This window comes from Talpa europaea, assembly GCF_964194135.1.
Source record: "Talpa europaea genome assembly, chromosome: 1".
Classification (NCBI taxonomy): Eukaryota; Metazoa; Chordata; class Mammalia; order Eulipotyphla; family Talpidae; genus Talpa; species Talpa europaea.
The window spans coordinates 127016149-127280582 of record NC_140073.1 but is presented as its reverse complement, the minus strand read 5'-3'; the positions used below and the strand labels follow the sequence as shown (position 1 = coordinate 127280582).

The window sequence follows — 264434 nt, the reverse complement described above, 5'->3', positions numbered from 1 at the left end:
AAGCTAGCAGTGTGGCAATATTTTCCTTGTCAGGTAGGTAAATTGGTGATAGGAGATGATGTATAGAAGTATAAGCTTATAAGCCCAGGGTCTGACACTCTAGTTCTCAGTGAATATGTTATTATTCTGTATAATTTTGCCTGTAGGCTTGTAGGTCTCAGGTACACCTTCATATTTTGTTAAGATTTGGGGAAGATCCTCCAGAATATTTGATTGAGTGTAGTTTTACTTTAACTGAAGAAAAAAAAGAACCTAACATGTTCTGTGATTGAGTATCCCTCATTTGGGGGTTAGCACTTAGAAGCTTAATTTGTACTGAGGCTTGTATATCTAGAAATAATTCTGGCTCCTTCCCAGAGTGTAGGAGTATGGGGGTGTGAATTGTGAGAAATGAAGTCTTTCTTTTGAAATTCATATGCCGTTTTAGGATGAAAACACAAGGAGTCAAAAATACTAGCTCAAAATGCAGCTGTATAAAATTAAAGGGCTTAATATTTTTGGTTGCTATCAATGGTCTGAAATTTTTCTGGTATTTATATACTTCTTTAACAAAAAATAATTTTGGTCATTGAGCAAATTATATTACTGTCTTGAATTTCCGTTGTTTCACAAATTAATTTGAGTAAATAATAGCTATTTATTTTATACTTCATATTCCTAAGTGGCAAATATTACTTTGCTCTTATTCACTTATTCAAGGTATATACATTTTAATTTAAAATGTAGAAGATGACTTCCCCTACCACCAAAGAATACCATAATTCAACATACCTTATATTTAAAGGATACTTTATATCAAAAGTGTTTAGAAAAATTTGCCTTTACCATCACATTTTATAATGTTGAATTTTAAAATATCTTAAAAATGCTTTGGTAGCATAAAGATAACGTTATGCTAACATAAAGTTAGCATAAATGATATAAGATGCGTATGATATAAGAATGTGTATGACTACCACTACTGCTTAACTTTCTTTTAGAAATTCTAACCAATGCAATTATCCTAGAAAAACAAATCAGGGAGGTACAGAAATAATCTCCACTATTTGTAAATATCATTTACTATTTTTTTAAAAAAGCTGAGAAAATAAAAGTTGTTATAAAAGCTAAATAAAAGGGCTTAGTTTAATTCCAGTAAGAATTAAATACAAATTATGCAAAAATGTTTTCTGATGGGCACTATCTAATATTATGAGTGACTATTGAGTACTTACTGTGTTTTAAGTATTGTAATAACTCAAAATCCTTAAAAATGACCCTTAATGATATAACCTCTGTACAGAAATATTGAGTAACTTTCCAGAGGTCATAGAGCTGCTTTATGGCAGAGCTGGGATTTGTACCTAGATATGGAACTGTAATTCTAGATCCTATTCTCTTAGTCACCAAACTGCCTCCAAAGATACATTCAGTGTTGTGAAAGTGTCAGGAAAAGAAATAGCCATTTCCACAGTCTGCAGGTATGAGGAGTGTTTATGTACCTACTTTCTAAAAAACATTTTGGTAACACTCATCAAACTCTGAGTCTCCAGCAATATCATCTTTTAGAATATATACTAAGGAAATAGTCAGGCAAATGTACAGTAGTGAATGTATGAGGATGTTTTTACAACTTGGCTTATAGCAGTAATTTATTTTTTTAATTTTCAAATTTTATATATTTTTACATCATTTTTCATTTTTGCACAATATATGCATTTTCATCTTGGTTATATTATCCATACAATTCCCACCCCCCTTATTTTGACCCTAATCCCTCCTCCCCTTCCCCAGTGTGTCTCTGGTTTATAGTTGCTTGTTGATTTTGATTTTTACTTTATTATAATTAGCTTTTTCCTGGTCTCTTATTTAGGTTTTCTAACTTCCTTATAGCAGTAATTTCAATGACCATCTTGAGGGAATTAGTGAATGGATGGTATGTTGTAAAATGGTGTGTTCTCTGGCTATTAAAAAAAGATGACATAGTGCTATGTTTATTAAAATGAAGGCCCACATTACATTTTGTATGGGAAAAAAAGCAGTTACAAAACAGTTTTTACTTGTAGTATGACATCATCTCATCTATACTTGAAATAGCTGTGCATGTTTTTATAGACTGGACTGTGGTGGGCTGTCATCTCTGGGTAGTGGCATCATGGATGATATTTATCTTCTTTACATTGCCTCATCTTTTTTGAAATTTTATAGTTGGCATGTGTTATTTTTGAAATTGGAAAGACTCCCCTAAAGTATTTCTTTTCCTTATTCTCTCAACTCTTATTTTTTGGTGATAAAATTAGGTTGGCAAGTTTTACCTTCATTTCATGTTTTCTGAATGTGATGAAATCTTTTATATGGAGCTTTTTATGAAGCTTCATGTCACAACTTTGTGTTTGAAGTTTCAGGTTCCAGGGTGTCTTACTCTCTACCCCAAGACTGCTATGAGATCTAGAAGTGCTGTCATTAGGTGGGGCTCATGAGCCTTGGATGTGCTCTAAATTGCAGAGCCCACTGTAGCTGTCTTCAGTTTCCTTATTTAAACATGAATTTTCTGAAATATAATTTATGTAAAAATAAAACTCTGTTAAAGTAACTAAATACAAACTAACACTGAACATTAAAGCAGACGATATTGTAAAGCTGTATTTAACACCAACAAATGTCATTAATAATCAAGAATCTGGTCAAATAGGCAAAATTTTTCTTTTGTGATCACATGTACAAATCCTGGTTAAAATATTCCTTGCTTCACAATTCTAATCTCAGAAAAACTGCCTATGACAGCCTTCTTCTTTGATCTTATTTTATTTCCAGTTTTTTTTTTTTTTTCTTTTTTTTTTTTTTTTTAATTAATAAATTTTATTTTTATATTCCCCATACAATTGCAATCCCCCCATTCTGACCCCAATCCCTCCCCTCCCGCCCCCCACCCCCCAAAAAGTGTCTCTGGTTCATAGTTTTTGTTGATTTTGATTTTCACTTTCTTATAGTTATTCATTTTCCTGGTCCCTTATTTAAGTTTTCTAGATCCCTGCTATGAGTGAGACCATCCGGTATTTTTCTTTTTCTTTTTGGCTTATTTCACTGAGCATGATCCCTTCCAGCGTCATCCATGTTGCTGCAAATTGCATGTGTTTATCTTTTTTGAATGCTGAGTAATATTCCATGGTATATATGTACCACATCTTCTTGATCCAGTCATCTATTTTTGGGCATTTGGGCTGTTTCCAAAGCTTAGCTATTGTAAACAGTGCTGCTATAAACATAGGGGTGCAGGTGTTCTTTGGAATTGATGTTTCTGTGTTCTTTGGGTAAATACCTAGGAGTGGAATTGCTGGATCCTGTGGAAGCTCTATGTTTAGTAGGTCCAGAAATCTCCACACAGCTCTCCATAGTGGTTGGACCAGTTTGCACTCCCACCAACAGTGCAGGAGAGTTCCTTTTTCTCCACAACCTCGCCAACATTTGTTGTTGCTAGTTTTTTTAATATGTGCCATTCTCACTGGTGTAAGATGGTATCTCATGGTAGTTTTGATTTGCATTTCCCTGATTGCAAGTGATGTTGAACATTTTTTCATATGCCTGTTGGCCATTCGCATTTCCTCTTCAGAGAAGTTTCTTTTTAGTTCCTCTGTCCATTTTTTGACTGGATTATTTTCTTTGTTGTTGTTGAGTCTCATCAGCTCTTTGCAGATTTTTGTGATCAGTCCTTTATCATTAGTGTTGTGTGCAAAAATGTTCTCCCAGTTGGTGGGGTTTCTCTTTGTTTTTGTTATTGTCTCTTTTGCTGTGCAGAAGCTCTTTAATTTGATGTAGTCCCAACTGTTGATCTTTGCCTTCACTATCACTGCTTTGGGTGATGTGTCTGTAAAGATGTCTTTGATATGCAAATCACGTAGTGTTTTGCCTATATTTCCTTCTATGTATTTTATGGTTTCAGGTCTTATGTCTAGTTCTTTAATCCATTTTGAGTTGATTTTTGTATATGGTGTGAGGTAGTGGTCAAGCTTCATTCTTTTGCATGTAGCGACCCAGTTTTCCCAGCACCATTTATTGAACAAACTTTCTTTGCTCCAATGCATAGTCTTTGCTCCTTTGTCAAAGATTAGTTGACCATAAATCTGTGGGTTTATTTCTGGATTTTCTATTCGATTCCATTGGTCTGTATGTCTGTTCTTGTTCCAATACCATGCAGTTTTGATGATTATGGCTTTGTAGTAGAGTTTGAAGTCTGGGAGTGTGATGCCTCCATTCCCTTCTTTTTTTTTCAGGAGAGCTTTGGCTATTCGGGGTTTTTTGTGATTCCATATGAATTTCATCAATAATTGTTCTATTTCTTTGAAGAATAACATTGAAATTTTGATTGGAATAGCATTGAATCTGTATATTGCTTTTGGTAGGATGGCCATTTTAATAATGTTTATTCTCCCAATCCATGAGCAGGGGATGTCTTTCCATTTCTTTGTGTCTTCTTCTATTTCTTTTAACAGTGTTTTATAGTTTTCTTTGTATAGGTCCTTTACCTCTTTTGTTAGATTTATTCCCAAATATTTGATTTTTTTTGTTTCAATAATAAAAGGGATGGTTTTTTTGATTTCTTCTTCTTCAGATTTATTGTTTGTATATAGGAAGGCTACTGACTTTTGCGTGTTGATTTTGTATCCTGCCACTTTACTGAACTGATTGATGAGTTGAATTAGTTTTTCTGTGGAGTTTTTGGGGTTCTCTATGTATATTATCATATCATCTGCAAAGAGTGATATTTTGACTTCTTCTTTTCCTATTTGTATTCCTTGGATGTCTTTCTCTTGTCTTATTGCTCTGGCTAGGACTTCCAGTATTATATTGAAAAGCAGTGGTGAAAGTGGACATCCTTGTCTTGTTCCAGATCTTAATGGAATTGCTTTCAGCTTTTCACCATTGAGAATGATACTGGCTGTTGGCTTGTCATATATGGCCTTTATGATGTTGAGGTACGTTCCTTGTATCCCAAGAATTTCAAGGGCTTTTATCATGAATGGGTGTTGCACTTTGTCGAAAGCTTTCTCAGCATCTATTGATATTATCATATGGTTTTTATATTTCTTTTTGTTGATGTGTTGGATAACGTTGATTGATTTTCGGATGTTAAACCATCCTTGTGTCCCTGGAATGAATCCTACTTGGTCGTGGTGAATTACCTTAAGGATACACTGTTGGATTCTGATAGCTAAAATTTTATTGAGGATTTTTGCATCAGTGTTCATTAGGGAGATTGGCCTATAGTTTTCTTTTTTTGTGTTGTCCTTGTTCGGTTTTGGTATTAGTGTAATGTTGGCTTCATAGAACGTGTTAGGTATTATACCTTCCTTCTCAATTTTTTGGAAGAGTTTGTGAAGGATAGGTACCAATTCATCTCTGAATGTTTGGTAGAATTCATTTGTAAATCCATCAGGTCCTGGGCTTTTGTTTTTGGGGAGCTTTTTGATTACCATTTCAATTTCGCTAATTGTAATTGGTCTGTTTAGGTGTTCTATTTCTTCTTTATCTAGCTTTGGGTGATTGTAGAGTTGTAAGAATTTGTCCATCTCCTCTAGATTGTTAAACTTGTTTCCATATAACTGTTCATAGTAGTTATTAATAATTCTTTTGATTTCTGCTGTGTCCGTTGTGATTTCTCCTCTTTCATTTATTATCCTATTTATTTGTGCTTTCTCCCTTTTTGCCCTTGTGAGCCTGGCAAGGGGTTTATCTATTTTATTTATTTTTTCGAAGAACCAGCTCTTGGTTTCATTGATCTTTTGGATTGTTTTTTTAGTTTCGATTTCATTTATTTCTGCTTTGGTTTTTATTATTTCTTTTCTTCTACTGGTTTTGGGGCTTTTTTGTTGTTCTTTTTCTAGATCTTTGAGTTTCGAGATTAGGTTGTTTCTTTGAGTTCTTTCTTGTTTCTTGATGTGAGCATCTATTGCTATATATTTTCCTCTTATTACTGCTTTTGCTGCATCCCATACATTTAGGAAATTTGTGTCCTCCTTGTCATTCAATTCAAAGAATTTTTTAATTTCTTCTTTTATCTCCTCGTTAGTCCAGTGGACTTCCAGTAGTGTGGGTTTCAATCTCCACGAGGTAGGAGAATACCTTGCCTTCTTTTTATGGTTTATTTCTAGTTTGATGCCTTCATGGTCAGAAAAGATGGTTGGTATGATTTCAATCTTGGTGTATCTGTTGATGTTTGTCTTGTGCCCCAGTATATGATCGATCCTAGAGAATGATCCGTGTGCGCTTGAGAAAAATGTATACTCAGATTTTTTTGGGTTTAGTGTTCTATATATGTCTGTTAAGCCTAAGCACTCTAGATCCTTATTTAGAGCTTTAGTGTCTTTATTTATTTTTTGTCTTGTTGATCTATCCATTGTTGATAGTGGTGTGTTGAAGTCTCCCACTACGTATGTGTTTTCTCTGATGTCTGTTTTCAGAGATGCCAATAGTTGTCTGATATATTTTGGTGCTCCTTCGTTTGGTGAATATATGTTAATGAGTGTTATTTCTTCTTGAAGTATTATCCCCTTGATCATAATGTAATGACCACTGGGGTCTCTTTTTATCTTTTTAAGTTTGAAATCTGTTTTATCTGATATGAGTATAGCTGTTCCTGCCTTCTTTTTATTTCCAGTTTTATTGAAATACACGTGATGTACCATATTGTGTGATTAAGATAGACAATGTGTTGATTTAATACCTTTATCCATTGCAAAATTATTACCACCATAGTTTAGTTAACACCTCCATGATATAACATAATAACTGCTTCTTTTTTGTGATGAGAACATTTCAGATCTACTCTCTTAGCAAGTTTCAAGTATATGGCTGAGCATTATTAACTATAACCACTATGCTATATATTAGATTCTCGGACCTTGTTCATCTTATAATTTGAAATTTCTACCTTGATCAGCATTTCCCACTTCATACTCCTCCTCCAAACCAAGTCTTTTTCTTTCTTCTTTTGGTAAGCCCATGGTTTGTAGGTCATCTTAGATTCTTTCAACTTTTAGTTTTTTCTCTTCCTGCTAACTCATGATCTAGGATTTGTACTGTAATGGTGGAATGAATCCAGTATGATATCTAGGATTCTTTAAGTCTGTGGCAGAAACCCAACCTAACTTACCTAACCAGAAAGAGAAATATGTCAGAGGAGCCCAGTATGCCCCAGACACACTGCATTGGGACTGGAGCTGTGCACAACCGTTTTTCTGGTTCTCAGTTTGACTAACCCCATTGGGTTCATACTTCCAGATGGCAAGAAGGGGAACACCTTCCCCTCCAAGGAGGAGAGGAGAAAAGGGCTAATACTTAGGTTTCAAAATTTTATCTTTAACCCAATTATACATGTATCATGACAGAAAGGCTTACCACTGCCAAGCGGGGATTTCATTTACCCTGGGATCCTTCCTTTAAAATTAATTGGATTAATGAGGAAATGAATAATTGCACGCTGTTTCTGCCCTGCCCCATTACAGCCAGTTATGATTGATTTGCATTTTAATAGGATTTTAACTTGTTTGAAACTATCATTTAAGGACTTGGTATCTTGCTAAGTTAAATAGTGTAGCATTCTTAGCAAAAATAAATATTTAGTTTTATTTTTAAACTAAATGGATTTTTTCCTTTGAGTAGATTCTAATCTATTAATTAAAGTGCTTGTAGTACATTGAATTTGGAAAGAGCAATCTAATTTCTGTAAACTTAATGAGTTAAAATCATTTGATTCATTGAAACAAATGAAAATTGTCAGCATCCTTAGAAAGAAATGGACAGTTTTACTTTTAGTCATATAGCTCTATCCGATCTAATTAAAATAGTTCTATCATTATTTTGTAGGAGTTGCCTGTTCTATAGAAACAATTTAATACACTTCAAATCTTGTTTAAGCCATATGTTCTCATTTGTTGCACTTTCAAGAGCTGTGTGTCTCTGCTACTGCAGTAGACATCTGGCAGAACCAGTGGAAGGGAAAGCAGGAGAGAAGACCAAGTCGCTTTGTGAAAGAATTTACAGCATGTGGTTATAAAGCCTGCTGAAGATCCCTGAGGGTACCTGATGCTTAGTTTTATGTGTCCGGTGAATTTGGGTAGGAGGAAAGTGTGCGTCTTTAGGCAACTTTATCAGACTTGGCATCACCAGTTTCCTCTTTTCTTCCATATATGTTTAGGCTTAAAGGTCATCGCTGTCTTCCTTTTGACACATCACTGATGCTCCAGAAACCCACTGCACCATGGACAGGAGCAGAACTTCACTTCTCAGGTTACTGCAGGATTTCTTCATATAAAGGTTCACTCATTTGCTCAAAGAACCCTCTAAATATGTATTTATTATATTTTTCAAAAAAGAGAGGTGCAAAAATGATGTGCTTTTTATTGCCTTCCTACTCTGGAAGCTCCCATTGGCAAAGCATAAGTTTGGCCTCTATTCTGCCTGCACATCACAAAGTTGTCGGAGTCCATGGTGACTATCTTGAGAGGGGAAAATTGCTGCTTCTCAACAATATCATGGGCTTATAATAAGTCTATGACTCATAACAAATAAATGATTACTTTCTATGCCTGTAAAGCTTTCATAGGTGGACCAAAAATTATAATGAGAAGGCAAGCAGAAAATGGGTTGAGTCAGAAGGCTTAAGAATGATACTCTCGTGTTGGGGGGCTGCTGGGCACCTACCTGTACTTGAGGCACATTGTAAAAGCTCTAAGAAGATAGTTTCATTTTCCTCCTTCCACCTCTTCCTTTCACACCCCAGTGTTGTGAATAAACTGAGACACCATGTGATTTGGCCTTGGCAACCCAGTCAAATTCTGGAGTTTAAAGAGGCTACTAGAAGTGCTGACAGAGGGAGGAGGAAGAGACTTTAAAGACCTAAGCATGAGTCTCAGATTTGTTCTCCACTAGCCTGGTGCTGACATCTGGAAATCAAATCTAGAATGAACAGCTCCATTATAGGGAGCTGTGGAGATAATACAGGGGGTCAGAGGATGGGCAGGAGATTCCAGAAAAGCAGGTCTCTTAAAATGAATCCATTTACACTGAAAGGCCAAATTTCATTGTAAATAAGGGGCAAAGAGGTTGATCTTGACAAACAAAAACTCAAATCATGGTAATCAGTTTATTTTACATTACATACAACAAAATTTTGAGTGTAACCACAAATAAAGCCTAATTGCTAAGAGAGACAAAGAACAAATGAAGTGTTAAAATTTCCAGAGGGCGGAGGGGAATTAATTGTATGATAGCACAATATGATGTTTGAGGTTCTAACTACAGTCATGGAAGTCATGTTGCAAGCACCATGTCACATTTTCCTGTGACTCAGCGACTATAAAGTAACTACTAAAAAGACAAAAAAAAAAGTCCCTCTGATAACCTTCCTTTGGGTTCTCTTTAATCCTATGATATTAAAATTATTTTGTTCTTTTTCCTCCTTTAGTTATTTTAACTCTGCCAGATCCTTATGAGACAGTGATTCAAGTAGTTCTTCAAAATCACTTTCATTGACTTTTATGAATTCCTCACTCTTTTACTAGTTCATGAAATTTCTCTGTGCAATCAATTTATTGTTGGAACATCTGAAATTTGGTGACTGACAGAAATGTAACTGGCAGGGATCAGTTCTATAATTGTGTGGGAGAAGTGATTGAAAAGTGACTAATTTAAAAAGTCTGTGTTATTTTTTGCTTTTGTCTTCAGCTCCTTAATAGAGTGGAGCTGGGTATTGATTACCTAGATAAAAAGGATCTCTTCTTTGAAAAAAAATATTTGAAAACTATAGTGCTCTGAAAATGTAGGTAGTTCTTCTGGGAATGGCTTCAGACCTTTTTTATCTTACTATTTGAATGAAAATTCAACTTGTATCAGTAAGCAGTTTCATGCAACTGTACAGAACTGTTTCCTTATCCACACACTGAATATTTATGTTCATTTAATGTTTGCTTTTTCCAGATGATTCTCTATACTCCTAGAAATCTCGTGAATTGGATAATTTATTATTTTTTATTTTTTTTAAGATTTATTTATTTATGCATATAAGAGCTGGGGTACAGGCCAGAGGTGTGGGGGGTGAGAGGATTCACCAGAGACAGAACAGGACAGAACAGGCACACTGAATTACACTGCTGAGGGGAGCAGCGGGGAGACAGGAGAGGTCTGCTGCACCATGTGGGTTGCTCCCTGGCCAGCTGGGGATCGAACTCATTTTGCAGAGGCTGCGGATTGCTTTATAGTTCTGTGTTTAATAATCCTTGGGCCACCAGGAAGGCCCTAATTTTTATTTTAAATCCATTCTTTTGCTAGTCTTAAATTGTAAGTTCCTTGAAATAGAGTCTGTTTCATTTGTTGGAAGTGGACCTAGAACAGTACCTCTCATGTAGAAGGTGTTGGAGAATTACTGTTTAGCATCCTGTGTTTTTGACTACATATCACTCTCCTCCCTAACATAATCATTCCCTAGTGTTTGATTCCATCCCTTATCCATTTTTCTGCTTTAGTGTACTTTTAAAAATCCTCTGTAATAATGGTAAGCTTTAAAGAGTATTCTCAGACTTTGACATTTGACCTGAATGTGTGCCTCATCTATCCACAACCATTGTATTGTACCAGTGAAATTGCTTCAGTTGGAAATCTCTCTGTCTCTGGTAAAGTTGAAAAACAATAATTGATCATTTGATTCACTGGGACATTGTTCTAGGTGCTCTGAAGAAAAAAAAATCATCAAAATTAAGTTACAACTTAGAGGTGACACCTGTCTAACATTTCCAACTCTTCATGAAGCATGCATTAGTAGGGAGAGATTATAGATACTAGAGCATACAGATACATTAATATGTTATACTATATATTAGGATGTGAAAAGTGCTGTGGAGGAAAAATAAAACAGGGAAAGGAAATAAGTGGTGTTGGAAAGTTGATATTTTACTTAGGATTGTCCAGGAAGGTCTCATCAAGAGAGTGACAGTTGGTAAAAATGTGAAGAGATAATAGAGTGAGCCATGTGGGTATTGAGGAGAAGATCTTCTGGGGCAGAGCAAATAGCATGTTTAAAAGAACATGTGATTGAGGTCAGAGAGGACTAGGGACCAGATCATGTGGGCCTCATAGATCATTGTAAAGGGTTTGTGCTATTACTCTGAGTAAAATGGAGTCTTTTAATTGATTCTTTGGTCCAAAATTTAGGCCATATTTCCAGGATCTCTTCATATCTTTCAATGTTCAGCTCAATTTTTCTCATTAGACTTTTCCTAAATACCCCAACCATGGCTAGCCATTCCCTGAAGTGACTGACTTCTTATACCTTGGGGATAGAAAGCAACTGTTCACTGTTTCTTTCATGAAGGTTCAGTTTCATCTCTTTCTATATTACAGCATGGACCTTATCTTATATTTTTCAGCACAAAGTAGGTACTTTATTCAATAAATCCTTTTTTGGATGGCTTTTTGTGGCTAATTCTAAAAAATTCAACATGTATTCATATTGCTGGTTTTCTCCTTTCATATTCTTATCATTAATAGCAATTAACTACCTCCATTCATTCATTTGAAAAATATTTATTAACACTTACATTTTGTGGAGAGCATAACAGTAATTTTTCTCAAAGAGTCTATAGTCTGGCAGAAGTCAAATCTTCACAATTAGATTATGAGACACTTTGAAGCACAGGTGATAAGAACAATGTAAAAAGGCTGCTGAAATTCAGTAGTAGGAATGTTGTCTTCTGCATGAGTGTTTTCCATGAAGAGACCTTAGGTCTTGGTGGTGGGGTAGATGAAGATGGAGAGAATGCCATGGGTGCCATGAACATGCTAAACATTTTTCCCATTAACACAATAGTTTGCATGAAGAAATTCTGTATGGAACTATGGGTTTATTTAAGGAAATATTTAGAATTCCATTTAAAAACGCCTCTGTCCTCCTTTCTGGTACCCAGAGTCATAACTCAAATCCATGCCAACCTCATCTCTCACTGGACTGTGCAGCAGCCATCTTCCAGTCTAACCAGTTTAAACATCACTATCTGTGAGAGGCCTGTTCTGTTCACCCTACCTAGTCTTGACCCCAGATTTGCCGCCTTTGTTTGCTTCCATCATGGGCCTTTAATTGTGCTATTTACTTGATTCAGAGTTCATTTATTGAATAAGTAGTGCAGAGAGTAGATGGATTTTCTGGGGGGAAATACAAGGGTCAGAGCATCCTGTTAAGAAGTGATGGTCTACAGTGGTTGGACCAGTTTGCACTCCCACCAACAGTGCAGAAGAGTTCCTTTTTCTCCACACCCTCGCCAACATTTGTTGTTGCTAGTTTTTTTAATATGTGCCATTCTCACTGGTGTAAGATGGTATCTCATGGTAGTTTTGATTTGCATTTCCCTGATGACAAGTGATGTTGAACATTTTTTCATATGCCTGTTGGCCATTTGCATTTCCTCTTCAGAGAAGTTTCTTTTTAGCTCTTCTGCCCATTTTTTGACTGGATTATTTTCTTTGTTGTTGTTGAGTCTCATCAGCTCTTTGCAGATTTTTGTGATCAGTCCTTTATCATTAGTGTTGTGTGCAAAAATGTTCTCCCAGTTGGTGGGGTTTCTCTTTGTTTTTGTTATTGTCTCTTTTGCTGTGCAGAAGCTCTTTAACTTGATGTAGTCCCAGCTGTTTATCTTCGCCTTCACTATCACTGCTTTGGGTGATGTGTTTGTAAAGATGTCTTTGATGTGCAAATCACGTAGTGTTTCGCCTATATTTCCTTCTATATATTTTATGGTTTCAGGTCTTATGTCTAGTTCTTTAATCCATTTTGAGTTGATTTTTGTGTATGGTGTGAGGTAGTGGAAAGCTGTGTGGAGATTTCTGGACCTACTAAACATAGAGCTTCCATATGATCCAGCAATTCCACTCCTAGGTATTTACCCAAAGGACACAGAAACATCAATTCCAAAGAACACCTGCACCCCTATGTTTATAGCAGCACTGTTTACAATAGCTAAGCTTTGGAAACAACCCAAATGCCCAAAAATAGATGACTGGATCAAGAAGATGTGGTCCATATATACCATGGAATATTACTCAGCATTCAAAAAAGATAAACACATGCAATTTGCAGCAACATGGATGGTGCTGGAAGGGATCATGCTCAGCGAAATAAGCCAAAAAGAAAAAGAAAAATACCGGATGGTCTCACTCATAGCAGGAATCTAGAAAACTTAAATAAGGGACCAGGAAAATGAATAACTATAAGAAAGTGAAAATCAAAATCAGCAAAAAACTATGAACCAGAGACACTTTTAGGGGGGCGGGGGCGGGAGGGGAGGGATTGGGGTCAGAATGGGGGGGCTGCAATTGTATGGGGAATATAACAATAAAATTTATTATCTAATAATAAAATAAAAAAAAAAAAGAGAGGATTAACAGGGACAACCCACCATCCAGAAACAACATCTAATGCTCCACAAAGTGCCCTTCACTGGGCATTGTCTTTAACTACAGAAACTGCCATGGGCCCTTCCAGTGATAGCTAAAGTCTGACATGGGAATGAAATTTTGACAATCCTGGAGAGTCCTCTCAGTCGCAAGCTTTCTGTATGTCATGGAGGACTCAGATGCAATCACATGTGGCTCCACTTCTCCATCGTCAGATCCTGCTGTTCTCACTCCCTCACAGGTGTACAGGTGTATTTCCTGACAGCCCTTCCTAACAGGTTTTCTGCCTGTGCTCTCAGGCTCAGAGTGGGGCTCCACTTAGAGCAAGATATCACTGCTCTAGAATCTAGTTTCATCCATTCTCTAAATAGTTCTCCCTACACTCCCTACACATTCTCTCTTTGTTCAAAGCATCTAACAATATCTGATAAATATTAATAATTACGTATTTTGTATTCATTATTTGTCTGCCTCTGACCCTAAAGCATATGGTCCATGCCAACAGAGACTTTGCTTTGTACCATATTGTATCTTCAGCACCTAAAACAATGTTTGGCACTATTTAACAATGAAGAGTTTCTAAATTAATTGAATGAGTAAAGCATTTGCGAATTGTGGGGACAGATAAGTGGATAATGTCATGCTCATTGGTAGCAGACAGACTGTTTCAACTCAACCCAATTACCAGGGGTAATTTTGGGCAAGATTCTTAACCCACTTAGCCTTAGTTTGCCTCATGTATAAAATAAGGCAAATAGGACCTATCTCACAGGGTTTTTGAGATAATTAAGTGATATAATACTCACAAAGCCCTTAGAATAGGGCCGAAACTAAAGTTAGCTCTCAAGCCTATTAGATGATTGGTAGAATTCTGAATAGACTTCTCAAAAAGGGTAATTATAAAAATCACAATCCTAAATTATTTTTCTAGACCATTGGGTTAAAATACTGGGGAAAAATACAATTAGACAAAAAAAAAAAAAAAAGAAGTGATGGTCTAGATAGGATGTGATGTGAACTTGACTTAGTACTGTTGTGACAGTAGGAATGGAAAGAAAGAAGCATTAAGGTTTAAAAAATGGGTGCTGTGGATTATACAGTATATAGTATAATTACTAGTTTTTATAGTTATGGCCTCTGCTGTTGTATGGTAATTTTATTTGGATATAGTTGACTGTCTTTTCGAGACGATTTTGACAATCAGCAACCAAAAAGACTTTCCCACATAAAAGTACTCCAACAATCATGAAATAATACAAAATTCTTAAATATCTGAATTTCCTTTACCAACAGTTGACAAGTATCTGCTTTCGCTGCAGCTAATGTTTTGGGATAAGTATATAGGGAGAAAAAGTTTAATGTCTTTCAAAAAACACAACTCTAAAATGATTTTATTCCACTTCTCCCATACAAACCATCGATATTTGTTAATAAATAAGCAAGCCACCAACAGTGCTTAATATTAGAGCAAGGGTTTTTATTTTTTGAAAACTTGCATAAATATAGCAGAACACCATGTGTGTTTATTGAAAAATGGCTTAGAATTTTAAAATGTATTGAAAATATATCATGTTTTGGGTTTTAGTTTCCCAAATCTGGCATGGCATGTAAAAATTATTTTTGAAATGAAGATTTCCTCTTAATTTAATAGCATTAAAAAGTGTGAATCAATGTTTTAAAAATTTGATATCTATACCAATGAACATCATTCCCGTAAAGGACTCATCAGAATCTATCCTGCACTATTGAGATAAATGAGTAAAGAATGTTGCCTTTGCTTTTCCATTAAGTATTTAGGAACCTGTCATTTTGTGCTGCTTTGTTAGTGGTTCCTCCCCACCCCCCCACCCTTTTCCTCTTCTAGTAACAACTCACTTCTTTTTCAGGAAACTTTTCTCTCCTCTCTGCCTTCAGTTTTGGTGGAATTGCTCTTGCAGATGTCTTTTTCCCCCCTGCATAGCTCAGAGCATTCTGTCTCCCAGACTTTTCCTGCACAATGTGATGGAGAGAGGCAAGTGTCTAGGCGGAGTGATGCTGGTGGCTACTGTTACCCAAGAGCATATTTCACTCAGTCTCTTTCTTCCTCTTTTTATTTTATGAGCTATCCTGTATTTTTCCAATGAGATTCCTTTTTGTTTTATATCAGAGGGGAATTTCTGTACCTTGCAAGAAACTAATATGTCCTCAGGGACAACTATTGTAATAAGTAGTTGGAAACATCCTTTCATAGTAAAGGTATATATTTTGAATAACATTTTTGTAATTATATGTGCTATTTGTAGAAAACTTCAAAAACAAAAAGCATCAGAAGGAAAAAGTCATTCATAATGCCACTATTTGTAACTACTGAAAAAGTATCATTTTTCTGTATTTATTAACACAATTTAATTATATCATGTATGTAATGGCATTTGACTGTACTTCATATTATATCATGGTGAACAAGTTCCCATGTCAAAATGTTAAAATATGCTTTTAATAACTGCATCATATTCTCTAATGAGACATACCATAATGAACCTCTTCACTGTTAGGAATCTTTTTCATCAGTCTTTGCCAGTGTCTCTACTTCTTTCTTTAGTCTAGAACCCTAGAAACTGATCACAGAGTCAAAGGGTATGAGTATGACCAGGCACTGGCATGCTTGGTACACTCTCCTTTCAGCAGTATATGCATTCCTGCCTCATTGCACCATCATTTCTTGCTTTTTTTTTAAAAAAGATTTATTTATTTATGCATACAACTGAGGTACAGACCAGATGTATGGGAGAGGGTGAGGGGATTCACCAGAGACAGAGCGGGGAACAGAATGGGCAGACTGACTGAAATACACTGCTTAGGGGAGCAGCGGGTAAGACAGGAGAAGTCTGCTGCACCATGTGGGTCACCTCCCTGGCCAGGGATGGAGCTTGTGTTGCAGAAGCTGTGGATAGCTTCACAGTGCTGTGCTTAACTCCTTGCCACCAGGGAGGCCCTTCATTTCTAAGGACTATTATTTTTAAAAGTTGTTCCTTTAAAAAAAAAAAAAGATTTGTTTATTTATGCATACAAGTCCTGGGATGCAGGCCAGAGGTGTGTGTGTGGAGGGGGAAGGAGAGGATTCACTCTCTTTAGTGGATAAAACATTACATCTTATCTTACTTTAATTTTGGTGATTTAAATGTTTTCTCTTGTGAATTATTTATGCGTAGTGAAGTCTAATTAAATAATTGAATTTAAAACCTTATTGAGTTTAAAGAGCTAAAAGGAGTTGAATATTAATTATCTCTTATTTATCTAGTTGTGTAGTCAGTGATTTTAAGCTAAATCAACAGATAGCACTGTTGAGCTCAGTTCCTGTCAGTGTTGAACTTTGGAATTTAAGATTCTTTTTGTGTAAAATTTTCCAAATTGACAGATTGGCTATTTTTATGTTGTGGATCATAAAATATTATTTTGTAAAGTTGGGGAGGAAAGGTAAATTGCATTTTTTGGATGCTGTCTCACCTGGCAATAGGAAGTAAAGGCCAGCTTCTGTCACCCCAGGTGCTCTGTCCAGTGTCCTGGGGTCTGAGGCAATAGCTGACAAGTAGTATAGGAGGAATTTTTGCCTTCAGCATTTTGCTAACAGTCTCTTGCCGTGAATCCAAGCATAGGGTTTTCATTATGTATGATAAACCCTGAGTTATGTCTCTATGAATGCCTTCTCTTAGCTGCAGATACAGTGGGAATCCACTGGGGAGGGATCTGTAGTTGACAACTTGGTGATGACTTTCTTCATCTCAGATGCCAGTTGACCTTGCAGGATTGGTGGACTCTGCTTTCTTTTCCTAGGTGTCTCATGAGTGCAAGCTTATGATGTTTTCTTTAGTGTCTTTTGATTATAAATATAGTTTTCCCCCTTTTCTCATTTTTATAGTAAAACATACATCATTTGAAGCATAATACAGTTGAACAGGGGTGTCTGTGTGTGTGTGTGTGTGTGTGTTTAGGAAGTTTAGTTGTTGTTACAGGTTTTATTTACCAGTATCCAGTCTAGGAAATTAAAATGCTAAGGTGCATTTCTAGTTTGTAAAAAAAATCTGATAATTACTGTTTTCAGTACCTGTCCTCAGGTAAGGCTTAATAAATGGACATTCACCTTTGGATTCCTTGGTAAGAATATTTTAAATAACAGCAACTAATTAATGTATTCATCATCTGCTAGTGTCTGTATCTTCTAGATGAAAGCTGCTTTTGGAAATGAAGTTGTATACTAAGGCCTTTTGCAACTTGCTTAGTAATTAAATTTCTCTTGACCCTGCAAAGAAAAGTGATTTTGTTTTCAGTTGTTGTTAAGCTGATGTCTGTTGTCTGAGAGAGCAGCATAGTGCATACCTAATCATAATTAGAAGAGGGAGGGGTTTTTTTTTAAGGAGTGCTACATCATGTTAAATTGTGTCTATTGGGAATAGGACCTACAGCCACAGTGGAGGTTTGCTGTGGAGGGATTATTTAAAGAGATTTAAAGGAGCAGCTTTCTGTTTAATATGGTGGGTAATTATCGGTTCCCCATACAATCTACTTTATCTCCTAAGGCTTTTCAGAAGAGCATATGACATTCTGGAAAAGAAAATTGTTTTATTATAGAAGGCTTAGGTATAAAACCAAGAAGCAAATCAAGAATTCCTAGATATCAGTAAGGAAAAAAATGTAAAACATCCATTCTTGTTATTTGAATGGCATTAAATTTACCCCTATGAGAGCATTGCATCTTATAAAGTAGTTATATACTAAAATTTCAACTGTAATACAGAGTGATTTGGCCTTTTCATTTTATGAAAAACTTTGTGAATTCTTTTTTGCCTTGTGTTTGATCTTACTTAGTATGGAACCATGCACTCTAAAATATTCATTACTTTTTCTTTTTTTTTTAAAAAAAAACAAAACAAATGCATATTTTTTTTAAAGATTTATTTATTTATTTATACAAGCACTGGGTACAGTCAGAGGCACGGGAGGGTGAGAGAATTCACCAGAGCCAGAGAGGAGAGGAGAGCAGGCAGAGTGATGAAGTACACTGCTGAGGGGAGCAGTGGGCGGCAGGAGAGGTCTGCGCGCCATGTGGGATCCTCACCCTGCGGCCGGGGAGCAGCCAGGGATCGAACTGGTGCTGCAGAGGCTGCGGGCAGCTTCGCAACCCAGCGCTCAACCACTGCGCCACTGGGGAGGCCCTCATTACTTTTTCTATAAGGGAAAATTGAAGTTTTCGAAAGTTGGTCTGACAGTTCCCTCATTATAATCCAAGCATTCTGATTTTCTTTCTTTTCAGGTGATCTAAGTTATTTAAAGTAAAACATCTGAATGAAGCCTTTAAACCCTAAGCTAAGTCTCTCTCCTAAAAAACAAAACAAAATTGAATAAAACTCAGAATAACCCAACCCTGCCTTAATCAACTCCAGCCTCTCTCTACTACTTGCTCTTGTCTTTACTGTCCTCACTTTCAAAGAGTCTGCACTCTTTAATTTTTTACTCTCTTTCCTCAAATCTCATCAGGATTTTATCAGTTGCCATTCCATAGAAATTAGTTTCCCTAAGGACACCCATGTCCTCCTAGTTTTCACATTCTTATTCTTTTGCTGCAATGCTTGGTACTTTTCCTCAGTGTCCTTTTTGTGGACTTTTCAAGACCCTCGCTCCCTTCCCTCTACTTTCTGTGTCTCTCCTCTTGTTTCCTCCTCCTCCTTTTCTCTCTCTCTCTCTATCTCTCTCTCTCTCTCTCTCTCTCCCCCTCTCCAGTTTGATTTGGCCACTGGCCAGCTCTGTGACATTGGCTAGGTCTAACCCAAAGGCCTGCACTATCTTTGTGTCACAGGCAGTATTATGTCCCACCCTGCTCCTGGGGCTTCTGCTTGATTTCTTCTGCAGGATCCCCATCATTTTCCCAGTGTCTGCAGTGCTTCTGGCTTTTTAATTTGTTTCATTCTTCTTCCCACCCCCCCACCCTATTCATTTGCAGCTTCCCCATTTCCATGTTTCCAGTTAGAATGCTCTTCCTTCTTTTTCAGTCCTTGAATACTTACCTCAAATATATGTCCTCCTATTCAACGTGTTTTCTATTTTCTTAAGCTAACTTTTGGCTCATAGATGTCAGTTTCCTCATGTGAAAATAGAGATAATGTTGATTACTCTCTAATTTCATCTAAAAAATTTTGAGGTCTCATTTGGGATTATAGATGTGAACGTTCTTTAGAAAATGTAAAACTTTATAAATTTGTTGCTATCACTTCCTGATGCCTCACCACCATTTACTATCTCCATCACATACATGTCAGGACAAACTGTGCGTATACATTAAGTGTCATTGATACCAGATTGGTTTCTTTCATATATGAATATTTGTTGTTCTCCAAAAGTCAAAATTCCTAGAAAGGAAGAGCCACGCTACATGCTTTAGGGAAAGAATACTAGAATTTGAAAGAAAAACTTATTCTTTTTGGTGTTTAGCATAATTTGCAGCTGTGTATTAGAGATATAGTGGTAGATACTTCATGTATTTTTGCTAGGCTTAGAAAGCTAGCACTAAATTAGTATATTATTTATTCGTTTTTGACCTATCTTTTGTGTTGTTGTCCTTGCTAGAATGCAAATTTCACTTAACAGGGAGTTTGTTCTTTGCTCTTTTGTGTAGGGATTTTGTCTTTTGTTCTTCAGTATCACTAATGTCTTTCACATGGAAGACTCAATGAAATTTGTTGAATGAATGAATGAACTAGTGAATGGAACCCAATACTGGTAAGGGAGTCAGGCTTCAGCTTTTGTCTCTGACTTGTTCCAGAGAATAACTTTTCTCAGAGTTATGGAGTCAAGGCTTGGACTTGAATTTCTTAGTGCCAACACTTTTTTTTTTTTTTTTTTAAGTTTTGGGACTATACTTTGAGTAAATGAGGATGTGGAAAAATTAGGATCAGACTTCCAGTGAACCAAGAGAGAGGGGATTGTATCTAAGTTTCAAAAGAAAGTGCCTATTCCTTTTGTTGGCGACCAAGTGGCGGTCAGAGGACTAGTGTATCATGGGTCTAGATGATATAAATAGTATTGACCAGCCAGAAAATCAGGGATGGTAAGGAGCAGGCCCAGAAAGGGAGTCAAGCAGTAAGTCATGCTCCTAGGAGCTCAAGGAGTATCTAGGGGAAAAATGCTCACTGACCATTTTGCTGTTCCTTTAACAAATATTTATCAATACCGTTTGTGTATTAGACACTTTTCTAAACAATGGGAATAAAATAGCAGCCAAAAAAGATGAAAGTCTTTGCTTTCTTTTTTATTTTCAGCCTTATTGCAGTATAATTGACAAATAAAATTCTAAGTTATTAACACATCCTATATATATATATATATATATCTTAGAATAAAAATATATATTATACATATGCCATATATACACATATATTACATATGTGTGTATATATGTATTTTCCTATTGCAATTAAAATTTAAACACACACATATATGTTGGTAAAAACATTTAAGTTCTACTCTCAGCAAATTTTTTTTTTTATTTTTTTTTTTATTTCCTTCCTTTTTTTTTTTAATAATAAATTTTATTGTTATATTCCCCATACAATTGCAGCCCCCCCATTCTGACCCCAATCCCTCCCCTCCCGCCCCCGCCCCCCTAAAAGTGTCTCTGGTTCATAGTTTTTTGTTGATTTTGATTTTCACTTTCTTATAGTTATTCATTTTCCTGGTCCCTTATTTAAGTTTTCTAGATTCCTGCTATGAGTGAGACCATCCGGTATTTTTCTTTTTCTTTTTGGCTTATTTCGCTGAGCATGATCCCTTCCAGCGCCATCCATGTTGCTGCAAATTGCATGTGTTTATCTTTTTTGAATGCTGAGTAATATTCCATGGTATATATGGACCACATCTTCTTGACCCAGTCATCTATTTTTGGGCATTTGGGTTGTTTCCAAAGCTTAGCTATTGTAAACAGTGCTGCTATAAACATAGGGGTGCAGGTGTTCTTTGGAATTGATGTTTCTGTGTCCTTTGGGTAAATACCTAGGAGTGGAATTGCTGGATCATATGGAAGCTCTATGTTTAGTAGGTCCAGAAATCTCCACACAGCTTTCCACAGTGGTTGGACCAGTTTGCACTCCCACCAACAGTGCAGAAGAGTTCCTTTTTCTCCACACCCTCGCCAGCATTTGTTGTTGCTAGTTTTTTTAATATGTGCCATTCTCACTGGTGTAAGATGGTATCTCATGGTAGTTTTGATTTGCATTTCCCTGATGGCAAGTGATGTTGAACATTTTTTCATATGCCTGTTGGCCATTTGCATTTCCTCTTCAGAGAAGTTTCTTTTTAGCTCTTCTGCCCATTTTTTGACTGGATTATTTTCTTCGTTGTTGTTGAGTCTCATCAGCTCTTTGCAGATTTTTGTGATCAGTCCTTTATCATTAGTGTTGTGTGCAAAAATGTTCTCCCAGTCGGTGGGGTTTTTCTTTGTTTTTGTTATTGTCTCTTTTGCTGTGCAGAAGCTCTTTAATTTGATGTAGTCCCAGCTGTTTATCTTTGCCTTCACTATCACTGCTTTGGGTGATGTGTTTGTAAAGATGTCTTTGATGTGCAAATCACGTAGTGTTTCGCCTATATTTCCTTCTATATATTTTATGGTTTCAGGTCTTATGTCTAGTTCTTTAATCCATTTTGAGTTGATTTTTGTGTATGGTGTGAGGTAGTGGTCAAGCTTCATTCTTTTGCATGTAGCGACCCAGTTTTCCCAGCACCATTTATTGAACAAACTTTCTTTGCTCCAATGCATAGTCTTTGCTCCTTTGTCAAAGATTAGTTGACCATAAATCTGTGGGTTTATTTCTGGATTTTCTATTCGATTCCATTGGTCTGTATGTCTGTTCTTGTTCCAATACCATGCAGTTTTGATGATTATGGCTTTGTAGTATAGTTTGAAGTCTGGGAGTGTAATGCCTCTATTCCCTTCTTTTTTTTTTCAGGAGAGCTTTGGCTATTCGGGGTTTTTTGTGATTCCATATGAATTTCATCAATAATTGTTCTATTTCTTTGAAGAATGACATTGAAATTTTGATTGGAATAGCATTGAATCTGTATATTGCTTTTTGAAGGATGGCCATTTTAATAATGTTTATTCTTCCAATCCACGAGCAGGGGATGTCTCTCCATTTCTTTGTGTCTTCTTCTATTTCTTTTAACAGTGTTTTATAGTTTTCTTTGTATAGGTCCTTTACCTCTTTTGTTAGATTTATTCCCAAATATTTGATTTTTTTTGTTTCAATAACAAAAGGGATGGTTTTTTTGATTTCTTCTTCTTCAGATTTATTGTTTGTGTATAGGAAGGCTACTGACTTTTGCGTGTTGATTTTGTATCCTGCCACTTTACTGAACTGATTGATGAGTTGAATTAGCTTTTCTGTGGAGTTTTTGGGGTTCTCTATGTATAATATCATATCGTCTGCAAATAGTGATAGTTTGACTTCTTCTTTTCCTATTTGGATTCCTTGGATGTCTTTCTCTTGTCTTATTGCCCTGGCTAGGACTTCCAGTATTATATTGAAAAGCAGTGGTGAGAGTGGACATCCTTGTCTTGTTCCAGATCTTAATGGAATTGCTTTCAGCTTTTCACCATTGAGAATGATACTGGCTGTTGGCTTGTCATAGATGGCCTTTATGATGTTGAGGTATGTTCCTTGTATCCCAAGAATTTCAAGGGCTTTTATCATGAATGGGTGTTGCACTTTGTCAAAAGCTTTCTCAGCATCTATTGATATTATCATATGGTTTTTATATTTCTTTTTGTTGATGTGTTGGATAACGTTGATTGATTTTCGGATGTTAAACCATCCTTGTGCCCCTGGAATGAATCCTACTTGGTTGTGGTGAATTATCTTATGGATACATTGTTGGATTCTGATGGCTAAAATTTTATTGAGGATTTTTGCATCAGTGTTCATTAGGGAGATTGGCCTGTAGTTTTCCTTTTTTGTGTTGTCCTTGTTCGGTTTTGGTATTAGTGTAATGTTGGCTTCATAGAACGTGTTTGGTATTGTCCCTTCCTTCTCAATTTTTTGGAAGAGTTTGTGAAGGATAGGCACTAATTCGTCTCTGAATGTTTGGTAGAATTCATTTGTAAATCCATCAGGTCCTGGGCTTTTGTTTTTGGGGAGGTTTTTGATTACCATTTCAATTTCGCTAATTGTAATTGGTCTGTTTAGGTGTTCTATTTCTTCTTTATCTAGCTTTGGGTGATTGTAGAGTTGTAGGAATTTGTCCATCTCCTCTAGATTATTAAACTTGTTTCCATATAACTGTTCATAGTAGTTACTGATTATTCTTTTGATTTCTGCTGTGTCCGTTGTGATTTCTCCTCTTTCATTGATGATCCTGTTTATTTGTGCTTTCTCCCTTTTTTCCTTTGTGAGCCTGGCTAGGGGTTTGTCTATTTTATTGATTTTTTCAAAGAACCAGCTCTTGGTTTCATTGATCTTTTGGATTGTTTTTTTAGTTTCAATTTCATTTATTTCTGCTTTGGTTTTTATTATTTCTTTTCTTCTACTGGTTTTGGGGTTTTTTTGTTGTTCTTTTTCTAGATCTTTGAGCTTCGAGATTAGGTTGTTTCTTTGCGTTCTTTCTTGTTTCTTGATGTGAGCTTCTATTGCTATATATTTTCCTCTTATTACTGCTTTTGCTGCATCCCATACATTTAGGATATTGGTGTCCTCCTTGTCGTTCAATTCAAAAAATTTTTTAATTTCTTCTTTGATCTCCTCATTAGTCCAGTGGTCTTCCAGTAGTGTGGTTTTTAATCTCCATGAGGTAGGAAAGTTCCTTGCCTTCTTTTTTTTTTTTTTAAAGATTTATTTATTTATTTATACAAGCACTGGGTACAGTCAGAAGCGCGGGAGGGTGAGAGAATTCACCAGAGCCAGAGCAGGGAGCAGAGCAGGCAGAAGGACCGAAGTACACTGCTGAGGGGAGCAGCGGGCGGCAGGAGAGGTCTGCGCGCCATGTGGGACCCTCCCCCGGTGGCCGGGGAGCAGCCGGGGATCGAACCGGCGCTGCAGAGGCTGCAGGCAGCTTCGCAACCCAGGGCTCAACCACTGCGCCACCGGGGAGGCCCTCCTTGCCTTCTTTTTATGGTTTATTTCTAGTTTGATGCCTTCATGGTCAGAAAAGATGGTTGATATGATTTCAATCTTGGTGTATCTGTTGATGTTTGTCTTGTGCCCCAGTATGTGATCGATCCTGGAGAATGATCCGTGTGCGCTTGAGAAAAATGTGTACTCCGTTTTTTTGGGGTTTAGTGTTCTATAGATGTCTGTTAAGCCCAATTGCTCTAGGTCCTTATTTAGAGCTTTGGTTTCTTTACTTATTTTTTGTCTTGTTGATCTATCCATTGTTGATAGTGGTGTGTTGAAGTCTCCCACTACGTATGTGTTTTCTCTGATGTCTGTTTTCAGAGAGAACAACAGTTGTCTGATATATTTTGGTGCTCCTTCGTTTGGTGCGTATATGTTAATGAGTGTTATTTCTTCTTGAAGTATTGTCCCCTTGATCATAATGTAGTGACCATTGGGGTCTCTTTTTATCTTTTTGAGTTTGAAATCTGTTTTATCTGATATAAGTATAGCTGTTCCTGCTTTCTTTTTTGGTCCATTTGCTTGTAGGATTGTTTTCCATCCTTTAATTTTGAGCCTATTTTTATCTTTTGTAGCTAAATGTGTTTCCTGGAGACAGCAAAAGGTTGGGTTTTGTTTCTTAATCCAGGCTGCAACTCTGTGTCTTTTTATTGAAGAGTTTAGTCCATTTACATTTAGAGTTAATATTGATATGTTAACATCTGTATTTGCCATTGTGTTTGTCTTTCCTTTGATTTTATTTATTTATTCTTTTAATAACTTTTTTTTTTTTTGGCCTTCTTTCATTGTTATTCGTCCCTCTGAGGTTCTGGCTTTAGGACTCCTTGTAGTATTTTTTGGAGTGGGGGTTTAGTTGCAATGAAATTCCGGAGTTTCTGTTTGTCTGGGAAGGTCCATATTCTTTCTTCAAAGAGGAAGGAGAGCTTTGCGGGATAGAGTATTCTTGGTTGGCATCTGTTTTCTTGGAGTCTGTTGACTATGTCCCTCCACTCTCTCCTTGCCCGTAGTGTTTCTTCGGAGAAGTCTGATGTCAGCCTGATTGGCTTTCCTTTGAATGTTATCTGTTTCTTCCCTCTTGCCAGCTTCATTATTTTTTCCTTGTCCTGGATTCTTGGGAGCTTTACTATTATGTGTCTTGCTGTATTTTTTCTTTCGTCGTGGAAGTTTGGTGTTCTTCTTGCTTCTTGTATATCAATTTTCAGCTCCTTCTTCACATTTGGGAAGTTCTCTTCAATTATCTCTTTGAATATTTTCTCTGTTCCTACTTCTCTCTCCTCTCCTTCTGGTATTCCTATAACTCTTATATTTCCTTTCCTCATGGAGTCAGATAGTTCCCGAAGTCTTTCTTCATTCTTTTTTCCTTCGTACTTCTCTTTCCTTTTCTGTTTTGGTTCTTTTTATTTCTGTGTCTTCAAGAGCACTTATTCGTTCTTCCATTTCATCAATTCTGCTTTCATTGCTTTTCCCAGAATTCTTTAGTTCTTCCACTAATTCTTTGATCTCCTGCATTTCTTTTACTTCCCTCTTTAGGGACTCAATTTCATTCTTCTGACCATTGTTTTCCCTCTTTAGGGACTCAATTTCATTCTTCTGATCGTTGATTATTTTTCCCTTATCATTGTTTTCCTTTATGACTTCTGTCAGTTTTTTAATCACGGCAATTTTAAATTCTCTTTCTGGAAGGCTCAGAAGTTCTTCCAAGTTACTGTCGTTGCAATCTGAGGGCTGGTTTTCTTTTTGTGGTGTGCTTTTTCTCTGGAGAGTTGCTAGGTTGCGTGTGGTTCTTCTCCTCCCTACTGTCTGTTTTCTAATTTGCCGTATGCGTTGGGACACTGTGTAGTTGGGACTGGCCGGCATCTTGGGTGAGCTTCTCTGCTCCCCTCTGGTTCCTCCAGGAGTCATCTTTCAGTTTCAAGCAGTCTTTATTGGAGAAAGGTCCCTGTCCTAAAATGTCGATGTGGGGACACACTCCCCTGTGCGCCTGGTCTGCCCCGGCGGTGGGTTCCTGCTCCCCCTCTGGGCTTGGACTGCAGGCCAGAGGGGGTCTGGCGTGGGCGAACTTCCCCCGCTCACCTCTGGCTCCTGAGGAAGCCTTCTGCAGGTAGTCTTTACTGAAGAAATGTCCCTTTTCTAAAATGGTGATGTGGGACACACTCCCTGCGTGTCCGGTGTCAGGCACACTCTTCTGCGTGCCTGGTCTGCCCCGGCTGTGGGTGCTCGCTCTCCCTTTGGGCTCAGACTACTTGTTCGGAAGGGGCCGGGTGTGGGCTAACTCCCCAGCTGGCCACTAGCTCCTTCAGGAGCCTGTGCTGGCTTCAAGTCGCTAGGTGGCGCCAGAGATCTCTCCTAGAGCCCTTGGGGAGCTGATTTTCCACCCCCTGGGACAGGGAGCAGAGCGGGGATGGTAGGGTACACCTCAACGGCTTTGGGGTGCTGTGTCTGCCTTGTGCCCCACCATCGTGGGGAACCCACGCCCCTAATTTCGTGCCCCGGGTCTCAGTTCCAAAGCCCTCAGTTCCAGGACGCGGGCTGTAGCCCAGTTCAGTGGCGCGGGAATGGCACCTTTTGCACTGCTCCCGTGCCTGGGCGCCTGGTTCCTGCTTACTCAGCGAGGGACCTTCACCTCAGTGAGGACCTCCGCGCGTCTCCCCGCAAGCCTAGGTTGTCTCCCAAGCCTAGGTCGCAGGCGCGGGGACCTGGGCAGCCGCGATCCTGGTCTGCACTTGCTTTTCAAGCGCGCCGCTATCCGCGCAAGCTTACTGGCAGCCCGGGCTGTGTCCGCGTCTCCAGGGGTCTTTGTTCTTCTCTAATGGCGCCTGGAGCCGTTCGCTCACCGCTGCGGCGAATCCTGCAGGGTTCGCCTCAGCTCCCGTTCACGGGGTGTGGTGGCTGTAATAGTTCCTTTCCACTCACAGTCCCACTTGCTGCGTCCGTTTTTCTTGTTGGCTGTTTTGGTTTGTTGTTTCCCTCGTCTCTGCTGGTCGGAGAGTGCCGCCTCTGTGGGCGGGGGAGGGGAGCAGGGTTCTGCGCTTCCCTCCCTTCTCGTCCTCTTTTATGGCAACTTTCTTCTTTGGGCAGTTTGCTGGAGTCGTCTGTTTATCTTCCGTGTCCCAGTTCTCACTGGGACCTGCCGCTTTTCCTCCCCATTAACTTTTTTTAATGGGAGATCTTACTCGCAGCGTCTCCTCGCCGCCATGTTGCTCCGCCCCTCTCAGCAAATTTAAATTTTATAATAAAGTATTATCAAGGGAACAAGTTTTCTCTTGTTATACATTAAATTCTCAGACCTAATTCATTTTATAGCTGAAAGTTTGTAACCTTTTATTAATCTTTTCCCACAATCCCTGCCCCTGGCAACCACTCTTTAACTCTCTATTTGTAAAAGCTTCACTTTTAAAAAATTACACATATAAATGACTCATGCAGTGTTTGTCTGTCTGGCTTACTTCATTAGCATAATGCCATCAAAGTCTATCTATGTTCTCACAAATATCAAGATTTCTTTCTTTCTTATGACTGAATAATACTTCTGTGTGTGTTTGTGTCTTCTTTATCCATTTATCTGCTGATGGACACTTAGGTTGTTTCCATATCTTGATTATGGTAAATAACGCTGCAATGAACATGCAAAGCATAGCTCTTTAGTGCCTGTTTTTGTATCCATTGGCTATATACTCAGAAATGGGATTGTGGGTCATATGAAATTTCTGTTTTTAATATTTTGAGACATCTCCATAATGTTTTCCATAATACTTATAACCGATTTATATTCCTACCAACAGTGCTAAGGATTCCCTTTCCTCCAAGTCCTCACCAACACTTGTTTTTTTTTGTCTTCTTGGTGATAGTCATCCTAACAGGTGTAAGGCGATGTCTCATTTGTGGTTTGATTTTCATCTCCCTGATTATTGGTGAGAGGCTGAGCACCTTTGTCCATTGTATATCTTCTTTGGTCAAATGTCAGTTTAGTTCTTCTGCCCATTTTTAAATTGAATTAATTGCTTTTTTGATACTGAGTTTTATGAGTTTGTTTTATGTTATGGATACTAGCTCCCATATCAGATATATGACTTTCAAATAATTTGCCCCATACCATAGGTTGCCATTTCATTTTGTTGATAGTTTCCTTTGGTGTACAAAAATTTTTCAGTTTTATGTTGTCCCATTTATTTCGTTTTGCTTTTGTTGCTTTTGCAACGAAAGAGCCACCACGAAAACTAATGTCAAAGAGCTTATTGTCTATATAGTTTTCTGTGTATTTTGTATTTTCAGGTTTTATGTTCAAGTCTCTAATTCCATTTTGAGTTGGTTTTTGTGTATGGTGTGAGGGAATTGTCCAGTTTAACTCTTTTGCATGTGGCTGTCTGGTTTCACAACACCATTTATAGCAGCGATACTATCCTTTTCCAAGCTTACATTCTTGCTGGAAACAGTACTTGATAACTGAATAAACAAGTATGTGGAGCTATGTAGTACATCGATCACAATAATTACTGTAGAGAAAGATAAAGCAAGAAAGAAAGAATGGGGAATGCTGGCATGTTGCAGTTTTAAATATGAAAGCCAGTATATTGAGCAAGCTCCTGAAAAAGAGTTACATTCTTTTTTAAAAAAAAATTATTTAATTTTATATATTTTTTACATCATTTTTCATTTTTGCACAATGTATGCATTTTCATCTTGCTTATATTCTCCATACAATTGCACCCCCCTTATTTTGACCCCAATCCCTCCTCTCCCTACCCGCCCTCCTCCCCGTAGTATGTCTCTGTTTTATAGTTGCTTGTTGATTTTGATTTTTTCTTTATTATAGTTATTCTTTTTCCTGGTCCCTTATTTAGGTTTTCTAAACTCCTGCTATGAGTGAAACCATCTGGTATTTTTCTTTTTCTTTCTGGCTTATTTTGCTGAGCATAATCCCTTCCAGCTCCATCCATGCATGTTGCTGCAAATTGCATGAGTTTATCTTTTTGATTGCTGAGTAATATTCCATGGTGTATATGTACCACATCTTCTTGATCCAGTCATCTATTTTTGGGCATTTGGGTTGTTTCTATAGCTTACCTATTGTAAATAGTGCTGCTATCAACATAGGGGTGCAGATGCCCTTTGGAATTAATGTTTCTGTGTCCTTTGGGTAAATACCTAGGAGTGGAATTGCTGGATCATATGGAAGCTCCATGTTGAGCAGGTTGAGGAATCTCCACACAGCTTTCCATAGTGGTTGGACCAGTTTGCACTCCCACCAGCAGTGCAGGAGAGTTCCTTTTTCTCCACGTCCTCACCAATATTTGTTGCTAGTTTTTTTTAATATGTGCCATTCTCACTGGAGTAAGATGGTATCTCATTGTAGTTTTGATTTGTATTTCCCTGATTACAAGTGATGCTGAACATTTTTTCATATACCTGTTAGCCATTTGCATTTCCCCTTTGGAGAAGTTCCTTTTTAGCTCTTCTGCCCATTTTTTGACTGGATTACTTACTTTGTTTTTGTTGAGTTTCTTAAGCTCTTTATAGATTTTTGTGATCAGTCCTTTATCATTAGTGTTGTGTGCAAATTTTTTCTCCCAGTTGGTGGGGTGTCTCTTTGTTTTGGTTACTGTCTCTCTCTCTCTCTTTTTTTTTTAAGATTTATTTATTTATTTATACAAGCACTGGCTACAGTCAGAAGCATGGGAGGGTGAGAGAATTCACCAGAGCCAGAGCGAGCAGGGAGCAGAACAGGCAGGCTGACAAAGTACACTGCTGAGGGGAGCAGCGGGTATGGCAGGGGAGGTCTGTCGCGCCATGTGGGCCCCTTGCCAGCGGCTGGGGATCGAACTGGCGCTGCAGAGGCTGAGGGCAGCTTCCAGCCCAGCACTCAACTGCTGCGCCACAGGAGAGGCCTGGTTACTGTGTTTTTTGCTGAACAGAAGCTCTGAAAAAGAGTTACATTCTATGCAAAGGAATTTGAACAAGTGATGTGGTATATTTAAATGTGATTAATGTGCATAACATGTCAATATTTTTGGTCTTGCAATTTTAACATTTAATTGCAGCAGGAAATAAATATGTGTGGGGGGTAGAGGAGAAAATGTCATTTCTGAAGGTGTGATGTATTGGAAAGGCTGGACAAAAAGGGATGCTAGAGAAATACCTTTCTCCTTAATTGCTAGGCAGAAGCTGTGCCCAGTAAAGTTCATTGCCACAGGTGTGCGATGGGCTTTACCATCATGTGACCTTCTGCTATAAAAGTTGTTTCTGACATCACAGTTGACAATAGAACAATAGGGTTTATTTTGACAGCAGAAGATTATTGCATGATCTGGCTTTCATAAACACTATGTAAGTCTTTATGTCTGGGAAGTAAACCTAATTCCTTGCATTGCAGCACTAATGCTTTGTGCTTGTCTGTCTCTTGCAGCTTTGTAGGAAGCCAACCTCAGAGAGGCAGGCGGGATGGCTAGCTCAGCTAGGGAGCACCTGCTTTTTGTACGGCGTCGAAATCCCCAGATGCGGTACACACTGAGCCCAGAGAACCTCCAGAGCCTTGCTGCCCAGAGCTCCATGCCAGAAAACATGACCTTACAGCGGGCCAATAGTGACACGGATCTGGTGACTTCTGAGAGCCGCTCCAGTTTGACAGCCAGCATGTATGAGTACACGCTGGGGCAAGCCCAGAACCTCATTATCTTCTGGGACATTAAAGAGGAGGTGGACCCAAGTGACTGGATTGGACTCTATCACATAGGTGAGTCAAAGAAAATGGAATTGTCACTTAGAGCATATAGTTTGACTCTACAATTTATTATACTGTATTTTCTTCTGGAAACACACACACACACACACAGCAAGATTCTGGGAGTTTTTCTTTCTTCAGTGGGTTGGGGAAAGTCAACAATTCAAAACACTTTTGCTGATAAAGAGTTTATGGTTACATTTCTACTCTAATCAAATGTAGCATCTGCAAGTTATATGGTATTTTCTTTTTAAAACTGTATATTGTCTGTGATCAATAGTCTAATTTTGGAAAAAGGTGGCTTTTAGCATTTACTAATATTTTTGAAGTGATAGAAAGATGTCTGGATTTAGATAACTGACATGAAAAATGTTTTGTGTTTTCTAAATGTTGAATTTCATTAAAATAGCTTACAATGTAAGGTATCTCTTTAGTTCAGAATTCCCTGATGTTAGATCAATTAGGTGAATATAGAGTATTATATTCTCCTAACAAATGACTTAGAAAAATTACTATTATTATTAATGTAAGTGCCCCAACTCTATTTAGTTATTCTGTATTTGTTACTCATAGGTGATGAATATCACATGTAGGAAAATAAAATCTACTTTATTTGAAAGCAATAATCAAAATCTGTCAACCAGCCATAAAGAAAATCTTAATTAAATCAAACATTCCCAAAAGTGGAACTTTTTCATGTAATGAAGGGAATTTCTTTCAAAATTTAACACATGTATTTTATTGTAAAGACAGTGTAGCTTTCAGTTGGAGACAATACCAGAATCTTTTTTTTCCTTAAAAAAAAAAGAAAGAAATTAGGGAGGGAAAAAAGATCTTTCTGTTCATAGTACTGCTTCTCAATGAGCGGTGATTTTTTTTTTCCCCTACAGGACATTTTACAATATCTGAAGACATTTTTGGTTGGCATAATTGGGAGGCAGGTTTGGGAGACAAGAGATGCTGCTAACATCCTATAATACACAGGACAATCCCTTTACCACCACCCCCCAACCCCCGCCCCTCACAAAGAATTATCTGGGCCCAAGTGTGAACATAGCCGCTGTTGAAGAATCCTGGTTTGAGGCAAAGTAACATCTTATCTGAAATTTTGCTCTTTCTTCTTTTTTTCCTCCTGTGAAAACAAAAAAGGGAAAATGTCTTCAGAGTTGAACATTTTCCTCAGATGTATTTAAATATATATTCAAAGTGAGGAAGATATATGATTTAAAATTACATTTACATTTCTGATGTTCATTATTTCCATAAAAGATGTTCCAGTTTTCATGTGGTATTACAAGTAACTCTTTCAGTTTGTGGTAATTTCACCCTTTTGGGGTTCACTCAGCTTTTTTCACCCTTCTAGTATTTTTTCCTGCTTTCTCATTTTAGATTGTTGAGATTTCACATAAGACTACATGTGGCAGATTTTGTTTTCTTAAATGCTTTTTATATGGTATTTCTTTGGGAGAGAATCAGTTTACTTTCTCATGTAGGATGAGTTCTTTTGTGTGTGACTAACTTTGTAAGAAGCTATAATCACTTAAAACAATGATTCCTATTACTTCATATTTTCCCCTACACCCCCTTGTGTTTCCTTGCCCCACCTGTTGTTTCTCCCTGTTTAAATTTAATCAGGAAGAATCTAAGGAATCCAAATCTTATTTCCAAGTGCTCAAAGCCACAAAATCTTGGTGATGTTAAATTTTACTTTCTAGAGAAAGAAGTATAGGTCAGAATACTAAATCTGGAATTAACTGAAGAATATATTAGGAAAGTAGAATTAGGAAATACATCTCTTGAAAAGTACTAACTTTTCTTCAGTTTATTTCAAGATGTTTCTGTAGGTTTCTCACCATTATTGGATGTTTGCTGCCTGTTATGAAACGTATCTTTTATTTACCTTGGGCACTTTCAACATTTTCTCTTTATCTTGGTTTTTAGTAGCTTGTCTGTGATGTACCATGTATGATTTTCTTTCTTTCTTTTTTTTTTAAATACTGACTGAAATTAGTCTTCATGAATAATTGTTTTTTCATGAAAGTTGAAATTTTGGCCATTGTTTGTCCAAATATTTTTCTATCTATTTTCTTTTTTTTTCTTTTTTTTCTTTTTTTGAGAATCCAACTGCACATACCTTACACAGTTCCTGTTGTTCTTCAAGGTCCTAAGTTTAATTTTTTCAATGTCTTTGATACTCATATTTCATGCTTTTTGCTTACCTATTTCAAGTTTACAAACTTGTTCTTTTATCTTCCTGTGTCATTTGTCCCATTCAACACACTTTTAAAGTTTTTCCTTATAGTTAATTTGCATTTCTTTTTATAATTTTTATTTTTCTTATGTGGCCCTCTGTATATTAATTCATTCAAACCATATGAATTAAATTCTCTGCCTAGTAAATTCACCATCTCTGTCATCTAAGGGCCAGTTTTTATTGCCTGCTTTCCTCCTAACCATGGGCTGCCTTTTCATATTTGTTTGTTTTTTTATACATGGAGCAGCTTTTGATTTTACGCTGGATGTTGCAAATTCTATGTTATGGAAATGCTGAGTTTTGTGGAATAATTTTTTATTTTAATGCTATTTTTAATTCTAGTTAGGCAGATTTATTTCCTTGAAATTGCTAGCCATGAATTTACCCTTTATTAACATGGATGCATGGAAAGCCCGATGTGGTTACCCAGACTTCTAACTTGATGGGATTTAGCTCCCAACCATGATCTCCCCAGGGAACTTTGAGGGCTTGGTTTGGTCTTTGTTGAAGTAGGTCACAGGTAGGCCTTCCTGTAGACTTTGTACTTACTTCTAAGTACTGCGATGTCTTAGTTGGATGCCCGGAATGTTAATCAGGTCTCTTTGACTGGAGTATGAATGCTGCATTCTCTAACATGGCTTCTAGGAGCTCTGTTGCACTGTCAGTCCTGTAGCAACTGCTTTCTGGAAAGCCTTGGTAGTCTTGCTCAGCCTATGCAGCTCGACATTAGCCAGATGTTTTGGGGGTTTCCCATTTGAAATTTTGTTTTCAACCTTCTATAGCTCCTTACTTTCCAGTGCCCTGCCTGGAATATCTAGCTACTTCAGTTGACCCAAATTCTTATCTCTTCCTCCTCAGCTCATCGTGAGTGCCATGGACTCTCTCTAGCTCCCTGTGTTGCGCTCAGGAAATTGTCCCCTGACTGAGATCAGTGTGGTCATAGAGTCACCTTATAAATTTCTCTTCTCTCTGGGATTTTAATTTTATACCACCTATTGTACAATGTCTGATAAGTACTGCCTCCCACTTTTATAGTTGTTTACATTAGGAAGATAGTGTAGAGCTAATTACTGCAATAGGATCTGAAGCCAAAGTTTCTTCATGCTTTTGATTTAGGATAGGCAGTAAGAAGTTCCATTTCATTTTCCCTTATAGTCATTTCTGGAGAATTGTGAATAAAGCTGATTGTTTGGGTCCCATGTGTTTGTCAGTTCTTTGTAGTGTGTTTTCTGATAGGTTTAGGTCCTTATCAAGGAAGAATACTGAGGAGCTGGTACCTTTTGTCCTCTCAAGAGGTTAGAACAAGCAAAGAGACTAGCATTTACAAACAAAGATACTACATAGGAAGAATGAGGGACTGTGTATTCTCAAGCATGCTGTTGGTTTCAGTAGACCTCCCACAATGAATGGCTTTGAAAGATAGAAGAGGGCCTTCCTGGTGGCGCAAGGGGTTAGGCACAGCACTATGAAGCTATCTGCAGCCACTGCAGCGTGATATCCATCTCTGGCCAGCAGGGAGCTACCCACATGGCACAGCAGACCTCTTCTGTCTTGCCCTCAACTCCCCTCAACAATGTGTTTCACCCAGTTTGCCTGTTAAGTTCCTCACTCTGTCTCTGGTGACTCCTCTCACCCCCCACACCTCTGGCCTATACCTCAGTTCTTGTATGCATAAATAAGTAAATCTTTAAAACTATTAAAAAAAGATACAAGTACCAGCATCTAGGACATTACATGTGGCTGATTACTATAGTTTCAGTTCGGCATCTGAGTTTAAAAGGAAGTTTGGTTTGTCTGGGACTTCAAGATTGGTAAGCAGACGCCTGGCTTTAAGCAGAGTTAGCCATTTCTATCCTAGGCGAGGATGCATTGTTCTGACCTCTGGATTGATGGTAGACTCTGTGGAGACTTTACTATCCTATTTGGCGATGAGTGGGTGACAATACTGAGGTCTTTAACTGACAGCCCTTTTTTGTCTCCATTCTTCTGGGCTCAGAGTGGATAAGCACTCCCAGACTCAGGAGAAATCTAAACCTTTATGTCATTCAACTAGTATGTAGTCTAAGGGTAGACATGAGACCCAGTTCTAGCCAGTGAGATTATAAGGGAAGACTTTAGTGGAGCTTCCTTTGTCAATGAAAAGTCAGAGCCTCATGAAGGACATCTTTTAAACTTCTTCTCTTGCACTTGGGGGACTGGTTGTAAGGTTGTGATATCTTGAGTTGTATCCATGTAGCAACCATAAGAGGTCAATCAAGAATATTTAAAAACTAAGGATGACAGAGCAAAAGATCAAAAGACCTGGCTATATGTAAAAAAAGTCTTGACCTCTTTGTTTAAGTCATCCTCCATGTGGATTTCTTATATCAGCAGTTACTCCTAACTGAGCCTCGGGGGTGGTTATGAAGAAGAGAAAGGGAAGGCAGGACATCAACAGCTTTTGAAAGAGGGAAAACAAAGGGAAGAGTGAGTGAGCTACTTTAGTAATTACTAATTCAGGGAGAGTGTTTGGGACTGCTTTCATATAGGTAAAAACCACTATGTTTTTTTTTTTAAGAAATACCAAAAGTTTATATATGTAAAAAAATGGAAAATAGTTATTACAAACCCAAGTGGACATTTTCAGAAGTGTGATGGGTCCAGTGATGTGATGGGAAGAATTTTTCAAATAAGCAATCAATAACTTCGACATTTGTGAAACAGGTTAATTGGGCGCTATTATGTGAAGATAGGTGAGATGATATGTTTGGAGAGCTGAAAGAAAAGAGGAAATACAAGCTAGCATGGGGAAAAGAATTTTTGTTCCAAGGTGTCATACACTTCAGGTTGTTATGCCTAAGCAGGAATATGCATAATAAATTCTCAAGCTCTGAGAAATAGAAGCATTGAGAAACCAGATTTCATAACAATAGCACATGCTTCGGGAATAGCTTCAGGTTTCTATACCTCTTGGTAGGAAGCAGCCACTCCCCTTCGGTTGTGTCCTGAGAAGCTGGACTGTTTCCTAGCAACGTCTAGTTTTATTTGTGGAAAAGAGAGATGGTCTCTATAGAAATAAGTCCCAAAGGGGAAAGATTTAGCTGGAACATTGGGCTAGTGAGGTATGGCTTATTGGCACACTCTATATTTTGATTGTTTCTCTTGGCTTATATTTTCTTCCTCTAGAAGTATGGGTTTTGTTTTTGTTTGGCTAATTGTTAATAATGTTTTTCACTGTATAACCTGCTCCAGATGACTTTCCAGGACTGTTAGTCTGGAGGGAAAATATAACCTCCTGGAGCAGAAAAATAAACTTTTATTTTAGACATTTTAAGCAGTAGATAGGTCCTATTGGGAATAAAAAGAAAAAGTTTCTTTATACTTCAGGTGTATATATCATTTTCAAAACAGATACTATTTACATTTTCTCCCTTCACTAAGTGTCATATGTGTGCCGAGAATTTCAGAGATTTTCACAATGTATGTTATAACCCTGCATCTCCGAATCACAACAAATGCCTTGTAGTGCTTTTCAGAAGTTATCAGGGTTATAATTTATTGTTGGTATCCAAAGTTAAAAGTGACCCCTCACAAATTTTACATTAATGCTCCTTACCTTTTCCTAAGTGCACTAAAAAAGAGCCAAATGCTGGTCTTGTGCTAAAACATGTGGAATACCCAACCAAACAGCTTTGCATGACAAATCAAATGAAAACCTTTAAAAACTCACTATTTCAGACTTACTATCTTATTTCCTGGAAACTTCAGTCTCTTTTGCTTTTTTTTCTGTCTGTTCAAAAGAAAAACTTCAAGAGGCTAAATTTGCCTTTTCTTATTCCTTGGCAATTTTAGTTATCTAATGAAACTAGGGAAATGCACATTATGAAAATTTAGATGTTAAATTGAGCTGTGCAAAACACCAAGATGTCATCTTTGTCTAGATTAGAAACTTTTTCCAGAATGTAAATCAATGCACTGCTTCCTTTGCTGAGAAAATCTTGCTATTGAAAACATTTATCTAAACTTAATAGTGGACTTATTGATGTAGATATTTCATATTCTGGCTCAAGCTTATTTTGTCTTGACCAAGTAATAAGTCATTTACCAGCATTTGTTTGGACCACCCTTTGAGTTTACCTCCCATTGTCCATGTCCTGATTGTATCTTCAAAAAGATGAGTGTTTATCTTTTTTTTTAAAGATTTATTTATTTATTTATCTATCTATCTATCTATCTATCTATCTATCTATCTATCTATCTATCTATTTATTTATTTATTTATTTATTTATTTATTTATTTATTTATTTATTTATTTATTCAATCACTGGGTACAGTCAAAAGCACGGGAAGGTGAGAGAATTCACCAGAGTAAGAGCAGGGAGCAGAAAAGGCAGAAGGACTAAAGTACACTGCTGAGGGGAGCAGTGGGCGGCAGGAGAGGTCTGTGCACCATGTGGGACCCTCCTCCAGTGGCCGGGGAGCAGCCGGGGATCGAAATGGCACTGCAGAGGCCATGGGCAGCTTCGCAACCCAGCACTCAACCACTGCACCACCGGGGAGGCCCTATCTTTATGTACAGAACAACTTTTACCGCTTATCTTTAAAAATAAAATGACTTGTGTATTACATCATTTTTCATATTTCTTTCATATTTGGTTAGTAGAGCTAAGTTCATAGTAGCAAGCCGAAACTTTAGGGTCATGTGTTTTAGACTCAAAGAACCCAAAGTTTAAGCTGATATTTTAAGATGCAGAGAGCTTGTTGGGGTAGAACCAAGGCTGGAGCTTGAGTTCTATGTTCTGTTCTTCATTTTTTTTTAATTCTTTGCATTGAACAGTATATCACATGTTTTTCAAACTTTAGTTGTGTGCTCACTATTTTCTTGATTTTTTTGCAGTTTGAATTATTACCTGTACTATTTTTGTTTAAACCATCTGATTAAAACAAATCAAACTGGTATGATCTTGACCTTGTTCTAAGTAGTAATGTCTGGGAAAGGGTTGCGATGTTAATTATATTTCGCTCCAACATGCATTAATTTGTGTAAGAAATTAAGTTTTGTGTATAAACCACCCACGATCATCACATGCAACACACAGAATTCTGGAAATATCAGTTAAGAACAAAGTCTCTACGGTCAGACTAGTAAATTCAAATCCATTAATTTACTTGAGTTAACTTGGGCAAATTATTTAATCTTTTTAAACTATAGTTTCTTCATCTGTTTTTTGAACAAAAGGAACCAATAGAAGCATCAACATTGAGACTTAGGTGAGATAATGTATACAAAGCTCTTAGCAAGCTTCCCAGCCTCATTGTAAGGCCCTGCTGATTGTACACCATTATTATTTTGCTTACTATTAATGATAATAAAATAAAGTACCTGGTAGTCTGAAGCTGCAGTACCTATTAAAATAACATTCTGTACTGCTTCTGCTTACAGAAACCAAAATCCACTTCTTTGAAACAACTTTGCTATAAATGCTATAAACCACTTAAAATATGAATGCTAATGCTAGCTAAAAAGTATTTTGGGTATTACCTAGGTTCTCAACATTCTTCCAAAGGTAATGACAAAATATTAGTTTATTCTGAAATTAAATGGAACAAAGCATTTATGTATTAAGTGTTTCATTTCTAGAGTAGTTTCCAAATAGAGTTAAGCTTGTGCATTCTTAAGCACTTTTGGTATTTTTACATTATTTCTGCCAAAAAAAAAGTTGTCTTAGAGCTCTCTTCCTTTAAATTTTTAAAAATGCTTTTAGAAAATAAGAGCTTTGGACATACAGTTATTTGTTTGGAACAATTTAACTCTAAATTATTTTTTGTTATCTAGTTTTTTATAAGGATTGGTGAGATTATGCTGAATCCTCAGTGGGTTTACTTAGCAAACAAAAGATGATTTATTGCTGATTTTTTGTGTTCTACAATACTTGGCTGGGGTGTTGTACTGTTATTTAGGGACATAGACTCACTACTCTTGATTTTTGTCATACTAGATTAATAAAGACTCAACCATTTTGTCATTACACCATCTGGAACACATGACCTTCTTGGGCAGGTGTCAAGGGAAGAGAGGTCTTACATCATCTCTTAAATGCTTTGGTGATATGCTTCCTTTTGTTCAGAGTCCATCATTCAACTTTGGTCCTCTGATTCTGTCTAGCTGCAAGGTGAATCGAAATGGGGATAAGTCCTTACTATTTAGCTGGCAGTCATTGTCTTTGCCACAGTAGACATATCTAATCTTCTGGTCTCTTCCAAGTTTAAGGCAATGAATGCAAAGTCACTGCACTTTGGGATAAGCTTTGCAAGGTATTTAGGAGAACAGATAGATACCAAGGACATTACCTGACATTATGGGTGCCCAACAGAAATTAATAGCTTTTATTTTCTATCTAGTTATTGATACATGTTAATGCAGGGTTTTACCCACATGATGATTTGTGCCACTTTTCCTTGAAGAAAGAATATTTAGGTACTAAAACTAGAAAATTTTAAACAATTGTAAATACTTTGTGATAGAGTTAAGATAGCATTGGCATAAGGTTTTAAAAATTTATTTGGATTCATTTCCATATCTTATCTTGTTTTCTATATTTCATGGTATTTCTTAGTTATTTTTTTCTTGCTTTCATGCCTTCATTTAAGTGATGAGTTTCTTTACTCCCTACTGCCCATATTTTTCCTCAGTTAATTTGCCTGGAAGTTAAACATTGTAGTTCTAGTCTGTTAGTGGTTATCCTTAAATTTTGTCATATATAATTGAGTTAACAAAGGCTATAATACATCATTGTCTTTATTTTTTTTATTTTTTTATTTTTTGGAGGTTCATATTTTCTTTTTTTTTATTAAATAATAAATTTTATTTTTATATTCCCCCATACAACTGCACATGCCCCATTCTGACCCCAATCCCTCCCCTCCCGGCCCCCACCCCCCAAAAAGTGTCTCTGGTTCATAGTTTTTGTTGATTTTGATTTTCACTTTCTTATAGTTATTCTTTTTCCTGATCCCTTATTTAAGTTTTCTAGATTCCTGCTATGAGTGAGACCATCCGGTATTTTTCTTTTTCTTTTTGGCTTATTTCGCTGAGCATGATCCCTTCCAGCGCCATCCATGTTGCTGCAAATTGCATGTGTTTATCTTTTTTGAATGCTGAGTAATATTCCATGGTATATATGTACCACATCTTCTTGATCCAGTCATCTATTTTTGGGCATTTGGGCTGTTTCCAAAGCTTAGCTATTGTAAATAGTGCTGCTATAAACATAGGTTTGCAGGTGTTCTTTGGAATTGATGTTTCTGTGTCCTTTGGGTAAATACCTAGGAGTGGAATTGCTGGATCATATGGAAGCTCTATGTTTAGTAGGTCCAGAAATCTCCACACAGCTCTCCATAGTGGTTGGACCAGTTTGCATTCCCACCAACAGTGCAGGAGAGTTCCTTTTTCTCCACAACTTCGCCAACATTTGTTGTTGCTAGTTTTTTTAATATGTACCATTCTCACTGGTGTAAGATGGTATCTCATGGTAGTTTTGATTTGCATTTCCCTGATTACAAGTGATGTTGAACATTTTTTCATATGTCTGTTGGCCATTTGCATTTCCTCTTCAGAGAAGTTTCTTTTTAGCTCTTCTGCCCATTTTTTGACTGGGTTATTTTCTTTTTTGTTGTTGAGTCTCATCAGCTCTTTGCAGATTTTTGTGATCAGTCCTTTATCATTAGTGTTGGGTGCAAAAATGTTCTCCCAGTTGGTGGGGTTTCTCTTTGTTTTTGTTATTGTCTCTTTTGCTGTGCAAAAGCTCTTTAATTTGATGTAGTCCCAGCTGTTTATCTTTGCCTTCACTATCACTGCTTTGGGTGATGTGTCTGTAAAGATGTCTTTGATGTGCAAATCCCGTAGTGTTTTGCCTATATTTCCTTCTATGTATTTTATGGTTTCAGGTCTTATGTCTAGTTCTTTAATCCATTTTGAGTTGATTTTTGTGTATGGTGTGAGGTAGTGGTCAAGCTTCATTCTTTTGCATGTAGCGACCCAGTTTTCCCAGCACCATTTATTGAACAAACTTTCTTTGCTCCAATGTATAGTCTTTGCTCCTTTGTCAAAGATTAGTTGACCATAAATCTGTGGGTTTATTTCTGGATTTTCTATTCGATTCCATTGGTCTGTATGTCTGTTCTTGTTCCAATACCATGCAGTTTTGATGATTATGGCTTTGTAGTATAGTTTGAAGTCTGGGAGTCTGATGCCTCCATTTCCTTCTTTTTTTTTCAGTAGAGCTTTGGCTATTCGGGGTTTTTGGTGATTCCATATGAATTTCATCAATAATCATTCTATTTCTTTGAAGAATGACATTGAAATTTTGATTGGAATAGCATTGAATCGGTATATTGCTTTTGGTAGGATGGCCATTTTAATAATGTTTATTCTTCCAATCCATGAGCAGGGGATGTCTTTCCATTTCTTTGTGTCTTCTTCTATTTCTTTTAGCAGTGTTTTATGATTTTCTTTGTATAGGTCCTTTACCTCTTTTGTTAGATTTATTCCCAAATATTTGATTTTTTTTGTTTCGATAATAAAAGGGAGATGGTTTTTTTGATTTCTTCTTCTTCAGATTTATTGTTTGTGTATAGGAAGGCTACTGACTTTTGCGTGTTGATTTTGTATCCTGCCACTTTACTGAACTGATTGATAAGTTGGATTAGTTTTTCTGTGGAGTTTTTGGGGTTCTCTAAGTATATTATCATATCATCTGCAAATAGTGATAGTTTGACTTCTTCTTTTCCTATTTGGATTCCTTGTATGTCTTTCTCTTGTCTTATTGCTCTGGCTAGGACTTCCAGTATTATATTGAAAAGCAGTGGTGAGAGTGGACATCCTTGTCTTGTTCCAGATCTTAATGGAATTGCTTTCAGCTTTTCACCATTGAGGATGATACTGGCTGTTGGCTTGTCATAGATGGCCTTTATGTACATCATTGTCTTTAAATGGCTCTCAAACTATGTAAGACTCTTATGACATATTCACTGCAATTGCTTCCCTTCCCAAACTTCTTTTATAGTTCACAACATTTAATTCCATCTTGTTTTGAACAAGTCCATATTAGTCATTGCTGTGTTTTTTTTTCACAATGGTTGTTCTAGTTAGATATTCTGTATAACAAACCACCACAAACTCAAGTGGCTTAAGACAGCGGTTTATTGAATGAGTAAACAATGTAGGGATTTAAAAAAAGGTGTATCTGAATGAGCAGCACTAGAGTAGACAGGATTTGATTTGTTATAAAACACACAGCATACAACTGGAGTTGCTGTCTACAAAAAATACTTTTTTTGAATTCTAGCACTGAGTTATAATATGGAAGTAAATATGTTAATGAACACTAAGTTTAAAAAATGACCTTGAAATTTCCAACTGAATATTCTCTGTTTTTCAGTGAATTTATTATTATTCACAACTAATAAGATTCTAAATACTAGATATCTTTTAAAAATATTCAAATAGATTTTTTTAAAAGTGTAAGTCAAGGACATATTTTTGATATGAGAAAATATTCCACATGAAAAGGAAAGCCTTCAGAATTCATTGAACATCTGGAGGAAGTTAAATTCTTAGCTTTGGACTGTGTGACAGCCATTTTTTTTTTCTCTGTTCACTTTAACTGCCAAAATCTGTCGTTTCTGAGCTAATTCAAGGAGATAAACAAGGTGAACTGTTCTATGCACATGACCTAATGTAACTGCTGATTTGAACAAGGTTACAGGTCAGCATATGTCAGGTAACAGAATATTCAGGTCCATCTTGTGATTCATTTACCTAAACAGAATGCTATGAAACTAATAAAATGCCTTAAAATTTCATTTACCTAATCAGAATGCTATGAAACTAATAAAATGCCTTAAAATTTTTTATTACTACTTGTAAAAGTCTTTCTAACTATCTCAACACTGCTAAAATAAACAGCTATGTTATTATCTTTGCCATATGTGATGCTGTTAACGAAACCTCCAGAATTCCTCATTTTATATACATTTCATTCAAATGTGAAGAAACTATCACTTGTTTGAGGAAACTGAATGCTCGTAGTGAAATATATCTTTTTGGTCATTTGGAATCTTTGAAATATATTGATCGTTTGTTGGGGTTTATTTTAAAACTTAGAGTCTTAGACTTTAGATTCAGAGAGGAAATTATTGATAATTTACTCCACTGGCCTCATTTTACAAATGAGAAACAGAAGGCACAGATGGATTAAATAATAGGGCCATGGTTGCTCAGCAAAATAGTAGGGAAAAAATGCAGTGTCTAGTAGGAATTTCTTTCACAGTACAGTTCTTTTTTAAAGGGAATTAAGCACTAAAGTCGATTCCTACAGGTGATTTTTTGAGTATGGTTAAAATTACCCTTGAAAAACTCTGTGACAGGCAATATGACATGACAGTGATTTTGACACAGCCAGATTTTCTTCCAGTATCAGGACACACTGCTGACTTAGGGTGAGTGCCAGAGAAGAAGTTGGCTTGTGTTTAGGGACTGTTTTTAGACAAAGATCCCCTATCATTTAAAACTAAAATTCCACTTGGCCTGGTGGGGTATTTAGGAGAACTATGTATTTCATGCTGCCTGTAAGGGCAGGGCACACACTCAGTGTCTGGAATGGTTCCCACACTGTTTGAATTATTTTCTTTCTCAGTGAGCTTGTGTGATTGCACCAGAATATGTCAAATGGGCATTTGCTGTGCCTCGCTGACCATTACATCTCTGAAGATTTAATAAAGTTTGACAAGTCAGTTCCTTTAATGGGGGTTTATGGAGATTTTTTTTAATAAATTGTTTTTATGAGTTTTTATAGCACAGTCTAAAATGTCCTCCCAATATTTATGTCAGTTTGTCTGGCATCACCCCACTTATTGGGATTTTTAAACCACAGAACTGAGTGATTATACAAATTCTGGGCAAAGGAAAGACAGAGCTGTTCTAATATGATCGCACAGAGTACAAAATTCCTTTGCTATAAAATTTTGAACTTACTCATCTTTCTCTAAACTATAACTGGTACAATTTATTGTTTCCTAAACACAGATGTAACCAATATTCCAAAGTGTCCATGAGCTGAAATATTTCAACAAAATTTCTCTAAGATCTCTTTTGAAGAGACTATAGAGAAATAAATGTCATATTTATGGAGAATTGTTATAAGAAGTCTTAGCTAGAACTCCTAGTGTTTACCAAAACACATATGCAGGTCAACTAGAACTCTTAAGTCAGACACCAGACTTTTTGTCATTCTTCACTGTTCTAGTCTTTGATGCTATCTACTGCATTCTATCCTCCCTTTTTTGAGGCTATTTCTTCGTTGTATTACAGGGCAACCCCAATGTGAAATGGGTTGGCCTGACTGTGGGTCCTCACCCATGTGCTTAAATGGGACTTATGTAACTCAACTGCAGGCACACACAAAAGGGTTTATTTTCAAAAGTAGGGGGAATAAAGAAAGGAATATCTCATGGAGGAGAGAAAAAGAGAGAGAAATAAATTGGTGAATGCATCCTATCAGTTCTGCTAAGCTGGGACCCCAATTAGCATGCTGAAAGCTGCAAAAAACCAAGGCCCTCCAAGGCCCACATGTCTGGTTATATACTAAACTTGGCTGCTTAACCCCACCCTTAGTTCCCAGCAATCCTCCCTTCGGTGGTGATGACATTATGGGATTTGTAGTCCTTGGTGTCTTGGATCCCTTTGGTCTGGGGTGGTGGTGGGGTCCATAAAACTTATTGAGAGTTTGTGCAGGACACCCTTTACCCCCCAAAATTGGATGCAGCACTATCCTGGCTCCCCCATTTTTCTGGCCATTCTTTTCCTCTTTACTGAAACTCCTTTTTCTCCTTATCCTCCAAATATTCTTCAGACTTCACTCTGACTTGTCTTCCTTTTTAATGCCAAATAATTTCATTAACATCCAGTCTTTAACCAGTCTAAACAGAAAGGTTTGTTTATGAAGTCAGCAGTGATGACACCATTTATACCACAGGAAAGCAAACATGCTATTATTCAGTAATCTCCCCCTCTCTCCCCCACAAGCACTCATCCAGTGTCAGTTTACCTGTACATGGCCCCATCTACTAACTAAAGCTCCTGAGATTATTCTGAATATTCTGTCTCTTCCTCTGGTTTTGAAGTCAACTTGTTCAGAACAAATTGGCTGACATGTCAAACCAGTTCTGCTTGATTTCCCAGTTTTTGTTCCTGGTAACACTACTTTTTGGCCTCTCAAGTTTGATAACATTTTCCAAGATTTTGACTCCCACCCCATGGTCAACCTGCACATCTTATCAATTACTAAGGAATGTAAATTTTAAGTTAGCAGTATTTTCTGACACTGTCACTTCTTTTCATTCTGGTTTTTATTGTCAACTTCCTAAGTAATTTCCTCAATTTAACCTACTCTAGTTCAATTATTGCCAAACATTTATGAAAGTTTTTAGTTTGTTTTTTTTTTTTTGCTGGTCATTAAGCTAAATGCTTTGCATGTCTTATCTCACTTAATCCTTAAAAACTCTGTATGAAGCAGTGTATCAATTAAGAAATGTCACTGACTTGACAAAAAAAGCCAAATCTAGCCCTTCCCAGGACCACTAGCGCTGGCCAGGAGAATGGCATATGCCAATTATCCTCTAAACCAACAACAGTTCAACTGGAGGGGTGAGATTAGTTTGTGCAAACTATACTGCTAACAATGAAAGAGAAATGAAGCTGTGTAGTGCCTCAAATGTCTAATTTAGGCAGCTGTTAGCATCTTGATTGTGTTGCTAACGTGAGATGCTTGACCACTCAAGTGGGACTTGGGAAAGGGGTGGTCCAGATTCACTCTCATGACCCTTACCTAGCCACCCAGGTGAGCGAGGAGTTGCTGATTTCATGAAGGATTTCTTTGAGAGGCATTGTCAGTATGCTGGGGAGTACATTTTTTCCTTCATGATGGAGAGAAGCAGGGTGCTTTCTCTACTGCAAGTCAAGCGAGCAGATGTCAGGAGAACTATGAGCTTCCTAGTGCCCTCCACAGTGTGAAGGACACAGTAGACTGGTTTGAGCTAGGAAAGAAGCTGTGGTTGGAATTCAGAATGAAGGGTTTGCTAACAATGGCTTGAGTGCTTGAGTTGTTGGGACAAGAATGATGTTTCTAGTAGACAAGGGTGAGGTCGGCCCACAACAAAGCTGGTATAGAGTCATTGTCTCGCCTGTGCCACAGGATGACCTAGAAGAGCTGATGTTATCCAGTGATCATTCAGAGGAATAGGACAGAAGACCTTGGCAGAAAGAGGCTGAGTGTTCCTGGAGGCTCCATGTCTGGGGGGCAGAGAGCTGTAAGTGAGAGCATGAAGGAAATTGAGAAATCCTCAAAATGGGATATCTCTCCAGAACCCAGGAAGTATCCCCTTGTGAGAGAATGTCCAAGTTCCCCGATTGTTGGCCCCAGATTGTGGCAATGCCAGCTCAGTCAATCCTCTCTGCCCCCTGTCCTTCCGTCCTTCCCCCACTGCTATCTTCCAAGAGTCAGAAACTTGTGGGAATAGAGAATCCAGTCACACCTTCTGTTCTCAGAAGACTTTCTGCCCCAAGCAGCCTGACCTAAGACAGAGAGGATCTCATTTTAACTGAGGATTTAGAGCTTTTGACTATGACCAGGATTGGACATTTTATTTTTAACAAAAATGAGGATGTTTGTGACTTGATATCATCAGAAGACTTTCATTATGTCAGAATATCCAGAAAAGTCAAAAGCTCTGCTCATATTTCTTTCTTTTTTTTCTTTAAAGATTTATTTATTTATGCATACAAGAGCTGGGGCGCAGGCCAGAGATGCAGGGGGGGCGGTGAGAAGATTCACCAGAGACAGAGTGGGGAACAGAACAGGCAGACTGACTGAAATACACTGCTAAGGGGAGCAGTGGGCAAGACAGGAGAGGTCTGCTGCACCATGTGGGTTTCTCTCTGGCTGGCCGGAGATAGAACTTGTGCTGCAGAGGCTGCAGATTGCTTCACAGTGTGGTGTTTAACCCCTTGCGCCACCAGGGAGGCCAGCACTGTTCACATTTCACCCAATGGTGAGCAAAGAACTAAACCCACAGAGCAGACTGGAAGAAGATACAGGGTAAAGGAAAAGCATTGGTTTGAGTTGTGCCAAGGAGTCCTGCTCATTCAATGTAATCATTAGCTACCCAGTTGTAAAATTTATATTAGAAAAGATGAGGTTAGATATTGCCTTTGGAGTTTGATTTGGAAAAGGTGTGTTGAGATTTTTTTATTCGATTTGCAAATGGAGATGCTAGAAGACTGGAGGCTAAGTATGGTTTTAGTCTTAGATCCCGAGGTGTCACTGAGCAAAGTGGGAAGAAAATGATATTGTTGGGGGAAATGTTGCCTTTCTCTGGTCTGCTGCTCCTAAGTCAAGCTGACTGACAGTTGTGCTTAAGTCCCCTGAAGAGAACCACTTTTGAAAGAATAGCCATGTGGCTTCAGACTCTGAACTATTTGTAGAAAAGTGAAGCATTTCATTCAAATGGCAAAGAGCAAACCAGGGGACTTGTGTTTTCAGTGCTTTTGATGACACTGGTAGGATCCAGCTGGGTGTGGAGGTGAATTGCAGAGGTGTGGTCATTGCCCACAATAAGCAACCAACCGCTGTCAGAAGCTCAGGGTGATTGAAATCAGGCGACCTGTCCATAGAATGGCCTTGGTGTTTTGTGGAGACCAGAACTCACTGACAGGCAAAGAGAAGTGAGGGACAGTGCGGGTGGTCTGGGTACTGGTGGTTAGCCTCAAAGAATAGAGGGAAAGCTCCAAATAGAGAGTAAAAAGTAGACAGAAGTAAGCTTTTAAGATTTTGGTCTTCCCTCCAATTTATCCATGGCAATATGTTTACAGTGCTTTATATTTAAATAGTTCTTTCAGGAATATTTCATATAATTCTTATAACAACTGCCTACCTGATGAACTGTGCAACTTGACAGTGGAAACCAGATGAGGAAGCTAGCCAGGTTAAGTTGTTTCCCTGAGATTGTATAGATAATAACAGAATTTGATCAAAGTTGGTTTGTAATTTCCTAATTTGGATGCTCTTTCCAGTTTACCAGCCTTTAGTGCTGTGTTAACATGGGGCAAGAGGATTTCAGATGATTCACAGCCAGTATTTTCAAATTTAATAGTGATGTGTTTAAGTTTGTCTTCTGTTTGGGGCAAGATACTGGTTTTCCATTATGGACTAAGATATACTTGTTTAAATAAAAACACAAATAAACAGTACAACTGGGATATGGTAGTGATCGTGAGGCACCTGTGTGCATGTGCATGTAGGAACCATGAGTCTAATAGACTAACGAGTCTAAATAGACTAATGGGCCACAATGCAGTATGTCCTCTGAATGTCGTGCTTAAATTGCTACATGTGCAAGTCCTGACCTTTCATGCTAGATTATAAACTATCTGTGGACAGGAACTGTGTCTTACAGTACAGTTGTTATGTTATGGGTTGAATTGAATCCCCATAAACTCAAACATAAAGGGTCTAATCCCCTGTACTTCAGAATGTGATCTTATTTGGAGATAGGGTCACACAAGCAAGTTCAAATGAGCTCGTTAAGGTGGCCTTGAGTCCATGTGATACTGTCCTTGGGAAAACGGGAAGTATGGAGAAAGACATACATCCAGGGACAAGGACAAGTGAACATGAAGATGGGCATCTGTAAGTTAAGGAGCAAGGCCCTGTTTAAACCACTCAGATTATGGTCCTTTGTCATGACAGTCCTAGAAATGAACTCAACAGGTATGTACTTAAGTATTGGGAACATAACTAAATATGGATTCTAAATACTAAAAACTAAATACTAAACTGAATAACAATATTCTTTCAGCATTATTCTTCCTGTGTAACTCATAAGGAGTTTTAAATTAAAAATGCCTCCTTAGGAGCTTTAAGGCCTTGCCAGGCTGCCTCTTGCTGTACCTCGATAGTGCTCCCCTTTCGTACCCCAGTGCAGCCCTAGGACCACCCAGTACCACCATCTCCTATGCTTGGACACCCTCTGGTGTGTCCCCTTTTACATACAGTGCCCTAGATGTATGGACTTTGCCACCCGGAGTCTGCCTTTCTGCAAATCCTCTCCTTTGAGCCTGGATTACTGGATTTCTTTACTTTCTGGAACCCCAGAAGGGATCTGAACCCACAATTGGATTGCTTTTTCAAACTTCCACTGCTTTGTGGTTTTTTGACTTCTTCTGACCAGAAAAAAAAAAAGGTTACCTTTAGAAGTGGTAGCACCCACTAAAATTTCATGAAGAGGGCCCCCCTGGTGGCACAGCGGTTGAGCGCTGGGCTGCGAAGCTGCCCGCAGCCTCTGCAGCGCCAGTTCATTCCCCAGCCACCGGCGAGGGTCCCAAAAAAAAATTTTTTTTAGAAAGAGCTCTGTTTGAATTCACCACGGAGCCTGGCCCTTAATTAGAAGATGCTGCTGCCTCCCACTGAGCTGTTGCCTTGCATGACATTTGAAGCTCAGCATCTATATTTATCTGGGTGGGTTGTTGTTATCAGAGTTCTCAGCAACTGTATCCTTACCATTTGTGGGTGTGTGCCTTCCACTGTATGCTGAGTTTGCAGGCTGATCATGTCTTAATCGTGTTGGAATCTCCTGTGCCTAGAACCCAATTCAAATTCAATAACAATTCATTGAATCAATGAGCATTTTAAAAGTAGTGGGTGAACCTAAAATATTCTTCTAGTCTTTAGATTCAGAATATTGTTCATTTGGAGAATGCTTTTAATCCTGCATGAGATCCCCAAGATTTTGTGCATCCTATACTCCTAGGAGCTTTTTGGAATTGTTTTCAGTGACTTAGGTATCAACCTGGTTAGATACAGCAGAAGGGACTCAATAAATACCTCCTTTCCCCCCCATAATCTCCTAAAGATCTATTTCTGTAAGTTAGATTGGATATATATGATTGTTTTGAGAACTCATTCTAAATTTAAACAAGTCTGTTTTTAAGTTTTCTCTCTGTGACCAAACTTGTAAAACTCGTGACTGACTATATACAGTGACAAATTGGTCCTCCAGAATGAGGATCCTCATCACTTTTAGGATTATGTTCAAATGTTCTGTTACCATTTGCTAATGAAGTACTTCCCCTTAAATATGTTACCTGTATTTTTCATTTGGAAGAGCAAAACAATGGAATTATAATAATGTTTACAAATCTGTCCCAAAATGAGGGCACTTAGAAGAGCAACAGCAGTGTTTACATCTTTTCATGATCAAATGTTACACAGCGACACTGCCATCTTCTGTTGTAGGAAAAATCTGTGCTGGTTGTCAGCAGCTATTTTGAGGATGAGGCCTTTGCTGCTCTGGGAGAAATATTTAGCTCAATGTGATTTGTTGCCTGTATACCCACTTCAGCTTGATAAACCCCAAACGATACCTAACCAGGGAATTGATTTAAGCAAATCTTTCATGGTTCTTGTGCCAGGTTTGTGGGCAATGCTCAGTTTCCACCTTGATGGGATTTACTGAATAATGGGCTGTGAGTGGGTTCAAGATTAGAGCTCTGGCATTAGGGCATGTAGTTCTTCTAAATGGGCCTATTTTTGTTTTGTTTTTGTTTTTTTTTTTGTTTGTTTTTTTTTTTTTGGGTGTGTTGGCACTTTTCATTCCTGTCCTCAGACCTAGAGGGATTTCTTATTGAATCTTACCATTGCAACAGTATATAGAAGTAGCACAAGCTTAACAAATTTGGCCAGGAAAGGTCTGTGCGTGCCTAAGTCTGAAGGAAGCCCTTGGATCAGCACAATACTTACTGAAATGTTCTCTGATGTAACTCAACAATCAGGAGATCCTGGGAACTTTAGAACTCTGACCAGGGTTGAGCATGGTTGGTGGACAAGTGCAGGAGACTGAAGTAGCACCGGGCTGTGCTCTTACAAATGGAGAAAAGTATAGATCAATGTCTTGGTGCTGCCCAATTTTTGTTTTATGGAGAATTTCCTGTAAGACCACAAGAATCAGAGTAGGCATGACTCAGACAGCCACCCATAAAATTCTAAGTTTTAGATACTAAATGTTTCTTGGAGTCCACGTGGTTAATTTCTCTTACATTTTAGTCAACAAAATAAGTTCATAGACTTGCTTCAGTTTTTATGGCTTATTAGTGGGCATATCAGAGCTAGAATTCAGATCTTGCATTATCTGCTTGTCATATTCATTCTAACCAAGTACTGTTTTCAGTAGTGTATTGATAAAGTGTCACTCTCTTTATAAAACCAAAACCAAAACCAAAACCAAAAAAATCCTCTCTGATTTGGAGTGTTTGTAGATTCCCATGAGGTGAACACTTCTGCCATGGCCAGCTTCAAGCTACCACCAGTCTAACAGCCATCAAAATTCTAACAGCCATCAAAATTCTAGAAACTGTAACCAATCAGTTCCAGCACACCACTGATTGTATTCTCCTGCCTGTTCTTTTTGGCATTGTTGGTAGCCTGTTAGGGACCAGTGTCTTGTGAGGTAGGTAGGTCCTTTGTGGTACTGAGAGGAAAGATATTGTGACTAAGAAAAAGGCCAATTTCATTGATCAGTTCTGTTAAAATGAGTCCAGCATTCTCTGAATTCTAATCTCTCCTAAGACTCTTTTGTATTCTTAGGTTAACGTTAGATAATAAATACTGGATGCTTAAGGGGAATGTTCCCTTTGGTTCAAAAGAATTTTGAAACTGTCATACTATGGGACTTAGAATTTGCTGTTGATACAAGTTCTACTTCTTTTCTGAATTGTGAGAGAAAGTCCAGTAGAGGGTTGCAAAATATTTCCCATCCAACTCTTTTATTTATGTTTGTATTTGTGATGATTATCAGTGCTCAAAAACCTAATTAAGGTACTCCTTCCTCTAGCTATTTTGATTTTAGAGCCTGCAGGGGAAAGATACTGGCGACAATATCACCAAACTAGGAATGCTTACAGAATAACAGAGTATAGATTTGGAAGGACCCTAAAGATCATCATCACTCCTATAAATGAGGAAACTCAGAAACTGATGGGAACGTGCACATAACCACACAGCTATTGGCTCTCACTCAGCTATTGATTGTCACCGTTGAATCATTGCCCATGATACCTAATTCACCATTCAATGCTCTTTCCACTACCCCATTGTGACCATTGCTTTTATCCCACCTCCAATAGTCATGAAAAAATATAGAATATGTTACAAGACCCTCACTTCAGATTGAATAAATCTTTGTTTTTCTCCATGCCTTTTTTATTCATATCAAGAAATGGAAAGTGATTCATAGTACTGATTTGGGGGACTCTTTCAACCTCTTGCAAGTTGTTGTACATAAATTGTTGTACATAAGAAGGTGCTGGATGATGTGAAATTTAAGACTTTTCAAAGAATAATTAAATGGATTTTACATATTCAGAGTGAAATCTTCAGTGTTGAGATAGAAAATAACCCATCTGTTTTACGTTGAGAGGAGAACTTGGATCTAATATGGGTATTCAGTTAAATTCAGAAGCATTTAAACACCTAAAACTTGCCAGGCAGTGTGTTATGCACTTGGAATACATAGATGAATAAAATATCAACTTTGTTTTGTAGGAACATAAAGGCTCTCGGAAAAGAGACTTGTGAACAAATAACTGCAGTAGAATCTTCTAGGTGCAGCACATGCACAGGGCACTTGAGGCAGAAGGGTCAGTTCAATAGATTGCTTTCATGTGTAAGTTTGTACTTAATAGGAAGAGTATAGATCAAGGAGTCCAGCAATTTAGGTATTAGTCCCAGCACTGCCACTGCCTGACCTAATATAAATCATTTAGCACCTTTCATTCTGTGTTGGGGAAAAGAAGAATTATGGTGAACTCCTGTGAAGTTTAAGCAACTCCTGAGAGGATTAAACAAATACCTCAGAAGGTGTTTCGAAAGTACTATCTATCACATAAATGCAAGTATATTAATTTTTGGAATCATGTAACTTTTGTTTTGTAACAGAAAGATCATACTCTGGCTAAAATTTCCATTAATGCTTTCATTAGCAAATATTTATTGAGCACCTGCTTGGTGTTAGATATTTTTCTGTGTCCTGAGATACAAAATAGAATAGGTCCCTACTTGTGGAGTTATCTTCTGGAGGGGGAAGATAGAAAACAAGCAAACAAAAATATCAGTACTTCAAGTAAGTATAATGCAGATAATAAAAACAGGATAATCTCATAGGAATGATTGGGTAGACTATATTGGCTATCAGGAAAGAGCTTTAGTGACAAGGAACAAGACAAAGCATTATCAAAGATAGGAATTTTCTAAGCAAAGGGAACAGTTCCAGTATAAGTTCTAGAAAGGAAGGAGCTTGGCAGCTTTCCGAAATAGAAGCAGAATGATTAAAGAATAGTGGATAAAGGGGAAATAGAATATGCTTGCAGGTTAAAGAAATAGATAGTTTAGGTCACAAAGACCTTTGTAAAGCTGCTTGAGGAGGTTGGGTTTTATTCCAAGTGTAAGAGAGACAAGTGAAGTTTTTAAACAGCTGGGTAACAGGCTCAATTTTTTAAAGATCAGTTTGGCTGCTTGAAGGTTGAAGTTTCTTGGCAGTGAAGGTGAGAGTGTTGCTTGTATGGGACTTGAGCAAGAGGTTAATAGAAGTAGATTATATATATATATATTATATATATAATATATATATGGTTATATTGAAAATGATATCCACAGAATCTCATCATGCCCAGATATTGAGTGCTGTTGGCAGAAGCAGAATTTGTGATGATTGCTTAATATTTGACCAGACAGTTCAATTTACTGAGAGGAGGGGAAGGGGTGGGGATTAAGCGAGGGGGCAATCAAGAATTATTTGGCCATGTCAAATTTGATATACCTATAAGACATCCGGGTGGAAATGTTAAGAAGGGAGTTTAGTCCCTATGTCTGGAGTCTACGAATCAATGACAAAAAGGTGGGGCTGGAGAATGTTACTTTGAGAAAGTGTGTACATAAAGAAGAGAATGGGGTCTAGGACAGAGGCTGAGAGGTGAGGAGTAGTGACACACAGCTGAGAAAATGTGTTCAGGAAAGAAAGCAATGAGAATGAATTATCCTAGAAGCTATGAGAAGAAAGTAGGGTACAATCAAGTAGGAAAGTAAGAGAGTAATCAAGTAGGAGAGAGTGATCAGCAGTGCTCAGGCCAGATGAGAGGTCAAGTAATATAAAAGTGGAGAACTTACTACTAGGTTTGGCAGCATGGTAAGAGAGGTCATTGGTGTCTTGACAATACTGGTAGAGAGAGAAGTTGGAATTAGGTGAGTTGGGGGAAAGTATGAAGAAAGTGGCTATTTTGGCTACAGATTATTCCTTCAAGAAGTTTGCTGTGAAGGGGAATAAAGCAATGGCATGGTGCCTAGAGGGGCATTTAGGAATAAAGCAACGGTATTTTTATGTTTGTATTGATGGATTTGACCCAGTACCTATTGTCCAAATGATAATGATGATGTAGGAGAGGGATAGTTCAGATGGTAAGTCTTTGGATGATGGGAGCAGATGGGAGAGCACAAGAGAGGGGCTTGGACTTCAACAGGAGCAGAGAGGCACCTCCTCTAGAAGAGTAAAAGGGAATGTAGAGAAGGTGTTTCTAGAGGTAAGTGAGTGGTAGATCTGAAAATGAAAAGACAAATGTTTTTGCCTCTAATTTTTTGATGCATTTGAAGGCAGTAGGAAGGTGGAGGGGAGAGGTAAATATGTGAATAGTGACCTAGGGCAGTGTGTGTACATGTATTAGAGCTGTGTGGCAAGGTTGACTGGTGGTATTGAATCCCATGCAAGATTCATGGTCACAAATCATAAGTTAGACCAGTGAGCATCCTTCTATTTGGTTGGTTGTGTTTTTCCACCAGTGGACTTCAGATATATTCTAATGAGGAGGCTAGATTTAAATACTGTTGAGCTTTGCCATGGAAGTAAAAAGAGGAAAAGGAAGATAGAGTTAGAGAGTGATTATAAGGATGGGTCAAGAAATCTAGCAAGTGGGCCTCCCCGGTGGCGCAGCGGTTGAGCGCTGGGTTGCGAAACTGCGCGCGGCCTCTGCGGCGCCGGTTCGATCCGCGGCTGCTCCCCGGCCACCAGAGGAGGGTCCCACATGGCGTGCAGACCTCTCCTGCCGCCCGCTGCTCCCCTCAGCAGTGTACTTCGGTCCTTCTGCCTGCTCTGCTCCCCGCTCTGGCTCTGGTGAATTCTCTCACCCTCCCGCGCTTCTGACTGTACCCAGTGCATGTATAAACAAAACAAACAAACAAACCAGCAAACAAATAAATAAAGCATGCCTCTATAAAAAAAAAAAAAGAAATCTAGCAAGATAAGAAAGAAGGATATTGATGACTTGGAGATGATTGATAGAAACAATGAATTGGAGAACTTGAGATGGAAGGATTTCTGGAATTATCTCCCTGGAGTTTGTAAGCTAGAAGATTGGGAGGTGTTTGAATACAGAAGAATGCCAAAACACAGGAACCGATATCCAAAATGATGAAAATCTCGGGAGTGAAAATCCCTTTGGAGTTTAATATGAATGTTTAAGGGTTTCTCCACCATGAAACAACAATAACAACAACAAAACCCAGTGGCATCACATTCTTAAGCTATAACCTTTTGACTAGGTGAGGCAGAAGAACCTTGGAACCTTCCTGGCTGGTCAGGACAGTTTTTTGGGTGATGGGAAATGAGAAATTCGTCTTCTTCTACTGAAAATTCTAGGAAGACACTTTAAAGAATCTCTTTATTCCTAAATAATCCTAGTAGGCATGACATGAAGAGCATGACTAATGTTCTGGGAAAGTAAGCAGGATTTTGTGCATTTTAACTATTAATGTTCACAGAATGGGGGACTCATTCCCAGTCTCCAATTTCAGGACCATGGTCTGAATAGTTACTTATGGTAGTGTGTGTACATGTATTAGAGGTGTGTGGCAAGGTTGACTGGCGGTATTGAATCCCATGCAAGATTCATGGTCATGGTCACAAATCATAAGTCAGACCAGTGAGTTGGTTGTGTTTTTGATTAAAAAAAATGATTAAAAAAATCAAGTTTATTCAATACGGGATACCACAAATTGCTACAGCTACTCCAATTGTAAGAAAACTATTTGTTATATGGGTTCAAACAGAAATGTTTCCCCAGAACTTAACTGCTTGTTGTACAAAAACCTATATAACATGGCTAGCCAGCCACAGCCAATAAGTGGTTCCATTGTCTGTTACTAAAGCTGATTATCACCTAAAACATTGATCTTAGATGAATATGAGATCAAAATATAACAAAATATGAGACACGTATAATGTAATTTTACAATAAATTGGGCATGCTATAGAAAATGTTGGTAGTGTGGTTCTGAAGGAAGACAACATGCTTAATATACAACCTGAGTGAAAACTTGAAAAAAGTGTCTGGTTTACAATCTGGTTATATATACTAATTTGAGAAACACACACATTTCTACTTATTTTCCAAAAAAAGCACCGTCAAAAGATCTTACATTTTGTCATTCTTCTTTTTTGCATACTTCCATATACCCACTGTTCTTCCAGTCTTGGTTTTCTTTTCTTTGCAGAGAATGGATTTTCCAGAATGTTTTGGTTCATTTCCTTGAGAGCTTTTAAGCTTTAGTGTTTTTTCACTGACAAGAGATAGCTATAAAACCGTAGGGAAGTGACTCAGTCTCCTAAAATAAGTCACATTAAGTTGCTGAGGACTTTGTAATCAAGTCACATTTTGCAGAAATAAACTGCATAGTATAAATGTCTTTTTGGAAAGGACATTTTAAAAATTATGACATCTCGAAGATTTGAAAGTTCACACTTAAACTGAATCTCTTTCATATAATGAGATGAATTTATAATAGCAGAGTCTACCTTTCTCTGGAAGTCTTTCTAGCATTCTTACGTATACGTATGAACAGCAGAAACATTTAATGATGTGTTGCTTATTGAATTTGTATCTACCAAACACTTCCTTGCATATTATATTTACTCAAAGAATCATTTGGAACATCATAGTTGAACATCACTTTGGTAGCCTGTGGTTTTTACATACTTACTAGATCTCTCTTTGGCTGGGTCTCTCCTACCCAGCACAATTTAATTGACCATTAGCTAGAAGGAACCACAGAAGACTACTCCTGAGGCAAAGAGATCCATTTGTTAGTTAATTCTTACTCAGTTCACAAGTATTTGTTTCCTTCAGAACTATATATCTGGTGTCCCAAATTAAATTGTTGTCTATAGAAATTTTATTTTCACTCTTACACATTTTCTTTGGGTGATTGTGGTGAGGTGGTTCTGAGCCACTGTTAAAGGTACACTGCAGTAATTTGTATTGGGTACCATGAAAAACAGATCATTCAATATAGTGCATTGTTTATTATTAAAAATGTTAAATGAATGATAAAGAAAAATCAGAGAGCCTATTATCTGTTAGGAGAACTGAATAATCAAAGCAAAAGTAGGTGAAGTAACCCCTGGTATTGCACTATATACAGTGTTTATGATTGAAAGTGTCTTACTTGGATTCTGACGTTGGACATCACAGTTTCTTTGACAAAGTTTCTTTGACTAAGTTGTTCTTTGGCTAAAAAGGAAAAAATTAAATCAAAAGTATTAAATGGCCAAGTATATATACTTAATTATTAAACTTCTGACTAAAGCTTGCTTTCTTTTTCCTTAATAACTCAAGGTGATATTGACACATTCTTCTCCTGGGATACTTACTTGTTGCTGTTATGTTATCCATTTGATGGTTCTAGAAATGTTAACCATCCCCTAATTCAACATGCTAACTCACTGAGGAATTTTGTTTTCCACTGCAAATCACATAGATAATGAAAGTATTTTGGCATAGACAACTTTTCCCCTGAGATTACTAATGGAAGTTCTCTAAATGCTCACATTTCATTTGAAAACATCTGTGAATATTTCATGTCTGTGTGTATATAACATCTGTGAAAGTTATATTGTTACCTGACATGATATTTTGAAATATTTTGTAAGAGGAGGGATCATTTATAGAACTTATGGGACCCATCAAAAGCAGTACTACCAGGAAAAGTTTCTATCAGTATGTGTCTACATCAAGAAACAAAGAAGATAGCAAATAAGTAATCTAAACTTACACTTTAAGAAAATAGGAAAAGAAGAACAAATGAAGCAAAAGTTGGTAGAAGGAAGGAAATAATAAAAATTATAGTGTAAATAAACAAAATGAAAAAGACAGCCACACATCTGAAAAGGACTGATGTCCAAGATACATACAGAACTCATGCAACTCAACAATGGCAAAATCACTCAACCAAAAAAATGGGCAGAGGAACTAAATATACTCTTCTCCAAAGAAGACATACAGATGGCCAACAAGCAGATGAGAAAAATGCTAATTATCACTTATTTTGAAGGAAATGCAAATCAAAACCATATGAGATACCACCTTATATCTGTGAGAATGACCCATATCAAAAAAAACTAGAAACAAGTGTTGGTGAGGGTGTGGAATGGAACCTTCTTACACTGTTAGTGGGAATATAGACTAGACAAGCCCCTGTAGAAAGCAGTATGAAGATTTCTCAACATATTAAAAGTGGATCTACTGTATGATCCAGCAATTCCACTCCAAGGTATCTATTTGAAAAATGCAAAAACACTAATTCAAAGGAATATATGCATTCCTATCTTCACTGTAGCACAATTTACAGTGACCAGATTATGGAAGCAGTCTAAGTGCCCAGTGACAGGTGAGTAGATTAAGAAAATGTGATATATATACGCCATGGAATGCTACTCAGCTGTAAGAAAAGAGGAACTCTTGCCATTTGTGACAACATGGATGTAACTGAAGGGGTACATGCTAAGATGTATGAGTCAGAAGGAGAAAGACAAATACTGGGTCATATCATTCATAAGGAATGTAGAGAAACAAAGGAACAGACAAAACAAAAACCCTAGAAATCTGAAAGCAGAATTTTAAGTACCAGAGGGTGGAGGCAGGGAGTACAGGGGGAAAGGGGCCCAATGGACTATGGTGGAGGATTATGGGTGCTTTTGTGATGGATTTTATATGATAAAACACATCTGAAGAGCTGTGAACCTATACCCCTATATCATATACAGTTTTCTAACCAGTGTTGGGCGCCAGAAGCTGTGAAAAGCCCCACCTTGGGCACCAAAATGATGAGGTTTGAGTCAGTGTGGGGTCCTTGGGTTTCACTCTGGGAAAGGTTTCACCAGAGCTGCCCTTTTAGCGGCACGCGGCGAGTTGCTCCATGAGACAGAGATGGTTGTTATATTTAAAAAGCAGGTTTATTAGGAAAAGGGCCAGAAAAATAAAGTACACTTGCATAGACACAAGCAGGTAGGAAGAGCTGCCCCAGAAGGGACAGGTTTGCTAAGAGAGGCCTGAGTGGTTGCAGGCGGGTGGCCTTGACAGGTCACCGGCAGGCAGGAAGCTGCTGGCCTGCAGAGGAGAGTTGGTGAAGAGGCACCTGCATAGTCACAGGTGGGCAGTGGGAATGCTGCCCCAAGCCTGTGCAGAGACTGCACTGATATAGTCTTCTTCTGTTTGGGAGGGGTCACTCCTTGTGAGTTGTCAAGTTGGTTGCTAATTTTGGATAACTATGTAGAATTTTTTTTGTTTTTTTTAAGATTTTAACATGTTTATTGAGTATTTATTTTTAATCTAAAAACATTTTTTTTGGTCAGGTATCTTTTTTTGTAATTTATTTTTTTACTAATTTTTAAAATTTTTTTATATCATTGTTAATTTTAAACAATATTTGCTTCCCCCCCACCCCCTCAGGTGTAGTCCCCATAGAATTTCCTTCACCAATGCACCCGTGCACCATCACCTCAGTCCCCTGTGCTCCTCCCTCCCTCCCTCTGATCCCTTTCCCTCCTCCTCCCCTGCAGGATGTCTCTGATTTATAATTGTCTGTTTTTGTTTTGTTGTGTTTTGTACTGTTATTTTTTTTAAACTAATGTCTTATTGGGTTCCCCTATATTCCTGCTATAAGTGAAACCATCCGATATTTTTCCTTCTCCTTCTGGCTTATTTCACTGATCATAATTCCTTCTAGTTCCATCCAGGTTCCTGTGAATGGCATGAGTTTAACTTTTTTGATTGCTGAATAATATTCCATTGTGTATATATGCCACATCTTCTTGATCCAGTCATCTATTTTTGGGCATCTGGAAACTATGTAGAATTTGAAAGGGACTAGAGATTCTACAATGGGCTCAATCTCCATATCTTTACCTTTGGGGTCTGTTGGGCTCAATCTCCATTTCTTTACATGGTGCCTCTGGATACTAGTGTTGACCCTGCCTCAGGATACTAGTTTCTGCAACTGTGTGGATGGTTATGCTAATCTCTTCTGCCCCCACTATTCTTGTCCTCCATCATTACCCCAACAAAAAGTAATACAATTTTAAAAAACTTGCTATAAGAGAATTGTATTTTTTGTAAAATTTGAAAGGTATAAAGTTTTTTCCCTTTTACCACCAAAGGAAAGACACGTTAATGACAAATGTCAATGATGGAAAACATATAATTATAAGCACTCATGCTGGTATACATGCACAGATATACTTTTAAACAAAAATGGTATGATGCTAGATGTATCCTTTTTTTAAAAGATTTATTTATTTATATAAGAACTGGGGTACAGGCCAAAGGCGTGAGAGGGTGAGAGAATTCACCAGTGACAGAGCAGGGAACAGAACAAGCAGACAGATGGAAAACACTGCTGAGGGCATCAGCGGGAGAGACAGGAGAGGTTTGCTGCGCCATGTGGGTAGCTCCCTGGCTGGCCGGGAATTGAACCCGCACTGCAGAGGCTGTGGACAGCTTTGCAGTGCTGCACTCAACCCGCTGTGCCACTGAGGAGGCCCCACTAGATGTATTCTTTAAATGCTTTTTTCCCACTTGTAGGGTGTCTTCGATATCCATCATGCCAATGTTCATTGTTTTTACTTCTTCACAATATATTCTTCTACTGTTATTTATTTATTATCTTATTGATTATCATTTGGGTCAATGATAATCTCACAATAGTAAGTTAGTGCAATAAATGTAGTAAATATTTAAATAGTAAATGTAGTAAATAGTAAATGTTCCTACGCTTTTATTTTTGAGCATTTATGTCAATGTTTGTAAAAAAAAATACTTTTCTAAACATGGAATTGCTGAGGCAAAGAGTAGACACATTTAATATGAGTGATACTGCTACATACATACTCCTTTAGAAACTTTGCATCAATTCACCAGAGCCTACTATTTAACTTGAAATTAAATTAGAAATTGCTCATAGGTGAGGGGTACAAATCTGCTGAAAGATTAGGATCACCTATCAAGTGAAAGATTAAGATCACCTATCAAGTTGTATACCTTTATAGATTTCATGGAAATTAGAAATCATGTTTTATGAAGATACAAGTTAAATATAAGAATGGAAATTATTTTCAATGTATTTTTCATTTTCTGAGGATGCAGTTTAGTGGCTTAGAGACAGAGCAAAAGAATCACTGTTTTCTTAGAAAAGGAGATGAGTGAAGGACATCTTTACAAGAAGATACCATTTGGAACAAGATGGTATTTAGTCAGATTTTCGTGATTTCTAAGTAAACCAACAGTGATTGGGATCCAGTCCAAGAAAGTCTTTGTACTGGGACAATACTGATCTTTAGGCTATGGAATAGAAGTAGAACAACAAAATTTCCTGTGCATACTTAGTTTATAAAAATAACCTCTTTGAAAGAAGCACATTTTCAAGTTTTAAGTGTCCTATGCTTCTGAACTATTTGTAGGCTATCCTGTTTCAGTCAGAGGGCTTGATTTGAATACAATACACAAGCTTATCTTTTCACTCAGGAGCAAAAAAATGCTATCTCTTTTCCAGAGGCATGCAGGCATTAGTCATATACCCTACTCTCCTCCCCAACATGAAAACCCTTCCTCTGTCTGTGCCATTTCCTTGCTGATATATGTAACAGGAGTGATGCAATTTGTCTGCAATGTTGCAGTTATTATTAGATTATCCTTTTTGGAAAGGTCTCAAGTGAAGGTTACAAAGGCACAAACATAACTCATTGTGTTTACAAAAATTGTTGAATATTTTTGATTTGGTTCTTAGATTCATGAAAAAGCTCCTGAGAACCTGAGAGAGTGAGCCAGATATTGTCTTGTAAGAAAAATGCTCCAGCTCTGGCATGTTTTCTTATTCTAAGGGGGTACCAAGTTAATTATTCTTGTAATTAAATTTTATATAATGTTGACTACCTACTATATTAGGATCTTCTCCTGAAGTTAATTAAATTCAGAGGACCCTTTCTTGTGCTGAAAACTTGGCAATGTCTACCACCATTCTTCTCTTGCCCAGAATATGTCAGTGAATAGGTTAGTGAAAGGCTGTTGGACCATTTGTTCAAAAATGTGTTGATATTTGCTTATAATTTGAAGTATTCTCTTGAAAAATACTTAAGCCTACAAGTCCAAGCTTTTGTCAGTTCTCTACAGATTCTATGGTTAGAATGGCAGTGTTGATGTTCAGTAGGCCTGGTTTAAACACCATTTTGACATTAGGCTTGAACTTGGGAAAGTCATACAAAGCTAAGGTTTTACCATCAGGAAAATGGGCATGTAACTTCTGTGTGGTTGAAGAAAGAAATGAATAAAAAGTTCATAAAGTGTTTTGCACAGTGTTTGTGCGCTTCCTTCTCAGTCTTGTGGAAACTGAAACTCCCTATTTTCAGAGTTTTCCTCAGGACTATTTCCATTGCGGATGGTGGTAAGTAAGTAACTTTGGTCTCTGGAAGTTAAACCCAAATTAGTTTCTACGAGGATGGAATTATTTGTGTTTTCATACAAAAATGCTTTTAAAAAATGACTAAATTGCATAATGTTGCATGTTTCTAAAAGCTAATTTTCTTCAAATCTTTGGGAAAAAATTAACCTCTAAAAACATGTTCCACATTTGTAATGGGTTGGGGGGAAAGGTGGTGATATAACTATGTGTTCTTTTGGAGTATGATTGAGAACTGGAGTCTAAGAGAACTGGAGTCCTGTATCAATTTGAGATTGATAATGGATTTCTAAAATTTTTTGGTCAATACTTCATCACTAACTGAAACAAAACCATGCAGTAGCATTGGATTGTAAATGTACATTGGTTTGGAAGCCATACTTCTTTCTCTTTTTTGAAAATTCATTTCTCATATGAAGTATTGTGAATCTGTAGAATCTGTAAATCATGTGAATCTGTAGAATATTATGAACCTTTTACTCTCACTGGAGAGATAAGATCTGGGGTGCAAGATATCAAATGATGCATACAGTGGTGTAATTAGGTAAGAAATGACGATGGTAAATGACATGTTTAGGAGCATAAGATTCTACTTTGGGCTAAAGTCAGAGGTGATTTCAGAGATCCATGAAGGATTTGATAAAAGTTTGAAGAACATGTTGAATTTTTTTCCTTTTTATTGAAGTAAAAATAATTTATTATACAGGTTTCCAGTGTACAATTTCTCACTTCAGCCACTGGATTTATAACATCCTGTTCACCACCAAATGTTACCATTCATCACCCCCTCTACTTGTTCCTGAACACCTCATTTTCCTCTCTGGTAACCACCTTTCTATTGTCAAAATATAAGGGCTTGTTTTCATTTTGTTTGTGTTATTGTGGCTTTTTTCTTTATATTCCGCAAATGAGTGAAATCATACTAAAAACTGTCACATTTTGTTAGATATGTGTCCCTCTGCATGCATAATCAAAATATTTTCCCACACTGACTTGGCTATATTGTTTTGTCTTCCAGATGCTTAAGTTGACAATTATTAGCTTGTCTGTCAATTTCTGTGTCCTCATCCAGCTAAGATTATTTCCAGGCCAGTGTGTTCTCTCCCATTCCTCACATAGACATTCTGACTTCCCAGGCCACTTTATCCTCATCTTCCTACCCCATGAGTACCACTCCCCCAACTTTCTCCCCTGCTTAGTTTCCTTTCCTCCCCTTTCCTAGCTATGACTACCTACGCTGTCTTTATAACTACACTTCCTGTTGCTGTGTCTCAGGAAGAACATACTTCTGCAGGGTGTCAGAGTTTTCTGGGAACTAGTCTTTATTATTTGACTTATTGTGCCTTCAGTGGGCCCTTTCATGAGTGTCTTTGGGTGCAGGTGAGGAAGATGAGACCAGCAAAGCAATGGTATTGGAGCCTTCTGTTGAGTTTTAAAGGACTATGTTTTTAAAAAATAGTAGAAAGAAAGACCTACCAAACCAAAATCTCAGTCCTCACCTTCTACTGTCTTCCTCACCAAAAGAATTTAAGATTAACAAGGCCAGGCCCCTTGGTGCCGGGCAGGAGTTTATGTGGGTAATTGCAGGTCACAGACATGGTGGCCCCCATAAGTGAACATCAGGAAGATCTTAGGGAAGTGAGTGGAAGGTCTACTTTCTGATGCAATAAGATTTCCTTGGCACTGGAGTCTGTTAGCACTGCCTTGTGGATGCTCTCATCTGTTCTCCTGGGACAGAAAGCAAGGTCACAGCCTCTTTCCTTTGTCATATCAAATTGTGTAAACATCTCCCATTCTTCCATTTAGAGAACACGTCACAAATGCAGATTTTGCTTTTTGTTTTTTAAATTGGAGTTTATGCAAGCCTAGACCTATAATATATCTTCAAGACAACAGTTTGCTGGAACTGGCAGGGCCATTGCCACAGTTCTGCCCAAGTTACCTTTCTCATTTTTGTTTCCTTCTTGACCTCTGTAAACATTTCAACCAAGTTGAAAATTACTGTACGCTGGTCTCTAGGTATCTGAGAGCATTAATTGAAGGCATATTTCTCCAGAAAGAGAAACAACAGAGATCCTTTTATAGCTTATGTTGGACATTTAACAAATATTCTTTAGATGATTGAAACAATCTTATATATTGCAACTAGATGCACATAAGAATGCCTGATTTCACACATTTATTTTTATCTCCTTTACTAGATAGGCAGTGAATCTTTAAAAATGGCATTTTTGAACTTTTCTCCATGTGATAATTTACTATCTATTTTTGGTCCTGTATAGATATTCTTTCATCACTTTGTAAAGAGACCCTGTACATATGTGTTTAAAAATAGTACATATGTGTTTATCTAAAAACTATTTCTATAGTTTGAGTTAAGAACTTCCCAATTACTTTTATGCAGTTGCTTTTCTTAGTATATTTTTTTAACTGCAGAGGTATGCTAACTTTCGCTCCCTTCCCCCACCCTGACCACTGACATTTTACTTTATCTCTCTATAAATTTAACTACTCTAGGTATGTCACATATGGAACTATATGACCTTTTTTGACTGATTTATTTCACTTAGCATAATTTCTTCACATATTGCAGCATGTGTCAGAATTTCTTTTTCAACTCTGAGCAATATTTTATTGTATGTACATGCCACATTTTGTTTATCCATTCATTCACTGATGGACACTGGTTTGTTTCTACCTTTGCTTACTGTGAAAAATGCTGCTGTGAACATGGGTGGAACAATGTTTGAATTCCTTTCCAATTCTTTTGGGTTTGTACCCAGCAGTGAAATTGTTAGGTCATGTAGTATTTCTATATTTAATTTTTTGAGAGAATCACCATATCAATTTTCATTTCTATCAGTAATGCACATACATTCCAATTTCTGTTTGTTTGATAATAGACATCTTAATGGGTGTGATGTGAAACCTTATTGTCATGTTTGAGTTTGCATTTTCCTGAATATTAATGATTTGGGTATCTTTTCATGTGCTCATTAACTCATTTGTATGTCTTTGTTAGAAAAGTGTCTATTCAAGTCCTTTACCCATTTTTTAAGCAGGTTTTTTTTGTTATCATAGGAATTCTTTATTCTGGCTGTCAACCCCTTAAAAGATGTACAAGTATTTTCTCCCTTTCTGTGTGTTGCCTTTTTACTGTGTTAGCAGTGTCCTTTCGTTACAGGACAGGGAGAGGGGCAGCCCAGACCCCGCAAACCTGCCTGCTCTAAATCGGCAAGTGCAGTTTCTTCACATGTCTCTTGGCTCCATGTGCCTCCTCCAGGTCTCCTTCTGGCTCTCCATCCTGCTTCCTTCCTTCCTCAGTCTCCTCTGCAAGTTCTTTTCTCTCTGCTCAGCTCCACCCTCCCTTGGGTGGGGCAGGAAACCTGGAACCTCCCCCTTTCCTGGGGATCACCCTGTTACACTTTGATGTGCAAAATGTTTTAATTTTGATGAAACACTACTTACTTATTTTTGCTTTTGTTCTTTTTGGTTTGGTGTCATAACCAAGAAGTCAGTGGCAAAGCAATGTCACGTAGCTTCCATGTATTTTCCCTAAGATTTTTATAGGTTTAACTTATATTTATGTTTTTGATTCATTTTGAGTTAGTTTTTGAGTAATGGTGTAAGGTAATGATACAACTTCATTCTTTCATGTGCATATTCAGTTTCCCCAGCACCATTTGTTGAGGGACTGTTCTTTCCCACATTGAGTGGAAAATATTTTTTAAAAAGTATTTTTTTCAAATCTATTTTTTCTTTCTTTTAGAGAGACAGTTGTTCTATTGGGCTTTGGAATCATATAAACCTAAGTTTATTAGATTTAGCTCTGCTACTAACTAGCAGTATGATTTGGGGAAAGTTAATTAACCTTTCTGAACCAGGATATTGGATGGATTATCCATCTGTCTGACTCCTGTGTCTACTTCTAAGTGGTCTGAAGTCTGTCATGAACTGGAGGGATGGTATTTATTGATTCCAAATGACAGTGTCAGCCCCAAATTCAGACAAAAATGGAGGAAGTATGTTACTCTCATGTCAAGATACAGAAGAGTTTAGTTTCCATCTATCTAATTAACTTACTTGCATAATTATCTGTAATATTTTTTCTGCTAATGTGTCGGTGTTAATTCCTAGTGCTTTTGCATTTCTTCCATGTTTTCCAGCAATATTTCTGAAATATGGTGGTAGCCTGGCATTTTTTATATTTTGGTAAGAGGTATGATTCATGTTTTTTATTATCTCCTTCTGCCTCTGAGAATTATAAACTATTATTTTGATATAATAGAAGATAGAATATGTTGTGTTTCCTTGCTGACTAAATGGTAACAAACAAATCTTCCCTCCTAAGTTCTTGACTTGAGCATTTACTGTCAGAAAAATAAATTTCTTTTGTCTAACACATTTCCTTAAGCTGCTGTACATAGCATTTTAATTGATGAGCATATAACTTAAAAAGAATTAGAATGATTCTTAAATATCAGATCTTACCCCAAAACTAGGTTTCACCTTATATTCATTTTTGAGCTGACTAGTAGAAGCTTCATAAAGTGCTATTTTTAGTAATATTGAGGCTTCATTCTGGAAAGAGTTGTAATCAATTAGCAGTATTAGGCATAGATAGGAGAGATGAAAGACAAAATTATTCAATTGTATTCTGTTACCAATCATAATATATTAAGAGTTTTACAGATTTCTATTTATAGTTTAAAAACACTTGATCTAAAAAGGAAAAGAATTTGCACAAATTTACAAGGCATATCTTTTTAGTGTAAAATAGTGTCCTCCTGAAATTCGTGTCTATCTGGAACCTCAGAATATCACTTATTTGGAAATTGGATCTTTCTGGATATAATTAGTGAAAATAAGGTAATGCTAGATAAAGATGGACCCCCTAATCCAATGACTGCTTTTCATAAAAGGAGAGGAGAGGACAAACAGAAAGATATGGGGGAGAGGTCCAGTTGAAGACAGAAGTAGAGTTCAATGATGCAGCTACAAGGAAAGGAACACCAAACATTGCCAGCAAAGCCCAGAGTCTGGTGAGAGTCAAGGAAGGATTTTTCAGGGGGAACATGACCTCACCAATAACTTGATTTCAGATTTGTAGCCTCCAGAACGCTCAGAGAATGTTTCTATTTTAAGCCACTCCGTTTCGATACTTTGTCTTGTCAGTCAGGAAACTAATATAATACCTGAGACCAGAAACCATACTTCTCATTCTAGTCCCCAAAAGTGATAAATAGCATGTGAGAAAGCAAAGGTAAAATAAACTTTTAAAAGTAGAAACTATACGATTGAATACACTTTGGGACTCCAAAAGTGAGATAATACAATTTACACTGTATATTCATGAGAATTACGAGAGCAATATCAATTCAATATAAAAATAGGGCAAAAGGAAGTTTTTGGCTGAGTACTACGTCAGTAGGGTCCTTGCAGGATATAGATGGCCATCTCAATTTAGATAATTTGAAGAACCTTTAATACAGGGACTATTTTCAAGGACATGCTCAGGGCATTGGGAAAGCAGAAGGGATGTGCATGACTAGAAACAGTGGAGTGGGGCACCGCTACTGCTCCTAGGCCAGAAGATGTAAGAAGAGGGGACAGTAACTAGAATCTGGGCAACAGACGGAACTAAGTGGAGAGGGTCACCTGGTAGAAGGTACACATCCTCCATTGGAGCTGTGTGTTTATGGCTGGGGACTTAACATCCCAGCCCTACTCTTTTCCTTCTCTTCACTCTCTTCCTGGCACTCCTTGTTGACTGAACCCAATTTTAATCTCGAAGGCAAAGAAACTCAAGGGCACATTTCCTACAAGTTACTTTCCCAGGGAAGAGAACAGAGTGGATAGGAAGTGGGGTTGGACCAAAGAGAATATATCCATCAACAATGCCAACCAGTATAAGAAAGCAGATTAATAAATCCAGCTATTGCAATGTAGAATTTCAACACAACATGCAAAGTTCAAACCTGAAAATCCTTTTGCCCAAATACTTTGCTCATTCATCACAAACAACTTTCTTGTCTAGTAGGAAGTTTAGTCCACTTTTCTCTAAGTATCTTGTTTCACACGGTGACAAGTTTTGTAGAAATGGTGAGTGAATTGACCCCAACAGTTATGAAGTATGAAAATGATGGAAGCTTAGAGTAGAAAATTTAAAATGGAAGACCAGAAACCAGAACTGGGGATTTAACCAGTTGCTAAACTGGATGTGGAAATTTCAAAAATCCAAGATCAGAGGTGTGGGCAGAGAGAATTATCAGCTGGTATCGAAAAACAGCCCAACCCAATTCCAAAGTGATAAAATTCCACCTAAGAACAGTATATAAAGCCAACCCTTGCCCTGGCAAAAGGCATCTCTTGCCCTTTGAGACTGCTGCCCACCTGTGCAGGTGTCTTTCTTCTTAATTAACTTGCTGTGTGCAGATGAACAGAGACTATGTTGAATTCATTCATTAAGGGATCCAAGACCCCCCACACCAAACCCCAGCAAAATTCTTGTGTTACTAAATAGCAGCAAGGTTATAAATAGCATTATTTCTAAGAGGCTGAAATTGCATTCGTAGTACTTTCCCTGCTACATGATGAATTAGTGGAAATGTGGTTTCTGTTTCACAGAGGAGAAAATCAAGGCACAGAAAGGACCAGCAACTTACCCAGGATCACTTTTGATGGTGTGTTTAGTATTCCACGTAGCAACTTTTGCTGCTCAGTTTAAGAGGTGATCAAGTGGCTGCTGTGAAGTCATAATATGTGATATTTTGGGGAGTACAAGAAGTACTTGCAGGAATGTAAAAATAACTCCTGAGAATTAAACTATATAGTTGACACATTGATCATACCAAGTTGCCTAAAAGAACTTGCATGTTTCTCAGGTCTTTAAATTACTAAAGCAGATGGTGAAGAGCATGGATTCCAAAAGCTGGTGGTGTGGGTTTAAATTTTGACTTGGTTCCTTTTTCTCTGTAATGGTGGGCAAGCTATTTAACTTCTTTGAATTCGGGTATCCTAATAAGGTCTCCCTTATGAAGATGAAAGGAAAATGAGGAGAGCATTAACTATTGTTGTTTCTAGCTCTGGAATAACTGACTGTAATAGACAGGAGGCTTTGAAATATCTAAAGATATTACAAAAATCAGAAGGGGGCTTGAATAGTCGCAGGGACTTAGAGTGAGCAGTGTAGTCTGTGGTGGTCTCCACCCTGGGACTGTTGTCCCCAGGTGAGGTCTGTAGTACTGGTTCCAGAGGTGTGTGTATCACCTCATATTAGCCAGATACCTTTAAACACTTGAGGTCACTCCCTTCCTTCTGATTTCTTGCTCCAAAGCAAACTAATGATGCTTCTTTGACTTTCTATGTAGTTTTCCTGGAAGTCCAGGGGATGAAAGAATTAGACCTCTTTTAAACTTCTGTCTCTTTGGCAGATTAGTCTGCTTTTCTAATTCTAACAAACTCTGGAGACCTGATAAGATCAGACATTTTGTAAAGCCATTAGGCAAATCTAGAATAGTGGGAACTTCATCAAATCACAGTCTTTCAAACTATGCCCCCCAGGCTGTTTGTTAGTCTTTTGTGATGAGTTCTTTGGTCAAATCAGAATGCATCATAGAAGACAGAAGGCTTCTGGGAACACTTATTTTCTAATATTTATATCTTTTATAAAGACCTTTTTTAAAAAAAGATTTATTTATTTATGCATACAAGATCTGGGGTACAGGCCAGAGATGCGGGAGGTGAGAAGATTCACCAGAGACTGTGGGGAACAGAACAGGCAGATTGACTGAAATACGCTGCTGAGGGGAGCAGCGGGCGAGACAGGAACAGTCTGCCTTGCCATGTGGGTTGCTCCCTGGCCAGTCAGGGATCGAACTCGTGCTGCAGAGGCTGCAGATTGCTTCATAGTGCGGTGCTTAACCCCTTGCGCCACCAGGGAGGCCCTATAAAGACCTTGTTTATATATTTGTAGTATGTGTTTAGTGTCCACCATATCTACAGGAGTCCCCTTTCCGAGTAACATCTCCAAGCACTACGGTTTCTCACAATGCATTTGAGAAAATGCTGCACTAAGGAAAACAACTCTGTAAGGTTTCCTGGTAGCACATCCACTTGCCTGCCGCAGACAGTACTACAATATGGCAGTTAATTTCATGCATGGAATTTTCCTCAAATAAGGGCATGAGGTCACTGTGCCATATGAAGAAGGAAACCAGACATGGGTGAAAATTTGTCCTAAATGGTCCACAAAGTGACTAATCCACAGCAGATTGCACTTCAATCACGACTTTTTGTGTACAATCTATTTTTCCTTCAAATTCTGAAAGTGTTGACTGTAAAGCTTATCCCATCAAGAGGTTTATACTTCTGTTCAGTTTTGCAGTCTGCTCCTCAGAGTGGCAGCAGTGTGCCCCCTGTGCTAGTCTTCTTTGTCAACAAATGTTAACTTATAGGATAAATAAGAAAACAGCTCTGTGGACAGTGACTCGTGTGTTTGAAAAGTAAACACATCCTGTAATCCTAACATTTTTGCTGCTGCAAAACTGCTATAGCATTTCACTTTTCGTACCCAGAAAAACTCACCTCTTTCTTCACTTCTCTAGACATTCAGTCCTATATGGGGAAAATCATTCTTATGATTTGATACTGTACATACTTTAAGGAAAAAAAATAGGTGTTTGCTGAGTATCCTGCATTCAGCAGCTGTGTGTCTATGATATATTGCCTACTTTTTCTGTGCCTGGGTTTCACTTGAAACTGTGGGACTCATAGTAATATCTAAGTCATAGAGATGCTCTTAGGATTGAATTAATTTATATTATAAAACATTGAACAATGCATGAAAGATAATAAACGCTATATATGTTAAATCCATATGCCTAAAGAAAGTCATGAAAAAGCACAAAATCAGTCTTTAGAAAATTACTTTTTTTGTACAGAGTAACCAAATAGTATTTTAAGGAATGTTTCTTTATAACTCAGTGTTTATAGCCCTCTTTAAATGAGGTGAATGAAGGCTTTGAATTTGATTAAAAAAACTTACTGCTATTAAAATAAGGAAGTTGTTAAATATTTCTCAAAGTTATAGCAAGAAAGACAAATGCTCTAATTTGGCCTATTACTCTTTTACCTCCATCACACACACCTCAACAATCTATTTTCTGCTTTAGACTTCATACTGCTGAAAAGTGTCTTCAAGACACTTTCAGACATGTTATTTACAAGAAGTTTTAAGTTTTGTGTTTTTATTGCAGAGACAGTCTCTCCCCAATGTATTTAAGCAGTTTCCGACTCAATGGAATAATCACTTTATAGTATTTCTACTTACAAAGTTGCTGTCACCAACTAATAATGCTTTAATTGTCTCATCTTATGAGAAAAGATGAAAAGTAGGTTTAATACATAAATAATATGCTTGTGCCAAGAAAGGACCAAAATCAAAGATTTCAGAGTAGTTTTAGAAGGGAAAAATGACAACTGAATCTTCACCCAGCATCATGCATTATTTTCATGATGAGTTCATGAAAATAACTGTTAGTAGTCAGTGTTAAAGTCTCACTACAAACATGGTGATTTTATTTCCAGGAAAACAATATCATTAATCACAGTACAAAGTGTTAATTAGAATTTTATTTGTATTCTACTTCTGTTTGTATTTAATGCATAATCTTTTTGTTTTATAAATTTGTCATTGACATTTTGTTTTATACTTAAAAGAAACTCTCTTTGACCTTCTGTGTTGACTCTCTCTTCAAAGCCAAACTGTCTCCTCCCTAAGCAGTGTTTCTAATTTGACTAATAGATTTGCGCTCTTAATTTTCTTTTCAGATGTTCATCCTAGTATATGGAAATTGCAACTGATTTTTGCATTCTGCAAAGTTATTAAATTAACTTACTGGTTTTTCTATTTTAGTGGATTCTGCAGGGTTTTCTACAAAAGATCTGTGATCTGTGAATAGAGATAGTTTTACTTCTTTCTTTTCAACTTGGTTGCATTTTATTTCTCTCTCTCTCTCTCTTTTTTTTTTTTTTTTTTTTGTCTAAGTGCTCTGACTAGAAGTTCCACAACAAATGTCAAATAGAAGTGGTGAAAGTGGACATTCCTGTCTTCTTCCTGATCATAGGGAGAAGACTTTCAGTCTTTTACTGTTGAGAATGATGCTAGCTAGCTATAGGTTTTTCATAAATGACTTATTCTTCATTTGTTAAGTATTTTTATTATCAGTGGTGGATTGTTTCAAATGTTTTTTTCGGTGTCAGTTGAAATCATCATATGGTCCTCTGCCCTTTCATTCAATTAATGTGGTGCATTACATTGGTTGATTTTTGTTTGTTAAATCACCCTTGCATTCCTGGGATAAATCCTATTTGGTCATGATGTGTAATCTTTTTAAATATGCTACTGAGTACAGTTTGTGATGTAATTATTCTTATGGCACATACATATGACATACATATGTGACGATGCTGTGGGTCCCCTCTTAGAGAAAATAAAATATGTACATACACACAAAGTTTACTATTACTTCATGGATTTCAGCATCCTGAAAAGTCCATTTTTAAAGATCCAAAGACTTGAGGTTAAGAAGATCTTATTCAGGGCCTCCCTGGTGGCGCAGTGGTTGAGTGCTGGGTTGCGAAGCTGCAGCGCCGGTTCAATCCCCGGCTGCTCCCCCCCCACACCCCCCCCGGCCACCGGAGGAGGGTCCTGCAGGGCGCGCAGACCTCTCCTGCCGCCCGCTGCTCCCCTCAGCAGTGTACTTCGATCCTTCTGCCTGCTCTGCTCCCCGCTCTGGCTTTGGTGAATTCTCTCACCGTCCCACGCTTCTGACTGTACCCAGTGCTTGCATAAATAAATAAATAAATCTTTAAAAAAAAAAAAAAGAAGATCTTATTCAAGGTTATAAAGCAAGACTGCTTCTAACCATAAAACAGAATGTTGCAACTCATTTATTTACCTATTTTTAATCTTAGCTTTTAAAGGTGTTTATTTATGTTTTACCTTGTTTAATATTAAATTTAAACTTCAGTTTAGTTAAAGAACTAATATCAGCCATACCCTGCATCAGAGAATATTCTCCTAGTACTTTATGAAAATTCATTACCTTATATCTCACTGAGCTTCCAAAAGATAGTCCACAGAGTGTTTTAACATAGGGATGTTTCCTTACTAATAACCCTTCCAACCTCAGACAAATTTGGGTTTCTGGGAAACTCTTGCCCTCCTGGTAGGAGGTAAGTGTCTGCTTCCTGACTTCCCAGAACAACTTCTTTGCTTTTATTTATTATGATATAAGGAACATTTTCTGACTATTAATAGAGTTGAACCTGCCCTTTTAGAATCCCTGATACTATCAGAAATCAGTGACCAACTTGACAATTACATTGTTGACTCATTTTTAGTGAGAATTTTGTGTGTAAATTTATTTTACTTAATTTCTCCTTGTTAACATCTTATTTACAACTTGCTAATCATTATTGTGACAAAGCTTGAAATGAAGATAAGACCTAACTAGAAAATACTGTCATAGCCAGCATGCTCAGTAGGGCATGTTGTAATTAATTATTTTTCAATACAAGATGATGACTTGGTGCTGAATTGATGTTTAAAATCAGTGACCATGTGCTGTTATTGATGAAGTTTGTGGTCATAAAATAATATTAGGTGCTTTTGACTTTCTTGAGTGTCATGCTTTAAGCATGACATTGAATGCTTTAAGCTTTATTGAATGCTTTAAGCATTATTGAATATGGTAGCTGGTATTGTTATAGAGCAGCCCTGATATTAAACGGGTTCCTGGCTGTGGGTCTGTTATAGAGCAGCCCCGATATTAAACGGGTTCCTGACTGTGGGTCCTCACCCGCGCGCTTAAAAGGGACTTATGAATACTCCACTACAGGCACACACAAAAGGTTAATAAAAGGTTTATTTACAATGGAAAAAGGAAATAAGGAAAATGTACAACTCAGGGAGAAAATAGGGAAATAAAGTCTGTAATGCGTCCTACCCGATCCAACGACCTGGAAACCCAAAGTCACTCTCAGAACTTGCCAGAGCTGCGAGCTGGCGGAGAGCCAAAATGGGCCCCCAAAGCCCACATGTCTGCCTTTTCTATCCACCTGGCTGCTTAACCCCACCCTCAGGTCCCAGCCACCTTCCCTTTGGTGGTGATGGGATTTGGAGTTCCCAGTGTCTTTGGCTTTGACCTGGGGTGGGGGTGGAGTCCACAAAGCCTGTATGGAAATAGCTTTGGGACATCCTTTTCCCCCTAAAAGTATAACTGAGAACTCTAATGGGGAAATACCCAATCTCCTCTTCAAGGATGCCAGTGAAAGCTTCCCAAACTCCCCTCTTTAAAAAAAAAAAACATTGAGAACACTAGAGAAAAATGGTTGGAATCAACTTTTTCAGAACTCTAGCATTCAACCAAAATTTATAAGTACAAAAGGAGCATTTATTCAAGAAACAAGTTGAAGCTCAATTAGAGCAGCAAACTTTGGCTTTGTGATATTTTAATTTGCTTTCTTTCTTTCTTCCTCTCCCCAGCTCCACAATAGCTTTGAAAACCCAACAGCCTTGTGATTGTGGTAGCTGTAAAAATCAACAGTTTAACAACCACAAATGGGGCAGAATGGGTTTACACCTTCCCCCCAAAATATGTGCCTAGATAAGTAGCACTACTTGACTTGTCTGGCAGACCTCTGCAAAAGCTTCATGTATAGGACTTCTCTTTATATAACCAACTTAGAGCTTACTCATTGTGAATAGTCCTATTCCTAGGACATTTGTTAAAAACAATTACCTGCAATTAATATTGCAGCAGCCTGACATGGTGATAACATTTGAGGCCAACAAAGGCTGACCAAAAAATGTTAAAGAATAATATGAGAATGAGATGTCTTTAAGAATCTTTGGAAAGCTTTATCCCTGGGAATTCTGAAGGCCACATACATAGGCAGAGCTATGTCATGCCCAGGAAAGACCCAAAAAGACCCTCATTTACCTTTTCTAGCTGACCTTGAAACTTTGTGCAATCAGGAAGTGAAGGCTATTGCAGAGCTGTAGGCTGCTGGAGTGTTGAAGGTGTGATCCATTATACACAGAGAACCCATGAGCAATGTCTGGGAAAGTTATTGGTTCAAGACATTTAAGGAAAATCTCTAGCTATTTAAGGAAGACTCTTTTCTGGCCCCTAAGCTAACTGAGCAGAGTCTTTAGTTACCACACATAACTGTTTTACGTCTATACGTTTCTAACAAAGAGGGACTTTTAAAGTACACATTTATTGGGCCTCCCTCGTGGCGCAAGGATTAATTTGAATATTAAAAAAAATGTTTAATATGAGCTCAATTCCTGGTCAGCCAGGGAGCAACCCACATGGCGCAGCAGACCTCTCCTAACTCGCCCACTCGCTGCTCCCCTCAGCAGTGTACTTTGATCAATCTGCCTGTTCTGTTCCCCACTCTGTCTCTGCTGAATCCTTTCACCCCCCCACACCTCTTGCCTGTACCCCAGCTCTTGTATGCATAAATAAATAAATCTTAAAAAAATAAAATAAAATGCACCTTTATCACACTTAATTCAATATATAAGAATTATCCAATATTAAAATTTCAGTGTTTCTAAAATATCAGTTGGTTTAATTAAAACAAAATCCAATGAACTATTTATTAGGTCCACTTTCATTTAGAGTACTTCCTTCGTCTTTTTTTTTGTGTGTGTGACACTGATAATTGTATCAGTTTTGGTAGATTGTCCCACATTCTGGATTTTTTTATACCCTGATAATATCTTTTAACTTTCCTCAGTACCTCCCATATTTCTTGTAAATTGAAAGATAACAAGGGTTTTTGACTAGGATCAGTCTTCCCCTATAAGGACGTGTTGTGGATGGTCTGTATACTCCATATTCCAGGTCATCAAAAGATATATGACATACTAGCAGCTGGCTGGCCCGTTCTTTGTGGATTCAGGTTGTTACAGTCTAAGTCCTCATTGTAAAGTTCCCCATCAATTTTTCATGTAATGTTTCCAATTATGTTATTTTCTTAAGTGTTGAAAATGGTGAATTTTCTAATTCTTTAATTCCTTCCACATGTATTTTCTGGAATTCTTTTGTGAAATGCACTTCCCCATATCTGCCTCAACTCCTGAGTTACTCTGAAATACAATTCATATTAAAAATGTAAGATAGAGAGGCCAACAGCCAGTATCACTCTCAATGGCAAAAAGCTGAAAGCATTCCCATTAAGATCTGGAACAAGACAAGGATGTCCACTCTCATCACTGCTTTTTAATATAATACTGGAAGTCCTAGCCAGAGCAATAAGATAAGAGAAAGACATACAAGGAATCCAAATAGGAAAAGAAGTCAAACTATCTCTATTTGCAGATGGTATGATAATATACATAGAGAACCCCAAAAACTCCATGGAAAAACTAATTCAACTTATCAATCAGTTCAGTAAAGTGGCAGGATACAAAATCAACACGCAAAAGTCAGTAGCCTTCCTATACACAAACAATAAATCTGAAGAAGAAGAAATCAAAAAAACCATCTCCCTTTTATTATCGAAACAAAAAAAATCAAATATTTGGGAATAAATCTAACAAAAGAGGTAAAGGACCTATACAAAGAAAACTATAAAACACTGTTAAAAGAAATAGAAGAAGACACAAAGAAATGGAAAGACATCCCCTGCTCATGGATTGGAAGAATAAACATTATTAAAATGGCCATCCTACCAAAAGCAATATACAGATTCAATGCTATTCCAATAAAAATTTCAATGTCATTCTTCAAAGAAATAGAACGATTATTGATGAAATTCATATGGAATCACCAAAAACCCCGAATAGCCAAAGTTCTTCTGAAAAAAGAAGAAGGGAATGGAGGCATCACACTCCCAGACTTCAAACTATACTACAAAGCCATAATCATCAAAACTGCATGGTATTGGAACAAGAACAGACACACAGACCAATGGAATTGAATAGAAAATCCAGAAATAAACCCACAGATTTATGGTCAACTAATCTTTGACAAAGGAGCAAAGAATATGCATTGGAGCAAAGAAAGTTTGTTCAAAAATGGTGCTGGGAAAATTGGTCACTACATGCAAAAGAATGAAGCTTGACTTCTACCTAACACCATGCACAAAAACCAACTCAAAATGGATTAAAGAACTAGACATAAGACCTGAAACCATAAAATACATAGAAGGAAATATAGATGAAACACTACATGATATGCTCATCAAAGACATCTTTACAGACACATCACCCAAAGCAGTGATAGTGAAGGCAAAGATAAACAGCTGGGACTACATCAAATTAAAGAGCTTCCTGCACAGCAAAATAGACAATAACAAAAACAAAGAGAAACCCCACTGACTGGGAGAACATTTTTGCACCCAACACTAATGATAAAGGACTGATCACAAAAATCTACAAAGAGCTGATGAGACTCAACAACGAAGAAAATAATCCAGTCAAAAAATGAGCAGAACAACTAAAAAGAAACTTCTCTGAAGAGGAAATGCAAATGGCCAACAGGCATATGAAAAAATATTCAACATCACTTGTAATCAGGGAAATGCAAATCAAAACTACAATGAGATACCATCTTACACCAGTGAGAATGGCACATAAAACTAAAAAAAACTAGCAACAACAAATGTTGGCGAGGTTGTGACAACAGGTCCTGCACTGTTGGTGGGAATGCAAACTGGTCCAACCACTATGGAGAGCTGTGTGGAGATTTCTGGACCTACTAAACATAGAGCTTCCATATGATCCAGCAATTCCACTCCTAGGTATTTACCCAAAGGACACAGAAACATCAATTCCAAAGAGCACCTGCACCCCTATGTTTATAGCAGCACTATTTACAATAGCTAAGCGTTGGAAACAACCCAAATGCCCAAAAATAGATGACTGGATCAAGAAGCTGTGGTACATATACACCATGGAATATTATTCAGCATTCAAAAAAGATAAACACATGTAATTTGCAGCAACATGGATGGAGCTGGAAGGGATCATGCTCAGTGAAATAAGCCAGAAGGAAAAAAAAAATACTGGATGGTCTCAGTCATAGCAGGAATCTAGAAAACTTAAATAAGGGACCAGGAAAAAGAATAACTATAAGAAAGAGAATATCAAAATCAACAACTATGAACCAGAGACACTCTGTGGGGGGTGGAGGGTGGGGAAAGGAGGGGTTGGGGTCAAAATAAGGGGGAATATATGTGGAATATAAAAATATGTGGGGAATATAAAAATAAAATTTAAATAAATAAAAAGAAAAAAGAAACAATAAAAAAGGGTAAGGTAAATGCTTAATTCTTTAACTTTCATTGACAGCTCTCAGAGTACACAGGCATTGGTGCCCTCATTATTCTCTCTGTGACTAAAAAGATTTGTTGCTTTTTGGTGAGTGACTGCATATATTTTAGAATTATTATGAGCTCATATGTTTAAACATTTTTTTAATATTCAAATTGTATCACTTGGGCCAATGGAGATACTTATATAAGAAGATATTTTAAAAAGTTTTATAATTTATTTCATATAAGTGCCCTGAACCCTCATTCTCTCTGAAGAAGACCATTTGTAGTGGTTTCTTCTTTATCATTCTCACATTTTTCCCCCATAAATAAAAGCAAGACATAAGTATTTTCTGTATATATTTCTTTCCATAAATAAAAAGAGAGAGAGAGACAGAGAGAGAGAGAGAGAGAGAGAGAGAGTGTATATGTAGGGTACACTATATGTACTCTTTTGATTCTATGCAGTGGAAGTTTAATTGACTTGGTCAAGGTAACAAAAAGGTGATATGCTATGCCAGGGTCCAGACTTGAACCTAGTAACCTAATTCCTGAACTTGGGCTCTTAACTCCTCTATGTACTTACATTATCTCACTGACCCAATGCCCAAATAAAGATGAAGAGGGAGGCTTATATCATTGCTATGCTGAGTACTAAGTGGAAAAGAAATCTGAACATAGAATTAACAGTGGAACATACTTTTCAAAGAATTATGAGAATACTTGAAAGGAAAACTGTACCAAGAAAAAACATGCTTTTTTGGGTTTTCTTTTCCTTTTTTCCTTTTGTATTTTGTTTGGCCCATATTTTCTACTTTTGATTTAGCAGTCTTGAATTAATCTACTGGTAAGAAAGAGAAAAATTTACTTTACTCTAAGTCCTTTTAGATGTTATAATTGTTACTGCGTGATCAATTTGTAAAATGGAAGCTTTACATCATTTGTGCATTATACATTCTAAAGCTGTTTCAGGAAAATCTACACGAAGGCTGTTTTTATGCCTTAGATTAGGAATACAATTCTCCCAAATAGATACCTTAAGAAGATAAAGAATTAAAAGTGATCATAATATAACTTGCTTTAGAGGCTATAATTTGAGACTCTTCTCTTTTTTAAGGATTCTAAGAGTATTCATTGTTTTACCACTCCCTAAATATACAGGCTACTTTTCATTGACATTAACTTGTAGCTTAAACCTACTTGGTTTTCCTTTGATTTAGGGAGTAATGTTATCAAAACATTCTTGGCCTGCTTATGAAATTTGAGTGTCATCAAAGAATAGTTTTATAGAGTTCATATGTCTTTTCTGTTTTTCCCCTAAGGAGTGAAAAACTTTTATATCTTTATATCAGAGTTTTCTTTTTTTACATCGCATTCTAATGAGGTTTTTTAGATATGGCTTTGCATTGTCCTATTCTTAGTATCCTTCAAAAATTCTATTTTAACAGTCACTCCCAAATTCATAAATTCAGAGATCAGTTAGTTATGAACTGTTTCAAGTTTATTACATTTGAAGCAAAATTTGAGGAAAATATAAGTTAAATTAGAGAATTTATTCATTGTTACTCATTTAATTAAAACCTGTATTGGATGCCTCCCAGTATTGATTGTTAGGAATGTGAAGTCTAATAAAATACAGTTCTTATTTAAAGGACATATACTGAGAGAGGGGATTGGATATTGAAATGTATCTAAGTGGACCATATTTTCTAACATTGGTGTAAGTGGACAAAATTTTTAAAAATGCATATATGAAAATTCTGTGCATATTATCTGATACATAATGACATAAGTTTTTAAAAATGTTATGTTGGAAAAACTACAAATTATTTTTCTGGTAGAGTTCATTCAAGTTTCTTTAAAGAGTAACTGGAAATGATGTTTGCGGTCATTAATGCTTATAATAATCAGTTGAACACTGATTGAAGGTTACAATGATATTTCTGTTAGTGCACATGTGTGCATGGGGGCTTATGTTTCCAGTAGGCATTAGCAGTCTAAGGTAGCCTGGGACTTTGAATTACTTTGATATTTGCATTGATTTAAATTAACATAATTTCACTTGGAGCAAGTTGCTTAGGGTTGATGACTTAAATATTTGAAGTTTTGAATATAATTTTAAACTCAGTCAAATTGAAACTAGTTTTCATGTGCTTGCTGTCTTTTACTTTGGTATTTTTCCCTTACCACTTTTATCCTTAATATGTAACTTGGAGGTGACTTCATGATAGATGATATTTGTGTCTTTTAGCATCTAAAGACATGGTCATTTTTTTAAAAAATTCTTAATAAATAAAAACTTTCAAATGATTGCTTTATAAATTCACACTCTAAGTAATATTCTCAAAGGAAAGAATGATTAAATATAGATTTGCAAGGGAGGCCCAAAGGATATAGAAAGATAAAAGAAAAATGCCAACTTCATTTTTTCTGAATTCTTCTGTCACAGTAGCCACATTAAAGACTTTCTTTTCTGATTATTAAAGTAATTCAAATTCTCTATAAACAAATTGGAAAATAGAGGGATTATAAGAAAAGCTTGTCTTCCTGCCAAACAATAATTGCTATTAATATTTTGACATATTATTTTTACAACTTTATTTGTACGAATATTATTTGAATTTTTAAACCCAATTGTGCTCATATTGTACATATCACTCTACAGTCAGTTTTTCCTCTGTAGTTTGCTTTTCCACTTATTGTATCAGGAACATTTTCTATGCCATTATTTTTAACATCATGATGCCACCTAATATCCTGTAATGTGAGTGAACCATAATTAATTCATCTGTTCAGGGGAATTTATGTAGTTTCTAATTATTATAGATCATGACACAATGACCACTGAATTTAATCTTTGATGGCACATTTTTCTTCAACATGCATCTTATTCTGCATATTTAACCATGGCAAATTATTTTTTTGTGTAAAATAGTCCTTCCTTTTTCTAGTATTGCTGTTTCTAACATCCCCTCCTGCCTTGTGCTATTAGTCTTTACTTAAAGAATTTTTTAAATTTAAAAAACAAAAGCCTTTTTTAAGTTTGATTGAAATGTTTATATATGAGCTCTAAGACAGATTGGAAGGTAAAATTACAATCCTGATGATAGCAGTTTATAATGGAAATGCTTACAGACTCTTAAATATAGCTTGGTAGGGAAGGGTGGGAGTGAATCAAGTTGTTACAGTTTGTTCCAGGAAAGGCATTTTGGATGAACGCCACAGACTTTTACCAAGATGTCTTGTGATTTTAGTTTTATCTGTTCCACTAAACCTTTCCCAGAGTGATTGCTGAAACAAATGTTGCAGTACAATAAACATAATTAGCATAATTAAATTCCTTTAGTTGAAGGCAATTCTTTTTTCTCCAAAAATATTACTTAAATTTTAATAAAAGTATTTTATTTGAATTTGAGCCTAATAATGCCAAATAACCTGGATAGGGATGATGCCAGACGTTGGTTCATTTAGCCAGTTACCTTTCTGGTTTTCTGTCATTCATCCACTTAGTATAAATATCATTGCAGAAATAAGATTTTGAAAGTTTCTCCAGATTTTTTTTTTAATGATTTAGAGTCTTCTCTTTTGAGAATAACAACAGCACTAATGTATGATAATGAGTAAATACCCTGTGCCAAACACCTTTTTAAAAAAAAATTATTTATTTATACACACAAGAACTGGGGTACAGGCTAGAGGTGCAGGGGTAGGAGGGTGAGAGAATTCACTGAGACAGACTGGGTAGCAGAATAGGCGGACCTACTGAAATTCACTGCTGAGAGTAGCAGAGGGCAAAACAGGAGAGGTCTGCTGCACCATGTGGGTAGCTCCTTGGCCAGGGAGCGAACTCTTGCTGTGCTGCAGTGACTGTGGATAGCTCCACAGTGCTATGACTTAACCCCTTCTGCCACCTTGGAGGCCCCTCCTCCCCCACCCCCACCCCCCACCTTTTGTTTGCTTGGTAATCCTTTCAAAATTGTGCTGGTTATGCATGGTTATTCTCCCAATTTTATAAATGAGGGAACTGCAGTTTAGATTAATCATCTGGCCAATGTCATAAAACTAATAGTTCAGTTTTGGTTACAGAACCACTGCTATTCTGTATCTCTACAAGCTGTCAGAGTTCTTCGTCAAGTGATTAACTGACTACATGAGAAAGTTACTTATGTTGGGCTAAAAAATGTTAAACATAATAAACAAATTTAGTGTATGACTTCACTTTTAAGCATCACAGAATGAACTTCGATATTCTAAGATTGATTTTAAAAAGTAGACACAATTATTCAGGGAAAAAGTCCTTATTCTTCATTCTTCCTGAGGAGAGATCTTGGCAATTAGGAGTGCAGTTGCTATTATTGTGGCTTTGTCTGTTGTGTGTACAGATTCCTATTCCCAGGTACCTTTTATAAACACCATGTTTAACTTGGAAGGGGAAAAGTTATTCTTGGCAACACTCACATAGCTAGAGTAGCAACTGCAGGGGGCTCCCAAGGGATATACTGACTTGAAACAGGAATTGTAAGACTATGTTTAGAGTTTTAAATGCTGTTTTAGAGTGCAGGTGTTTCATAAGGGAGAGATTTATTATTCAAAGTTCACTAGGAGGTAGGAAAATTATAAAATGGGATCTGTGTCCTAGGTACTCACTTATATCTGGAATAATTTATTGATACATTGTGATTTTTATTGCTGTTGTCACTGTCAACTCTCATGAAAATCATTAGATGGTTGACAGGGACCCAATGCAGTCAGGGACCAAAGCAGCTGCAAGACCTACTTCAGCGAATAGCCTGCAACAATATTTCATGACAGCAGAGATTTACAGAGAAGGTATATATATTGTGCCAGAGTTCATTGAATCCTCAAGTATTAAAACTCAAGGGTTGCTTTGAAAGTTGAAAGATTTATAACATAGGCTGCTTTACACCATTGAATGTAACTTTCTGGTAAATTTTACTAAAATGTTATTCTAAGAGGTGGCACAAGGCAACAAAGTAAATTCACAAGAAAACATAAATTGGCATGACATCGCTTTTGGAGTCGGTGGGCTTGGGGTGTGAAGTCCTTGGGTTCACTCTGGGAAGGGTTTCACCAGAGCTCCCCTCCTCCATCGGGCATATTGCTTACAGATTGAGTGAGTTATTATGAAAAGTTAAGGAAGTTCATTCAGATTCATTCAAATTCCTTTCTGGCCTCTAACCTTTTGAAATGATATCATGGAAAGTTACTTTTGTATCCAATCCTGGACTGGGAAGCACTTTGGAGTGACCAACATGACTATATTATTCTGTCTAGAGTCCACAAAAACATTTAAATATGGTAATTTAAATCTATCATGTACACTTAACTTTTGTAAAATAGAATAAAAATACTATCAGAAAAATGAAATGAAAAAAAAATCATCTAAAAATTTATGCCCACATTTTCAATGATAGATAGACTTCAAATTAACAAATACCTGTAAATACTGCTGAAGGTTTATGCTCAATTTTCATGCTTATTATAGCAGATCATTAAAAGCAAGTTTGTGACCCAGTGCTGATGGATGGCCCATATTTTAAGGAGCTCTGTTGTAGACTTAACTACAGGTGGAAAATTGCTCTTATGTTAATATGCCTTCCTGACTTCATTTCCATATATTTGCTTGTCTTCCTACTATACTGTCGTTACAAAAAGTGAATTGAACATAATCATCATGAGGATTGTTAGAGTTAGAGACTCTGCAAGGGTACAAAGTTGCATGTTTCCTTTTTAATTTTCTAATAAAATGAATTTGCAAAATCAAATGTAACGTTCACATATACATATACATTAATGAATGGTCTATTTGATTTTGAGAGTCTAGACCAGTTTCTCTTAAAGTATGGTTCAAGGACTGCCTCATATCAGAGTTAGTTGGAGTAACTGTTTAAAAATGCAGACTTCTAAGACCCATCCTAAACCAACTGAATCAGAATTACTATGGTTTGCTCCATAGCATGATTCCCTGATGTTTCTAATATACAATATAATTTAAGGACTATTCACTCAGAGATTATGATGTTATGTGATTATTTCATGCTACATTATACATCATCATGTTAAGGTATAAATGCCAATTCTGAAAATATTCACTAGTATGAATATAGTAGTGTCTCTATATATGTCCATTCAGCAGAGAATCTCCAAGATATATTGTTGAGTTTAATGTAAGCCATTACTGGAAAAAAGGTAATGTTCTCATTTTACAGAAAATATAAAAATAAACATACACAAATAATTTTACACCCATCTCCATTGGTTTCATTTCATTTGTAGAGTTTTGCATGCCTGAGATCTATTCTTAAATTCATTCTGTTTTACAGTAGTATAATTTAATTTGGAATAAAAATAGTGTAGCTGCAGAAACCATTAGGCGTGCAATTGAATAGTTGTTGTGAATTGAATGAGGGAAGTGAGATTGTCTATAAACCTCCCTAATTTATCACTTAAAAACACTTGTCTTCACATTAATATGGGATGAATACAAAATTTATCAGTAAAGAAAATACATATTCTAAGATATTAATACAAATTTACCCCTTTGTGGGTTCCCCAGCCCTGTTTATTCTTGGGGATATTGTCTTGATGCTCAGAGTTCCTGCTTGTCAACTAGGTGTAAGGTCATGCAGGGGCCTCTCACCAAAGGCAAAGGTCCTGGTGTGAGGAACTTATTGAGAAACCAGTATCTGCTGAAAACAGGCAGATATTAGAATAGAGATAATGCACTTACACTGGCAGGAATAATGGAGCCCCCCAGGCAATAGTCCCTGGTCACTCCATCCTAGCTTACATCCCCAGTGCCATCCCCCAGGCATGTACAGTCCCTATGTACTTGCCCCACCTTTGTACCTGATTCCAGTAAACAGGAGACTGCCTTTGATGGGGCTGCACATTACACCCCTGTGTAGCTTTAGGTTTCTCATGCTCCACATGGCCTTTGAATAATCTTTGTCATCCCATGCAGCTCCCACCACTGCCACCCCATGAGGAGACACCTATGAAGAAAAATATATACTTCTAACTTCTAGATTCATGTCAATCAAATAAAAGAGAAACTGTAGTAGAAATTACTAAAAGAAAAAGAATCCCTTTTATTTTTATTTCTGTGTGCTTGTCAAGTGTTTTTGGCATAGTACACCACTGTTTGTATTAGTCTATTAGAAAAGTGAGGGTCATTTATTCTTGCTTATGAAAGCAATGATTAACAATTCTGATATTTTGACATGGACATTAATAAAGGAATTTCCTTACCTATGTAGGATGAGAAAAATCAGTCCTTTAGGGACTTTCCTTTCTTCCAAAGCATGATGATAATTTCTTAGATAAAAATATCAAAACCCTAAGAAAGTAACATGCCCATAATCATTTTTATGGAACTCAAAGAACCACAAAAATGTTGCTGTTATGAAGCTGTGCAGGTCCTGCCTGAAAAGTCTTTCCCTGCTCCTTTGAACCTTACCCTTATGCCCAAATCAAGTTATTAGACCTCTCTAAACTCTTTCCTTATTTGGGGATAATAACACCTCTCAGAATTGTTATGGGAATTCTATCAGTTAGTCATTCTGAAATATAGTTCTTGGCATTTGATGGATGTTGGTTATTGTTGGAGGACATTGTATAACTGTGCAAGTGTATGGATAAGCTTTGACACCACAGTTTGGAAATTCATATAGTTGCTGCTATGCGATCTTATATAAGCATGTTATTCAATCTCTCTATCCTCTCCTTTTTTTAGTTAGTAAAATGAGGATTATAATGAATGACCCGGAAGGTTACCCTGAGGATTTTGGAGGAGTGTGGATCACATAGTATATAGTAAGTTCTGGACATAGTATGTTCTTAGAAGGATAATGAATGACACCATTATTTTTATTGAATTTTATTGTCTTCCACTTTCTAAGTGAAATTGAAAATAAACTATTTGATGTGCATATGTCAACTTGGGCTTAGATTTGAGGTCCTGCCCTTGATCACTTAGCAGCTGTCTCATTTTAAAAGATATTTTCAAAAAGGTTTCTGTTTTTACACAAACTGGATGTATATTTCATTAGGAGTTTTGGGGAATCTGAAAATAGAGTGATGATGAGATGAGCATTTATCTGGCTGCTTTATGAAACAATGTTAGAAGGAAAAGCCTCCAATAAAAATTCAGCAGATAGGCAGACACATGCTGCAGCACTTAAATAATGCATATGAATGATGTCAGACTCCGAGGCATGCATAAACACAAAGGAAATTCATACTAAGCTTTTCAGGAAAGGGGCTGTTCCTTCCTGATGTGCTAACCTTAATTATGTTTTGTGATTTTGGTACCAACATAGAGATAGATGGAGCATTAAGATAGATGGAGGAGATACTGTTGAAGTTTTCCTTTGTCCATGTGTATCGTAATCTAAGAATTGAACTTCCTTTTTTAAAAATTATTCTTAAATATTTCGTGAACTTTTGTTAAAAAGCAAAAGATTTATATGATCTGAAGAGAAACCAGGGTATCTTTGAGCTTTTGGAAATAAGCTACTTTAGTTAAATGATGTCTTTAATTTTCTGTGATTAATCCATTCAGCATCTACAAATCACAGTTCCAGCCATGAATATCTTTTCTAGATCAATAGGTTTGAATGAGAACTGTGATAATCATTTGCGCTTTCAGAGGAGATTTTGTGGATAAAAGATTTTATGGAGAAAAGAAACAGTTTCCATTTCCTTATTCTTAAGGTTCCCTTCCTCTCCCTTTATACTGTTACTTAAAATTTCTATTCTTTCCACCACTATAACCTCATGAATCCCTTACCTTCTGTGCTTTAGTCACACCAGTCTTGTTTTAGTCTTTGAAAGTACCCTGTTGCTTTCCATCTTAGGTTCTCTGCACAGCAATTCTGTCTCGAATGATCGTTTTCCTCTCTCCTTCCCTCCCAACCCCACTACTATCCTCCCTTTAGAGCTTGATTCACACACTGATTCCTTGAGGGATCTTTCTCTCATGCCTGCAGCTCATACCTTCCCTTAGGAACTTCTTTTTTCCTTTGTAGTATGCATCATAATCAAAATTAAAGAATTTACTTTATATTTGTTATTTAATGTTTCTTCCTTTCTAAAATATAAGCTCTGCAAGAGAAAACAGAGGTTACTTGTCTTGTTCATAACATTGCTCAGTGCCTAGCACCATGTTGACATTATAGTGAGAGCCTTACTCAGGTGTTATATGGATGCATAGATGGTATTAAGTGCTTCCCCATTTTATTTGTTGGAGATTTTGGGAGGATCTTTCTTTTATTTTTTTTTTCCAAGATTTTTTTTTTTTATAAATTTTATTGTTATATTCCCCATACAATTGCAGCCCCCCATTCTGACCCCAATCCCTCCCCTCCCGCCCCCGCCCCCCTAAAAGTGTCTCTGGTTCATAGTTTTTTGTTGATTTTGATTTTCACTTTCTTATAGTTATTCATTTTCCTGGTCCCTTATTTAAGTTTTCTAGATTCCTGCTATGAGTGAGACCATCCGGTATTTTTCTTTTTCTTTTTGGCTTATTTTGCTGAGCATGAGGGAGGATCTTTCTTCATGCAGAAGTATGGTTTAGAGAAAGGAATAGCATATGTAAATTTTGACCTCTGACATTAAGTGTTGTTGGTTAAACCTACTCAATACAATACTTTTCTGTGGTTAAATTACTTCTGATTGATCTGCTTTAGTTTAGGTAATGCCATCCCCAAGAAAGGACACATGTATGTGATGACCTTAACTTAAGTGCCAACATTCATCTAATTTCCCTTCTTCTGCCCTATGTTTCATTCTTGAGTCAACTAGGAAATCTGATTTCATTACTACAATGGCTGGTGCTATGGGAACGTTGATTTCCTTTATGTAGTGAAATAGCCCGTTTTTCACATATGGGCATCTGTGACACATGGCTGGACCAGAACCTAGAACTCAAATAAAGTGGCATCCCTGGCAGATGATACACTATTTAGAAGGCAAAGAACATGGCTTGGAGGGCCAGTGATGAGAGCAGCAGATGGGCTTCAGAGGTGAGTGACAATAGGAGCTGTACCATGAGCTAGTGTTTGAGCCCCAAGGAGAGTCTATTGTTCCATAACTAGGAAGCAGGCAGGAGTTCAAGGTTATGCACTTTCTTTGACTGGCAATGGAGACAAACGCTGATGTTGGTGACAAGTTTGTTATTCATAGTTTGTAGCCACCTTTGATGTCAATATGAGGAAATGAATTCATTAGAAATATTTGTCCTAATCTCTTAATGATTACTGCATCTGTCATGGACCCATTGGCCACCAGTGAATCAGTGAGGTGGTTGGCATTTTCAGGAGTGATATTTGAGAGGGACAGTGTGTTGTAAAGCTTGGGTTGTCATTTTCACTTTGTGAACCTCAGTATGTAACATGGACCAAATTATACTATTGATCTTAGCCTAAAAGCACAGTGGCATTCATTAGAAAATGTTATTTAAGTATCTACTATGTATCTCTGCACATTGTAGCATATTCTGTACGAGTTTGAAGCTATTATTTTTTGCTAAGACATACCTGAAAATCCAGTGATTTTTTTTTTCTAAGATTGGGCTGAATTTGTATGTCCAAACAAACCTGAACACATTGGTAGTGATTTGAATCTGAAGTGCCAGACTTGCTGTGCTCACTCAGTTTATTCCAGAAACATCCCAAAGCTCTGTGGCCCCTAGAAGCTTCCTGGCAAACTCTATCTGGTTCAAGGGAATGGTAGAGAGGAAATTGCAGCCATCAGATACAGTGTGGAGCTCAAATCCAGTCTGTCTCACTTCATAGCAGAAGCACATGACAAATGAGGATCTTTCTTCCTGTTTTCCTAGAACTGTGCTGAAATAGATGGTCCTGCAGTTTTTGATTACATTCTCCCATTAAATCAGTACTTAACTGCAGTGACTGCCACTGGTGGGCCAGCAACTTCAAAGGCCCCTTTCTCCGTGAAAGGACAATGTAGCTGAATGCCCAGCCTAAGACAACAGCACCAACTAGATGAATGATTGTGTCCAGTTTTACATTGAAAGCAAAGTCTGAAAATAACTTCTGAATTGATATCAACAATTTTCTTAAGTTATATGATGTTTAAAAAAGTTTTAGTCTTATTTTACAGTTTGAGATCATAAGTCACATTTTGAATTGGTTAGGACATTGTAATCTTAATGAATACTGTATCTGATTAATGGTAATAGTACATTAGAATTCCCAGGTGGTAGCCGTTCTATTCTGAGTGACTCAAACAGCAGATTCCCCTCTCTCTGATAGCAGTCAGCTTGTTGACAAAGGCCCCCTCTGTGTGAGTGTGTGTGTGCGTGTGTGTACACATAACTCATTCTTTGGAATTCTCCCATGGAAAAGCAAAGGAAGGAAGCTGAGGGGAGGATGGGACAATTGCATCCTGTACCCTTTACAGGGGTGTGGTCACAACTGCCTCAGCGAAGGGACACTAATACATTATGTTTTTTCACTTAATGCCTGAGCAGTGATAAGTCTTGATGAAAGGCAGGAGTGACTTCCAGTGTTGTTCTTAGCTGGACAGGAGTCTCCTGTAAAGGCCTGTCCATCCCACTTAGAGTTTCACTTCTAGAACTTTGGGGGGAAGAAGAGAAGAAGCAGGAGCATCAGTGCAGTAGCCTACAGAGCCTTGAAAGCCACATTAGGACTCCAGATCTGCCTTGACTTCAGTTCCGGTCACTCCTATGAATGGACTTGCCAAGTGGGTAGGCCAGGTGCATGATTTTGAGGAGAATGAAGCAGGTTTCATCCTTCTGCTTCCTAAATCTGATTTGAAATGATGGATTTCTTCCTGGCAAAGGCCGAGAGACACACTGGGATTATATGAGGTAAGGCATTGGAAAGTTCTGTGAAATGACGTCCATTTCCATGTCCAGCTGTTTGGGATTTACAGCCTTCTCTGCCTTTCTCTTTGAAAAGTTCTTAAATGCCCTTCCAGACTAGTGAGGGGCAACTGTTCACGAACTATACAATGTGTTTATCACATTTAGGCACTTGACAGCTCCACTTCGGAGATCAGTGCTGGGATTAAAGCATGTAAAACTTTTACAAGTAAAATTGAATTCATTGTGAATTTCTAATGTCCCATTGGCTTTAAATGAATTACTTCAGTGTGATGTTTAGTACAGGTTCTACCTAAGAATATTTTTGAAAATGACATTCAAGTGAGTTTAAGTAGATTTCGTGACAGGTTACCTGGCTCTGGAATAAAAATGGTTTTGTTTTTTTTTTAAAGATTTATTTATTTATACAAGCACTGGGTACAGTCAGAAGCGCGGGAGGGTGAGCGAATTCACCAGAGCCAGAGCGGGGAGCAGAGCAGGCAGAAGGACCGAAGTACACTGCTGAGGGGAGCAGCGGGCGGCAGGAGAGGTCTGCGCGCCATGTGGGACCCTCCTCCGGTGGCCGGGGAGCAGCCGGGGATCGAACTGGCGCCGCAAAGGCCATGGGCAGCCTCGCAACCCAGCACTCAACCGCTGCGCCACCGGGGAGGCCCTAAAAATGGTTTTTGATGGATTTAAAACTTTTTTTGGCTTGAGATATTAAAGCAGATTTATTTTTAATGTAAGGTGTATATGGAAAGGTATTCACAGATATTGGCATTCTAGAGATTGATTTAATAACAAAAAAAAAAAACTAAAAACAAAACTTTAAACTTAAGAATAGAATTTTAAAAATGTTTTTTGTGGCAACTGACTCAGTTTTCTATAGATCTTCTAAATCTTTGTTAATTGTTTAAAAACCAGGATGTACAAATTTCAGTTTTATATTAGTTATAAATTAATTTTTCCCAATGAAAACTTTTGGCTTTAAAAATGCCAGTCAGTTGTTCTCAGGAGGGTTATGAATATTATTTTCTTATTGTCATAAAGGGTGTAGTTGGCATTTAGTGCTTGAGAGTCAAGGATGCCAATGTTTTTATAATGCATTGGACAGACCCCTCAAAATGAATTATCCACTAGAATGCTAGTAGCACTCTCATTCAAAGCATTGATAAGGATCATTGTAGTGAAAGTAAGTTGATGATTTAGTAAAGATTCAGGTGAACAGTTTAATCAATAGGAAGTTCATTTATCTGATCACCAAACCGTTTTGGGGAGGAAGCCATAGGGTGCAGCCACTTCTGCAAAATGAACATGCCAGAAAGATTGATCTCACATACTTTTAACTATTATTTTCAGGCCAAGGTTGGATTAGCTCCAACAAATATTTGCTTCACTTCAGTAAAGCTGACCTCCTTCTTTAAATAAAGTTAGCTGAGTTCCTGGTCTTGTTTGTTTGAGTTCATTAAGAACAAAGGAGTAATTCACCCCTAAACAAAGGACATTTTTATGCTGAACATTTTTTTTAATAATGGTTGTATCTCTCTGAGAATCTTCAGCTACTAGATGCAATGTAAAAGTAATACCCTGAAGGACCTAGAAGTTGCTTTTAACCTTTACTTAATAATAATAGGATTTGTTGTTGAGTGAGAGCTCAGTGTACGCATGGTTATTTTTTTTTAAATAATTAGAGGGAAGGAAGATGGATATATTATCAAAACCTCATTATCATTTCTGGCAACTTTTTATATACACACTGCCCATACAACATTCCAAGTTGAATGTTGTATTCAAAGTCTGGGTTTCATTGTGTAGGAAGATGAGGGCGCCTCCATCTGGTTCTTATTAAGCTGAGTTTAAATCTCCTTGACAGAATTGTAAGCTTCCAATGACCTTCCATCCAAGAAGTGGGCAGTATTGCAATACTCCATGAGAGGCTGAGCTATGTGTGTAGGGGCAGTGATGTACTGTTACTGAATGTGAGGTTTGCACTTCTGCTCTATGGTCTTTTGGCATCCATTCTTTTTAAAAAAATATTTATTTATGTGTACAAGAAACAGGGTACAGGCTAGAGGTGTGGGGGGGTGAGAGGATTCACCAGAGACAGAGTGGGGAACAGAACAGGTGGATTGACTGAAATACACTGCTAAAGGGAGCAGTGGGCAAATGGAATGCATCCATTCTTAGGAAAGTAGTGTCTCAATAAAAACATATCAATAAGTATACTTTTGTTTTAATTTCTGTATACTTATGAGAAATTAAAATAAAATTAATTAAAAAATATTTTTTAAGGGAAAAGCTAAGGAAATGTAGTTGAGGAATTGTTCCCTTAAGTATTAAAATTAAAACATAGCTTCCTTTGAAAGAAGGAAGAAACAGAAGAAAAAGTTTTAAAAAGCCACAATATGTGCCTAATAAGTGCCAGATATACATACTGTACTCATGGCCTCCTCACAGCTCTTAGGTGCTGTTACAGTCAATTTATAGAATAAAGAAATAGAGTCAATGCAGTTCTAAGATTTATCCAAGGTCATAAATTCAGTAAATGGAGGAAAAGGATTTTAAATTTAGGTCTACTATTTTTTGAAGTTCGGGGATCATACTGTCAGCTAGAAGCCTGACATCATGATCACCAAGCAGTATATTACTCTCACTGTGCCTGTAATAAGTAACTTGTATCTAAAAACAGAAAACATACTTGTATTGGTGAATATAGGGACCATGTGAACGAAATACTGTGGTAACTTAAATGTGTTAATTGATACTAAGTGATAGAGAATTGGAGCTTTCTATTTTGACTGAGGTTGAGTATGTGAAAGTTCAGGGTTTGTTTGGATAAAGAGAGGAAGAGCACGGTGGGCTTGGTGAGATTGCAAGATAGTGAGTGGTTTGATTTGGAGAGAATATAGGGGTGGATGAGTCACCTCTCAGGGTTGGTGGACTGAAGAGTCTGGAATTGGTTCACGAGCGTTTGCTCTAAAGGTAGATATTTATAGCTGCTGCTACTTAGTCTGTGCAGGAAAGTTGGAGCTGGGAGGAGGGTCATGTTTCGGTTAAGCTCCAATGCTTGGTTGTTGGACCTGGAAGTGCAGCATCGTGATCTGTCCTCTCTTGCCCTTCTATAGTCTACTCTGCACAAAGCAGCCAGGGTGATTTATTTTAAATGCAGATCATGTCACTTCCCTGCTTTAAATCTTCCAATGACTTTCCGTTATCCTTACAGTAGAATCCAAACTCCCTACATGGTCTAGATAATCAATCCAGAGTCGTGTCGAGGAGCATGGCCTCTAGAGCGAGAAAGCCTGGGTTTGCTCTATGCATACTAATTTTAGGACCTTGGACAAGTTTCTTTTCTGAATCTTAGTTACCTCATTGTTAAAATATAAGTATTTAAAATAAAATACATATAATAATAGTATCTGCCTCAAAGGATTATTGTGGTTTCAGTGAATTGATAAAGGCAGAGGAATAGAACAGTGCCTGGCACATAGTAAGCTCTCCAGTGTGTTTATCATTATAATGGCCTACAAGCTGGCCTTGCCTATCTTTCCAATCTCACTTTCTCCCTCTTCCTGTCTTGCTCACACTGTTCTAGCTACATCACAGGCTTGTTCCTGTTTTAGTCTTTGCATGTTTGTTTTTTGCTTTTCTCCTAAATCTCCCTGTGATAAATACTCTTTCTTTACCCTAGTCCCTGTTTAAAACTTTCCCTAACCAGCCTACACAAAATAGTACTCTCCAGCCTACATCTGTGCACTTTCTTCAAGCCACAGAATCACTACCTGACACAGTATACCTGCCAGGTGTAGCTGCTTATTGATAACTTTCCCCACTGGACCAAAATCTCCATAAGGACAGGAACTTTGATTGGGTTATATGCCCTGTGATTTGGGAGATTGAAGATAATGGCTGCTCAATAAACATTTGTTGAATTAATTTTTAATAAATTTTATTTCCTCCCTTACTTCTCTAATTGGTTTCCTTTCTGACTTTAGACCTCTGGCTGTTCCTTCTAATTCTTTTTAGCCTTTCATCACCCTATCTCAATTAATGCACCTTTGTAAAGATATCATTTAACTCTCTTTTTCTCAGGAAAATTCTTTAGCAGCAGGAAATCTTGTTCTGAACCATCAACTTTGGTACAGAGTAGCACTGGGGCATTTTAGTGTCATTGTAATAAAATATTCCTGAAAGGCCTATGATTAGATCTTGTGCTAAGGTATTTTACTAAGCTTCCAAATGTAGGCCACACTTGACTCTTTAAAAGAGCTTAGGCTTAAATTGTCATTATAAAAGCATAATTGCTGGAGCATAGCCATGCAAAATATGATGTGGAAAATTATGTGCTGACAGTAACATACTTCAAAGAGACTTTGGAAATTTTTAAACCTCATATTTTATAATAATTCCTGCTAATATCTTTATCATAAAATTGGATAAAGCTATCACAAGTTGGATATTCTGTTGCTAATTGCTTATTAACAAGGAAATCTATTGAAAATTTTCATAATTTTCCAATGAAATATAGAATTTCTTATTTGATATAAGTAAGCCTTTAGTAATTTTTCCACTTGCAATATTATCAAGGCATTGAGTTCCTGTATCCCATATAAGTGAACATGCAATTGGGGAAAAATTAAATCTTAATTTAGAAATGATTTGAAACTCTTTGTCAAGAAAGAACTTGTTTAAGATTCTTCAGAGGTCTTTGCCTGAAACTGATCATTTGTCTTAGGTAAGCTACTTCCTCTTTATGTCATCAACTGTAAGATATAAACAAAGTTTAATGCCAACTCAGCAGTGTGATTGAGTTAATTATAAATTCTTGTTATAAAGATTGAGAATTTAAATAAACCCGTCTTGTTGGATTAGTGCTTACCATGAAATTTGCAATGTTGTCCTTCTTTTCCTCGATTTCTGAACACAATGAGATCTCTTTTAAAAGGCCTATGCATTCCTTGGTAAGGCCTTATGCATTCCTTGGTAAGAATTTCTTCTGTATACCAATATTCAGAATACTAAAATTTGTTAATGTTAGATTACTGTAATCAAAATAAGGTATCGAGACATCATTCAGTCAACAAATCTGAATACTTACTATGACTAGATATTGTTCTAAACACTTGAGATACATCTGTGGACAGAATAGACAAAAGTCTTTGATCTTTTGGGGTTTACATTCTAGAGAGGAAGACCGGCAATATGTATAAGAAGTATAAATAGGCTATATAGGATGGTAGATGTAGCTTGAGGTTATGGAAGGAAATTGAATGTATTTAGATAGTTAGGATTGCTGAAGGAGAAGTTAGTTTTAAATGGAGTAGTCAGGGTAGATTTCATCAAGAAGGTGATGTGCAAACCCCTCCCCCAAAAAACAATTGAAAATTGAGCCATAGGGTATCTGGGGGTAGGTGGGAATTCCATAAAACTGAAGCAACTACACCAAAGGCACTGAGGCAGAATCCTGACCAAAGCTTTGAGGACATTGCAGGAGAAAACCTTCCCTTACCCTCTTAAATTTACTAACTGGGGCCTGCAAATAAGACTGACCACTGACAGATTAACTGGTGACAAGGCATGCAAAGTTTATTAGGTGATGGAATTTAAATTTCAAGGTGCATAAAGCCTTCATGAAAAAGAATGAGACCCAGAGAAGTGGTTAAACTCAGGGGGTTATTTAACATTTAACAAAGGACAATAAACTGTGGAGGTGATCTTAGGGGAAGATTTGGGCTATTGGGTGGTAAATTGTGGGAAAGTAAATATTTGGGGGAAACTAATGTAAGAAAAGGGTTCTTTAATAAGGTTTATCATTCAGACTGAAGTTGGTTCCTTCTCTATGGATAAAAGTGTCTCTGGCTATTAAGAATCTTCTCCTCTACAAATGGAGATTTTTGTCCTGCTTTTAGACATAAGGAGGGAGAACAAAGAACTAGTTGCTTTCAGCTCAAAGTGGTATATTTTGGAGTGCATGCTCTGATTACTTTCAATATTATGGAGGCCAGTAAGCTAGAGGCAGCGAGGAGGGAGAGGGCAGGGAAAGACGAGGCGAGAGTTGCACATTTTTATGTATTGGAGAGAAAGGGAACTGCCAGATCCTGTAGAACATTATAAGCTTCATAAAAACCTTTAATTTTACTCTCAAAGAAGTAAGGAACCACTGGACAGAAGCAAGACATTTCAATAATTAAATATTGCCTGTGTTTAAAATGAATTATTTTTGTACAGCATCTCTGAAATGCTTATTAACTGCTTTTCTAGTCCATTACTGAAACTCTTAGGAGGTACTTACCGAGATGAGTGTATTTCTTCTCGCTGGTCTGTTGATTTCTTCCTTTGTTAAAGTGAGTATTAAACTGAATAGTTTATGATAAGGCATATTATATAGGAAGTTGCTGAGCAGTGTTTTTGTTTTTTTTTTTTTTTTTTTGCCTCTGTCCAGCGTATCTGGAAGTATGAATATCAGGTGGCCTCTCAGGCTGTGGGCCTAATCACACCCAGTGTGGAAAGATTTCATATTCTCTAGGTTGGTTCCACCACCCCTGGTGGATAGCATGTCTCTCATTCTTGATAGTGAGTAGCACTGAATCAACATGTGCATCCTCAGTGCTCCCTTTGGGTATGTATTCCCTTTGGTGCACAGATTTCCCCAAGGTCAGACCTTGCACATTTGTCATCAGCTCTTTTAATCCTCTGTGGCTTTTTCTGTAACTTACTGGTGTCTTTTTCTCCCATCTCTGATACATCATACTCAGCAAGTCTTTCTTGTATCTGTAAGAAATTAACCATTCAAGTGACAACAAAGCCATAGTCACTAGGGGGTGTGCTCTTAGCTGGTGGCCATGGTATCTCAATTGTGATTTCTAAGCATGTCTGACACTCATACTCCTTATTTTTCCATCCAGTGAGGCTTCATGGAAAAAAATTAGGCATCTGGGGAGACTGGATTAAAAATTAATGTCAAGTTTGCAAATTCATGAAATAAGTTAATGAATTCTTATAGCACTTAATATGATTGGTACTCTGTTTGGTAGTTCACTGGTTAAGACTCAACCCTCCCTTGAAATGTAGCTAAGATCTCAAAGTCATTGTCAAAGTTTTCTTCTCACATTGTAATGGGATTCCATAATGCTAGCATATGCTTGTGAAAAAGATTGTAAAATTTTAACAAACAGTTCCTGTGAAGGTCTGTTTATTGCCCAGCTCTATAATTATCATTTTGATTCAAAAAATGTATTTGAAACTCAATTTAGTTGTTTTTGCAATTTGTGGAGAAAATATGAGTAGGGATTGCTTTAATTATTTACTTATTTTTATTGAGATAACACTGATTTTAAACATTGCATATGATTAAAAGGTATAGGATCACACCCTTCAGCTGTGTGTTATTACCCCATACCAATCACCAAAGCACTTGATAGTCCTCCACCATAGTCCTCTGTGCCCCCTCCCCATGTTGTTCTTCCTGCCCCTCCTTTTCTGGTAGCCTCAAAACTATAGTCATATTTTTAGGGTTTGTTATTGGTCTAGTTTTATTTGTTTTGTTTCTTTATCATCCACATAAGGGGTGCCATCTTATATTTGTCTTTACCCTTCTGACTTACTTTACTTAGCATAATCTACCTGCATTCCATCCATGTTGTCCCAAAGGTGAAATTTTACCTTTTTTTTTAATAGCTGAGTAGTATTCCATTGTGTATATATGCTGCATCTTCCTAATCCATTTATTTGTTTTGGACAGTTAGGTTGTTTCCATAGCTTGGCTATTGTAAATAAGCTGCAGTGAACATACATACCTTTGAATTAGTGGTTTAGCATTGTTTAGGTAGATATCTAGAAGTGGAATTTCTGGATCATATGGTAGATTCATTTTCAATATTTTGAGAAATCATACTGTTTTTCAGAGGGAATGGACTAGTCTACATGCCTACCAACAGTATATGAGGGTTCCTTTTCCTCTGTATCCTAACTAACCTTTGTTTCTTGTCTTCTTGATGCGGGCCGTTCTCATTGGTATGAGATGGTATCTCACTGAGGTTTTGATTTGCTTTTTTCCTGATGATAAATAATGATGAGCATTTTTGGATGTGCCTGATGGATGGTCATCTTTAGATCTTCTTTGGAGAAATGTCTATTTAGCTCTGCTGCCCATTTTTTAAATTGGGTTATTTGGTTTCTTGTTTTTGAGTTATAGGAGTTCTTTATAGATATTGTATATTAGCCCCTTGTCAAATGTAAAATCTCTCATTCAATAGGGTGTCTTTTTGTTTTAGTGAGTTTCTTGCATTGTTCTTGATCTTCACATTAGGCCATCAATAAATGCCTTTCAAATGAACAAACAAGTTAATACATAATAAAGACAATAGTTAAAGAGATATACATGGTCCACTGCATTCTGATTGCTCACTTTTCCTGGAAATAACCATGGAACAAAATTTTCTCCTGTGTAGTCACTACAAGCGGGTGGAAAGCCCCGGTAAGTGAGCCCCAGTGGGTGCACTACCTGTATCAGAATCACCTGGTTGGGTGCTTGCTAAAAATTCAGATTCCTGCATCCTAACACAAACCTACTGAACAAATTCTCTGAAACAGTAGCACAGGAATCATCATTTTAAAAAAGCCCCAAGGAGAGTGACTGTAAGCAATGGAGTTAAACAATGACTGCCCTGGATAATCAGTTAACTAAAGAAGGATATAACCACTGATGGTTTGTGAATGTCTGATGGTACGGAATGTCTGATGTTACTAAATCTGCTCATAGAAAGATTTTGTTTAAGACTCCAAGGTGTTCCTCTTAAAGATCATGTTATTTTCATTAAAGAAAGAGACCTTTTTCTCACTAAATTAGCTCTGACAAAATTCTCAGCCTCTATACACTATCGTTTATATTGAAGAGAGTTATGTGTAGTAAAGTCTTATATCTCTGTCCTTTATTTCCTTTGTTTTTCCATTGGAGAAGCAGACATAATAAAAAATTGCAGTATTAATAACAGAATTAATTGGAATAGCACTAAAGAGAAAAAACCCACTAACTTAAATCATAATACACTTTAAGATGTATTATGGATCACTAAAATAAGTCAAAAGTAAAGATTTTCAAAAGCTTTCTTGACCATATTCCTATAATAATCACAAACAGACAGAAAATATGTTAGAAGGATTTTAAGGGCTTTTTTTTTTTTTGGTGTTTGTTTTGCTTTTCTATTTAGAGAAAAGCACTACCAGCTAGACTTATAAGAGAACAAAGAAGATCTGTGCAACTTGAATGGACAGCCTTTGTATCAACCTACCAAACAAAATTAGAGTTTGAGAAGATGTTTAGGTACATAAATTAAACATCTCTAGTATTCATATTTTGCAATTGTAGTCCAGTTAGAAAGTTATCTAAGTGTCTAGAACATGCATTCCTAAAATATAGCCTCTATTATAACTGGAAAGCAGATACCTTAATTCTAGTAGGAAGGGAAATATGAATGAAGATGAGAAAAGGGGAAAGGAAGGTGATGGTCAAAGAGTAAAAGCAAAGGCAGGTGAGTGTATCTCACCTGAGTTGAGAGGATGTTTCTGGGTTGAGAGGAGGAAGCTAAAGATCAAGGTGACTGATAATGGGGACTGCAAGGAGGGCACCACCACAACATGGTGGGGCATTTAGAAGGTGAGAAATAAAGGTATGGATACAGAAAAGATGGTGGTAGGGAGATAGTGAGACCAGGGAAATTAGGCCTGATGTCTTCCATGTTTTGATTGCTATGGGATGCACAGTACCCTACTCCAAACAAGCAGGTGAAAAGGAGACAGGGACTATAAGGACAGTGGGGCAGATTGGAATAGTTGTTGAGAGAATTGCGAATTGATTTCAAAAAACAACATTTCCTTGACATATTAGAACTTTAGTTAAAGGGAGAAATAGATGTATAATTATTTCTATATTACACTTGCAGGGAATTTAGAATCCTTTCTTTGGCATACTATTTTATAAGGAATTATTTTTCTTACTTGGTGTAGGGGATTTTTAAAAGACTGACTCACCTAAGATAGATGTTTAATGAGGGAAAGGAAAATAACTCATATAATCTGGAAAAAAAATGTGTTTTCAAAATCCATGAAAAGTAGATGTGAACAGAGAAAGGCTGTCACGAAATGACGTTCATGAGCTAGACTCAAATTGAACACAGCCTAAACCTAATGAAAGAATAAAGTTTTAATTTGAAGAACCCGTTAAAATTGGTCTTGAAATATAGAAAAGGAATGAGTCATTCTCTCATTCTTGAGTATGGTATGCCCAAGGCTAGAACCGGGCAAGCAAGTGACAGTGGGAGCAGTAGTAGTAATGGAGGTGGTAATGGTGATTTGAAATTACTGGAACTTGGTTCCCTAAGCTTACTTATTTCTAGGGATTTTATATTTGCAATGAAAGGTCACTACTCCTCCATGGCAGTAGTGCTTATATCTGTCAGGAATAATGAGTGATCAGAAACATGATCTCATCAGAGAAAAATTTCAGTCTAGAATAACCCAGTATTAATCAACTTGGGTGTCTCCTATGTGTCAGGGCACTGTGCTTGGTGGGAAATAAAACAAACTTTTTAAAATATCAGATACAGTGATCAAGCTTCTGTCTTATCTACCCATCCTAATTCTCATTAATCCATTCTTTCTCATCATTTTTGCAACATGTGTGTTTCATATAAGCTTAAGTACTCACAGTACATCTTCCACACCTCATCTTTCTTTAATTTTAACCAAATGGAGTTGTTTACATGACTTGTGAACTAATGAAGGGAATGATATGTGGTTTATCCCAATGCAAATGAGTTGGTAAACCAACTGAACACTTAACTCCAGATTGTTCTCCTTATTATAATACTTCTGAGACCAAGGAAGGATAGTCACATCATGCACTGAAATGAATTTGGCTAGCAAAGAAAGCTATTAGTTATTAGTGGACCTTCTTGAAACAAGAGAGGCTGACACTGGTCCTCTACCATGAAACATTGAAGGGATTGTGTTGAGCCTCAGACACCACTCCTCTCTGGGGTGTAGACCTCAAAATTACTCTCATCCTCTTATCACTACCCTCCTGTTCTATTTCTACTGCTCAGTACTCCATTTTCCCAGGGTTGTGTACTTAGTTTGACTTACTTGATGACTTCGCTGAGCAAATGTTTACTAACACCAGAAGTCAATCTAGAAGGAGATCACATCAGCAAGTACAAATTTATTACTGTTGCTTTTTATGATTCTGATCCTAGTGCTTGCTCCTTAAAACAAGATTTGATGGTGCCTCACCTTTCCTGAGGCATCAGGAGGAAAGTGTCACAACAATATTTTCAGACAATTTCAACAGTTTCCCATGCACATAGGCACATTTTTGCAAAAAGCAATTTGAGTAACAGGACATATTCTATACCCTGTGCCTGTGTTCTGTTCCCTGCAGTGTCCCTCTCACCATCCAAGTAGGTCTGCCCATTAAAGTATCCTTTATAAGGGAAGCAGCCCCTTTTTTCTAAGCTGGAGCAGTGATGCATTTGGGGATTCTAGGTCAAGTCAGATGTGATGAGTCTAAATCACTGAGGGATTTTTAGAATGGTAGGTGTATCTGTTAGGAATTCTGTTCAACTGCAAGTAACGAAACCCAGTCACAGAGCTTATTTTGTTGTGCCTAAGTAGCAAAAAGCCTGAAAACAGATGGTTTAGTCTCAAAGAGTCATTAGGACTGCTTCTGTCTCCTACTGCTCTCATCCTTAGCATGTAGCTTCTATCCAACAAGAGGAGAGGGAGGAGCAAAAGGATTACCATGTCTGTCCTATATTAAATCAGGAAAATAATGGCTTTCCCCGAAGTCCCACCAAGTAGACTTCTTAAATCTCACTGGTCAGGACTAAGCCATAGGTTACTCTTGGTTGCAAGGGATTGAAGAGTTGAGTATTTTTAACTGGAAACATTACTTCCTTCAGCAAAATTGGGGTTCAGTTGGCAAGAAGAAGTTAATGGGTAGTCACTGAGCAGGATCTGCCCTGAGGAGCCACACAATATCTTTCAAATGTAACTTTAGGCTATTGCTGAGTGCCTTCTGTATACCAGCATCAGGGGTGTATTTCAGTGATGGAATACCTTGACTTAAATTTAAACAATAGGAGAGGAAGTGATGCCATGAATAGGTTTTGTCTTTCTATTATTAATAGGAGAGACTCTTTCTTGGCCTTTGGCAATAAAGAACTTTTGACTTAATAATGTGCTGCATGCAAACAGCATGAAAGGACCATTCCTTCAAAGTTCTTTGGCTTGTCAGCGTGATGAAACTTCTGGCCCCCAAGGACTTAAGAAAGGAATCTCCAGAGCTGGAGCATCTGACTCCTCACATTGACCCATTTTCTATTTGTTTCATGCTCAGTAGAGGGGAGGTTTTTTTCTTCTCAGGACGATTCCCTTGGATTTGGGGCCTTTCACCATCTTTCTTACTTTAGAGTAACTTAACTTCACCCAGTCTAGTTTATTCTTAGTAAAAGTGAATCCGTCTCTCAGATAAAGTGAATCCTTAATCTTTCTGGGATGTTTTGAGGTGTATCTGACTTCAAAAGCTGGTGTCACTGTGCATAATTTAGTGTGTACCAATAAAACTATGAATAGTCTCCTTTTCAGGTTTTCTAGTTTCATTTTTCTGGCCTAGTCCTTTAGAAAAGAGCTTCAACTAGTATGATGTGAAGAAGGTATAGAATATGAATGTACTCAGCCTTCAGGGTGGTGGAGCAGAGCCTGGGGCAGCCAGAGCATCCCTGCCTGCCAACTAAAATGTCTCTTCCATTTAGCACAGTGAGCCCTTATATTACCACTGTTCTATATGCTGTGAAGTCAGAATGCATGGGAAATGCTGCTTTCAGACCTATTCTTCCATACAAGGGACTTAACACTATCACTTTCCTTTGCTTGCACTGGTTAAAGGCCTCCTGCATGGACTTTTGTAGATTGTTCTAACATGCCTGGACCCTGAGCTGTGTCTTGACGCAGTTTTATCTATCAATGTCCCTTTTTTTTTTTCATCCCATCCTGAGTTCTATTATAGTCTCCTAGCTTTGCTCTTCCTTTCCTTTTATTAATGATTTTATAGATGGGAGTTCACCCCAATCCCTTTCTATATATCTGTTTATCATGGAAGCTACCATAGTTGTACCCTTTGTTCTTTGAAGGATTTTCCTTTTGACAACATTAATCCTGACCAAACCCAGAGATGCCATGTTTTTCCCACACCCCGCCTCCTCCTCCTCTTTCCCACATAAATGCAAGTATAGGAATGTAGGGTAATAATCGGCTGGGAAGGCAGTCATTAATAATAGCGTTCATTAATATTTCCCCTTTCCAGTTTTTCATTTATTTTAAAACTTCTGTTAGCCTTTGAGCTAAGGAAAGACAAATAAATCATAATTAAGTTGAAAAGTGCTTCTTTGGTTTTTGCAGATGAGAATTCTCCAGCCAACTTCTGGGATTCTAAAAACAGGGGTGTGACTGGAACTCAAAAAGGACAAATTGTATGGAGAATTGAGCCTGGGCCCTATTTCATGGAACGTAAGTAACTACATGTGAAACATAAATTTGCTATTTAACATTGCATAATAGTTAAAGATCTAGAGTTCTTTCTGAGTGTTATTTAAAAAAAAAAATGGCTATGATTTTCTTGCTTATGCCATCTATTCCCAGACTGGAAAAATAGATTATTTTAGAAAATGCTTACTAGAGAATGCTCACAAATTCAGGGAGAAAGGTATAGATATGTATGTTTGTGTGTGTGTGTGTTTGTGTGTATCACATATAGTTTATGAATGTATGGTTGGTTTAACACATTTTTTTATACCCTTGTATCTACATTTGTAATTACTACTTAATCATATTAATTTCAGGGAGCAGAAAGAATAATTCAAAATTTCGGCAATTTTAAGAAATTTACTTGCCTTCAGAATACTTTGCCAATATCAGAAAAACTTTGACATTTGGGTCCTGGTCTTTACAAATATAGAGGAGATAGTCTGGGGCCTGCCATTGGAGAGGTCACATCACTGGGAATTGGAAATAGGCTGCAGATAAGTTGATTATCCAGTTGATCTGATGTTATATTTATTTGTAAATACAAATGCTTATATACATGGTTAACAGAAATAACTCTTTTTACTTTGGGTGAATGGGAGTATTTATATATTCCATTTATATTATTGAGAACATAGTGGATATATTTGTGGAATAGATATAAATATGAACAAACAAATGATTTACTGGTGGACTCACATAAACTTTAACATTTAAAGAATTTTTCTTTGGTGTAGAAAAAGTAAGCTTTTTCATATTTTCTGAGTTGTTTAGCTCTTATATATAAAATTAAGTTTTTTGTATGCAAGGTATTTAATATGAGAGAAAAGGAATGCTAGTACTTAGCACTTTTTAAACCTTAAAGTATTGAGATTTGATAAGCTAGGAACCTACTATAGGTATATCTGTTGAAACACAAAACTTCTGTAATATAAAAAGTTATTTTAAAAGAGTCACATCTATTGCATTGAATTATCATCAAAGGTATCAGATAAATTCTTCTATTATTCTTTTTTAAAGATTTATTTATTTATGCATACAAGAACTGGGGTATAGGCCCGAGGTGTGGGGGGTGAGAGGATTCACCAGAGACAGAGTGGGGAGCAGAACAGGCAGACTAACTGAAATATACTGCTGAGAGGAGCAGGGGGCAAGACAGGAGAAGTCTGCTGTGCCATGAGGGTAGCTCCCTGCTTAGCCCCTTGTGCCACCAAGAGGCACCAATTCTTCTATTATTCTTACTGGCAGGTCAACATTTTATAGATTTCTCTAATCCTGTTTCTTTCCCGTAAGGAATGTCTTCTTTCCATTGTTCACTTTCTGATAAGATTTGCTCTTTAAATGTTAGGAGGGATAGTTTTTAATGGAAAATGTTCATGATATATCAGTAAGTGAGGGAAATAAAACACATTTACCCACTACAGCATAATCCCAACTAATGTAATAGCATATGGGAAAGAGTCCGGAATGAGATTTCTCAAAATGAAAACAAGGGTTTCTGGCAGATGAGATTTGAGTGATTTGTTTTCCTTTCCTATTTCTACTTTTCCTTACTTTCCAACATTGGCATAGCTGGCTATGTAACTAAGTAATGGGAAAAATAAATGATAAGAGAATGCGGGAAAATGGAATAAGAAATAGCCAGGTTTACTTTCAATATGATTCTGCCTTTGAAGGATCCCAGGGTTTAATATGAGGCTGATCTAGCTAAATTAGATGTATTGTAAACTGAGCTTCAGGGGAAAAGGTAAAAGGTCCTTCCTGTTCACTCCAAAATGCTGAAGACTGCTGGGAATGATTGCCTGTTATTGGAGAATGCAGATTCACATTAATGGGCTCATGCAAATACCTGGAGAGAAGTCAGTATCACATGCTATTGTGATTTGGAATATCATGTGTGTGTGGGGGGAATTTGCACAATATCCCACTTGCTCGATTGATTTTCTTTCTCCCTTCAGAAGTGTTAGAGATTTGTAGTATCCTGGCCAATCCTGGCCAGTAAATATGACTGAAAAATGTTTTTCTTTTACCTTACTCTAGTAATGAGTAGAAAGTCATTGACATTGAAGCTAGGAATTGGAAATGAAGAAAAGAAGTAGATTTATTTTTTTTCTCCTCTAATTTAGGATTTCCATCTTAATTTTTAAGAAACAAAATTAGGAGTATTGTGTGACATGATTGTAGAACTAGAAATATTCGATAGAGCCTACTTAAGGTCTAGAAAAGTAGTGTAAGTTAAAGTGAAAGACAATGAATTGAAATTAGATGCATTTGATTTTAGGATAAGTTTATCTTCATTAATTAGCATGAGACCTACCCCAACATACTCCCCATCCATTCAGTAACATTTAATGTAAAAACCTCAGATGGCATCCAGAGCATGGCTCAGAAATACAGTCCATGTCTTTTAGACATAATTTTTAAACCCCATATCTGATTGAGAAGACCTAAGGGAACTTCACAGCATAATGAAGCTCTGCTTAAATCTCTGGAGCTTATGGCATAGGACTTAAAAAAACTGGGAAGAACATTAGACAACTTTTCTGTTTTCAATCTCTGATCTTGAAAACTTAGGGTATTTAAAAGCTTTTACCTTCATCTTCACAAAGGAAATTTATCTTTAGCTCATCAGAAGTCTAGGCAAAGTAAAATCCTCTGAAAATTGACCTATCTAAGTTCATGGACAAACCTGAATTTGAGCGCTATCTAAGCTATATCTGAATGTAAAAATGACTGCAGTTTGACTGAATAAACTCCCAGAGGACGCACAGAGACCTAAACTTATACTATTACAGGGCCTGTTTGAAGGGCAAAGGCAGCTTTAATTTTGGGAAGATGACCTTCTAGGCATTGGACAGGAAGATCAGCTTCACCTGCACTTGTCATGAGACTGTCCAGTGTTCCTCAAATGAACTGACACTCTTAGAAATGGAAGGGGTTATCTGTGCAGCATGCATTCTTGAGTTTTGAAATGTAAGACATTTCAAAAATTGTCTTGCATACCAAAATGCTAGGGTCGTTCATTCAGTCATTCAGAACTGCTTTTGGACTTTCCTTTATTCCTTTTTATTCCTTCTGTTCTATCTATTCATCTGTTCTATCTCCCTAGCCATCATGAAGTATTTATTAGGTGCCAACTCTGTACCACCCACAATTCTAGGAGCTCTCTAAATCTTGGATCGATGAATGATTTAGAAATAGTCAACTTCATTGCAGTGTACTGAATTACTTTGTGATCATTCAGTATAATAACAGAACATTAGTATTTGTATAAGTTATGCAATACTTTCATGTCTTACCTGTCTCAGTCCTGGAAGTAGGAAACTGATAATCAGAATTTAAGTGGCTTTTGTAAGTGAGAGCCCTGTCCCAACTGGCACTTAAGTTAGTGCTACCTTTCTGGGTAGCTTTTTACTGGGTAGGGCAGGGTGGAGCGAGCAGCAACTTGGCCTCTTAGTTGTACTGTCAGAGCCCTGACTCTAACCTCCATTCTTAAGCCCCTTCCCACTGACATTAGAAGGGCCCTTTTCCTTTTTGTCTCTTTGATGGAGCTTTGGAGTTTTCATTCTCCACCCTCATACTTTTTGTTTTAGATTCAGATTTTTCTCCAAACCTCTTAGGTTTCTGCCACAATTACACTGATACTGTCTGTCCTTAATGTTCACAATTGTTTTCCTGAGCTTTAGCAAAGGAAGGCCTGGCCATTTCAGGCCTTTGGCTCTTGTTAAAGAGCCAAATACCACAAGGACACGCTTACTATCGTTGGAAATGTGGGCAAATTTCCTCAAAAGTGTGAAGATTAAAACATGTTTAGTTTTTCCCAATGTGTGGCCTCTGAATGAAAGAACCTATGAATAGGAATCACATTATTAACAGTATAATAAGACCACATAAGACAATAGTTATATTTTAGAATAAATTGCAGCTAGCTTGATTTTTAGGTTATTTTTTTCGTGAAATAGAAATGATTGAAAGAAAAATATTTCTAGTCCATCCACCTTTGAGTTCAAAATATTCAATCTCTAGAAACTTGGGAAAAATCCAAGTTCTCTAAATAGGACCAAGCTATTAACTACTGCTAAGTGAATCTTATAGCTATTCAGAGTGATGGATAGGATCCCAGACTTTGAAGCAAAGCATTTCTTGCAGAGTGTGCCCAGTCGAACCTTTTTTCAGAAAGGACTTGAAAGAGGATCTTATACTGATGCCTAGAATTAATGTAGCTCAGTAGAGATTGCTTTTTAAAAATGTTGTGAATAGATAATATATGAAAAGAGTGTAATGTTAAAAAAGATACAAAGATAAAAGTAAATATTTCCCCAACCTCATGCCCCAGTCACCAGTTTCCCCTCCCTGAAGATAGCCACTTTTTACCAATTTGATGTGATCTATCTGGAAATACTTAATTCATATACTAAACCAGAAAATGTTCTTCCTTTAAACAGATGATAGAATGACTGCTTTCTAAGAATGTCAGAATGACAAGTTACAGAGAGACCTCTTTACTTACGATCAACAAATTTAAGATCCTAAATAGCATACAAAGTTCCTTCTACCTCCTCTCACCACTACTTCCACCCCCCCCCCCCCCGGCCTGGAACGAGTCCAAAGTAGCATCTTTGGATGATTCCCCTCCCATCTGTTGGCATGCTAGGTGTATTGTGTGTGTGTGTGGGGTCTTTATATTTAAAGACGTTGATAATTCTAAAATTTGGAAGTAAAGGGGCTTCTATGTCTTGCCAGCATTTAAATAGAGACTGCTGAATATTTTAGTAACTCTATAAACAATTGAGTTAAAAAATTAAAAATATAAAAATTGTTGTGAAGATTATTGAGTAGGGACCAAGAAGTATTTCCATGGTTTGTAACTGGCTTCAGTGGTTCAGAAGGGACTTCAGGGAGACGAAGGTGCCACTCGGGTGGTGCCCTTTGGTGCTGTCTTCCTCCAGGACAAGCGCTGGCCCAGCCAAGTATCAGTCCTTACAGGTTAATGTGGGAGTCCTCACCCTTCTGACTCACCCTCTGACAAAACATGCTTTTTATAAGTGGATTTTTGGAAAGAACACATTGGCTTTTTATAGTCCTCAGGAATGCCTACTTGTCTGTCTAATTTTTTTCCCTCATAACCTGAGACCAGAAGAAGGAGATGGTGGCTGTAGAGAAACTTGTCAGGTAGACAGGATCATTCACTGCTCTGCAGTCTTTTTTTTTTTTTTTAAATAATAAATTTTATTTTTATATTCCCCCATACAATTGCAAACGCCCCATTCTGACCCCAATCCCTCCCCTCCCGCCCCCTACTCCCCAAAAAGTGTCTCTGGTTCATAGTCTTGATCTTCCATCTCCCATGGCTGTGGACAGTGGCTCCTCCCTTATCCGTTGCTGGGTCATCATTTGCTTTCACCTGTCCTTGTATCCATTTCTCATTAATAGCTCTTTGTTTCCTCCTGCAGTTAGACGTCACAAATTGTAGCTAAAATAGAAACTTGGACACGGGTTTCCCTTTCCCACCCCTCTGAGTATTAGTCTCACTTATCTCTTCCTATAAATAAAATGTTCAAGTGTATTAATCAAGATGTTACTGTCTTTTCTCTCTTACTCCAGGACAATGTTGTTTGTTACACCATTTCTTAACTCTTGAGTGACCATCTAAAACATTAAATGATACTTGAAGATGAAAACTCCCACTCAGCATGAAACATTCCTATATTTTAGGGGGCAAAATCTTCACTGGTGTCTTGCTGAAGAGCTGCTGGTTTCAGTCCAGGTGCAGCCAGCTAGTTAAATCCAGTACTGTGCTTTTCCTCAGTGACCAGCTTTTGGGTGAATTCCCTTAATTTTGCACTTGTCCTTAAAGCATTTTGAAGCTTTTGGCTCAAATGTGCTTTTGGTGATCATTTCCACAAAAACTGTTTTATGCAGTTCAGAATAAATTTATTTGTCATTTCAGGGATTCTAATTTGCCACTGTGATTGGAGATTGTTGTTATAGTAATTAATAAAATAACTCATAGAATGGGTCAGCTAGCAAAGCTAACCTGGCTGTTAACGCCCTGCAAATAAAAATAACATGTCTTTTGGATATCATAGTCTGTTACATAGTTGACTGTTACTCAAAACCTTAGCAAAGAAGAGATGGTGTTCTAACTTGAGAGGGGCTTACAGGAAGATGTCTTATAAAAATGCACGTCTCTTTATTGAAAGATGAACCTCTAACTCACCCACCATTGACTGATCTGTGAGCACTGCTGCAGGCAGAGTCACAGACTACTGGTTCCCAGCCATTTAGAGTGTGATGCTAATGAGCTCCAGCCCACAAAATTCAGTCCTCAGCACATCACTGAGCTTTCTTCTGCTTTGGTGGGGCTTATACATGATGCTTAGCTTTGTTCTTGCAGAATACATGTTCTTGCTCTTGGAAGAAAGCCAAGTGGGAGAGTACAGTTTGCTCAGCTCTATACAGCTATTACTATTTCAATAATAACCAAAAACTTGTGTTATACTTGAGAAAGTCATTTGTGGTCATTTTCCCAGGGAAGTAAAGTAATTGTAAAGCTAGAATTCCTGCACAGGTCATCTTGCTGTTCTTCAAACCCAGCATGCTCATCACTGCTACCCTGCTTTTGCTGTTTCTTGCATCTGCCTCTCCCTTAGCTACTTTTTCTCCCCTTTCGGTTTGAATCTAGACTTATTTCTGACTCTGCTGTGCCCCTATTAATCTTCTCCATGGTCTCTGTGCTCTTCTACCTGGCCCTCTTCCTGTTTAGTGTTTGTCTCCTGTATTTTGTCATGCCTGTGATTATCATCTCAAGAGCTGCTCAGCCAGAAGGCTTCCTTTGATTCCCTTGCATTGTCTGGCATAGCACTGTGTGTATATTTTGATGAGTGCATGATAAAAGCCTTTTGTTTGACAATGCTAAGTACCACGTGCATCATCATTGCATAGTGATTAACACCCATAATGGAAAGACTCAATGTTTTATCCATGACAGACCTTTTGTTTGTTTGTTTGTTTTTAGAATTAGTATTTCATCACTGATGGGAAAAATTTAGTAATGTGAATTTGTAAAAGAAGATTTGTTTTTAAAATAAGCAAACTCTGTAGGCAGCCTTTTGGTTTAGTAAGAGTCAGTGAACTAAACTTAACTTCCCTGAGTAAATATGGACCCACTTCAATAATCTGGGTGTTCAACTGAGGAAGGAGCCCCCCATCCTGTGGGCCAGAACTCTCCCTTGAGACCTAGCAGCATTATTGCCTGTACTGAATGGCCCCTGGGGGTGAAAAAGCATCTCACATTTCAGTGACTCAATGCTCTGTCTGTAGAGAAATTCCATGACTCTTGGCATTGTTGTCGACACATCTTGGGTTTATAGTCTTTGAAACTGTGGTTATTTCCCAAAAACAATAGTTGGCATTTGTATTCCCTTTTATGAAGCTTAAATTACACATATTATGTATACATACACACCTGTGATTAAGTCTCTCACACACACAAACACAAGCATATCTTTGAAGAATGTATATGTCAGTGGTGCTGTTATAGAGCAACCCCGATATTAAACGGGTTCCTGGCTGTGGGTCCTCACCCGCGCGCTTTAAAGGGACTTATGAATACTCTACTACAGACACACGCAAAAGGGTTAATAAAAGGTTTATTTACAAGAGAAAAAGAAATAAGGAAAATGTACAACTCAGGGAGAAGATAGGGAAATAAAGTCTTTAATGCGTCCTACCCGATCCGACGACCTGGAAACCCAAAGGCACTCTCAGAGCTGGCCGGACGCTCCGAGCTGGCTGAGAGCCCAAAAATGGAGAGCCCCCAAAGCCCACGTGTCTGCCTTTTGTATCCACCTGGCTGCTTAACCCCACCCTCAGGTCCCAGCCACCTTCCCTTTGGTGGTGATGGGATTTGGAGTTCCCAGTGTCTTTGGCTTTGACCTGGGGTGGGGGTGGAGTCCACAAAGCCTATATGGAATTTGCTTTGGGACATCCTTTCCCCCTAACAGTTCCTAGATTCGATTTCTGTTTAGTGACTTACTTCAAAAATTAAAATAATACAGATCCCTAGCCCTGTTCCTGTCCACTACTGTATTTCTCCCTTGTTATGTTAGGGGGAAAAGGATGTCGGGGCTGCCCTATAACAGTTACACTTCTTTTTTTCCTATTTCCCTTGAAACTTCAGTCTGTCTATATCAGAGAAGTGAGGAGTAAAGGCTGTAAAATTGGTGAGATTGGGTTTGAAACCTGACTGTCATTTCCTGTTTGTTTGACCTGTGACAAACCTCAGCACTTCATCTGTGATTTGCCTTCCATGGTTGAAGAGAGGAGTCAATAGCAACAGAAGCAGAGACATAGTATTAGGGGGAAAAGGATGTCCTAATGCTAATTCCATACAGGCTTTGTGGACTCCACCCCCACCCCAGGCCAAAGCCAAAGACACTGGGAACTCCAAATCCCATCACCACCAAAGGGAAGGTGGCTGGGACCTGAGGGTGGGGTTAAGCAGCCAGGTTGCTATAAAGCCAGACATATGGGCTTTGGAGGGGTTCCCCCATTTTGGCTCTCTGCCAGCTAGCAGCATCCGGCCAGCTCTGAGAGTGACTTTGGGTTTCCAGGTCAGCGGATCAGGTAGGACGCATTAAAGACTTTATTTCCCTATTTTCTCCCTGAGGTGTACATTTTCCTTATTTCCTTTTCCCTTGTAAATAAGCCTTTTATTAACCTTTTGTGTGTGCCTGTAGTGGAGTATTCATAAGTCCCTTTTAAGCGCACGGGTGAGGACCCACAGCCAGAACCCGTTCAATATCGGGGCTGCCCTATAACAATAGCACCGTGTCTGGTGTATCATGGAGTCCTCAATAAATGCTAGCCAGTCTTACTCTCATCTCTTCTCTCTCCTTATTTTGTATGTTGGTTTTGTGCATAATTTTTCTAGGATCGCTGCTTAGTCTTAGAAAGCTTCAGAGAAGGATCAAAACCAAATGGGGATAAATATGATTTGTTAATTCTGATTGGAAAAGAAGGGACTATTCAGAGTCATGAGGGTTTTCTGAGAGGCGGGGGTGGTAGATTTCCTCAAGTGATTCCTCAAAGTCTTGATTTAGTGTTTAAACTGTTTTTCTCCCATCAATTTGCAGCCGAGATAAAAATCTGTTTTAAATACTACCACGGCATCAGTGGGGCCTTGCGAGCCACAACCCCCTGCATCACCGTGAAGAATCCTGCTGTGATGGTGAGTGCCCCACATTCCAATCTCCTCAAGAGGTCCCCAGGGCCTTGATTTCTATTTTTGCCTGAGCAGCTCAGACAGGGTTGTGGGAAACAATGGAAAAGGAAACATGTGTGGGTGCAGTTTTAGGAAAGGAAATAGTTTACAAGGCTGGCATACCTGAATCCATAAAACAAATCAGTGGAAAATAAGATTTGATTAATAACATTCTGTATATAGTCAGCTCTTCAGGAAGCCCACTCAAGAGACAAGTTAATGAGTACCCCATCATAGAAGTGTTTGAAGCTTAGTCTTGGTGAATGGTTGGTAGGAAATAGTCACCTTGCCTCCTATGTGAATTTAATTGGCATGTGTTCAGTGGGTAAAAGAGAAAAATAATTGAAATAGTGTGTGATTTTCCCTGTCAATCAACTCAAAGAGTTTATGCCCTGAGAGAGTGTGAGTTGAGGATCACAAATCTGCTGTTCTTCTCAGGAGGTCTTAGCTCCGGATCCCTCTCTGTACAAAGCTGGGTTCTAGGGCCTAAGCACCTATATTTAGTGTGACATAACCACTCAGTGGACACCAACCTTTTCACCAGGTTCTTAATTGAAGAAAGATACCTAATTTAACTTTGGAGGAAACTGGCTGTGTTGGATTTTTTGAAGGAAAGTGTGTGCATTTCCAACATGATACTTTCCCCAGGGTTACTTTCACAGTTTTGTGTTTTTTCACTCTCTCAACTAATTTGAGAATCTAACAGCCTCATCCGGCATGACCCTGTGCATGGGTGGTTAGACTCACACAGTTACAACAGATTCCTAGAGTCTAATATGTGTTGATCATTGTAGATTTTATTAGTTAGTAATAAAAATCAGGTAGCAAAAATACTGACTCCCACAACATAGAAACTTCATTAACACTGTTTGTGGATTTGGTGTGTGTGCATATTTATAGATGTATGCTGTTTGGGAACTAGACAAGAAACAGAAAGTAATCTCTGCAGGTGGCATTTTGAAATTGTCGAGACCCACTAATGCCCAAATCAAGCAGTCTTTTGCTTTCATTTATTCATTCAAATGAATATTTGTTGGGGACCTGCTAAGTGCCAGACAGTATGCCCATGACTAGGGATGTGGTGGTAAGTGAAAACACAGCCCTTTCTCTCCTTGGTTTGATGGGAGAGTGAGAAAGCAATTAAGTTAAATTATATTTATTTGAGTGATAATTGTTATGAGACAGTGAAATAGAGCTATGATACTGCATCCTGGTAGGATTGATTCTCATCAGGAAGGCCTTAAAATGCTTCCCTGAAGAAGACATGGTTGTAAAACAATCTAGAGGATTAGTAGGCATTTCTGAAGTAAAGAGAGACAAGCGAGAAAGAGCATTTCTGGTACAAGGTACAGTTTGTGTAAACTCTTCAACATCTAATAACTCTGTTCACTCTTGAATTATGTTTATATCCCCACAGGAGCAAACATAGTATGGGATATAAAAGAAAATAGCCCACATTTGCTATATAAGATTTTGAAAATAACAGAATAACAATTGTTGATTACATAGTAAGCACTAGACACACTTTAGTTAATATTCTGAAAGGAAAAAATAGTATTAGAAAAAATTAGTAAATATTCTAAAAAGAAAAATAACAAAAATGGAAATGTGGGCGCTGTTAATAATAAAATCTTTGAAAATTAAAGTGTGAAATTAGATAATAGCTTTCAAACATGATTTTCTGGATTGAAGCAATTTTCAAATCCAGACATCATTAAAGGCAGCAGGAATTTACAGCTGGTGAATGTGGATGTCATTCCATTGATTTTGTATTGAGCTCACTCTGTCAAAGCCAGCAGATAGTTTGGAGATAATTAATTTGCTCCAGATAGGTTTTAGTGCAGCTTCAAAGCTTTATAGATAGAGCGCTGTCAGAATATAATGTTTTGGTTCAAAGACTGACTAATGGAATGGGTGGTCAATAGATTTCTGACCAAGGTTGAGACAGTTTGGTGTGTATCCAGAATTAAGACACTCTGCCACACGGACCCCCCACTGTGGGTGTGAGCATGGTGTTTCTATAACAACACGATGGTCACTTAGGTATATGGCATGCCTTTAATTTTTGTGACTGATTAACAACATTGAAATTCACAAAGTCTATTGAGTATGATTAGTGCATCATCAGTAAAAGACAGACCTAGAAGGAACTGAAAAGCTCTATAGGGAAGGAAATGAATGGCCACTCTAATCATATGGCCTCCTTTCTTCCATAGCCTTTTGCAGTGAATCAAGGATAAAATAAATTGTGCCTTCTCTCTCATTTATACTTTGACGTCATTGTCATTCATCAGAGTACACAGTGATACGTGTCTCAGACACTTGGAACAGGAAATCCTTTGGTTTCGGGGCAGATTAAGGTTGCCATCACTCACTACCTTGTATTGTTTCAGCACTTGGTTGACAGTGTTACTTCTGGGTTTTCCTGGAATGGATCTATAGACTGAGTTTATTTTAAAACCTCTATCTAAACATTGAGAGCAGATGTGTTTGTTATCACTGGTATCCCTCTATCTATTGGTAATGATTGTTTTTTCCTGACTTTATTGTAATGAATAATAAAATTGAATTCTTTGAGAATTATTTCAGATGAGTGTTTTTCCACATTTGTGGCAAAAGACTTTATCTGCAAATTCTGTGAGAAGTGTTCTCTTTAGCCATTTGTTAGTGAATTGTATTTTAAAAGTGACAATTTGAGATCATTTTCTTTTATGTTTTCATCATTTCATGCAATGAAACAGGTTTTAAATAAAGACAGACTATGAGTCTTTTCAATCTCATTTGACTCCCTTAGCACGTTCATTTCCTTCCCTTTGCATGAATATCCATTTAGCAGGCTTACACCTGACACTGTGACTTTGGAGGTGTACATCTTGTTAGGCAATGTGGTCCATTTGTGGGGAGACTGTGGTTTATCAGATGTCTGCTGTGTTCTGGGTATAGAGAGGCAGGTTGCTGAGTATCTGTCCCAGTTATGGTCTGCATAGCTGTCATTTTCACCACTATACCCCAAGAGCATGGGTGGTAGAAGCAGACAAGACAGCCACAGCAATCAGTTACCTGGTCAGTTTGCTCCTTTCTCTGCTCCAGTTGACCTGGGCATGATAAGTAAAGAGAGTTACAAAATCACAGAGCAAACCATATGTCCTTGTTGAGAACCAACGCACTGTCATCAAGGAGTTGGTTCTATGGATGGAATGAAATAAAGGAAACAGAGGGCACCCTAGTATATAGTGAATAACTTGTGAAACAATCAGGAAGCAGTTTTCCCAAAGAATAGTCTTGACAAATGTTCAAAGAGTAGAGAAGGAAGTCAAAATTGATATTTCAAACTCTAAATAAAATTATTTTGAAATTTCTCTTCTCTGCTTAGATTAGTGAGTTTTCTTCCCTGCTGATGTACAATTTTTAAAGGCGTATGGGGAATGCTGCAAAGATAAGACGGAAGGGTTCAGTACAAACTTTACAATTAAAATGTGGTTTCTGCTTCCCAACTATTCAAAATATATTTTGCCATCATTCTGTCTCTTACATTCTTGTAGACTTTCATGAATAGAACTGTGAGAAACCTAGATCTATTAAGTGTTCTATCAATAATTTATAATTATAAGTGAGATATAGTTTACATGAAAGCTTTTATGAAAAAGCTTTCCAATGCAATAATCAGTACAATAGCATTGCCAATGCCTGTAATTGCTACTTACAATAGTATGTGCCATGTACCTTCAGCACAGTAAATAGGAACCTATAAGGGCAATGGAATAGCCATGGGGCACTCAGAAACATTTGTTAAGAGAGAGTAATTTTACATATATGTGGATGCATCTGATACAAATCAACTATTTAGTTTAATCTAAGTCTTCCTAATAAATCTGTAGGAATTTTATGTTTGGTTTTTAATAAGGGAATATTTTAACATAGTAGTATAAGTACAATTACCATGTATCAACTATTTTCTTATCAAAGAAATAAAATGACCTAAAGTAGTTTAATTCATATCCCAAGGAATTTAGAAGCTCTTATTTGTTTGGTTTTGGCTAAAGATTAAATTTAGGTATGATACTTGCTCTGGTCTTTGAGAATCCGTGTTTGTTTATCAATTCTAAGAGTTTTAGCAGATGAAAAGACATATACTACAGCAAATGTTTGATACAAATATTGCATTTTCAAATGTATGTGCTTTCTTAGGAAGATTGAATAGCATCAAATTCCTTTGAACCTACAGGTACGTGTTTTTTCTTGCAGATGGGAGCAGAAGGCATGGAAGGAGGTGCTTCAGGAAATCAGCATTCTCGGAAACTTGTTAGTTTTACACTGTCAGGTAAGAATGTCTTTAAACATAATGTCCAGTTTGAATGTGTGTTCTACAGATTCGCATATATAATATACGATCTAGGGTTGTTGTCGTGGTTTTTTTTTTTTTTTTTTTGCAGTACTTCTGGAAACTCAAGTAAATTTCTTACCATGATAAGATTAGAAAATTGATAATTGATATAAGCTCAGAAATTTCTTTGACCAAGTTTTCTCAAACAAAAAGCTATATGTATAGTTTCAAAAAAAAAAAGTAACATATGCTAATCCTATTCTGAACTTTTATTATTGAAAACAAATTGCACAGGCCTCATCTAGAGAAAGGAAAAATTTGGAGACTAGGAGAAAAAAGGCAAAGGATACTTCTATTTTTATGGAGAAATGGAAAGTGGCTAAGAAATTTTTTTTCTGGTTGGTGAAATATAGTTGCTTGTGCTTTTATTATGCAGCTAAAACACATTTCATAGTGTGATTTGGAACTCTTGTGGTTTAAAAGATTTAGTTAAAACCCACAATTAAAAAAAAACAAAGAAAATCAGAATTTGCAACTAAAAATACATTTTTCATAGAGCATCACTTCATACAAACTGAAATTTTTCACGCAAAAAATATATGTACCTATATATGTGTGTGTACTGGGTTACAATGTAAAATATAGTTCATATATAGGTCACTGTCAAAAATGTTTGGAAGTCACTGATTTGAAAGATTAATTGACAATCATAAAGTCAAGAGTACGCTAAGAAAATCATTTGAAATGGATTTCTAAAATATATGTTTGTTATAAATTAAAGGAATTTTTAGAGTTATATATATGCTAATCAGCTTTAAAATTTTTGTATTGAGATAATAACACTGGTTTATAACACTGTATTGGATTTAGGAGTATTGGTTCATACCTCGTCAGAAATATGTTACTACACCACACCCACTACCAAAGCACCCATTATCTTTTGCCATTCTCCACTGAGTCCTCTCTCCCTCTTTATTTCCCCCCCCACTTCCCCTTCCCCTTTGGTAGCCTCAATTCTACAGTTCAGGTGTCTAGGGTTTGTTCTGGTTTAGTTTTATCTGTTCTGTTGTTTTGCTCCCTTATAGTCCAAATATGAGTGCAATCATACAGTATTTGTCTTTCTCCTAACTTATTTTACTTAGCATAATCCCCACCAGTTCTGTTTATGTTGTCCCAAATGACAAGAGTTTATCTTTTCTGATATCCAAGTAGTAGTCCATTATGTCTATATACCACAGCTTCTTTATCCACTCATCTGTCATTGGGCACTTAGGTTATATCCATACCTTAGTTGTTGTAAATAGTCTACAATGAACATGAGTGCATTTATCCCTTGATTTGCTTTCTTCATATACCTAGAAGTTGAATACCTAGGGGCATGAATATCTAGCATATCATCATTGCTAGATGATATGGTAGATCTATTTTTAACATTTTGAGAAAACACCATTCTCACAGATTTGAGGTGCTATCTCATTATGATTTTGATTTGCTTTCCCTGAAGATAAGAGATGATGAACATTTTTTCATGTACCTGTATGGCCATCTGTGTGTCTTCTTCAGAGAAGGTCTATTTAGTTCTTCTGCCCATTTTTTATTATCTGTATTCTTGGCCTTGAATTGTGTGTGTTCTTTGAAGATAATGGATATCAGCCCTTCATCAGATGTATGATGTACAAATATTTTCTCCTTATTGGTAAGGTGTCTTTTGTTTTATTGATAGTTTTTTTTCAATGTGCAGGAGTTTTTTGGTTTGATGTAGACTTAAAATAGACAGCTATTTTGCAATGCAGGCAAAATAAAGTCTAAGAGAGGTCTGTCTCTGTAAGATGTTTTGCTTTCATTTTTCACTAGGGGTAGTGCTTATGAAATATAAGTTAGATTGACTTTTCCTGGCTGCAAAAATATGTTATGAATGAAAACAGACATTCTCAAGAGTGAGAGTTAGAAGGTTCATCTTAAAAGTAAACTTTTCCATGATACCTTATTATCACAGGTGATAAAGGTGTGCACAGTGGCTCATTGGTGGTCATGGCCTTCCAGGTATCCTTGTACGTTCGAGCATGTTCTCTCCTTCCTCTAGATCAGGTTACTCATTATAAAATCTTTTTTTTTCTTGGTTCTATGGTAAATCACAGATGTTGTAAAGTGGTGGCTTATGGTTCAAATTTGGTCAAGAAGTATGTTTTGCTCAGACTTTAATAATGTCTAGATTTTTAGAAGTGCACTTAGAATTACTACTGTTTGTTGTAATAGTAGTACTGAGCCCCCTTATCCCCATCCCCTTCATCTGTCTGCTGAAAACATTTTGGTTGGCTTCCTTTACAGTACTGAAAAAAAGCCTTTCATTTATAGGTAAGGGACAATTAGCCAACTTCTGTAGGTCAGAAAATTTATGGTTTGATTGTACTATAATTTCCTGACTTTAGAAGCATTTCCCTGTGCTTTTAAGTGATCAATATTATTCTAAATATGACATGCACATATTGATTTTGATTTCAGAGATGATGTTAATTAACTCACCATGAGAGAATGAGCATGGAGAAGTTAAAAATCCCAGGGTATTTTCCTAAAAAGTAGAAAACAAGCTTTGCGTTACACCCAAATGCTTCTTCTCTAAATTCAATTTTCCCCAATATCTACCCTCTATTTACACACACCATGGTTAGCTGCCTAAAATTTGTTGACATATAGTGAGATATTTATAGATTATATACAGAAATGGCTAAAAATTATAAAAGGTGAAAGCAATTTTACACTGATAATTCTTCAAAATTAATCTGGTTGCAGCAAATTGACAGTAGGTAATATTTATCCAAGAACATTTATTGAAATACTGCAGTAACTGCCTGCAAATATTATTCTTTTCATTGTCAATGGATAAGTAGGAGCAATAATAATTGAATTCTACAGTCAAAATAAAAAGTGTTTTGGTTAATGTCTTACATCTTTTTTTCCAAATTAGACTTTAAACCAAAATATTTAACATGTCACATCTTTTTGATTTTGAATCCTCCTTTGGTCTATTAGGTGGTATGGATAATTGTGAGTAAAGAAATACATAAAAGACAAATGAGAAAAGCAAGAGCAGCAGTGACGTGCATCAAGGGAACTGAATAATCAGATTAGAAATAATTGGTAGCATATGATACTAATATGAAGATTTATTTGTTCAGTAACCCATTGTGGGAGAGTTTGGTATCAGGGTTATCTACTAACAGTGTGACTTCTTTCATCACCCTGGCTTAAACTTCTGGTGGTCTTTTTGTTCAAAGGACTCCTTTGCATAAATCATTTAGCTCTGTTAGACCTCGTGGCAGCCATTTCTGTGTGTGTTACTCCTCATTTACTACAAAGAAATAGTATTTTTCGGAAGATGATCTAATACCTAAAAAATATCATACTTCTGTCTTTGAGTTCAAAGGGAGCATAAGAAAGACAAGTAAATTAATATGTAAATTGCATATTTCTCTCAAACCTATTTTGTGCTAAATAAAGCCAAATGGAAACATGTAGCATTTTAAAATTGGTAGTAAAATGCAAATGTTGTATTAATTATGAGTGCATATTTATGTATGTATATAGTATCAGAGCCAGGAATGGGGACTATAAGGCTAATGAGATACGACAATCTCTCTAAAGCGTCTAGTTCTTTACTCATCTTTCTTTTCTCCCACTCATGTTTAGATCAAAGATCTTATTATATTTTATGCAGTGTTCTTAACATAAGGTCCTCTTGCTTGAATCTTTCAATTTTTGTTGACATATTAAAATGCCTCCCTCTACTTCTAGTATATGTCATTAGACTGTCTGGCTCTGTTTTCAACACACGTATTTAGCTCACAAGTTCCTGTTGGCCACTGATGAAATTCCTCCAGGGAATGCTCCCTAGAGAACAGGGTATTATTAACCCTATGCCATTTCTGTCCTTCTAAGAATTTTTATTTTCAGTATGGGCTTGAATACGACGACTCGTGATCTTATATAATTTAGGGTCATTATAAGGGCTTATTCCACAGCCTATCTGGGTGATCCAAAATTCCCAATGGGTTTGGATTCTACCTACAGAATTTCTATTTGAGCCACTTTTCATTACTTTACCGGATTCATCATAGCTGAATAAAGGTACCCAGAAACAGTCTATCCTTCCACAAACTCTCAAGGTCACTTATTTCTCAGGTTTACATTGTTCAAACTGATATTCACAGAAAGGTGTTAGGGACCCAGTGGATCCAGCTTTATTTCTTGACACTTTTATATCCCTTAGCCTAACCATTTTTAGTTACTCACCTCTTCATATGCCAAACTTCAGCCAGAACCTTTAGCAGCTAAGAGTGTGAAACAACAACTTGTGAATCTAAAATCAGTTATAAAATATTCACCAACTATTTATGCTACTTAAGTTACAACTATTTAATGTATCAGGTAGCATTCAAATTTTAGAAATGTTCCTGCTCTCCCTTTCCCCCGGACATTCATGACATTTTTGAAATGTACATTGGCATTTTATATGTGGTAGAACTGAATATGTGCCTTAAGTTTCATCCCCAGCTAAACTTAGTTCAATGCATTTCATATATGTATGTAGGAGATTTGTTTCCTTTCATGAAGGAACATAATGGTTTTCTTTTAAAACAAAACTGTTTATTAAGGATTTCTCTTAAGATATTGTCTGAAATGCTCATTGCCAAACTAAATAGAGGACGATGGTAAAGATGCACATGTTAGAATCAAAATGGTTCCTGTGAAAAGTTGGATTAGCTGTGTGCAGAGGTGGTAAAAATTTGGCTTCATTTTTGCAGCCTGCCGGACATCACTCATTTGTCCTTCCCTAAGCAACTGTGGTGTGAATAACTTTGTTACTGTTTTACTGAATGGTTTATGTTTAGTTTCCTGTGTGATTAATTAAGAGCAAATTGTCATTGAGCTGCTTGTTCTAATGAGGATATATGAATCCTTCTTCCTTCTGTCCCATTTTGCTTCCACCCTCCCTTTTCCCCTTCTTTCCTCCTTCTGTCTATCTTCTTTCTTTCCTTCCTTAAAGATCTTAGGGCAGTTGGGCTAAAGAAAGGGATGTTCTTCAATCCTGACCCTTATCTTAAGATGTCCATTCAGCCAGGGAAGAAGAGCAGTTTCCCCACCTGTGCCCACCATGGACAGGAGAGAAGGTCTACTATCATCAGTAACACCACTAATCCAATTTGGCACCGAGAGGTAAGATGATCCTCTAGGGTCTTCTACTTTACAGTGAGCCAACCAAGTCCACCTCTTTCCTCTAGGCATCAATGAGTATTTACAGTGTGGGCAAAAATGATTGGGGTGCCAGGGCATCTGCTAGAAAGAGGGCTCAATGATTATGAACTATTCCCTTCGAGCCAAGGCCAGGTCTTTGGTGAGGCACTTACCTCAGATGCATGATGTAAGTGGGGCCAAATGACTCAGTAATCAAAATAAATATTTGGGGCCTCCCTGGTGGCACAAGAGGTTGAGACTCAACCTGTGGGGCTGTCCACGGCCACTATAGCACGAGTTCGATCCCCAACCGGGGAGCTACCCACAGGGTGCAGCAGACTTCTCCTGACTTGCCTGCTGCTCCCCTCAGCAGTGTATTTCAATCAATCTGCCTGTTCTGTTCCCCACTCTCTCTCTGGTGAGTCCTCTCACACATACCCCTGCACCTCTGGCCTGTACCCCAGTTCTTGTATGCATAAATAAAAACAAATCTTTAAAAATTAAATAAATATTTGAATGCAACTTAAAAAAATAAAAATTAATGCAAACTTTCATGGAACAATTTACAGTTTAAAGTAAAGGCATGGTCAGCAACAGTGCCTTGAAGCCTGAGGCAGAAGGAAAGATCACTAACACAGATCCTACTTTCCCTTAAAATTTTGTTCTAGCATATATTAATACAAGTTTGAGCAATTTCTTTCTCTATGATTTCTGACAAATGTTTCATGAATTTCTAGGTTTTGGCTAAGGGAACATGGAAGGAGTTGTCATCTTAAATGAAGCCAGATTGTATTGATGGTATTTTAGATGTCCTCAGAGCTACACTGTACTTAGCATCACCTTAGATCCCCTTTAATTGTGGGGGCAGATAATTCAGGAAACCCAAAGCCCATTGAGAAAAGGTGTGGTTATTTGAGAGTTATCACAGTATGATGTCTCCCACAGATAAATTGTATGCTTATTTAAAAGGATAAATCATGAATGTATTCTTATACTTGGTTTTAATAACTACTTAAGATCTCCAAAATAGTAACAAACTCTTCCAGGCATGCCACATAATTGAACATTATTTCAGTGAACTCTTGGGAGCACATAGTAGTAATAACTTTATTTTCCTAACATTTAATATTTATAAATTTCTTTACCAAGTTACTCATGAAGTCTGATAAAAGGAATAGGGGATAAGATTATCATCTCTCCATTTTGATGATTAAAAAGCTGAAGCTTAAAGTATTGATGTAACCTGTGCTATTCAGAAAGGCAGAAATTGTGCTTATATTCAGCTGTCTTATTCTAAGCAAGTGCTTTTTCCATTGAGCAGATTACCAGACTCCTTGGCCATTTGGAGAACTTTTAATAGCTATGACTAAGTGAACTTAGTGGCCCCTAAGTGTGACTCTGGCTAGCACTGTTCACATTATGTGGCTGTGTGGCCACTGTTGGGGAAGCGGTGACATGATCCCTGGCTCCATCATTACTCATTCCAAGAGCCTCATTGTTTCAAAGAAATTTTTATCTTTGTAAAGATAAAATGACAGTAATATATTTGGAAGTCTTTGTAAATTAATAAAACCTTTTATTTTATATTCTTAATATCCAATCTAATTTTCTTCTCTAGCATTTTAAGCAAAATAGCGAAGCTCTCTTAACCACATACTTTTATTTTTCTGCTCCTGAAGAAATAACCCTGTGTGCATTTTAAATTAAGTAATTTCCATTTAAACATTATTCTTTCTTAATGCTTACCAGGGAGACCACAGTATTCTGTAAATGTTTACACTTGACCCATAAATGAAGGAGTGTTTCAAGCTATATTGTTTAACTTTAAAATCCTGTGCAATTACAATTAAAATTGCTGTTAGTAAAATACATTTGATAATTCTATACCATCCTGTAACAAGATATTAATTTTCAAAGAATTAAAATATATTAAGTGTCCTAAAATTATATTGTGCATAGTTTAATATTTGATAACATCTCCTAAAACTGTTGAACCAGAAAGAGCTAGATGATTGAAGGGCTTTCCTTTGTCCTACAAGTCCTTAACTACCCCTTTTTAATCATTGTAAATGTTAATGATTCTGAGTGAATAAAACATTGACAATAACTAGATATTCCTAGCAATGAGAATTGCATGATTAGGATTTAAGGGATGCCATTTTTTATACTAATAAAATGATTTAATGTCATATTTGTCTTTCTTTTGAAACGCATTATCTGTTTTTGTTTTCAGAAATATTCCTTCTTTGCACTTCTTACTGATGTCTTAGAAATTGAAATTAAAGACAAATTTGCCAAGAGCCGTCCTATCATCAAGCGTTTTCTGGGGAAACTAACCATCCCAGTCCAGAGGTTACTGGAGCGACAAGCCATTGGGTAATCAGCCTCCCTCTTAGGGATCACGTTGAGATTAGTTTATAGAAAAGCAACACACAGTGGCACTTTGTAGTCCTAGGACTTTTCTTACTGACAAGAAGTGCTAACATACTTTGTTTAAAAGCAATATCTGTATGCACATTAAGATGTGCACAACAAAAAGTACTTGGTTTTAACTATGTGTTATTTTTTTCGTAGTATCTAGCTATTCCAAGATGCACCCACCATTAGCAGTTCAGCATCAGGTGTCGTAGTAGTGCTCACTTGCTTTTGAATATATTGAAATCTGAGCATAAAAGCCTCTCCCTAGACCAGGATCCTAAAGGATCAGGTTAACACTTCCCTTACCCGGATTAATCCCACCCACAGGACTTGTTATTCCTGAAAAGCAAAATCCACCTTATTTCCGGGCCATGTGAAACAAAACTTTGAGTGAGGAGGTAAGACAGTGGAGCTCCCAAATCCTTGTTCAGGTGACTGCTGAGCATTTTTTTACTCATCGAGAAAACTTTAAAATGTGATTTGATACCTGCTTTCCTTCTATGGGTTTTTGTAAGTTGTGAATAAAGTAGTTAAGAAATCAGGATATGCCTCCATCCCTGATAAAAGTCATATGTAGTTTTCATGAGTGCCAGCAAACTCAGTTAACACTGGTGCTCCCACATAGTAAGCACTAATTTGGGGGGAGGGGGAGAAGCATCAGTTTAAAAACATCAATCAGTAAAAAAAAATCATTACAATGTCATTTCTAGAAAAAAACAAAAAAAGGCAGAGGAAATAATCTCATTTTCAGAAATTCTTCCTGTGAAATCTGGACTGGGGTTTTACATTAGCACGTGTTTTGTAAATTTGCAGTGGTGCAATCAGGGTGGAGGCTTGTGGGTCCCTTGAAGTTACCACTAGAGGGCAGTGTGAGAGCAGAGATGACAAGGCTTGGTACTAGCTCTTTGGTTATTTCCCTTAAATCAGGTTCAGAAAGAAAGTTACTTGCATACAAGGAAATGATGTAATTGCATTTGGCTTTGATAAATAAACAGTGAAGTAAAAACAGGAACAACTTCCTCCTTAGGAGGCTGGTAGCCTGAGCCTGGGGCCAAGGTGGGGAAGAAACTGGGCAGGCCCAGTCTCCTTCCCCTCCAGCACACCTCTAGGCCTGGCTGCAAAAACTTCAAGCACTCATCAGCTGAGCACAGGCCACCTGAGAAGCAAGGAAAGCCAGATTGTCCAACATTGAGGGCCCGCAGCACCAGCTTTACTTTGTAGGCAAAAAGCCCTACTTCACACAGCTGGAGCAGCTGTTAGGAGGTATCCTGTTCTGCTGCTCCCTCCTGACCCTCTAGCTCCACTTCTGCAGAGTGTAGCAGCAACTGATTAATCCCTGCCTGCCCCTGCCCTTTTATTACCAGCTTCCTGCCTTGCAAAGTGCTTAGGAACCAGGCCCTAGACTTTTTCCTCCAAGTCAAAAAACACCTAAAATATTAATCGTTTCACAGCTCCTTGATGACCTTCAAAATGCCCTTTCTCCCTAAGCAGTGAGAAAGCAAATCAGTGCCCTTTTGGAAAGTATATTGCATCTTCCACTTTTACTAGTAATTTTCCTTACAACTAGATTTCCTCTTACCTCTGAGTTATAAGTATTCATTTGTGTGAACTATAACAAGCCTTGGAGTCTTTTGTTTCCTTAAGAGTTTGAAAGTCTTAAGGGACATACACCCCCATAAGGATTTGGGTGGGGAGAATGTCTGTGAAGATTAAGGCTGACAGCAGTGTAGTAAGGATGAAAAAAACTTTTCTCCTCTTAACAGTGACCAAATGCTCAGTTACAACCTTGGCAGAAGGCTCCCAGCTGATCATGTGAGTGGATACCTCCAGTTTAAAGTGGAGGTGACGTCTTCTGCGCATGAAGGTGAGATGTCTGTATAAATTCATCGCACTAGGAAATGTGTTAAATCTTCCTCAGTTGTTGGTTTGCATTGGAATGGAAATGAATTTGTGTCCTGTCCCAGAAACAAAATAACTGTTAAATTCGTGCTTGGAAAACCTACTGAAGTTTTCCCAAGTAGACAGAAAAGCCTGTTATCAAAAAATATTGGGTTAATGCCCATATTTGGAAACTGGACTGTAGAATTTTCAGCCTAATGAACATATGTACTTCATATGTCAAACTGACAACCAATATACTTGTTGGCGAGTGAAAGGTAAATCTTAGCTACCAAGTCTAGTCATTAATACTGAATGGACTGGCTGAATCCTTTGAACTGATTGGTGGCAAAAGAACAGGACATTGAAAGTTCATTCGTTGTTACTTCTTAGTCTTGATTAATGTTGTTTTCTATTCCAGATGCTTCTCCAGAAGCTGTTGGCACAATACTGGGAGTCAATACTGTGAATGGAGACCTCGGAAGCCCTTCTGATGAGGAGGACATGCCAGGGGGACATCATGATGGCCCCATTTGTTCTAATGGACCTGTTTCTGAGGAAAGTACTGCCGATGGGACCCCCAAGCATTCTTTCAGGACTAGCTCTACTCTGGAAATAGATACAGAGGACTTAACCTCTACTTCGTCAAGGACCTCGCCGCCCAGAGGACGTCAGGACTCCCTCAATGATTATTTAGATGCTCTTGAACACAATGGCCATCCCAGGCCTGGTGCAGCTTCCTGCTCGGAGAGGTCCATGGGAGCCTCCCCGAAACTAAGAAGTAGTTTTCCCACTGACACGAGACTCAATGCAATGCTTCATATTGATTCGGATGAAGAAGACCATGAGTTCCAGCAAGACCTGGGTTATACATCTTCCTTGGAGGAGGAGGGAGGATTAATAATGTTTAGCAGGGCATCAGGAGCTGATGATGGGAGCCTGACTTCTCAGACAAAGCCAGAAGACAACCCTGTGGAGATTGAAGAAGCCTCCACAACCGGAGCTGCTTCCTTAGAGGATAAGCCAGAAAATCTTCCAGAGCTTGCAGAGAGCTCTTTACCCTCAGCCCCAGTGCCAGATGAAAGTGAAAATGTTCCAGAGTCTCAACCAACTGCCGACCAAGGCAGCACTGAATTGTGTAGCTCTCAAGAGGTAGATCAGCTCACGAGTGGGGCAGACACAGGGACTTCGGACACATCAGGAGGAAGCCGAAGGGCCGTCAGCGAGACGGAGTCCCTTGATCAAGGGTCTGAACCTTCCCAAGTGTCCTCTGAAACAGAACCGAGTGACCCTGCGAGGACAGAGAGTGTGAGTGAGGCCAGCACTAGGCCTGAGGGAGAGAGTGACCTGGAAGGCGCTGACAGCTCCTGCAATGAGAGTGTTACCACACAGCTGTCCTCAGTGGAGACACGGTGCTCGTCTCTTGAGAGCGCGCGGTTTCCTGAAACCCCAGCCTTTTCTTCTCAGGAGGAGGAAGAAGGAGCCTGTGCAGCAGAGCCCACCAGCAGTGACCCTGCCGAAGGGTCTCAGGATTCCATATGCACTCCTGGCTCTCTACCTGTAGTGCAGGTGCCCAGTGGAGAGGAGGCAGAGCCAGGGGCAGAATCTGCCGCTTTACCTGAACCGGAAGAGGTGGGGGAGGTCTGGCAACGGAGGGGGAGCCTGGAGGGAGCTGCTGCTGCTACTGCTACTGATGCTGAGAGTCAACCCCAAGAAGAGGGTGATGCTGGGGATGCCCAAGGGGCTTGTGAAGGGGCCACTGCCCAGGAAGAGGGCGCTACTGGAGGTAGGATGCACAAGAGTGCATGGCTTTTGGCTCAAGCATACCTGCTCATAGGGAAATCTTGTGGTTCTGTCTCTCAGTGTAAATTACCCAACAGGTTCCTTATCTGAAATCTTCATCTTGGTGCTCAACGGGGATTTTGGTGGTGGTGGTATTTTAACGAGTCTTCTGTTGCAGAAACAAGAAACAAATAGCAGTCATCAAAGTTAAATGATGAATCTCTGGTGAGACCTGGGCTTGTAGATACAAAACCAAGCAGGTTGGCAGCTTCAACATTAGTATAACCTACAGAGGCTATTAGGAACACCTTAAGTCATTCCTTGTAAAACCATCAACACACAAGGTTAATACGTGTTTTGCATCAAATGTAGTATTTTTTGCCTTCTGGAATATAAGAAATGTCAACTGAATTGGGCGATGCATTCTGTCATTTGAAGAATAAGCTGTTTTAGTGTCTTGAGGATGCAGATTTGCTCAAAATTTGTATTAAGTCTCAATGACTGCGACTTGGAAGAATGATTCCTTCAAATATTCTGTTATAGATGCGTCAGAAAATCTAAGGATAATTACATACGCCTGAAAAAAGCATAGACTCAGAAGTAGGAACGATTTTCTTATTCTGTAACTTACTTTTCTATCTAAAGTATCTCTGTCTTCCTCCTTCTTGTGTGTGTGTGTGTGTGTATGTATGTTTTCTTTATTATCATGGGGCTGTTGTGACCCTAAATTATCAATGCACGACCAGGACAGAGGCCATGTTGAGAAAAGGTGGGGGGTGGGGGCGGGAGGAACCTTTCTCATCTAATCTAGAAGACTCTCTCAATAATCATTCATTGTCCCTTCTCTTTGTTTCTGGATCATAATATGGGAAATGAGACTAGAGTAAAGAGGCTGGCCCCAGGATTTATATTAGGTGTTTTTTTGTTTTGTTCTTTTAAAAAGACTGTTTTGCCACTGAAGGGGAAACAATACTTGAATAACATTTTACCTTTAATCCTAGGTTCTCAAACCAATGGCCACCAGCCTTTGCGATCACTGCCTTCAGTGCGTCAGGACGTCAGCCGGTACCAGAGGGTGGACGAGGCTCTCCCACCAAGTAAGCACCTGTTCACTGAAAGGCCCCCTTCTTCAGAGGCTAGTAGGATGATAGGCACACTTATTCCATGGAACCTAAGAAAAGAATGCCTGGCCCCCCAGGAAAGGATCTGGTGCTGCCACATGCTATATTGGCAGTAGTTGATGACTACAAACTCTTCTCTGGCACTGTTCTGTCAAATGAAAGGGCAACTGGGAGAAAAGTAAATACTGTCATCCCTGTGGAGTGAATATTGTAATCAGGGAAATAGAGCCACATATTATAGATAATTGCTTGTATGACAGAAATTTTTAAAAATTATGACTAAGTTAGTAGACAGATTTGTACAGTCTCTTAGAAGCCTCACCCTGTGTGATAAGTGGCAGCCCCCTGATCACATTCAATTGCTTCTTATTGGTCCAGAGACCATAGCTTTGGTCTCTGGATTGTATTTAATAAACACAGGTATTTTCCTGCTAAAATTATGATCATTCTTTATGATATTTCAATGTATTTGATTCAATACTGATATTTACATTACATAGATGAGACTCAGGCAGGGGACACCTGGTTGGTGTGTACAGATTTCACAAATGACCAGCCTGGATTATTTTAAGGCTCAGCATTATACTTTGAACACTCTTAATTATAATACCTTAAGCTTCTATAGTGCTTTTCAATCTACAAGACTCTTTTCCATGCTTTCCCTTTAAACTTTCTTCTGGCAGTTTTGTGAGGTAGTTCAAGCAGTTTTTATCTGTAACTTATAGATCCATAGGTAGAAACAAGCTAATCTAACTCTTTCATTTTATAGATGGCAAAACTGAAGCCCAGACAACTTAAGTAACTTGTTTAAGATCCATGCTAGTGAAAGTTAAGACAGAATTTCAAAAATTCCCTCTTCTCTACGAGGCATTCCAATTTGAGAAGAGAAGGGAAGGGATAATTTTGTGGGTAGTAAATATAAATTCTGAAAGCTTGGTTAGCAGCTGAGGGGTGGCTTATAGTGGGGTGTATTAGCTGTTAGCCTCAAACAATACCTTAAGTCAGAGGGTTTGGGGTTTTACTGAAACTTCATTGTATTGTATTTTGAAATCACATGCTGGAAGGCTCAATTTTCTTCCCTTCTTCTAGGTTGTTTGCTCCCCCAGGAGATCCCTCAATTGTAAGAGAAGTGATGGTGGTCACAGTGACAGTGTGAGCCTCTGTCCCGTGGCCCAGGCAGGTTGACTCTGCTAAATGTCTGTGTGAGACTCTGTGTCTTTTCCTCTCTGTGTGGGTCACTATCCCTAGACCTGCACAAACCACTGAAGCCTCATGTCTTAGGCTCTGAAGCCCTCTCCATTCTTGATTCTTTCTTTGCTTTTTCCTTACTGTTGTTGTTATTTTACCTTATAAAATATACATGTGTTAACATATAGTGAGGAAACCATCCAGCAAACTTATAGTACTCTTTGAAGGTTTACAAACTCAAGGCGATTCTATCGTGCCCTTGCTGTGCTACTTCACATGACAGCGGAGCATGAGGTAGTATGCATATGTTATAATTTAGTCTGTGAACATCTGTGTGATCTCTTTGTATGTAAAGCAGAGTTTTCCTTCTTTATTTAGCCTCTTCTTCCAGTCTTATTCCTCCTATCTCTGGATCAGGAGAAAATCTTGGACTCAATACAAAGACAGCTCAGCTGTGATGATGATCTACCAATTGTTTCTAAAATCTTACCCTTGCTTTAGGCCATAAACCATGTGTCCTGACTGTGTAACTCCAACCACTGGTTGAGAGATATTCTAATGATCCATAGAAAATAGGAACGCTTCAGGCTTTGGAGGTGGCTGGCACTGTAGAGAGCCTCCAGGGAAGCTGCTGGAACTTGAATCTGCAATGAGTGTGTTAAGAATTTGCTGTATCTTATTCTGAGGTGATTGATGGTGCTGGCAGCTGGCAGCAGGTCAGGGATGAAATCCTCTAGAATGTTACCAGCATGACAAATCTTGATTTTTTTTTTTTAGCATTCAAATAAGGGAAAAAAGAATGGTCAGCTAGTCTCCTCCTGAAAGTTATTTTACTTTTGTCTTACTTGCTTCAATATGGTTGTGACTTAACCCTTTGCTGTACTGGAGACAATAGGAAATTGTTGAATAAGTGTTTTTGCCTAAAGGGTAGGAATAGGAATCCATTCAGGATGAAACTGTCCAGATTAATGGACTCTGATAAGATCCAGGCTTGTTGCCAGACTGTTAGGGCTAGTGTATTACTTATGCGGTAGACTTGAATGGGTAGGACTGGAACATTACAAGGGAACATTTATCCTTTTTTTTTTTTTTGGTGGTTGTGCAATTTCTTTATTAAAGCATCTTTCGGAATGAAGACCTAAAAGTAGACAGTGAATCTGAAAGATGTAAATAATTTAGAGTTTCTACTATGTTTAAGGTTAAGGTGTTTACTCTCTCAAACTTAAAAGTTTTGAGGAAAAATTGATTTTTTAATCTATAAAGGTCTTTCTTAAAAATTGAAAATTGATTTGAAAAGTGTGCAGCTATTTCAGAATTTAAAATTCTTTAAATCTTCATACATACAGAAAAGAACATATTCATTCTGTTTATTTCTCCCAAACTCAGTGTACCCATTCAACCAGTACCACATCATGGGACCTAGAAATCCCTTTCCAATTCCTGACCTACCCACTACTGAAAGGGAAGGGGAGCTACTATCATGACTCCCCAAATCATAGATAGCTTAAACTTACTTTTGTACTTTGTACAGATGGTATTATACTTCCTTGAGTGTTAAAGAAAAAAATATTTTAAGCACTGCTGTCTAGCGTTTATCACAAATGTTGTATTTTTCCTTAAAATACTTTTAGTTCATTAAAACTTTGTGGCCTCAACATTTTGGTGAAGGTACTGTGGTTATTATAATTATTTTGTATGACATTCAGGCACTTAGTTTTTCTAAATCCAGTTATAACCAATTCAAGCCTCCAGTCCTAGTCCCCTCACCCCTGTAATTCACACAAATACTTCACTGCTGATTTTCCCTGATATATAATTCATTCTGTTTAGTCATTGATCTTCTTCCCAGTATCAGCATTTACTGAGATATGTTCACATCTTCATCTGGTCACCTACTGGATGGTCCAGTAGAGACCAAGTTCTAGTTTGAAGGGAGTGAGAAGGAAGAATAATGAGATGAAGAGGGCTCAAATGGGGACAGCCTTGCGCCATTCCAACATACGTTGATTCTAAAAGTGAAAATGTCTACAACCTTATCTATACTATCTTCCTTTGGTGCCCTGCATAGAGGGATTAGCACTGAGACTGTGATCTAGTGTAGTTTCATATACTTTCTAACACTTTGATTTCCCCTGATTGTCCACCTATTTTTGAAAGGCTCTTATATTTGAATCCCAGTATGCCTTATCTATACTATCTTCCTTTGGTGCCCTGCATAGAGGGATTAGCGCTGAGACTGTGATCTAGTGTAGTTTCACATACTTTCTAACACTTTGATTTTCCCTGATTGTCCACCTATTTTTAAAAGGCTTTTATATTTGAATCCCAGAGCATCTGAGAGTCTACTTGCTTATGAATTTTAGTGAGTGCTTTAGACTGGAGTTTAGTTTCTTGTACTTCATGACATCTGAGAAATCTAATATTAGCTCCACGGGCTTGTCCAGTAATGTAGCTACTGTTTTAAGATCTTTAATTCATGCCAATGTTTCTCTAATTTTAGTATGTCTAGTAATCACCTGGTGCGGTAATTATAAATGTAGATAGCTGAATCCTAGCTTCAGAGCATTTTATTCTAAAAACCTGTGGTGTGTCCTGGAAATCTGTATTTTGATTGATTTTCAAAATGATTCTTACCCATATTCTTACTGTCAAAGTCTCACACCTTGAGTAGCATTTCTCCACATAATAGATTTTAAGCCTTTTTATTGTCTTGCAACTCTTAATACTGATGAAATCTTATGTAGAAGATCAGAATATACACCAGATACTCTTGAGCTACAGGGTGAATGTGGGGCTGCAGGTGGTTCCAGAAGCTCACTCCTCAGGGCCCTAAAGTCCATGGCTCCATTAAGGTTTAATTAATCATAGTTTAGCTTGGAAATTCTGACCTAGACATAAGATGTTGCTAAATCCTTATTAAGCCAAATGTAATAAAAGGAGTGTCATTTTAGATTCATATAATTTTAGAACTGGGAGGGACCTTTGCAATATTTAATTCTGTCTTCTAAGTTTTCTGGTAAAGAAACTATGGTTAATAGAGGTGTAGTAATTTGTTGAAGTTCATGTGGCAAGGATGTGACAAAGCTACAACCTCAAACCAGCTCTGCTATTTGCCAATTTAGTGTCTCACACACACACACACACACACACACACACACACACTCACTTTCACTTCACATTGATCATATACCTCATTTTACAATGTGGCAAGTAAGTGCTAAGATTGGCAAGTCAAGGAAGTAAGTGCTAAGATCTCAGTCTTCAAACCCTGCTTATTTGATTTTAACATTGTCTATAAAAGATGCTAGGTAATGAGTTCTTATATGTTTGTATCAACTAAAAACAAACCAGGCACAGTATAAAAAATTATAGATGTTAAAGCAACTGTACCCACCCTCTCTACCCTGTGAAATTACTTTGGTAGATAAGATAGAGAGCTGCCTGCCTCTAGGCACCTCTACTGCTATTGACTGAATGCAAAAGTATTGACTGCTTGGGTAAGAGTGGATGCGTAGTTCATGAATAAGTCAACAGCACAACAGCCTTTCCTGATCCTATGCCAGGTATCCACTTGAAGCCAGTGATACAGCATTTCTTTTCATGGAGACTTAAGTAACAACCTCATTTTAAAGATGTGATATTTGATAAAGACAGCCTAGCTATGCATCCATCATTCTGTGTTCTTAGAAAGCAATTTTTAGGCCTCATTTTCTTATTCTCCCTGTTGGACATGGCAGTATCTTTATTGAAACACAAACTAGCCTTTGTGAAAAGTGAATGTAAGAATCATTCTTTTTTTATGGCTTGATGGTATTTAAATTGTTTATTCATTAGATATTAAGTGCAAGGCATAGTGGTAAATATATTTGGAGATGCCTCATCTCCTTATCCCTTGCCATTTTGCTACCCACATGGCCCCTGTATAGACCACATTTCATGGGCTAAAATGTTTTAGTTTATTCAAGGAAAACATTCTATCTTTGAAGATAATTTTCTTTGCTTTCTTTTGTCAGAAAATGGAAAGTATGCGATAATGTGTTTTCTTTTCTTCCTTAACTGCCAGAAAACTTAGAGCCAAATTTTAGTTATAATCTTATCTTGGGAGTTTGGCAGGATCTCTCTGTCTATTTCCTTTAAATTGGTTTCTGTTCTGTTTTTATCCCTAATTGACCTATTCTAGTTTTTAAAAAAAATGGAAGCTACTGTAAACATTTTTGAGAAAGAAATGGCCGTTTGTTTTCATGTGCATTTGATTTGACAGATAATATGTGCTTGAATTATCTTGGCTCTAATGAGAAAAGAACATGAGAGTAATAGTTGGTTCTCAAGATTTTTGAAATGGAAAAGTGTGCAAGGAGTAAAGCAAAACAATGGAATTGATGAAAGGTTTTGGAAAACAGTTCTGGAAAATGCTTTAATATACTTGCTATTTGTCAGCATATGGCAGGTTGAGCAAGAGGTCTTTTGGAGATGTTCTAATGATGGGATTGTAGCTATGCCTAAAGAATTCATATTTGGCAGGCTGGTTATTATGAGTATGTGACCTTGGAGCATGAGTGACATTGAGTAGCTTGGTGTCTATGTGATGCTTTTCCTCAGCCAAATGTTTCTTTCTCTTGCCATTTTTCATAAATTATCATGTGCTGAGATCAACAAAAAGAAATCTTTCCACTTCCTGCTGAGGCAGCCCTTGATGATGGTCTGCTGCTGGCTGGGATCTATCCTACAGATCTTTCCAGTCCTAAGGACTTTGTTGGAATATGTGCTCTGTTCACCCCCAGAACAAATGCCTCAGCTGATCAGGAACAAACATGCCTTCCTCCTGGTCTCCGGAATTAGGCCCATGGTGTCTATATGGAGAGTTTTGAAATAATTGGCTGCTCAGGAGAAAGGTGATTATTACCTCCACAAAAGAATTTATGTAGGAACAGAAAGGTGTACAAACTCTTCTGGTTACTGAGTAGATCTCTGCTGTTTTCATATGTCCCTATATAAATTAATCTTTCCCAGCTGCCGTCAGTTTCAAAATTTTACCTTTTGAAAAAGATCAACTCATGCTCTCTGTATTTTAATAGGGAACACGCGTTTTTGAAAAGAGGCACAGAGGTAGGACATTGGGATCTGAAGACCAGTCTGTGCTCTGATTTCTCTGATGATTCACTTATATAGTTGTTTACAAAGAGTAACACACTTAACCAATGAAATTGTTTAAACATAAATTGAATAAACTTTTAAAACACTGTATTTGTTTGAGGTTGGAGGCAAGTAATTATCCTTGCTCAGAAAGTATATTCACTTGGGGAAAAGCACAAATTGAAGTTTGCGATAATGATATAGTTTGATGACCCTGCTAGTACTGTTTTCTTCTGAAGACTGAATTTGCTAATGATGTGTGTAAATATGCACATAGATGTTTCCAGTTTATGAGTCTTTCATCTAAACTAGAAAAAAAATGTATTTGGTGAAAAAAAATCATCGAGACATGAATAGCTGAAGTATTATACCATGTATTTGTATTTTTAAAGCGCCGGCACTGATACATGAAGGAAGAGTATTGTGCATGGATCTGAAAGGATCCGCTACATTCAGATTCTTCAAGGGATTGGTATGACACACACAGGATATATTTACTAACCTGTCACAACAGATTCTGGGGTTACCAGGCAGGGGAGGGTAGGGGGAGGTGCCAGATTATGCTCGAGATAGATGTTAGTAGCCCCAAATTATAGCATGTCAGAGAGAAAAACATGTGCAGAATTTAATGAACCACACTAAGGGCCTCAGCTCCTCCTCCTAATACTTCTCGCCGCATTACTGCCATTTAGACTGGGAGGCGCGCATTGACAGCCACGGCAGGATCTTCTATGTGGATCACGTCAACAGAACCACCACGTGGCAGCGGCCCACAGCTCCCCCTGCCCCGCAGGTGCTGCAGCGGTCCAACTCCATACAGCAGATGGAGCAGCTCAACAGGCGGTGAGGATGGGCTCTTTTGCTGGGACTGTTCTATTTTAGTGATTGGACTCATTTTTACTGAGAGCAAAGTAGTAAGCACAGTTGTTTCATCTCTGGGCGTCCTGTCATTAAGGTGTGACTGTTACCTCTTTTGACTCATAGACTTCGTTGAACTTCTCTTGGTCAAAAGAAAAAAATAACACCCACACTTATTGCTTACTCAGCTTGACTGTAAATAGAGAAGAAATAAGTTATGATGATCCTCTTTAATCATCATTCTGTTTTAGTAAAACAGAACATAAAATTTATTATTTTTGAAGATGAATTCATTTAGTAACATTCCCATGAAAAAGCTCCATTATCAGCATCAGTTGTGAATTCTATTAAAGAAGTAAGAAAAATTCAGTGATATTGCACAAACTCTTTCACAAGTTAGAGAATGGAAAATTTGCCAACTTAGTTCATAAGGTAAATGTAACTCTTATGCTAACATGATATGACATTACAAAATATTACATATATTCATATACCTTATGGACATAGAACCTAAAATTCTTAAAATGTCAGCAAATAAAATTCCATTATATATGGAAAGAATAACATATCACAATTAAGTGGGTTTACATTAGAAATGTATAAATGGTTTAGCATTCAAAAATGACTTAATTCTCCATATTAACAGACTATAGAATATATTTTATGATCTGAAACAAAGTACCTTTTTAAATCTCTAGTATCTTCATTTGAGATTCATCTTTAATTGCTCTGAAACACAAGGTCATTTTCTCCATAAACAATACAGGAGTTTTCTTTGGTTAAGCGTAAGGACCACAGTTTTGGGTTTGGGTTGTTTTTTTTTAATTTATAACTTCTTGTCAGGAAAATGTTTCTCACACAATGAACAGGAGAAATGCAAAGCAATTCAATTTACTTAAACTACTGATGGTCCAGAAGGTCAAGGAATGGGGTTTGGGGAGGAAACAGTCGAGGCAATGAAGATATTGGAAACTTCTGGGTTCTGGGGAGTATTTGAGTCCTGCATTTTCCAGGCTGCTGGAATGTAACTCTAGAAACATCATTTTAGATACCAGAGTATCCGCAGAACCATGACTAATGAGAGACCTGAGGAAAATACCAACAGCATTGATGGGGCAGGGGAGGAAGCTGACTTTCACCAAGCCAGTGCAGGTAAGACCCTTTGGGTGGATTTATTTTGTAGTCTCACAAAAGAGGAAAACAGATAAGGAAGGATTTCTAAGAAATGAGGTTTGTTAAAATGAACTTTTGATCTTCGATAAGATCTGGTAATGCAACTCAAAAATGTATGCTTCACCAGAGACTCTTCTAATCCTTGAATTTTTATTGAAACCAAGAATCACAAAACCAAATTGAATACAGATTACTTTAATCTATGGATAGTAGGAAAAGATTAAATCTGGTCTATTAAAAAATCTAAGCATGAGCGAAAATATTTGGTATGACAAGAAATATTTAATTCAACTTTCACATATATAAGAAAGTCAGGTTGTAGATATGAATTGAGAGCAAGAGAGAAAATATTTGGGGGATTGTAATGATAGTAGATGTCATAGGTATTCGGTTCTTTTTAAATGTAGATTGATAATGCACTGTCGCTTATCAGCATCTTTTAAAAACTGGTTCTAGAGATAGTTGCTTAAAGGTTTGCAACAGGGGAAAAAAAAATGGATGGAAGGTAATAGATACACTGTCACCACGTGGAGAGCTTTCTCTGAAAGCATTTGTGACCTGCCCCATCTAGATTTCCGACGGGAGAATGTCCTGCCCCACTCTACCTCCAGATCCCGGCTCACGTTGCTGTTACAGTCTCCCCCTGTGAAGTTCCTCATCAGCCCAGAGTTCTTCACCGTGCTGCATTCTAACCCTGTAAGTATCAAAGCTGAGGGCATGTGAAGGAAAAAGCAACAGACAAAAGGAAATTATCCTCATATAGATATAGCTATAAACTGACAATGATAGTGGCTAATGTTTATTGAGCATGAGGGTGTTCCAAGGTTTGGTTAAGAACTATAAATGTGTTATCCAGTGTCGTCCAAGTGACCTATGCATTAGATTAAACTTGTAATTCCCACAGGAAGGAATGGAAGCACAGAGAAGTTAAATAACATTCCCAAGGTTATATGGCTACTAATTGGTATCGCTTGGGTTAAAATCCTGGAGATTCTGACTCCAGACTCTATGCTCTTGATGACCACTTAGCTTTACAGCACCAATATAACCAAACAACTAAGTGTTGATAGTAGGCAGTGGTCAGACTGGGCTTTGAGACTATAGTACATGCTCTTCAAAAGAAAGCAAGCATGTAAAATGAATACATTACTGTTATTTGAAAAATAAATCAATAAACAGAATATTTTATTTTATTTTTTATGAAGATATAATTTTATTTTTTTTAATTTTTTTATTTTAATAAATTTTATTTTTATATTCCCCATACAATTGCAACCCCCTTATTTTGACCCCAATCCCTCCCCTCCCCAGACCCTACCCCCCATAGAGTGTCTCTGGTTCATAGTTTTTGTTGATTTTGATTTTCACTTTCTTATAGTTATTCATTTTCCTGGTCCCTTATTTAAGTTTTCTAGATTCCTGCTATGAGTGAGACCATTCGGTATTTTTCTTTTTCTTTCTGGCTTATTTCGCTGAGCATGATCCCTTCCAGTGCCATCCATGTTGCTGCAAATTGCATTTGTTTATCTTTTTTGAATGCTGAGTAACATTTCATGGTGTATATGTACCACATCTTCTTGATCCAGTCATCTATTTTTGGGCATTTGGGTTGTTTCCAAAGCTTAGCTATTGTAAACAGTGCTGCTATAAACATAGGGGTGCAGGTGCTCTTTGGAATTGATGTTTCTGTGTCCTTTGGGTAAATACCTAGGAGTGGAATTGCTGGATCATATGGAAGCTCTATGTTTAGTAGGTCCAGAAATCTCCACACAGCTCTCCATAGTGGTTGGACCAGTTTGCACTCCCACCAACAGTGCAGGAGAGTTCCTTTTTCTCCACACCCTCGCCAACATTTGTTGTTGCTAGTTTTTTTAATAAGTGCCATTCTCACTGGTGTAAGATGGTATCTCATTGTAGTTTTGATTTGCATTTCCCTGATTACAAGGGATGTTGAACATTTTTTTCATATGCCTGTTGGCCATTTGCATTTCCTCTTCAGAGAAGTTTCTTTTTAGCTCTTCTGCCCATTTTTTGACTGGATTATTTTCTTTGTTGTTGTTGAGTCTCATCAGCTCTTTGCAGATTTTTGTGATCAGTCCTTTATCATTAGTGTTGTGTGCAAAAATGTTCTCCCAGTCGGTGGGGTTTTTCTTTGTTTTTGTTATTGTCTCTTTTGCTGTGCAGAAGCTCTTTAATTTGATGTAGTCCCAGCTGTTGATCTTTGCCTTCACTATCACTGCTTCGGGTGATGTGTCTGTAAAGATGTCTTTGATGTGCATATCATGTAGTGAATAAACAGAATATTTTAATGATTTATATAGTATGTATGGGAGATCATGATTTTTGTTGGGGAACATCCTCATGAAGTAGATTTAAATTTTCCTCTGATGAGTGAAAAAAGTATCTCTTCATTAATTCTATCATTATGATTTCACTAGAGACCTAAAAATGTTAATATCAGCTAAAAGAATAATCTTTTGTTAACAGAACATCGTAAGAAACCTTAGCTTTTAAACCATTCTTCTAAATACAGAGGGATCATTTTGACTCTCTCTTTTACCTATTTGCTTTAATTTCATCCAGCTCTGCCTTTTAACCAAGATTCTTCTACCCTTTTCCTGATGTTGGTTCTAAACCAAGAAATCCCTCGCTATCAGCACCACTACCACCCACCCAATTAGAGTCTCATGACAACCAGTTTCTCTAGTTCTACTCACATGTCACTTTTCCCATATTTATTTTGGAATTATAATCTGGATTGGAAAGTTTTATTTTTCTCAGGAGGTACTAGCCTCCTGGAGGCACTAGGGCATATAAAATCTAGGAGGTGAATGGAAATATGTTGTATACCTGTTTTTTTAGTCATGTTGTAGTATATTTTTCTAAAACATTTCTAAAGAAGGGAAAGGTCTGAAAAGATTCTATAAATTAAGACAAACTTTAAAAAATGAGTGTTAGAGGAAAAGTTAGTTAGAAAGTATCTTGTCATGATGTGGCTCTTAAGTTGTATCACAGAATAAGTTATGAACATTGGTTAGTAAATATGGAGTAAGAGGGCCTTCTAGATGGAGGATATGCATGAGCTAAGGTACATATGAAGGATTGTCCTATATACATAATGAGTTATTTCATTCAATGTGACTGAAAACACGATTTATGCTAGAAATTATGGTCGGTGCAGCAGACACAGTGGGGGTTAGTTAGTGTTCTTGCCCTGGGGTGGACAGAGAAGAAGGGCAGCTTTATTTATTTATTTATTTATTTATTTTTTGACATTTGTGTTTTATTTATTCATTCATTCATCCATTTATTTATTTATTTATTTATTTATTTTATTTTTTTTTTTTATAAATTTTATTGTTATATTCCCCATACAATTGCAGCCCCCCATTCTGACCCCAATCCCTCCCCTCCCGCCCCCGCCCCCCTAAAAGTGTCTCTGGTTCATAGTTTTTTGTTGATTTTGATTTTCACTTTCTTATAGTTATTCATTTTCCTGGTCCATTATTTAAGTTTTCTAGATTCCTGCTATGAGTGAGACCATCCGGTATTTTTCTTTTTCTTTTTGGCTTATTTCGCTGAGCATGATCCCTTCCAGCGCCATCCATGTTGCAGCAAATTGCATGTGTTTATCTTTTTTGAATGCTGAGTAATATTCCATGGTATATATGTACCACATCTTCTTGATCCAGTCATCTATTTTTGGGCATTTGGGTTGTTTCCAAAGCTTAGCTATTGTAAACAGTGCTGCTATAAACATAGGGGTGCAGGTGTTCTTTGGAATTGATGTTTCTGTGTCCTTTGGGTAAATACCTAGGAGTGGAATTGCTGGGTCATATGGAAGCTCTATGTTTAGTAGGTCCAGAAATCTCCACACAGCTTTCCACAGTGGTTGGACCAGTTTGCACTCCCACCAACAGTGCAGAAGAGTTCTATTTATTTATTTATTTATTTATTTAAATTTATACAAGCACTGGGTACAGTCAGAAGCGCGGGAGGGTGAGAGAATTCACCAGAGCCAGAGCAGGGAGCAGAGCAGGCAGAAGGACCGAAGTACACTGCCGAGGGGAGCAGCGGGCGGCAGGAGAGGTCTGCGCTCCATGTGGGACCCTCCTCTGGTGGCTGGGGAGCAGCCGGGGATCGAACCGGCGCTGCAGAGGCTGCGGGCAGCTTCGCAACCCAGGGCTCAAACGCTGCGCCATGGGGAGGAAGAAGGGCAGCTTTGGAAAGTTGTTTATGGAATGTCTTTCTGAAGGAAGATCATGAGTTGAAAGTGGAAAGATGAGAAATCATTGACCATGGGAAAAGCCAGGAGAAACTCACATCAAGAAACTGGAACAGCAAATGCAAGGACCCCCAAGGTTCATAAGAGAGATGGGGGAGCTGTTGTCTATAAGAAGGAAAGTGGGATGGTGTGATAGTCTGTTGGAAAGTCAGCAAGATCTATATCACAGATCTGGCTGTTGGACTTGGCAAGGAATTTGATAGCTGCATGATTCTGAGATCAGTAGGAAGCCATCTCACACTCAGATTTGGAGACCATAGAAAGGCAAGAGTGAAAGCAGAGTGAGGAGAATGAAGCCTCTTTCATGGTCCAGGAGAAAGACAATGGTGGCTGGAACCATGAATGTTGGTGTGCAGAGGGAGAGAAGTACATGGATTCTACAGGCTGCACTAACTGTTATTAGGGTATAGTTTTGTGGTAGAAGGCTGCAAGGCTGTAGTTTTTAAACTTGCTAGAATTTTATAAATAAATTCATATTCTTGGATTTCTGGTTCATGAGGCCTAGAGTGGATCCCAGGGGTCTTTACCTTTTTTATTTTTTTAAGGTCCCTTACATGGTTCTGATGCAGTTGGTCTGTGACCTATAATTTGGGAATTTCTAGTATAAACAGGAATAACCGAATAACCCCAAATAACCTCACTGTCTCTGTCACAACTATAATTCGTCTGAATTTTGACAACTGTCTTATTTTAGCAGTGTGAAAATACTCACCAGTCAACGAGATTTTTTTGTTTGTTTTGTTTTCATGTTGTTCTATTTCTCTTTCTCTTCTTGGGCATGATTGTAAACCTTCTTTAGCTGAGCAGCCCATCTTTATTATAAAAGTATTCTTCCTAAAGCATTTTAATTTTTCCACTTCCTACCTGAACTTCATTTTTACTCGCTAAAAGGATACCCCATGCTATGCATGTATGCATTTCTATAATATTTAAATTCTGTTGGATTTAGGAGGCTCATTTCCCTAACATATGGCAGAAATTAAAATAACTGGATTTTTCTTCTTAATGATTTATGGGAATGTCAGTAAGTACATGGCATTACTTGCTGTGATTTCTTCTTTCTAGATAAGTAGTAAATGTTACAAAACAAACTTTTTGGTTTCTTTAAGATTTTATTTTGGCTTCAATTTTTTTATGATCTGTAACTGTTTCAGTGTATTTCCTGTTTACATTATTGAAAATGTTCTATATACAGAAGGGAATATTAATTAGAAAGCTTTTATATAGTTTGAAGTAATTTATGTTAAAAGATAGTCATGAAAAATACTTTTTATTTAGCAATAATTTACTCAATCATGCATATTGAAAAGAAAGAAGTTTAAAGGCAAACTTGAAAAACAAAATACTGCTTTCTTTGCATCATTTGCTTTAAGATATATTCTACTGCCCTCTGCTGGTTCCAATCAGATTTCTTCCAAAATTGTTTTAAATCATTTCTCTCCATTACTCAAAATTTAGTTATTAGTGTCATGTCTTTAACAGTTGGTATGCCTGTGTTTGTCTAATTGATATCATACATAAATGCATTTCATTACATGGAACTGAATAATGTTTCCAACATACGTGCCAAATAATTATTCCTTTGATTACTAATAAGCTTAAAGCTATATTAATTCCATCATCTAAACTCCTTAACGCTTAAAGATTTATTTATTTATTTATACAAGCACTGGGTACAGTCAGAAGTGCGGGAGGGTGAGAGAATTCACCAGAGCCAGAGCGGAGAGCAGAGCAGAGCAGGCAGACTGATGAAGTACACTGCTGAGGGGAGCAGCGGGCGGCAGGAGAGGTCTGTGCGCCATGTGGGAACCTCGCCCAGTGGGCGGGGATCGAACCGGCATTGCAGGGGCTGCTGGCAGCTTCGCAACCCAGCACTCAACCACTGCGCCACCGGGGAGGCCCCTAAACTCCTTAACTCTTAATGAAGAAAAATATTGTTCCAAGTTGCATGAATGTATTATTACAGAACAGGAATTCCTGCTATTGCAAAATAGATGAATTGATAGTTTACAGCTAGTTTTATTAACAAGTTAAATTTTCCCTGCATTTTGCTCTTTGGCTAAATGAAAACAATGAAAAATCCTTTATGAGTAAAAGAATTATAAAGGAAGACTGTATAAGACAAGACTGTTTCCATATTCCAGCATACATATATGGGGAAAAAAATTTCTCGATTTTGTTTACAATAAATTTTTGTTTAGTGAATAATATTTACAAATGTTCTCATCAGCTCCCTTGGAAATATGAAAGACATTTACTATAGATCCAGTGATGTTATTTTGCAAGCTCAAATTGAGAATATCAATCTTTGATGAAGGATTTCAGAAATATGAAAGCTAGATTTTATTTGACAGTAACATACTCACCCGTGTTATTGAAAATAACAGAACTGGGAGAAGTCCAGTGCATCAGGTTACCATAACACTAAGAAAAAGACCACTGTAGTAAAGGACTATTCATATTTTGGTGGTGGGTGTTATGTGATGGCATACACATGGGAGGTGTGAACCTGTTCCCCTAAGTCATGTACAGTTTTGCAAATCAATGTTTCCTTTAAAAAAAGTTAATAAACATTTTTTAAAATAAAAGGAAGATTTAAAGATAGTAGATTATATATATATATATATATATTCACATACCCACATATTTAGATATCTATTCTCTATGAGGCACAATTCCACTCATGATTTTACCAAACATGATATTATGTTGCTAATTCTGTCCAGCATTTTTACTAAACAAAATTGTTACATAACAATTTTTTTACTAAAAAATTTTAATAGAACATAGTATTCTAAAATAATAAAATTTTCAAAACAACAAAAATCCTGCCATGACAAAGAAGAAAAAAATTCTTATTTGCGTTGTGTTTCATTGATAAGAATTGAGTGTTTACATTCAGTTTTCTTGTTCTTCTGCCATATGACAGTGACTTTCCCATCAATTCCTCTCAACATTCTTTACTTCCAGCACCAAAAACACTTAACCAAAGAAAACACATTAAACTCTAGGAGTGTGACTTGTACAAGATAACACTAAGGAAATTCAGTTGGTCATTCAAACACTGAGTATTTATTTCATACTAGAAAGACAAGAAATAACCAAGAGGAAAGTTGGTTGGGAAAGGGAGTTTTGGCACAGAGAAGGTATAACTAAAATGGACATTTATTTCACAAGAAAGGAAAGCAAAATTTTCCTCCCTTTAGAGCTCATTTTTCAGGGGCTGTGTCTACTGTCAATTAACTCTTCCCCTACTGCTTGGGAAACGACAGGCAGCAGCTTCCTGGGTGAAATTATCCTGTGTGTTATCATAAGACTATGTTATGAAATAAATCCCATTTCCTCTTTCTTAATCTAGTTTTTGTTTTGAGTCAAAGAGCATATATCCCTTTACTGCATCTTTTTCTATAAAACCAAACCAGACCAAAACAGCAATGCAAATACAGAATGGACAGTCACCCAGTTTAAACACTGAACCCCAGGGAGAGACTATAATGCCTACTTTTCTCTTAACCCACAGCTTTTGTCATTATCAACTTCCACGAAGACATAAACTTACTGTCTAATCCCACGTAATATTTCTTGACTCTTCAATCCACGTTTATTCTTAGCTTTTCTAGTTCAGTATTTGTACTGTCTCCATTGCCTTTGTTTTCCAGTCTCTGCTTTGACTCCAGAGAACTTCTTTCTCCCACACACGTACAATTTTCCTTCTCCATCCTTCTGAATGATCAGGCAGTGCTCATCTTTGTAGCCCTAGCATTTATCACAGGGCTTAGCATATAATTAGTGAAAGGTTATGGGACTTTTATTCAGCATAATAGAAAGTAGGATTAGCTTGTGATCTTCAAAGTCCTCAAAGTAGAAAATAATTTCACTGCTGTCACTTATCTGTTATAGGTTAATAGAATCCCTTATGTATTCTTTTACTTCTACCCTGTGTTTTTATTGTGATTTTTACCTCTTCAAAGGACTTTTGCATACTTTGTTCCATTGGATTTGAGTCTTACCCACTTATCAAGAAAGCAGGGCATTATTATTCAATCTTACAGTAGTGCAAATTGAGCCAGGGATTAAATGACTTCCCTTGAATCTCCCTGTGAGTGTCAGAACTGTGACTAGAAATCTTCACTGTGAACTGAAGTATAAATATGCTTCCTGGGCATATATTAGTATATACCTTGGATAAACATGTATACAATATATATTCAAAAATAAAACAATATACATACATATACATAAGGTAGTTGTAAGGTAGTTTCTTTATAAAAAGTGTCAGCCTGGCTAGGTCTTAATTGTTTGCCTTTAGGGTTTTCTATAGACCCTAATAGTTATGTATGTATTATTCAGACTTGAAAAAGCTATGTTTCTGAAGGTTGTTTACTAGTTAGTAATGAAAGAAATCTTTCTTACACTTAATTATGTTTGGTAGATGCTTTTTGCAAAGATCAGTCAACTTGGCACTATATTATATGTCTTACTGAGTGGAGAGGGGGAAGATGAAAGGACATAATTAATAAGACCAGCCTTAAGACTCCTGTGCTTAAAGAGCTGTTCAACCCCAGGGAATTACTTCAAGCCTGAGGCTGGGATGGGTTCTTTCACCTAATTACCACTGCTTCTTGTCCTAATGAAGTTTTTGCTTCTTTTCTTCAGCAGAATGAGGAGCATTTCTAGTGCTCTAGATAGAGAATCAGTATGTGGCCGATTTATTTATTTTAATGGGAGGAAGGACAAGTCAGGGGGACCAGGAGCTACACCTATTTAGAACAACAGGATATATAATGATTTATCTGACAAAATTATCCCATAGTCATTTGTCCCAGAAGAGATCCGGAAGCTTATTACCATCACCACCACACACAAGCTAGTGTGAGACAAACTAGCTAATCTCAGGCCTCTAAACCTCCAATGTGAAAATATATCAGTAACATGGAGTCAAATACAGGAAACAGATGCCTTCCTGATTGGACTTAAAACTCCAAGGCAGGGTCAGCCACAGGCTAACCTATTAGTTAGCTAGCATTTGTCTCTCACAACCTCCAACTTCTTTTATTAGTCTCCCTCTCTGCTTTCATGGTATCCCTTTCTTATTCTCTTGCGCTCTAATTGCCAAGAATTTCTGTATAGGCCTGCCTTCTTTGGCAGTACTCCGTGCTCTGAGCCTCACAACTTCTCACAGCCCTCAAAATCTTCTTTCGTTCAGACTGTTGGGCTAAAATACAACCTCAAAATACCTTATACTTGGTTGTACTAAGGACTCAATACACTAGTATTTAAAGATGGTTTGTTCAGTGTGGTCTACCTTTCTTCCATCCTGCCTTCCTCCCTTCTTTTCATTTTGACAGGGGAAAATTTTTAATACAAAGCAACAATTATATAATAATGGTCAATCATTCAGATTAACTGCATAATGTAGTTTAGGTGACACATCAGTAATGGCAGCCAACAAATCTCATAAGCTAGCAAAGGCTTGTTTTTCATTCCAAATTGGGTTATAAGTGTTCCCTGATCCCTGTAGTCACTCAGACTGGGGAGCCACAGTATCAAACATTGCCACTTATTGCTCTTACTGTGTCAAAGGGAAGAAAGCTCTAGTAGGACTCACATAGGCAATAAGTGCTTTGACCTGTATATGATATCCTAAGGGAACTTGGAGGGACAGAAGCAATGTTGATTGTGTTCATACTTATTCCCTTTTTAGCCTCAATAAAACTAGCACCATAATAAGCATAGCAGAGAGTAAATATTTATTAAAATGCAATGATTTCCAGGGATTCTGGTTTCTTTGGGGTTTTCCTTTGTCTATTTTAGACTAGAATACGTAACAGAGTTCAAGTAAAGCCTGCAGACCTTCAGATTCAGTCTAGTGTCCTGAAGATACTTAAGTAAGTGGGATTCAAAGTCATTTGAATCTGTCTGAGGATGGAATTCCAGGATCAATCATTCATGGCCTGGTTAATTTCATAAGTATCATATTTCTTCTGTAGATTCAAGGAAATAGTTCCAAACAACTCCCTTTTTTCTGCTTGACACAAGGCATTGTGCAATGAATATTTGTTGACTGACTCATAGGTAGAGAGCCCACAGATTATGGTTAATTTTTGGAATTGGTATCATAGAGATAAAGACTAGAATTTTGGACTAAAGAATCACTCTTTTTATATGGTGGTATAGTACAATTTTATTAAACATATGTTTAATCATATAAATTTACCATATATATATATATATATATATATATACACATACCAGAAAAATGAAGAGTTAAAAAAAATATATAGTGGGGTATACAACCCAGGAAGTTCTGCCTGTTATCCCGGTCACAGGGCTTAGTCCTCTGAAGAGATCTAGATGAAAATTCTCACTCTACTATGGTCTCAGTTGAATGTGACTCTTAGTGAGAAAAACTGAACCCATTGCATGTACTTCAAATATATGGTAAAGCATTTTCTTATACAACTTGAAACCTAAATGTATACCAACTGCTTCTTCTGGCATTCACCCACGAAACCAATGATCTGTTCCAGTGTTAGAGGGAAAATCTGTCTTGTTGGGGCTCATATGGAGTCTGTTTGTCTCTAGCATGGTACGATTTTTCCAAAAATCAACTTCAGGACCCAACATTCCCTGTAGAATAAAATTCCATGTCATTCTTGTTCTTTAGGAAAGTAGGCATCATCAGTAAAGCCTACCTTACATTCTATAGTGCATTTTATGTCAAGCAAAATGGTTTCTTCTGTCAGCTGTTTCGTCTGGCTTTACCTTGAGGCCTGCCTCCCCATCAGCAGACTAGCCTAACACAGATAATGCTTTTGCACATTGCAGCACTTTCACTTTGACTCTCCATCCTTTTCTCCAGAGTGCCTACCGCATGTTTACAAACAACACGTGTTTGAAGCACATGATCACCAAAGTCCGGCGGGACACCCACCACTTTGAACGCTACCAGCATAACCGGGACCTTGTGGGATTCCTCAACATGTTTGCGAACAAACAGCTGGAGCTGCCCAGGGGCTGGGAAATGAAACATGATCATCAAGGCAAGGTAACATGAGTCGCTGAGGGGAGCTCCTGATAGATGTGGCAGTTGGCTCTGCCCTTCAAGGGAGGGCTGAAAGGCTTTGTGAGGTGAAACATGCCATCTCCTTATTCCAGGAAACGTGAACACACCGGTCGTTTATGACAACGATCAGAACTCCACTGTTCTGAAGTAGTGTGTATAATGGATGGATGTGAGGGCACTTGTTTGCAAAACACTTGCTTTTTCCTGGTTATTCTTATTATATAATCTCTCACTATTGCTGATGATTAGAGAAAATGTTTCTGAGGAAGCAGCTGATGTTACAGATAACTACTATCTATGGTATTGTTTGGAGAAGGTACATCTTTGTGACGCTGGCTGGGTTTGAGCCTCACTCTTGTTAGTTCAGAACCATGACTTTGTTATCACGTTAACAAGAGTCATAGACTGACTGGTAATTGATGAGAAATAAGGAGCTGTGTTTTTAGGTCAGAGTATCCACATCTGTACTTCCTTAGTAGACAGATGAGCCAGATAACTGGAGGTGTTATATGAGTAAGAAATTAAAATGAGAAAGTAATTTTTGTAAGGGTTTCCACAGCTATGATTTTATTTAACTCTTGTTTGGCACCTGCTCTGTGCCATGAAGTGTTTAAGGTCTTTATATGTTTAACACATTCACAGCAACTCCAGAAGGCAGGACTATTATAATAATTATTGCCATTTACAGATGAGAAACCCCAGGTCCAGAATGGCTCAGGTATGTGCCAGTCAGTGTCACAGGAATGGGTGGTAACTGGGCTGTGTTGTCAGCATCCATGCTCCTAACTGTGACATTATGCTCTTCAAGTGTTGAGTAACAACCTCAGTTCCCCTGTCTGTACAAAGACTTGAAATGCATGACTTGAAGGGTGGGGAAGTTTAAAATGACATAATATTTGAAGTATTTAACCATGCTTGGTTCGTTTAACAAATATTTATGGAGCACCCACTGCTTTATAGATTTGCCATTCCCATGGCAAGAGACTGCAAATAAATACCTAGTATGCCAAGTACTGAGTAATGCTATGTTTTAAAAGAAAGCACGGTCACATGCTAGAGAAAGACAGGAGTGGAGGTTTATTTTATGCAGGTGGCCAGGAAAGAGCTCACAGATAACACTACATGGAGACAGGGATCCAAAAGTAATAAAGAGTAAATCACATCAGGGGAGAGCTTTAAGGCGAGTGGAATGTGTAAGATATTCTATAAATGTCATTCTCCCCCAAGTGCCCTCTAGCAATAATACACAGTAACATCTTATTCATCCTGAACTCAACTTCCCAGTGTCTTTTCTGAGAGATAAAACAGTCAAAATAGATGTTACCAAGTACATGAATTTTAATGCATGGAATGAGCATTAAGACTCTCATGGAAACTGTTGACTTGATTTCTGTAAATCTTTTTAATAAACCTGTAATTTCCAGCCCAGAAGAGATAAGAACTGGCAGATATGATGTTTAGAAGAGATGAAAGGGAATGAATTGTGATTATGCCCCTTGACCAGAGATAAAATGGTCTGGTGTTATACACAGCCAGGTGGGTGAGACAGGACCCTTGGGAGCAGGAAGCAGGGATATCTGCAGCCTTCTAGCCGCTCCTCCCAGGAGGGGGCGTCATGTTACTGCTACCAGCTTTGGTTCGATGATCTGGAAATCTGATGCTTGTAAGCATTTACTGAATGGAAGGGCATAATCCTTTCCAAGTATGAACACTGGAAAATACTGCTAGTATTATGCCTAGGTTTAAAAAAAAAAACAAGAGGATAAGTACACTAAGAATTCAGCTCTGCTCTCAACTCTGACAAGGTCACCTGTATCATAGGGAGCTGTGTTCACAAGAGAACACCGCCCAAGGAAAACCCAAGTTGAGATAATGCTGTGTCTGTCTGCTCTGTGTAGAGCTTTGCTTACTAAGTCTTTCTGTATCCTTAATTGAAGGAAATTGGGAACTTACAGTCCACACGTGGAGGGGGTGGTCCTTCCTGCTAGGCATAATTTGCCAGCACAATTCAGGAGAGAGTTTCTTATTAATAACCCGTGGACCTTGTGAGAAGTTTAAATTACAGGTAGGATACTATTTAAGAGGAGTAACAATGTCTTTTAAGAAAAACATCTGTCTCTTAGTTTTTCTAAAAGCATGGATGCCTCACATTTTAGCTAATGTTAATGCTAAACATTATCTCAGCTATGTGGTGATCCCAAATGTCTTGTTGCTTGTAGGTTTGGACTCAGAGCTCCAAAATGAAGTGTGGACCTAAAGTTGTAGGCATTGTAAAGATCCCTGAATGTGGGCTGGTCTGTAACCGACCTCATAGTCTCCTGGTGCCTCTGCATTAGAATGCTGTTTGGCATGAAAGACTTAGAAGGACCTAATCCATTGCAAACTAAATGGATTAGACAGGCCTGGAAGCTTATCACTTTACCCTCAGGTCTCTCCTTTGTGCATAGTTAAGATGTTTAGCTAAAATGGACACCTCACAAAAGCTGGTATATCAGTATCTCCCTGTCATATCCCCCAAGTCCTTCCTTTACAAATTACTGGTGTCCATGGAACTAAAAGAGGTTTTTGGGAGAGGTTGTGTCTGTATTTGGAGGCTCTGCTCTTGACTGCATTTCAGAGGTCATAACTCCCATCTTCTAGCCAGTGAATAGGTTTTCTTCTGGCCTGAAATTTTAATACCACCCCCACTTAAAATGAGTTTTTTTTGCATCAAAACATTTAAGGTAATAAAATTAAACTTTTTACCTCATGTAATATAACATCAAAAGCTGTTAAATACTATGAAATTATTTTCCTATAGGGATGACTGTTTTGTGGAATCGACAGGGAACTGAATGTCCTAATCCTCATCTACATGAAAGGAAATGTTTTTGTTTTTTTTTTTTAAAGATTTATTTCTTTATTTATTTATACAAGAACTAGGGTATGGGACAGATTCGCAGGAGGGTGAGAGGATTTACCAGAGACAGAGCGGGGAACAGAACAGGCAGACTGATGAAACACACTGCTGAGGGGAGCAGCAGGTGAGACAGGAGAGGTCTGCCACACCATGAGGGACCCTTGCTGGCCGGCTGGGATCGAACCGGTGCTGCAGAGGCTGCGGACAGCTTCACAGCGCTGTGCTCAACCGCCTGTGCCACCAGAGAAGGCCCTGAAAGCAAATGTTCTTAAGAGGAATGTTCTCAAACTAGCTCTTCAGCCTTAGGATTTTTGGCTCCATCATTTCTTCTCTAGTGCAACATCTTTCTTTCACTTTTTTATTCAGTTGTTCAGCACACCTCTGAATGCCTACTGTGTCCAGCCGCTGTGCTGACAGTGGTAAAAGCTAACACTGAGTGTAGCATTATGTAAAATATAGTATTGACTGACTGTGTGCCAGGCATTGTTGTAAGCACTTAAGATTAGTTCCTTTAATGCCTACAGTGGTCTTATAGACAGCTTCTGTTTTACCCACATTTTGTGGAAGAGGCAACTGAAGCATGGCATGGTTAAGTTTGGAAGTAATGGAATTGTATTTGAACCAAGGCAGTCCAGCTCCAGAATCTGCCCTCTTACCCTGCCTTCCGTCAGTGAGTGGGGTGAATGGTTATCTTTTAGCAATTATAATGAAGGAAGCTAAAGGTGTTATGGGAGCCTTTGCCAGGGTGTCCTACCACAGTCGAGGCGGTGCATCTCATTCAATGAGATGCATCATCTAAGGGCAGCATTTTTTTTTTTTGATTTTTCTCTATTTTATTTTCAATTTCATTAATTTCTATCTTTATTTTTATTATTTCCTTTTTTTAAATAATAAATTTTATTTTATTTTTATATTCCCCATACAATTGCAACCCCCCCCCCATTTTGACCCCAATCCCTCCCCTCCCACGCCCCACCCCCCAAAAAGTGTCTCTGGTTCATAGTTTTTTGTTGATTTTGATTTTCACTTTCTTATAGTTATTCATTTTCTTGGTCCCTTATTTAAGTTTTCTAGATTCCTGCTATGAGTGAGACCATCCGGTATTTTTCTTTTTCTTTCTGGCTTATTTCGCTGAGCATGATCCCTTCCAGCGCCATCCATGTTGCTGCAAATTACATGTGTTTATCTTTTTTGAATGCTGAGTAATATTCCATGGTGTATATGTACCACATCTTCTTGATCCAGTCATCTATTTTTGGGCATTTGGGTTGTTTCCAAAGATTAGCTATTGTAAACAGTGCTGCTATAAACATAGGGGTGCAGGTGTTCTTTGGAATTGATGTTTCTGTGTCCTTTGGGTAAATACCTAGGAGTGGAATTGCTGGATCCTATGGAAGCTCTATGTTTAGTAGGTCCAGAAATCTCCACACAGCTCTCCATAGTGGTTGGACCAGTTTGCACTCCCACCAACAGTGCAGAAGAGTTCCCTTTTCTCCACACCCTCGCCAACATTTGTTGTTGCTAGTTTTTTTAATATGTACCATTCTCGCTGGTGTAAGATGGTATCTCATGGTAGTTTTGATTTGCATTTCCCTGATTACAAGTGATGTTGAACATTTTTTCATATGCCTGTTGGCCATTTGCATTTCCTCTTCAGAGAAGTTTCTTTTTAGCTCTTCTAAGGGCAGCATTTTAGATGAGCAGTTCTTAACTCTCTAGGCATAAGTGATGGAGTCTTTTCTTGAATCCCCATGTTTTGTGACCTCTATCTCTAGCTGTCTCTCATGGTATGGTTGTCATGGTATGGTTATCTTCCCAAGCAGATGAGTCTCTTCTTGAGCTATGCTTTATTTTTTAATTACTCTTTGACATCAGTCCCTTTACATGGAAGATTCCAAAGAAAGTTTGTTTAATGAAACTTGTCACCTATTGCTTCCTGGCTATTTGATTATTCCGTAATCTCTGCTTTGGACAAAAGCAGAAGCTGCCAGGCTGTCTCCCATTCAACTCCCTCCTCCTACACTCTCACCAGCCATGCTCCTGGCTGCCCCGTTTGACCTATCCTAATGCATTTGTTGTCTTGGATTTTCCACATTGCATGCTTGGACAAGTTATGTTTGTACTATACTTTAGATGTTTTAAGTTCTGGAAGAAACTCTTTTTCTAATTCCTTAAGCCCACAGCTTTACATTGGGTAGGATCTCACAGAATTCTAGGTCTGGTATGCTTGTCTTGAAAATTCAAAGATAAAAATGCCCTAGATTCCCATAAAGAAGAAATGTAAAATATTCTTTTAAAATGAACCATTAAAGAGTAAGAACACATGCAATTGTATGGGGAATATAAAAATAAAATTTATTATAAAAAAAAAAAAAAGAGTAAGAACACGTGGCCTCCCCGGTGGGGCAAGGGGTTAAGACGCAACCTATGAAGCTATTCGCAGCCAATGCAGCATGAGTTCGATCCCTGGCCTGCCAGGGAGCAACCCACATGGCACAGCAGACCTCTCCTGTCTCCCCGCTGCTCCCCTCAGCAGTGTAATTCAGTGTGCCTGTTCTCTTCCCCACTCTGTCTCTGGTGAATCCTCTCACCTCCCCATACCTCTGGCCTGTACCCCAGTTCTTGTATGCATAAATAAATACATCTTTAAAAAAAAAAAGAGTAAGAACACAGTGACAGGCCTTGCTGGGTAAAATGATGAAGATAAAGATATTTGCATTGGCTACACTCATCCCATGTGCTAGGTTCTTTTCCATGGATTTTTAAATTTGTATCATGACATTTTGAGGTAGATATTATCATTATTATAATCACCCACATTTTATAAAATTTAGAGATGTTAGTGTGCATATTAGCAAGCAAGTGAATAATCCAGAGCTCAAGTTTCCAGGAGTATAACTCTTAACACTGCACTCTTCTAGGAGGGATTGTATTAGGAAATGAGAGATAATTTATCAACCAAGGAAGAAGCAGTGAGCTTGGGTTTAGTGGTGTCCTTCAAGGTTTGGACTAAATCACACCTCACACCTATGGTAGCCAAGAACACACCACCAGAAACACCTTACATGGCATTAAATGCCATTGGGTCCTAATGCTAGGAGCACACAGAATAATGGAAGGAAATAGAGTTCACTTATGGGGACAGTTTCTTCTATGCCAGACACTACGGTAGGAATATTACATTAGCTCATTTAACTTCTACAGTAATCCTTTAAAATAGCTTTTTCTACAGATGAAGAAACCAGAGTTCAAAGAGGTTAAGTCTGAAAGAAAACTCTGGATAGAAACCCATGTCTTTCTGTATCAAAAGCCCATAATAACTTTCCTAGTCCAGTTTAGTCTAGACCTCACAAGGAGCCACTAACCGCCTAACTTGTGGGTCATGTAAATTTACTGGTTTTGCATTTACTTTGCTCTATAAATGAATAGGTGATGGCTGATCATCTTTTCATGTGCTTATTGAATATTTGTATATCTTTGGGAAAATGTGCATTCAAATCATTTGCCTGTTTTTTCTTTCATTTATCTTTCTATCATTGAATTGTAAGTTATTTTTATATTCTAAATACTTGTCCCCTATCAGATATATGCTTTCAAATATCTTCTCCTGTTTTGTAGACTACCTTTTCTGTATCTTGATGATATTGTTTATGCACCAAAATTTAAAATTTTGATGTAGTATAGTTCATTTTTATTTTCTTTTGTTGCTTGTGCCTTTGGTGTCTTAGCTAAGAAAGCATTATCTATCCCAAGGTCATAACGATTTACTCCAGTGTTTTCTAAGAGTTTTATTGTTTAGCTTTCACAATTAGATAAGGGATCTATTTTTTTTTTTTATAAATTTTATTGTTATATTCCCCATACAATTGCAGCCCCCCCATTCTGACCCCAATCCCTCCCCTCCCACCCCCGCCCCCCTAAAAGTGTCTCTGGTTCATAGTTTTTTGTTGATTTTGATTTTCACTTTCTTATAGTTATTCATTTTCCTGGTCCCTTATTTAAGTTTTCTAGATTCCTGCTATGAGTGAGACCATCCGGTATTTTTCTTTTTCTTTTTGGCTTAAGGGATCTATTTTGAGTTAATTTTTTGGTATGGCGTGAGGCAGGGGATCTAACTTCTTTTTTGACATGTGGATATCTAGTTGTTCCAACAGTTTATTGAAAAACTATTCCTTCCCACTGAATGTCATTACTTGTTAGGAAAAGGCAAATCAAAACTGCAATGAAACATCACTTCATATCCACTTGATGGGCCATAAAACAAAGCCAAACTAAACAAAAATCCAGAAAATAATACACATTTGCAAGGATATAGAGAAATTAGAACCCTTGTGTACTGCTGGATGGGAATGTAAAAAAAAAAAATAAAAAATGGTGCAGCCACTTTAGAAACAGTTCAACAGCCTCTTAAAAAATGCTTTTCAAAGAGTTGCCACATGCTCCAAAACTTCCATACCTAGGTGTATACTCAGGAGAAATGGATTTGAGAAAATTATGCAGCGATAAGGTCAGGATTCCTGGGACCCATCGTTCTCTGATCTGACCTCTGTGAACCTGTTTTTCCCAAGGTTACATTTAGTAACCTGTCCTGTCCAGCTCCTAAAGCTGTGGTTAGCCTCAATTTAGATACCAGTGGGACTGCAAATAGGAGAAAAATAATTAGGATTACAGTTATCACAATTTATTTAGTAATTGACTTCTTATTTGAGTTACAGTTTAGAAATGTGGGTTATACAAATACCTACAAAATTATCTGGGCTGCTTTTACCTAGGTGTGTTGCTTACTTGGTTATTGCTAAGCAACCCACCAAAGTCTTAATTTGAATGATTAGGTAGAAGTAAAGATCTATATAAAACAATAACTAAGGAGTTTCATCAATTTATAATTTTGTGAAAATTATTAAGATTTCTTGTTAATGGCTAAATCCTTACTCTAAAAGGAATTATGAAATGGTTCTAAGGCATCTAGAGTAGGCTTATTGTTCCAGTCTTCCTCTTAACCAACTGTTGATTCCCTTGAATGATGAGTAAAGCCACGCATTGGAATTATTATTTAACAATTCAAAGGAATGAAATACTGGTACAACATGGATGAACACTAGAAATACGTGCTTAGTGAAAGAAACTATACAAAAAAATACCACATATTATGATTCCATTGATAAGAAATGTCCAAAATGGGTAAATCTATGTAGATAGGAAGTTGATTGCTGGTTTCATTGGGTTGAAGGTGGGATGGGGAGTGAATACTAATAGGTAATGGATTTCTTTTTTCGGGGGAGAAATGTTCTAAAATTAAATTATGGTGGTGGTTGCACAAACCTGTACATACACTAAAAAACAGTGAAGTATACCATTTGCTTTAAATGGTAAGTTTTATAACATCTGAATTATGTATCAATAAATCTATTTAGAAAAATAATAGATTGGATTAGAGGAAGGACAAAATCTCCTTTTTAGCTCCTGGAATGTATAGATATCTGAATCTTCAGTGTTGAAAGTTAGATGATATGGTTCTAAACTGGAATTGACATCAAATATGTAATGCTTTTCTTCCTGTTTTGTATTCTATTTGGAAAGGTCCTTCAGAATTCCACAGTGTGTTTTAATCAGTATTTTGTTCCATTACTTGATTTTCTTAATTATTCTGATGCTGTAATGTTGAGACTGGCAATTAAGCCAAGTTTAATTTTATTCAGGATTATCCTTATGAAATTGAGTGATCAACATCAGTGTGTATTTGTTGGACCTATGGCCTAGGATTTTCACCCAACTTAAAGGACACATTTAGATACCTCATTTTGAAAGGAAGCATATAAGCAAAGAAAGTAGGCCAGTATAAAAAAAAATTTCTGCTTGCTTGTTATTGTAATAATTCTTAAACTTGAAACACTCTCAGGAGTGTGAAAATCAAGGGTAATTTGGGAACTGGGTTATAGTGTTGTTATAAATATTTTATATTTATGCAAGTAATATGCATCAGTAGTATTAAAATGTGACTTGTTTAAAATGCTTCTGGTTCTTGGCTGGATTTGATCATTAGTATGTGCTCATGGGGATAATATATCTGGAAGGTGAATATGGTCTTGAATAAGGAAAACCAAATGTTATTTAACCCATGAGTGAGTCAGTCTCTCTCTCTCTCTCTCTCTCTCTCTCTCTTCATCCTCTCCTTCTCTCCCTTCCTCTCTTCCTTGAATGACATACACAGTTAGAAAAGTACTATGAAGGGCCTCCCTGGTGGCACAGCGGTTGAGCGCTGGGTTGCGAAGCTGCCTGCCTCAGCAGCGCCAGTTCGATCCCCGGGCACTGGGTTAGGGTCCCACATGGCGCACAGATCTCTCCTGTCGCCCACTGCTCCCCTCAGCAGTGTACTTCAGTCCTTCTGCCTGTTCTGCTCCCCGCTCTGGCTCTGGTGAATTCTCTCACCCTCCCGCGCTTCTGACTGTACCTAGTGATTGTATAAAAAATCTTTAAAAAAAAAAAAAGAAAAGTACTATGAAGTTTATTATTTCTTAGGTCTGTGCAATAAGCTTATCATTTGGCTTAATTTTTAGAAAAGGTGTTTTTTGATTCCCCTTTCATATGGTAAATGAAACAATTTTTTTTCTGCCTCTTTGTTTTGTACTTTCAAATAATATTAATAGGAGTGCCTTTCCAGATAATTTAACCCTAAATTTAAATACTAAGAAACTTTGTATTTTATGTGTTATACATAGATTTCATGTTAAAAAAATGTAAATTGATAACCATTGCCTTCTTTAAAGTGAAATAACATTTTCCATAGTTTCTTATATTTTTCCAATAAAAAGCATATCATTTCCAAGCTAAATTTACATCCATTTCCACTTGCAAGTTTTGTAACTGTAGGACTTTGTGATTTGGATGCCAGATTGGGGGATTAAGTATCAAATACTCAAATACTCAATTTAGGTGATCATGGAAAGTAGTCGTTAGGGTTATGAGGACAGATTTTAGAAGAGAACAACTCTTTGTACAGTGGAAGTTACCATTCTCTGGCCTACTCAGCTCTCATTTCACACGGCCCTCATGGCCTGCGTGGCTTTTGCTTCCTGATGACACGGGCTCTGCTTTCAATCCCACATGAAACTCAGGGCCATGATTTACTGGGTCAGATTCATTTCAATGAGTAAAATGCAAACTAATATTTGGAAATCTAAAGTGAATGTTAAAAGTGTCCCAGCAGGGTAAGTTCTCTACTTGGAAAAGAAAGTCAATTTGACTGGCCATTTGTGATTTTTATGGCACATCTCTTCAATTGTTTTCAAACAACTAATTTCCCTTTGTGGTGATTACCTGGTTTAGTCACCTCAGGTTACACAGCAAGCCAGGTAAAGATGGAATTAAAGTCCACATTTGTAAATAGTCTATGACTTTTAAAGCATCTGTTGCTGGCTTTGAAGGGCATGAAATGTATTAGATTAAAAAAATACCCCATAAATACACATAGAAGGCAAAGGCAAAGAGCCTTTCAGGGCCATGCATCTGTCTGAATGAGCAAATAGAGCAGAGGTTGGTTGAATTAGTATATGCCTGAGTAAAATGTCAGACTTGTGGAATCATGAAGAAATTGTCAAAGCTTGGAGATGATCTTTGAATTTTATTTTTAAACAGTTGCTCTCATGACCTGCATCAGATCTTTAAAAAAAAAAAAAAAAATTTTTTTTTAGCACCTCACGGCAATTCTAATCTACGTAAAATATACTTATTGGGATAACTTCACTCTCAATCTTTTCTAATGGTATGCTAGTAAGTATTTAACAACCAGCTTTTGATATAGGGATGAAGACTGATTTGTAACATTTGCCATTATCGATGGTGTAAATTCTCCCACCATAACCACTCTTAGGCTGCCTGAAGAATTTCTTAAAATTTCATGAACAAGTATAAGTCATTCCCAGAAGATCTTTGATTACCCTATTTTATTTCTAACACCTAAATTACTATTCCTAATGCATCAAATAGCCCTCCATTAGCTAATGTTTCATATCTACATTATTGGAGACATTGTATTTAATACATGTCACTTACCAACCAGCTGTTTTTGGAACTTTAGCCCAAGTACCATATACTCTTGTTTTCCCACCTAGCAAATTCTTATATCTCTCTTTGTTTTAACAAAATAACTTTCTGTGACTGATATAGATGTCATAAAATATTAGAGACTACTCACTCCTTGAAATGAACCAAGTGGTGGAAAATGTTAGCATGACTATTTTTTAGTTACAATCAACTGCATTATTTAGTCCTTTTCATGTCTACTCTTGATAACAAAGTTGTTTCTGGTATACAATATAGAGAAAATAATAGCATGTTTATTATAATTACATAATCTGTATAATAAAATATAATGTATTTTATCATATTTATCTATAATTATAATTGGGGAAATACTAGGAAAGGGGACCAGAAGCTCAGAAGACACAGTTTGGGTGGCAAAGGATTGAGAGTAAATACAATCTGTAAAAATTAAAGTAGATTACAATTAACATTTCTAAGACTTGAATGAGAAACAAGAAGTTAGAACAGAATCAATATTCAGTGCTTCTCATATACACTGTTGTTCTTTCATTGTTTCCATAGCTTTCTAAAGAAAGATAGGAGATCTGATGTCTTCTCTTTCTGTAGCAAAATTACAAGTTTTTTGTTTATTTTGTTTACATGGTCTTTTGATATGTATTTCTGGTTTGGCAAAATTTTAACTGGAAACAATTTCAAACTTCTGTAACTTAGATTTGTTGAGGCTAAGATTGGTATTTCTTCACAAATACTGGTGACTTTTTCTTTTCTTAAAATAATAGAAGCTTAAAAAAAGAAAGAATTGTGTAAGAAAGGAGTGTATTTTGTTTGGCCTCACTGAAATACCACTTGGCTCCAACCAGCCTCTGTTTCCTGACTCTGACCATGCCCTGAAGCAGTGAATGGATAAAGTTTTTAAATGAGATTTGAGTTTGTGTATTTGCATTCCTTTCAGTTTTTGACTATATTGTTAGTCTTATTTGGTCCAGCACTGTGAAGTTTGAGTGAATTTCCTTAATGAAAGTTAACAGCAGGGAACCTATGTTGTCCAAAATTTGCTTTGTCAGTGGCTAATCTGAAAAATACTCTTTTTAAAAAAAATAGAATTGCTTTTCCTCCATATAGGCCGCATTCTCAACATACTGTTTACCCAGAGAGCATTTACTTATATATGCTGGGTACTTTCATAAATAAAGGCAGGCTCTTCAAGAATGATGACATAAAAAGTGACCCAATTTTTTTTTTTTTTAAGTATGAGGTCAACTTCATTACTGACTTGAACTACTTAGGATATCCTGTGGGAAAGTGATCCACTTTTCTGACATAATTGATTTGTGCATCACAAATAGTAATGGCAAGCCTAAAATATGCACAGTAATTTTTCTATGCTTTCCTCTCCATTCTCTCCTTAGAATACAATTTTTTCAACTCTGATGTGTCCTGAATGTAGTCCCTTTTCCTCAGATAAAGCAAAGCACCAAGGAAACATGTCCAAGGTCACACAGTGGGTGGAGTAAAGCAAAAAAATGTATGCTGAGAACGGCTTCTTATATTGCATTCTGTTAGTACTCTAGTGATCGAGGTTTTAATTGAGACCTTGCTACCCAAGTGCTTGGCAGACTTAAAAAGCCATGTAAACAATACACACTTTCCATGTGACTCTGAAGCTAAAACCCTGTGAGATACAAGTAACATCTTATTTCCCACCCACAGCCATTCTTACCACAGGTTAGCGATGCACATTATGCAGAATATGTGGTTTGCTGTCTGGTTTCCTTAGCAGATATTTTCAGCTTTGTAGCAGGGCGAAGCCAGTGCTGTAAATTGTCGTTGTCAACCTAACAATCAACACTTTTTTTAAATCAATGTGAGGTGGAAGTGAAGTGAGGGGAAGATAAAAAAGAAAAGATAGGAGACAGAAAGCAGAATGGAAAAACGGGAGAAGACTTAAAAAGAAAAGAGGGTAGCGGGACACTGTGGCCTGGGCTTTGGAGTCAGACAGAAAGATGGGTTCAAGTCCCAACTTTGTAGGAGCCCAACTGTACTTTTCACTTAAAATGGGAACTATTACCCAACTATCTTAAAGGTGAACAAAAATGAGATTATTACTTATTACTTACCAGACAACGAAAATCCTTATTTGTAACAGTGGTCGCTGGTTTGTGTATTCTTCTACACTTTTAATTTTAGAGATACCATGTTTATTCTGTGATGCTGAGATTTCGATATATACATTAGGATTTGATTTGACTGCATTGTGACTGCTCATGCAAAATTTAACATACAGGATTTGATTCTCTCACACAAGTTCAGAGGCAGGCAGTCTGTGGCTTTTATGGTGGTGCCTCAAGTTTTGAGAGTCCTGACTCCTTCTAGTGTTTCCTCCGCCCTCCTTCATCATCACAGTTGATTTGGCTGCTGGAGCTCCAGCAATTAATTACCCTTGTTTCAGGAGCGGAGTGGATGAAGGACAGAGGAGGGTTTGGCTTTGTGAAGAGATTTTCGTGCTACTTACATCTCTTTGGCCAGAACTTAATCTGGGCCACACATACCTACAAGGAGCCTGGAAAGCGTAATCTCACAGCTTCATCGCTTTTTTTTTGGAGCTTGTATGGACTGTTGCAAGAAACACTTAGAAAAATGTGGTAGAAGTTAAAACAGTTATTGATAATAATAATCACAGTTAAGGGGTCACAGGAACTATGTTAAAAAAATTTATATGAACTCTCTCATTTAACTTCCCCTTGAGATATGTGTGCTTATCTCCATTTAACAGAAAAGAAATTGTGGTTTTAAAAAGTTAAGTAGTTTGCCCCAGGTTATATCGATAGTGAGTGGCAGAGATGGAGCTCAGGACCAGGCTTGTCTTTTTCTAGCTCCCAAGCACTAGTTCACTACTTTGCCTCCAATTTTTTGAGCTTTAACCTGGTCATTTATTCATATTTACAAAGAGATCTTTTAATAACTTTTATCCTATTTATGATTTTATTATCTTTATTGCTCCATCCCTCTCACCTATCACATCTACACACCATCACCTCATTTTTTCCCCTGGATCTTTACGTATTTCTGTGTTTACATATTTCATTGAAGAGTCTGAATATTAGAGTTTTGGAAAATTTCTTATTTACTAACCACCCTTTCTCCCAGATGTAGCACTAAAAACAATTGGGGCGAACAGGGTGAGTAAGAAATAGCCCCCACCCTTGAGGCATCCTAAAACTCTTTATAGTATGGCCTTGAGACAAGCCTCTTAACATCAAATCACATTATGACATGTAAATCATAACAAACCTAGATGTATGCACCCATTTGTCATAATTACAGGTGCATCATTGGTACCACTAAATGGCCACCCATCCTTTGAAAACATTCCTAAGAAATTAGCTAGATAAAATAGATAACTCTGTTTTAATGTTCTTTTTATTGTTCCCTTTAACAATATGATTTATATTATTGTTTCAGTAATAAAATAAAAGCTTGTCATTTTAATTTGCATAGAGAGGATGTGGAGCTGATCATAATACCTATTCTTTTAAAATGTGTACTTGTAAGAATAACATCATTACTATTTTATGATGTTTATGACAGAGACAATATACAAGTGTATTAGAAGTACAAATCAAATAGGAACTGATGTGATATTTGGGACCAGGGCCTACTAACACAAACCCTAAATACCTAGGGTTTATCATAGGTATACTTTTTTATAGGGTCTGAGAAGAAAAATGTTCCACCTGACAGGTTAGGGGAAAGGGAGAATTACTCAAGGATGTGAGGCTGACAACACCAGTTCCTACAAGACCTTTCATTTAATCCAGTCTTTGTACCTGGAAATCAGGTACAAAGTTTGGCGAGAAGGGACCAGCAAAGATTCTTCTCATTTTGCTCATTCCTCTGCCTTTTTATTCCTAGTACATCTATTGCTTAAAGTTATCTCTTTATAAAGAATTATTTTTTTTTCTAATTTGGAAGATTTCTACAAATTATTTTGCCCTATTTCCTGATTATGTATGTATAGAAACAATTTGTTTCACAGTGGGAAGGAGTTTTTTTTTAAAGACATAACTATAGCATTTGCTTCTGGGATTTGCTTAGGTATTCATTCCTAGTCTTTAACATATTTTGTTAACTGAGTCTACCAGTTTGAGAAGTTAGATATTTTTTGCTCAGGCTGTTTGGCATTTATCATGTGTCCTAACACTTGATTTATAGGTAATGAGTCTCCTGGTTCTCCTAATAGTCCCTTTTATCTCTGATGACCTAATTAACTTTATCTGATCATGGAAAACTTACATTTTCTAATTGTCCTTGAAATAATGGGCTTCATTATTACTGTGGGTGAGTTTTACTTTGAAACTTATACCATTTGGCTCTTAATAATAATGATAAATAGCACTTAAATGAAGCACTTTAGAATTAAACAAACAAAAACAAAAAACCGCTTTTCTGCCCTGAAAGCAATTCTCACTGCAACACTGGGGACAATGATTTATGCTCAGTCTTGGTTTCATTGCTCCAGGGATTCTGCAGTACACCTGATAAACATGGTTTCTGCCCTTGTATCACAGTAAGGGGGAGAAATGTTTATTATGAATGAGGGAGACATGTTTTTATAAGAAATACATAGCTCAGAGAACTCAAGTATCTTGCCTTAAGTTATAGTTTGTGATAGAATTTGGTAAGGGTATGTAAAAATGACTAAACTGAAAAAGCACGTAGGAAGGGGATTTAAAGAATCTTGGAAAACTGATCAAAGATTTGGGATTTTTTTTCCATAGATAATAGATGTTCCAAAGAGGTTTTGGTTTGGAACATGTTTAGAAAGAATACTGTAATAGTGATCAATGAGAAAAGGCTGTGGAAATGCAGAACAGTGGAGAAACTCTAAGTACTTGTTTGCATAAGAGGAAGCCCTGAAATAATAGGATGGTAATCAGACCGGATGGGGACAAATAGAGGAAACAATATAATGGGAAAATGGTGAGGAGTTGGTGGCTGATTGCATGGAAGAAAGAAAAGAGAAGGAGAAAGCAAAGATGTTTGAAGTTTCAGGTCATCAGGAGAACTTGAGAAAAGCCATAACAGTGAGAACCTAAAGCATCTCAGTTAAGAGAAGCCCAAATGCCTGCTCATGATTTGTTTGTAAGAACATATCTTTGAAGACTATCTCTTTGAATAATGTTCTTCCTCTCTTCACTCTGGATCCAATCTAAGCATGACTTTCTCTATTCTGATCTTTCCTGAGGGAGGTAAGGAGAAATTCCCCCAGAAATTTAAAATTGTGAGAAAGTGGTGTTGAGATCACTACTCAAAAGTGGGTCTTTTCCTGAATGTGTGAAGAGATAGGTCAGCGACAACAAGTGTGTAGCCTGTATTGACTACTGACTGTGGTTTGTTTCCTAGGCTTTTTTTGTCGACCACAATTCCCGTACCACCACTTTCATCGACCCCCGTCTCCCCCTGCAGAGCAGTAGACCCACCAGCGCGCTGGTTCACCGGCAACACCTGACGAGGCAGCGAAGTCACAGTGCGGGTGAGGTGAGTCTGAGACCTGACCTGCTAGCTGATAGAAGCTACAGGAAGTGAATTTGCTGGATTTTTACTATTGTTCTGAATTGCTTTTCTAGCTTGATTTAGAGATTATCATTTGGAGGCAGGAGAGTGTTGGAATGTAGGCAAGGCTTCTCTGGAAATATGGATACATACATATAGCCTAAATTGCAAATGTTGAAAATGGGGCATATAAAGAAAGATTGCAGAAATTGTAGATACTCTTTTTTATTTAGAAGAAAATGAAAGGAAATTCTTAATGTAATAAAATGTACAAGAGAGGATGATGATGAGCCCTTCTGCATATCAAGGGGCAGCTTCAGAGGAAGAAATCAATGTCACTTTAGTGGGCTGAAATTAGGTTAAATATAGAGAAGAGTTTCTTAAGTGAGCATTGCTGGATTAGATTAAAACCCTTGGCCAAGGTTTTGGGATTGTGAGATCAAAACTAATAATCTTCAAAATTAGGATATAGCTGAGAAGTGCCCAGGGAAAGTGGATTGAATTTAGAATTATTAAAAGGTCTACAGTGCTCCTCTTTGCTGGTTTGTAGTGACCTGTGCTGGCCACATGAGGGCTCTCTAATAGTCTAATCAAAAGAAAAAGAAAAAAAAATTAAGTTTCACTTTTCACTCGACAGTTTAAATGACTAAAAGGAATGTTTTAGGTCAATTTTTTTCCCTTTAGAATGGGCTAATGCTTTGTATAATCTTCGCTTGATATATATTGTTTCAAAAGTTGCCTTAGACAAATAGAATTAAGATTTCTTTTCCTGTATTCCTTTCCCCCATCTCTGTGTACATTATATTTTCAGTATCATAGTGTAGGTTAAATAGTTTTGCAGCCTCTAACCTAAGAAAAAATTATGAATGCAATAAATAACTGGATTTGATTCATCAAAATTCCACTCTTGGAATTTCCCTTCATAATTTACATACTTGCACTAATGCATCATGTGCATTTACTGGTTTTCAGTACAGACATAGAAGAATATACATGAGAAGCTCATATAAAAATGATATATAAATCTATTGCAGGGTGAGGTATGCGCAAAAATATTTGTTTTATGAGTAGCTAATAAATCTTTACCTTGCTGTCCTATAAAACCATTAGTGGTAAAATCCTAACAGCATTCATCTTAAAAGCAGAACAGACCTCTCCCTTTTGGACCTTGGTGCATGATTTGTAGCAAATTAGGGTCCAATCTGGCTTTATCACATGGCCTGTGCACTTAGGTTGCTTATCTAATCATGACTTCACAATACAGGCTGACTGTTTTGTCTGATCAGGAGTGCATGTGTGAGATTAGTAGTTATACTTACATTTGCTTTTATCCCCTCCAACTCAGGACTTGAATTATTTCTGCAGTCTACTAAAGGAACCTGTGAGAGAGGGATCCTAGGCATACATTAAAATTTGAATGAAGATTTTTCTTCATATTGATTGAAAACTAATGGATAAAGCAGAGATAACCCCATAAAAAGTTAGCATTCAGCCCCCAAATTGTTAAACCTTTGGGGGCACTGTACTTCCTGACACACATCTCCTGACGCACATCACTGGATGCAGACATGACAGGGTTTCCTATCACTGTCTGAATTCTGGTTTGAAGAAATGGAGTGTCAAGAAGACCTGTAGCTGTTCTGGGAAATGATGACATGTTGAACATACTGACAGAAGGGAAAGTTTACCTTGGTTTATTATAATGATATGTCGTGTGACTGATAACAAAATATATAGTTAATTAAATCTGATTAAATCTGCCTGAGAGTGACTGATTTCATTTCTCAAAGCCAATAATAACACAAGAGAAGTAAGATGAGAAACTTTCAGTTACATAGCTAAGTCTTTCCAGCTACACTCTTACCCTCATTTAGCACAGATCCCAGGTAGTTGAAATGTTGGTATCTCTTCTAGACAATATAGTATACCAGACTGCAATGTAGAAACTTGGCGGTTGGTATGAGTGATACAAATAAATAATGTGTGTGCTTCCTATGGTCTTATTAAGGTTAAAATATATGAAACTAACCATAAGACACAGATCAATAAAAATATGAGTGAAAAATATTTTATAAACTGTTACTAGTGCAACTGCTTTAGAAATATACAGCAAGTGCTTGGGAGCTCAGAGAGGATTTCATATTAACGTAAGCCTGAAGGGAAAGCTTCATCAAGGAGGGGCTGTTTGAACTATACTTTGAAGAATGAATGAGAGCATTCTTGAAGGATAAGCAAGCACTGTAGGGTGGGGACCATATTTCCAGTTTTAGGGCCTTTAGTAAAACTCTCACCAAACTCCTAACTAATGCAATGTAATAAAATGTTGTGAAGGTTTGAATGGGTGGGAGTAGAAGCTCTTTTTTAAAAGTATCAATTTATAAATCCAACATGTTAATTTGCCTTTTGCTCTCTTCCTTGCTATACTACTACTGTTCTCCTGTTGTCTTAAAAGACTTTTGTAATGTAGGGGGGAATGCTAGTACGGAAGTTAAGATGGTGTTAGACTATACTGGAAAGAATATTAATGGGCATTTGTTTATGTACTTGTTTGTGTGAGTTTCTAAGTCTATAATAGGTACAATAAATAATTCAGGTTAGGGCAACCCTATTTAGCTCTTCCACACCTGCTACGATTAACTCCCTGGTGTGGGAGGTTCAAACCAGAAAGAGCTGTTGTACTGGGTGCTCTAATTGGCATGTAAAATTACTTCTAAGGAGATAATACACCAACTCAGAAACCCACACAAAGATGGGTGCTCTTCAACCCCTCCTCTGCTGAGGCAGGGAATTCCCTGACTTGCCTTGGCCAGAAGGAGGTATAGGCTCTGCCTGATATATTTTGTACCGTCCAGGTCTTCTCTCTGATTCTTGCAGGCTTATGTTCTGGCAAAGCAGAAGTTATACCTGACAACAGTTCTGCTATTAGTTTCAGTCCCTATATTTAGTTGTAAGCATATGGAATTCCTCTTCCAGCTAGTAAATAGTCACTGCCTTAGCCCCCCTCAAGGTCATGATACCCCAACTATAAAGCAGACCTTTTGAGAATCCTGTGTCAGCTTTTCAACTGGCATCTCTCTAACCAGTTAACCTAACAATGCTTGTCAAGTATTTTGAACAACTTGGCTGGGAATGCTGATAAAGCCTTCTAGTTGTTGGTGCAGAACATAAATTATACTTGAATTTGCAGGTAGGAGAAGATTCTCGACATGCAGGACCGCCAGTTCTTCCCAGGCCATCAAGTACATTCAATACAGTCAGTAGGCCACAGTACCAGGACATGGTTCCAGTAGGTATGTCGCTCCTTTCTAGGAATCTTTATCTTTGCATTTCCTGTCAGTGTGCACAGTGCATTCTGTGTAGATGTGTTCCTATTGTCAATACACTGCATTTGCCCTGTGTTGAGAAACTTGTTACGCTATCCCTAAGAAATTGATCTATGTCTCAAAGCACTTAAATCTTGTAAAATCATAAGGATGAGTTTTTTTTTATACTACCCTACTTTTTCTGAGTAGAGCTATTATATTAAATTGTTAAAGTTAAGAAAAAAATAAATTTTAAGGCAAATGTGTTATGTGATCATTTAAAATTAAGCATTTGGACAAACATATACTTAGAAATAGAATATATCTAAAACTTGAGATCAATAAAATGTCTTACATTATCACTTAAACATCACTGGAATTTAAATGAGTCTGTAGTAACCTTACAAAATAGGCAAAAAATGCTGGCACATTCTTAAGTGGTAATGAGGCATATATAAGTCAGCAAAAGTCTCCAAAGTAAAAATAACTGAGTATAGGAAAAAAGACCTAAAGAACAACTTGAATTGTTATTTACATGAAGAGATTGAAGTGCCTCAAACCTGGAGTGCCGAGGGCAGATGGATGGGCAGGCTAATGAAGGCCATATGGTCTCCCTGCTCCATCTTCAATGTGAGGAGCTCTCCATTTTTCTCTATTTACTTAAACATTTTTACTTCTTAAAAAAGAAACTTTACCATGAAAGTAATGTAATGTCTATCATCTAAAGAAATTTGACAACTACTAAATAAGAAGAAATTTAGGGTCAAGGTTCTATTATCCCATTATACTAAATATTGCACATCAATGTAATGTGATACTAAATATTGCACATCAACTTTGAAAGTACTGCAAAACTGTTGCTTAAAAAGTTTTCTGGTCTTGAATGGAATGTAAAAATTCACTGGCAAAATTTCAAATGTCTAGGGAATTATTTCTCTTATTTGGTCATTTATTATTTTAAGTAAGACAAGTTTGTTGAACATATTTCTGAACACAAGAATGTCAATTGAGCTAGGATCTCTGATAATTCAGATACTCAGTTCTGTGGTTTAAATATATCTATATTTCTAATTATAATCAAGATGCATTATCTTAAGTAAACAATTTTTTTTAAGATTTATTTATTTTTATACAAGAGCTGGGGTACAGGCTAGAGGGTGAGAGGATTCACCAGAGACAGAACGGGGTACAGAACAGGCAGATCAACCAAAATACACTGCTGAGGGGAGCAGAGGGCAAGACAGGAGAGGTCTGCCGCACCATGCGGGTATCTTCCTGGCAGGCCAGGAATCAAACCTGCGCTGCAGAGGCTGAGGCCAGCCTCACAGTGCTGCGCTCAATCCTCTGCGCCACCAGGGAGGCCAATAAATTGGTTTTCCTGACCAAAAATAGTTTAACAGAGAACCCTTCATAAACTTTAATCAATCAGTTTTTTTAAAATTTCTGTGGATATTAAGTCAGTCGTGACTAAAATATAGATTTTTTTTCTTATAATATTTTGTATACAGAGTTAATGATGCTGATTGTGTTGCAGCTCTTTCTGTTGAGCTATATATGGCCTAATGGCACTTATTTCCACATAGAGCTTGGAAATAGTTTGTCCTCTGGATTTTGGTTGTAGCTGCCTCCGATCACAATGCATTTTGGTGACTCTTGTTCTGCCTCTTTACCTTTATAGATAGCTGGTTGGTTGTTTTTGTTTTTTGTTTTCAGTTTCTTTTAAATTTTATTTATTTTTCTTCTCTGAAAAAAAATGCAAATGGCCAACAGGCATATGAAAAAATGTTCAACATCACTTGTAATCAGGGAAATGCAAATCAAAACTACAATGAGATACCATCTTACACCAGTTAGAATAGCACAAATTAAAAAAACTAGCAACTACAAATGTTGGCGAGGTTGTAGAGAAAAAGGAGCTCTCCTGCACTGCTGGTGGGAGTGCAATTGGTCCACCCACTATGGAGAGCTGTGTGGAGATTTCTTGACCTACTAAACATAGAACTTCCATATGATCCAACAATTCCACTCCTAAGTATTTACCCAAAGGACACAGAAACAGTAATTCCAAAGGGCACCTGCATGCCTGTGTTTATAGCAGCACTATTTACAATAGCTAAGCTATGGAAACAGCCAAATGCCCAAAAATAGATGACTGGATCTAGAAGATGTGGTACATATACACAATGGAATATTACTCAGCAATCAAAAAAGATAAACACATGCAGTTTGCAGCAACATGGATGGAGCTAGAAGGGATCATGTCAGAAATAAGTCAGAAAGAAAAAGAAAAATACCAGATGGTCTCACTCATAATAGGAATCTAGAAAACCTAAATAAGAGACCAGGGAAAAGACTAGTCAATACAAAGTAAAATCAAAATCAACAAGCAACTGTAAACCAGAGACACACCACGGGGGTTGGGGGGAGGGGCGGGGAAAGGAGGGACTAGAGTCAAAATAAGGGGGGGTGTGCAATTTTATAGGGAATATAACCAAAATGAAAATGCATACATTGTGCAAAGATGAAAAAAGGTGTAAGAATTATGTAAAATAAAATATTTAAATAAAAAAATTATTTATTTTTATACTTTTTTAACTTATTTTTTAATTGCGGTAATCTTGGTTTACAACACTACATGACCCAGAAGCACAGGATCATACATCCTAATATTCATGTCACCACACCACACTCACCACCAAGGCATCCCCAACCCTCCACCATAGACCATTTTGTTCCCTTCTCAGTTTGTTTTTCCCCCTTTCCTCTATGTCTGTAGACTCAATTCTACCACCACATTCAAGGGTTTGTTATTTGTTTGGTTGTGTCTGACCCTTTGTTTACTTTGTCTATGTTCCACACATCTGGCATTTATCTTTCTCCTTCTGCTTATTTCGCTTAGCATTATCCCTTCCAGTTCCATCCATGCTGTTGCAAACAGCAAGAGTTCATCTATTTCTATAGCTTAGTAGTATTCCATTGTGTATATCGCAGTGCAGGATATAGTAGTCTTAGCTGGCAATTTTTATTGTTAAGTATTTTGAATATGTTGCTCCATTCTTTCCTCGTCCATAGACTTTTCTCCAAGAAGTCTAATGTCAGCCTTTATAGATTACCCACTTCTTTTCTCTAGTGACTTTCATTATTCTTTCTTTGTCCTGAACTCTTGGTAGATTGATGATTATATGTCTTTGGTGTAGGTCTTGTTACATTTAGATAACCAGGTGTTCTTTTAGCTTCATCAACTTGTATATTTAGTTCTTTCCCTGGGTTTGGGAAGTTTTCCTCATTATTTCTTTGAATAATTTCTCTATTCCCTTCTACCATTGTATTTATGGTTGGATGGCTGATATTTAATTATAATGGTGTTTTATCTCTAACAGTTACTTATGAGGTTGCTTTTAGTAAGCTGAAACTTAAAGGAACCAATATCTTAGAATCTTTTGGTCATCTCATCTCGCAATTTAATAATAAAGGTTATTTATCAAATGAGCTTACTAAGCCCAGAGCTAGGTCACATATAGATCTAAATCAATACCCACATAACAGGTAAACACAGATTGGAATTTAAGCATCTGTAGTGGCTCCAGATTGTGACTTTGAGTACAAGGAATATTAAACAGAAAAACAGTTTATTTTTTGCATTTTTAATTTTATTTTTTAATTGTATTATTTTTGATTGAGGTAAAATTGGTTTACAACACAATTGTAGAGGACTTGGGAATTTAGGTTCACCCCTATTCAGTTGTGAATTACTATATAGCACCTGTGACCCCACACCTTTAATCTCCTCCACTATAGTCTATTGGGACCCCTCCCCATCTTCATTCTCTCATCTGCTAACCTCAATTCTGTGTTAAAATTTAAGGGATGGTTTATTTTCATTTTGTCTATTCCTTTTTTTCTTTCTTTAAAACACACATGAGTGAAATCATCTTATATTTGTCTTTCTCCTTCAGTTTATTTCACTTAGCATAATCTCTTCCAGTTCCACTGAGGCTATCATAAATGATAAGATTTCATGTTTTTTATAGTTGAATAGTATTCCATTATGTAAATATGCCATATATTCTTAACCCTCTCATCTGTCATTGGCAGTTATGTTTGTCTCAGACATTAGCTATTGTAAATAATGCTGCAATTAACATAGAAATATGTATATCCTTTCAAATCATTGTTTCTGCAGCCTCCTGCTAAAGAACAGAAGGAGTGGAATTGCTGAATGATATAGTATTTTTTTTAATATTTGAGAAACTTTCATACTGTAGAAAAACAGATTTTTAAAAGTTTGGATTTATGTGTATAAAACTAGTAACAGATTTTTTAAATTATTACATTTCTGATTTTTACAGCTTACAATGACAAGATTGTTGCATTTTTGCGCCAACCCAATATCTTTGAAATTCTACAGGAGCGTCAACCTGATCTTACCAGGAATCACTCACTCAGGTAACCATAATTTTGGTTTTTGATTTAAGTTGCATAAGCCCTAACTTTAAATCTTCAGTAACAGTGATAATTGTCTGGAAACGCTTTCTTTTTGGCATTCTGAACTAAGCATTTTGTGCATAAATACTTTATATCATCAACACTAGGTCATTGTAGTCCTGACTTGTCTCTCAGGCACAAGGATTGAATAAAATTGACTAACCTAGAACCCTCTTTAAATAAGAAATATGAAAAAAACATTTCACAGCCATAAATGCATGCTGGATGCCTGGATTCTATTGAAAATGATATGACACTAATCTTTTGACTGTAGGCCGAGTAAACAAAAGTAACATAGAGTTTATGGAATTGAGATTTATAAATCTAGACTTGGTATTCACATTTTTCCATAATAAAAACACAGTGGAACCCAAGAAGGGAATCTGATCCTCTCCACAGTCCAGTGTTCCCCTGCATGAACCTTTCTTCTAAACAGTTCTTCAATGCATCATGCTTCAAGTCCAGTTTTATTTTCCTGAATACATGCTGTTCCTTTTCCCTGGCAAACCTTTCTACCTTTGGCAGGAAAGATCTTTCCTTTAAACTAATGCAAGCTGTCTCTTCTTGAAGTCTTTCAACCCCACTGTGAACTCTTTCTCTGATGATCTCAGTGTTCTAGGCATTAGTGAAAATTGGAAAAAAAGAAATTTCAGCTGAAATTCCTATGTAACAAAACCCATTTGGTCTACAAGCCACCTTTACCAATAGAAATGTCTGCTCAGTGGTGCTTTCCTGGCCTAGAGCAGTGATTTTTCAATACAGTTCTACTTAGTCGTGCCAAACCAATTTCATAGGATTACTTGGGGGGCTTTACAAAATACAAGTGCCTAGTCTTGTCTCCTCCAACTCCTCTCCCTTCTCTGAATATATACCCTCATTCTCCCACACTCTGCCCAGAGTTGTAGAGATCTGGGGTAGAGGTCAAGTATTTAACTTTCATATAATACCATTGGCATTGCCAAGTGTTATAACTTCTGGTCTAGACATAATTTGATAATTATGTAATATATCAAATTGTCCTTCATACTATTTTGTTTATTTGATTTTTGCTTTAATTTACTTTTCAAGTCCTTATGCTTTATTTTCCAATTAGAATATAAGCTCTTTACAAGCATTTTTTTTCAAATTATAAAATCCTTTGTAACAGATAGAGATCTTACTTAACTCATTGTGATTTCTAATCCCTACTGTCAAATATTTAAAATAGTGCTTTACATAGAGTGAATGTAAATATATGTGTGTATGTATTTATATATATTTTATATGTAATACACACAGCAGATCTTATAGTGACATAACTTCTTTCAACGTAAGCCAGAATTACTTACTTCACATCAATGTCAATGTTGTAACAAAACAACATTGAATGAAATGATCTTATTGGAGGACCTGATTTCATTATAGTTTTTCTCTTAAAGTCATAGTTTACAATGATATTAAATGAGGAAATACTGTATATTACTTATTTGAAGGTAAATTACCAATTTTTTTTATGATGTGCTCCGTCTCCCATATCTTTAAAATTGTCATTACCATCCATAGCATCTGAAGATTGAAGCTACATGTAATTTGAAATATGGCACTGTAAGTGTTGCTTACAGAGAAGTCCAGTTTTGCATTAACTAACTTCTAACTCAAGTCTCAACTTGAGCCCCAGTCAATGTTTCTTTCCCTGAAAGTACCCTGCCACACACATAAAAAGGACAAGAAAGAAGAAACTCAAGGTTTTCCACTTTTGCTCCACTTTCCACACTATTTACAGCAAGTGACATATCTTTAAATCTCCATCATTGGAGAATTCACATGATATAATCTACCTGAACAGAGCATTTAACATTGTCATTCTTTCATGATTTGACTGACCATTAAGAGATCCTAATGGAGGGAAAAGCTACATGTCTTAGTTGGTAACTTCTATTTTTGTTTTTGATTTTTAGAGTCTTAAAGATCTCCAATCTCCTGAAGATTGCAAAAGATTTTTAGGTTTTTGTGACTACCAGGGTCCTCAGTTAAGCATAATCTTTTGTTAACATAGATCTCACATGGCAATCTTTTGCAAAAGAATTAATTCATAGGCTTTGAAATGTTTCCATCTTATTCCAAAACATCTTTATAAATTTGCATTTATACTTTCTAGAATAATTTGCAGAATCTGACCATAGAAAGTCTTTGCAGTCATGACAAGTACAAGGAAGCAGAAACTTAAGTCAAGGAGATAATGCTCTTCCTCTTACCCAGAGTGTGTCAGTGCACTTTCAGTGTCTGAAAAGTTTTTGGTAGTTAAGCATTTTGCTTATCATAACAACATAGTGGGGAAATTTATGTAAGTAACAGGACGTTCTGTTTCATGGAGTTAAAATTGCATTGTAAGGAGCATTCCCACAAGCACAGGGATGGGGAACCAGTTCATCTCACATTTCAACAATGTTTTTGATAGAAAACTTGTTTATGGAATAGAACTTCTGAGTAATGTTGGGTCAAAAGTAACTGGAGCTTATATTCATAGCCTGAGCAAGGGCCCTCACTACCTTTGTAACTCTCTGGGCATTTTTCCTCATCCATGGCACAGTTGCTTTAAAGAAATATACCTTCTTATTTCCTCCATGCTATAATGAGGACACAAATATTATCCCATAGGAGATAAGGCACACCTCACCCCCTGCATCTCTGGCCTATACCCCAGTTCTTGTGTGCATAAATAAATAAAAATAAATCTTTAAAAAAATAATTTGCCCCTAAATTTACTCTGATTTTCAAAATCACTATTCCTGAGACAGATCATATATGTGTAAATGGAACTGTGTGATCCTATAAATATAGTTAAAATACAAGAGGTGTCTCTTAAGTTACATGATCAACTTCTGTGTCAGAAGACTTTCTAGTATTGTGCTCATGTTTTCACAGGAATCTTTGCTCTAAGGTCTTTTACTGTACATGATGAAAACAGCCTTGACTCCTCCATGCCTGCCTTCTGGCTCAAGGTTCAACAGAATTATCAAGTGCCATAACAGTGTGGCAACTGCGTCATTGAGATAACATTTCAGAAGCCATCTAAAGGTGGCTAACCTCCTGGTAGATCTAATGAGAGCCTTAGGATTTTGCTAACTAGGATAGTAAAAAACCTGGATTCAGACATTTGTGGTTCTGATGGTTCTGCATGTTCTATGATTTCTGCAAAAGGAATTTGTTGCTACCCATGTTTTATTTGAATAGGTATGCTAATTCATAGTTTTATATATAGGCTTTTTTACATACATCATGCATATATGTAGTTCTCATATTTTTCATGTAAGGAATCTCATAACTATTAACTTTAAAACAACTATTCCAAGTCAGGCAATAACTTAGGCTAAAAAGGCCCCCAAATTAGTCAAGATTCTTTTAGAGACTTTACACTCAGATATTTGTTAAATAGTTTTCCCATAACCCCCTAGCATAGCTTTGAAAGATTTGTTTTTAATTACAAAATGACTACCTAAGTGGCTACTTATCCAAAGTATTGCATTTTCTGACTGAAAAATGATTTAATAAGGGTTTTCAGACAACTTTCTAGCATGAAGATGACCATGTTATAAGTATGTTTGTGCTACAATTGATTTTGCTATATTATGTTGTACATGTCGAGAAAACAGTTCATCAAAGTGTCTTCCTTCTTCAGTAGCTTATTAGATAATGGACTCTGTGTGGACCAAAGCAAGATGTCAGTTCCAGCCTCAATGCTTTCTCTAAACCCAAAAGAATAACACACCATTTCTAAATCATAGAGAACAGTGCATTATTATACATGATAACACAAAATGATTTTTAATGAGATCTGCTTTTTACATATCTGTAAATGAATTATGAATTTATTAATCAGAAGTATTTCTTAGAAAGGAAGCACAATACGTACCCTCTCTATGTTAATGTTTCTTTTTCCTTTTTTATCTCCTCAAAAGGTTTAAATAGTCATGCAAACTGTCTTTAGAAAAACTAACGTGGCTAAAATTAAATCTTGTTTCATGCATGTCGTCCTACATACAAATGGATATTTTCACACTGTCCTACACACAGATGGATTCTTGATACATCCCACTGAATAAACTGTTACTCTGTTCCTTTCGGGTATATTTTATAGAAAACATTCTTGCAGAGCCTTCAGGGAGCCATCGTGCTGAAAATCAGATATCCTACATGTCTGACATATAATGCACAATAGAAATGTCATAATAGAATAATATGTGTTTAAAATGTTTTAAATGGCTTGTATTTTTCTACCATATTTATTCCTATCTACTTAAATTCCAAATTAAGTGCAAATTACATGAATTCAATGTCTATATCTCCATGTTTTAATCCTCACGGGACTTCACATCTATTTCATAGAGTGGATGTTTGAGAAATATTTGGTAAATCAATCAGTTTCATAGGCAGTATGCTAGGAACTTACTGGTATCACCAAAATCTTTTTATCCCAAAAGGCAAATAACTATATTTCCATTGACTGAATCACACATATAGAGATACAGAATCCATTTTATACATATATAGATAGATATATAGATATATTATCAGGAAATGATAGCATAGCAATTATGTATTTTAAAAACTTGGCTAAATTTCTCTAGCATATAGCGTTACTTTGAGTATTGAGATAAAATTTGGAATAATATTCTCAACTGTTAAAAGTAAGTACACTGAGGTTTTAATGGGGATTTGTTTTTTATTTTTAAGTTACTTTGTATGAAATTCAAATATTTAGAATTCTCTATTTTTTTTATACCACTCAAATGTTTGTTTCTCCCACATCATCTCTTTTCCTCTCTCCTCCCTCCTAACCTCAGAGCCTCTATGCTGTTTCCTGGTGTCCACTGGTTCTTGAAACCTACAACTCTCACATAATCAACGCTTTCATTTCTTACAATAAAATTTTCTTGTTTATTTAGAAACTGAATGTTTCTTATCCAGGTTTCACCAAAATATGTTTTTGTTTCTGTTGTGGCTGGGAGATAATACATATATACACACTATATATACTATACTATAATATATGCTATAATATATACTATATATATGTGTATATATATTCTTCTAACAATGATTGCCAAGACATAGGAAAGTACTGGTTTTTGTGGTACTATTTTCTAGAAATTCTAAAAATTGGTACTTCAAGTTCTTATTTTCCTTGCCTTGGCATTTTATATCACTATTCCTACCTATCCTTTTATGTGTTGTTTAACTGGTTGTCTATTCTAATTGCTTCACAGTAACTGATTGGTTTGGTTTGAGTTTATTTATTTTAAAATAAAACTACAGGTACATATAACATAGTTTTAATTTCTAAATGCTAGTAAATGGCCAATAAAATATGTAATTCATAAGAAATCACAAACCTCTAGTTATATATTCTGGTCTATCCTAGATATGAATTCTTCCAAATAATGATGTGATTAGGATTCAAGCTAAGCCTCCCTTAGGGCAGGTATCTTACAATCAAATGTTTTTGCATGTGATAACTAAACTCCTTTTACTGGTTTTGTTTTATAGAGAATAATGTTTCCCATTATCTATGGAATTATGAGAAATGTAAACCCTTCATATGTATTCTGTCTTTGGTACTCACAGCACTATTTCAGTTTTGTGCAGAGAGCAGCATCTTATCTACTATATATCTTAGTAGTACTCAAAAAATATTTGTGGAATTAGCAAAATAAATAACATGATTAAAGTAGAAACAGAAAAGAGAAACAAACAAATGAAAAAAAAGCCAAACAGTTTGGCTTTACTTACAGTGGATCATACAGTCTATTAAAAAAGTAATAAATAAAGATCTATGTAATCATATGCTCAATAGTTAAAAATTGAGTGTCACTATATAATTGGTTCCATGCTAAATATTTTATTTCCTTTTGTTCACTTAATCCTTCCTACAACCCTATGAAGCAGATACTATAACTATGCTTATCTCAAGATGAGCACACAAGCAAAAAATCAGGTAACTCTAAATTCTTAGCCTGGAGCTTATTTGTTTATATCCATTTACAAGAATTTTTCCCTTAAACATGTACCTAATTGGTGTCACTTTTACATGTCCACAAGAATTGTGTTGCCCTAATGAACCTCTATTTCCAAATCTAACCTATGTAATAAGAAGTGCAGAGGATATTGACCTTTCTGCTTGCTTAGCTCGATCCTCCCAGTCAGACCATGTCCTGTGACTAGTTCAGAGTGTGAATGATCAATGTTCATTTTCCCTCTTTGTTATTACACTATTAGAGAAGTCATGGGATATGTCTAAAATTGCTTTTAGGCAGTTTTTTAGAATGTATGTATTTTCACGGTGTTATTGAGCTGTATCTACAGGAACTATGTATGTGCAGGGTCTGCACTGCAGAGCTTTGTGGTTTAGAGGCTTTGCTGCTTCCGATTGTTTCTGATCACATGCTGTTCTTTAACTTCACCAAAGTGTTGCTTCGTTCTGGTGAGAATATTCTCTGTGGGAATGCAGTCTTGAGACTGTTCATTGTCCTTAAATGATCTGCTAGAGTTGATCTCCTGGAGTGATTCTATGCACTAGAGGAAGTGGTTACAAAGGTCTAAATATTGCAGGCATCTGAGCGACAATAATAACTAGCAACTTTTTCCTGAGGTTGTCACTGTATACTTAGCATCCTGTTATAACAGTTATGAGTTTTCTCATTACAAGATTGCTTCTTTATCTGTGTTTCCCCAGTGGGCTGTGTTTTATTAAATAATTGACGTCTGATTCGTTTTCTTTTTGACACAACCAAAAATGATAGCATGATAGTTGATTCCACTGAGGGATTCACAAAAATTTGTTAGGAGCCAAATCTGTCATTTTTGGCATTAACTGGTATTGTGCCTGGTTTGTATTTTATTGAACACTCCTTTTTCACACAGCACAGTAATTGAAGAAGACAAAAATTAAAGAGAAACAGCTTTTGCTCCCAAGAAACTCATTTTTTTAAACATGGGTTGTACCTGAGTGGCCCTATGGTTTTGTTTTATATAGAATTTTGTTTTATTGAGGATAATGTTAGCAAGATATTTAGTTTCAAGCACTGAGTGGAGGTGCAAAGGAGGAAATACTGGAATGTACTCTAAAGGTCACAGAGAGAGAAGTGTATCCTGCAGAGAGTGTTGAATGGTAAAATGATATTTGAATATAAACTTAATCTTTATGATAAGCCACTAAAACAGAATAGAATTTCTTAAGGAAAAGGCAGTAAAGAAAGAATAGAAGACTGCCACAGATTCCTTCTAATTCTATAAATACTTAAACTTCAATGAATATTTGAATGCAACTTCCAAATGTTCTCCTAATGAGAATCATATCTCTTTAACAATATTTCCCAAACTCGTTATGTCTATTCAGACCTGAGTAGACCACTGGGAATTTGTTAGGAGCCAAATCTTTTATTGTCTATTCTAAAAGAAGAAATATTGTAGCTCTACAATGTTAACTTTTGTCATGAAATAGTTCTGTATAGAGTGTTTAATATGCAGAAACTTCTTATCCTTACAGTTCTTATAAACTACAAACCATGAGACATATAAACTAGTAAAAACAAAAAAAATCAATAACACTGAAATAATATTAATGTGAAGAGATTTCATTTTTCAGAAGTCAAATCATCAATAATAATCACCATTGCCAGTGGGAAGATACAGTTATACTTTTTGTGTTTTTGATTTGATTATTTTGATTTTGCATCTTATGATCCATCATGTACATCCTGGGTATTATTTTTTTCTTAGCAGCAGCTAATTTTTACCTACTGATTTATTGTTTTGATGAGACAATTAATAATGTACATCCAAATACATAATGAAGAAAAATAAATATTCAGTGTACCCTATGCAGAGCCTACCCCCATTTTTCTATTTGTAACCTATTGTAAATGTTTCATTCTTAGAATAAGACTTTATGACTTTAATTTGATTAAATGCACAATTTAGTTTTAAAATTCATTTCTTTTGTTTTTTTCTTTAGCCTCTGGCAATTTATATAAACATTGCTTAGCCTCACTTTATAGTTTTCATTATGTGTATTAATACTGCAAAAGAAAAGTTTTATCATTTTAATTGCTAAAGGACTGTGTATGAGTGACAGACAGGCACTGTTATCATATTTATCATCAAGCCCCTGCTGACCTAAGGGCCTGCTCACCAACGCAGAAAGATCATCTTTGATCTCTTGGCACCAGCTATCATGCAAATGCAAATATGGGGGCAAAGTCACATAGCAATCAATGTTCAGTCATAAATGTCATCCAGATTATCCAAAATAATCTTCCCTAATTCAAAACTAGCAGTTTGATTATCAGCGTGAAAACATAAAATTTAAAGTTCTCCCAGAACTCCAGATTATGTCGATTTTAGTGAACAAGGATACCAGTTTGAGAAATACTAGTCTATATTGGGCAAATACCGATAACCAAGAAACAGTTCCTGTTTTTTTTTTTTTTCTCAGAAAAGACTGGTGTCGTTTCTGAGGAGATCAGCTGATCTCTCTGTTTCTCAGCCTTGATTTGCTCTTGCGATAGTCACTAAGGCAAAGGTTTCTTTGTTTCTTCATGGAAGTTTATGAAGTACATTCTGGGAGTGTGTGCAAGGCCTAAAAAGTATTCAGTTAAGTGAATAAAACAATTTAAATCTTTCCATATAATATTAGATTTTTCCACTGCCTTTTCCATTGTACCATGAATGCTTTGAGAAAGGGGCTATGTCTTACATCCTATTGGATTCCCAGTTTGTGAGACCATGCATAGCACATAGAAGACACTTAGAAAATGTTTACTGAACGAATGGATGAATATTAACCTAAGATAGTACTTAGTGGTATCATGTACATTAGATGGCATGTTCCAGTATCCTGTTTTCAGAAGCGTAATACTCATAGTTTGTCATTATGATAAATTAGCCATCTTGGTAGAAAATGAATCTCAGACTGCCTCAGCAGGATTTTTGCCTAAAGAATCAAACCAGTTGCCTTCATTGTTTCATAGTCACTATCTGGAAGTTTCCCAATTGGCATTTCTTCTCCAGTGGCTTTCCTTTGCCTTTCCTCACCATGTCATCCTTGTGACTCAGGATGTCATGATCTTTTCCTTATTCACAGGAAACGTGCAGGCCAAAATGCCGACCATGCTATCTGTCCATCATGCAGCCTGTTCTTACAGCTCCTGTTAGAGTAGAGGAGAATTTGCTGGTCTGTTTGCTGGTTTTATCTTCTTTAGATTATTTTTCTCCTCCCTTTTTGATTATTGTGATGATAGAATAAAGAGATAAACTGTGCATTTGTTGGTGATAACTTGATTCTTCAAGATCAAAGCATATTGTTACTGACCCTTTATAAGAGCATTTCTTTGATTAAATTAGTGTTCATTTTTTTCTCCAAGATAACTTTTCTCAAGTTTAGCTTTTTGAAACAAACCTTTATATCTCTTATCAAAAAAATTATTCACCCAAGGCCCAGATATGGCTTCTGTTATGTGCTTCAAACAAGTGACTTAACACTTGAGGGAAAATATTGTACTTGGTTTGAGCCTTCAAACTGCAATTACCTTAAGCAGAAAGGCTGGTTTTTCTCTTTTGCATATATGTCAGCTGTTCGTGTTGAGTGTATATATATATATATATATATATATATATATATATATATGAATTTCAGTAGCTACCCTTGTATATACATATACGTGTGTGTGTGTGTGTGTGTGTGTGTGTGTGTGTGTGTGTGTAGAGAGAGGGGGAGAAGGAGAAAGAGCAAGGGAGGTAAGAGGAGAGAGCAAGAGACACTGCTACTGGAAGTAAAGGACAGAAAAGCAAATCTGGTAATGCCAAAGATTAGATGATTCATATGTTAACATATTGTGTAAAAATGTATCTAGCCTCAGGAAAATAGATTAATATTACTACACTTTAACTCAAAACAGACTGAATTTTATTGGTTGGATGGTATTCTATCTTTTTTTTTTAAGATTTATTTTATTTATTTATGCGTACAAGAACTGGGGTGTAGGCCAGAGGTGTAGGGGGTGAGAGGATTCACCAGAGACAGAGTGAGATGCAGAACAGGCAGATCTACTGAAATACACTGCTGAGCAGAGCAGTGGGAGAGACAGGAGATGGTTGCTGCGCCATGTGGCTTAGCTCCCTGGCCGGGGATTGAACTCATGTGGCAGTGGCTGCAGATAGCTTGATTTAACCCCTGCACCACCAGGGAGGCCCTGAATGGTATTCTATCTATAATTGTATTTGGGCTGCAAAATAATGAAAACAGTGAAAAGGATTTCTCCCCATAATTTGAACTGGGTGCTGTTGAGGACCATGACCATGTCTCTTTTGAATGTGTATTCGTCCCGAGGGTATCATACAGTAGCTGCCACACCATAAAAATCTGTGACCATTGTTTTTTTAAGTGGTCTCTGAAGCCCTGAGTTATGTTCCAAAGGTCTACCACATATATTTTGAGCTGTTTCTTTCTTTAAATAGGGAGAAGATCCAATTTATACGAACTGAAGGGACCCCAGGATTGGTGCGTCTTTCAAGCGATGCAGATCTTGTTATGTTGCTGAGGTATGTATGTAACACTAGTTCTTGGATAGAAAGTCTCCTGTCATTACCAGTTTAGGAGAAAATAATATACCAATATTGGTAAACTCAAAATGTCTCCTTTATTCTTAAAAACTTATAGAATACTCACATTGAATATGTAAGATGCTGGGTTAGTGATAACTTCATTTCAGATTGCATTAGTTCTCTCTTTTTTTTTTTTCAAGAAAATGTTTTTATTTTATTTTATTTTTATATTCCCCATACATCTCTCTTAAATCTGTTTGATTTTACTTTTACCGTTACTTTTACTTGAACCTGAACAAGATCTGTTGGTGGGGGAGTTACTTTCTTAGTCGAGGGGATGACTTCTGACTGTGGTATACTGAGCCATTTCTTAGTGTACTACATGGTCAGAAAGTCTATCAGTTAATCAATATGAAGTAGGTTGCTTCTACCATTGTTTGACTGATGATAAAATAGTAAGTTTGTTTTAATACAAAACTGATTAGAATGTGGCCTTTTCACTTCTTTCTAGAAAGCTAAGGATTTTTTTATTTTTAAAATAAAGGATTCTGCTTTTGGAACTATTGAAACTAAAATGATTACAGGAAGGTCATGATTACCATTCACTGGTCCTTAGTTAAGACTTCTTTGGATGGTATAGTACTAAATACTTTGTTACAGTATAGCTGAGAATATTTGTACTTTGCTGAACATCGCTGTTTATATGAGTTTCTATGTATTATATGGTAGAGCTAAAAAATATTTGAAAACTTATCTATCTATAAAGAGCAGGTGTACATTTCTCACCATTTGGAAAATATTTAAGAGCCAGAGAAAATGAGAGAGCTAATTATTTAGTAGTTGTACCTATTTAGGAGGTGTTTTGTTTTATTTTGCTTCTAATTCTCCAATTATAGCTAAGCTCTTTGAAGGCTGTTGCCCTGTTATATAATTCTTAGAATGAAGAAATAGAGCATGTTTTTGTATTTATTAAAGGTTCTCAGTAAACATTATCTGTTGTGTTTGAAACTTATCCCCAAATCTAAAAACACAGTTGCTGTTTTCAAAGTGAAAGTAAAACTTACATATTAAGGTTGGCAAAAATCACATTGTCCAAAGTTGATAGGAAAACAGACACATAACTGTGGGTTTCCCAAAAGCTACAGTAGTCAGCCCCTTGAGGATAACCTGCAGGAGAAAGGGGACAGGTGCTCCCTTTGGGATGGGAATGGACCTTGGATGGAATTAGTTAGCTAAGAGTGTCTTATCATGGAAGCAAGACCTTTTTACACCTCTTCAGCTAAAGTAGATGTCTCTTTCTTGTCTTTCCCCAGTTTATTTGAAGAAGAGATAATGTCATATGTGCCTCCACATGCCTTACTCCACCCCAGCTACTGTCAGTCCCCACGTGGCTCCCCCGTGTCCTCTCCTCAGAATTCACCAGGTGAGTTCACCTGCTGCTCACAATGAATTCTCTGAAAAGTGAGTCCTAAATTTAGTTGTTCTTTCCTTCCTAAAGGAAAGTAAGGGGACACTTTAGTGTTAGCACAGGTACGTTTTGTGGGACGCTTTCTGTCTGCTAAAATTGGCTTGTTCCTGTGGGAATTCATTTTGACAGAAAGATAATGACATCTCATCATCAAAGGGTAAATGTTAGCAGTCTGATGTACTCAGATATGGAATTTACTTTTCATTACGTTATGTAATGCCTAGTATAACTTGGAGAGTATTGGAACACAGAATTCTGTTAGCTTTTTGGATTTAAAAATTTCTAGTTAGGAGACTGATTCAAGAAATAATTAAAAGAAATATCTGCTCTCAAGAAATTATATAGAATTAAAATTAATGTACTTGCAGGGTTTTTCCCTGATGTCGCCACTGACTACATTAACTAGGATCACTGGGATTCATGAGCAGATAGAACATATTGATAGATGAAACAAAGTAAAATTTTTGGTTCCCATACTTTGAAAGTGATATGGTATGAGTGAAAGAATGAATGGATGAAAGGAATGAATGAGTGAATGAGAGAAAATTCAGCTTAGTAAATGAATTTTTTCAAAGGAAGATAGTCATGATGTCGACAGAACATCAATTATAATTTTCCTTCTTATAGGCAATATATTATACACATTTTAACAACTATCAGAATTTAAAACTATTTTATAAGAAATCCAAACTTCATATGTGTCACTAAAAGCTACTGTCTGTCCTTTGATATATAATATGTATTTTCACATATTGCTATGATAATGAAGCTATAATCTAATTGAATACCTCAAACAGGAAAAGGTCTATTAATTTGTTCTTTTAACACAGATTTATTGAGCATCCAACTATGATCCAAGCACTGAATTAGACCCTGTTTGCTCTAAAGATGAATAATCAGTCTGTGCCTTTGAAGGATTCATGGTGGGGCAGTGAGTCAACAAATGACTCTGTAAAGCTCTGTGGTTAGTCCTGTAATAAAGAGATGTATGGGAACGCAGATGTGGGAACAATTCTCCCTTCAAGATGGAGATGGGGTGTTTGGGAAAAGATGAGGATAACAAGTATTAGGGGACCCTTGAAGGATAATGAATAGAAGTTTCTAGGTGGACCAGGAAGGACATTCTATGTAAAAGAGTAGGAGAAGCAAATCACAGAAGCATGAAAGTGGTTTAGAACAAATTAACAAATAACAAGTAAAGTCAAGTTCTCAAAGCTCAGGTTGGAAAGCTAGGTTAGGGCTGGTTCATCATTAAATCCCTATTTTGTAGTCCATGTGGAGCCACTGAACATTTACAGAGATATCTCCTTTTATAAAGATCAGTATAGAAACAATATGGAAGATATTTTAGAAGACAAAAGACTGGAGTCAGAGAAACCATTGGGTGGCTGTTGCACTAACCCAAGTTAACATGATAAAGGACTGGAATAGTTATGAATGAGAAAAGCAAATTAAATCCAAAGATATGTAGGATGTAGAGACACCACAATTTTGAGTCCAGGTATGGAAAAGTCAGGCTGATTCTGATGTCTTTACCACCTAAGCTACTAAGACTTATGGTAATACCACTCACTAAGAAGTAAAAAAGATCTGACTGGATGGGAAAGATTTAAATTATTATTGTTTTGTATGCGTTTTGCTGAGGAATCAATGGGCCATCCAATTAGAGATACTCAAAGACAATTAAGGTGGCAGTTGAAGCCTGGAGTGTAGATTAGAGGATTTAGGGAGGACAAGTCCCTGGAAAGGAGATGATATAGACATTGGTGACATTAGGAAGTCTAATATTTAAGGGATGCACTGAGGTAGAAGAGAAAATGAAATCAAGTAAGTCAATGGATTTTGAAAGAGAATTAAGAGTATCTTCAGTGAAGGGAATGGTTAACAGGACTGAATGTTCTAAGGATTCATAAAAAATGAAGTCTAAGAAGAGGTCATTTGATTTGAAAATCATTAAGTTAAATATATTCTTTGCCAGAGAAATTTGCATGAATAGACCATAAACTGGAATGTGACTAGTTATAAAATGATGTAGAATATAAAGTGGAAGCCAGGAGTTGTATAATAGTCTTTTCATGAAGTATGAAAATGAGAAGAAAGCAAAATAGAAGAGTTAAGGAGGGATTTCAGGTTGGGAAAGTTGAACATGTGTGTGCACAGAGGTCAGATGTGGCTGGAAGGAGAGTGATTTGCTGGATGGGGTGAAGAGGAGCAGTCACCTGTGGGAAGACAGGCCATGGGAAGCATAAGCACAGGTCAAGTTGGGAACAAAGTAGGCACACCTATTTTGATGATATAGGATGGAAAGAAACTCATATAGGCCTCTAATGATGCAAGGGAAAATTTGATGGACTTCACAGGTCGCTTCAGTCATTTACTGATACTTCCTTCCGTAGACTTGAATTTCCTTTTCTGTAAAATGGGCATAAGAGTAATCACAGGTGATTACTTGTCTGCTGTCTGGAACACAGCAAGCATCCTTTAAATGATAATTTATCCCACTTTCTTTCTTTCTGAAAATCTGATGCTGAGACGTATAGTCAATTTTTGAACCATTAATATTGGAAATATATGAATCCATTTATTACTGATTTGCAGAGCTGGCTGCCTAGATAATTATTTTCCCTAGTCTTTTTTAGCTAGAACCTACAATGAAGTTTATTTTTTATGCAATATTTTGCAAGTATTTTATGCTCTGTAATGAATAAAATACAAATTAACTTAGGAACATACTGACTTCATGGTCTATTTTTGGTCATTCTATATTTTGTCGTTCAGTGGTCGCAAAAAGTTCATGTCATCTGGCAGGAATGAAGAGGGCAATAGTGTGAACATTTTTCAGAAGAACATAATTTTTTGCTCTTCAGTTTTATGGAGAAATAATTGACATACATCACTGTATAAGTTTAAGAGGTGCAACATGATGGTTTGATTTACATACTATGAAATGAATACAGTAGGTTCAGCTAACACATAGAAACAATGAAAAAAAAGAGGGAAATTCATCTTGTTATGCAAACTTTGGGGATTTTTATCTTTTAACAACTTGCCTATATATCATATAGCAATGATAGCTGCAGGTCTTCCTACATGGTTTTAGTTGGGGGTGAGTAGGCCTTTTTATTGTATTACTTTTTATTGAGGTAAGGTTGATATATGACATTGTTTATGATTTAGAGGTACAAATTCACACCCCTTCAGAGGGATGTTGCCACATCACACCCATCTCCAAAGCACCCATAATCCTCCACCATAGTCTATTGGGCCCCCTTCCCCTCTTTACTCCCCATATAATACCCTCCCCTTTTTGTAGCCTCAATTTTATAGTCAGATTTCTAGGGTTTGTTTTGGCTTAGTCTTATCTGTTCCTTTGTTTTATTTCTCCACACTCCATATATAAGTCAAATCATCTGGTATATGTCTATATTGAAATTTATTTTTTTTTTTTTTTTTTTTTTTTTTTTTTTAATAAATTTTATTGTTATATTCCCCATACAATTGCAGCCCCCCCATTCTGACCCCCATCCCTCCCCTCCCACCCCCCTAAAAGTGTCTCTGGTTCATAGTTTTTTGTTGATTTTGATTTTCACTATCTTATAGTTATTCATTTTCCTGGTCCCTTATTTAAGTTTTCTAGATTCCTGCTATGAGTGAGACCATCCGGTATTTTTCTTTTTCTTTTTGGCTTATTTCGCTGAGCATGATCCCTTCCAGCGCCATCCATGTTGCTGCAAATTGCATGTGTTTATCTTTTTTGAATGCTGAGTAATATTCCATGGTATATATGTACCACATCTTCTTGATCCAGTCATCTATTTTTGGGCATTTGGGTTGTTTCCAAAGCTTAGCTATTGTAAACAGTGCTGCTATAAACATAGGGGTGCAGGTGTTCTTTGGAATTGATGTTTCTGTGTCCTTTGGGTAAATACCTAGGAGTGGAATTGCTGGATCATATGGAAGCTCTATGTTTAGTAGGTCCAGAAATCTCCACACAGCTTTCCACAGTGGTTGGACCAGTTTGCACTCCCACCAACAGTGCAGAAGAGTTCCTTTTTCTCCACACCCTCGCCAACATTTGTTGTTGCTAGTTTTTTTAATATGTGCCATTCTCACTGGTGTAAGATGGTATCTCATGGTAGTTTTGATTTGCATTTCCCTGATGACAAGTGATGTTGAACATTTTTTCATATGCCTGTTGGCCATTTGCATTTCCTCTTCAGAGAAGTTTCTTTTAAGCTCTTCTGCCCATTTTTTGACTGGATTATTTTCTTTGTTGTTGTTGAGTCTCATCAGCTCTTTGCAGATTTTTGTGATCAGTCCTTTATCATTAGTGTTGGGTGCAAAAATGTTCTCCCAGTTGGTGGGGTTTCTCTTTGTTTTTGTTATTGTCTCTTTTGCTGTGCAAAAGCTCTTTAATTTGATGTAGTCCCAGCTGTTTATCTTTGCCTTCACTATCACTGCTTTGGGTGATGTGTCTGTAAAGATGTCTTTGATGTGCAAATCACGTAGTGTTTCGCCTATATTTCCTTCTATATATTTTATGGTTTCAGGTCTTATGTCTAGTTCTTTAATCCATTTTGAGTTGATTTTTGTGTATGGTGTGAGGTGGTGGTCAAGCTTCATTCTTTTGCATGTAGCGACCCAGTTTTCCCAGCACCATTTATTGAACAAACTTTCTTTGCTCCAATGCATATTCTTTGCTCCTTTGTCAAAGATTAGTTGACCATAAATCTGTGGGTTTATTTCTGGATTTTCTATTCGATTCCATTGGTCTGTATGTCTGTTCTTGTTCCAATACCATGCAGTTTTGATGATTATGGCTTTGTAGTATAGTTTGAAGTCTGGGAGTCTGATGCCTCCATTTCCTTCTTTTTTTTTCAGGAGAGCTTTGGCTATTCGGGGTTTTTTGTGATTCCATATGAATTTCATCAATAATTTTTCTATTTCTTTGAAGAATGACATTGAAATTTTGATTGGAATAGCATTGAATCTGTATATTGCTTTTGGAAGGATGGCCATTTTAATAATGTTTATTCTTCCAATCCATGAGCAGGGGATGTCTCTCCATTTCTTTGTGTCTTCTTCTATTTCTTTTAACAGTGTTTTATAGTTTTCTTTGTATAGGTCCTTTACCTCTTTTGTTAGATTTATTCCCAAATATTTGATTTTTTTTGTTTCAATAACAAAAGGGATGGTCTTTTTGATTTCTTCTTCTTCAGATTTATTGTTTGTGTATAGGAAGGCTACTGACTTTTGCGTGTTGATTTTGTATCCTGCCACTTTACTGAACTGATTGATGAGTTGAATTAGCTTTTCTGTGGAGTTTTTGGGGTTCTCTATATATAATATCATATCGTCTGCAAATAGTGATAGTTTGACTTCTTCTTTTCCTATTTGGATTCCTTGGATGTCTTTCTCTTGTCTTATTGCCCTGGCTAGGACTTCCAGTATTATATTGAAAAGCAATGGTGAGAGTGGACATCCTTGTCTTGTTCCAGATCTTAATGGAATTGCTTTCAGCTTTTCACCATTGAGAATGATACTGGCTGTTGGCTTGTCATAGATGGCCTTTATGATGTTGAGGTATGTTCCTTGTATCCCCAGAATTTCAAGGGCTTTTATCATGAATGGGTGTTGCACTTTGTCGAAAGCTTTCTCAGCATCTATTGATATTATCATATGGTTTTTATATTTCTTTTTGTTGATGTGTTGGATAACGTTGATTGATTTTCGGATGTTAAACCATCCTTGTGCCCCTGGAATGAATCCAACTTGGTCGTGGTGAATTATCTTATGGATACATTGTTGGATTCTGATAGCTAAAATTTTATTGAGGATTTTTGCATCAGTGTTCATTAGGGAGATTGGCCTGTAGTTTTCCTTTTTTGTGTTGTCCTTGTTCGGTTTTGGTATTAGTGTAATGTTGGCTTCATAAAACGTGTTTGGTATTGTCCCTTCCTTCTCAATTTTTTGGAAGAGTTTGTGAAGGATAGGCACTAATTCGTCTCTGAATGTTTGGTAGAATTCATTTGTAAATCCATCAGGTCCTGGGCTTTTGTTTTTGGGGAGGTTTTTGATTACCATTTCAATTTCGCTAATTGTAATTGGTCTGTTTAGGTGTTCTATTTCTTCTTTATCTAGCTTTGGGTGATTGTAGAGTTGTAGGAATTTGTCCATCTCCTCTAGATTGTTGAACTTGTTTCCATATAACTGTTCATAGTAGTTACTGATTATTCTTTTGATTTCTGCTGTGTCCGTTGTGATTTCTCCTCTTTCATTGATGATCCTGTTTATTTGTGCTTTCTCCCTTTTTTCCTTTGTGAGCCTGGCTAGGGGTTTGTCTATTTTATTGATTTTTTCAAAGAACCAGCTCTTGGTTTCATTGATCTTTTGGATTGTTTTTTTAGTTTCAATTTCATTTATTTCTGCTTTGGTTTTTATTATTTCTTTTCTTCTACTGGTTTTGGGGTTTTTTTGTTGTTCTTTTTCTAGATCTTTGAGCTTCGAGATTAGGTTGTTTCTTTGCGTTCTTTCTTGTTTCTTGATGTGAGCTTCTATTGCTATATATTTTCCTCTTATTACTGCTTTTGCTGCATCCCATACATTTAGGATATTGGTGTCCTCCTTGTCGTTCAATTCAAAAAATTTTTTAATTTCTTCTTTGATCTCCTCATTAGTCCAGTGGTCTTCCAGTAGTGTGGTTTTTAATCTCCATGAGGTAGGAAAGTTCCTTGCCTTCTTTTTATGGTTTATTTCTAGTTTGATGCCTTCATGGTCAGAAAAGATGGTTGATATGATTTCAATCTTGGTGTATCTGTTGATGTTTGTCTTGTGCCCCAGTATGTGATCGATCCTGGAGAATGATCCGTGTGCGCTTGAGAAAAATGTGTACTCCGTTTTTTTGGGGTTTAGTGTTCTATAGATGTCTGTTAAGCCCAATTGCTCTAGGTCCTTATTTAGAGCTTTAGTTTCTTTACTTATTTTTTGTCTTGTTGATCTATCCATTGTTGATAGTGGTGTGTTGAAGTCTCCCACTACGTATGTGTTTTCTCTGATGTCTGTTTTCAGAGAGGACAACAGTTGTCTGATATATTTTGGTGCTCCTTCGTTTGGTGAGTATATGTTAATGAGTGTTATTTCTTCTTGAAGTATTGTCCCCTTGATCATAATGTAGTGACCCTTGGGGTCTCTTTTTATCTTTTTGAGTTTGAAATCCGTTTTATCTGATATAAGTATAGCTGTTCCTGCTTTCTTTTTTGGTCCATTTGCTTGTAGGATTGTTTTCCATCCTTTAACTTTGAGCCTATTTTTATCTTTTGTAGCTAAATGTGTTTCCTGGAGACAGCAAAAGGTTGGGTTTTGTTTCTTAATCCAGGCTGCAACTCTGTGTCTTTTTATTGAAGAGTTTAGTCCATTTACATTCAGAGTTATTATTGATATGTTAACATCTGTATTTGCCATTGTGTTTGTCTTTCCTTTGATTTTATTTATTTATTCTTTTAATAACTTTTTTTTTTGGCCTTCTTTCATTGTTATTCGTCCCTCTGAGGTTCTGGCTTTAGGACTCCTTGTAGTATTTTTTGGAGTGGGGGTTTAGTTGCAATGAAATTCCGGAGTTTCTGTTTGTCTGGAAAGGTCCATATTCTTTCTTCAAAGAGGAAGGAGAGCTTTGCGGGATAGAGTATTCTTGGTTGGCATCTGTTTTCTTGGAGTCTGTTGACTATGTCCCTCCACTCTCTCCTTGCCCGTAGTGTTTCTTCGGAGAAGTCTGATGTCAGCCTGATTGGTTTTCCTTTGAATGTTATCTGTTTCTTCCCTCTTGCCAGCTTCATTATTTTTTCCTTGTCCTGGATTCTTGGGAGCTTTACTATTATGTGTCTTGCTGTATTTTTCCTTTCGTCGTGGAAGTTTGGTGTTCTTCTTGCTTCTTGTATATCAATTTTCAGCTCCTTCTTCACATTTGGGAAGTTCTCTTCAATTATCTCTTTGAATATTTTCTCTGTTCCTACATCTCTCTCCTCTCCTTCTGGTATTCCTATAACTCTTATATTTCCTTTCCTCATGGAGTCAGATAGTTCCCGAAGTCTTTCTTCGTTCTTTTTCCTTCGTACTTCTCTTTCCTTTTCTGTTTTGGTTCTTTTTATTTCTATGTCTTCAAGATTACTTATTCGTTCTTCCATTTCATCTATTCTGCTTTCATTGCTTTTCCCAGAATTCTTTAGTTCTTCCATTAATTCTTTGATCTCCTGCATTTCTTTTACTTCCCTCTTTAGGGACTCAATTTCTTTCTTCTGACCATTGTTTTCCCTCTCTAGGGACTCAATTGCATTCTTCTGATCGTTGATTATTTTTCCCTTATCATTGTTTTCCTTTATGACTTCTGTTAGTTTTTTAATCACGGCAATTTTAAATTCTCTTTCTGGAAGGCTCAGAAATTCTTCCAAGTTATTGTCTTTGCAATCTGGGGGCTGGCTTTCTTTTTGTGGTGTGCTTTTTCTCTGGAGAGTTGCTAGGTTGCGTGTGGTTCTTCTCTTCCCTACTGTCTGTTTTCTAATTTGCCGTATGCGTTGGGACACTGTGTAGTTGGGACTGGCCGGCATCTTGGGTGGGCTTCTCTGTTCCCCTCTGGTTCTTCCAGGAGTCATCTGTCAGTTTCAAGCAGTCTTTACTGGAGAAAGGTCCCTGTTCTAAAATGCCGATGTAGGGACACACTCCCCTCTGCGCCTGGTCTGCCCCGGCGGTGGGTTCCTGCTCCCCTCTGGGCTTGGACTGCAGGCCAGAGGGGGTCTGGCGTGGGCGAACTTCCCCCGCTCACCTCTGGCTCCTGAGGAAGCCTTCTGCAGGTAGTCTTTACTGAAGAAATGTCCAAAATCTGTAGAAATTTTCCTCTTGGTATGGGTGATCTCAGAATCTGCTCCAAGGATTCAGTCTTTAATTCTCCAATGGAAGAAAGCAGTCCTGCTCCATATGCCCGCAGTTGCCCTTCTTGCTTACAAAGGCCAAACTCAATTGTGAAGAAATAGCATGTGGCTAGTTTCTGAACATCTTCATCTGATGCTCCCAGAGAGGCCAGGCCTATTTCTTGTGAAAATTGAGCAAATTTAGGATCCGCAAGTAGTGGAACATGTCCCAGGAGTTCGTGACATGTGTCCCCTGATTCTCCACTTGCTCACCAACCCAGATCTCTATATTGAAATTTAAATATTTGTCTCTTTACCTGACACTCTATGGTTAGAGAAGTGAAGCTGTATGGATTATTGCTCATTGTAGTCAAGGCTCTTCTTTCCAGATCTTTTCTATGACCCATCCTCCCTGAGAGAAAAGTAGATCACCAGATCCTGTTCCTTTCAAGCACTGCAAGTGCTCTTGGAGACTGGATGAACATTCTAAATGGTGACTAAGTTTACTTCTTTTCCATTCAGCATCACAAATGTACATGAGTAATGGATGGGACTAATAAAATGCATTCTGGAAGCAGATTTAGAGTTAAACATTTTCCAAAGACAAGTAGAGCCCAAATTTATCTAAATTGCTAGCAGTGTTTGTGGTGGTTTTAATTTTCAGGAAGAATGATCTCCATATTTTTAGCCTATTCTGTTTCAGTAGGTTTTATTTGATCTTAAAATTGGATTGTGCTGCCTGATATCAATGGGAGTAACTATAACTAATTCCACATGATACCAGGGCAGGACTAGATGGCCTCATTTACCCTGTGCAGGAATCTTCTATTTCTCTGAGAAAAATATGTAAACCAATGTTACCTCAATAAAGAAAAAGAAATTAAAAAAAGAAAAAGAAATATAGCTTCTCTTTCTACCACTATTCTTCATGTTTTTTGTGAAAACATTCAAATAGATTTTTTTAAGTGGTGTGAGCCTCCTCGTGATTAGAATTTCATGCCTTTTAGTCATGTGAGAATAATATTGTGAAAATTACAACAGTGATGAATTTTAATGATCTTCATGCAAAATGTTAGGAACCTGTAAACTTTCCACACTTCCCCTCATGCCAAGCACATTTACATGTTTTTTCAAGTATGGAGGAGAGAGGGGCTTTGGAAACTTTGACTCATTGGTTTTTGCAGCTGTTAGAGTGCTCACCTAAAATTTGTCAAAATTTTGGTATGTCAAAGTTTGTTTTTCTAGGACTGTTATAATGCCAATCTTGATCTTAGGTATGCCAGAAAGAAAAGATCTTTCCAAACACTATATGGTTTACTATGCCAAATATGGAACCCAGAAGTTTATTCAAGGACCTTTTGTGGCTGCACATTTCTAGGAATTTAAGTGCAGTAACACTTAATTTATCTAATGTCGTTGGAGATATGCTCACTTATGTAACTTTTCCACGTAACCAAAGCTATGACTTTAAGTGTCAGAGAATTTATTTAACCCATCACTTGCTGAAACTCACATACATTTTGTCTCTCCCAGCTCCCCTATGCATAGTGTATTGAGGCTGTTTCTTGGTTTGAGGGGAATCATCATACAGAGTTTTATTTACTTGACTAGACACTATCTGGAAGCTGGTTCCAGAAGTGAAACAGACTAGAGCACTGATGAGCCACATGGGACTTTACTGAAGGTTATCTTAAGAGCATGGGATATTAGAGGGAATTCTCTTCCCAACATACAGTGAGACTCCTTAAAGATCCCTTTTTTCCTTTCTCCCTCCTAAGAATAGCATTTAGCTGCTACTTATCTCAGCTGCTCTTTCCAAACATTCTGTAGCCTTTCCCTCCTACTCCTCTTCCATTTGCTCCTCCCTCTCTGCCAGTCCCAAGTCTCTGTCTCTCTCCTCTCCCTTCCTTCTCCTTCCCTTTCTCTGTCTCTTTTCCTCCATCTTTCCCATAGCCCCTGAAGTAATTTATACTTGTTTTCCGAAAAAGTGTCTGACCCTTCTCTTTTCTCAATCCCACAAAGATGATCTAGGAATTTAGATAATATAAATGAAGGCTGCTCCTTGGGATGTGGGAATGAAGGACTTGTTATTCCCAAAACTGAAGGAAAGGCCAATACTGCCTCTGCTTATTTTCTGTGTTTGTTAGCCTCCTTGAATCCACCCCTAATGCTGTCAGAGGTGCCTGCCATTGTCACATGTTTCAGCTTTCCCCTTTTAATATATTGCTTCTAATTTGCCAGAATCTGAGAAATCCGTTTATCAAATTATATATATGTAAATGGGAGCATCAGCAAACTCAAAGTAATGATCTGAGGATTTTTTTACTACTCTTACAGAATACAGCAAAAATGCAATAAGAGGACTTCAGTATTTGTGCTTTGTGCTGGCTATTTTGGAGGTGCTTGTCCTTTTTCTTCCATTTGTTGACCTATGTTCCAGAAGATGGAGTATCTCAAAAATTATTGTAATATTTGATGATTTAGTCTCATTCACTAATAAGCAACTGTAAAAAAATTTTTTAAAAGTCAATTTGTTGTTTTCTTTAAAGTGAACCAGGAATGAAGTGTCCTTGAGAACCTCAGCTGGATTAGACTGAGCACCATCCCCCTCCAATGCAGAATGAAAGCTAGACATCAAAGCAATCTAGGTTCCAGGTAGCACACCCCAAATCAAAAGGGACCCAGACTTAGCAGTTCGATGCCAAGAATTTTAGAATCCAGGAGGAGTGTTTTATCTGGTGGAAATCTTTAGTTTCTACATGATTATGCCATTTGGTAACAGTGTATGGACATAGTGTAACACTACATGGGAGTAGAGGTCTAGCTAGAAATAAGGGGAGAACCCCTAATATGTTACTGAGCATTTTTCCCTGCAAATAATTTACATAATGCTGATTACCTATGAAGTCAGCCCTTCATTGAGTCACTTCCTATATGTAACATTGACCTTTTGTAATCTGACTTTGTAAGACTATAAAGACCATGACATCACTCTCTCTATGTGAAAGTATTGTGTCCTAGAACCTCTTTTGCAGTTATGGCTGCTATACAATTCTATTAGTTTGGCCCTCTAAGATCATTTTTGATTTCCAAGGTAGAAATAACATTCCTGTCCTGGAATATCTTGGCAGTAGTACCTGACGTTCCTTCAGAATTTGACAAGGGCCAGTAGCATAATTTGCTGTAATTTTTAAATCATAAAAGTAATATGTGATGATTTTTTTTGCATAATCAAACTATTAGCAAAATAATTTTTTTTATTTAACAGTTTCTCCAGTCTGCATAATTGAATCCCTTACCTAAAGTATAAGTGGAGGCAGAGATCATTTTTCTTAAGTGTCTATTAATGTTTTCGGATATTATTGATGGAACGCATTATGGCATTTCCCACATCCTTTGAAGCATCTCAAATTTTGCAGCAATAGTATATGTACTGCTCTTTTTAAAAGTAAATAACTTTTAAAGAATCCTGATTCCTTTTGAGTCCTGAAAGATTTTCACTTAGTGTTTTGTTCTTTTTCCTCTTCCCTATCAATGATTGTGCTCTTGAAAACAGATTCATTAGGGCTGTTTTCTGAGCTCCTTGCGTTTTCTAGACTCATTTTTCTCAGACTGCAGTTCCTCAGACTGCAGCACTGACTTTATTCTGCCATACCTGAAATGAACTTGTGTGGCCCTGCCCTGGTCCTCAGCCATCCAAGAGAGCAGCCTTGTGTTCCTGAGATCATGTTCCTTCATGCTGCAAACAGTGCCTTTCAGAGCCACAGGAAGCATTCCCAGTGGTGGTCCCTGGAAGCTGCCCAGGTGTTTCATTGGTTGCACTTGACCTTCCTGTAGGGGGTAATGGTTCTCAACCTTGGCTGCACTTTAGATCATGTGGAAGCTGCATAAAACACTTAGGCCTGGATCCCATCCACATGACGTAATTCATCTTGGGTGTCGCCTGAAAACTGGCATTTCTAAATGCTTCCTAAGCAACTCTAGTACCATCAAGATTGAGACCACTGCTTAGGATCCCTAATCTTTTAAGCTTACATTTATTGTTTCCCTTGTGACATAAAATTATTGTAGTTGTATAGTTGTTAGTTCCTTGGATAAAAGATTCATGATAATGCAGGCATATGTTGATCAATAAACAGTTTTATTAAAATTCATTCCTAAAACCTCAAAACATTCCCTTGTGTCCTTAGTATCCCCCTCCCTGTCTCTCTGTTACCATCAGAACTACCTGTGTCTCTTCCTTACTTATCTACCTTACTTATCTACTTATCTTCCTTACTAATCTACCATGAAGTAATTTTCTTACTTCACATTGTAGATGTTTTCTGATAACAGCAGTAGCCACCACTGAGAAGGACTTCTCCTGGAATAGGCTGTGCACAAGTGTTATATGTTCATCAGCTGGTGGACCCATGAGTGGCCCTGGCCACTCACCAGATCTCCGGTAGCACATTCAGGTGCTTGTAGAATATGTCCACCTGAACTGCTGCATCTCCAGATCAGTATCTACAAAGACTCAGCATGACCCTGTTCACCAGCACCATTTCTCACACTGCTTTTAGCATCAGATCAACCTGGCTCAAATCCTATATAGACCATTCACAGGCCTATGACTTCAGTTTCCTTAGTTACAAAAAGCTAATGATGGCAATAATAACAATGCCCACTGCCTAGAATCTTTGTGAGGCTTTTCCAAGATCCCCTGTGTAAAGTGATCAGTCCCCAGTGCACAGCAGACACTTAATAAATGATAGCTGTTTTTTTTTCAATTCCAGTTTTAATTTCTTACTCTTTGTTCTTTTATTTATTTATTATTATTATTTTTTAATTTTATATATTTTTTACATCATATTTCATTTTTGCACAATGTATGCATTTTCATCTTGGTTATAGTCCCCATACAATTCCCACCCTCCTTGTTTTGATCCTTCTCCCTCCTTCCCCTACTCTTCCCCCCCAAGTGTGTCTCTGGTTTATAGTTGCTTGCTGATTTTGATTTTTACTTTATTATAATTAGTCTTTTTCCTGGTTCCCTATAAATGATAGCTGTTGTTTTAGGAGCTGTGTGTGACTGTCAGAGCTTCCTGGTCTCTCCTTTCTTATCTACTGTTACCATTTTTTTATTTCAAGTGGTAAGCTTTCTCTGAGTCACCAACCTCCTGTCTAGCCCACATCCCCTCAGGGCCTTAATCGCTGCAATTACTCCTGACTCTCCCACCTTTAATCGGTACAACACACTCAGAAAATGATTTCTTTAATAAAACACCACTTGTCTGTTAGTCTCTTGCTCAAGAATCTATAAAGACTGCCCACTGCTCACTGCATCATGCCCAAACGCCTCAGCAAGATTTTTTTAAATTCCTCTCATAATTTGGCTCCAACCTTCTGACCAATTACATTTCCCACTTGCTCCCCAGCACACGCCTCCTCCTCAGTGTTGGTGGGCTCTCCTCCGCGTCCTCTCAACGTGCATGCAATACTTATTCCAGTTCTTACTGCCCTGCTCCAGTATACCATATAGATCCTTCCCTGCTTACAAGAACTGGTTCCTATAAATTCTCCTTCCTAAGGTCTTTTCCTCAATCTGTACTTTTCCTCTTTTAGTGCTGCTGTTATAGGGCAGCCCTGATATTGAGTGGGTTGCCTGGCTGTGGGTCCTCACCCGCGCGCTTACAAGGGACTTATTAATACTCCACTACAGACACACACAAATGGTTAATAAAAGGTTTATTTACAAGGGAAAAGGAAATAAGGAAAATGTACACCTCAGGGAGAAAATAGGGAAATAAAGTCTTTAATGCGTCCTACCCAATCTGTCGACCTGGAAACCCAAAGTCACTCTCAGAGCTGGCCAGACGCTGCAAGCTGGCGGAGAGCCAAAATGGGGGACCCCCAAAGCCCACGTGTCTGCCTTTTATATCCACCTGGCTGCTTAACCCCACCCTCAGGTCCCAGCCACCTTCCCTTTGGTGGTGATGGGATTTGGAGTTCCCAGTGTCTTTGGCTTTGGCCTGGGGTGGGGGTGGAGTCCACAAAGCCTGTATGGAATTAGCTTTAGGACATCCTTTCCCCCTAACACTACTTTTCTGTAACACTGATCTCACATGTAAAATTGGAGGGAGCACAGGCAACCAGCATCATTGAGTGACTGTGGCACATTTTTATCTAATGGAGTCACTGCCCACCCATACCCCCCAGGGAATTGCAAGCCAGTTGTTGCAAGAGTTCTCAAATAATGTGTGAGAGAAAATCTGGATTTTTTAAAACTTGGAATCTCCCGATTTTTTGTTTGTCGGCAGTTAATTTAAAACCTTTAAAAAAATATATGACAAGCAAAATAAATCAATAGAGTTGGATATAGTCCCAGGACATAGTTTTGTCCCCTCCATCTCACAGCTTGTATTACAACTACTTTAGGACTTTATTATTCTCTATTTGTTTAATGTGGTTTACTTCTGTCTTCCTAACTAAGGTATTCAGTCCAGCAACCCCAGCTTATTCACTTGAATCATCTGTTGCTGAGCCTAACAAAGCATTAGCAGTGAATAAAAATCATTTCGTTGATTCATTCATTAAATATTTAATAATACAGAAGACTTCAAAATTTTTGTTTTCTTGTTTCTTTTAATTATATTTTGAAATATTTAGTGAAAATGTCCAGCGTTTTTTTATGCTTCTTTGTCTGACTCCCACATTCATCACCAGCTTTGTGTCTGCCTTGTTTATTAGTGATCTTGTGATACAAAACTGTAGTTTTCTTTGGAAAGAGGAATAAAGTATGTTATTTTTTCATATGATTAGTGATACTTGTCATTAAATGGTATATTAAACATCTTTACAAAACCTGTAGATAATCACAGTATTTGGCACAGTATTTGGCAACAAATATCAGTATTACTTATTCTTTGGCAACCAGGAAACATAGGCCAGATTTATCAAGATTACTGTGCAAATGTGAAATGTAGGGAATTATGTATCTGAAACAATTCTTAGTTATAGTTTGTATTTTTCATAGAATGAAGCTTGAAAATTCACTATTCTTACTTAACATGCCACATAGTTTTCATATTGTAACTTCCTGTCTTATTGCCATGATATCATCTCAGTAGCAAGCAAAGATATTCCACCCTAACAGTTATCATCAGACATGAGTAACTCTGTTTGACTCATATTAACTTGGACTAAAAAAGGGAACATATTTGACTAACACATGAGCATTATTTTAACTATTCAAACAGGGTTCTTATCCTCTTCTAAAATGCCACAACATCCTAGTTAGCTAACATTCTAGTTAGGCTCTGTTATAATATTAAACTTGGAGAAGTAAAGGTGTAAGAACTAAAAGTATTGCCTCCTTAAACTTGCTGATGATGATCTCAACCCCACAGTAATCTTTTTCCATGGAGATGTGATGAACATACAGGACAGTGCATAAACCTAGACCCTCCTTTTTTTGCGGTTTGCTGTAGGTACTCAGCGTGCCAATGCCCGAGCTCCAGCCCCATACAAGCGAGACTTTGAAGCCAAACTAAGGAACTTTTACAGGAAGTTGGAGACTAAAGGATACGGGCAAGGTCCAGGGAAATTAAAGTAAGTCAACATGATACAAACCACAGAATTCGCAGATGGTGAAAGCGTGGTAGGATACAGTTGGGAGTTGAAGAAGTTGTTATTGAGAATGATCAACCTTTGTTTTAGGCAGCGTACTTATTTTGGCATGTGTAAATTACAAGATCATCTAGAACATCGTCCTGGAGTTATGCACAATACAATTGAAGCTTTTGAAATAAATAGTAAAGAGATTACCACATTCCATATAAATGTACAGGCCAAAAAATAAAGGGGATTTTTTTCCTCCAGAAAAGTATAGTTGGTTTATAGTCTATTCATGATTAAAAGGTTATCACAGTGTTTTATATTGCCCATTACTTCCTCCTCATCTGACCTGAGTATAGGAATAATGTTCAGCTTTATTTCTCTCTGTGAAATAAACTTCACTTGTCCAAAGGAATTTGCCATGAATGTTATTTCTGCCCCTTTTAACCCATTTTTCTTTAAATGGGGAAATTAAAACACCATCATGTTTGACCTAGAATTATTTTCACTTCCTACTTACCATACTTCTTTCATCCCCACTTCCACTTCTATTTCATGTCCCCACTAGAGAGTACCATGTTTACCTGAGAGGGGACAGAGGAAAGAGGGTCCACTCTTGACCATGACCCAGGGTGCCTGAGACAATCATCCAGACTAGCAACCCCACACACTGTTCCCCATGCAGGCTTGCTTTATTAAATTCACAGCCTCCACTCGCCTCAAATAACTGCCAACAGTTCAAAACACCGTACCTGCCTGAGCTTTTTACCTTTCTCACGCTTCACTTATGAAAGTCTTGATGATCAAGTTGTCAAGTGTCTCACCTCCTTATCATCCTCCCTTCCATGAGTATTTGCATGAAAGGCAAATTGATATATGCTTAAGGCTGGCTTTGTCATTATCGTAAGTAGATTAAGTGGGGCTGCGGCGAATATCACTCATTTGTATCTGTCACTTAGGGAATCTCAAAACTCAGTAATTTAAAAATTAAATTAAGCACAATTATAAACTCCTCTGCTTTGGATGACAGTGAGATTTTTTTTTTACCTTGTTCCCACAGTCTTCTCTCTCTAGGCTCTTAGTAATTGAACTCCTTGTCTAGGTGCATTCAGGTTTAAAACATTACTTCATAGGGTTGTTCTTCCTTTAGTTAATAAAGTGTGTATGTGTTGTTTGTTTTATAACCATTTTCCTTCTGGGGTAAATTGATATCACCACTCAGAAAGGATGCTCAGGTTGTTTTTGTAAGTCATATGGAGTGCTCCCTTTACCAATGATTCTTGATGTAAATTATGTTAATGCTGTTAAGAGTTAAAGATAAATGTGTTTTTTATTGTAGATAACAATGATATTAAGTCACTTTACTTTCTGTCTAGTTAATTATAGTAAGTGGGACATTAAATGACAAGTGCCCGGTCTAGAAGGATAAGAATTTGGAAATAATTCATATTTTTCAAATTGTCTCTTTATGGACAGGCTAATTATCAGAAGAGATCACTTACTCGAAGATGCTTTTAATCAGATTATGGGATATTCCAGGAAGGATCTGCAGAGAAATAAATTATATGTTACCTTTGTTGGAGAGGAAGGGTAAGTAGAACAGAGAAGTGGTTTGTATATGACACCCCTTTCAGAGGGGATGTTTCACCACATTGGTTCTCAACAGGAAATCTTCTGACAGGAAATGCTGTTCTCATTCACTTAAATCGCTCAGCATTTTTGTAAAAGACTTTAGTGGTTTTTGACATCATTTGACATAGAAATTTTTTAGTGAAAACTCAACTAGAGAAGGAATTGTGTTTTAATGTCTGTGATCTTGTTATCTGCACTGAGGTATAAGTAGAACATGCTTCACCTGTTAAATCGACTTCATTTCTGAATCCCAAATTAGATCCCTGCTGTTCCATCAGGAAGCCTCCACAGCAGTATCTCTTAGACCATGGATCTGATTTCTTTGTTTCCAGTTTTTCTTGTCCATTGAGAAAACAGTCCACCTACCAAACTAATTACCTGCTGTAAACAGAAGTCTGACTCTTCTATGAGTGTGCTCATATCGATAAAGGTTAGGAAATAAAGGTGTGAAGGCTCCCACAAAGTGGTTATTGTATCTAAATAGACATAACAGTTGTTATATAACATTTAGAAGAGAAGATACCTCTCATCTCTCTCTAATTCCTTCCTCTTTCTTCATTTCACCTCTGGGTTTTGAGTCTCAGCACCTTCTCCTCACCCAGCTGTCTCTAAAGCAAAGCAAAGCAAAACAAAGCAAAACAAAACACCACACTATTTTCTGAAGTTTGGTTGTATTCTCCATTCTAACAACCTGGATCATTTTAAGGCCACTCTTTTCACTCATGACTAGAAGTAAAGTGTATTAGAATATGAAATTGTAGCAGTAGTAGCCAATAAATCCAACCATTCAGTATATGATTTATGAAATGGAGGCTACAAAGTATAAAGTAATTTGTGTATGCAAGTGAAATGAAATCGGGATTTGAAACTTGGCTTACTTTATTTTTTTCCACCACTCTTAGAGCAATGCTGAAGTATAACCACAAGTCCTAAATTCTCGTTCATCTGAATTTTTTTTTCCCCAACCATAGGTCTTTATTCTAGTCTGTGACTGAGAACTTCTGCTTTTTTCACATATGTTGTCATATAGTCTCCCAGCTGTGACTAGATTAAAGTGAGTTATATGGGAAAACAGTATAATGAGACAAAATGTGACAAGGATTGAGTAGAAGTTTGCCTGAGATGAGTCTTTCATCATCAGTATGTATTAATGCACATCTAGCTTATGTTAGTCGACTAAAAGATGCAGGTGCACAATTGAAAATAAGGCAAATGTTTTTAGCCTAATCACAGAGTCACAGGTATGCATGGGATTCCAAGTATTTCCTTAGATAACCACTCTGTTTGGATGAGAATACTTTTCCTCCCCCAGAACACCAGCTGCCTTCCTTCATTTTTGGACCATAGTTTATTGAGACCGCAGAGGTGTAAAGAAGAGTCTTTGGAAACCCTTATACTTGAATAGAAACAGATGCTTATCATGCTTGATTGTCCCAAAGCAGTCTCCCTCTATTATCTGGATTGATGATATCCACTCCTAGGAAGCCCAGACTGAGTGGGACTTGATATCTTTGCCACTGATGTCCAAATGCTTCCTACTTCCATTATCTGTTTCCCTCCTATAAATCCAGAGGGAAAACAACAGGAAGATATTTTGGTGTGACCTCAGCCCTCAGACACAACCTCGTAATCCGCCTTTCTGTACATGACATTGAAGCTGGAATAGGGCCAGATAATGTCCAATCTCACAACTTTGTGAAGTCAATAGCATGTTGTCGTGTCATGAATATTTAATATGGACCATTACATGTGGACTTTACTTTCTTATTAAAGCATTGATAATCCTATACTCTTTTGAAAGATGACGAAAAATGGAAAACTTAATGCATAAAGAAGTTATTTTAATCTTTGCCACTTTCTTAACACATAAATCACATTAAAATTAAAAATCATGATATTTCTTTCCGGTTTATAGTAAAACTATAGTAAAACTCAAGAGAAAAGCTAATTAAATTTTTCTACTGAAATACAAAAAAATGGAGCTGGAAGGTTTCTGTCACTTTCCCTTCATTAATTCTACCCTCAGAACGTGTCTTTTTGTAAGTTCTTGAGGAATAGTTCTAGTTACAGGTATTTAAAAAATGTATACCTTAGGCCCAGATCTTGGTTTCCAGTATCGTTACTCAATAAAAGAAACTAGGGCTGCTTGGAGAAGTGACTGATTCTAGAACAAGGAGAGAAAATAGACAAGATGAAAACTAAAGCATATTATAAATCCAAAAAGTGAAGAATTGGTCAAAAAGCCCAGAATGATCAGTAGTTATCAAAAATGCACAAGAACCAACTCAAAGATCTCCCAATGGCTAACGTTGGAATAATTAGCAAAAAAAATAAAGTAGTATTTGTTTATAATCTAAACCCAATCTACATGTATCTACACTGATATAAATATACAGATTGAATAAATGAGTGGAGGAGAATAGACAAATCCCCTGTGCTGAAGATTCCCAAATAAATCAACATAATCCTCCACTCCTTAGCCATGGGTTGCACAATGTGACTTTCTTTCAAATAGTATGCTGGAAAGAGCAGTACATCTACAGTGGAGAAGCCTGACAAGCACTCAGCCAGAAGATCGAGGTTAAAATCAACAGTCATAACTCATGTGATTAGTAGTACCCTTGATGTCATGGGATAAAAATGGGACTTACCTTTGCAGTCTTCCTCTCCAACACCCATAATACCAGTCTAGTCATGAGAAAAACATCATACCATTCCAAATTGTGGGGCATTCAATAGGCTGCCTTACCAATACACCTTAAAACTGTCAAGGTCATCAAAAACCAAAAGAGTCTCAGAAACTTAGAGCCAAGAGGAGCCTATGGAAACATTACAGTTAAATGTAATGTGATCTTCTGTATTAGAGCCTGGAACAGAAGAGGGACATTAGGGCCCTCCCGGGTGGCACAACAGCTGAGTGCTGGATTGCGAAGCTGCCCACAGCCTCTGCAGTGCTGGTTCAATCCCCCCTCCCCCTCCCCCTCCCCCTCCCCTTCCCCCTCCCCCCTCTCCTCCCCCTCCCCCTCCCCCTCCCCCTTCTCCTCCCCACCCCCCTCCCCTCCCTTTCCCCTCCCCCCCCCACTGCCACAGCGGGGTTCCCACATGGCGCGCAGACCTCTCCTGCCGCCCGCTGCTCCCCTCAGCCGTGTACTTTGGTCCTTCTGCCTGTTCTGCTCCCCGCTCTGGCTCCGTGAATTCTCTCACCCTCCCGCGCTTCTGACTGTACCCAGTGCTTGTATAAATAAATAAATAAATCTTTAAAAAAAAAAAAAAAAGAGGGACATTAGGTGAAAACCAAGGAAATCTGAATGGATTTTAGTTAATAATAATTAAAGGATGAATTTTAGTAAATAAATCCATATTGTTTCAATGATTATAACAAGTATACTGAACTAACATAAGACATTAATAAAATGGAAACTGAATGTGGGATGTATAAAATTTTGCATGTCCCCTTTGTAACTTTAAATCAGAAATTATTTATGTAACTAAAACATTTACTCAAGAAGATGTACAGTGAGGATTTGGAGAGATTTAGGAAATGTCGTCCTGAATGACTTATTTCCTTGTTGTCTGAGGAGTTACTGCCTCCAGGGTAATTTTACATTTTGTATACTTCCTTCTGTACTTGAGGTCAGTAGAGTAATAAGTACATAGGTAGAGCTAATTCTGTGAAAAGTCCAAATCAGTAAGAGTATTGACTTATACAGAGTATTATTTTGTGTTGCTAGTGTCAGCTTTATCTATGAAGGAATAATACTTTGCAGTTCTTATTGATATTATCTCAATTATATTTTCTTCTAGTCATAATCAGGGTCTTTATTTATAATAGATTACTAGGGCATAAAGAGAAAGGGATTTATTTTTAAGAATAATGCATCTGCCTGTACCCCAAAAGGGTACAGCTCTACTTTAAGCTGTTTTTTTTTTTTTTTTTTGCATGGGTCTGAAATCTGATAGTTTCTGAAATGGAAGCACTAAGAAAAATAATGGGAAAGTTTATAAGCATTAATTTATAGGATGATAACAAATTCCATATGAGGTAAAATTAATCCCAGAATGTTGGAGTATCCTATATTCCATTTTTTAAAAAGTAAAAATGATCTTAGAGTCTATAAATGCAAATATTGTAGTAGACAATGAGCAGGTTATCATTTCTAGCTAAAATAATGAGTCATGTTATGATTGACTTTTTAATAGAAAGTACACATATGATTGACTTTTTAATAGAAAGTACGCAGCTTCTAAGCAAATCGCTGTGATCTAATTGGGTCAGAGCTGGAGGTTTTCTTCTCTTGTCATTAAAATTTCCACCCAACTTGATCTAGCTATCTGTTCTCGCAAAGCGGGGTAGAGAGGGCAGCAGTGACAAAATGGCTAGAAACTGAGTCATCTGGATGTGGTGGGGAATTTCATGCTCTTCTTGCCTTTTTCTGTTGGACTTCAGTCAGCCTAGACGTTGCTTCTTTTGGAAGGGAGCCAGTGGAGCAGCACATATTCTCCAATGTATTATTTTCTTCTGAATCGAAGTCCCAGCAACAAAAGCCTATGTGGTTTCTCAAGAGTTACCTAGCCGGACAATTGTGTTTGATAAGGTGTCCTGGGCCATTAACTTCTTAGGAAACAGTAAAGAAGTAAGGGCTTGGATAAAGAAAGGATGTTTACACTGTGATTGCCTCGCCTCTTTTTTTCTCCATGGCCAGCTCAGTAAAAGGCACCTTTCTCTAAGGAAGAATGAGTTCATTATATGTAAGGTGCCATCTCCCTGAGGTCAGTCATCTCTCTTGCAAAGCCATGTTTTGCTGCTTACAAAATAAGCAGCAGTTCTGCATACCACTGATCTAATTCTTGCTCCTTGTTTGAGGCCCTGAACACTCCCATTTATTCCTCAGAAATCTTTAAAAACTTTAAATTATACTTCATTTGCAGGATAACCCAAGTAACCCAAACCTGAAGAAGGGTGCTTTTGTATTGAGGCTTTAGTTGGGTGTCACCCAGCATAATGTCATATTAATTGCTCACAAAATACCTTATTTGCCCATCAGGCCTTTTTAAGTAGCTTAAGAGCCAATGCCTTCTGCTATAAATAGCTTGGTAATCAGAAGGTGCGTAGGCTATGGGTGCCTGAACCAACTTGTAAGAAAGCAGAGCTTTCTTTGTCCCAGAAGACTTGTAGGAAATGATGGTGTGAGTTCCAATGCCATCATCTTCTTTCATTTTACAGTCTACTTCTGTTGGAATACTGTGTTTTCAGTCATTCTTAGTTGCAAATAAAGAACACGGGAATAAAGTTTACTATTTTAGCAAACACTGGATGCCACTAACATCTTAGATGTTGTGTCAGCCCAGCAACGTGGTGTTTAAAATGCTTTATCTGCACTTCACAGAACTCAAAACTACATTGCCACCTTAAAGACATCTGTGCTTATTCTGAAATGCACTCATACGCAGCTGTTGGTGTGGCTACACACCCGTTGTCCAGAGTTTCTATATTTCTGTGCCAAGCCTTGAGTTGTGGAACTAACCTAACTGGCAAAACAGGAATGTAACAAACGATCCCTGTGATATGAGTCATATTAACTATTTATATGGAAGAGGTTGCTGAGACATTGCAGGAAGCACATGCATAAGGTGTCCTGCTGGGGCATGTCTTATTTAATTAGGTAGACATGTATAATTTGTAATCTATAACCTGCTTTCAGATACTCAGTTCTAAGTTTTGGATTATAATCAAATCAAGTTTTAAAATATTTTGGCTTTAGAGTGACTCTATCAGTGCTGCTAGAGTTAAAAAAAGGCAGATAAAAACCTGACTGGTTGAGGAAGACACATTTTCCTCTTAGAAGAACTGTTAGCTTTGTTCTCTCTTTGGAAAAAGAAAAGCAGCTTTACTTTTCAACTTAACCTCTCTGGGAATATTCATCTTGTCATTAGCCAAATGCAGTTATTATCGTTAAAAAGACAGGAACCTGTTAAAATGACACCTTTGTCATTTTAACAAACTTTGTCATATTACCAGATATTAGATCTAGAAATTACAAGTGCTGGGCTGTCTTAGTATAATGTATCTGAGTGATTTCTTAGGTTGTTTGCAAACTGAGTTGTCTTTTAGGGATTGGTGTAACCTGTTAGTGTCATTGAATCAATACTGCACCTGAAGGCAAACTTGTGCTATTATTCATCTGCTATATGCCAAATAACAATGTAAATAATGTTGGTTTTCTTTTGAGGACATCACAGGGCTCATCTCATTGATTCAACAACATGTATTACTTTATTCCTGTGTATCAGACTTAAGTACTTGGGATACAAAAATGAGAAAAATAAAGCCCCTGCCCTCACTATACTTGGTTATGGTCTAGAAGTGTGTATAGGGGAGGGAGACACAAACATACAATTATAATACATAGTGATAAGTGCAGTATTATTAAAACACTGAGAGTTGAAGCTCTTAAAAAATCTGCTATTTCTAACTAAATGACACAGTTTAACTTTAAGCAGGTGAAAACTCATATTACTTTTACCAATTGGCTTTTTGTAAGAAAAATGACTCAGAAACATGTTTCAGCTGACGTGGCCCTTACCCATCACATGCCTCTGCTGCACCCCATAGGCCTTGCTGATCTCAGTAGTTCCAGCCACTCCCTGATGTTGCTTGGACCTAGGATGTTGTAGTCATTTTATGTATCCTTGATGGGATTGTCACTAAAAAAAGAGGATTTATAATGTCAGTTGTTTTAATAGAGCAGCATTTTCCTCTTACTTCATTTTATTATAAAGGTAAGCAAACTTTTTCTCTAAAGGGCCAGATAGTAAATATCTTTGGTGCTGTGGTCATATGTTCCCGGTTGCATCTGCTCAACTGTGCATCGCAGCAGGAAAGTGGTCCTGGACTGTCATAAACAAATGTGCACCGCTGTATTCTGAGAAAACCTAACTTTTTGTCAGGGGTTGGGGCAGATTTGGCCCTCAGGCCATTGTTTGCCAATCCCACCTCCATAAGCAACATTTTTTTTTTCATCTGATGAACATTTAAAACTTATGGAAGGGTTGGTAGCCTATAAGGTGTAATGAGTATTAAACGTGGAGCCAAACAGCTCATGTCAAGGCCTGGGTCCTTGATACAGCTTTTATTTGAGGCAAGTCAGTGTTTTCTTCAGCCTCTGGTTTTTCTCCTCTGTTAAATGAGGAGGTGGACAAAATGACTTCTTAGATGGCTTTGGCCACAGCTATTCTCTGTTTCTAGAACAAGACAGGGTCTGCTGATGACATTCACCATCGATAGGACATTTAGAGAGGTTTTTACATCGCCAGCAGTCTGGGTAGTCAGGAATCAAGGACTAAGCCTCACAAAGTGAAATTTAGTGGGAAAAATATAGTCTGTGTTTAGGTTTTAAATAGGTGCAACTATGAGCAGATAGGTTGAAAGATTCCTGGGTAGGGTAGTATAGATGAAAGGTTTGAGACTGTAGCTGAGTCAACATAGTAAAGTGACTGCTCCCACAAAGTAGAGTAATTTTGGAGACTACTGTCCAGGAAAAAAGTTAAGAGTCCTTTCTAAGCTCTGTATTCACAAGACCACACATTGAATGTTGTCTTCTGTATTAGACACTTGCCCTTAGATCAGTTTGACTCTGCAGTGTCCAGAGCAGAGGGAACAGGTGACAGAGGACTCCGCCCTGCCTGGAGAGATTGAGAGAGTGAGGAAACGGCAGAAAGGGAGCAGCGAGCAGGGACTCTACACTGCTAAAGTGAGAGCTCCTATAGAAGGTGACTTTTCAAGATTTTGTAGCTTTAGCGTTTAGACTAATACCCATAACATAACAGGCACTCAGTTTTTGTTGAAAGCAAGCCTCTAAGTATGTGGAGAACGTTTGAGTGAGAAGGATTCCACTTCCTGCTGGTAGCGTCAGAGAACCAGAAACTAGGACAGTGGGAGGAAGCCCCGGGAGGCTGCCTTGGTCTCCACCGAAGGAAAGGCATTCCCCTGCTTTGCTCCTGGGAGGGAGCCCCGGTGCTGCTTTGGGAGTTCCCAGGTTATCCAAGGTGCCTCCCAGCCTGGTGACCACATTATATTCAGCTGCCCAGATAATAGTTCCATTATGCCCACATAAGGTCTCTTTGGACCTGAATCCACTGTTTGCATTTTTCTGTACACAAAGGTTTTCTGTCAGTCTATCCTCGTATCTCCCGAAGTATAGCGTGGACTGTTGGTGTGTGAAATGATTTCAGCTATTACACACACTGACACTTTAATATTTCTTTTTTTTAAAAGATTTATTTATTTATGCATACAAGAACTGGGGTACAGGCCAGAGGCATGGGGGGTGAGAGGATTCACCAGAGACAGAGTGGGGAACAGAACAGGCAGACTGACTGAAATACACTGCTGAGGGGAACAGCTGGTGAGACAGGAGAGGTCTGCTGCGCCATGTGGGTCTCCTCTCCGGCCAGCCGGAGATTGAATTCATGCTGCAGAGGCTGTGGATAGCTTCACAGGGATGTGCTGTTAACCCCTTGCGCCACCAGGGAGGCCCTAATATTTCTTTTAATGTGTTTTAGAAAAAAATAAAGCTAGCCTATCATAATTCATAAATATTATATGCAAGACATTAGAGAAGCAAATAAATTGACTAGTGAAAGTTGACTTAGTGAAATATCAAGAAAATAACTGTCAATATATCTTTGGATATAGCAAAAACTGAAAAGTATGTGAATAGATGAAACCTGTTCTATGTAAATTATTTTTTAAATGCTCAAGTAAGACATATAAAATAAAAGTCTTTTAATTTTTTCTTAGTAGTATCCCAACTCCCTCTTCCACCCATAAGAGGATCCTTTTCTCCACCACACAATCCCATCCCTGGATAAGACTCAGATGATTTCTTTTTCATTAAAAATATGCAATGATGACCACAGAGGAAATTCCATAAGAGAAAAAAAAGGTGAACAAGAGGAGTCATAAAAACCCTATCACCGCAACTTATCAGTGCTTCCATTCTTTCTTCAACATTCTTTCCTGTTTTTGAACCCATGTGTAAACTTTTATCATAGGATAGAGTTGCTTTATATTTTTCATGTTAAAATTAGCATATCAAATTGCTTTATTGAATACTCCTCTTTACTGCATATTTTGCTCTCAGCATTTTTGGCCACTTGTCATTCCTCAAACCTAACACAATTGTTTCTCATACTTTACTTTAACCCTGATGTCTTGAAAGTAGAGTGGAATTTACACTGCAGTTCAGGTGCTAGAGTTTCAGCCTCTTCTTCAAATACCTTCCCTAGAGAGATTTAGATACCTTCATTTATCTTGACTATAATTTTCCTTGGTATTTTTTAGTTTAAAGTTTTTACTTCAGTCCTAATCATTTCATCTTTGCCTCTGGACACCCCAGGGGAGGTCCTGTAACTAAAATCCTCTCACTAATTTACTGAAATCTTTCTTCCTCCATCTAAAAATGTTTCAGGAATCCATAAGGGACTGCATGTCCTATGGTGATAGGTAGGGTGCTCCCTCTGGTTGTACCCTGTTTAAATAAAACATTCCTATTGCGCTTCTTTCCCACCACCTCATTCCAGACATTTAAAATATTTACCTTTTGTATATATTTATATAATCAAATTAGTAGGATCTTTCCTATTCATTATCTGAGGAGTAGCTTTATTTTGATATGTTCTCTATGAATGTCCATATTCTGGGTCAAGACATGGGTGAGATTAGGAACCATTAAGCACACAATTTGTTTTGGACAGTCCTGAAATGTTGACAGTTAGACTTGTCATGAAGGCTGTACAGAAAGTCAAACTCTAAAAAATATATGCAGTATGTAGAAAGCATAATAATAACTGGCTTTTCTTTTCATGGATTTTTTAAAGGCTGGATTACAGTGGACCTTCCAGAGAGTTTTTCTTCCTGGTATCCAGAGAACTTTTTAACCCATATTATGGCTTATTTGAATATTCAGCCAATGACACATACACAGTACAAATAAGTCCCATGTCTGCTTTTGTAGACAATCACCATGAATGGTAAGTATTTTTTTCCCAGAATTTTTTTTCATTTGATTTTCTGTCACATTCGTTTTTGTGGGATCCTATTTTTCTTTTAACAACTTTTTTTCCCTTGGAGAAAAATCCTATTTTCAGTTAAATTCTTCATTTGACTCATGTTTTGTGGTCCAATTCAGATATATAAGGAGGCTTCTGGCTGGTAATAGATTATGTTCCATAAGGTCATGTTTAGTGAACTAGGAGGGATTCAAAAGGTTTTTGCCATGAAGAGACAGTTATGGATGATGTTAAGATCCCAGAGAGATTCCTAAATCTCTCCCTGCACCGTTGGACATCTCTGTGCTCTGAGGTGGGGAGAGGTGACGAGGGAAGGTACTGAGGGTGCTGGGCTTTCAGGACAGTCCTTGGGGAAGTGACTGGCAGTGGGAGAGGGACAGGACAGGGGGTCAGCTGACTGATGTGATGAAGATATTCCAGTAGGTATGGAGTGTGGATGGGATGACTTTGAGGAACTGAGAGTAGGAGAGAAACATGGCAGGACAGGAGTGGGATATCACAGGGGGGACACCTTACTATATATTGAAGCCATTTGAGATTGGTAGCCAAGAACTGCCCCTTTCCTAATTTCTCACACGAAGTCATTGAGAAAAGCCAGTATGGGATTCCCATGTGGACTTTATATATTCTGCAAATCCCAAATTGCACTCTTTCCAAACATCTTATTTAAAAAAAAAACAAAAACAAACCCTGCATCGATAGACTTTTAACATTTTTATAACTCTTCTTTGCTTGTCCTATTTGTTTTCACTAATAACAATAGAAAATAAAAATATGAGTAGGATTCATGGAAAGATTATGAGTCATGACGTTAATGTTGGTGGGTGGAGAACATTAACTTGTAGGACTTATTCTTCAAATCAGCTTCCATTTAGCTACAATTTGGAATCCTCCTAACTGTTGCTATTGCAGTTAGGCTAACGTAAGTGGAAATAAAGAAAAACAAAGCTGCCGGACATTAATCTTAAAATGACTGCCTGGCACTAAAATTACAGACAGACAATATGAACCTTAGTCTGTACATCCTCAGTATGGATTTACACTTTGGGAAGGCATCAGACTTTCAGAGTTAGAAACTTGAGTACTTTTGAAAGAGAAAATAAGTGTACATCTCAGTCAGCAAATCCAGTCATGACAGATACATTTATTTATTTTTTTTTATAAATTTTATTGTTATATTCCCCATACAATTGCAGCCCCCCCATTCTGACCCCAATCCCTCCCCTCCCGCCCCCGCCCCCCTAAAAGTGTCTCTGGTTCATAGTTTTTTGTTGATTTTGATTTTCACTTTCTTATAGTTATTCATTTTCCTGGTCCCTTATTTAAGTTTTCTAGATTCCTGCTATGAGTGAGACCATCCGGTATTTTTCTTTTTCTTTCTGGCTTATTTCGCTGAGCATGATCCCTTCCAGCGCCATCCATGTTGCTGCAAATTGCATGTGTTTATCTTTTTTGAATGCTGAGTAATATTCCATGGTATATATGTACCACATCTTCTTGATCCAGTCATCTATTTTTGGGCATTTGGGTTGTTTCCAAAGCTTAGCTATTGTAAACAGTGCTGCTATAAACATAGGGGTGCAGGTGTTCTTTGGAATTGATGTTTCTGTGTCCTTTGGGTAAATACCTAGGAGTGGAATTGCTGGATCATATGGAAGCTCTATGTTTAGTAGGTCCAGAAATCTCCACACAGCTCTCCACAGTGGTTGGACCAGTTTGCACTCCCACCAACAGTGCAGAAGAGTTCCTTTTTCTCCACACCCTCGCCAGCATTTGTTGTTGCTAGTTTTTTTAATATGTGCCATTCTCACTGGTGTAAGATGGTATCTCATGGTAGTTTTGATTTGCATTTCCCTGATGGCAAGTGATGTTGAACATTTTTTCATATGCCTGTTGGCCATTTGCATTTCCTCTTCAGAGAAGTTTCTTTTTAGCTCTTCTGCCCATTTTTTGACTGGGTTATTTTCTTTGTTGTTGCTGAGTCTCATCAGCTCTTTGCAGATTTTTGTGATCAGCATGACAGATACATTTAATAAAGTTTCCAAAGTGATTCAGAATAGAATTGAACCTTGAAATTTTAGAGAACAGAATATCCCATGAGGAACTCCCCCAAAAGTCCACATGCATAATTCTTGGATGGCGACAGTTACCGGGTTTGAGAAAGAAGAGGGGTAGGAACTTTCCAATCTGAGATTGGGCTTTTCCTCAGGAGGGAATTGCTGCTGGATTTGTATTAGAGAAATCCTGCCAATGTTCATGACTGCAGACTAGAAGGGGATGATATTTTCCCCACCACTCATTCAGTCAAAAGCTCTTAGAAGTAATTTGGGGAAATTTTACCGACATGCTCACAGGAAATTCCGGTTGGCCATGTGGGGTGCTACATGGTTGACATGGTATGAAGCTGGTATGTTCTCTGTATATCACAGTGAAACAGATGAATCTTCAACAAGTGAGTATGACTATTGGCCTCATGAAGTCACAGCTTAAAATTCACGCATACTCATGGACCTCGTAGGCAATGAAACTGGACAAATTTAGATGGGAAGAGCTAGAAGCCATTCTAGAAAGCAAATAGATCCACTTAGAAACTGCACCACAAGGTGTAAACTCTCACTCTTTTCCTTCACAGGTTCCGTTTCAGCGGTAGGATCCTTGGTCTTGCACTAATACACCAGTATTTGTTGGATGCCTTCTTCACAAGACCCTTTTATAAGGCTCTTCTCAGAATGTAAGAGTATTTCTGTTGCTTGGGTAGTTAGCATGTAAGAACGCAACAGTTCCTTTACCGAAAGGGATCCTTTGTCAGAATGATTTATTTGCCTATTATCTCAAGTCTTTTGTTATTAAACTTAATAGTGGTTAGATTTCTGAAATAAATGCATTTTTAAATATGGTTTCTATGTTTTTCCTTTATTCCTGTCTTGCCCCCAATGTCTTAATTTTTCTGTGCTCCAAATAATTTATTCTCATTTGCTGCGACACATGTTTCTTTAAAGCAATTGTACTTCAAATACAGCACTGGAATTCCTGTGGTATTAATGCCGATTATTAATAGAATAGTTGTGGGTTAGTCTTGGTGACTCACAGCCCCTATCCTTTATGAGATGCAGTTTAGATTTTGCTTTATGCAAACTTTCAACTGCTTGATTTTGGTTCCAATTTTCATTCTCTTTTTATTGTTTTTGGTTTCTTTTTTGCTTATTGTTTATAATTTTCTCGAGACTCCCTTATATACAAGACAGTTATTTGTGTTGTCAGAGGAGATGCAAGCATTCATAAAACGTCTTCATTGTTATCACAGTGAAAGGTTGCATTTATCGTGAGATGAAGAGTCAATAGTTTCTGTCCTATAATCAGTAGTCATTTACAAGGCTGCACAGGAAGAGGCAACTCTCAAGGGGCTAGTAGCTCAAACTTTTCAATGAGAAAGAACAGAATGATTGCTTAGCTCTGTCCAACTCACTCCCTAAACAAGGCCTCATACCTCTTTTCTATAAAATGGAAGCCTTGACCTCAAATGAAAGTAAGCAGTGGTTTTCTAATGGGCCCTTAAGAGGGTCACTGGGAAGACTTCTGCTTTCTTCCCCTTTTGATGTCTAGGCAGATGAAGCACTACCCCAGTCTCCACCTATGTATACTTGACTTTTTTCCCCACTGGCACTCATGGTGTTATACTCTCTTGTCCCCTTTCACTTTGATGTCTCCTTTGTGGGATGCATCTCTCCTAGACCTGAGTGTTCCTAAAACTTCCATTTCTTGGGCCCTGCTTTTCTCCTTCTGTGTGCTTTCATAGGAAAATTTCTTCACTTGTGTCCTCTCCTATTGACTCGGATCTGCAGCCTCAGTTTTGACCTCCCTTGACTTGTAGGACTGGGAGGGCGGTCTCTAGGCACCTCAAAATCAATATGGTTAAAGAAAAACTTATATACTCGCCCTGATCTAAAAATGTACCTTCTCCCATGAGCCCTGTCACAGTTAATTAATGGTGTCAATGTTTTCAATTCCCTCTGCTCAGAAATTGGGACTCTAACAGGGACGGCACGTAGACCCACATGCTCTACTTTCCCCAACTACATCCAGTCCCACAGTAGAGTTCACAGAGTATTTATGGCCCTTTTTCCTGCTGGCTCGTTGTGTCCTCAGGAATTTTTTCATAAAGCACTCAAGACTGGCAATTAGTCAGAAGTGGATTGCAATATAGGTTCATTTGCTTGTCCTATTTTAGATATCCTTATTTATATACCTCCTTAGTAAAGCCATTTACTAATTTCCACATTTGCCTCCTAAATAATTCTTAAATCCAACTGTTCCCCTTTATCCTTAATAACGCTACCTAATTAAAACCTTATTTTTACTTTGAGCAGATGACTGTAGTGGTCAGTTAATTGAACTCATCTTCTACTAATAACCACTTCACCCCCCATTTAAAATAATTGTCTACATTGTGACTTTCTGAGAAATAATTGAAGTCACATCTCATATCTGATCATGTCCTTCTCTGTCTTGAACTATCAGTAATTCTGAATCACCACGCTCCTAAACAACTGACATTCAGGAACTGCTGCCACTCCCTTCCCAGCCCCATTCTCTGGAAATTCAGTCTGTGGCTAACATGGGTGCCGCCAGTGTGCTAGGAGTGGTCTGCATACTCCATGCCTTTGTTCTTTGCTCATGGCCTTCTCCCCTTTCCCTGTCTCTCTTTCCCCCAATTCTCCTGCTTTTCATTCATCCCTCTTTCCTCTCCAGCTTTTACACATCTTGCAAATTTAATGTGCATTTCATCTACTCAAGAGGAGCTTGTCCTGAATCTGTGGTCAAAGTAAATGTTCTGCAGATTTGCTGTGAGAGCTCCTGTATTTATCTTAAAAAAAAAAAAATGGAGTGTACATATAAAATGGTGCACAAGTTATGGGTGTTTCACAACCTCTGCCATCCCATGTAGCTTTATGTTACCTTGTCTGTCTGCTCCCCAGCTAGACTGTTAGCTCCTTAAGGACAGTAACTGTTCGTCAAATAGCTATTAAGATGTTTGGCATCTACTTGATAATTATAAATGTTTAGACTGAACCAAACAAAATGACCTTTAAAATTGGGTTGATGGGAGGAAGTCTTGGAACAACTAAGTAAATTGGTTTCTACCACCTTACAACAGGGGCATATAATAGTAAATTCACCTCTTATAGATCTTCCTCTCAGCCATAAAAAAAAGAAGAGAGAAATATAGAAAAGCAGCATAATTGTAGAGAGATTCTGTGGCTTGCTATTTTCAGAATCATAGAAAGAATAAGGACTATGAAGGAAAAGGACATATATGTGATTATGAATCATAAAATCTAATCTTTGGGGGAAATTAAAGCTACACTATAGAAACTTACAAAGGATTTCTAACTAGAAGAACAGTATTTTGAGGTAGCAAATAGAACCAAAAAAATATAAGACCCATGTTGTCGGCCCCCAGACTATTTCCTGCTTTGGCATCAGTGTGGATAACTGCAGATGACAGCTGTTCTTTGTGTCTCCTGTTCTGTGTCTGTGAAATGATAGACCGATTCCAGGATTTTATGATTTTATAATAAATTCTGAATTATTTCACTGGTTTAGCTACTCAACGTGACTAAGAACTTTCCAGATATCACTTACTTAGTTATTATTATTATCTTTACTTCTTGGTTTCTTCCCTTATGTTTTTGGGTTTTCGCTGATAGTCATGCCTACATATTTGTTTCTCGCTGTTTGTCATCTTAGTTTGTGTGACTTGAGTGATCTAGAATACCTTGATGAAGAGTTTCACCAGAGCCTGCAGTGGATGAAAGACAATGACATCCATGACATCCTGGATCTCACGTTCACTGTGAATGAAGAAGTGTTTGGACAGGTCTGTGTATGTGAATGCCTGGTGACAAAGTACAGTACTGGTTGATGAAGACTTAATTCAGTGGCTAAAATCAGATACTTATTTGTGATTTGTTGGGTGATTTAAACCTGTAGAAAGTTACAATAATATTGGTTAAAAAGGTTATTCTAAAGCCAAGTGCAGATGAAGGTGGCCTAATTTACAGACGGTGATTACCATTTGTGTTTTGTCAGCGATCCTCTATTTCCAGTTAAAATAGCAGCATAAGATTTTTAGAATGCTCCTTGTATAAAATGTAATTTTTAAAAATTTAAAATTTAAAAATTAAAAATTTAAAAATTTCATGCTATCCCAGTTTGAAAATTTAATTGACATTTGTGCCTAACTGTTAAATTTAACTGAAGTTAACAATCCAATTAAAATTGATTGTTTTAAAACTGAAGGAAAGTTAACTATTTTGGTGAAAGTTTGAGAACATACTGGGTTTTTTTCTTTTTTTTTTTTTTCTGTAAGCAACATTTAATTGTCTCAAAATATTTTGCACTGGGGAGGGGCTACATAGTAGGTTACATGGTGGTCTGAGGGAGTCTCAAAACAAGAAAAGGATAAAGGTAGGTCAAGCAGGCCTCTGGGGAGTTGGGGGACTCCTTGCTGCCTGAAGCTCTCCTGTATGGAAACAGGAGACTGCTACCTGTGCAGTGAGCCCTCTGTAGCAAATGCTTCTTTCGGGAGGGAAACCCATTCTCTACACACAGAGCACTCGGGGACATAAGGCACTGCGAGAGTGAAGCTGATGGAGGAAGAGCTTACTGGCAAAGAACAACTTGCCAGCACTTCCCATACTGGGTTTTTTTCAAAGTAGGTAGAATAGCTGGTTAAACTGTTTCTTTCAAAGGTTATATACTAGTTCATATGTAAAATTCTTATTGAGCTATTAATTAACATTTGACTGCTCTCCAAAATTTTATATATTTTGGAAAATTCTCAGTTTAACATTCACTTGAATGTAATTCTGCTTTCTTAAGTAAATCTTTATTAAATATTGGCTTTTTATATTTAGTGACTCTGAACCCTAAAGAAATTTGTGAATGTGTGTTTTTGTCAAACATTCAAATAGCAGTGGGTTAGAATCTGGAGCCATTTCATTCTCATTTAAAAGATTTATTTATTTTGTTAGGATTTAAAACTTAACCTTCAGCATTTGCAATACATTTCCTTAATCTCCGGGGCTTGTGGACATCAACTCAATGTTCCTTTTCACAGAACTTCTGTGTGCACCTGGGCTCCCCTCTGGTGCCTCACCCCCTGCAGTGGGATGTGCCGGCCAGGTTAGGAACAGGTTGCTGGCTGATTGTAGCTTGTTGGTAGCAGTGTTCACACAGTACCATGAGTATTGCTTTTTGATCAGTCCTTTGGGTTTTTTCATCTCAGATTACCGAACGTGAATTAAAACCAGGGGGTGCCAATATCCCAGTCACAGAGAAGAACAAGAAGGAGTACATCGAGAGGATGGTGAAATGGAGGATTGAGAGGGGTGTTGTACAACAGACCGAGAGCTTAGTGCGTGGCTTCTATGAGGTGAAGACAAGCAGGAGTGGGGCTTTGTAGACTGATATTCATTTATACTATAGTCAGTCTTGCTGTATTTTATGTATGTGCAATATTGCCATTTTTCTTTGACTGTATTTGTTGTTGCTTTTTCAATGTAAAAACTCCAGCGTTTTTTCCTGTATATTTCATGGATGCAAAAAAAGCCTAATACTGTTATAAGAGATCATTGAAATAAAATAACCCAAGTTCAAATAGCATCTGACAATTTAATGATTACCAAAAACATTTTTAAGTCCTGCATCTTACTTATGCTTAGATATAGGTAATCAAATCTCATGCTTGAAGTGTGAAATGATCATATCAGGCGGTCAGAGGTTATTGTTTCAAGTCTTTCATTGACTTCTATATGAGGACTATATCTTCAGAAATGTAAACCTAACTGGATTTATCAGTGGTCAATTAGAAAAACAGTTGTGTTGACACAAATATCATCATCCTTCTTCTAAAAATATTTTTGTAGCGAGCTTTATAGTTTTTTAAATGCCAATGCAGAGTCTGTCCATATTATTTCTCAACCTCCTTGTGCCTCATTTTCTGATGAAACTGAGATTATGGTTGAAATTTCTTAATGTTCTTAAGCCATGCCCTATATTCTTTTTGCTCCACAGGTGGTGGATGCGAGGCTGGTATCTGTCTTTGATGCAAGAGAATTAGAACTGGTCATCGCAGGCACAGCTGAAATAGACCTAAGTGATTGGAGAAACAACACAGAATACAGAGGAGGTGAAATTTGATTTATAGATAGCTGGATTTTGTGTTTCAAGTTAAAGGGTGGGAAATGGTTCCACATGCACTCTAATCATAGGTCTGATGCAGTCTTCTTTGAGACCTTGGGCAAGGTACATTCCCTTCTTTAGCTACTTACCTCATCTCTCCAGTGAAGGAAGGACTGTTTACACAGCATCTAAGGATGTCATAACTCTTAATTGTTGGTAAAGAAATGCGGCCATTAGAACGCTAATTAATTGTTTTATGGTGTTGGTGAAGCACGAGGGAGCTCACATCCAGCTGTTCCAACCCCACCTAGTCCACCTTCATTCTATAACTCAAATGGCACACCCTCAGAGCTTCCAAATAAGCAAACAAAGTTATTCTGCATTTCACTAAACTACTTAACACTTGTAATTCACTATTGAAACACATGAATGGAATAAGACATTCTTCTCAAAATTCAAGAAGTTTATTGAAAAAGTTTTTCTAAATTAAGCTTTGAGTTCAACTGAAAAGGAGACTACTGTATAATTAGTTAAAAGTTGCACCGACACATTAACCAATGTGAAATGTTAAAAGGGCAACTCTGTACATCAGTACAAATTTTTAAATGGTAATTGGAATCAAAGCCATTGAAATTTGATTGTGTTTGAAAGGGACTTACTGGTAACCCAAGGTTAAAGTTTTATCTAATAATTTTTAAATATTTATTTATTTATGCATACAAGAACTGGGGTACAGGTCAGAGGTGTGGGGGGTGAGGGGGTTCACCAGAGACATAGTGGGGAACAGAACAGGAGGAGTGACTGAAATACACTGCTGAAGGGAGCAGCGGGTGAGTCAGGAGAGGTCTGCTGTGCCATGTGGGTAGCTCCCTGGCCTGGATAGAACTTGTGCTGCAGTGGCTGCAGATAGCTTCATAGGTTGCGTCTTAACCACTTGTGCCAGCAGGGAGGCCCTATTTAATAATTTTAAGCAAAGAAAAAATATGCTTTCTGGAAAGCTGCTATGAAGTCTTCAAAAAGTCATAACAAATAACAGTTGTTTTGGTTTTGGCTTTTTGTTTTTTTTAACTCAAAATGTAAGAGGTTTGCAGGACTTCTGAACTTGGAGAGTGAAAAACACCAATGTTAAGTCACTGAATTAATTACTTAGCAAAATTAATTGAGTATTGAACAGTTCTCCAAATATCTGTGGATTGAAACAAAGATTAAAAATTAATTTGAAAGTTTTGAAGTAAGAAATGGTTTACCATTTGCTATATTACTTTTATTTTTGTTTACACATGGCTCTTCCATGTCCTCATTGTTGTATGGCAGGCCTTATGTACCCATTTTCTCTGAAAGGCAGTATTAAATTGCAATCTCCTGCCGCGCCTGCTGCTCCCCTCAGCAGTGTACTTCATGAGTCTGCCTGTTCTGTTCCCTGCTCTGGCTCTGGTGAATCCTCTCACACTTCCGTGCTTCTGTCAGTACCCAGTGCTTGTATAAATAAATAAATAAATCTTTTTTAAAAAATTGCAGTCTCCACTGCTGCTGTTTCAGAAGTCTAGTTGCTGTAATAATTCTTTTCCAGTTGACCCTAGGTATAATCTATATATGACCTTGGTTATAGTAACTTTGTTAGCCAAACTATTTACACAATGTTGAGCACATTTGTCCAACACAGAACATAATTTACATCTTACTATAAATATTAGTTCATTCCTTTCTTTCAGGAGATACTAATCTCAGTGTTACTAATCAAATATGTCATTTCTGTATTTGTACAGTATAAATTTGTATTCACCGTGTGTGACTAATCAAATACCCATTTTTATGGTTATTGTAAATCTTGTCGAATGGACTCCATGGGAGTAGAGTATGGGGTTGATGGGGGTCTGGGGAAAGGGGAGTTGGGCAGTCAGGGAAAGGGTGAAATACTTAGCTGCCACGTTTGCTAACCCAACTAGTTGGCACTGAATGAAGAAGCAGTTCTGCTGCCACTTACCATATGTTCATAAGGCAGTTGTGTATAGAGAATATGATGAAGCCCCTCCAAAATGTTTGGCACAAACAACAAAGGAGAGGATGAAAGGGCAGATTCATGAGGTCAAAAAACTGAGCTATAAAGAGCCCAAAGCACTTTATTTATCTCATTTTATAGATGACAAAACTATTTGCCCAGCACCAAGTAGATAGCTAGACTTTGCCAAAGGCAGGACATGAAACCTATGCATCACCGAGTACAGTCTAGTTTTATTTACCCTTCTCTTGGATCCTTTTCTTCTCCAAAGGCAATAAACACTGATTAAGCAGTGAACAACAATAAAGACTAGATACTCCCAATCCTACACCATTGAAACATGCGGAAAAATTCAAATTTTCCACCTTCCCTTAAACGTCTACCGATTTCAGACTTATTTCTGCTGACTCAGGATTGAAGTGGCTTGTATACATTGAATATGTCAATTAGTTGGTTTGAATCACTAATTGTACCTTAATCATTGTCAGGCTTCTCTCTGAACTTAATTTTTATTGCAAGGTTTTGGAATTCACGATCCACCCATGGGATGATAGTTTTTGACATTTTATTAGATTCTACTGAAATCTGGAATAAAAATACTACACAGGTTAATGATTATTTGCAGTTTATGAATGAAGGAATTAAAATAATATGATTACTTTTCCTTTTTAATTAATAAATCTATGTGAGAATGATTTGACTTTAAAATGTGGACATTACATACGGTTTTTAAGGTAGTTTGCAACTATGACTTTTATTTGCATAATTATTTGGTTAATGTTTCCTTTACCAGAAATTCTGCGAAGGTTTCTTCTCTTTGCCATATACTAAACCCCCAAATTTAGTATAATTCTTGGATAGTGATACTTGAAAATTATTTCAAGTTAATTTGAATGACCAAGAGCGTTAAACATATCCTGTAACAAGAGTTATATTTTTCAAAAATGATATGGTTAAAATGACTCATTCATTATTCTCTCCATTAGTTATATTTAGTGTTTTTATTTGATGTTTGACACTCATTTAATCATATTTACAGGGTAATTCCTTAGTCTGAAATAATAGGTAACTTTAAAGAACCCGAGATGATGGTTTATGTCTGGATCCTTTTGTCAACATATCTCAGGGGATTAATATAGAATTTTCAAAATGAAATGGTATTTTATGATTGGCTTCATAGGCTATCATGACAATCATATTGTAATTCGATGGTTCTGGGCTGCAGTGGAAAGATTCAACAATGAACAACGACTAAGGTTGTTACAGGTAAGATGTCATTTGTAAATCTTTTTAATGCATTAAAATAATTGTTAATAGAATTATATATTTTCAAGAAGCGCTAAATAATCTGAATAAGTGCATTTCATGTTTGTCTGGACATATGGATGGGATACGCTATTGCCAGACATTCTGATTGCATGTTTTTGTGGCTCCATCATTATGCAGAACATCCCTAACTAAGTTAAAGCATTTCATTAGAGTTGTGAAGAAGTGCCAGCTCCAGTGCAAGAATCCCAAGAACAGTATCTGCCTATAGGGAAGTTTTGTCCCTTCAGCAATAGGCCCCAGGTTCTCTATAACCTATATCCATAGCCACAGAAAGAGATGATCTTTAGTTCCTTAAGATGTCACCCAGTTCTTTGATAAAGAGGCCTTTCCTCCATGTAAGAACATTGGAAAAGGACATTGGGAAAACTAACTCATGAAACTTTTCTTTTGTTTATAGTTACACAGGGCAGCAATTGCTGGTTGGTTTCCACTAAGGAAATATTAGACAGAGGAAGCTGCTCTGGATGTGCAGGCAGACCCTGACCAATAACCCATGTTTAGCTCCTTTGGTTCAAGGATCTGGTTCTCAAATTTGCATCAGGGGCTGAAGCTAACTAAGTAGACTTCGGTTAATTGATGCACCTGCTTTAATAATCTGAAATGGGAAATAGCTTCTGAACTCATTGGCTGCTTGGGGCACCTTCTCCTACAAACACACAACATCCCTGCCCCTTTATAATGCACTGTCCTTTCCCAGCAGCTCTGTATAAAGTGATATCATGTCTTTCCCGGCAGGGGTCTCTGACTTCACCTTCTTCTGTTTTCTTGGATTATAGTTTGTTACAGGCACATCCAGCATTCCCTATGAAGGATTTGCTTCTCTCCGAGGGAGTAATGGCCCACGAAGATTCTGTGTGGAGAAATGGGGGAAAATCACCGCTCTTCCCAGGTAAGATTAAAAAACAAAATTCCTTTACTGTCACTACAGTGTCCTAGTGGAAACCCCAATATATGCCTGTATTGATAACTTTTTTATATAAAAAGTTTTGGAAAACACAAAAAAAAACTTTTTGAATGAATTGATCTCTCATTACCTTTCTAAATGGAGGCAGAAAAGATCTTCCTGCATAGTTACAATATACCATACATACCTAAAAAATGTAACACATGACAAAATCAAAGCATTTGCTAGTAAAGCAACATTGGTCATAGTCCTTGTGGTTTCTTGGGATTATGGCTCTAATTTAGATGGCTTCAGAAGCTCTAGTTTTAAGTTTATATTAATAACTATTTAGAATTCCTTCACAAAAGATTGCCTGTATGGTTTCTAAAGAATATGAATGTGGTGTGTAATTCTTTAGCCTATATGATACATGCCTTAATGTAATGTGAGTTATTCCCTTCTTTATATTCTCATACACAATAAGAGGATACATTTCTTTGGAGTGGAAATAAATTGCTTTACTGCTGCTAATAAATATAAGAGACTAGGAAAATATTATTTGTGAGTAGATAAGTGTTTGTGTTGGATAGAAATAACAGAAGATAGAGCAAAAGTAATAGCGTGAACAAATGAACAAAATAAGAATAAGGAAGAATTGGTTTTAGAACTCCTTCATCTAGTCAACAGTAATACCAAATTTTTGAGGTAGAAAAGACATCAGATTGCCTCTGGTTTTACCACTAATAAAACTGAAAAGTTTAAATAATCTGCCCAGGTGATATTAAGGATGTCGGGGATCGAACCGGTGCCGCAGAGGCCTAAGGCAGCTTCACAACCCAGCGCTCAACCGCTGGGCCACCTGTCAGGCCCTGAAGGCTTTCTTCTTTACAATTGAGTTTCTTTAAGAACAGGTGGCTTTAAAAGACCTGTCATGAAGGCTTTTTTTTTTTTTAAGATTTATTTATTTATTTTTACAAGCACTGGGTACAGTCAGAAGCGCGGGAGGGTGAGAGAATTCACCAGAGCCAGAGCGGGGAGCAGAGCAGGCAGAAGGACCAAAGTACACTGCTGAGGGGAGCAGCTGGGCGGCAGGAGAGGTCCGTGTGCCATGCGGGACCATCCTCCGGTGGCCAGGGAGCAGCCGGGGATCAAACCAGCGCTGCAGAGGCTGCGGGCAGCTTCGCAATCCAACGCTCAACCGCTGCGCCACCAGGGAGGCCCTGAAGGCTTTCTTCTTTACAATTGCAAGATACCAATTCATAAAAAGTTTGTTTTTAGCATCTAGTTTTGGAGTGCTGAATATACCACTGCAGAGAGCAGTGAATTATGCACCTCAGGGCTGGCCTGAGCCTCCTTGGTCACATTGGGGGCATCTCAATCTGTGACCACAGGCCCTGCACTCAGACACCCACATATTAGCCTGCTTACTTGATGTTCCAAATTCGGGAGACTGTAATTTCATTATTTAAAGAGCTATTTATTTATGTGTAGACTGTGTTCTTAAATACGTATTTGTACCTCAAAAGTAGACTTCTACTATCTGAGCAAAGTGTTCTACCCTTTTGAAGAACTCTCATGGATAGGCAAAAAGGCAGCAGGAACGAGCGGATTCACTGTGTCGCCTTTCTTTTGAGATCTGTTTTTGTAAAGCCATTAAAGTAGATGGAGTAAGCTGTAACTATAAGCAGATGTATCAGTTGTTTGCATTTAATCACTGTGATCCTCATCAAACCTCGTGAGCAAAGAAAGACAATTGATATGGAAACGAGTTTTAGTTTCAGAGGCACTGGGATCTACCCCAGTTCTGTTACTTCTTGGAGAAGTTGCTCAATTTTCCTGAGCCTCTTTTCTCGTCTACCTTGTAGGTTTGTGATTGTGAGGATTAAATGAAATCATTCTTGTAAAACATTTACTGCTGAACCCAGCCCTGAGTAAGCATCCACTCAGTGGTGGCTACCATTGTCATTTCTGTCACCATCTTCTGTAATACACATTAGGTAGCACAGACTAGAAAGAGCACCGAGTTGGGAGTTAAAGACTCCCTGGGTTCTAGTCCTGCTTCTGCTACTCTGGAACTTGAAGATCACTAGAGCTCACCTGCAAAAGGCCAGGGAGGAAGTGTATATTAGGTTTGGGTGAACAAGAAATAGTACCAACAGGTTGCTGCAGAGTCTGAAGGGTCCTTGTCTACTTCCCCCTGTGTGCTCCAGGAAGTTCATGTGCTGATTCATTATAAATGGTGATGAATCAGCACATGAACTTACTGTTCCATAACACAATTGGGTAACAGATGCTCTTGTTTCCTTCCTCTCTCAATTCGACCTAAGGCTAGTTCTAGAATCCTAGTTTTACCCAAATTATAAACTAGCATAAATCAAGGTGGGATGAAGGCATATCTGGCATGCAGCCTCTTTTTATACTCTTTCTGTAACAAGTCCTAAACTTTTTGAATCTGATAAGAGCAAAGAGCCACTTAGCTATTCTACTTCATTAATAACCTAGATAAGCACTGTTAAGTGCAAATCTCAGCCCCATGATACACTTATTATACCTAATTATACGATCCTAAGCAAGAGCCTACATCCATCTCTAAAGAATAAGAATAACAATGTCATGCTCAAAGACTACTTGTGACAGGTGAGTAAGATAATGTATGGAAATGTCCTTGGGGATATAGTAGGTTTTCTTAATTCTTTTTGCCCCTTTATCAGGAATCTTCTGTAAGCCACCATACTGCTATAATTATTAAAATTTACTATACACACACACATATACACAGATTGTATTTGGAAAACTTCAATGCATAACTGTATACTTTTATCAGAAGTGATTTCTTCACTGATAACATTGCCATCACCCTTAATGAAATAGGAGGTATAGGTATAAAGGATCTATATAAAAAGATCTGTAATATTGTTAATGATTTAAAGAGATTGTTTTGTATTACCAAGTCTGTTTTCTCCTACCATTAGAACAGATACACTGAAGTCATTTTTCCTGCTATTTCCTGATAGATTAAGTTGAGGAACTGAAAGACTGACTACTCCATTGGTCAACCACAATGTAATTCTTTCTCATATTAGTGAGATGATACTTAACATTTAAAATATGACTTTGTACTCAATGAAGACAAATGTATGGATGTCCTTCTTATTTAAAATCCTGTATCTAAGAAGTATGGCATCATTTTGTGCCAGACATGGAAGCCTGTACCCTCGAGAGTTGGACATGGCTATAAAGGATGAAGTCAAGTGATTTTGGCAAATAGAAGGGCATCTTAATCTTTCTAGGCATGGATGATTGAGAGCTTCTCAATCTTTCAAACAAGCAAATGTGAGTCTCATTCGTTACTCAGATTTCCTAGCAGTGAATAGCACTACTCACAAAGTGAGCCAAGAAGTGTATTAAAGGATATATGGTTGTCTTGGAAGCCAGCACAAGTTGGAATCTATGGCTCTTTTTTCATTCTTGTGGTAATAAAGTAACTAGAAACCCCAATGATAAATAATGACAGAGGCAGACGGGTGTCTCCATGGAGGCTTATAGCCTGAACACTTTACTGCACTTCCTCTGCTGTGTAGTTAGTGGTTAGTTCTGTATTTTGCATTTCCTTTTTTTTTTTTAAAGATTTATTTATTTATTTATTTATTTATTTATTTATTTATTTATTTATTTATACAAGCACTGGGTACAGTCAGAAGCGCAGGAGGGTGAGAAAATTCACCAGAGCCAGAGCAGGGAACAGAACAGACAGACTGATGAAACACACTGCTGAGGGGAACAGCGGGTGCAGCAGGAGAGGTCTGCGTGCCATGTGGGACCCTTGCCTGTGGCCGGGGATCAAACCGGCCCTGCAGAGGCTGCGGGCAGCTTCGCAGCCCAGCACTCAACTGCTGTGCCGCCAGGAGAGGCCCTGTATTTTGCATTTCTATAGAAGATTTCCTGTCTGGCACTCTGATGGACTGTACAAGAGAAAAAATTCACTTTATGGCAATTGCTCTTAAATATTCTGGAAAAACAGGCTGCTAATGTGCCAGCCTGTGTAACGCATGGTGAGCCTCTCTCCCAGCATGGTATAGAGTTTCTATGTTCAACTCTAAGGTTCTTGACAAGTAGGATGGTGAAACAAAGGAGTTAGAGAGTGGTAGTTGCAATGGGGAGTGTTGATTTTGCCAAAGAGGGAAACATTAATTTTTCAGAACGTGTCTAGAGATTATTATGAATGAAATGAAATGCTGACCCAAATTAAGCCTTCATCATGAAGCAGGTGTCCCAGGGAGAAAGTTTTTTTTCTAGTAGAACAGAGCTGAAAAGGATAAAATTATTCTCTAAAGATATAAGACATTTTAAACATTCTGCCTTTTTATTATTAGGAAAAGAAAACTTTTCACAAAAATATCAGGGTTTTATCTATGCATTTTATATATGTAAAATCTAAAATAACCTCTGCAAACATTTAGAGTATATGTTTCCACTCATTTCTACACACACACACACACACACACACGACACATTTAAAAACAAAAATGTAGTTATACTACATGTACTAGTTGTTATCTGCTTTTTGTTTACCAAATTTCACTAATCATGGATGTCTTTCTGTCATTAAATATTGCTCTACAGTGTCATCAATAATTCAGTTTTTTCTCCTCCAGTACAGAGAGCATTGTTTACTGTGAAAGTACTAAACTAACACTGGGGAGTTATGTAACACACTGTCACTTTCCTTAATTAAAAAATAAGTAAGAGCTGAGCACTGGAAGGACCCCTTAGAGCCACCTCTTTTCTGTGTTTGCCTTAGGCATCCCTCTGCAGTCTCCTCACCAACTGTTGTTCAGTTGAGGTAGCTTTTGGTTTGAGACAGAATTGACAGAATGTCATAAAGAATTCTCTGATGCAGGCCTTCTTCAACTCTTCCTCTCTTCTTCCCACTTAACTCTTACTATGTAACATAATATTTACAGTTGTTACTTTATTCTACCATTAAGTCAGCCTGTGCTGACAAATGCTAGTGATGACTAATCATATGAACTTACTAAAAATTCTTAAACGTGCAATAATACATATAAATGTGCTTTACTTTGGCAAGTGGGTAAAATTATCACAAACTTACATTGTGTCTAAAAAGGGACTCTTCTGTTAAAAAAAATAGAGCTCTCCAAAAAAATTGTTATTCTTTAGCAGAATGAAGGGAGGTTAAATTGCTGCTGGTAACAAAGAGGATAACCCAAGTCAAACCCACTAATGGTCCTTGAGAGCTGCTTTTCCTGGGTGTTTTGAAATATGTATTTGTGATAGACATTGCAGCTTTTTCCTTGCCCTCAAGAGCATAGACTAGTTGGGTTTCATATCTTTCCAGCACCCTGGTCCACTATAGTAACATACCCCGCCCCCAAACTGTTGCTGCAGGCCACTTGCTAACTTCCCTGCTTCTGTTTGCACCTGCTATTGCTCATGCTGTGCTCAGCAACCAGAGTGACTCTGAAATTTCAACATCTTCTCCCTCTCCTGCTCATACTCACTAGTGGCTTAGAATAAAATCCAAACTCTTGCTGAGGTCTACCAGGTAGGTGACCTGATCTGGCCTCCTCTCTCCCACCCTTCTATCTGCTACAGCCCCCAGCTTCCTTCTTGCTGCTCCTCCAACATGCCAGACTCAGTTTTGCTTCAAGACTCTAGATCTTGCTACCTGAACTTTTTCTGCTGGTACTTCACCTGGTTAGCTTTTCATTATCTCTAAGGCCTCAGGTCAGACATGATCTCTCAGCAAGGTCTTGCATTGCACCTGTCACTCTGTTAAACATATCCTTCACAGAACTCACCGCAACTCAGTCATAAACATGACTAAACAGTTATCAGTTTTCTTGCTGGCTATCTGCCTCCCTCTTTAAGATATAATCCTGTGAGAACAAAGACCTTATTTGAATTGACTGTGACTTTGCCCCTACTGCTGAGTCCTGACACATAATTGGTACTCAATGAATATAATTCTCAGTGAATTCTTATTAAACTTGAGGTAATACTCTAGAGCCTTCAAAACAAGACATGCCAAAGTCATTTTTGTGTCTCTGTAGCCTCATCTGAACAACTGGGATAGACACCAGTAATCACATTACACAGTTGTCTTAAAGACCTTGAAGATATGCAAAGGTCTTTAAATGAGGCTTAATACGTCATTCAGTAGATTTAACCACTGTTACTATTGTTCCTAACATCTGGCCTTCAGAGCTGGCATTATACTTTACAAACGTTAAGTGTATACACAATATGCCACAATATGCCAGTCACCCAGGATGTTTACACTTTGGACTTTTAAGAGTTCCTTCTTGAAAGGTTTGGGTTTCCGTCTACTGGGTTTACGTTACTTTGTGCTATTTGTCTTTTCCAAGGGTCATCCACAGGTAAAGAAGTTACCTGCTCTTATGGCGTACTTTGAAGATTTCTCCTGCTAGTTATACCCAGATACAGGAATTACCATTGTGGGAACATTCCACTCTGTATTTGTAGATCAGGTACATTTTAACCAAGGTGACCTAATGAGACTTTGGAACAGGAAGTTTATTAGTTAGTAAATCTAATTTCCCCCAAAGCCTTTAGCTACTTCTCATGCATTTACAATGTGCAAAACCTGTGAGAGAGATAAATTGGTATCTGTTCATGTGGATCTTAAAACACAGAGAGGCAAGTAATTGATACTTAAGTGAATGGATAACCAACATCATTGGCCACAAATGATATTAGGCAACTGAGTAGCAGGGGTACTAAGTACCATAGGAATCCTTTCCATTGATTCTCATTTATTGAACACCTGGTGATGTCAGGCATTATGCTGTGACACTTGAAGCTACACAAATATTTGTGAATTAGCCTTAGTAGGAACTCCTGCTCTAAATCGCATGGTCTGGGCCTCCCCGGTGGCGCAGCGGTTGAGTGCTTGGTTGTGAAGCTGCCTGCAGCCTCTGCAGCGCCAGTTCTATCCCCAGCTGCTCCCCGGCCGCTGGAGGAGGGTCCCACATGGCACGCAGGCCTCTCCTGCCACTCACTGCTCCCCCTCAGCAGTGTACTTCGGTCCTTCTGCCTGTTCTGCTCTCCGCTCTGGCTCTGGTGAATTCTCTCACCCTCCCGTGCTTCTGACTGTACCCAGTGCTTGTATAAATAAATAAATAAATATTTGAAAGAAAAAAAAAAATAAATCTCATGGTCTAAGAGGTATTCATGGGACAGTCGAAAAATTTTAACCTTTGTGTTAATAAGTCTACTTACATTAACAAAACAGTCATTGGTTTGCATTCATTGAATTTTCATACTGTGTTTTTGCTAACTTTGGATTTCTGTGCTGACCTAAAGCTCTGAATTCATCATCCATCCCCTACCCATTTCCTATATTCCCTGCCTTGCTTAATGAATGGCACTCCTGCCTTCTCACTCCCCACACTCAGGTATTGGCTCTCTTTCACTAGAGAGACCTTCGCATGAATACCCCTCAATTCCTGAGGTGGCCCCACCTCTCCATCTGTCAGGTCAAGCCTTGGCCCCTGTCACTTAAGCACTTGTACTTCTCAGGTTTCTTGAGGATACAGTGATTCACACTCCTTGAGCCAGAAGAACCCTACACACCTGCAGATCCTTCAAAGCTTGGCACAAATCATGTCTTTTACAAAGTCTTTCCTGACTCATTGTATTATTGTTTTTGTGCAAGGCCACTGAAGGCCCTTATGAATTTTTGGATTAATTAGACAAAGGTGTCATATAATCATCCAGAGGAATGCAGCCCTGAGATAGTACTCCTGTTTTGGTGAGCAGAACCCAGATTGGAGTTCAGTGCCCTCTCACCCTAACCAGATCCCCTCTACAGAGCACAGACTGCACTATATTTAGGGGGTTCCATTTGCCCATATATTTTGCTGCCAGGGTGCAAACCCCTTGTCTGCAGAAAACGGACTTTTATCCTCATCTTTTTATCCTTGTTTACCAGGGAACAGCTTGATACCTGGCATCCAGTATAGTTCAGAAAGTATTTGTTCAGTGAGTGAAGGAATAAATGAAATATAATGCAAATTAAAAATTAATTTTTATTCATCAGAGCAACTTTTAGAGTTTTCAAGATAAGGGATCTTTAATGGGGAAAATAGAGGTTCTATGGGGTGCTGCAGGAACACTTGTTGAGCACTGAATTAGAGGGTCCTGGAGAACCCACAGAAGCCCCACTGTGCTCAGCCCACAGCTTAGCTTCAGGCCTGCTCTGCTTTTTCCTCCAGCATGCCCTGAAGCTAGACCTGTAGGCATGCTTGATTCCCTTGAGGGAGCCTTTAGATAGTCAGGTAGGTGAAATTTGTACTTGACAAGTAAATTAGGTCAGGAACTCTCTCACTTCCAAAGAAATCTTGACATTTAAAAGTGATATGTTCCAAGATCCCCAAGGAATTTTTGGGAGTGCTTTTAAATATTTGTTTTTCATTTACTGATTACTAGAATAGGAGAAAGGAGACTAAAATCTGCAGGATTAGACACCACTGCCAAGTGTATAAAAGAAAGTATGGATAAAACACTTTCTAAATTATAATGCAAATGAAAATGATTTATTAGATTTAAATACATTTTATTTCTAAGACTACATCAGACCCATGCTATGTGCTCACTCTCATGCTTTCTCTCTCTCTCTCTCTCTCTAAAACCCTGACAGTAATTTTTTCTTTGTCTTGTATTTTGAGTCTTTACAAGCTACTAAAAAAAAATCACTTCTGGGAAAATAAATAAGTGAATAAGTGCATTCACTCACAGAAATACATTAATTAATCAATCGATCTATAAACATTTACATGTAATTGTGATACTTTTGACTTTGGGTAATTGACTTGTCTATCTAAAGGAATGAAAAGAGGGTAAGCATGTGACCTCCTAGTTAACATTTGAAGAATCCAGAAAGCACCAAGAGATCTATTAAGTTAGACCAGATGTCTGGAGGGCTTTTAAATCTTCTTTATATTGGTGCCAGCATGATTTCCCAAAGATGGGCTCAGACCTGCCTTCCTTGAGTGGTTTTGGCTGCATAGATTAAAATGAGGTAAACTCATTATAGCCTCAGTGAGGCTGGCTTTGAAAGATTTGAAAAATGTTCTTTTATTGAGACTGAATAGCTGGATGTGCTTTTGCTGCCAATATCAACATAGTCCAAGGGCCCTCCTGTTATTTTCTGCTAGAGTTTTCTTAGGACATGGAATGGGGCGGGGGAGGGGGTGTGAAAAGCCTCAAAGGATTGTGTTTTGTTTTGCTTTTTTTTTTTTTTTAATTCCTGTTCTTGGCTCATACAGCAAGTTGATGGTAAATATTGGGCAATGTATTTAACCACACTATTCCTCAATTTCCTTGCTAGCAATGCTGTCTTGTTTATAAGGAGTTTTGAAATTTTTGCAAGCACACAAAATGCTAGTGCAGATATCTAACACAGATAACATATTTCTCATCTACTTGATGTCTCTTCAATAATAGAGACCACCTGTATCAGACCCACTTGGGGTGAATGTTAAAATGCAGACCCCTTAGGCCTATTCCAAACCTTCTGAATAGAATCACAGGGGATACAGTCAAAAATTTCCATTGTAAACATGCTCCTTGGGTGATGCTGGTGCCTTCAACATAGCTGAATATCTTTGTTTTCTGGTGAGCCTACAATAGAACTGGATGTTTTGTACACCTAAAAATTCCTCGGTATCTCCCAGGGTTTTTTGAAGTGATTTAATCTGAACTATTTCCCCTAGAATTTGTCTATTATGATTGAATCATTCACTTAAAAAACACTTGAAGTTTGATCTTGCTAATTCCTGTCCTGAAAATGTATGAAATTTAATTGGATGTTGAGGTCTAGCTGTTCACAGTCAAGGGTGGGATGAAATTAACATTCATACTTCCAAAAATATGAGAATAGAGCTGATGAACATCAGCTTTTGACTTAATGCTGGACTTCCCCTAGGAGCCCAACGGTTGACGTCCTACTTTTGATTTGGGCACTGACTCAGCTTGGACCTTGGGAAAACCACTGAATCTTTCTTCACAGTTTCCCCCTCCACAATATGTACTTTCTGCATCCTCATGAGACATTTTCCAGAGGAGCTATTCGTTTTATTCAGAAGAAAAGTTCTGTTATGGCAACCATATGTTATGCAACCACGTGTAATTTAGGAAATCTTTGGTTATGGTATGTTCTATCTTATGACTGTAGAAAATCAAAAGAAATTGTACAGTCTTTCTGTTTGTGTTGGGGACTGAATCTTTAGAGAAAAGAGTACCCAGGCTTATGGATTCACTACATAAGATAGTACAGAAACTAAAAAAAGAGACATGCAGAGTTCCTGTTTCTCTGCTCAGAAACTTGGAAGAATATAGGGACAGTTGTTTACCTCCAGCTTTGCCCCACCATCTGCCCAATAGGGGTGACCCTCCTAGTTCACATTTATCTCACTTGCCACATTTTTGTGGATTGTTTTATTGCCATGAGACCAATTGTCACTTCCTATTGCTGCATGACAAATTACCACCAAGTTAGCAACTTAAAACAACAAACAATTATGATATCACTGTTTCTATGGGTCAGGAATCCAGGCACAGCTAGTTGCATCTTCTACTCAGTGTCACATGGGCTGAAGTTAAAGTGTCAGCTGGTTTGCATCTTCTGTGGAGGCTCAACTAGGGAATGACCTGCTCATAAGCTTCCTTAGGTTGTTGGCAGAATTCATTTCTTGCAGCTATAGAATTCATGGCAGTTTGCTTCTTTAAATCCATCAACAATGAGTCTCTGTCCTCAAGATGCTTTTTTTAATAACTTGCCTAGCAAGGTCAGGTCCATCCAAAATAATCACCCTTTTGATTAACTTAATTGATTAGGGAGCTCGAGTACATCTGCAATAAACCATCACCTTTGCCATATTCCAACGGTGACAAGTGCTACTCTCACCAAGAGATGGGAGTTACAGAAAGGCCCGAGTTATGGCTGGTCTGCTTACTACAAGACCACGATGACTTCAAATCCAGCATTTATTCTAAGTGTGTGAAAGAGGTTAATTGCTTTTCAGACATTACTCTTTCTGAATTCTCATTCCCATATATGTGGTCTTTTTGTTAATTCTTGATTAGCTAAAATTAACCTTTAGTTAAGGGGAAAGTATTTGGTTGGCAGGAGAGAAGAAACAGGCTCAACCGGTGTGATAGTTACATTACACCCAGAATCATCCTGTCCTAAGCAAGTCAAGCATTAAGGACTGTTGCTTACCTAGAGATTCACCTTGAATTTCTTTTATTTCCTGGTTCATCCACTATGATATTCAATTTACAAAAATGAATTTACACACATCTATCCTAGATTACAACTATATAAATATAAAAAGACTTTAAATGGTAAATGATTATGCATCTATTAGCATAGCAATTGTGAAAAAGAGAAAAAGAAAATAACAAGTATTGCTAAGGGTGTGAAGAACCTGAAACCCTTGTGGGTTCTGCTGGGAGAAATGTGAAATGGTGCAGCCAAACAATATGACAGAATTTAATTTTTTAATTAAAAAAAAATAAAACTAGAATTGCCATGTAAGCCAGCAATTCCACTACTGGGTAACTACCACAAAAAATCAAAAGCAGAGACTCAAACAAGAGATTTGTATACCATTGTTTATAATAGCATTATTTATTATAGCCAAAAGGTGGATACAATTCAAATGTCCACCAATGAATGAAAAGAATGATAAAATGTAGTATAAACAGTCAATGAAATATTATTTATCCTTTAAAAGGCAATTCTGGGCCTCCCTAGTGACCTAGGGGTTAAATTTCTGCGCTATCACTGCTGCGGCCTAAGTTCAATCCCCAGCCAGTGAGGTAACCCACATATGGCACTGCAGACCTCTCCTGTCTAGCCCACTTCTCCCCTTAGCAGTGTATTTCAGTAGATCCACCTGTTTTGCTCCCCACTCTGTCTCTGGTGAATCCTCTCACCTTTCCCTCTGCCCCCAAGTTCTGGCCTACACTCCAGTTCTTCTACTCAAAAATTTAAATAAAAATTTAAAGTTTTTTAAATGGGTCAGGAAATTCTGACCCATTCTACAACACAAAACTTGAAAACATTATACTAAGTGAAATAAACCAGTTGCAAAATACAAATAGTGTATATTTCTATTTGTATGAGGTACCTAGAATAGTCAAAATGCATAGGGGCAGAAATTGGAATAGTGGTTGTGGGAGCAGGAGGAATGAGAGTTAGTGTTCAATCACACAAGCATTTCAGTTTGGAAAGATGAAAAATTTCTGGAGATGAATGTTGAGATGGTTGGAGAAAAATATGAATGTAAGTAGTGCCACCAATTTGAACACTTGAAATGCTTAATATGATAAAATTTAGGTGATATATATTTTTTTCACAATAAAAAAATTAAAAGAAAAGATAAATGGGCAAAAGAGAAGAAAATGTATATCACAAAACAGGAAAAGTAACAAGCAAATTGACAGAAAGATGCTCAGTCTTGTTGTTAAGAAAATAATTGTTTTTAATTTCATTTAAAAGAATTTTTTTAAAAGATTTATTTATTTGTACATGCAGAATGGGGATATAGGCTGGAGGTCTAAGAGGTTAGAGGATTCACCAGAGACAGAGTGGGGAGCAGAATAAGCAGATCTACTGAAATACACTGCTAAGAGGAGCAGAGGGCAAGACAGGAGAGGTCTGCTGCACCACGTGGGTTAACTCCCTGGCCTGGGATTGAACTCCTGTTGTAGTGACTGGCATTAGCTTGATAGTGCTGTGTCTAACTCCTGCACCACCAGGGAGTCTCCCTAAAAGAAATTTGTAGTCTAAGAGAGTAATGACTATTATGTGTCTAATGCACAAAGCCTGTAATATATAATTATATTGAAAACATTTTGTTGAAATATTTCTTCGCTTCTTCATTCCCTCACCCTAGAATAAAGTCCTTATTTAATATTTTTATTCCAGTGTTTCACATAAGATACATTCCTAAGACTATATGCTAATTCACTTTTTTTTTTTTTAAATTGAAATCTGCTCCTTGAGGTCCCAGTTGAGTTTCCAATATAAGGAAGTTATAATAAGAATTGTGTTAAATGCAATTCTAAAATAAATTTATTATATAAAAAAATAGTGTTTGGCTGCAAAGATTACTGGATCAATTTCCCCACTATATATCCCAGACTTAGCAATAACAAAGAAGAGTCATGAACTCTGAGCCAAATACTATCTCTACATCTTAAAACTGGTATTCTTATAATATAGCAGCCTCTGCATTCCTTTTTCTCATAAGCCATGTGGCCACACACCTGTTTTATTATCTCTTTGTTATGCTTTCCATGGGTCATAATCATATTTTGGCAATTTAATGTGGGCAATTAGAGTAAATCTTTTTGATGATAATGAAATGAAGCTAACAATACATCTCAATATCTGGTCAAACACTATATGAGCAAGCATTTTATTAAGCATATTTCTGTTATTTCATTTATTCCCCATCTCCTCTTGAGACAAAGGATATTGTTCCTATTTTATAGCTGAGAAACTGAGAATTAATTCACTCCAAATTACATAACTGGTTGGTAGAGCTAGAATTCAAACTCTGATCTGTCTGATCTTCCTATTAAACACACACTGCAATAGGAATACTATATAATTTTATTTCTTAAGTATAAAAGTGATTTATAAGGATAAACATTTAAACATGTGACTTTGTAGCAATAGTCCATTAATAAGCAGAGCTCCTAAAATTCCATATAAATAGAGAAATATTTTCTTTTCAGTCAAAGTTGTTTAGCTCACACAAACAAGCTGTTGCACATTCAAAATACAATGTTTCCTATTCTATGTCTGTCAAAAGTGCAGATTTGCTTCCTGATAAGATGTACTATTTGAAGACTGTCTTCTTTTCTTATTGTGATTCAGGTGCAAATAACAGGAAAACATATTTTTTTCCAATCTTGGCAAAAGGGGAGGTATGTCCAAAAAAGAATACTTAAAGTGATTTAAATGGCCATTATTTAGGGAATTGTGAATTAGGAGAAAACAGAGTATAGCTCAGAATTCAAAGAAGTAACAATGGTCATTTGAAGAGGAAAGGCCAGCCAGGGAATTTCGTAAGACACTAAGCTGTGAGGCAGGTCTTCAGAGACGCTACACTCCTTCCTGCCCATCAGAACAAGAAAATGCAAAACTATAAATGATCTGAGAGACCTCGGCAAATGCCAACTCTTTGAATGAATTGCTTTGAGAGGGCTTATATTTGTGTATTAAAAAAAAATTAACATTAAGAGAGTAACAAACCAAACCTTTCATTGTAATTCTTAGACAACTAAACAAAGAGTAATGTGTGTGTATCTATATCTACACACAAAATATGGATTTTAAGTGGTTATGATATGTAAACAAAATATTTTTGTTTTATCCCATTTCCTTTAACAAAATGCTGAATTTTAATCCTGAATTTCTAAAATGTTTTCAGTGTTTTCTTAAAAAAGTGAAAATTGGCAACAAATCAGTTTGAATATGAAAGATAAGTATACACACACCCCCCCATCATTTTACTCAAAGTCTTCTAAAATATGTATATGACTTCTTCTGTTTGCAGAGCTCACACTTGTTTTAACCGTCTGGATCTTCCCCCATATCCATCCTTCTCCATGCTTTATGAAAAACTCTTGACAGCAGTTGAAGAGACCAGCACCTTTGGACTTGAGTGACCTGGAAACACAATGACTGGCAGTGTAAGGACAGGCAATTTCAGAAGCTGCTCTCAAGAAGAATGGCTGAACCTTGGGAGTTTCAAGAGCAAGCTTTCATGAGAGTAGAGCTGAGTGCTGTTATTTTCCAGGAATATGTGCTTTGTCGCTTTTGGGGGCTGGATGGTGGTGATGAGTCCTCTTGGAAGGATTTGGGTGAGCTTGATGCCCAGGGAACAACCCAACAGTCTCTCGATCAACAGTTCTTGACTGCCAAACTTTTTACCATTTGTTATGTTCCAAGACAAAGATGAACCTGTACATGATCAACTCCTAGGGACTCGGGATGGAAACTTACCTTTGAACGTGGTTCAAGCCAAACTAGCAGCACTTGGCCCAATCTCCAAATTAGTGAAAGTTTAATAATATAATAAAACAAGTATGTTTCCTGAAAGTACATTCATTTAAGCCCTAAGTTACAACAAATACTCATTTTCTTGCTTATGAGTGCCTGCATGGTGTGCACCATAGGTTGCAGCTTTCAAGGGACACTAATGAAACCAAGTCCATATGAGGTAACTTTAAAGATTTGCAATAAGGTGGTCTGTGACATGTATATGCAAGTGGTGTGTGTGTAATTATGGCTGAAGACAAACTGTTATACAATGAATTACTAATGACAGATTTTATGCTTTATAATGCATGAAAACAATTTTAAAATAACTAACAATTAATCACAGCATATCAGGAAAAAGTACACAGTGAGTTCTGTTTATTTTTTATAGGTTCATTATATTTATGTTCTTTAAAATGTATATAAGAACCTACGTATTATACTGTATGTATCACCTGTTCCATTTTCATGTTCCATCCATGCTTACTCGGGCATCATGCTAGTATGTATCCTTTTAAGCACTCTCAAGGGAACAAAAGGGCCTTTTATTTTTATAAAGGTACAAAAAAAACTCCCCAAAATATTTTGCACTGAATGTACCAAAGTTGAAGGGACATTACAATATGACTTAACAGCAACTCCATCACTTGACAAGTATGATAGAAATAGCTTCCAAATCAGACTTTCTTCACAGTGCCATGTCTACCACTACAAGGACTGTGCATCTAAGTAATAATTTTTTAAGACTCACTATATGTGATAGTATGATATGCATTTATTTAAAATGCATTAGACTTTCTTCCATCCATCAAATACTTTACAGGATGGCATTTAATACAGATATTTCTTATTCCCCCACTGCTTTTTATTTGTACAGCATCATCAAACACCCAGCTCTCTTAGGGAGCCATCAGCAACACCGAAGAGATCAGCTCTCTTTTAGTAATAAGATTTCCATTTTCTCTCATCAGTGAAGACGTCACAAATTGAAACTCTCAGTACTATATTTCTAAGCCTGCATTTTCACTGATGCATAATTTTCTTATCAAAATTAAGAAACAATTTTTCTATGGTATCTCAGAAATTGCATGACATCACTAATGTTCTTTCTGCTTAGTTTTATCAGAGGACATCCTTCATTTTTATTGCTTTTGGGGTTATTCCACATCATTGTTTGTTTCTTGACTTATGGCCATAACTAATGAGACATACAATAGAATGAAGTTAAATTGTGGGTAATAAAAACACTGGATTAACATTTGTTTTGCCAGCCTGTGGTTTTATAAGCATTACCCAAACATTTCTTTGAGAATTCTATTTATTAGTAACCATGGAATTCCTTTTATAGGATGTTGGCAATCTTATACTTTATAGAGGTCATATGCATGGTTTTCATAGGTGGTTTGTAAGAACGGATTGCTCTCCTGTTAGTTAAGCTATGTTTACTATGGGGACCCTCAGGAAATAACCCACTCATGCTGCATTTCTGCAAAATAGGCAGGTACTGCAGAGTGAGGAAATTTTCTGGGGAAAAAAATGGTTGCAGTTATCTGGTAATAAGAAAGGAAGATTCATCTGTAAACTACAATTGGGGCAGAAAAAAAAGGGAAGCAAGAAAAATTATAACTGGAAATGTTAGTTTGTGCTTACTGATGAATTTAAGTATACATTTAATTTTGCAAATGATTTTTACTTGTTTGTATTTTTTTCATTATAAGGAAAAAATATAACATGCATTTTTAAAAAACCACATTTTTGATGGTGTATAGAGGTTTCAGATCTGGTATTCTCTAAACAGTTGATATGGGAAGTTGCATTTCTTTAAAAAATAGAATCAGAAACCATGTTATCTTTCACTTTTGTTTGTGACATCTTGTTACCATAATCCACATTACTGGGTGAAAGAGATTTGAATAAAATGTATGTCTTTAATTATTTCTAACAAACATACTTCTTTGTTAAGACATCCAGCTTCTTCCCAAATAACAGTATAATTGTCTAGTTGCTACTAATCTCAGAATTAGAAATGATCAAAGATGTACTTAGCTTGACAGAAGACCAGGATAAGTACTCTTTTTTTAAAGATTTATTTATGCATACAAGAACTGGGGGCCGGCGGGTACAAGCCAGAGGTGTGGGGGAGTGAGAGGACTCACCAGAGACAGAGTGGGAACAGAACAGGCAAATTGACTGAAATACACTGCTGAGGGGAGCAGCGGGCAAATCAGGAGAGGTCTGCTGCACGATGTGGGTAGCTCCCTGGCCGGGGATCGAACTTGTGCTGTAGTGGCTGCAGATAGCTTCATAGTGCTGCGTATTAACCCTTTGCACCACCAGGGAGGCCAGAGGATAACTAATCTATTCCTTTTAGTGAAGCAAAAAATTCCAATAATAACTTCATAAAATATCAAATAACATTTCCACAAAATAAATAACACTTTACTATTCTCTATAAATGGAAATATCCTAAATATTTGCTTCTAGACTGTGAGCCTAGATACTTCTATACAAGCCAGTCACAATACCTCATATAGGCATTAGAACACCTCTCAGATGAGAGAAGAAGCATGCTATTGGCATTCACTCTGTGCCAGCCACTGTGTTTGATGATAGAGCTACAAGATTCAAAATCTCCCTTTGAGAAGCTACAGTCTAGTGGAGTAGACACCAAGGTTCCAAAAAGTATTTTTAATAAAATTCTATTCTACAATCAAAAATGAGGAGAGAGTAGTTTATTCCATCTAGAAGATACATCTAGATTCCATCTAGAAGGCTTCATACATGGGAGGTAGTATGACTTAAAAAAATATCACAAATGCTCTTCTGTTGGTAAATAGTGGCATGCAGGAGTGTGTCAGTATTGGTCAAGTGTTGAAGCCCAGGGTGCATTTGTTTACACATGAGAGTTTAAGTGTTCAGGTGAGAGCTGAGCCATGAAGGAGCAACTCAAGGATTTCACATTACCAAAGAAATGCCAAAATTATCTTCACTAGTTTCCCTTCATTTCCCTGTATCTGCATTATAATCTACATTTGATTTTCAGTGGTAAAAATCCCACCCATCTCTGGAGTCAAAACATTTTTCTTGTGTACAAAGTGAAAGAAGCTTGGTCGGAGACATGTGGTCACAATTTTCTAGCTACGTTATGTTTACAGTATAGTAGAAATTCTGTAATAAATGAAGGAAAATCTTTTTCACCTACATAACAATCAGAAGAGGTGAAAATGCATTCGAATGATGAACAATATTGCTAGAATATGTTTGTACAGCACTGTATAATTTCAATATGTTCTCAGCACATCATCTCTTTGGATTCTCACATATTTTGAGGGGCAGGTATCAATACCCCTCTGGGTTGAGGCTGATTATCACGAATGACTTGTGGCATGAATTTTGGTACTTTATAGTTAAAATTCTAGGTTTCATTCTGGAGAAATGTGGATACTAATGTTTCCACCATCATATTTCAGTGAACTTGCAAAGATGCTTCATATACTCAAACTCTCGCTTTTCAGTGAAACATACTTTAAATGTGATTCCTTCTCAAGAGTCTATAAAGAAATGAGTAAAAGCATGGAAAAACTCCACCATGGACTTAAGTTGCATTTGAAAACTTGTTTCGAAAAATTAAAAACAATGCAAAGTTTGATTAATTTGCTGGATTTATGTAGTATACTAGTTTAGTTTTCTCAAATATGTGGAAACAAGATAGTGAAAAAGCACTTTAATCAGAAGCCTTGTGTTATTTTTAAAATTTTAATAAGGATGGATCTAGAAAGCCCTGATAGCTGAGTTCTAGTGACGTGGACAAAAGAACCAAAAAGAGGTTCTCTTGACCTCTTTGTCCTTCTCACATTCATCCAGACATCTTTTTTTTTCCCTCTGCACAAATTATATTCATAATCATTCTAACAAAGTAAACATTTTCCAATTTGACCCTCTTTAGGAAAATCCCAAGACAGGTAAAATGATGCTATGCCGCCATTAAAAGATCCTATAACCTGTATAGTGAAAAATAAGCAAATAAAGAATGTAGTCTATTCTCCAAAACTTGAGTCTGCTTTCAGGCCCTTTACTATCCCTTATCTGCTTTCCCATTTAGTTGATGAGTGAAAACACTCTACATCTTAGACACCTTACTTCCATGAAATTTGAGTTTAAGTAGATGAAAATTGTCACTTTCACTTAGATTCTAATTTTGCAAAACCTATTATCACGCTAGTTTGATTGTTTTCCAGATAGAATTGTTTTTCTAACATGGAGCAAGGGGATGTCAGAGACATTAAAACTTGCTAAACTGGGACTTTAAGGGTAACCACTGCTCCCTAAAAGAGTGATAAAAAAAAAAAAAAGGTGGAAGAGCTCTGTAGCTCCAAGAATGTAATGTTAATTGTTGATTGATCGCCAAGGTTGGAGAGTGGTCAGTGCCTTCCAGGGAGCTGGCACAAAGAACATGATGAGTGTGGTGCTACCCATATCATAGCAGTCTGGGCCAGAAGGGCTGAAGCAAGGGTTACTACAGGACTGTGGCAAAAGGAGAGTTAAAACAAGAATGAAAGGATCATTTTAGGGCTTGCTTGTGGGAAGAGGGGGAGGGTAAGAACATATACCACCATTTGATTTCTGACTTTGAGAAAAAGAATGCCCAGCTACATAAGAGGGCACTGCTTGATAATCGACCTAGTGGAAAATACCCTCAGATTATAACTTTAGTAGGTTGGTAACATTTTCTGTATTGCAAAATAGAATTTAGCCCCAAAAGTATTAAAGCTAAAATAGCTTAATTGGAAGATTGGGCAATTTCACACTTAACTATGTTGTGGATATTTTTTAAACTTAAAAATTGTTACTGTTATTGAACTTTGTATAGGAAACAAAAGAAAGGGTGGTGCTTGACATTTGTTATGTTTGATGTGTTTTTAGCAGACATTCTTTGACGTTAGAGCAGCTTTAGAGACATTTTCATGGTTTCTAAGATGTTTCCTAGGTTTCTAAAAACCTAAGAATTAGGTTACTGAATTGCAAATGGAAACCTAATCAGTGTTTCCATTCAGGAAGTTAATCAAGATCAAAAATGCATTTGCTTAGATTTAATCTGCAAGATAGTTGATTTGGCTTTCATGGTCAGTTTATCAGAATAGGATGGCCCTAGTTGTATGGTTTCTGGGGAACACAGGAAAATTAAGTTTATATAAATGATTTTTATGTCTAGTGGCCTTGGGCAGGTGATATCTTTCCATCCAATGTACTTTTAAGATATCACAACCCTGAGGATTGTTGATAGGTGTGTTGTATGATTCAAAGTGAATCAGCTATTACTGATGCAAGTAAAGAACCATCAGTAAACTGCTTACTGTCACCTTCTATACAAAAGGATGGATAATGTTCAAGAAATATCTTGGAAGGATTAACCAAGAAATACATAGTCCTGAATGTTCTTTTAGGACCCTAATACTCTGAAAGATGTAGTTACAACCTATTTTTATTTATATGATAATATCATAAATAAAATTTGGGACTGTTAATAAGCTAGAAAGTGCATAAGATGACATGTTTTTATAACAGGGATGCAGGCATTCCAAAATAAATAAATAAAAAATACATGCATCTCTCTTTGCCTCTTACTGAAAGTATTAATCTAATTTTTATAATAATGCTTACTTTTTAATATTAAGCCTATATAAAAATATTTATTTCTAAGATTTCAGTAGAGCACAGGTGGTGTATTTTTTAAGCCTTTCCATTTCTTTTCACCAATTCCACTCATTGTATTTACTACAGCATTTCTATTTTTGTTGCATTGATTTAAGCTTCATATTTATTCAATGTGATATTTAATAGAGAATAAAAATGGAGGTATTTGCTATTGGCATTAAGATTATACTACTCTCATTTCACTTGATATTTAAATTTCAACTCTTTTTCAAAGCAAATAATGCAGATTATTGTCATCCTAGAAATGATTCATCGGTGGTATTAAATGGAGCCTGATACTCTGAAATGGAGAGTAGTTGTTTGTTTTCTGAAAAGTCTGTATTCTTATCCTCACCTGAGCCCCTGACTTTTGTGTTGTATTTTTTTATGATTCCAAAATGCTTTGAGGGAAAGATATTTTAATGTGTACAATTTGTTTTATTTTCATACTGATCTCTATTTTTGTTTAAAACCATGTTGCATCATGAAATCACTTAATCAAAAATAAATCTTCTTTAAAAAATACATTATGACTTTTCTGTGATACATTTGGGGAGGAAAAAACTGGAGTAAGATTAAAGTTTCATGGGATTAGTACACAGCTTTGTGCATACAGGCTTCTCTCTTCATGGTGTTTACAGATAGGAATTTATTTTGTTTATCCCTACAAGAATATTTTACTATTTGGTAAGCCATCAGTCAATCTTTTCAAAAATGGAAATCATAGCCTTTTAACTCACATGGGTTGAGACTATTTGTTAAGTAATCTTCGTAGAAGGCTTACTTGACAAACATATGCGTACCACCCCTGCCACCACCATACACGCCAACATAATCACCAATGTGTCACTAAGAAGGACATATCCACAAGCCTATGGGAGCCAAGTAGGCATTTAATGAGTGAAACTAGCTAGGAGTGAGCAAGAGAGAGTAGTGAGTCTTACCTAAAGGTCACAGTCTAGTATTTTGCTCCAGCAGATTTTGACCACATGAAATTCAGGTCTAATGTTGAAAAAACTTCTGATTCATCAAGAGAAATTCAGAAACTATGTCAACATCTTTAAATTTTGCATCAAACCACTGATGTGATTGAAGACTGTCCATATAGGAAAATGTAGCTTGAAGCCAGGCTTACCATATAAAATTATTTGTAAGTTTCATTTACTTATACGTAAAACTTTCATATATTAACAAGCTTGGTTTTAATTTGAAAATAGTTTCCTCTATTAGCTTTAATAACAACTGGTCCTCCATTTTCCCCATATATTAAAGAAATTTGATGTAAGATATCTCTTTGTGCCTATTGCTCAGTCAGATACTTTGTGCCCGGGATGTGCACTCACTGGTTTGAAAATCAATTTCTATGTCATCAGAGTTTCCTCCTCATACAATATTACCAATAATTTGGAGCTAAAATGCTTAGGTTGGTTTTCTCTCGTCTGCAATTATCCTGTCTGTTATGTCACTTGTAACGATGTTTAAGGAGGAAGAAGATAATAGGCTGTCTGAATCTTGGAATTAAGTAGGAATGCCAATAGTTTTGTGGTAGAGTGTGTGTACAGATCCTTTGGTTTGAGTGTCATGGTTATACATGTATATGCTAGTCAATAACATTTCCTCGCTGACTTTGGCCTTCCATGAGTTGAGATCCAAAGTTAAGATAGAGAGATGACTGATTCTAGGAAATATACAAAGTAAGCCTGGAGTATCTTAGAGTGCTAAAAGTATGGAGGTACTTTTAAAAAAGGGCTTACCCCACAGGAATATGTCAAAGGGAATAGTACAGTACAGAAGGAAAGGGGGGAAGAACTTTATAGTGAAAAAACATTTCACTATAAGGTAAGTGACAAACATTACCTTGGCGAGGTTATCAAGGCCATCATCAGTGGTCCTATATCCTGTGGATAGCCTGTATACGTGACATGCTGTGATAAAAATGGCATTTTACTGCAGTGATCTTCCTCCCAAAATTTATACCCAGTTCAACTATGAGAAAAACATCAGACAAATTCCAAGAGAGGAACATTCTACAAAATACCTACCTATAATCTCTCAAAACTATCAAGGTCATCAAAACAAGAAAGGTCTAAGAAAAAGTAACAGTCACATGGAGTTTAATGAGACACAGTATTTAAATGTACGGTGTAATCCTACTTGATAGGATCCTGGAATGGAAAAAGTATGATCTTAGTTAATATTCATGCAGGAATATCATACAGGCTTACTAGCATTCTTGGTAAAGCAATAAAAGTAGTTGTTGGTGAGAACTTGTGGGCTATTCCTGAATCAAAGGATTCCACTAAAAAATTATTAGAAAAAACAAATGAATACAGTAAAGTAAGAGACTACAAAATCAATATATAAAAATTAGTTCATTCCTATATATAAGCAACAAACTAGAAGAAAAAGAGAGTATGGAGGTTTCTCAAAGTATTAAAAATAGACATACCATAAGATCCAGCAATTTCACTCCAAAGAATGCAAAAACACTAACTCAAAGGGATACATATATTCTTATATTCATTGCAGTACTGTTTCCAACAGCCAAGGCAAAGTCATGGGAAAAACCTACATGCTCAATGATAGATGAGAATATTAAAAAGATGTAATATATATATGTATATATACACACACATACACACATGCATACATGATGGAATACTACTCAGCTATAAAAAAGATGAAATCTTGGCTTTTGCAACAACATGGGTGGAACCGAAGGAGATTATACTAAGCAAAATGAGTCAGAATCAGAAGACATAAAACCAAATAATATTTATATTTAACTTGTATGTGGAATATAAAGAAACTAAGCAAAGGATCAGACAATACCAATTAAAAAAAAAAAACACCTTGAAATCTGACTACAGAAATGAGTTTACCAAGAGGAAAGAATGGGAAGAGGGAGTCTAAGGGGACAGAAAGCTCAATTGATTATGGCGCAGGATTATTAATGGTTTAGCAGTAAGCATGGTGTGATAACATTTATTTGAAGAATTATGAACCTATACCTTAAAATACATACACCGTTGTAAGCCAATTTACAATAAAAATAACTTGATTTAAAACAATGAAAATGCTCATGTTTTGAGAACTATGTGAAGCAGTGATTTTCCCGCCTGGTGGTGTCATGTGATCATAAAATTCAATCCCATACACAACCTAAAAGGAGAAATTTGGTTGGCAGTAGCAGGGAAATAAGTTAGCCTATGGACTTCACATGCGGTTAAAAGGAACGTCTATTAATAGCAACTCGTAATTATCATCTACTCTTATCATTACTATATAAAAAGTCACAAATTTTAATACCCACATGAAGATAAGGGCAATCTCAGAATAAAGAACTCTCCTTTAAATAAATGAATCTATTGATAGGTTGCATTTTGATATTTACAACCAGTATTCCTAGCTACTACATTCTATATAGCATGGAACAGTGTGGCACATGGAAAGTGCTCAAAATAGGATGCTGGTGATAGTGATTGTTTGACATCTGACCTCCCACATAAAGAGGCCACTGTCCTACCTGAAAGAGTCCTGCTCTGGTGTTCAGAACATGGACTGACTTGGAAGAAGCCTTATTCACCCCTCTGCAATAGGCCCCTATGGCTCTCACCAAAGAGGAAAAAAAACCTAAAAGTGAATTTGCTTTAAATAAAATAAATCCAACCTTTAAAATATAACAAATCTAGTCCCATATCCTGGCTCCACCACCACTTACTTGTTGGTCAACCTCATCAGTCTGAGTCTGGTTATTTTAATTTGTAAAATTAGGGATAATTCCTTTTTCATACAGTGCTTTTTATGTTAAATGAGATAACATGTATCTAGCATGTTGCTTTGAACTTGGCAAGTGCTTAGTATTTACTTCCCTTTCCCCTTCTGTCCAGGTAGACTGGCTCGCAATATACTGTCTTTGGAAAGCCACCAGATCTTAGGTTTATTTGGTAGGGAAAGGGTGACTAACCAAACAAAAAGCAATTCAGCCTTCCCTAGATCAGATAACTAAAATCACTTAATTCCTCAGATCCCTTTTGAAACTCTTTTGAGGATGAATCACTTGACTGTGTCTATCATTCCACCCATCCACCCTTCCATCCATCCATTCCTCTCCATCCTTTGATGCAACCAACATTACTGAATTGCTACTTTGTGCCAAACAGCAGGACAGACACTGGGGAAGTCATGCTGAATGAAGCAATCAAGTTTCTTCTCTTTAGATTGTTTACAGTCTTATGGGGAAGACATGCACTAAACAAATAAATCCATAATTATGAATTATGATAAAAAAACAAGTGTTATGAAGAACTGGGGAGTAATGAACATGACAGTAATGAACAGCATTTCAGAGGGAGTAACATTTAAGGTGAAAACTGAAGGTGGAGGTACAGCCCGCCACTGGAAGATCAGAAAGTTCCTGCAGTAGCCGGTCATTGAAGTCTTTTAACATCGATTACAATTATAGACTATACATAAAAGACATGATCACCTGCAATGAGAATCTTCCTGCATACACATTTATTCTGTTTCTCTGAAGAGTTTTTGCATACTTCCTGTTCTTTCGAAATTAGATTGCTAGATAAGTAGTTTTCTACTATCATAACACAAAGTCACTTGTATAATGAGGGATGGAAATAGGACAAAAACAAAAATTAAAAAGCAGGTAACATACTACTTTGGATATAATGCAATTTACTGAACAGGATGTGGGATTTGTTATCTGAATTCTATATCCGTGTCTGGCTATAAAACCTCGAGTAGGTCACTCAAATTCTCTGGCCCAGAGTTTTCTGAGAAAAAGGAATAATAATGGTTACCTCACAACTGTGTTTCAAGAATTCAATGAAATGACATATATAGGGCATCTTGCACAAGAAAAGTATTGCCATGCTTTACTTAGAATATTGCTGTCACTTCACTGCAAAAATATCCATCCTGTGTATTCATATTTAGGAAGTCTCTCTACAGAAATATCCACTATTAAACACAGGTACACTCATGAAATATTTTCTGCAAACCTTAGCTATTGGTTTGGAATTCTCATGTCTGAGCTAAATGTTATCATTTTAGTTGATACATCATGCTTGATTTTTCTAAATCCCCACCTAAAACTGCCTCAGGAAATCCATGCAGCATTGGGAAGTAAGTATGAGCCAATCAGTTGGGGAGATGTAAACACCAATTTTTTGGGTTACACCAGGTCTCCTAACGTTGCTTACATGCAATAGCCATGGGGCTCGGGCTGGCTTGCCATCTGGACTTTTGGTCTTCCTGGCAAATTACATTCTGATTCTCCTTTGATTCCCCACTGTCCATGGTTGCTCTATTGTGGGGCCTCCCATACATTTCAAGGGAAGTGGGGAATAGGTAGGAGAGAAGAAAAAGCAGTTAAGATAATTTTGCTCTCTGGATAGTTCTCCCTGTTAGGGGCAGACCAGAAGAGTCTACAATATTCTGCTCTAGATAGGGCCCTGTCCTCTGTAGGGAAAGCCACTCCCAGAATCCCTTTTCTCATTTATAAAATGAGATTATTCGAACCTTGCTTACAGTGAACTCGGGACTGTGGAGGCACAGATAAAATAGCAGAAGCAAAAGCTCAATATTAACCCTCAAATGCTGTACAGACTTCAGGTGCTATTCATATTAATAGATCCTGGGCAGCATTCAGCATGCATGGCTGACCCTGAAGCTTTTTAGACCTGCTCAGGACTGAGATAACAGAAGGGGATTTTTCTAGGTCAATGAGTAACGGAAAGAGTCTCAAAGGCATTGCCTATTTTTACTTTGAAAGAGCAACCTTTGTGGAGATAAGTTTACTAGTAAGAAGAACTCAAGAGCCGGACGATTAAAGGTAATTAAAAATGATACAAAGCTAGCCTATTTTGATGAGCTGTGTAATTTATTTGGGCAAACATAAATGTGCTGTTGACCTTGGTTAAAGCAAAGTAATAGGAACTGATCAAATCTTTATTTCTGTAATTTCCTGTTCGTAGCAAGTAAAGAACACTCTAAGTGAGACACAGCAAGAAATACAGATGATTTTATCCTACGTAGCTTCTCTTGATAAACCAGGATAATCATCTGCAAAGTGCTAAAAAATCTCATGGTGGGCCTCCAAGGTGGCGCAGCGGTTGAGTGCTGGGCTGTGAAGCTGCCCGCAGCCTCTGCAGCGCCAGTTCAATTCCGACTGCCAGCGAGGGTCCCACATGGCGCGCAGACCTCTCCTGCCGCATTTCTCAACTTGTCTCAAGGTGGGTGTTCTGATTTGTGCATTTCTGTTGGCTTCTCCTATAAACAAAGCCTTCCCATGAGAAGCTAACTGTGCAAATACAAGAATGTAGATCCACGTTCCCTAAAGTCAAGTCTGCACAAAGAGCATGATGGCGTGATAGGAAAAAGTGAAGGGTTGCTTCCTATGTATGTTTTTCCTAAATAATCACAAGACACCACTTCAAAGGATCCTTAATCGATGGTAGTATTTCAATTGTAAAAAAAAGATGCTTTTGCTAGTCAAAATAGAAGTCCCTAATAATCGGACTTAGCCTGAAATGTAAGATTTGAAGTGCCCAACTGGCCCGCATACTTTCCACCTTTGAAGTCAAGCAAGAAGGTGAGTAGAACAGAAATATTTTAACATTTGTTTGAAAAACTGTAGAAGTCATGACAATTCCAAGCTCTAGAAACTCACGCAGAAAAGCATTCTATTTTATATATCACATTAAATAGCAACAAAAAGTAACCTAATAAGAACCAGTTCCAAAATCCTTTCTGGATAATTTGGTATATTTGAAATCCAGTGTGCTTTTCATGCCTTTCTTAAGCACTCTATAAAACAAGATACTCTCAAATGTGTTAGAACATTTCTGTTTTGATTGGCTCAGTGTGGCTAGAGTTACTTGAAATGATTTATAATGAACTAAGCACATGGCATGGCGTCATCAGTCATTCTCTTCAGAGCCTCTTGCCTGTTTTATAGAAATTTCAAGACTGGGCAGTAATACAATGAAAATCTTACACTCTGTCAGTTGATAGTCAAATCACAATTCCAAAATTGAGGTAAAAATTTATAGCTAGAGTTGGAGGCCAACATTTTAAAAGGCTGTTTCAATTTATTTGTGTAGTTGTTTATTTTCCATAGCAGACAAAACAAAGGCTAAGTTTGTTTTGCTTTTGGAGGGCTGCTGACAAAAGAGGTCAAGATATATAATTGCAGAAGTTAATTAAGAAATCAATTTTTGATATAAGTCAGAGTTGTTAATTGTAATCAGGCATCTCTGGATAACTGAAGTTGAAGAGGAATATACTTAAAGGATATTGTGTAACTCAGAGATCTGGATTGGAGAACAAAGATCAGAACAAGATAACAAGGAACAATACCCAAAGTCCATGGATTGTTCAGGTGAAGACACTACTACTGCAGGATTCAACTTCAAATCTTGTGCAGTCAGCATTAATAGTGTTAGACATAGGGAAACTTCTAGAACTGCTGCTTTTAGAACAGATCACCCTGCCATTTCTGCTGCACCTTCTCAATTGAGATTAGCCTCGATGCTGGTGTCTTAAGTTTGAGTGACTTAGAAAGGATAAGGGCAGCAGGTAGTTGACAGAACTCCACTAACTGCAAAGGAGGCTGGGATCGCAAGTGTTTCGCACACTTACTCCATAGACTCCAAACACTGGAGGGATTAAGATACAAGGTGGCCACAGGGTGACAAATGTCCCAGTCAATGTGATTAGAACAGTAGTTCGCTTTCTTTCTAGTTCTCAAACTGTCGTCATTAAGACGACTGAGTACCTCAGAGATTTTGTTTATGTAGGTTGTATCCTCAATCTCAGGAATATTGTGATAAGCATTAATATTATTATTTCCCACAGTATCAAAACTTTTATACATGGAAGGACTCCACAAGTGGAGTAGATTGGCTTTCTCAATGCTCGTGTCTTCAGTTTGAGGCAATGATCAAAACAATGAGTTGTTAGGGTTTAAAGTTTACCTCTCCTTATCTAAATCTATTACTCCCTGTTGTAAGGAGACTTACTCAGTGAAGGCTTCCTGGAAATTTTACTATTTCTTACTTGCCAAGTGTTCTAGTGAATGTGACAACAGGTCATAATTCATGGAATATGGAACTGAAAGGGGAAGTTTCTTAGGAGGTAAAATGGGAGGAGACTTGTGGGTTAGAAGTAGTAGACTCAAGCCAAATAAATGACAATTTTACACCCTACATTTATTTCTTTGTTCTACTCAATTTGCACTTTCCTTTAAGTACCAGTCACTCTCTAATTGCTTTATGGCATATAGTCCTGGGGCTCACCATTTGTTGGGCTCATGGCTTCAGTTAGAAGATGGGTGCATCTACCTAGGTAGGTTCTGTAGGGGGAAACGCAAATCTTCCTTTTTCTTCCCAGTGACTTTCCCACATTTTCTCCAATAATTTTTCCTACTCTCAATCGTAAGGTTTGAGGGAAATCATCAGAATCTTACAAAATCATTCATAAATATTCACTTAAGGCCTAATGTACCTCAAGCATTTTACCAGTCTTAGGTACATGGTAAGCCAGATGCAATCCTGCACAGGAAGACTGCACCACAAACAATAGCTTCTGCGAATGGAGGGCACTGTGTTCTACGTGCGTTATCACACTTCTGTCTCCTCATTTTACAAGATGCCCAAAGTCACACAAGTATCAATGGGCTGAGCTTGAACATGAGTGCAGGTCTTTCTGAGATAGGATCTCAGAGCTTGGCATGTTTGCTGCTGAAAGGTAGTGGTTCCTTTTTACATTGCTACAATTTCTTCTGAATACTTTGATTTACAAATAAAGAGTTCTTTGAAGCATAGCCCTAAACAAATTGTGGTAGACCGCTGGGAGAGAACAGCTGCAGAAAAATAAGGCCAGATGCTCTGGGGGTGATCAGACGGATGTGTGATGCGTTGATGTGAAGCACAGGAAACAGTGGTAGGGTGAGCTGATAGGTATACTGAAGATTGAAACACCTAGAGGCCAAACTATAGCGGAAGCAGGCCTTAAATATTTTAGCAGGTGCTAGCTCTGTCAGGTTATACAAATACAACTAAGATGTAAATGTATTTTTTTTCTGCTCAACAGAAAGCACAATTGTTCAGCCCTAAATTAGTGCTGGGATAGTCAATACATGTACTTTAAAAATCTTTTTACTTTTTTTCTAAAGCATTTTTGATGTGATTAGGTGAAAAATCCTTGGGATTAAGAATCAGGAGGCCTAAATTTTTGTTGATATATTGCATAGTTGGTGTCTTGGAGTCCAGCTTTCAATGGCATTGTGTTTAGGCCTCCACAAGCCAACAGTGTGTCTGAAAATTCAACTCATTTCTGACACTATCAAGTTAAGAAAACCACAGATCCACAGGTTAAGAGCTCAGAGTTTCCCAAGAGCACATTCCATAGCAAATGCTGGCCCCAAACCCAGGTTGCCAGCCAGGCTTCTGACCAACCTGCTATAGACTGCAGGTTCCCATGACCTCCTTAGACTCCAGGTTTTTCTTACAAATCCAGATTATTATCTGTGCTTCTGACTTGTTATAAATCAGAGGGTCTCAGGGAACCCTCAGTTCAATTAATTTACTAGGATGGCACACAGAACACAGGAACCCTCTTTATTCACTAGATTAACCATTTATTACAAAGGATATTAAAAGATACAAATCAACAGCCAGATGGAAGAGATGAATAGGGCAAGGTTTGGGGAAAGGGTGGAATCCATGCTCTCTCCAGAGGTGCCATTCTCATTTTCCCCAAGTCTTCATAGTTCACCAACCCAGAAGCTCTCTGAACCCCACTCATCCTGAATTTTTACAGAGGCTTCATTTATAGGCACAATGGATTAAATCATTAGCTACTGGCCATTCAACTCCATCTCCACCTCTTCTCTCCTCCCTGGAGGTCTGGAAATCCCACCCTTTATTCATACTGGTTTCCCTGACAACCATCCCTCCCCCCCCCCTCCCAGCCCCCACCCCAACCCACAGGAGTTTTCCCAAAAGTTATCTTCATTAACATAACAAAAACACCTTTAACACCCTCTGCACTTAGGAAATTCCAAGTCTTCTGGAGGAGTTGTGAGCCAGGCACTAGGGATGAAGACCAAACATGTATGAGAAATATATTTTGGTCATTTGCATGACCAAATACATATATTGCCTAATAAATTATGTCACGGATATGCACAACTAGCTTACTTGTGTGATCTTTTTCAAGCCCCTTTATTTTATTCTAGGTTTTCTCCTTTCTAAAAAAACGAGAATTGGGCTACTGAATCATAAATTCCAAACTGCTCAATGCTATGATTTGGCAAGGACATGCATTGGATCTACTATTGCATTAAACAATTTGAGGGTCAGAAGCAATTACAAGGCACTTTTCTAGTCCTTTAGACTTGTTTTCTAACAGTGCCCAAAACCACATGAAGCTACTGAACACTTGAAATTTGACTGGCATAACTGAAATTTTTAAATTTAACACATTGTTTAAAATCATTTCAGTTTATTTTAACTAAATTTAAATTAAGAAAAAAATGATGTACCAATTATTGAAAATTTTATGTCTGAAACAACTTAGGGATGTGACCTTCCTTTTTCAACAGTAAATTTGACACTATCTATATACAGCCCAATTCTTTCTGATGAAAATTTAGAATCTGAATTGAGATGTGTTATAAATTTAATCCAATATGAAATAAAGGTTGTAAAATATCTCATTAATTTTCATATCGTTACATGTTGAAATTGTAGCAGTCTTTGGCTTAATATACTAAGTAAATTATAGTGTTAAAATTTAATTTAATCTGTTTTTACTTTTTAAAACATACCTGCTAGAACATTTAAAATGACATACTTGTCTTACATAACATTTCTTTTGGATTTGTTTGAAAGGTTATACTCATAAACTGTGGTGGGCAATTTGATTGGCAATCTAGACCCTAGTAAATCATGGGTGCTTGGGAAAAAAATTGTGTCATCCTCTGACATGTACTTGTCTTAGTTGTTTAATTTTTTAAATTAATTTATATGTATTTTACATCATTGTTCTTTTTTTTTTAAGATTTATTTATTTGTTTGTTTGTTTATACAAGCACTGGGTACAGTCAGAAGCGCGGGAGGGTGAGAGAATTCACCAGGGCCAGAGCGGGGTGCAGAGAAGGCAGAAGGACTGAAGTACACTGCTGAGGGGAGCAGCGGGCATCAGGAGAGGTCTGCGCGCCATTAGGACCCTCCTCCCGTGGCCGGGATCAAACCTGCGCTGCAGAGGCAGCTGCGGGCAGCTTCGCAACCCAGGGCTCAACCACTGCGGCACCGGGGAGGCCCCTCATTGTCCATTTTTAAACAAGGTTTGCTGTTTTTTTTCCCCTCAGGTGTAGTCCCCATAGAATTTCCTCCACCAATGCACCCATGCACCATCACCACAGTTCCTGTGCTGCTCTCTCCCTGTCAGACCAATCCCTCTCCCTCCTCTTCCCCTGCAGGATGTCGCTCTGATACCTGTAGGTTCCCATCATGAGTACATGAATGAAAGGACTGGAACAGTTTTATTGATTTGTGTACTTTTAGACAACAATAGCAGAGAAGTCCATCCAGTACTTGCCTGCTCCCCTCAAGCAAATGCCATTAATGAGTGCAACAGCTTATGCATTTATCTTGGGATAAATGGAAGAGCAAATGGATGAACTGATGATGGGATTTGCTGGTTAAACAATAAAATAAACAATAAACAATAAAATCTCCTATTTAAATGCTGACTGAACGCTAAAGTTTTTTGAAAGAGGATGCTTGACCTCCCAATGTCTATTCCCCAGTCTTCTGCAAATATTGTAAATAAACTCCACAACTGATCTTATTATTAACAAGTTTGCATAGAATTTTCAACATTTTCATTCTTCCAAGAGGTAAGAGATCCTGAGTGGTCTGCTTTGACCCTTCCTTTTTAAATATTTGTATTATTATTTTTTACATTATTTTTCATTTTTGCGCAATGTATGCATTTTCATCTTGGTTATCCTTTCCCATACAATTCCCACCCACCTTGTTTTGCTCCTACTCCCTCTCCCCCCCCAATCCGCCCCAGTTTGTCTCTGGTTTATAGTTACTTGCTGATTTTTACTTTATTATAAATTAGTCTTTTCCCCTTATTTAGGTTTTCTAAATTCCTTTTTTTTTTTCCTTTAACACTCTATATGCAAATCATTAATTCATCCTCTTCTGACTCTGGACTCTCCCAGCAGCAGTGTCCTCCGGCCTGCCCCTGAGGGAGCAGTCATGAGCAGCAAGACCCAGGCTCAACATATCCCCAAGCGAGGGCTGATGCAGGTCCAGTTGTCACAAAAGGGGCTCTCCATTTGCGGGCGAGTAGATGGATGACCCAAAAGGTCAGAAAACAGGTCTTTGGCAGGCACACAAGATTTAGAATGCGAAGCAAGCGGCTGGGACCAACTGCTTCCTTCTTTCCAGCTCGCAGATAATCACTACAGTGAGACGGCTTCTGGGAAGGTGGCTGCGCGCCTTGAACACTGGCCCCACTCCACCCCGCAGTTAGTTCCCCCAGCGCCCCACCTGCTGCGCAGCCCCGCCCCGTGATCTCGGACTGGGCCGGCCCCAGCCACACCCTCTGCGTAGCCGGCGCCGGCCGCGGGCGTCTCCCCGCCCGTCACGTGACGACCCCGCGCCCCGCGCCCGTGATTGGCTCCCGGGGCAGAGGGGCTGGGCTCGAGCACATAGTCCTGCCCCCCCCCCCCCATTTGCAGCAGTTTTCAAACTTTAACTGTAAACCGTGAACCGTGGCCGCCGTCTCGGCCGCGGTTGCCCGAACGGAGCCAGCTCGCCGGGGCCGGGTCGCCACCGCCGCGCGTTTCACGGACGCGTAAAAGTGGGTCCTGCCCGGCTCGGGGCTCCCGGCGCCGCACCGACCTGGAGCTGGAGCGCGCGTCCTGCAGAGCCCGCGGCGTGGGGCGCGACGGGAGCCCCCTCGGAGGGGCAGCCCCGGGAGACCGGCTGCGGCCCGAGCGGTCAGTGTCGCCCCTCGCGCGCCCGTGGCCCCGGGGTGGGCGGGTGGCTGGGCGCTGCGGCTTCATCTCCGAAGCAGGGCGCTCGGTGCTGGGTCCAGAGACCCCCAAACGTGGGCGGGAGTCCGAGGAGGGCCCCCCAGCGACGTGGGGCGCAGCCGCGGGCCCCCCCGGACGCCCGGCTCGGCGGGGGTGGACCCGACTCTGCGGCCTGTCAGGTGTCCCGACGGCTCCGGCCAGTCGCGAGCTCCGGCGGAGCCTCCGGCTGACTGTGGGTGCGGGTGGGGGCCGGGGGTCCTCGCAAGGAGCAAGTCTGAGGTGGGGTGGGGGGACCCCGCGGCCCCGCTCACTCGTGCGCCCGCCGCGCCCGTCCACCCCACGGGGCCCTGGGTCGGGATCTGGACGCGGGGACGCGTCCTGCTCGCTGCTGCCTGTGGTCTGGAGAACGTTCGTGCTCCTCTTGTGGGACGATTTTTAGTTACTGCTTGTGAGAAACTAAAAATAAATAAATAAATAAATAAAATAAAATAGTGACTAGACAAGACACATTGCAGCTGTTTTGCTGATGGTCAGCGATCTGGTCTTGGACGCCATGTAAACTTGTTCAGGGAGCCCCGCGCGTCCTGCAGCTGTGCGACGTCTGCGATGTGGACGTTTAGCCCAGTTCTTTGTTTTATTGTAGAGAAACACAGTTTGCTTGGGTTCCTTTGTAGGAAGAAGTAGAGACGAAGTTGAGAGAGATTTTCAAGGCAGCTGGGAGCTGATCATCTTTTGCCCGTGGCGGGACGCTAGGCACCTTGCCATCAATTTGCAGATTGACATGAAGAAAAAAGGAATATTTAAAAACTCAGCCACATACTGGTGGAACTTCAGTGATATTAGTTTTGCGTGTCCCAGGCACTGATTGTTTTGCTGACGTCATGTTTACATTTGTGGTACCGGTGACCTGAAAACGCAAACCTGGTGACAGGAAATAGCGTAGCTGGCGTGTGTACCTTGCCGTGAAGTTGGATGTCGGGGGCTCCTTTGAATTCTTGACTCCTGGGGAAAAAGTGCGCAGAAACAGCTGGGTCTATTCTGATGACTAGGCCAGGGACAGCATATGCAAGCTGGCATTTAGGGTCTGGGAGTACCATTTTATTAAAGGAAAAGAGGATAAGCTTACTTTCTCTCTGATACACCATTTTATAGTTTCGTAGTGAACTGTGGAAGTAGCTGCAACAACTTCTGAAATGTTTGTTTTATAAACATTAAACTACATACCCATAGAATTGTGTGATTTTGAGGAAGCTGGTCCCTAGAGGCAGTGTCCCAGTTTAAAACCTCTTCCCTTTTCATTCTTCTCTGAGCAAAGCTCAGTCTTAAAACTTTTCTTGAATATTTTAATAATTGCAGTTGTTATAAAGAGCTGCTGTAGTTTTTGAGATACATATCTTAACAGTTTAGATCATTTTCCTAAATTATGGATCTAAAATTGAGGTGAGCTATATCTCCATGGCAATATACGTACGTAAGCTTGGATAGTAAAATTTGTGTAATAATTTGAAGGCCTTTCTTTTGTGTGTGTGTACAGAATGACTGCACTTTCTTCTAGTCTTATGGAATAGTGAATTATAATTTGGTTAAGTTAGAATTGTTCTTTGGAGAGCTGACAGAATATTAACAAGATGCAGGCATTTTATGGCATGTTTGTAATCAAGCAGTTTTTTTTTGAAGCTGCCACAAACAGCGTTTTACTGATGTTAAGTAAACATTTTAACATATTATTAAAACTTTGTTTTGAAGCTGTTTGATAATTATGAAAGAATTTCCTTATCATAATTTACTTGGTTTAATAGTTTAAAACCCAGGAATTAAGGAAACCAATTGCTTAACACTTTCACTTCTTAAATTCTTAAAATTGAATATATAATATCTTATAGTAGATATTTCTTGTATGTAAAATTGGCAGCTGAGAGCAGTGGTCCTAGTTTTACTGCCTCTTAAAAGATTTTGATTGACTCTTGTCTTTTTAAAAATCCTTTTACATTATTGTGTCAGAAACATTGACAGTGATTGTCTGCTTACTTTCCACACGAGAAAACTTCAGATGTTTTTGTTGCTGTTTTCACACTATTGATTTCAAAATTCAGTGCTTTTTTTTTTTTTTTTTTTTATGTGGGACCCTCGCAGGCAGCCTGGGAATGAACCGGTGCTGCAGAGGCTGCAGGCTGCAGGCTGCCTGGCAGCCCAGCGCTCAACTACTGCGCTGAGTCAGGCCCAAAATTCAGTGCTTTTTTTTAGTTTTTTATATTCTGATAGACTATTATCAAAGGATTTTCTTTGAATATTTCAATTGAGAAATGTACTTATAAATTAAATTACAAGTACATATCTTTATCTAAATATGTTATAGTAAATTTGCAAATTTCAAGACATAATCTCTTAAATTTTTAAAATTTCTCTGACTTATCTTTTTTCAAATACATTTGACCTTCCACTTTAATGCCATTTTAAAACTAGCTAATTTTTTTAATAATTATATGCAACATGTTATATGCATTCTCATCCTTTGGAATTTCTTCCCCAAAATAGGGTATAATTATACTTTATGTATTTAAGATTTTAATATTAATAGTGAGATGGTTGTTTTACCTTTAATCTTCAATGGATTATAAACCTTTTGCATTATAATAGTTAGCAAAAAGTATTTCAGAGATACTATAAGTAAAAAGTATATAGTACTTTATTTTGTAACAAAAAGTTAATTTTCCATTTGATGAATGATAAGCACTGTGTTTGTT

At 37.5% G+C, this 264434-nt stretch overlaps 1 protein-coding gene across 1 annotated transcript; it reads left to right on the top strand.

The window, feature by feature from the left end:
- Window positions 1-30992: 30992 nt before the first annotated feature.
- HECW2 (HECT, C2 and WW domain containing E3 ubiquitin protein ligase 2) lies at window positions 30993-242548 on the top strand (the record flags this gene model as incomplete). Its single annotated transcript, XM_084247786.1, has 28 exons — window positions 30993-31284; window positions 105048-105155; window positions 114308-114402; window positions 118681-118756; window positions 123804-123973; window positions 126225-126367; window positions 128173-128273; window positions 128709-130073; window positions 131071-131166; window positions 138204-138354; window positions 139418-139521; window positions 140114-140238; window positions 150690-150875; window positions 167239-167373; window positions 170576-170678; window positions 175040-175136; window positions 185670-185753; window positions 187070-187179; window positions 203594-203714; window positions 205197-205310; window positions 215232-215384; window positions 218056-218154; window positions 221172-221301; window positions 222712-222858; window positions 223500-223614; window positions 226787-226872; window positions 227712-227824; window positions 242437-242548. 28 exons carry the CDS (start codon window positions 30993-30995, stop codon window positions 242546-242548), a joined length of 4731 nt encoding a protein of 1576 aa, XP_084103912.1.
- Window positions 242549-264434: the final 21886 nt, after the last annotated feature.